Here is a 288,358-nt window from a genome sequence, read left to right on the forward strand (position 1 = left end):
CAAGCTACTTAAGTATGATCTCCAATTAGAGACAACGATTACCAGCTGCCTCTAATTGGGAATCATACACAATCACCAACATAGAAAAACAAACCTAGAACCCCACATAGAAATAATAAACTAGACTAGCTAACTGACCTACTCTAACATAGAAAATAAGAGCTTTCCATGGTCAGGACGTGACAAGTAGACTAATGTAGAACTCACCAATAGGTTTGATTGCTTTAGTAGACTCATGTAGAACTCACCAATAGGTCTGATTGCTTTAGTAGACTCCCATATCAAAGTGGAAAAAAATGGACTCCCATATCAAAGTAAAAAAAATGGAGGAGCACAGATGAACACACAATGGAAGGTATACCTAGCAGCACTGTTGTGCATGCGTTGCTAGGCATTGGGCAAGATTCTTAGATTCAACCTCCGATTTCAGGAAGGATATTTCAAAAGATGCAGAATCTTCAGACCACAAAGTAACACTCACACCCACCTGTTTCCATCATCAGCATGTTGTGTGACATTTACCGTGCCTGCTAACTCTGATCTGACACTTCTGGCTCTAAGCAATTAATAGGAGGATAGATATGATCCACCACAAGTTTGGTAGTCTTTAATCATCACGGGGAAAGATGGCAGAAAACACTCAAATGAATGTGGGCTGTATCCACCTTGCTGGACAAGGTCTAGCGTTTTTATGGCAGTGAAAACCTTGCTGGGTTTGGGGTCTAATATCTTTGCTGTCTGGGATGAAGCAAGCACACACATTTTCTTCAGGAAATGCAGCTCTTCTAGTTCGGCACTGTTGATTGTGCCAGTAGTTGCGAAGCGTGAAATCAAATTCTCTAAATGGCCGTTCTTCCTCCAGTAAATGCTTCACAGCCAGGGTGCTTCTTAACAGGCCAGCCCCTTTCTCTCCTAATCATTCATTATGGTCCCTTACTGCTGTCAGCATGTGGTCCCAGTCTGGCCTGGAAGACGAAGAGGAACCCACAGTGTTTCATAGAAAAGACACCTGACACTGCTGTCCCTGGCTGCTGGATCAAATACCTTAGGGGTTTCCCCCCCACAGCCATCAGACTGGGCTGGGTTAGAGAGACGTGGAGAAAGACTTGTGGAACTACAAGAAACCAGGGGTGGAATTAGATGGGAGGAAAAAGCTTCTGGGGGGAAAAAGGTTACTGGGAATTCATCACTGTAAAATCACTAGGAATTCAGTTCAAGAAACCCTTTCAATTCAATAAATCTTTATTGTTCCACGAGATACATTTGGTTAGAGCACCCCCTGAGCACATATACACAAAATTATACAAACAAAAATGAAACCAGTTAATCAGTAACACATCCATGATAAAAGACAATTTAAAATGATTCCCCCACCATGTTCCAGCCCAATTCCATCGCTGGTGTTCCTATACACCTTGGTTTGGGGTGAACAGATCCACATTGGGCTAAATGGTCCTGAGATGTAATCAGTTATGTATTGGAGGGCATCACATGCACCACTTAAAAGTCATTCCATTCTGTCACATGCCCTGTTCTATTTGTGCCCTTGTGTGCTAATGCCATCACAGCTGTAAACAATAAGCCATGGTCAGAGAGGTCTGGATTAATGGTCTCACATCAATCACTCATTATGTTTCCTCAATGTTCTCATGCCACTTGTATTGCACTTTAATGTGCAGGACCTTTATCTCCTGTTTTACCCCATCACTGTGTGTGATAATAATTGTATAAATGTTTCTTCAGTGTTTCCTATTTTCCCCTGTATTCCCCTGTTTTGTCCCCTGCCCCCCCCCAACCCCCTCTTCTGTGTTGTGACATTATTCCTGGCATCTCTGTGCCAATGGGACGCAGGGCAACGTCCCAGGTGGCACTTATAGATGTGTACACATTCCCAGTAGGATCAATGTTTGTTCGCATCCTGCTATTCTTCCATTGACCCTGGCATACAGACAATGCCATAACATACAACATGGCCTCCAGAGAAGGGATGGGTTTGTTTATTTGACAGAGGCATACAGACAATGCCATAACATACAACATGGCCTCCAGAGAAGGGATGGGTTTGTTTATTTGACAGAGGCATACAGACAATGCCATAACATACAACATGGCCTCCAGAGAAGGGATGGGTTTGTTTATTTGACAGAGGCATACAGACAATGCCATAACATACAACATGGCCTCCAGAGAAGGGATGGGTTTGTTTATTTGACAGAGGCATACAGACAATGCCATAACTTACAACATGGCCTCCAGAGAAGGGATGGGTTTGTTTAGTTGACAGTGATGGGAAAATACTTTGTATTGTCAATACGAGAGGATTGAGAAACTCTACACAGACGTGGTAGTTGTTTAGTCACTTCCTCACACACACACACACACACACACACACACACACACACACACACACACACACACACACACACACACACACACACACACACACACACACACACACACACACACACACAGACACACACACACACACACACACACACACACACTTTACCACTTGCTCACTTCCCGTCTGGTTTTATTCCTGACATCAGCCTAAGGTGAGGCAATGAGAGGAATAGAGACCGCTGCTGGGTTCAAGTGGAAGATGGGACAATCACGTGATGGAGTTACCAAAAAGGAAGGCGCATGTTTCAATTTAGCCATGTGCATTGAGGTAGGCACTATTAGGAGGTTCTCTAAAGCTACTGTTGACTTGAATATTTAGTCCCCTGGGGGTGAAACCTGTTTTCTGAGGAAGACCTGGCGAGAAGAGAAGTGAGACTAGAATGAGAAAACGCATCATGTGCCTGACCAGTGTTGGAATCTCGACAGTCATATATTTGAAGGGAGGTTGTGAGAATGGAGAATGGAAAATCCTGCATGATATTATTACTGTCACATTCGTGGCTCTGTCGTGGTTTGAGGAAGCAGTTAAAGATGGAAGGGAGTGTCACTAACGTCATGAGGCCGACCTGACAATGTGTCAATGTGCACCACACGTGACCAAAACTCCTTGGAAGTGAATAGTAACAGATACTGTCTTTCTTTTCAGTGAACTGCACATGATACAGGAGTAGTCTTTAGAGGCTGTGAAATTCATGTGGATTCCATAACCATTAAATTAACATTAGCAGGAAACAGTATATTCTAAATACTCATTTGATTGACATAATGAATGATAATTGACATTGACATTTACTGGCATGCTAATAACATTATCTGTGCCACCCACCACATGAAATGTTCATTAAATGGCCATAGGGCAATTCTGACAAATGTCAAATGGGCTGGTCCATCTTAAGACCAGTGGGCCACTCTAAATTAGGGCTTGAGGAAAACATTTGCCTGTGTGTTAGAAGTGCCCGGCTGGATTTCTAGTCCCAGTCCGTCCCTGGGAGTTGTATTCATATTATGAGGTCACTCAGGTCACCCCTATTGAGGTGTGTTTAAATCCCCATTAGCAACTTCCATTTTGGCAACAACCCTTCCCCCGAAGTCTACACACTCCTGAACAGATACACAATGCAGAGGTTGGTGGTGGATGGGCCATGTATATATCAATTTTTTTCTAATAATAAAATAAACAAATACACAATACAATACTAAACCGTTCTGGACAGAAACAGCACATATGATATACAGTGTGTTCCATAGTATAATCTGCATTACACTGGATATTACACATCATAGGTTTACACTAGATCCCCCCAAATAACTGGAGGGTTGCTATGGGTGTGGGACAATCGGGGGTTACATTTTCTAATAACTTTCATGAGCCAATCAAAAGCCATTATGAATGCTTTTAAATGCTTCATAAATGATTATACATCCACTGGGTTTACATATAGGAAGTGTGCCAGCAACGTGATCAACGGCCCCGTCAGGAAATCTGATTCCATCATCTTTCTGAGATAATAGGATTCATTTGATCCTACATCCACTCAGAGACAGACTGGGACCACGAATCGGTCCGCCATTTCTGACATATCGGGTGATTTTTTTCAGAGGCCCACATTATTAGCCAAATAATGATAATTCTGAACAAAACCCCCAATTTAGACTGACCCACTGGTCCTTAAAGATGGACCAGCCCATCTGGCATTTTCCCAAACTGCCCTATGGCCAGTTCGTTTCTGCCTCCACCTATCTCATTCAGCCCCATTACAGCCTCCACCATCAGTCCATCAGTATTGAACGTACAATGAGGAGATGGCGAAACGGAGAAGCCAATGACATAATGGGAATCTTAGAAATGGACTTCGATTCCCACAAACCCCCAAAATAGCCATCTGATGTCATCAGGCAGATGGTAAATAATCTGTCTGCACCATAATAGCAAAGGTTGTTTGGCTGAGAAGGGACTCTGAATGGGCTTTGTAGACACACACACACACACACACACACACACACACACACACACACACACACACACACACACACACACACACACACACACACACACACACACACACACACACACACACACACACACACACACACACACACACACACACACACACACACACACACACACACACACACACACACACACACACACACAAAGACAAAGACGTGCAAACATACGCACAGAGACACACACAGACATACAGAGACACTCAGACACAAACACAGACACACAGAGACATGCATAGAGGCACACAGAAGCGCACAGAGATACACAGAGACACACAGAGAGACACAGAGACACACAGAGACACAGATACACACAGAGACACACATAGAGACACACAGAGACACAGATAGACACACGTAGAGACACAGAGACACACAGAGAAACACATAGAGACACACAGAGACACAGATAGACACACGTAGAGACACAGAGACACACAGAGACACACATAGAGACACACAGAGACACAGATAGACACACGTAGAGACACAGAGACACACAGAGACACACATAGAGACACACAGAGACACAGATAGACACACGTAGAGACACAGAGACACACAGAGAAACACACAGAGACACACAGAGACGCACGTAGAGACAGACATTCATAAAGCCATCTATAACACGGTAGTAGTAACCTGATCCTGGGCAGTGCCAGTAAGCAGTGTCTGACATATCTGGATGGATTTAGAGAGCATGTGTAAGGTTCCAACACGGTCCAGGATACAGGGGTTGCTGTGCATCAATGTCCTGCGGAGGGTTGGGCCTTGACAATGTGTTATACCAGGTCTGCAAGAAAACACTGTTACTTTATGGGAATGTTCACTAGGGCTGCAGAAAGCCACTGTAACTTTACGGGAATGTTCACTAGCGCTGCAGAAAGCCACTGTAACTTTACGGGAACGTTCACTAGCGCTGCAGAAAACCACTGCAACTTTACGGGAATGTTCACTAGGGCTGCAGAAAGCCACTGTAACTTTATGGGAATGTTCACTAGCGCTGCAGAAAGCCACTGTAACTTTACAGGAACGTTGACTAGGGCTGCAGAAAGCCACTGTAACTTTACGGAAATGTTCACTAGGGCTGCAGAAAGCCACTGTTACTTTACGGGAACGTTCATTAGGGCTGCAAAAAGCCACTGTAACTTTACGGGAATGTTCACTAGGGCTGCAGAAAGCCACTGTTACTTTACGGGAATGTTCATTAGGGCTGCAGAAAGCCACTGTAACTTTACGGGAATGTTCACTAGGGCTGCAGAAAGCCACTGTAACTTTACGGGAACATTCACTAGGGCTGCAGAAAGCCACTGTTACTTTACGGGAACATTTACTAGGGCTGCAGAAAGCCACTGTAACTTTACGGGAACGTTCACTAGGGCTGCAGAAAGCCACTGTAACTTTACAGGAACGTTCACTAGGGCTGCAGAAAGCCACTATAACTTTACCTGAACGTTCACTAGGGCTGCAGAAAGCCACTGTAACTTTACGGGAACGTTCACTAGGGCTGCAGAAAGCCACTGTAACTTTACGGGAACGTTCACTAGGGCTGCAGAAAGCCACTATAACTTTAGGCCAACGTGTTTAATAGAGGTGGTTCAGTCAATAATGCACACTCCTTTGATGAGAAACCTTGTCTCAGACTTGAAGACTGGCATTAGCTCCCCAAGATTGAATAAAGGTTCATAATAAATAAACTTTACTCATCACATGGAATGGGGTCACTGAACAACCTTCTTTACAACAGGAAAGTTTCATTGTTCTATACCTGGTGATCCTCTCAGACCTCGTCATTCAGTCACATATGGCCTCATTTACTGCAGCAGGAACACTGGGATCAAAGCGTTTTCTTCTGGATGAGGAGCCCAGTGCATCCTGGGTGATGGGTGAGGGAGTTATGTGTCCACAAACATCTGTGGCTGAGTCAAAGCCTCCAGACACTAGTTTAGACTATGCAGTAAAGGTGACTTATCAAAGTTAGATCATGCATGAAACCCAGGTCGCCTTAGCCCATTGAGCTAAAGCCTTTCCATAACCAGGCCACTTAAGAACCCATTCTGATTTACAATGACAGCTAGGAGGTAACCTTGCTTGATCACTAGCGTTGGTGCCCCGGGCACTGTCTCATTGAGAGGCTAGGACCTGGATTCAAGCCCAGTCAGTCACACTGACTGTAGGCACAGTCTTAATATCAGTGGGATCAATCATTCTCATTGACCACCTGGGAGAGTGTAACACCAGGGATTCTGGTCTTGAATACAGACTCAGTCCTTGATCAGCATGTTGCTGAGTGGCTGTTGTCTCTTGTGGGTGTGACTGGATGTTCTATTCAAGTGTTCCCTGCTCTGCAGGGTGTTCTGGGTACTGGATGTCCTCTTCAAGTGTTTTCTGCTCTGCAGGGTGTTCTGGGTACTGGATGTCCTCTTTAAGTGTTCCCTGCTCTGCAGGGTGTTCTGGGTACTGGACGTTCTATTCAAGTGTTTCCTGCTCTGCAGGGTGTTCTGGGTACTGGATGTCCTCTTCAAGTGTTTTCTGCTCTGCAGGGTGTTCTGGGTACTGGATGTCCTCTTTAAGTGTTTTCTGCTCTGCAGGGTGTTCTGGGTACTGGATGTCCTCTTTAAGTGTTTTCTGCTCTGCAGGGTGTTCTGGGTACTGGATGTCCTCTTTAAGTGTTTTCTGCTCTGCAGGGTGTTCTGGGTACTGGATGTCCTCTTTAAGTGTCCCCTGCTCTGCAGGGTGTTCTGGGTACTGGATGTCCTCTTTAAGTGTTCCCTGCTCTGCAGGGTGTTCTGGGTACTGGATGTCCTCTTTAAGTGTTTCCTGCTCTGCAGGGTGTTCTGGGTACTGGATGTCCTCTTTAAGTGTTTTCTGCTCTGCAGGGTGTTCTGGGTACTGGATGTCCTCTTTAAGTGTTCCCTGCTCTGCAGGGTGTTCTGGGTACTGGATGTCCTCTGAGCTCTGAGCTCCACTCATTGTTCACCTCCTTTCTTGCTGCACCCCCAACCTCCAGTACCTGTCTGTAACCATTGTTTTGTACTTTCTCTATTGCGCTGGTCTTTTTGTGTGGTAGTTCCTCAGAGTGAGTCATGCACAGATTACATCTTTTCTCTCTCAGTCCTGTGTTAGAATTCCCTCACTCCTACACGTACGGTCAGTGACCTCTGGAAACAGAAGAACAGTGTCCCTAACTAACAGTAAGGTATTGTTACAAAATCTCTCACAGGGTGTTTCGAACCAGCACCAAGTTCATTAACAATCATCTAACAATAACCCATGTAATGAAACAGATGTGTGAAATATGCCCCTGGTGGTAGGCTTGCAGCTACATCAACTTTGAAGTAAATGTTTTTTTGCAGTGTTACAATACACACTCACAAATTTGTGGATTCCACATTGGTAAGAACCTCCCATACAGACAGAGGGACTTGAACCCAGCTGATCCTGGATCAGAGTGACTTGAACCCAGCTGATCCTAGATCAGCCATCTTAGAAGAGAGCTACTGATCCCTGTCCCTCTCACTGGCATTTCCTCTGGTCCCCTCCCTACCGGACCCTCCTATACAGACAGGACATTCTTCTGGAGCCTGTCCAAGTTCCTGCCTCTTTTCCCTCTTCCCGGTCCTCCTACCGTGCCATTCCTAGAAGGAGAGTGAGAGAGAACAGAGAGAATCCAGAAGGAGAGAGAGAGAACATACTTTCACAATACCACAGTGTTAACGAACAACCTGCCTGGGGCACTTACTCCAGAAATACTGTGTGCGTCCCTTTGGGCCCTGGTCAAAAGTAGTGCACTATATAGGGATTAGGGTGCCATTTGGGACACACAGAGATCCAGGAATGCTGCTGTTCCTGCTTGTCTTTGTGCCAGGAATCATCTGATCAACTGTTATCTAGATGATGTGATAGGGTGCTGCTTCAGTTCATCTTCTATATCAAAAAAGTGTCTGTAGCACTCAGTTAACTAGTATAGGTGCTATCCTTTAGTGGATTCCACATTCTCAGCAAACTGACTCAATGAAAAGAAATGATGCATCTTCTCAGACCTTCCTGAGGCTGCGTGCAAAGAGAAGTGAGATGTTTTCTTTATTGTCTTTTGTAAACACAGACTGAGACAAAACGTTTCCCCCATGATTGGCAATCCGCCAGCAGAGTTGCCCTATGTATAGAATCAGCAGAAATCTCTAGAACCGCCATGTTTTTCTTCGCCATGCCCTGACGTGTACTGTAAGCACTGTGTTACATTGGTTTAGAACTGATGAATACTTCCCAGAACGAGAGCCAGTCACTAACCCGCTTCAGAAAATCCCACACTCACACAACCCCTCTGGGATAAACAACTGAACTTGTTGTCCTATTCACACAGGCTCTCAACAGAACAAGAAGCCCAGCAGTTCAGCAGCCCCTCCCCTGGAGAAACATTTATTTGATCTTCTTTCCTGGTATTTCTGTTAATATACTCCAAGACCTAGACTGGAATACATTTATTTTTCTCCTCTATAATTGTCATTTCATAGGAACAGGACAAATACTCTGTACGAAGAGATGGTAATTTAGGGATGGAACAAGCTACCCCATTTATGAAAGACAATACATATTTGTCTGTGTGTTGTGTTTCTCAGTAAGCCTGGGTCATAGAAATAGAGGTCCCAGTGAGGACTGGGTCATAGAAATAGAGGTCACAGTGAGTCTGTGTCATAGAAATAGAGGACCCAGTGAGCCTGGGTCATAGAAATAGAGGTCCTGGTGAGACTGTGTCATAGAAATAGAGGACCCAGTGAGACTGGGTCATAGAAATAGAGGTCCCAGTGAGACTGTGTCATAGAAATAGAGGCCCCAGTGAGACTGGGTCATAGAAATAGAGGCCCCAGTAAGACTGGGTCATAGAAATAGAGGCCCCAGTGAGACTGGGTCATAGAAATAGAGGCCCCGGTGAGTCTGGGTCATAGAAATAGAGGCCCCAGTGAGGCTGGGCCATAGAAATAGAGTCCCCAGTGAGTCTGGGTCATAGAAATAGAGGACCCAGTGAGACTGGGTCATAGAAATAGAGGACCCAGTGAGTCTGGGTCATTAAAATCGAGGCACTTCCTTGTTCTTTGTTGGTTTGTAGGACATTCAGCTACCGGAGCAAATGTACCACTTTACCTGGTGGCCTGCCAAGAGGTGTACGTAGTTTATGTTCTTTCACGTTGTGTACTTCCTAAGTTGTCTGATATTTAGGTCAGTGGGTTGTGCTTTCATTCTGTGTTCGCAGATGAGGAAAGAGTAATAATTTAAACATTATATCCTACACAACAGGTATAACGCATTGTAAGACCTGTCATAAACATTATATCCTACACAACAGGTATAACACATTTGTCGTGTCTTTGGGGTACCATTAAACTGAAGACATGTTTATCAATTAACTCCCTGTAATTATTATCACGCGATTAAACTGATTAATCGTTTAATTGTAATTAACTAGGAGATCGGGGCACCAAGGAGAATATTCAGATTACAAAGCTATAATTTTCCTAATATAACTTTCCTATATTATAATATTCTATTATAGTATAGGCCGATTATCTTCTGGTTTAAATGGTGTATTTTACCTCGCGTCCAGTCTCATTCCAAACGTCGTAAATTGTTGTATCTGCACGAACCCAGTCTATACTAAAATCATCCATACATCAATTGTCTTAAAATCATTTATTTACTACACTAAGTAATTAACAGAAAACATACAAACAGTAATTATCGTCACAAAGGATTGGTAGAGTAATGTGCCCTAATGGCTAACAGGCATGGCTGGTCTGTTAGACAATGGGTCATAAACGGTCAGCTGAGGAGGTACACAGAGTTCATTAATATTAACAATTGACAATTGAACGCTCACTCATTCGGGAACAATTGCAATCAATATATATTTACGCTCAGTGTGTCGTCGGGATCCTTGTTGGAGCGTCGTTCTGATGGAGAGTTCTCTTTCTCTCTCTCTCGGTTAGGATGGATCTTTCAAAGCGACATTCATTAATGTCGTTATAGAATGGATGTTTCGTTGGTCTTCGCGTTCAATGATATAATTTACTTAGCTGCAGACTAATAATTAATATCAAAGACTTGTTCTTATTCTGTCGGTATCAATAGTCTAAAAGTTAACCACGTGGTATAGTTCACTTTCAGTAGAGGAATTGGATGGTAAAACCTATTGGCCATGGAGTGGAGGCCTGGTCTGTTAGAAATGTAAATCAGGGTGTGTTTTATAGTGACCATAGAACAGGCTTGTCAAATGACGCCTGGTCCTGTCTGTGTCCCTGGGGGGCGTGCCGATGACTGAGTTAAGCTTGGTACAGAAATCCAATTCTATCACATTAACATCAGTACATAGCATCTCAATGTATTACAAATAGCTTTATCCTTATTAATACATTCTATACAACCATGTGGATGCAAGTCTCAAGCTGAGGCTATTAAATAAACAGTTTTATGGTAATATGGCTATATTGTCTCTTCTGAGTATCACAAAATTGTACCAAGCGGACCAGTTCGTAGCTGGATTCTTCACCAATCTTCCATACCTTCTCCAGAACACAAATGTCGCTTGGCTCCCCAATTCTGTGAGTTGGAAGAATTTCCTGTGTCTCTCTATGGGCCATGTGGCCAGAGACTCTCCTGGAATTGTACCACTCCTTCACACAGGGACTGGGTGGGGGAAGGTAGGTTGGGGAATGGTGCAAAGGGGGGGAGGGGGTCAACTGTCCTCCCTGTACTCAAAGAGGCCAACGTCATGACATACCCCCCCTGGTGGTTTGGATCTTGTTTATCCTGCAAGTTACAAATCAACATAAAATCATGACCACGTGATGTCCCGTTGGTAGATCATTGTTGCAGTCCCCTCTGGTGGTTGAACTGTTATAGGCTCTCTGGAAGCGGAGCAGTCCACCACAAGGATGGGCAGTTGATGTCCGCTTGGTGATCGCCGTTGCGGTCTCCTCTAGTGGTGTACCTTGGTAGGTTCCCTGGAAGCTGCAAAGTACCCCAGGAAGGGCCAGGGGATGTCCTGGTTGGTGATCGCCGTTGCGGTCCCCCCCTCTGGTGGTTTACCTTGGTAGGCTCTCTGACAGCGGGCATGCCGCCACAAGGATAGGCTGTGGGTGTCCGGATTTGGGGTCGCCGTTCTGGACCCGTCGTCCAGACTGGAAGATCTGGGCAGTAACTTAGGCAGATGTTAACAACGCACACACACTCATGAAATATATATAATTACATTCATTCCCCAATGAGCGGCGTTGTGGCACTAAGTGATGGTTGTATGGGGACTTTGTTTATGGCTCTATCACTTCCTAAGTGTCAAAGGAACTGAACCGAAAAGGAATGAAAGCATAAACAAAACAAAAAAATATACAAAATATAGTTCTCACACAAAAAAATCATCTAATTGGACTGTATTCTATATACGTCCAATGTTCTGGAAAAATGATTATCATGGCATTGTCTCTAATGCCATATCTAGGGTTTTTCCTACTTGGTGTGTTGCTTGGGCGCTATCCTAAGTTTAACTATATGATAAGTCTACAGTTGTAATGCACTAGTTTTGGGCAGTCTACAGGGATGACCTATGGACTTCTGGGAAAAACTGGTGAGTGCTGTAGAGTCAAAGGCCTAGAAGTAAATGTTCAACTTTACTAAGGCTGGTATATTGCTTGGGCCCTTAAGTGGTCCTAGCATAAATCCTAATTGGATGTTCCGTTGTGCATGTGCGCTTATGCTTACACAAGCGCGCATGTCAAGGGAAGAAAACCAAGTATCCAGGCAGATTACAACTTGTTCAGAATGAGTCTGACGTAGTCAGGTAATTTTCAGGTCAATGCCTGAAGGTCAGTCAGAATTGGTGTCAAGGGAGTCTGTAGTAGTTTTTCTACAAGTCACTGTTTCTTCCACTTTTGTAGTGGCGATAGGTATGAAGTCTATTTCATAGCTATGTTATCCACGGAGGAGCTAACCTCACGACGGAAGTACTCTTTAAGTATTGGACCAGTCATACGTGGTGTGATCATGGTTCATGACTTCTAATAATTTTACTCCTGAATGGAGGGTCCTATTTATTAGTGACATGTGTGTTAACCATTGGAAGAGTGCACTGGAGATTCCCCTCCACGTGTTGCACTCTGAGTGACTCCTATGTCGCTGTTGTCAATGGTAATTTGATTGGTTAGGTCTCTAACCTTCTTACTGATTGTAGCGGGACTGACTGTTGCTAGTATTGGTACTGGTACTCGAGGGGACCAGTTATCCTACCGATTTATTCTGAAATATTATCTACCGGAACACATGATTGGAGCATTTTACTAGTTGTATTGTAGTTGAACCTACACATGGCAAAGAATGATTATTGTTGCCATTTGTTTTGGAGGTGGACAAGTCCACTGGACTTCCTTTACGACCAGTGTGGTACACCTCAGTACTATCTTAGATGTCTTCTAAGATAATCCCTGTCTAGGGGCCTGTCTGCTCCTCACTGTTCTCATAGGAGAGTTTACAACTAGATTTGATTTATGCTCTGGCGGCCTCGTACGGTGTTGTCCGTAGTCTTGACCCCCCACCGGCCTCGATGAGGCTCATCATGGGTCTGGGCTACTATTCCCCCCCTGTGTGCCTCGGGACCCCCTCACCAGCGGGTGGTGTTGGTGCCCGATGTGCAAATGAAAAGGTCGGACCCTATGTACGAGTTGTCAGCGGCCGCGTTGTTATGAGAATGGCTGTAACCTTTCAACCAAATCTCCTGGTGTATGTGCTTCAAAACGCTCAGTGGCTGTCGAGGCATGTCAGTCACCACCACGTCCGCGTGTGGCAACCTCTTCAGTACCTGCGAACTGAGACGAGGATATCGGTCTGTGATATCGCAAAGTGTTTCACCAGTGGGAGTCATCGGGTCAGTTGCTGGACTGACGCCATTAGTGTCATTGTAAGGGGTGACAGTCCCCAACAAAGCGGAAGGTGTATCATCGGAAGCAGAGTATACTCTGCGCATCAATGTTTTTCTTGCTGGGACGGCCGCAGTGCTTGCGGAAGTGTCCAAAGGGCAAGAGAAGTTCATCTAAACTATCGTATTGCACGACTGCAAGGAGGAGGGAAGTTGCTTATTCACAGAGACAGCTGGCTCGAAATCATGAAAAGAATGGTCAATCAGGTTGGCTGATGGAATGTGTCGAGATATCGTACTATCTCCGTGGATTGGATTTTGTACCAAGAGGTTTCTAAACGTCTTTTTCCCAAGGGGTGCTTTCGATAGATACCCCTTGTGAAGGACTGCGTTGCAGCTAGCGTTAGGGGAAGACAGTGTGGTTGGTGGAGAAGGCACTGTGGCCTGTGACCATACCTGGTTGGTTTTCCAATCCATCAATGGGAGTAACCGATCCATCAAGTCTGCTCCAAGTAGCATGGTTACAGTTTCGAGGCTGGTAACATACACAGGGTGAACGAGCGATACGTCCTGGAAGTGTAGTTTCAGCATGACTCTCATGAAACCTGTCCAATGATGTGTTTGAACCTCACTGTGAGAATTGCACTTCTGATCATTGTAAACAAGGACTAGCTTTCCGGTAGTCTAAATTGAAGTTTAGTGTCGCATCGTTCCACTTTTAACCAACGTTTAGTTGGCTTCAAAGCCCTTTTGAGATCATCAAACAATGTTTGAGAGATGAGTGATATTGTCGCACCCGAATCCATTAGCGCATGACAAGTTAAGCAGTCCTCCAGGACTGTTTCCAGGTATGGCCGTTTAGATTCGTGGTTAGTGGACATATTCCCCACAAAGTGGAGTGGTCGTTCGCAACGACGTGATGTGCCATTTCTGTTCAAGGTGGAAGCAGATTGACTTTTCCGATTTTGAGTGGGCTTGGCTTTAACGAAGCGTTTGACCTTTATCTTCGCAACTTTTGTATCAGGGTCTATAGACAGAGCCCGGGGGCTTGTTTCTTGATCAAGCCGGCCCTGGATAGGGTCTTGAATGAGAGCGGGAGAAATTTGAACTTTAACGTCCATGCTATGGGTGTTAATTCCTGCGGACCTGGTGTCCGGTAATTCCCCGTCTAGTCCTTGTGACTTATCTTTTACCCTTTTCTCAAATTGTTCTCGCTTAAGTTCTTCCCGTAGTGGGACTTCTGGAGAACATTGGTCTACGTTTTGATCGTCCTTCAACCCTTTGTTACCCTTGTGCTCTGACACTTTTTGTGGGTTGGGTGCAGGAACGTAGCGAACGGGTCGATTGTAGCGGTAGTCATGTTGATGGCTACGTACTTTACAGTTATTTCGACCGCGGAGGTTATTGGAATCATGGTTTCGTGGTAGAAACTGTTGTTGTGTGTCATCTCTCGACGCTCCAATACCTGATAATGCACCCTCTAACTGGAGTGAGTGCTCCTGGTTAAACTTCAAAACCGAGTGGTCAGGGCTCTTAGCATTGTGAACTTTTGATGCCTCAAAAGCTGTGCTTGCAAGCTCTCTGAGTTGTAAGATAGGCAAGCCAATGTGGGCGGCAGGGCCCAAGTAGGTAATGAAGGTGGGATACATGTTTGACAGAAACATTTGTTTGAATGGTAACAGCTCTTCCATTCCTGTTTCAGTGAGTAGGCCAAAGTAAGCTGAACGAAGCCTATGATAGTAAGCTTGTGGGTGTTCGTTCCGAGCTTGTTTGACGGTGTTAGCCAGTGAGCTATCGTGTTTGCGAGTCGCAGAACCACTGAATTCTAATTTCAAAGCTGTGGCAAGTTTAGCATAGTCATTTAGCACGTGTTGCTGTTGTAGACGAATGAACCTCGTCACGTGTCTATTCGACGTTCGCTTCAACAGGTAAACCCTGTCAGAACCCGTAGCGTTCGGGTAGCCATCCAACACGTCCTCTATGTCAGCTAGGAACGTCTCAGTATCGTTTGGCTGACCTGGAACGGGGTCAAAGGTGGCGAAATTCTTGACGAGTTTGTCAAGGTATTCCGCGCCAAGCGGGCGGAGAGGGTTGGCTTCATCCTGTGGAGAAATTGGGGCCGAAAGGCCAAGAGAAGAAGCCAAGCCTTGTTGTGGTTGGCCAAGAGGCGCCATATTACTCAGTGCCGAAGGGCCAAGAAGAGAAGACTGAGGGACACATGAGGGAGGCAAGGTCTGAAACCTATTGTCTTCACTCCTGTGAGTACAGGGCTCCGGTTGCTTGGATGGGTAGTCGCGCTGTAGAGCGTGACCATTCTGGATTTCCTCCAGATGGTACCTAAGGGTGGAATTCTGCTGCATTGCAGAGTCCACTTGAGCGCTTAGAGTACTGATTTTGGACACATGAGTGTCACACCTGCTCCTTTCGGTCTCCAACTTATCTGTCATGGTTTGCAGAAAGAGGTCTTGAGTACGGAGCGAGAGATTCAGTGATGAGATTTCCTCTGCTTGCTTAGAAATCAATATTTCCATCCTCATCACCTGAGTTCTCTCATCATTCATTTGGTCAGCGACTTCAATAAGTTCTGCTGATTTGTCATCCAACTTTGTCATTGTGTTCATTAACTGATCGTCTTTGGTCTGCAGCGCTTTGAGGAGAACCGTGTTATTTTGAGTAACATTCAACAAAACAGCATGCATGTTGTCAAGTTGAGCGCTCCTGTTTGTAGATAACTTCAGATTTATCTAGTTTGGCATGGACATCATCGTATTTAGTTTTGGCTAAATCGAGTTGTTCCTGTAGCATATGATTTTGTTCCTATAGAAAACGATTTTGTTGAAGAGCTTGTGCTTGTTCATCGTCATACGGATTTGCAATTACATTTAATTGTTCAGTTTTCGAACGCAGTTCCATAGCTAGCAGAATTTTTCCCTTGTCTGCATTGGTCATTGGTTTCCCGGTTCTCTCCACCTGTCCCTTTATGTCTACCGTTACCTGCTCGTGCTTCAGCTGTGCACTGCGGTATTGGACAGATGGCAATCTCGGATGGCAAGACATCAGAGCTAGACTGGAGAGAACCTTTACGAGGCCTGCGCCCGATGGTTGATTTTGGAAAACATTGTTGTCTGCTTTTCCACTAATGGCATAATTAGGGTTGTTATCGCTGCTGAGGTTAGAAATCAATCCTTTTATGGGTTGAGGTTCACTAATTAGCGGAGGAGTGGTGACCACCTCCTTTGGTAGCTTGCACATTATTAGAAAAATTTAGAGGAAAAAATGTTCCTATTTTTTTTTCAATGTTTGGGTTTGGAATTCATTGGAAGCTGCAAAGACAAGTTTAATCTATTCATAGATGTTGATGAACCATCAGTACTGTACCAGTAATGTGGAAGTTGGAGGTGAATGAATTTGCAAAAGCAAATTGAATTAATTAATCAATGCCAATGATTAATCCTACCTGGGTAGGCTATCTGGGTATTAAACTTGAATTAACCTGAGAGGTTGCTTCATCCAGGTTAATATGCAAAGTTTAAGTTGTCTCATTTAATTGGAAGAACTTAGAAAGGTATGTTCGACAATTTAACTAAATAAATTGAATGAGGCAATGATACCCAAGCAATTCAGATTGCGGGGTTATCATAACAGTAATGTAGTTTAAATGTTTAGGGTACATTCACCACTATACTTTCCCTTAAGGCCGAAGCCACATGGGGTTCACTCCCGTGAGTAATGGGTTTTACTGATTAATCTATTTATGATATATCAAACCTGTATAGGCTATCTGGGAATTAACTTTCAATTAACCTGAGAGCATTGCTTCATCTAAGTTAAGTTTGGAAAAAGTTAATCATGTCTCATTGTAGACGCCCAATCAATTTTGGATATTATTTAAAAGATCCACTTGAAAAGGTAAATCTGGCAATTTCACTTGTTAGTTAAATTGAATGAGACGTCATATCCAGTCAATTGTGATTGTCTGGATATGTTACCGTGCTCCACGTTTGGATTTCCCCTAGAGATGTACTGGCAATTCTTCACCACCAGGTGAAGTACAAAGGTTGGGACTTCCGTCAGGCCAGGCGGAGAGATTAAAACGTGGCACAGGGAGAGGAAATGTTCCCTCTCTGTTAGCTTGCCCGTAATGCTAAGCTATTGCTACTTGGTTCAGGAGTATCCTTCCAAGCACCAAAATAGGATCCTTTCACTATGGAAAGGGTGGGTTTTCTAGTGACGTCTCACCTTAACCCTCAGCATATTCTGCTAGCGTTTATGCTGACCGGAGCGACACGGTACTTAAATACAGATACGCATACGGTCTGCCTACACTGTCTTAGTGCGGTAGGCAAATTATTCCGCTCGGTTACCGGACAGTTAACTTCTAATATCTAACCTTACTCTAGAAGTTAATATTGACCGACAGAAATAGTACCGTTTGGCCTAACGGACTAAATCTGGAATTTATCCCTCACTGCTATCGACATAAGACCGGAGCCACTCTAAATAGCTTCTCCCAATGGAAAATAAGACTTGTCATAAACATTATAGCCTACACAACAGGTATAACACATTGTAAGACTTGTCATAAACATTATAGCCTACACAACAGGTATAACACGTTGTAAGACTTGTCATCAACATTATAGCCTACACAACAGGTATAACACATTGTAAGACTTGTCATCAACATTATAGCCTACACCAGTGGTTGCCAAAGTAAGGGGTCAGAAGGGGGAGGGGGGCGCGGGGTCCGACTTTGAATGGTTGATTTCTCAGGCTTATATGCGCTGTGTGTGTAATAGCCTGGGGATGACATTACACCAAGAAACACTTACCTTGATGAAAGCCCCCAACCTAAAGAAACACTTACCTTGATGAAAGCCCTCAACCTAAAGAAACACTTACCTTGATGAAAGCCCTCAACCTAAAGAAACACTTACCTTGATGAAAGCCCCCAACCTAAAGAAACACTTACCTTGATGAAAGCCCCCAACCTAAAAAACACTTACCTTGATGAAAGCCCCCAACCTAAAAAACACTTACCTTGATGAAAGCCCTCAACCTAAAGAAACACTTACCTTGATGAAAGCCCCCAACCTAAAGAAACACTTACCTTGATGAAAGCCCTCAACCTAAAGAAACACTTACCTTGATGAAAGCCTTCAACCTAAAGAAACACTTACCTTGATGAAAGCCCCCAACCTAAAGAAACACTTACCTTGATGAAAGCCCCCAACCTAAAGAAACACTTACCTTGATGAAAGCCCCCAACCTAAAGAAACACTTACCTTGATGAAAGCCCTCAACCTAAAGAAACACTTACCTTTATGAAAGCCCCCAACCTAAAGAAACACTTACCTTGATGAAAGCCCCCAACCTAAAGAAACACTTACCTTGATGAAAGCCCCCAATCTAAAGAAACACTTACCTTGATGAAAGCCCCCAACCTAAAGAAACACTTACCTTGATGAAAGCCCTCAACCTAAAGAAACACTTACCTTGATGAAAGCCCCCAACCTAAAGAAACACTTACCTTGATGAAAGCCCCCAACCTAAAGAAACACTTACCTTGATGAAAGCCCCCAACCTAAAAAACACTTACCTTGATGAAAGCCCTCAACCTAAAGAAACACTTACCTTGATGAAAGCCCCCAACCTAAAGAAACACTTACCTTGATGAAAGCCCCCAACCTAAAAAACACTTACCTTGATGAAAGCCCCCAACCTAAAAAACACTTACCTTGATGAAAGCCCTCAACCTAAAGAAACACTTACCTTGATGAAAGCCCCCAACCTAAAGAAACACTTACCTTGATGAAAGCCCCCAACCTAAAGAAACACTTACCTTGATGAAAGCCTTCAACCTAAAGAAACACTTACCTTGATGAAAGCCCCCAACCTAAAGAAACACTTACCTTGATGAAAGCCCCCAACCTAAAGAAACACTTACCTTGATGAAAGCCCCCAACCTAAAGAAACACTTACCTTGATGAAAGCCCTCAACCTAAAGAAACACTTACCTTTATGAAAGCCCCCAACCTAAAGAAACACTTACCTTGATGAAAGCCCCCAACCTAAAGAAACACTTACCTTGATGAAAGCCCCCAATCTAAAGAAACACTTACCTTGATGAAAGCCCCCAACCTAAAGAAACACTTACCTTGATGAAAGCCCCCAACCTAAAGAAACACTTACCTTGATGAAAGCCCCCAATCTAAAGAAACACTTACCTTGATGAAAGCCCCCAACCTAAAGAAACACTTACCTTGATGAAAGCCCTCAACCTAAAGAAACACTTACCTTGATGAAAGCCCTCAACCTAAAGAAACACTTACCTTGATGAAAGCCCCCAACCTAAAGAAACACTTACCTTGATGAAAGCCCCCAATCTAAAGAAACACTTACCTTGATGAAAGCCCCCAACCTAAAGAAACACTTACCTTGATGAAAGCCCCCAATCTAAAGAAACACTTACCTTGATGAAAGCCCCCAACCTAAAGAAACACTTACCTTGATGAAAGCCCCCAACCTAAAGAAACACTTACCTTGATGAAAGCCCCCAATCTAAAGAAACACTTACCTTGATGAAAGCCCCCAACCTAAAGAAACACTTACCTTGATGAAAGCCCTCAACCTAAAGAAACACTTACCTTGATGAAAGCCCCCAACCTAAAGAAACACTTACCTTGATGAAAGCCCTCAACCTAAAGAAACACTTACCTTGATGAAAGCCCCCAACCTAAAGAAACACTTACCTTGATGAAAGCCCCCAACCTAAAGAAACACTTACCTTGATGAAAGCCCCCAACCTAAAGAAACACTTACCTTGATGAAAGCCCCCAATCTAAAGAAATTGAAAGTGTCTTTCTTCTGGAACCAAGTTACATGTTCCTCAGTACACAGACACAGACACGAACACAACAAAACAAGCCATACCGTGTGGTGCTGGGCTCAGTCAGGTCTTTGACTCATTAACCCACTCCCCTGCTGAAAGACTTGCCACAAAATGTTGGCACCATCGTAACAGGTTGTAATCAAGCCCTAATCTCCATGGGAACAGAAGAGGAAAACCTGGTGTGGTTGTCTCAGGTTGGACTACTCCGAATCATCTTGGTACTGACACACACACACAAACACACACACACACACACACACACACACACACACACACACACACACACACACACACACACACACACACACACACACACACACACACACACACACACACACGAACGCAAGCTTTCCAGGTCCATCAACTAATGTAAATACCTCTCACACTCTGCAGTAACCTGTGGATCATGAGAGAACCTTGATAAATCAACAGAACGTTAACACTTTATGTAGTGTCCTGTAATACTTGGTTTGAAGTGAGACATCTTTGGTCATTCATAACGTATCCATAAAGACTTTATATCACATGACGCAGTACTTCATTTAAAGTCAGACACCTTTGGTTTTTTATTTTTAATACATTTGCAAAAATGTCTAAAAACTCTTTTTGCTTTGTCATTATGGGGTATTGTGTGTAGATTGATCAAAGGAAAAAACGATTTAATACATTTTAGAATACGGCTGTAAAGTAACAAAATGTGGAAAAAGTCAAGGGGTCTGAGTACTTTCTGAATGCACTGTATGTGTCATTTCATTGGGCTTCTGGCCTTTTACTCCATCCATTCCAATGGCTGAATCACATCACATGTGGCTTACTGCACTACAGAAAACCCGCTAACCAAACAACAGTGCACGCACACTCAAAGGCAACTACACTCAACAAAGTTCCTTTGTTTTTTTTCCCAGACCTCAAAAGTCATCCCCTGATGTGGTTTAAGCATTGTTGTGAACACAGAAAATCACATTATTCTTTTTTTTTATAAAAAAAAGTGTGGAAAATCTGGGGTAAACCTGGGGAACATCCTAAACCTAGAAAAACTAAACTAAGAAAACAGGATTTTAGGGGGGGGAGGCTGGGCCATCCTAGAAATGTTTTACTGAAATATAATATAATATATAACATTTAGCAGACGCTTTTATGCAAGCGACTTGCAGTCATGAGTGAATATATTTTTACATATTGGTGGTCCCTGGAATCGAACCCAATATCCTGGCGTTGCAATGCTCTACCAAGACGCATGACAAGGTTATACATGCTTTGAGAAGCCTCAATTTCATGATTTATAAGGCCTTCATTAAGCGGTGCTTTTGCCACCCTTTATAAAGCATAGGTTTATGTCATATTTGACATAGTGGGTTATGTCATATTTGACATAGTGGGTTATGTCACATTTGACATTGGTGGTTGTCTCACAGTTATTCCACATTTATGAACACTTTATAGAGCATGACATATGGTTATAGATGATTTGTAATTTAAAAAAAAATTGTGTTTATGACAGTTTTATGTAGGCTTTTAAGCTGCACATCATTTAAAACGGGACTGCCTTTTCATTAACATTATAGCCTACACAACAGGTATAACACATTGTAAGACTTGTCATAAACATTATAGCCTACACAACAGGTATAACACATTGTAAGAATTGTCAAAAACATTATAGCCTACACAACAGGTATAACACATTGTAAGAATTGTCAAAAACATTATAGCCTACACAACAGGTATAACACATTGTAAGAATTGTCATAAACCATATAGCCTACACAACAGGTATAACACATTGTAAGAATTGTCATAAACATGCCTGACCCCCTTATAGTATAATCTCCTAATGATCCTGTCTAAATAACAGGTCTTGTCAGATGACTGACCCCCTTATAGTATAATCTCATAATGATCCTGTCTAAATTACAGGTCTTGTCAGATGACTGACCCCCTTATAGTATAATCTCATAATGATCCTGTCTAAATAACAGGTATAGTCAGATGACTGACCCCCTTATAGTATAATCTCATAATGATCCTGTCTAAATTACAGGTCTTGTCAGATGACTGACCCCCTTATAGTATAATCTCATAATGATCCTGTCTAAATAACAGGTCTTGTCAGATGACTGATCCCCTTATAGTATAATCTCATAATGATCCTGTCTAAATAACAGGTCTTGTCAGATGACTGACCCCCTTATAGTATAATCTCATAATGATCCTGTCTAAATAACAGGTCTTGTCAGATGACTGACCCCCTTATAGTATAATCTCATAATGATCCTGTCTAAATAACAGGTCTTGTCAGATGACTGACCCCCTTATAGTATAATCTCATAATGATCCTGTCTAAATTACAGGTCTAGTCAGTCTGTTTTGCAGCATATCAATATGTAATGTATGGAATGGAAAGACTTTAGTTACGGTTACAGTTAGCTGGCTTTCCTTCTGGTTCCATTCCCCTTTAAGGGCTCAAACATGCTACTAACAAGTAATACAACATTATACCTGTTGATTATATGTAATGTGTTATCATTCACAGAGACACAGAACATACCAGGGAGTGGAGAATAATCTCACTCCACACATTCAACAGACGTCCTGATCCATCCTCAAAAACCATGTGAAGAGAAATGTTGGGGAAAAAACATGCAAAATCTTACCAGTAATCTTACCAGCAATCTACCAGTAATCTTACTAGTAATCTTACCAGTAATCTTACCATTATGCTGCTACAGTCATAAAGCAAATAGGCAATGCACATTATAGCAACTAATCATAAAGTATTCAAACAAACAACTCATCAAAAATGACTTATTCATCGGTTTCCCAAAAGTATGACTGTTTACTTACGATTACCATCTTATCTTGGTTTTGGTTAGTTAGACCTGATACACTAGGTCAGTTAATCTATGCTTGTCTTGCATTGTTGGGTAGAGTTTTGTCAGGTCAAAAAATATTTGAATACATTTTTGTCCTTTATCAGATGCTCTTATCCATTCACTGATTCCCAGAATGCAAGAGCTGCAGCATTCACTATGACAAGATAAAGTCGCCTGGTGTAATCTCTGCCCTGTGAGAATGAAGACAATGGTGTATTGTGTTAGGCTTATACTTGTTTGTCCCGTTGGCCCTGTGTCTCTCCAGTGTCCTCGATGACTTGTTTGCACATGGGACTTGTCTATTGTGTGTGTGGGGGTTCCCTAACTCCCTTTCTCAGAAATCCTGCTGGAGGTAGCTTCCAGGAAGAAGTCAGGGTTCCTGAAGGGATTTGAACAGGATATGAGGTCATAGGTCATAGTGTAAAACACAAACAGACCCAGCAGCTTAGTGTACCACTTTACTATGTGTTTACCATTCTAAGCATCTTCACACACACCCACACACACACACAAACACACACACACACACACACACACACACACACACACACACACACACACACACACACACACACACACTGGACATGGCCTAAACAAATCAATGTCTCATGACCATTGTTTGAAAGTGCTTGCTAGTCATTATCATGTTACAGAGCATGCCGTGTCACAGAGCTACAGTAAATAAAGTGCTGAGTTTTAATTTTAATGCGTGGTAGCGGTGAGTATGAGCAAAGGGCTCCACGGAGTCTGTGTGGTGAAGAGCTTGTTTTATCAGTGTGATTAGAGGACCACCACAGTGACTGGTGTTCCTGTCTAATAGCTAGCTGTGTGCTTTGTACTGTAGTCACTGGAGTTCCAGCAAATTGACGGGGAGCCCATGACTGTGTCCCAAACAGCACCTTATTCCCTACGTAGTGCACTCCTTTTGAATAGGGAACAGGGTTCCATTTGAGGTGTATGCCCATACTAGGAGCACATGCTCTAAAGTGAAACAATGTCAAGTTCAAAGCATTCTGGCATACCCAGGCTAACCTCACCACAGTTACTTTAGTTTACAGCTACATTTGGAAAGACAGCCCTTAAAAAAGGAGAGAGTTTGTGTAGTTGTAGGAGCGTTGACGTGGGAATTAACAGGCCTATCTGAGTCAATACGGCAGGCTTTTTCTCCTGCCTGACGGGCCAGGGCCAAATGAGGTCAGGGCCTGTTGCCCGGGGCACTGTGGGGTGCGGCCCAGACGCCCCTCTCCCGTCGCGGTGGGGCCGAGGAGGCAGGGGGAGGCAGCCGTGCTTCTGGGAAACCGTCTGGCTCTAATTGAAGCCTGACTGGCCTCACATGTCTCCACTTAGCCGGAGGAGGAGAGGAGAGGAGGAGACGGTTGATCCCGCTGGCCCTGGCCCTGACTGACTGAATGCCTGAGAGATGTGGGCGGTGTTCATTAGGTACGAAACTGAGAAAAAAGGGGCCAGAATGAAGTGAAACAGGGAGGTACTATCTGATCTTGTCTAATAAGAATGGTTTGTTTTAGTTTTCCGTTGCAAAACGCTTTGAAACCTTTTGCTACGGTGTACCCTGCAGTGTGCTCAGTCTCATTCCCCCTCATCAGCCCAACCACAGCATCATACAGGTGTGGGATCTTCATTTGAGCCAGTTTGCCACTGCAGCAACAGTGAATTATTATGTGGATTGTAGTTAATGGACTTTTTTGTAGGGGTTGATATATTTTTTGTAAGGGTAAATCAAGTCTGAAATGTCAACGTGGAAATTACAAATTTCAGAAGCCTTTTAAACCTCAAATACACTATAAGTTTTAAATGTCCTGAATTTCAGGAAAGTTCTCCTGCAACAGGGTGATCAAATTAAGATCCTACATCTATACATTCACAACCCTCTCATTGCACATTCACTCACAGCCCCTCCTGGACGTGGGCCAAAGCCAAGTGGATGACTGCATGTAGTGGTATAGTATGGGAAGGTATTTCACTACGCCCGTCCTGTTGGCTTGGAGTGTTAGGGAATGCTGACCGAGCCCTATGGCACACACAGCCAGTCCAGGGCCTGTATTCACAAAGCCCTACAGCACAGCTAGCCAGTCCAGTGCCTGTATTCACAAAGCCCTACAGCATAGCTAGCCAGTCCAGTGCCTGTATTCACAAAGCCCTACAGCACAGCTAGCCAGTCCAGGGCCTGTATTCACAAAGCCCTACAGCATAGCTAGCCAGTCCAGGCCTGTATTCACAAAGCCCTACAGCACAGCTAGCCAGTCCAGGGCCTGTATTCACAAAGCCCTACAGCATAGCTAGCCAGTCCAGGGCCTGTATTCACAAAGCCCTACAGCACAGCTAGCCAGTCCAGGGCCTGTATTCACAAAGCCCTACAGCACAGCTAGCCAGTCCAGGGCCTGTATTCACAAAGCCCCTCAGAGTAGTGCTGATCTAGGATCAGTTTCCTTCTCTTATTCACCACAAATGAAAAGGCAAAAATGAAGCTAGATCAGCACTCTTACTCTGAGATACTTTGTGAATATCCTTTGTATCTCTACTGTAGTATTCTGCAATACACCAGTATCCCTGCACACTGTATATTTGGTACTGCCACTGACCCTGTATACAGCTTCCTCTCTTAGAGATTGAATACTGTACCGTTGGGTAAGTTGAGTATTTCACTGTACTTGTGATTGTGACAAATAAAAGTTGAAACTTGACGTTGTTCTATGTGCCATCCTGACATGAAATGCCTTACATTGTTTATGTATCTATGTTCCCTGCTCCGTATCTTGTGGAGAAAACCAAGGACAGACACAATGGTAAACAAACAGTGCTTCCCAGAAATGTTTCCACAGTGCTGTAAGATATGTGAGTGCCTGAGGTGGAAAACTGGGTAGTAGGATTACAAAAACAAAGAATTCCTTCTCATACTGTACTACCCCCTTTCTCTCTCTCTTTCTCTCTCATTTTCTCTCTCTCCCTCTCATTGTTAGTCTCTCCCTCTGTCATTCTTCTCTCTCTGTGACAACATGCCGTTCATTTCCCATCAGTCACATGGCTTGGTATTTCTCTAAAATGTTATCATCTTTGTTTTATACAGGTCATAAAGAAATGTTAGAGTTGAATTGTGTGAAGACAGTTATGGAAAGCAGTAAACGTTGATGAGCAAACAAAAAGGGCTTTCAAAAGATCCACCTGGCTTGGAACCCTTCCGTTTTGATAAGGGTGTGATAGGGAAAGATGAACACTGTCATTGTTGAATTGACAGTTTACGGTATATCTACCTTGCTAATCAGGAGGGTATTTCCTTAACAGCTATGACATTTTTACATTTGAGTCATTTTAGCAGACAGTCTTATCCAGAGCAACTTACAATTAGTGCATTCAACTACCAATTAGTTGTTGTTTACTTAGAGTCTCCATGCAGCCGTTTTTATCTCAATATCAATTAGTACATTGTTTAGCTTTGGTACTATTTTCACAAGTATGTGGTGAATTTTCTAAACTCTCAGTTCAAAACTCCAAACTGATAATGCAGCCAGTCTTACATTCAAAACCTTCCATTGTGCATTCATTTTGTTTGCAGACATCTTTCACCACACAACCATTGATCAAAAATATACGTTTACTGTGAAATATACCAAGTACATTGGTTAAATCCCCAAAACACAACCTAATGATATCTTCTCAATGTAGTTCTTTTAACAACCAGTTAATCCAAGATAAATATTTTTTTTCTCCCTTTGAATGTAATTTGTACAGAACAGTAAATAACAGTATATTACACTGTTTTCACATTGGGCAGTACACTTCACTTCCCATCAAAATTGACTGGACATCACATTTCCATCATTTCTATCCCATGTGTGGTCACTGAAGACACCTTTCGCAATGTAATCAAATGAAAGAACTTCAAGAAACAGAATATTTAGCAGGCCGTAGTTTGCACCAAGGCTGTCTTCACCATAGGTTCATGCACCTGGGGAAAAATCTTTTGGCATGGCGAAATCCACTTGGCACAGATGTCATTTAAACATCTAGTTTTGATTTACATTTAATTGAGATGTCAAATAATGTGAATTCAAAGAGAAATCAACAACAAAAATTCAGCATGTCATTGGATTTAGGTTAAAAGTTGGATGGGAAAAAAACAATTCCCTTACGTCGATGACTTTTGCAAATCCAATCAGTTTTCCACGTTGATTCAACATCATGAGATTACATTTTTTTGTTTGAATGATGTGGAAACCGTTTTTTTTGCCCATTTGGAGAGGTCTGGATTGAAATCATTGCATGCCTCTGTAAGTGTTGCTTCCATCCCTCTCCTTGCCCCAACCTGGGCTTGAACCAGGGACCCGCTGAACACAACAACTGCCTCCCACGAAGCACTGTTACCTATCGCTCTACAAAAGCTATGGCCCTTGCAGAGCAAGGGAAACAACTACTTCAAGGTCTCAGAGCGAGTGGCATCGCAGATTGAAACGCTACTAGCGCGCACTGCTAACTAGCTAGCCATTTCACAGCGGTTACACCTCATCCATGGCCTAATGGCAACCATACAGTTGCGGCCAAATATATTGGCACCCTTGCACTTTTCTTAAATAATTCCCTATTTCTTCTAAAGTAAGTTTGGTTCTCCACACCTTGTTATTGGATTTTCAACACTGCAAAAACAATGTTATTTTTCTAACCTCAAATTTATTTTTGATTCAAAAAAATATATAATGACAAATGGCATGGACAAAATTATTGGCACCCCAGAGCTAGTACTTAGTTGCACAGCCTTTGGCCAAGATAACTGCAGACAAATTCTCCTTGTAGCCATCATTGAGCTTGCTGCACCTTTCTACTGACAATTTGGCTCACTTTTCAGCAGCGAACTGCTTTAATGTTTTAATGTTAGAGGGATGGCCTCCACCAACTGCTGTTTTCAGCTCTTGCCATAGTTTATGGATGTGATTCAGATCTTAACTTTTCATTGCCTACTCCAGAACAGTCTAGCGTTTCTTCTTGAACCATTCCAGGGTGCTTTTGATGTGTGTTTGTGGTTGTTGTCCTGCTGGAAGATCCAGAACCTTTAACAGATGCAGTTTTTGGACGTTAATAGTTATTTTTTTCAATAAAAATGGTACAAAAGAAACAAAAATAGCTTCTTAGCAAATAGAAATTACTGAAGCACGAATTTTGCTAGGACTGTCTGGGAGTGGTCTGAGTGGTCTAATTGGACGAGCCTAATGGGAGGAACCTGAAAACAAGCTGTTATTGGCAGAGAGGTTTGAAACTCTCTTTGTTATTGGTCTATGTCACCAGGCAGTCCAACAATCCATCTCACCAAAACAGGCTGAAATTTCAGTTGGTCTTTTCAAACGGCTCTTATACTAAAACAGCATTAGCATAATTTTCACAATTTCACAGTATTTTTTCAACATCATAGTATAGAAATATATATAAAACAGGGAAATCATGTTTTTGACTGCACTGGTACAGAAAGGAGCATACCTCTCCACACCCATGAGCAAAACTATATTTGTCTAAATTTAAGGATGTTTTTTTTGTATTTTTCTTTAAATAAAAGGTTAGTATGCCCATAAAAGCTGTATGGGAGATAATACATGGGGCATTTAGGTATCCAGTGCTTTTGCAGGATTCAAGCAGAAAATATATACGTAGATATATTTTGGGGGCAGTTAAAATAAGGGTATTTTACTAGAGTTCCACATAATGCAATGTTTGTATTGAATCTGCAACATATGACATGCAGCTTGTACCTGAATAGTCTGCTTTTCCTACTTGGAGACAACCAGTGTTTTTGTTAGTTTGTAGTGCTGTTTTCTACATTCTACCATCACAATGCCATTAATTCACTGCTGTTTCCAGCAGCCACCATTCCATTGCAAAGAGTAATTTCTATTGATTCAGTTTCAATTTCCAGGCACCATTTAATATGATACACATTCACTTGTAAATATTGATATTTCTCAGTCAGTCTGTGCCAGTGTAACAGCTATGAATGTTAGCTTATGAAAATAATAGGCTCAAGGACAATTGAGCTAAAGGAAGTAATGATGACAAAACAGTTTGAAGTATTCTGCTGTTCTCCAGCTACTGTTCGTTATTTAGTCATGGACCAATAGGCTTCATAGGTGAGGTAATAGGCTGCCTCTATGTGAAGTTATGACAGTATGACTTATTGTTCCACTCTCTCCTCTACAGCACATGAACTGATAGTGTGCTGCCCTCTGGTGGGTCTGTTCAATAAGAGCCAAACCCGGAGCAAAAATCAAAGTCTGTCCAATGCCCTTGGTTTTGTTCAGATTAAGAACAAGGCCTTAAAACGAAAACGTAATAATTATAATGCAAAAAAAAAGTTAAACAAGTGATTGTTGTATGAGCTATTATTAAAGACAAACATTTGATATTTTGAATGAATTGACAAGATTGCAGTCCATAATGGCCATCTAGTATACACTCAGTCAGTCAGCCGTAGTGACAAGTTGGTCTTTACTTTATTTCAGCTTTTGATTACATGGCAATGATAGAAACCTCAAATCAAACACTATGAAACAAAAAGAAAAATGGCTAATAATAACATCATATTGCTACATTAAAACTCCAAAATAACATGGAAAAACAGATATATCCACTATACATTTAAGTATAAGTATATACAACCTTGATAAATAACCAGTAACCAAATTCTGTCTAGATGAATGATTGTTTTATTTACTGTTTCCTTGTCATCTCTATAAGCAGTCTGCTGAGACGAGGCTAGGATAAACTAATCAGGGAAACAGGGCTATGTGCTATGGAAGCAGATTATTGGCAAAAAAACAATATTGAAATAAAACTAATACTGATGACTAATTTGTCAATATCAATGGTTCTTTATTTTTGGCATGAATTTGCCTCCATAAATGAGGAAAAACATGAATAACAGATAGCCAGGCACTGATCACAGAGTAGAGAAGGTTTTATGCACAAATAAAGCTGCATTTGCTGGATGCAATTGTGATGCCATGTACGATTCCGCTTTAAAAACAAATAATGTATACCAAAGCTGACTTAAGAGGTCTTGCACTGGGAGAGTAGTTCACCACTATGGAGCGTAGTGGTACATTCTTGATCAGAGTAGTTCACCACTATGGAGCGTAGTGGTACATTCCTGATCAGAGTAGTTCACCACTATGGAGCGTAGTGGTACATTCCTGATCAGAGTAGGTCACCACTATGGAGCGTAGTGGTACATTCCTGATCAGAGTAGTTCACCACTATGGAGCGTAGTGGTACATTCCTGATCAGAGTAGTTCACCACTATGGAGCGTAGTGGTACATTCCTGATCAGAGTAGTTCACCACTATGGAGCGTAGTGGTACATTCCTGATCAGAGTAGTTCACCACTATGGAGCGTAGTGGTACATTCCTGATCAGAGTAGTTCACCACTATGGAGCGTAGTGGTACATTCCTGATCAGAGTAGTTCCACCACTATGGAGCGTAGTGGTACATTCCTGATCAGAGTAGTTCACCACTATGGAGCGTAGTGGTACATTCCTGATCAGAGTAGTTCACCACTATGGAGCGTAGTGGTACATTCCTGATCAGAGTAGTTCACCACTATGGAGCGTAGTGGTACATTCCTGATCAGAGTAGTTCCACCACTATGAAGCGTAGTGGTACATTCCTGATCAGAGTAGTTCCACCACTATGGAGCGTAGTGGTACATTCCTGATCAGAGTAGTTCCACCACTATGAAGCGTAGTGGTACATTCCTGATCAGGGTAGTTCCACCACTATGAAGCGTAGTGGTACATTCCTGATCAGAGTAGTTCCACCACTATGGAGCGTAGTGGCACATTCCTGATCAACAGCTGTGTTTTGTCTCAAATCCAATCCAACAAACATTCCAGGGTGTTCCAATTCCAGGAACGGACAGTCCACTGCCCAGGCTTGGTTTGTCTTACAGGTATTATTACTGTATTCCTGGGCGTTGTTTTGTCTTACAGGTATTATTACTGTATTCCTAGGCGTTGTTTGTCTTACGGGTATTATTACTGTATTCCTGGGCGTTGTTTTGTCTTACAGGTATTATTACTGTATTCCTGGGCGTTGTTTTGTCTTACAGGTATTATTACTGTATTCCTGGGCGTTGTTTGTCTTACAGGTATTATTACTGTATTCCTGGGCGTTGTTTGTCTTACAGGTATTATTACTGTATTCCTGGGCGTTGTTTGTCTTACAGGTATTATTACTGTATTCCTGGGCGTTGTTTGTCTTACGGGTATTATTACTGTATTCCTAGTACAGTAAAGGATGCAACAGCTCGTACAGTAAAGGATGCAACAGCTATTTGAAATTGAGAGAGCTATTCCAATGCTTTAGGATGGTGAGTGTGGGTTGAAGAAGGTGAAACCTGGATTGTTCTAGCATTTTATACTGTATCTACAAATAAGGAAGGACATTTAAGAGTGCTCCTATAGGATAAAAAGATAGGTGAGGGCATCTTTGTTGCATTTAAGAGGTAAAAATAACCAGCTCCACTTAGAAAGATTGTCTTTGTGAATTAGCTAACCAGCAGCATGACAGGACACATTTCATTGGGAGTGTCAGGTAGACAATGACAATGAATAGGAAATAGGATATAGGGAAAGGGGGATACCTAGTCAGTTGTACACCATAAAATGTTATTATTGTTAAATGATCTTGTGTGAATGTTACAGTTAGCGAGATATAGGAGAGGAAAAAAGAGATGAGTGGAAGACAAGGAAAGAGAGAAGAAAAGAGAGAGAGGACAGAATAGAGGGATGGGGCAGATGAGGACAATAGTTTCCAGACACCCCAAATCTCTGTGAGCCCCTGAGTTGCGCCCCGTACTGACTGACAGACACACAGACACTCTCTCCGACAGACTCTCTAGTCCCCTGAATGGACCTCCAAGTCCAACAGGAAATGAAGAGCGATAGCTGAGCCCTAGCCCATAATCCCACACTAAGACCATGTGCAAACCACTCATCAGGGTAGTGTTCTTTAGGGCACACAACAGAAAACGTTTTGCAATGGGAAACCAAAATGAACACATCTTATTGGACAAGTCAAAGTAGTCCCCACCTGTTTCAGTCCCCGTTCTTCCGTTTCGGTGCCTAATGAACACGACACTGTGTTTAACAACCGTGTTTTGAAGTGTGTTTTTACAACAAAGTTAGCACCTATAAACTGCTGTCAAACAACTGGGGATACATATGAACAACAAAGAGTCAGGGGCAAACAGCTATGGAGGAATACAACTGTCAAAGTTCAATTATTGTCACCGATTATGTGCATATAAACGGCAAATGAAATGGCAAACATGTTCATTTAATGATGTTAATTTTAAAAACTCATTGTAAATGAACTCTTCCTTCAGTTACTGAGTGACAGTTTGGACAGAGTCTAAGTTTATCCTGATACAGACCGATCCAGAGCCAAGTAACAATCTCCTGAGAGGCAACTTTGACAGAAAGACTTCAAAAAAGTTTATTCTCGTTTCCAAAAAATCGTCGGTTGGCAATATAACCCATTCCCACTCAGTCTTTCTAAAAACATTATCAAAAACTAAAACTGAAACCCAAAAGCTGAAGATTCTGAGGGAAATATATACAGTAGTAAGCTTTACAAACACACGTTGCCCATCATATTAACACATACAGAAAAGCATCTCACCTTTCTTTTTGAAAGCTAGTAAGAATATTTTGGTTGGGATGCCACAACTCCATCAGACCTGCTGAGTTTAGATGAGGTGTGTGTGTGTGTGTGTGTGTGTGTGTGTGTGTGTGTGTGTGTGTGTGTGTGTGTGTGTGTGTGTGTGTGTGTGTGTATGACTTCAGTGTACGACATTGGTGTGTGTGACAATATGGGTGTGTGTGCACATGTCTTTTTGAGGGAGGGGATCCATTTTACCCAGAAAGCGATAGACCCCTTCCTCCCAAAATACACACAGCAAAGAGTTGAGAGAGAGATGGAGAGCATTCAGACACAGAGACAGCAGCAGGGGGAAGAGGAGCAGGGGGAAGAGGAGGAGGGGGAGGCTTTGGCTCCTGGTTCTGAAAAAAAACTCAGCTACCCAGCATGCACCCTGTCCTGTTGGTCAGCCTGTAGAATCCCAAAGCTAGAGCCTATCCCAGAGAAATGCTGACCGAGGCCAGAGGCCCCAGCCCCCAGTCTGCAGCCCCAACTCCATCCCCAGGCCTGAAAACATAAGTCTCAGGGTCTCAGCAGGATGGGTCCAAACTCTCTCAACGAGGGGAAGAGGAGGAGTCCTGAGCAGCTCTAGTGTCTCTTCATGGAGGAGACCTTCTTCTTGCGGGTGGCCAGCATCTCATAGAAGGGATCCCTGCTGATGGCAGCTCTGTGAGGGTGGGGGTAGAAGGGGGGTAGTCAGTACACTCCCCTGGTGGGATAACCTCATTTACACTGTAAATATAATCTGGGGTGCCTTGCAATTTCCCAGGTTCCTAGTTTATTATCAATGGTGTATGGTGGAACGGAACAAAGGTCAAAAGGAAGCTACGAGTATCTTTGGATTACACATCAAATTAAGAGAGATAACAGAGTAACACTTTCTTTGAATAGTATCTAAATTAGGGCTTTGTAACCGATCCATAACAAAATCACAACCTATCCATAAACCATCCATAACAAAATCACAACCCATCCATAACCCATCCACAACCCATCCATAACAATATCACAACCCATCCATAACCCATCCATAACAATATCACAACCCATCCATAACCCATCCATAACAAAAATCACAACCCATCCATAACCCATTCATAACAAAATCACAACCCATCCATAACCCATCCATAACAAAATCACAACCTATCCATAAACCATCCATAACAATATCACAACCCATCCATAACCCATCCATAACAAAATCACAACCCATCCATAACCCATCCATAACAAAATCACAACCCATCCATAACAAAATCACAACCATCCATAACAAAATCACAACCATCCATAACAAAATCACAACACATCCATAACAAAATCACAACCCATCCATAACAAAATCACAACCCATCCATAACAAAATCACAACCCATCCATAACAAAATCACAACCCATCCACAACCCATCCATAACAAAATCACAACCCATCCATAACAAAATCACAACCCATCCATAACCCATCCATAACAAAATCACAACCCATCCATAACCTATCCATAACAAAATCACAACCCATCTATAACAAAATCACAACCCATCCATAACCCATCCATAACCCATCCATAACAAAATCACAACCCATCCATAACCTATCCATAACAAAATCACCACCCATCTATAACAAAATCACAACCCATCCATAACCCATCCATAACCCATCCATAACAAAATCACAACCCATCCATAACCTATCCATAACAAAATCACAACCCATCTATAACAAAATCACAACCCATCCATAACCCATCCATAACCCATCCACAACAAAAATCACAACCCATCCATAACCCATCCATAACAAAATCACAACCCATCCACAACCCATCCATAACAAAATCACAACCCATCCATAACCCATCCATAACAAAATCACAACCCATCCATAACCCATCCATAACAAAATCACAACCCATCCACAACCCATCCATATCAAAATCACAACCCATCCATAACAAAATCACAACCCATCCATAACCCATCCATAACAAAATCACAACCCATCCACAACACATCCATAACAAAATCACAACCCATCCACAACACATCCATAACAAAATAACAACCCATCCACAACAAAATCACAACCCATCCATAACCCATCCATAACAAAATCACAACCCATCCACAACCCATCCATAACAAAATCACAACCCATCCATAACCCATCCATAACAAAATCACAACCCATCCATAACCCATCCATAACAAAATCACAACCCATCCACAACCCATCCATATCAAAATCACAACCCATCCATAACAAAATCACAACCCATCCATAACCCATCCATAACAAAATCACAACACATCCATAACAAAATCACAACCCATCCACAACACATCCATAACAAAATAACAACCCATCCACAACCCATCATAACAAAATCACAACCCATCCATAAACCATCCATAACAAAATACAACCCATCCATAACCCATCCATAACAAAATCACAACCCATCCACAACCCATCCATAACAAAATCACAACCCATCCATAACAAAATCACAACCCATCCATAACCCATCCATAACCCATCCATAACAAAATCACAACCCATCCATAACCCATCCATAACAAAATCACAACCCATCCATAACCCATCCATAACAAAATCACAACCCATCCATAACCCATCCATAACAAAATCACCACCCATCCATAACCCATCCATAACAAAATACAACCCATCCATAACAAAATCACAACCCATCCATAACCCATCCATAACCCATCTATAACAAAATCACAACCCATCCATAACAAAATCACAACCCATCCATAACCCATCCATAACCCATTCATAACAAAATCACAACCCATCCATAACCCATCCATAACAAAACCACAACCCATTCATAACAAAATCACAACCCATCCATAACAAAATCACAACCCATCCACAACAAAATCACAACCCATCCATAACAAAATCACAACCCATCCACAACCCATCCATAACAAAATTACAACCCATCCATAACCCATTCATAACAAAATCACAACCCATCCATAACAAAATCACAACCCATCCATAACCCATTCACAACAAATTCACAACCCATCCATAAACCATCCATAACTAAATCACAACCCATCCATAACCCATTCATAACTAAATCACAACCCATCCATAAACCATCCATAACTAAATCACAACCCATCCATAACTAAATCACAACCCATCCATAACCCATCCATAACAAAATCACAACCTATCCATAAACCATTCATAACTTGTTGATAAGCAGTACTACTGACTTGATGCTGTTCATCCACTCATCCTTCTCCTCGGTGGTGGGAGCAGAGATCCTGTAGAAGGTGTGGTTCCCCTCCACCACTCTGCCGTCCGCCTCCGTCTTACAGGCCTTGATCACCTGGTCCTTGTTCTCTGGGATGAAGAGCTCAAAGCAGTTCTACGCAGAGGAGAGGAGAATCAATCTTAAATTGTATTTTCTTGATTCCTCAGGTCCTCCCTCCTCATCTTCTCTAAACACATTGGAGCAGAAGATCTAAGGTTCCTCCAATCGTCTCTTCGCCTCCAAAACGTTTTGAGAATGAGGCAAGGAGAGAGAATGTGAGGAATGCCACAACTGTATCAGAACTGCTGAGTTTAATAAGGTGTGTGTGTTCCTGCAGGCGCGTGTGTTTAATCAAGGAAGTACAATTGAGATGAACCCAAGCTGTGTTATGTGCTGTTCCACACTACCACCAGGGGGAGACAACGTCTAGTCTGAGACATTACTGAACTATAATCTCCCCTTTCTGCCGAAGTGTGCACTTGTTCACTTCCCTTCATGGATTTGGAAGGAAATTACTGCAATATGGAAACTCCCTCTAGCCCATGTTTACACCAATCCAATGCTGTCCAATTTATGAGGAGTAGTGAACGGGTGCACACTTCAGGAGGAAGGAGATTACTGGATGGATCAGTCCAGAATCAGTTTGTCATATCTTGCAGATCTCAGAAGTGAACTCATGTCAATATTTGTCCATGTCACACATCATTGGCTGTGTTGATCAGCTATATGCCTCAATCCCAAATGAATGGGAGGTGAAATAATGGTCTTATTTCCTGATCATATTAAGATCAAGAAATTTGACGGTGTGCTTTTATCTCCCGTGTGTGTGTGTATGCGTTTTTTTTTACTATCCTTGTGGGGACCAGAAGTCCTCACAAGGATAGTAAAACAAGGAACATTTTGCCAGTCCCCACAAGAAAAAAATTACTATTTTAGGCTGAGAGGTTAGGTTTAGGGTTACAATTAGGGTTAAGGTCAGGGGTTAGGGAAAATAGGATTTTGAATGGGAATCAATTGTTTGGTCCCCAAAGGAGAGTAAAACAAATGTGTGTGTTATGTGGTCGAACCAGCAAAGGGTGCAGTGTGTGCTTACAGGCTTCTTGTCCTCCACCTCCCGGATGCTGAGGTTCTCCAGTGGAATGATCCCTCTGGGCTCTTTGTCCTACAGGACAGAAACATGGAAGTTAAGATGAATCTGTTAAGAGGACAGAAACATGGAAGTTAAGATGAACCTGTTAAGGACTGCTGTGGGACATGGCTTAAAATACAGACAGCAAAATGTGGTGGTTATTAAAGGGATATTACACTACAAAATGTGGCGGTTACTAAAGGGATATTACACTACAAAATGTGGTGGTTATTAAAGGGATATTATATTTCAAAATGTGGTGGTTATTAAAGGGATATTACACTACAAAATGTGGCGGATACTAAAGGGATATTACACTACAAAATGTGGCGGATACTAAAGGGATATTACACTACAAAATGTGGTGTTACTAAAGGGATATTACACTACAAAATGTGGTGTTACTAAAGGGACTTTACACTACAAAATGTGGCATTACTAAAGGGATATTACACTACAAAATGTGGTGTTACTAAAGGGATTTTACACTACAAAATGTGGTGTTACTAAAGGGATATTACACTACAAAATGTGGTGTTACTAAAGAGATATTACACTACAAAATGTGGTGGTTACTAAAGGGATATTACACTACAAAATGTGGTGGTTACTAAAGGGATATTACACTACAAAATGTGGCGTTACTAAAGGGATATTACACTACAAAATGTGGTGGTTACTAAAGGGATATTACACTACAAAATGTGGCGTTACTAAAGGGATATTACACTACAAAATGTGGCGGTTACTAAAGGGATATTACACTACAAAATGTGGCGTTACTAAAGGGATATTACACTACAAAATGTGGTGGTTACTAAAGGGATATTACACTACAAAATGTGGTGGTTAGTAAAGGGATATTACACTACAAAATGTGGCGTTACTAAAGAGATATTACACTACAAAATGTGGTGGTTACTAAAGGGATATTACACTACAAAATGTGGCGGTTACTAAAGGGATATTACACTACAAAATGTGGCGTTACTAAAGGGATATTACACTACAAAATGTGGTGGTTACTAAAGGGATATTACACTACAAAATGTGGTGGTTACTAAAGGGATATTACACTACAAAATGTAGCGTTACTAAAGGGATATTACACTATATTATATTTTATTGTGAATGGAATATACCTGTTAATGACATTACTCTGAATAATTATTTTACATTTACATAGTCATTTAACAGACACTCTTATCCAGACCAGGTTTTATTTATTTATTTATTTACAGGAGGGTTACAGGAGCAATTAGGGTTAAGAGCCTTGCTCAAGGGCACATCATCAGATTTTTCACCTAGTCGGCTCGGGGATTCAAACCAGCAACCTTTCGGTTACTGGCCCAACGTTCTTAACCGCTAGGCTACCTGCCACCAATGAATACACAGTAGAGCAGTGAACAAGTACACAAACAGAACAGGTGTGACAATGTGTTGTAACTTGCAACTGTAATATCCATCATAATAGCCATGTATGTATGTGTGCCTGTTGCAGACATTTAAGATATATTGAATTGAACATGATAACTGATGGCTCCAGTTCCAGTCCAGTACTTACAGTGGTGTACTCAAAGTAATACAGACAGTTGTACTTACAGTGGTGTACTCAAAGTAATACAGACAGTTGTCCGTGAGAATGAACCATCTTCTCTTCCAGGTCTTGACGCGTCCCCCTGAGGAATAGAGAGACGGTGTTAGCCAGACTCAGGGGGGAGAGAGAGAAAGAGAGGGATGGGCACCGGACAGCGGAGGGCAGAGCAGCAGACAGGCAGACAGACAGACGCATGGATAGACAGACAGGCAGATAACAGGTATAGAACTACAACTCCCATCTCCCTACATTCCCCATCAAGCACCGTACCATGCTCCTCCGGCAACCCACACATAGCATCTAGACTACCAGTTATTCTACTCTACATGAGAGAGAAGCATGAGATTACAGAGAAGTTCTGTTGACTAAACTGGGCTTTGATAAGACCAAGGAATTCTGTAATCGCCTTTTTACACCATTGTGCCGACCTGTTGGCTCCGATATGTTCTTTTCACATTTTCCTTTCAGAACGGTTCCAGCAACTATGGTGGATGCATAACCGGGCCAGCTCAGTACAGCTTGGTTCGGCTCGGCTCTGTAGTGAAAAGCCCTTAGCCTTATAGATTAGACAGAGCAGTATATCATGTTTAATACTGTCTGAAACCTGAGTGCTCATTTTAACTGTCCTACCTCTCCTCCGTAGGTCCTCAGTATAGCTGACTCAGGACTTACAGTCTCTCAGAGTAGACAACTTCTAAAGAAGATCAATAGCTGGGATATAAAACCAAACACTTGTTAAAGTTTAGACCTCCAAGAGTTAATGAGATCCTACTATGGGGAATGTGAAATAGTACTACTAACAATTGTCTCAAATCCTTTGCCTCTTTCACACCCGGCGGGGCGTCTCTGGTTAACTCAGCTGCTCAGTGATCTGTGGCAGACCCCCGACCCCACCGCCACTCCCACTTCCTGTTAGGGAGAAACCTGACCACAGCAGCAGATGGCAGCTAGCTCACGCTGGGAGGAAGAGATGCCGATAAACAGCGTCAGGGGGGGCAGGAAACTGGAGCTAGCCTGGAGCTATGCTAGTAGGCTACTCACTCTATGGGCATCTCTGGCTGGAACTTCCTGTTTTAACTAGTAAAGGGCAAGTCGTTAAATACACTATGGAAGATTAGTTGCTAATGTCATGTCACAGAGTTTTGTCTTGAATATTGGCCCAATTCACAGAGATATGATATAAACACCAGTCAATGTATTGTCTGAAGACACCTTTCTGTCCAATTAGGTCATTTCTGGACAATATTTCTGTTCATTTAAGGGACCCCTTTTGCCTCCTCTAAGTCTAAATACCCTCCATCAAAACTAAATGGAATGGATACAACGTGTACATGGACACACACCTACATGCTCCAGGAGAAAACACGATATATACCATTTTTGATTAAAGACAAATCAACACGATGACATAAATGCATGTCTGGCTGTTCTATGTCTGGCTGTTCTATGTCTGGCTGTTCTATGTCTGGCTGTTCTATGTCTGGCTGTTCTATGTCCGGCTGTTCTATGTCCGGCTGTTCTATGTCTGGCTGTTCTATGTCTGGCCCTACTGAAAGTGCCAAGGTAGTTGAGCTGTTACACCACCACCAATGTTAGTATGAAGACACTAAGAAAACCCATCTACCAAGACAGAAGAGCAGTGTTGTGGACACCATCTAACAGAAGAGCAGTGTTGTGGACACCATCTAACAGAAGAGCAGTGTTGTGGACACCATCTAACAGAAGAGCAGTGTTGTGGACACCATCTAACAGAAGAGCAGTGTTGTGGACACCATCTAACAGAAGAGCAGTGTTGTGGACACCATCTAACAGAAGAGCAGTGTTGTGGACACCATCTAACATAAGTGTTGATCACAACAGGCCAGAAAAGACACACTTCTATTGATCATATAGCTGCGATGCTAATGTATATGATCACCTATCACACTACAAAGGTCATGAGAGGGCACTTAAACACTCACCGTCCCGATATTCACATACCAGCACACTTCTTAGTATGAAACAATGGAGGCTGCTGATGGGAGGAAGGCTCATAATAATGTCTGGAACGGAGCCAATGGAATGGCATCAAACACATGGAAACCATGGAAACCAAATGTTTGATGTATTTGATACCATTCCACCGATTCCGCTCCAGCCATTAACATGAGCCCGTCCTCCCCAATTAAGGTGCCACCAACCTCCTGTGGTATTGGGCAGGTATTCTAAGTAGTGGGCTAGTATGGACATTGGAACATGACCACAAACACGTTCTCCTTGCCGCCATTTTGTCACTGTGTTATCGTCATCTTGTCCTCGGAACGTGACATATGAATGTTGAAATGACACTTGACAGACAGAGTCATGTAGAGACAAATGGCAGAATCTCACAGCTGATGATATGACAGTTGATTGGCTTGGAGGAGAATGTGAGTGATTGATGATTGGTTGACCACTTCAGTTCCTGTCAGTCACTCAGAGAGCGAGGACCCTGGCAAAAAAATGTCCCAGACAAGGCGGCTTTGCCCGAGGAGATTTTTGTTGGGCGGTGCCGGCAGGTCAGGGGGGTGCCGGGCTGGGGAGGAGTGGAGGAGGAGCGATCGCCCATGGACAGGGGGGTCAGAACAGTGAAGGTTAGGAGGGACCTGGGTCATGTTTAATAATGAGAGAATGTTTTGAAATGGAGTGAAACAGTGAGGTACTGTAACAGCTGAATTTGTTCAATAAGAAAGCAGATTTTTGTTTTGCAATGCTGTGGCCCCACTGAACATGACCCAGGATATTTTCAGCACTAGTCTCTCTCGACCACCAGCTTCAAGTCAGATAAAATAGATTTTATAATTGTATCATACTGTGATTAACAGGGGAAACTTGGTTGTCAAAATTCCTTTTAAATTGATGAGGAAGACCTCAGGATTTACATGACAAGTAAAATGTGCTTTCCTTGGTCCTATGTGATGATTCAATCTCTATTACTAAACACACTAGCTAGAATGTAGCCTATATTCTAAACACTAATCATATAGTGCACTTTTGCATTGTTCCATAGATAGCACCCAGTCCCCACTCCCCTCCTAAACACACATCCCCCATTCTCCATTCTCCCCACACCCACCTCACTGCAGTCCAGTCCAGCACCACACCAGACCAGACCTGGGATCACTGTAGTTGTTTTCTTTCAAATACTTTGAGTGTTCGAGTGATCCTGCCTGGAGGGTTTTGCACTTTTGGTTCCATTGTGCCAGGTGCCAGGCAAGCTCAATCAAGCGCTGCTGAAGTATTTGGAAGAAAACAAATGTTATTTGAACCCATGTCTGCACCAGGCCAAAGCCAGACCGGGCCAAAGCCAGACCAAAGCCAGACCAGGCCAAAGCCAGACCAGACCAAAGCCAGACCAGACCAAAGCCAGACCATCCCCCTTCAGGTCCATTAACAGCATGATGGAGAGAGCAGAGCTGGAGCCAGTTGGTGTAGCTGCAGTATTCCCCTCATATGATCCCATTAAAGAGTTAACAACAGCAGACATTGTTCTTGTCAGCCAGAACTTCTGAGAAGGAGAGTTCTAACATGATTTAATATTCACAATCTAAAATGCTGGTCAATTTTCAATAGGTTCCTAAATGGTAGCCAATTGGTTGCTAATTCAAAACTACTTAGATTCGTAGATCTGTCTTCAAACCCTTTGTCGTGCTCTCTCTAGAAAGAGGAATACTGCAGCCCGCCAAAACACGGAGACTGAAAAGGTAAATCACCACAGCATAACAGAGAGGTCAAACTCTTCACTACGGCGGTCACAAAACAGAATGGCCACCATGTTGTTCCCCGAGCGGCCTAACCAGGCAAAGCACCTAGCAACCGCCCGGCGACCAATACAGAGAGAGAGAGAAGCACGTGGACAAACCACCAGCTCAATGGAAGACCAACAAACATACAAACATACAATTAATACTAGATTCAGTCGATGATGGCGGAACAAGGAAACCCAACAGCAACAAAATCCACAAATAACAAACAAAAATCGTTCAAAGCGTAGAACGGAAATAAATGAAGGAGAACGGAAGCAATGGCGGACCACCGAAAGCACCGGAGAGCTGAGAAGATGGACTAGTTTTTGGGAAGAGCAGATGTACATACCTCCTGAGGAAAGACAACAGCCAAAATCATGGAGCAAACAAACAAACGAGGAAGAAAAAGAAAACAAAAATCAAATTAAATATAAAAAAATCATAGCACCACTTCTTGCTCATCTGATTGGAGGAGTGGCTCGATGCACTGGTTTACAATGTTGGCACTAGGAGGAACAGGCCTTCGAAAAGGCATTTTGATATTTAGTCAATTCATCAGGTTACATGGTTATATTATCAGATTTGATGAAAACTGATCAGTCTTATTTAGATTAATGATGGCTAATGATGGCTATTTCTCAATATAAAGCTCTGGGTTAAGAGGAGTTATCCTGCAGTACATTAACAACCACCAGATGGGGCTTCTGCTCACCCCAAATCATTTGAGTTCAGTGCATTGTTACACTGGTGCCAACTTGTGTAAAGCAACACATTGCACAGCACCTCCTCTAGGGTCCCAGTTCTTTCAGGCCAATTATTTCATCTTCCACCCAAATTAGTAGAACCTGAACGTCAATATTCACAGTTATGTATCACTGGAGTGTGATTGGAGACTTCTTCATGTTACTGGAAGGGTGGGAAAGACACACTGATTAAGGGTTTCAATTCAAGTTCAGGGTCCTGTTCATTAGGCACCAAATGGGAGAAAACGGAACGAAACAGCGAGGCACTACCTGGACTTGTCATGTTCATTTTCCGTTGCAAAACATTTTGTGCCTAATGAACATGGCCCAGATCATTGTGAATTTATATCAGAGTCATTGTGAATTCATCCAAACAGAGATCCACTGGGAAGCAGACAGGGTGGAGAAATAGGAAGTCCCTACGTCTCAGATAGATCACAGGACATAATGTGGTTCTCTTTGCTGGAAGACTGATCATTGGGATGTCCTGTAAGAGTCATTGTAACATTAGAGGGGAAGGAAGCGTTGTCGTCGTGTGTTCACTGGTTTATACTCCACTGTGCAGGTTGTCCCTCTATGTACAGGATGTGCATCTGTCCGTCTGTCTGTGTATCATGTGTAGGTATGAGTGTGTGTACGTGTATGTGTGAGTGAGTGTATGACTATGCCTAGTCGTGCATTATTGAAAGCCCTCCACATGTGGTCGTCTGATCTCAGGGCCTCATCCATAATGCATTGGGGGTGGGCAGGGGCCCCTCAAATACTGTATATGGACTGAACACACAATCACACTTCGTCTCACACACACACACACACACACACACACACACACACACACACACACACAGTCTGAGATGGGCCCATTGGTCAGTATGTAGACCTCTGTTTCAGTCTGATAGAATCCATCACACCTTCCTTACCATGGTAGACAGTCATAAACACAGTCATCGATGGGCACAGCAATATTGGTGAGGATTGGAGAGATTACAGACCTTTGGGATTTCTAACTGTACAACAGTTATTTCAACATTAGTTCAATGCTTCAACGTTATTTAAATGTTCTTAAGGTTATTTTAGCGTCTGGTCCCACTCACCCAGTTTAAGCAGCCAGCCCTCCCGGTCTGGGTTAAAGAAGGTGTGTGTGAGATCGTTCCCGTCGTCCTCAGGGATTTTGAAGGGCTCGTTCTTAATGCTGTCATACAGGTTCTATGGGGAGGAGAGAATAACACTTAGACTTGAGGACAGAGAGATGGAGAGGAAGGTAGAGGACCCCTGGGGCAGGGGATCTGATGGGATCAGGAGTGAGATGGAGGGATGGACAGAGAGATGGAGAGGCCTCGTTGATGTCTCTGTTCACACACCCTGAGCAGGTCCTCTGGAAGGTCTCCTCCATCGTTGATTCCTCTGTTCATAGAGATGAAGCGCTCCACCGCTGGCTTGTCCTTCACGTTGGGGTTGTGGAGGCTGGTGTTCAGCATGATGATGGCAAATGACAGGATGTAACAGGTGTCTGGAGAAAAACACACACACACACACACACACACACACACACACACACACACACACACACACACACACACACACACACACACACACACACACACACACACAAGTATTCAGGCACACATTTGCAATTTGGGACTCCAACATTGTCATACAGATAGATGCCTGGACAGTCCCAGAAACAAAAGGTACTGTCTCCATTACAACCAAAACACTGTTATTGGACACTTGAATATAGGAGTGGATTTGTATTTTTTCACCACACAGCCGACACACAATTTATACCGTAGTGATTGATGGTCAGCTGCAGTGCAAATATAAAGTGATACCACGACAACGTCTGACAAGATTCTCCGGGACGATAGGATCAAAAATATAAATGACTGGAGCTTAAAGGACAGGGGACTAGATTCAGACAGAGAGACAGAGACCATGTTAAGGAACAGAGTGAGGTGGACCGGCATGAAAGAGTGTGTTGGTCGCTAAGTGTGTGTGTGTCGCTCAGTTTGTGTGTGTGTTGCTAAGTGTGTGTGTCGCTCAGTGTGTGTGTGTGTGTCGCTCACTGTCTGTGTGTGTGTGTGTCGCTCAGTGTGTGTATCACTTGGTGTGTGTGTGTGTCGCTAAGTGTGTGTGTGTGTCGCTCAGTGTGTGTGTGTGTGTGTGTGTGTGTGTGTGTGTGTGTGTGTGTGTGTGTGTGTGTGTGTGTGTGTGTTGCTCAGTGTGTTTGTGTGTCGCTCAGTGTGTGTGTCACTCAGTGTGTGTGTGTGTGTGTGTGTGTGTGTCGCTCAGTGTGTGTGTGTCTCTCTGTGTGTGTGTGTGTGTGTGTGTGTGTGTGTGTGTGTGTGAGAGAGTAAGTGCCTTTGTGCATGCATGTGTGTATCTGTGTGCAGTGTGTACATACATGTGTGTGTGGTGTGTGCATGTGTGCGTGTGTGTGTGTGTGTGTGTGTGTGTGTGTGTGTGTGTGTGTGTGTGTGTGTGTGTGTGTAAGCAGGCGTGTGCAGAGAGACAATGTGGTCAGAGGCTGGCTGACACAGCCGTAGCACTTTCCATTATCTGTCCTGTTTGTCTCAGAGAGAGAAGACCATGAATTATTCACATCCATCTGCATCCATGTAACAAGCAGCCGTCTGTCATGGACATAATGTCCCTGTGAACACACCAAACACCCTTCCAGTAAACACCGCACCAGGCCTGGGTTCACATACCCCACCAGGCCTGGGTTCACACACCGCACCAGGCCTGGGTTCACACACCGCACCAGGCCTGGGTTCACACACCGCACCAGGCCTGGGTTCACACACCGCACCAGGCCTGGGTTCACACACCGCACCAGGCCTGGGTTCACACACCGCACCAGGCCTGGGTTCACACACCGCACCAGGCCTGGGTTCACACACCGCACCAGGCCTGGGTTCACACACACAGCACCAGGCCTGGGTTCACATTCTATTAGAAATCTTTCAAATACTTTTAGTGTTTGCTTTTGTCTGTCTAGAGTACCAGGTGGGAGGGGTTTGGAGTATTGGGACTATTCTATTGGTCCATAAAGCCAGGCAAGCTCAATCAAGCGCAGATTAAGTATTTTAAATGACTTTGAATAGTATTTGAACCCAGGTCTGCGCTTCACCATGCCTGCTAAATACAGCAGGAATAATACTCCTACAATGGCATTCTATTGTACCTGCACACTGGAGAATGACACCTTCCTCTTTGAAAAGTGGATCAGTGAACACAGACATGTTGGAGTGGGATACCCTATAACAGGTATACAGTAACTCCAGATATAACAAATATCCACTCATACCGTATATCCACTCATACCGTATATCCACTCATACTGTATACCCACTCATACCGTATATCCACTCATACCGTATATCCACTCATACCGTATATCCACTCATACCGTATATCCACTCATACCGTATATCCACTCATACTGTATATCCCCTCTCCGCTTCACCCTCGGTAGAAAATTCAAATTGTGGGTCAGAAAGCAAAACCCCTGGTTTAACCCTTCAATTGCCCATCACCATGACAGGTGGTAACCCTAGCTCTAACTATGCTTTAGTGTAAATCGCGTTGACCCTTCACTACATGCCTGGTACTGAGGTCCAAGCCTGTGGTCCTACCTGTGGACTGGAAGACGCCAGGGTTGCACTGGCAGTATCTCTGGGCGAAAGCCTCCATCATGCGGTCGATCTTCTGGGCCTCGCCAGGCAGCCGGAAGCTCCACAGGAACTGTCTGTCAGGGGAGGAGAAAGAGAGGTCCGTCAGCAAAACCATCTATCAACTACTAACTTTGGCTAAATACCAAATGGCACTCTATTTCCTACATAGTGCACTTCTTTTGACCAGTAGGTTGATACACATATCTAGATGACTAAAAGCCTTTGTTATCTACTGATGAGGGTGTGAAAGTGGGACCATTGTTTCTCATGTAAAGTAAGTAAGCCTTGTCTGAGCCAGAACAACTCCTGTTTGCTTTATCTAACTTAGTGAAATGCACTGACGAAGTCGCTTTATCTAACTTAGTGAAATGCACTGACTGGAAGTTGCTTTATCTAACTTAGTGAAATGCACTGACTGGAAGTCACTTTATCTAACTTAATGAAATGCACTGACTGGAAGTCGCTTTATCTAACTTAATGAAATGCACTGACTGGAAGTCACTTTATCTAACTTAGTGAAATGCACTGACTGGAAGTCGCTTTATCTAACTTAGTGAAATGCACTGACTGGAAGTCGCTTTATCTAACTTGTGAAATGCACTGACTGGAAGTCGCTTTATCTAACTTAGTGAAATGCACTGACTGGAAGTCGCTTTATCTAACTTAGTGAAATGCACTGACTGGAAGTCGCTTTATCTAACTTAGTGAAATGCACTGACTGGAAGTCGCTTTATCTAACTTAGTGAAATGCACTGACTGGAAGTCGCTTTATCTAACTTAGTGAAATGCACTGACTGGAAGTCGCTTTATCTAACTTGTGAAATGCACTGACTGGAAGTCGCTTTATCTAACTTGTGAAATGCACTGACTGGAAGTCGCTTTATCTAACTTAGTGAAATGCACTGACTGGAAGTCGCTTTATCTAACTTGTGAAATGCACTGACTGGAAGTCGCTTTATCTAACTTAGTGAAATGCACTGACTGGAAGTCGCTTTATCTAACTTAGTGAAATGCACTGACTGGAAGTCACTTTATCTAACTTAGTGAAATGCACTGACTGGAAGTCGCTATGGTTAAGAGTTTCTGCTAAATGACCAAGATGTAAACGGTCAAAAGTATTGCACTCTATAGGGAATTCGGCTGCTAACTTGTTGGTCCAGTGATACACAAGTCTACTTCTTGTTTCTGTAGTGAGGCAGCTTGATGTACAAGTACACACCCTAGACAGGAGGACAGTCTATCTCCTGTTTCTGTACGGGTGGTGCCAGAATAACAACCTATCCCTCAACGTAACCAAGACAAAGGAGATGATTGTGGACTACAGGAAAAGGAGCACCGAGCACATCTACATTCTCATCGACGGGGCTGTAGTGGAGCAGGTTGAGAGCTTCAAATTCCTTGGTGTCCACATCACCAACAAACTAGAATGGTCCAAGCACACCAAGACAGTCGTGAAGAGGGCACGACAAAGCCTATTCCCCTTCAGGAAACTAAAAAGATTTTGCATGGGTCCTGAGATCCTCAAAAGGTTCTACAGCTGCAACATCGAGAGCATCCTGACTGGTTACATCACTGCCTGGTACGGCAATTGCTCAGCCTCTGACTGCAAGGTACTACAGAGGGTAGTGCGTACGGCCCAGTACATCACTGGGGCTAAGCTTCCTGCCATCCAGGACCTCTACACCAGTTGGTGTCAGAGGAAGTCCCTAAAAATTGTCAAAGACCCCAGCCACCCCAGTCATAGACTGTTCTCTCTACTACCGCATGGCAAGCGGTACTGGAGTGCCAAGTCTAGGACAAAAAGGCTTCTCAACAGTTTTTACCCCCAAGCCATAAGACTCCTGAACAGGTAATCAAAGGGCTACCTGGACTATATGCATTGTGTGCCCCCCCCCCCCCCCAACCCCTCTTTTACGCTGCTGCTACTCTCTGTTTATCATATATGCATAGTCACTTTAACTATACATTCATGTACATATGTACATACTACCTCAATTGGCCCGACCAACCAGTGCTCCAGCACATTGGCTAACCTGGCTATGTGCATTGTGTCCCGCCACCCACCACCCGCCAACCCCTCTTTACGCTACTGCTACTCTCTGTTCATCATATATGCATAGTCACTTTAACCATATCTACATGTACATACTACCTCAATCAGCCTGACTAACCGGTGTCTGTATATAGCCTCGCTACTGTTTTTCACTGTCTTTTTACTGCTGTTTTTATTTCTTTACTTACCTATTGTTCACCTAATACCTTTTTTGCACTATTGGTTAGAGCCTGTAAGTAAGCATTTCACTGTAAGGTCTACACCTGTTGTATTCGGCGCACGTGACAAATAAACTTTGATTTGATTTGTAGAGTGAAGCAGTCTGATGTACAGGATGGTAGTCTATATCCTGTTTCTGTAGTAAGGCTGTTTGATGTACAGGTACACCTCCTAGACAGGATGCTAGTCTATATCCTGTTTCTGTAGTAAGGCTGTTTGATGTACAGGTACACCTCCTAGACAGGATACAAGTCTATCTCAAGACCTCAAGTGTGTGCTGTGGTATTGTGAATATTGTCATTCGTAAAAAACATATTGTCCCTATAGGAGCTGTGCCTGTGTGAGATGATTTAATGGAAGAGAGAGATATAAACTGATTAAAGGTTTGGCAGTGACACAATAACCCAAATATCTAATGATTAATAGCAACGTTAGGTAACTACAGGACAATGCTATATCAGGAGGATAATGACAACGTTAGGTAACTATAGGACAATGCTATATCAGGAGGATAATGACAACGTTAGGTAACTACAGGACAATGTTATATCAGGAGGATAATGACAACGTTAGGTAACTATAGGACAACGTTATATCAGGAGGATAATGACAACGTTAGGTAACTATAGGACAATGCTATATCAGGAGGATAATGACAACGTTAGGTAACTATAGGACAATGCTATATCAGGAGGATAATGACAATGTTAGGTAACTATAGGACAATGCTATATCAGGAGGATAATGACAACGTTAGGTAACTATAGGACAATGCTATATCAGGAGGATAATGACAACGTTAGGTAACTATAGGACAATGCTATATCAGGAGGATAATGACAATGTTAGGTAACTATAGGACAATGCTATATCAGGAGGATAATGACAACGTTAGGTAACTATAGGACAATGCTATATCAAGAGGATAATGACAATGTTAGGTAACTATAGGACAATGCTATATCAGGAGGATAATGACAACGTTAGGTAACTATAGGACAATGCTATATCAGGAGGATAATGACAATGTTAGGTAACTATAGGACAATGCTATATCAGGAAGAGGTTGTGATAGAAGTCTGTGCTTTGGCTCTCTGGAGAGTCAGAGACGTTTTAAGTGTGTGTGTGTGTATGTGCGTGTGATTTGTAGGAGCAATTTGTACGGGGTGGGGGGTGGTTATAAAGCCCCACTGGGAGGCTCTTACCTCAGGGCCTGGACCAGGTTCAGGTCGGTGAATTCATGGAGCTCCACAAAGTCATGGAGGACCTGGAGGTTGAACTCATCTCTATTGGGAAAATAACAGAATAAGTTTAGTAATGATTTTCTGAAATCATTGTTCAATTATTTGAGTGTAGAGACACAGACACAAAAATGACAAATACACAGACATTTAGACACACAGCCAGACACACAAATGCACGTACACACACACGCATGTATATGCTCACACAATCAATAAAAACTGGGGGAGGGACACACACACACACACACACACACACACACACACACACACACACACACACACACACACACACACACACACACACACACACACACACACACACACACAAGGTGACACCTCTATCATGACATCACTCTTCTTGACATCTGTGGCCTTTGGAGTTAGTGATACTCCCCCTGAGATAGACAGCAGGCCTCCCAGGACCTATCCCTGACAGCCCTGGGGGATTCCTGACCAATCAGGGAGAGCACACACACAGTCTGCCCCTCCCCCACTGGAATCAGAAATCTCTTTATACCAATTGGACAGAGCAGAGCATCCATGACGATATCTGGGTGGTGTTCATGCCCTAATGAACACAACTCAGCTCTCCATTTCCTGGTCTGGCTTGTCGACTAGCCGACCACACCCAGGCTGTAGCACTATAAGGTAGGCAATGCACCCAGGGTAATAACACACACAACGCACAGCCATTGGGTGTTGCCTGTTATATGGCTTTGAATTAATCTAAAAGATGGTATTTCTTCAGGAGAGACTCAACTTTTACAGTTTTTTCAGCTTCAGCCAACATTCCAGGAATTTTAGGTACTTAACATTATTTAGAATGGATGAAGTGGAAATAAAGTCAGACGGACTGTGAAGGAATCAACGTCTCTGTTTTGAGGTCTGAGGGTCTAGATGTGGATCTAATAAAGGCTGTTGGGGGACAAGGGCCATTGGGGGAAAAAAGGGCGTTGGGGGAAAAGGGCGTTGGGGGGAAAAGGGCGTTGGGGGAAAAGGGCGTTGGGGGGAAAAGGGCGTTGGGGGGAAAAAGGGCGTTGGGGGGAAAAAGGGCGTTGGGGGGAAAAGGGCGTTGGGGGAAAAGGGCGTTGGGGGGAAAAAGGGCGTTGGGGGAAAAAGGGCGTTGGGGGAAAGGGCGTTGGGGGGAAAAGGGCGTTGGGGGAAAAAGGGCGTTGGGGGAAAAGGCGTTGGGGGAAAAGGGCGTTGGGGGAAAAGGGCGTTGGGGGAAAAAGGGCGTTGGGGAAAAGGGCGTTGGGGGAAAAGGGCGTTGGGGGAAAAAGGGCGTTGGGGGGAAAAGGGCATTGGGGGAAAAAGGGCGTTGGGGGAAAAGGGCGTTGGGGGGAAAAGGGCGTTGGGGGGAAAAGGGCGTAGGGGGGGAAAGGGGATGTGCCTGACCTGACAGAGGAAAGGATGTGATCTGGAAATGGGACATCTTTGACAGGAAGGAAGTGACATCCTTCTGAACCACACAACACACACAGAAACACAAACATGACAAACACACACACACCCCCCTCACCTCCCCTGACACAACCACATAGAGATGTAGCATGCATCTCCCCCCCCTCACCTCCCCTGACACAACCACATAGAGATGTAGCATGCATCTCCCCCCTCACCTCCCCCTGACACAACCACATAGAGCTGTAGCATGCATCTCCCCCCCCCCTCACCTCCCCTGACACAACCACATAGAGATGTAGCATGCATCTCCCCCCTCACCTCCCCTGACACAACCACATAGAGACGTAGCATGCATCTCCCCCCCTCCCCTGACACAACCACATAGAGACGTAGCATGCATCTTGCCCCCCACTGACCTCTCCCCAAGGTAGTCTCCGATGGCTGTCTTGTTTAGCCCCTCCCCCTTGTACAGGAACTGGGCGATGTCATCGCTGGTGTGCTTAAGCAGGTCGTTCTCAATCAGGAACTTAATTCCCTGAGAAAAAACAACATACATCCCGTGTCAGACCCTCGTTACAACGGGGACGTTCCAGGTCGTATTGTTTGTAGCCATGCAGCGCATATCAAAAGATTGAAATCATATTTTAGCTAAATCGGGGGTAACCCCGACCGGGACTCAAACACGGGTACGATCCAATGTCAAGAGGATGGAACCTCCTGATTGATGAGGTTGCTAGGCATTTGGTTAAGGTCACTACAATTGTTATTGTTCCTGAAACGTCAAACACTTCTCCACACATTGTCAGATCTGAGAGTTGACTCAGTGGTAATGTAAAAAACCCACAACCTGGAACAGCACTGGTATATCAAACCCACAGGACACCTTCAGAATGTCTATTTCCCTCCAATTCAACTCTGAACCTGGAAGCCAGTTGCACTGCCTTGTTTCCTTGTTCCCCTCTAACCAGGGACTGATTTAGACCTGGGACACCCGGTGGGTGGAATAATGATCAGGTAGAACAGAACCAAGAGGCTCCTGACCTCGTAGGGTAAGATGTGAATAACTCTGTGCTGGGACTCCCAAACTCATCGTAGCACTAAGATCATATTTCATGCATTTAGTTTCAATAGAATGAAGAAGATGTTCGTGCTGCGATGCTTTTGGGAAACCAGCCCTGGTCTACTTGATACTCACCTTTTTAGGGTCCATGTTGAATTTCTTTCGGCCCATGGCCACTTGTTTATTCCTCTGCATGTTTTTCCTGCAACGTTAAATCAAATAGAATCAAATCAAATTGTATTTATCACATGTGCGGAATACAACAGGTGTATTGTGAAATACTTACTTACAAGAACTTAACCAGAGTGAGAAAATATTTGCTAAATAAACTAAAGTAAAAGAAAAAAGTAACACAATAAATAACAATAAGGAGGCTATATACAGGGGGTACCGGTACTGAGTCAATGTGAGGGGTACCGGTACTGAGTCAATGTGAGAGGGTACCGGTACTGAGTCAATGTGAGGGGGTACCGGTACTGAGTCAATGTGAGGGGTACCGGTACTGAGTCAATGTGAGGGGGTACCGGTACTGAGTCAATGTGAGGGGTACCGGTACTGAGTCAATGTGAGGGGGTACCGGTACTGAGTCAATGTGAGGGGGTACCGGTACTGAGTCAATGTGAGGGGTACCGATACTGAGTCAATGTGAGGGGGTACCGGTACTGAGTCAATGTGAGGGGTACCGATACTGAGTCAATGTGAGGGGGTACCGGTACTGAGTCAATGTGAGGGGTACCGGTACTGAGTCAATGTGAGGGGGTACCGGTACTGAGTCAATGTGAGGGGGTACCGATACTGAGTCAATGTGAGGGGTACCGATACTGAGTCAATGTGAGGGGGTACCGGTACTGAGTCAATGTGAGGGGTACCGATACTGAGTCAATGTGAGGGGTACCGATACTGAGTCAATGTGAGGGGGTACCGGTACTGAGTCAATGTGAGGGGGTACCGATACTGAGTCAATGTGAGGGGGTACCGGTACTGAGTCAATGTGAGGGGGTACCGGTACTGAGTCAATGTGAGGGGCTACATGTTAGTCCAGGTAATTCAGGTCATATGTACATGTAGGTAGGGGTAAAGTGAATATGCATAGATAATAAACAGAGAGTAGCAGTAGGGTAAAAAAGGGGGTCAATGCAAATAGTCCAGGTAGCCATTTGATTAATATGAAATGAATTAGAGATATATTATTATTGTATCCCCCATCCGTGATGCTGTCAGGGCTGGTTTCCTGGATATAGATTAAGGCTAGTCCTGCACTACAAAACACTTTCAGTGGAGATATTCCATTCAGCATGCTCTTCAGTCCAGCACTAGGCATAATCAGGGTCTGGGAAACCGGCCACAAGAATAAGTGTTTGTGTGATGCCATGTAAATATAAACTTCGTCCAAAGAGAGAAAAAGTATATTGGAATTTGTCTTTTCATTTCAAATCACACACATTGATCTCCATGATCTATTTACTCATCTCACATTGGGTCAATATTATGTATTCATTCACTTATTAATTAAAATAATACTTTCATGAATTGAACATGTTGTCATCAGCTTGGCAGTTAAAACTGCTCCAATGGGCCACTGATGACAACATTCAAGATGAAATGGTGACTCAACAATAAGCATGATAGGAAAAGCCCATTTCTCAGACCTGGAGCGTAGAGAGGTCAAAGTCTACTCCTTCTTCACTGTCACCATGCTTACGTCACCTTGCCCCGGTTAGCCAAAGGTCACCAGACTTCCTCTTTGATGAATTCTTTTCCCCAGCATTCCTTTGGCTATAGTCATTGGGAACTACAGTACTCCCCAGCGTCAGTTATAACAGATCACCACTATTGAACAACGGCCCATCTCCAAAGCTACAGAAGTTGGTTATTCACAGAAACAACTGTTTCACCACCTGATTGTCTCTGACACATGGATTGGTAAAGACTCAGATGACTCAGAAAGTGAGCTCGTTATACAATTTAGTAAATGGCCAGAGCAAACGAAAGTACATGTCTGAAAAAAAAGTGGGTGGTGGAATGGGGTGGGATCCCCCTCAACTTGAGTACCCCACAGCCCACACTCCAAAGTACCCTTCACTTCTTCCCTCCCTAGGGACCCTCCATTGTCTGCTCTACCCAAACACCTGTGCATTATTGAATAGCCCTCCCATCATGGTGGGCGTGGCTGATCAAACATTTAAAAGCACTAGTCAGTGTGTGTGTGTGTGTGTGTGTGTGTGGCGGTGTGATTGTGTGTGTGAGCATGTGCATGTGTGTGCGTGGTGTTTTGGGGAGGGGAATAGGGTTGGTACTATCTGGACATTAAGGTATAAATATTTAACAACAGTCATTTGCTAAGTTAATGGAATACAAACAACAAAGCAACTTGGACTGTCAGAGATAGGAGATGGTAAGTAACCCTGAAGAACCTTAAACAAACCTAAGTAACCCTGAAGAACCTTAAAAAAACCTAAGGAACCCTGAAGAACCTTAAAAAAACCTAAGGAATCCTGAAGAACCTTAAAAAAACCTAAGGAACCCTGAAGAACCTTAAAAAAACCTAAGGAACCCTGAAGAACCTTAAACAAACCTAAGGAACCCTGAAGAACCTTAAAAAAACCTAAGGAATCCTGAAGAACCTTAAAAAAACCTAAGGAACCCTGAAGAACCTTAAAAAAACCTAAGGAATTCTGAAGAACCTTAAAAAAACCTAAGGAATTCTGAAGAACCATAAGGAACTCTGAAGAACCCTAAAAAACCCAAGGAACCCTGAAGAACCATAAGGAACCCTAAGGAAATCGGATTCCATACTGTTACACACTCACCTCTCCTCTGTGGAACCCAGGTTCTCGATCTCACTGGTCACTTCTGCTATCTCATTCTTCAGACGCTGGAAATTAGAGAGAGGAGGGGGTGAGGACCAAACACACAGAGCATTACGCTCAGTCTGCTGTCCCAGGACAGATTGTGAGGTTCCAGAACATTCTATTTCTCCTCCAGACCCATCAGTGCCCAGTCTGTGCCCACTGCTGCCACCATGCAGTCTCCCCATAACCCTAACCAATACTGACACTAACCACTCCAATCTAATATCAACTGGATGTGTACATGCCCTGCAGCAGGTCTGTCTTTCTCCCCAAACACTTTCTTCTTTACAAACCACATTAAAAGGGAGGAACATTGGTGAATGACCTCCATACACATGGAGTAGGGAGCAGGACATTTGATTATTTTGGGGTTATGTTTGGGAGATTAATGAAGATATACAGCTCTGTGAGAGCCCAGTTCCAGAGAGGGAGGGGAGAGCGAGGGTGGGATGGTGACGGGCCAGACTGGCAGTCACCAGTCAGGACCCCATACGAGGGTGAAACAGGGTGGAGACTGGAGGGAGAAACTACGTCATGATGGCATGGGGACAGACACAGCTAATAAAGAGAGGGCGTCAGATCTCTCGTCCTCCTGTGTTGTCATCACAGCCAGCCAGGCCAGGGGATGCTAGAGTGTCACATGGACCATGTCACTGAGAATGACCGGGGTCACCAGACACACCACAGAGGTCACCAGTGCGTTGCACTCTTGGTAGGACTAGCCTGGATAAATAAAGGTAAATGAAAGGAAAGATGAGATCCAATGGAGAGGCAAAGTTACATTTTAGTGCAAGAAATACATGTATTAATTAACCTCCCTGCCTTGATATGAGCTTCATTGACTGACACAGTAGATGAAGGGTGGATGAAGGACTCTGCTTGTCTCATGGGAACTTAGCTAACCCCATTCTGGCTGGGTGTGTGAGGAGTGACACCTAATGAAATGATCGAGTCATTTTACAGCTCTTAATGCTCTTCCAAGACCTGGGTTCAAATAGTATTTGTCTTTCAAATTCCTTGCTCAATCAAACACTCCTAGTATTTGAAAGAAAACAAATCCTATTTGACCCAGGTCTGACTTTTCTTGCCCTATTAATCTACTGTTCGTCCCCTTACTGCTCACACTCCGTCAACCACTAAATAGTACACATGCAAATAGCTAGGCTCCATCTCAAGATAGTCAGGGTACTAAAGGCTGTCCTGCACTTTGTGGGAGAAATGCCACATTCTGCATGGGCCATAATATCTGGAGGATATATTCAGTCTCTTTGCAGTGAGGGGCATCTGGAGGATTAAGGCAGGGGTAGGTAGAGTCAACTGGCAGGTGAAGTCAATATTTCATCAAAAAGCAGAGGAGAGGACAGAAAGAGCCTGCTGGGTCAACAGAAAAAGGGTTGAGAAGCCTCCCCCCCACACCCCCAGACCTCCCCCTACACCCCCAGACCTCCCCCCTACACCCCCCCAGACCCCCCCCCACACCCCCCCAGACCCCCCCCACACCCCCCAGACCTCCCCCACCCCCAACCTCCCCCCACACCCCCAGACCTCCCCCCTACACCCCCCCAGACCTCCCCCTACACCCCCCAGACCTCCCCCCTACACCCCCACAGACCCCCCTACACCCCCCAGACCCCCCACACCCCCCCAGACCTCCCCCTACACCCCCCAGACCCCCCCACACCCCCCCACACCTCCCCCTACACCCCCCAGACCCCCCCCCAGACCTCCCCCCCCCTCCTCCTCCCCCCCACACACACACCTCTCTCCTCCTCCCCCCACACACACCTCTCTCCTCCTCCCCCACACACACACACACACACACCTCTCCCTCCTCCCCACACACACCTGTCTCCTCCTCCCCACACACACACACACTCTCTCCTCCTCCCCACACACACACACCTCTCTCCTCCTCCCCACACACACACCTCTCTCCTCCTCCCCCACACACACACACACACAACTCTCTCCTCCTCCCCCACACACACACACACTCTCTCCTCCTCCCCCCACACACACCTCTCTCCTCCTCCCCACACACACACACCTCTCTCCTCCTCCCCACACACACACACACACACTCTCTCCTCCTCCCCCCACACACACACACACACACACACCTCTCTCCTCCTCCCCACACACACACACCCTCTCTCCTCCTCCCCACACACACACACCTCTCTCCTCCTCCCCCCACACACACACACACACCTCTCTCCTCCTCCCCCACACACACACCTCTCTCCTCCTCCCCCACACACACACACACCCCTCTCTCCTCCTCCCCCCACACACACACACACACACACACATCTCTCTCCTCCTCCCCCACACACACACACCTCTCTCCTCCTCCCCACACACACACCCTCTCTCCTCCTCCCCACACACACCTCTCTCCTCCTCCCCCACACACACACACACACACCTCTCTCCTCCTCCCCACACACACACATCTCTCTCCTCCTCCCCACACACACACACACACACTCTCTCCTCCTCCCCCACACACACCTCTCTCCTCCTCCCCACACACACACACACACCTCTCTCCTCCTCCCCCAACACACCACACACACACCTCTCTCCTCCTCCCCCACACACACACACACACACCTCTCTCCTCCTCCCCCACACACACACACCTCTCTCCTCCTCCCCACACACGTCTCTCTTCCTCCCCACACACACACCTCTCTCCTCCTCCCCACACACACCTGTCTCCTCCTCCCCACACACACACACACACCTCTCTCCTCCTCCCACACACACACACACACACACCTCTCTCCTCCTCCCCACACACACTCTCTCTTCCTCACACACACACACACACCTCTCTCCTCCTCCCACACACACACCTGTCTCCTCCTCCCCACACACACACACACACTCTCTCCTCCTCCTCCCACACACACACACACACCTCTCTCTCCTCCTCCACACACACACAGCTCTCTCCTCCTCCCCACACACACACACCTCTCTCCTCCTCCCCACACACACACACACCTCTCTCCTCCTCCCCACACACACACACCTCTCCTCCTCCCCACACACACCTCTCTCCTCCTCCCCACACACACACACACCTCTCTCCTCCTCCCCACACACACACACACACCCCCCTCCCCACACACACACCCTCTCCTCCTCCCCACACACACACACACACACACACACACACACACACCTCTCTCCTCCTCCCCACACACACACCTCTCTCCTCCTCCCCACACACACACACACACACCTCTCTCCTCCCCACACACACACCTCTCTCCTCCTCCCCACACACACACCTCTCTCCTCCTCCCCACACACACACCTCTCTCTCCTCCCCACACACACACACACACACACACCTCTCTCCTCCTCCCCCACACACACACCTCTCTCCTCCTCCCCCACACACACCTCTCTCCTCCTCCCCCACACACACCTCTCTCCTCCTCCCCACACACACACACACCCTCTCCTCCTCCCCCACACACACACCTCTCTCCTCCTCCCCCACACACACACACCTCTCTCCTCCCCCCCACACACACACCTCTCCTCCTCCCCACACACACCTCTCTCCTCCTCCCCACACACACACACCTCTCTCCTCCTCCCCACACACACACCTCTCTCCTCTCACACACACCTCTCTCCTCCTCCCACACACACACCTCTCTCCTCCTCCCACACACACACCTTCTCCTCCTCCCACACACACACCTCTCTCCTCCTCCCCACACACACCTCTCTCCTCCTCCTCCACACACACCTCTCTCCTCCTCCCCCCCCCACACACACACACCTCTCTCCTCCTCCCCACACACACCTCTCTCCTCCTCCCCACACACACCTCTCTCCTCCTCCCACACACACCTCTCTCCTCCTCCCCCACACACACACCTCTCTCCTCCTCCCCACACACACACACCTCTCTCCTCCTCCCCACACACACCTCTCTCTCCTCCCCACACACACCTCTCTCCTCCTCCTCCCACACACACCTCTCTCCTCCTCCCCACACACACCTCTCTCCTCCTCCCCCACACACACCTCTCTCCTCCTCCCCACACACACCTCTCTCCTCCTCCCCCACACACACCTCTCTCTCCTCCCCACACACACCTCTCTCCTCCTCCCACACACACACCTCTCTCCTCCTCCTCCACACACACACCTCTCTCCTCCTCCCCCACACACACACCTCTCTCCTCCTCCCCACACACACTCTCTCCTCCTCCCCCCACACACACCTCTCTCCTCCTCCCCACACACACACCTCTCTTCTCCTCCCCCACACACACCTCTCTCCTCCTCCCCACACACACCTCTCTCCTCCTCCTCCACACACACCTCTCTCCTCCTCCCCACACACACTCACACACACCTCTCTCCTCCTCCCCCACACACACCTCTCTCCTCCTCCCCACACACACCTCTCTCCTCCTCCCCACACACACACCTCTCTCCTCCTCCCCACACACACACCTCTCTCCTCCTCCCACACACACACCTCTCTCCTCCTCCTCCACACACACCTCTCTCCTCCTCCCCACACACACCTCTCTCCTCCTCCCCACACACACCTCTCTACTCCTCCCCACACACACCTCTCTCCTCCTCCCCACACACACCTCTCTCCTCCTCCCCACACACCTCTCTCCTCCTCCCCACACACACACCTCTCTCCTCCTCCCCCACACACACCTCTCTCCTCCTCCCCACACACACCTCTCCTCCTCCCCCACACACACCTCTCTCCTCCTCCCCACACACACCTCTCTCCTCCTCCCCACACACACCTCTCTCCTCCTCCCCACACACACCTCTCTCCTCCTCCCCACACACACACACCTCTCTCCTCCTCCCCACACACACACTCTCTCCTCCTCCCCCACACACCTCTCTCCTCCTCCCCACACACACTCTCTCCTCCTCCCCCACACACACCTCTCTCCTCCTCCTCCCACACACACCTCTCTCCTCCTCCCCACACACACCTCTCTCCTCCTCCCCACACACACCTCTCCTCCTCCCCACACACACCTCTCTCCTCCTCCCCACACACACCTCTCTCCTCCTCCCCACACACACCTCTCTCCTCCTCCCCACACACACACCTCTCTTCTCCTCCCCACACACACCTCTCTCCTCCCCCACACACACCTCTCTCCTCCTCCCCACACACACCTCTCTCCTCCTCCCCACACACACCTCTCTCCTCCTCCCCCACACACACACCTCTCCTCCTCCTCCCACACACACCTCTCTCCTCCTCCCCACACACACACCTCTCTCCTCCTCCCCCACACACACCTCTCTCCTCCTCCCCACACACACACCTCTCTCCTCCTCCCCACACACACACCTCTCTCCTCCTCCCCACACACACACACTCTCTCCTCCTCCCCCACACACACCTCTCTCCTCCTCCCACACACACACCTCTCTCTCCTCCTCCCCACACACACTCTCTCCTCCTCCCCACACACACACCTCTCTCCTCCTCCCCACACACACCTCTCTCCTCCTCCCCACACACACACCTCTCTCCTCCTCCCCCACACACACCTCTCTCCTCCTCCCCACACACACCTCTCTCCTCCTCCCCACACACACCTCTCTCCTCCTCCCCACACACACCTCTCTCCTCCTCCCCACACACACCCTCTCTCCTCCCCACACACACCTCTCTCCTCCTCCCCCCACACACACCTCTCTCCTCCTCCTCCCCACACACACCTCTCTCCTCCTCCCCACACACACCTCTCTCCTCCTCCCCCACACACACCTCTCTCCTCCTCCCCACACACACCCTCTCTCCTCCTCCCCACACACACCTCTCTCCTCCTCCCCACACACACACCTCTCTCCTCCTCCCCACACACACACCTCTCTCCTCCTCCCCACACACACACCTCTCTCCTCCTCCCCACACACACCTCTCTCCTCCTCCTCCACACACACCTCTCTCCTCCTCCCCCACACACACCTCTCTCCTCCTCCCCCACACACACCTCTCTCCTCCTCCCCACACACACACACCTCTCTCCTCCTCCCCCACACACACCTCTCTCCTCCTCCCCCACACACACACCTCTCTCCTCCTCCCCACACACACACACCTCTCTCCTCCTCCCCACACACACACCTCTCTCCTCCTCCCACACACACACCACACCTCTCTCCTCCTCCCCACACACACACCTCTCTCCTCCTCCCCACACACACCCTCTCTCCTCCTCCCCCACACACACCTCTCTCCTCCTCCCCACACACACCTCTCTCCTCCTCCCCACACACACACCTCTCTTCTCCTCCCCACACACACCTCTCTCCTCCTCCCCACACACACCTCTCTCCTCCACACACACCTCTCTCCTCCTCCCCCACACACACACCTCTCTTCTCCTCCCCACACACACCCTCTCTCCTCCTCCCCACACACACCTCTCCTCCTCCTCCCACACACACCTCTCTCCTCCTCCCCCCACACACACCTCTCTCCTCCTCCCCCACACACACCTCTCTCCTCCTCCCCACACACACCTCTCTCCTCCTCCCCACACACACCTCTCTCCTCCTCCCCACACACACCTCTCTCCTCCTCCCCCACACACACCTCTCTCCTCCTCCCCACACACACACCTCTCTCCTCCTCCCCCACACACACCTCTCTCCTCCTCCCCCACACACACCTCTCTCCTCCTCCCCACACACACCTCTCTCCTCCTCCCCACACACACCTCTCTCCTCCTCCCCACACACACCTCTCTCCTCCTCCCCCACACACCTCTCTCCTCCTCCCCACACACACCTCTCTCCTCCTCCCCACACACACCTCTCTCCTCCTCCCCCACACACACCTCTCTCCTCCTCCCCACACACACCTCTCTCCTCCTCCTCCACACACACCTCTCTCCTCCTCCCCACACACACACCTCTCTCCTCCTCCCCACACACACCTCTCTCCTCCTCCTCCACACACCTCTCTCCTCCTCCCCACACACACCTCTCTCCTCCTCCCCACACACACCTCTCTCCTCCTCCCCACACACACCCCTCTCTCCTCCCCCACACACCTCTCTCCTCCTCCCCACACACCTCTCTCCTCCTCCCCACACACACCTCTCTCCTCCTCCCCCCACACACAGCCTCTCCTCCTCCCCACACGCACTCTCTCCTCCTCCCCACACGCAGCTCTCTCCTCCTCCCCACACACACCTCTCTCCTCCTCCCCACACACACCTCTCTCCTCCTCCCCACACACACACACTCTCTTCTCCTCCCCACACACAGCTCTCTCCTCCTCCCCACACACAGCTCTCTCCTCCTCCCCACACACACCTCTCTCCTCCTCCCCACACGCAGCTCTCTCCTCCTCCCACACACCTCTCTCCTCCTCCCCACACACACACCTCTCTCCTCCTCCCCACACACACCTCTCTTCTCCTCCCCACACACACCTCTCTTCTCCTCCTCCACACACACCTCTCTCCTCCTCCCCACACACACCTCTCTCCTCCTCCTCCACACACACCTCTCTCCTCCTCCTCCACACACACCTCTCTCCTCCTCCCCACACACACACCCTCTCTTCTCCTCCCCACACACACACCTCTCTTCTCCTCCCCACACACACCTCTCTCCTCCTCCCCACATACACCTCTCTCCTCCTCACCACACACACACACACCTCTCTCCTCCTCCCCACACACACCTCTCTCCTCCTCCCCACACACACCTCTGTCCTCCTCCCCACACACCTCTCTCCTCCTCCCCACACACACACCCCACCTCTCTCCTCCTCCCCACACACACACCACCACACACACACACACCTCTCTCCTCCTCCCCACACACACCTCTCTCCTCCTCCCCACACACACCTCTCTCCTCCTCCCCACACACACACCTCTCTCCTCCTCCCCACACACACACACCTCTCTCCTCCTCCCCACACACACACACCTCTCTCCTCCTCCCCCCACACACACTCACACACCTCTCTCCTCCTCCCCACACACACCTCTCTCCTCCTCCCAACACACACACACCTCTCGCCTCCTCCCCACACACACCTCTCTCCTCCTCCCCCACACACACACCTCTCTCCTCCTCCCCACACACACCTCTCTCCTCCTCCCCACACACACCTCTCTCCTCCTCCCCACACACACCTCTCTCCTCCTCCTCCACACACAGCTCTCTCCTCCTCCCCACACACAGCTCTCTCCTCCTCCCCACACACACCTCTCTCCTCCTCCCCACACGCAGCTCTCTCCTCCTCCCCACACCTCTCTCCTCCTCCCCACACACACCTCTCTCCTCCTCCCCACACACACACACCTCTCTTCTCCTCCCCACACACAGCTCTCTCCTCCTCCCCACACACAGCTCTCTCCTCCTCCCCACACACACCTCTCTCCTCCTCCCCACACGCAGCTCTCTCCTCCTCCCCCACACACACCTCTCTCCTCCTCCCCACACGCAGCTCTCTCCTCCTCCCCACACACACCTCTCTCCTCCTCCCCACACACACACCTCTCTTCTCCTCCCCACACACACCTCTCTTCTCCTCCCCACACACACACCTCTCTCCTCCTCCCCACACACACCTCTCTCCTCCTCCTCCACACACACCTCTCTCATCCTCCTCCACACACACCTCTCTCCTCCTCCCCACACACACACCTCTCTTCTCCTCCCCACACACACCTCTCTTCTCCTCCCCACACACACCTCTCTCCTCCTCCCCACACACACCTCTCTCCTCCTCCCCACACACACACACACACCTCTCTCCTCCTCCCCACACACACCTCTCTCCTCCTCCCCACACACACACACACCTCTCTCCTCCTCCCCCACACACCTCTCTCCTCCTCCCCACACACACACCTCTCTCCTCCTCCCCACACACACACCTCTCTCCTCCTCCCCACACACACACACACACACACACCCCTCTCTCCTCCTCCCCCCACACACACCTCTCTCCTCCTCCCCACACACACCTCTCTCCTCCTCCCCACACACACCTCTCTCCTCCTCCCCACACACACAACACCTCTCTCCTCCTCCCCACACACACCCTCTCTCCTCCTCCCCACACACACACTCACACACCTCTCTCCTCCTCCCCACACACACCTCTCTCCTCCTCCCAACACACACACAACTCTCTCCTCCTCCCCACACACACCTCTCTCCTCCTCCCCACACACACACACCTCTCTCCTCCTCCCCACACACACACCGTACCTGAATGTCTTCCAGCAGCTCTTGCTTGCGGCGGCGGATGTTTTCCAGCTCATGCTGCTCCTCAGGGGTAAGGTCGTCTGGCACTGTGGGGACAGAGAGAGAGAGAGAGAGGTTAGGTTTGGGTTATCCCAAAATACTCACAGAACACACCTTCCTGGGCCCTATCGTTCTCACTGTAGCCTACCCGTTCCCTTAGGCAGGGTAATGAGTCGAACCTATCAAAAAGAGATTGAAGGCTCTGAGTAGGGTCTGGGAGCCTAGAGAGAAAGAACGAGGAGAAAGAGGAAGAGAGAAACAGAGAGAGAAGGAAATAACTAGAGGAGAGGGTGAGAGGTCTGTTTTGGAAGTAAGACAATCGATAACCGACAAAAACACTGAAAACTAAGAAGAAGATAAGGTTTCCAAGCCTTAGCCTGCATTAGAAGCCAGTCAGGGGGAGAACACTCCAAGAGAAAGACTTGAGATTTCCCAGCAGTACAGGGCAGCCTGCCGGAAGCCTACTGCCCCACAGTCAAGTCCACAGCACATCATAGTGAAGCAATAAGACAGTGTTTCCCCAGATTCATTTACTTGTGGGTTGTAAAGGCCCTACAACACCACCAAGGGCCTAAAAACTGAAGCCAAATGATTTTAGACAGGGGGAAACAAGGCCTATACAATGTGGTAGGAAACACTGCAACAAGCCAGACCAACCCTACCCCCTTCTACCTGGACTCCTCCGATACCCCCTTCTACCTGGACTCCTCCGATACCCCCTTCTACCTGGACTCCTCCGATACCCCCTTCTACCTGGACTCCTCCGATACCCCCTTCTACCTGGACTCCTCCGATACCCCCTTCTACCTGGACTCCTCCGATACCCCCTTCTACCTGGACTCCTCCGATACCCCCTTCTACCTGGACTCCTCCGATACCCCCTTCTACCTGGACTCCTCCGATACCCCCTTCTACCTGGACTCCTCCGATACCCCCTTCTACCTGGACTCCTCCGATACCCCCTTCTACCTGGACTCCTCCGATACCCCTTCTACCTGGACTCCTCCGATACCCCCTTCTACCTGGACTCCTCCGATACCCCCTTCTACCTGGACTCCTCCGATACCCCCTTCTACCTGGACTCCTCCGATACCCCCTTCTACCTGGACTCCTCCGATACCCCCTTCTACCTGGACTCCTCCGATACCCCCTTCTACCTGGACTCCTCCGATACCCCCTTCTACCTGGACTCCTCCGATACCCCCTTCTACCTGGACTCCTCCGATACCCCCTTCTACCTGGACTCCTCCGATACCCCCTTCTCCCTGGACTCCTCCGATACCCCCTTCTACCTGGACTCCTCCGATACCCCCTTCTACCTGGACTCCTCCGATACCCCCTTCTCCCTGGACTCCTCCGATACCCCCTTCTCCCTGGACTCCTCCGATACCCCCTTCTCCCTGGACTCCTCCGATGTGGAAGGAATAATGTCACACAGATAACTCCACCTGCCAGGACATGATGCCCTAGTTCAGGACAAACCGCGTCGCCTCACGTGTGACATCACATCCACCACCAACAACACAAAGGGCAACAAACAGGATGAAGTCAAAGGTTCTGTAATGGTCTGTGGCTCCTCCAGTTCACACTAGACATGCTCTATACTGCACCCTGGGGGATCATATCCTCTGGTATGTGTGTACCAGCTCAGTCAAAGTCAAATACAAGCCCAGGCCAGCAGTGTCAGGGCAGCAGTGCCAGGCCAGCAGTAGCGTGGCATATCTCAAAGCACTGTCACTGCCTGTACAGTTATTATTAGCTTCCCCCGGGCCAAGGACTGAGGGAGGAGAAGCTGTCCTGAATGATTCGGCTGCTCTGTGTGTGTGTGCGTGCGTGCGTGCGTGCGTGTGTGCGTGCGTCAGGGCCATTGAAAGTCAAGGAGAGAGCCATGCCTATACAGCACTAACCAAAGGTGACACCATTCACAACACAACAACTGGACCCTGTAACAGAGGAAACAATGTGAAACACAGACACTCAGCCTAGCTCAAATCATTTATACATGTTCAGACAACAAGACACTTTCCTCAACAAACAACGATCCATGTCTGAGTCTCTCCAACCCAATGGATCAACTTCCTGTTAAAACACAGACGATAAGAAAGGTGGTTCCCCTACCCGGGGCCTCTCTCTATGGGGGTGTGACAGCACCCGCTGGTGACCCCTCTCAACACCCAGAAGATCATAAGCTGGAGGTTCATAGGTCAAAGATCATGGGCTGTGGTTGACCCCGGTGGGGCTCAGTGGAAGGCTAACAGGAACAGGGAGGGATGGAGGGAGGGATGGAGAACAGTGTGTATTTATGGATACAGGTCCAGCGCAAGTATCCATCGGGAAAGAGCTCAGCCAGCCAGAGAGAACAAGTTTGAGACACACACACACACACACACACACACACACACACACACACACACACACACACACACACACACACACACACACACACACACACACACACACACACACCACAAAAAAGCATGTGTGAGCGTGCATGCACGAATGCCCCCAACGAACGCACCCCCCCCCCCTTCATAATTCATGACACCTACCACAGGGGCTTCTCTCAAAGCTGAGAAAATACTCATGTAAAAGCAAAATATATGTGATCTGGAAAATGCTGAATTTATCTGAAATTCCAACCGAAAACAAACAGAGAAATTAGAGTGCATAATTAAAATGCTTCATTTAAATATTGAAAGTAACTGTCAAACCCAATAGCTTGACGAGAAGAACACTTTGAATCCCAACCCAGAATGTCTGGTCATTTTAAACAGGAATAATAGACTACAGGGGTCATAAAGAATGACAAGGGTTTCTGATTGGACAAATCCAGGTAGTCCCTCCCTGTTTCAGTTCGTTTCTATTCGGTTTGGTGTCTAATGAACATGACCCAGGGTTCTTCCTCAGCCTCGTCCACCTGTCAACGGTAACGCTGGCAACCGGCCTGTCTGTCTGTCTGTCTGTCTGTCTGTCTGTCTGTCTGTCTGTCTGTCTGTCTGTCTGTCTGTCTGTCTGTCTGTCTGTCTGTCTGTCTGTCTGTCTGTCTGTCTGTCTGTCTGTGTGTCTGTGTGTCTGTGTGTCTGTCTGTGTGTCTGTGTGTCTGTCAAGGCTAAGACATTGACCATGTCTGTTAGACAAACAGCTAAATAAATACTAGAATGGCCTTTTATTTCTTTATGCAGCCAGTCAGAATCTCCTTGAGACGAAGAATGTATTTGATACCATACTGTACACACACACACACACACACACACACACACACACACACACACACACACACACACACACACACCTGATAGGCCGGGTAGGAACCCTAATCCAATAGGGCAGATTTTACTTCATGGCGTGTTACATTTCATGGGCCTCATCTTCCATCGATTGTCCAAGTGAACGTCACGCTGAGTAAAGCCAGAGCAGTGCTGTGTGCTGAACAGACACAACAGGAAATGAACTCCTCATCCTGAAAGTGAAGTCATACTGGGTGGATGCATCAGGGGAAACAACATACACAGACACCCACTGCATTCCTATCTTGACTGGTAGGGACAGTTAGAAGAACACCACAAGACCAAGAGAGAGAACGAATTAAAGAGAGAGAGAGAGAGAGAGAGAGAGAGAGAGAGAGAGAGAGAGAGAGAGAGAGAGAGAGAGAGAGAGAGAGAGAGAGAGAGAGAGAGAGAGAGAGAGAGAGAGAGAGAGAGAGAGAGAGAGAGAGACCAAGGTATCCCTTAACTACGGCCTTCCTCCTATAATACTATAGCTATGCTCTTCCCCAGACATTGACATGGCAGGCTATTCAGGGCCGTAGCAGAAACACAGCCCAAGCCGCAGGTCAAACACTCTGCTTCACATCAGACAACCACATGAGGGAGTAGTCTGTTCCTGTTGTGACATCAGCGTCATGTCACACTCACTTCCCTTCTCACTATAAACTCCTGGGCCCTACTGAAAAGTGGTGCACTACAAATGAAATACTCTGCCATTTGGGAAACACCCTAAGAGAGAGGGGGGGTTGGGAAAACCCTTCCACTTTAACTAATTGCTGAGGGGAACTGTGTCGGGATACTGGGGAAATATTGCCTGTGATTGCTGTTGTTTGGCTGTCACTGATCAGGCCACTGGCATATAACGAACATTACAGATTCCCCCTGCTGCCACAGTAGGGGAAGCAGCAGAGCTGTGTGTGTGTGTGTGTGTGTGTGTGTGTGTGTGTGTGTGTGTGTGTGTGTGTGTGTGTGTGTGTGTGTGTGTGTGTGTGTGTGTGTGTGTAAGCGTGCATATCTGTCTGTCCCTGGAAACCAGTGTGAAGAAACATTTTTACTGTCCTCCTGACACAAAGCTCCCAAGAAAGGACTTTCCTGTATCATGTCAGCCATATTGAGTAGGAGTACCCAGGTCCAATTGTTGTCTTGTTGTCTTGTCCCTTATAGTGTTGCATGGTACACCCACACTTCACTACCTTTTCCATACTAGAACATGAAAAACGGTTCAGTATAATAATTATTCTAACTTTAGGTACTACTGTCAAATGTGTCTCACGAATCAAATCTGTCTATCAGCGCAGCTATAGACTATCTCCCTTAATAGTGCAAAAACACTGTGCCTTCTCCACTCAGCCTGTACTGGGAGTCTGGGCTGCATCATGTTAGATCTCCACTCAGCCTGTACTGGGAGTCTGGGCTGCATCATGTTAGATCTCCACTCAGCCTGTACTGGGAGTCTGGGCTGCATCATGTTAGATCTCCACTCAGCCTGTACTGGGAGTCTGGGCTGCATCATGTTAGATCTCCACTCAGCCTGTACTGGGAGTCTGGGCTGCATCATGTTAGATCTCCACTCAGCCTGTACTGGGAGTCTGGGCTGCATCATGTTAGATCTCCACTCAGCCTGTACTGGGAGTCTGGGCTGCATCATGTTAGATCTCCACTCAGCCTGTACTGGGAGTCTGGACTGCATCATGTTAGATCTCCACTCAGCCTGTACTGGGAGTCTGGGCTGCATCATGTTAGATCTCCACTCAGCCTGTACTGGGAGTCTGGGCTGCATCATGTTAGATCTCCACTCAGCCTGTACTGGGAGTCTGGGCTGCATCATGTTAGATCTCCACTCAGCCTGTACTGGGAGTCTGGGCTGCATCATGTTAGATCTCCACTCAGCCTGTACTGGGAGTCTGGACTGCATCATGTTAGATCTCCACTCAGCCTGTACTGGGAGTCTGGGCTGCATCATGTTAGATCTCCACTCAGCCTGTACTGGGAGTCTGGGCTGCATCATGTTAGATCTCCACTCAGCCTGTACTGGGAGTCTGGGCTGCATCATGTTAGATCTCCACTCAGCCTGTACTGGGAGTCTGGGCTGCATCATGTTAGATCTCCACTCAGCCTGTACTGGGAGTCTGGGCTGCATCATGTTAGATCTCCACTCAGCCTGTACTGGGAGTCTGGGCTGCATCATGTTAGATCTCCACTCAGCCTGTACTGGGAGTCTGGTGGGGGATGAAGATGGGGGATGAAGGGATGTGCCGTTACATATGCATGAGATAACAAAGTGACATAGCATTACATTCATCATTAGGTGGAGAATTCAGAATCTCCCCTCTCTGCATCTCAGAAAAATCCTGCATTTACTGGAACAGTTCAATACATCGCCAGAGGTCAGAGGTCAGCGCCAGTGAATGAGCCAATCTCAGTCTCACAGTAGCCAACCAGAGGGAGAGGCCTGACAGAGCGAGTGTGTGAAATGTGTGTGTGTCTGCGTGGGATGAGAGAGACACACCGCCCACGTCCTGTTTTCTAGGGCCTAGTACTGCCTGGAAAGCAGGCAATCCAGGGGAATCACAACACCTCAGGCTTACTGTTCACCCCTGCTGTGCTTGGCGCTGTGTCAGCACTCTCACAACCATTATCTTTCCTCTGAAACTCTCCAGAATAAAACAGTAACACTATTTACCATGTAGAACAGCCATTACAAACTAACTCTGTTGACTGTATATTTTCAGTCCAAATAACTTGGCCACAGCAACACCAGGGGCCTCTGGGTGGCTCATGGGAAGGTAGGGAGATAAACAGTGTCCAGCCGAAGAAAACTGTTCTGGCACAGACATCAGATGTCTCTTTCACACTTTAGGGCCAACCCAAACCGTACTGTTCTGGCTCAGACATCAGATGTCTCTTTCACACTTTAGGGCCAACCCAAACCGTACTGTTCTGGCTCAGACATCAGATGTCTCTTTCACACTTTAGGGCCAACCCAAACCATACTGTTCTGGCACAGACATCAGATGTCTCTTTCACACTTTAGGGCCAACCCAAACCGTACTGTTCTGGCACAGACATCAGATGTCTCTTTCACACTTTAGGGCCAACCCAAACCATACTGTGCTGGGTCAGATCTTTCCACATTTTCCTTTTCATACCGGTTCCAGCAACTATGGTGGCTGGTGGACACATAAACAGACCAGCTCAGAACAGCTTGGTTTGACTCAGTAATGGTGAAAAGCCCATTAGACCAGGGCTCTCCAACCCTGTTCCTGGAGAGCTACCCTACAACCCTGTTCCTGGAGAGCTACCCTACAACCCTGTTCCTGGAGACCTACCCTACAACCCTGTTCCTGGAGAGCTACCCTACAACCCTGTTCCTGGAGAGCTACCCTCCTGTAGGTTTTACCTCCAACTTGATTCAGCTTATCAACCTGCTAATTATTAGAATCAGGTGTGCCAGATTAGGGTTGGAGTTAAAACCTACAGGAGGGCATCTCTCCAGGAACAGGATTGGAGTTAAACCCTACAGGACGGTATCTCTCCAGGAACAGGGTTGGAGTTAAAACCTACAGGAGGGTATCTCTCCAGGAACAGGATTGGAGTTAAACCCTACAGGACGGTATCTCTCCAGGAACAGGGTTGGAGTTAAAACCTACAGGAGGGTATCTCTCCAGGAACAGGGTTGGAGTTAAAACCTACTGGACTGTAACTCTCCAGGAACAGGGTTGGAGTTAAAACCTACAGTAGGGTATCTCTCCAGGAACAGGATTGGAGTTAAACCCTACAGGACTGTATCTCTCCAGGAACAGGGTTGGAGTTAAAACCTACTGGACTGTATCTCTCCAGGAACAGGGTTGGAGTTAAAACCTACAGTAGGGTATCTCTCCAGGAACAGGATTGGAGTTAAACCCTACAGGACTGTATCTCTCCAGGAACAGGGTTGGAGTTAAAACCTACAGGACGGTATCTCTCCAGGAACAGGGTTGGAGTTAAAACCTACAGGACGGTATCTCTCCAGGAACAGGGTTGGAGTTAAAACCTACAGGAGGGTAGCTCTCCAGGAACAGGGTTGGAGTTAAAACCTACAGGACGGTATCTCTCCAGGAACAGGGTTGGAGTTAAAACCTACAGGAGGGTATCTCTCCAGGAACAGGGTTGGAGTTAAAACCTACTGGACTGTAACTCTCCAGGAACAGGGTTGGAGTTAAAAACCTACTGGACTGTAACTCTCCAGGAACAGGGTTGGAGTTAAAACCTACAGGACGGTATCTCTCCAGGAACAGGGTTGTAGTTAAAACCTACAGGAGGGTAGCTCTCCAGGAACAGGGCTGGAGTTAAAACCTACTGGACTGTAACTCTCCAGGAACAGGGTTGGAGTTAAAACCTACAGGAGGTTATCTCTCCAGGAACAGGGTTGGAGTTAAAACCTACAGTAGGGTATCTCTCCAGGAACAGGGTTGGAGTTAAAACCTACAGGAGTGTAACTCTCCAGGAACAGGGTTGGAGTTAAACCTACAGGACTGTATCTCTCCAGGAACAGGGTTGGAGTTAAAACCTACAGGACGGTAGCTCTCCAGGAACAGGGTTGGAGTTAAAACCTACAGGACGGTATCTCTCCAGGAACAGGGTTGGAGTTAAAACCTACAGGAGGGTATCTCTCCAGGAACAGGGTTGGAGTTAAACCTACAGGACGGTATCTCTCCAGGAACAGGGTTGGAGTTAAAACCTACTATAGACAATCCAGTGAATGACAAAGGGCTTCTAAAGAGAGGTCAGATGTCTGGTGCTGGTACACACTAATCTGGGGTTTGACCTGCCACAGCTAGCAGCTGAGCTTCAGCTCTCATTCTCACTGAGCCTAAATGAACTCTGGTTTATAACTGACCCATTTACATGGGTTGTTGTTTTATTTCCCAATAGATTTAGTGTCCAGTCAGACAGAGTTTTAGCTGCTATGTTGGGGAGCAGTTTGGTAAATGAGTCTGCAGTGTTATATGTAACGTACACAAACCTCAGTATTTCACAACTTCCTGCATGTGCAATACTCTGGCCCACAATCCAGTTCATCTCTCTCTCCCCCTCTCAGATTGCCATCTTGGAAGGAGAGATACCAAGCGACTGGTTTCCAGATCACTGGAGAATCTCCTCAGGAAATCAGGAAATTAAAATTCCAAAGGACGGCTCAGAGGAAATCTCTCTCTCTCTCCCCTGATCTGATTTGACCCAGTTTGGAGGTTGAGCTCAAAAACGTGACGGCCAATATAAGCCGCTGTGTTTGTTCAGTCCCAGGTCACTCTCACTACATAGGACACATTCCTGGGGCAGTGGAGCTCTCTGGGGACTTGTTGGACAGAAATCGTATGTACCCTGATACCACTGCCTGTACCCACCTAGAGGGGTACTGAGTGGGTAGTATACCCCAACCCAACCCAGAGGTGCACAGTCCCTCTCTCTCAGCACCACAACACCTGTCTAATGCTCTGATAGGCTTTACTGTAACCATATCAGACACATGGAAACTCCACTGATTGTGTTCCCTACAAGAGGGCAACAGCTGTGTGCTGACTGGGTGAATACTGGGTGTAGCCTAACATAGTTATGAAAAAGACATGTGAATATAGCAAATACTTGTACTATTGTGTGTGTAGTGAGGATGTGTAGTAATGTGTAGAGTCAGTAAGTGTGTAGTGAGGATGTGTACTAATGTGTAGTAATCAGTAAGTGTGTAGTGAGGATGTGTAGTAATCAGTGTGTGTAGTGAGGATGTGTAGTAATCAGTGTGTGTGTAGGGGGGATGTTTAGTAATGTGTAGTAATCAGTAAGTGTGTAATGAGGATGTGTAGTAATCAGTGTGTGTGTAGTGAGGATGTGTAGTAATCAGTGTGTGTGTAGTGAGGATGTGTAGTAATCAGTGTGTGTGTAGTGAGGATGTGTAGTAATCAGTAAGTGTGTAGTGAGGATGTGTAGTAATCAGTCAGTGTGTAGTGAGGATGTGTAGTAATGTGTAGTAATCAGTCAGTGTGTAGTGAGGATGTGTAGTAATGTGTAGTAATCAGTCAGTGTGTAGTGAGGATGTGTAGTAATGTGTAGTAATCAGTCAGTGTGTAGTGAGGATGTGTAGTAATGTGTAGTAATCAGTCAGTGTGTAGTGAGGATGTGTAGTAATGTGTAGTAATCAGTCAGTGTGTAGTGAGGATGTGTAGTAATGTGTAGTAATCAGTCAGTGTGTAGTGAGGATGTGTAGTAATGTGTAGTAATCAGTCAGTGTGTAGTGAGGATGTGTAGTAATGTGTAGTAATCAGTAAGTGTGTAGTGAGGATGTGTAGTAATGTGTAGTAATCAGTCAGTGTGTAGTGAGGATGTGTAGTAATGTGTAGTAATCAGTCAGTGTGTAGTGAGGATGTGTAGTAATGTGTAGTAATCAGTCAGTGTGTAGTGAGGGTGTGTAGTAATCCATTTTTCCAGAATTTGGGGAATTTTGTTTGAATTCATTAAAAAAGTTAGCTTATAACAGTGAACCTTTTTTTGTGGGATACCTTAAAGACAATTCTAGGTATTCTGGCATATTTTGGTTAAACTATCCCCAATTCAATGGAATTGCAGCCCTCTGCATGTACAGTGCAGTCATCAATCACATGTGCAGTACACTCTTCCATCACATGAACAGCTGATTCTCAAGATCTTGCACACTAATGAGATGCTATTGAGCCCACACTACTACACTGTCTGAGCCAAGGACTACATGCATTCTGGTAAGTTTGATTACAAAACTGGGTGGGGTGAATATATTTTATATGACATTCATTCTTTTTTGTTAACTAGTAAATAGTAGCCTACAGCAAAGTGTGTTTAAATAATTTCTAACTTGTGAACAATTTCTGCTAGTTAGTTTTTGCTACCATGTGGGTTTTAGCTTGCTTGAGCCTGTTAACTGAGGAGTGTTAATTCACCTGTTTCCATACATCTTTCATTTTAAAACATTTATCGTACAAAGGAGTTGTTTAATCTAAATGCTTAACTATTTATCTGTACATGGAATTGTATTATTTTTAATTTTTTACTCATTTAAAAAAAATCTTTAGAGGAAAATTCAACGGCAGCATCTGATGTGCGGAGAAATTTCACTGCAGCTAATGTAGAAGGAAAAGTTGTGCACATTTGCAAATACTGTGAAGAATGCAACAAAGATGCAGAATCATCTGGCCAAGTGCATAAAGTTCCCTCAGCGCTCACAACAAGCAACCTCTGACAAAAGTTCATCTACTTCTATTTCGAGGTGAAAATTATGAATCCGACACCTTATCGATAGCAACAGCTCATGGTCCTCCTGGAATCAGACGTTTTTTTGACTCAATGGAGGAATGTAGTCAGAGAAATGCTGCTGAATGTCTTGCTCGAGCTGTGTATGCAACTGGTTCACCTCTGATGCTCACAGGCAATGTGTATTGGAAGAGATTTCTGAATGTTCTTTGCCCAGCATACACCCCTCCAACCAGACATGCTTTATCTACTCATTTGCTGGATGCAGAGTTCAACAGAGTTCAAGTGAAGATCAAGCAAATCGTAGAGAAAGCAGACTGTATTGAAATCATCTCTGATGGGTGGTCGAATGTTCGTGGGCAAGGAATAATTAACTACATCATCTCCACCCCTCAACCAGTATTCTACAAGAGCACAGACACAAGGGACAACAGATACACTGGTCTCTAGATTGCAGATGAGCTGAAGGCAGTCATCAGTGACCTTGGACAACAGAAGGTATATGCACTGGTGACAGACAATGAAGGCTGCTTGGTCTAAAGTGGAGGAGTCCTACCCTCACATCACACCCATTGGCTGTGCTGCTCATGCATTGAATCTGCTCCTCAAGGACATCATGGAACTGAAAACAATGGATGCACTCTACAAGAGAGCCAAGGAAGTGGTTAGGTATGTGAAGGGTCAAGTTATAGCAGCAATCTACCTCACCAAGCAAAGTGAGAAGAATAAGAGCACCACATTGAAGCTGCCCAGCAACACCCGTTGGGGTGGTGTTGTCATCATGTTTTACAGTCTCCTGGAGGGGAAGGTGTCTCTCCAAGAAATGGCCATATCACAGTCTGCCGATATGGACAGCCCCATCAAGAGGAACCTCCTGGATGATGTATTTTGGGAGAGAGTTGTAAGAAGCCTGAAACTCCTGAAACCTATAGCAGTAGCCATTGCATGGATTGAGGGAGACAATGCCATCCTGTCTGATGTTCAGACTCTACTTGCAGATGTAAGAGAATAAATCCGTACTGCCCGGCCCACTTCACTGTTGCTCCAAGCAGAGGAAACTGTAGTTCTGAAATATATCAAAAAGCGTGAAGACTTCTGCCTGAAGCCCATACACGCCACAGCATACATGTTGGACCCCAAGTATGCTGGCAAGAGCATCCTGTCTGGTGCAGAGCTCAACAAGTCCTATGGTGCCATCACAACTGTGTCTCGCCACCTTGGCCTGGATGGGGGCAAGGTTCTTGGCAGTCTGGCGAAGTACACTTCCAAGCAAGGGCTTTGGGATGGAGATGCAATATGGTAGCCGTGCCAACATATCTCATCAGCCACCTGGTAGAGGAGACTTTGTGGATCTGAGGCTCTTTCCCCTGTTGCCACCATCATCCTCCAAATCCCACCAACATCAGCCACCTCAGAGCACAACTGGTCCTTGTTTGGGAACACACAAACCAAAGCACGCAACAGGCTGACCTATACAAGGGTTGAAAAATTGGTGACAATCTAGGCAAATTTGAGGCTTTTTGAGCCTGACAACGAGCCATCCTCAACAAGGTTGGAAAGTGACAGTGAAGGTGAGGCCTCAGAGTTTGATGTTCAAGAGGTGGACATTGAGGAGGTCCAGGGAGAAGACATGGAAGCCTGAGAGGAAGACAACCAAAGCTTTAGTTTCTAGACTATCATTTTACAGATTTATGTTGAAAACGTTTTTGGGAGATGTGATGGATCATTGGAGATCATTCAATATTCCCTTTCTTTTGTTGTTCAGTGAAATCATCCCAGGTGAAGAGTCAACTCATTTAATTAAAAGTTCAATTAGTAACTAAATAGTTTTTTGTATTTCTATTGGAAGGATTTAATAAATTGCAATTATGTCTCCTTATGATAAGGTAAAAGGTTTATGTTTCTGTCTCCATATGATATGGTAAATATGCCCAATGCAAACAAAAAATATTAAAATTATATTCATATTACATTTACATTAATCAAATCAAATTTATTTATATAGCCCTTCGTACATCAGCTGATATCTCAAAGTGCTGTACAGAAACCCAGCCTAAAACCCCAAACAGCAAGCAAAGCATGTGAAAGAAGCATTACATTTACGTCATTTAGCAGACGCTCTTATCCAGAGCGACTTACAAATTGGTGCATTCACCTTATGATATCCAGTGGAACAACCACTTTACAATAATATTAATTTGCATATATTTCCATTAATTCCCATATATTCCCATTAAATCCAGTTAATTCCCACTGAAAGTTTCCACCTCTGAATATTCCCCAAAATGTGCAACCCTAATGTGTAGTAATGTGTAGTAATCAGTAAGTGTGTAGTGAGGATGTGTTGTAATCAGTAAGTGTGTACGGAGGCTGTGTAGTAATGTGTAGTAATCAGTAAGTGTGTAGTGAGGATGTGTAGTAATGTGTAGTAATCAGTAAATGTGTAGTGAGGATGTGTAGTAATGTGTAGAGTCAGTAAGTGTGTAGTGAGGATGTGTAGTAATGTGTAGTAATCAGTAAATGTGTAGTGAGGATGTGTAGAGTCAGTAAGTGTGTAGTGAGGATGTGTAGTAATGTGTAGTAATCAGTAAATGTGTAGTGAGGATGTGTAGTAATGTGTAGAGTCAGTAAGTGTGTAGTGAGGATGTGTAGTAATGTGTAGAGTCAGTAAGTGTGTAGTGAGGATGTGTAGTAATGTGTAGTAGTCAGTAAGTGTGTAGGTAGGATGTGTAGTAATGTGTAGTAATCAGTAAGTGTGTAGGTAGGATGTGTAGTAATGTGTAGTAATCAGTAAGTGTACCAGGGAGGATGTGTAGTAATCAGTAAGTGTACCAGGGAGGATGTGTAGTAATCAGTAAGTGTTCCAGGGAGGATGTGTAGTAATCAGTAAGTGTACCAGGGAGGATGTGTAGTAATCAGTAAGTGTTCCAGGAAGGATGTGTAGTAATCAGTAAGTGTTCCAGGGAGAATGTGTAGTAATCAGTAAGTGTTCCAGGGAGGATGTGTAGTAATCAGTAAGTGTTCCAGGGAGGATGTGTAGTAATCAGTAAGTGTTCCAGGGAGGATGTGTAGTAATCAGTAAGTGTTCCAGGGAGGATGTGTAGTAATCAGTAAGTGTTCCAGGGAGGATGTGTAGTAATCAGTAAGTGTTCCAGGGAGGATGTGTAGTAATCAGTAAGTGTTCCAGGGAGGATGTGTAGTAATGTAGCAGTAAGTGTTCCAGGGAGGATGTGTAGTAATCAGTAAGTGTTCCAGGGAGGATGTGTAGTAATCAGTAAGTGTTCCAGGGAGGATGTGTAGTAATCAGTAAGTGTTCCAGGGAGGATGTGTAGTAATCAGTAAGTGTACCAGGGAGGATGTGTAGTAATCAGTAAGTGTACCAGGGAGGATGTGTAGTAATCAGTAAGTGTTCCAGGGAGGATGTGTAGTAATGTGTAGTAATCAGTAAGTGTTCCAGGGAGGATGTGTAGTAATCAGTAAGTGTTCCAGGGAGGATGTGTAGTAATGTGTAGTAATCAGTAAGTGTTCCAGGGAGGATGTGTAGTAATCAGTAGTGTTCCAGGAATAGACTCCTTTCATTATGCTGCTTCGTGTTTCTCCTCCATGGGTGCATCCCAAATGGCACCCTATTCCCTACATAGGGGTGCACTATCGGCCCTAGTCAAAAATAGTGCACTTTAAAGGGCATAGGGTTCCATTTGGGACTGAACCATTATCTTTTCCATTGAACCAGCAGCACCCATCTGGCCTTTCAGAGTTCCATTAGACCTGATTACCCTCTTCCTCTCCTCCTCCCTCTTTCCCCCTTACTCCTACTGTCTCCAAAATGCAATGTAACCACAGTGAGCCCTGGTCTGTCTGTCTGTCTGTCGTCTGTCGTCCGTCGTGGTCTGTCTGTCTGTCTGTCTGTCTGTCTGTCTGTCTGTCTGTCTGTCTGTCTGTCTGTCTGTCTGTCTGTCTGTCTGTCTGTCTGTCTGTCTGTCTGTCTGTCTGTCTGTCATCCCCCTCTACCTCATGGTCTGTGCAGAAGGGGAGAGTAGAGAGTCCATCCACCCCAGATAAAAGCATAGCTAATGTCCAGTGCAGTACCCCTCCCCACCAAAAGACATCTCTATTGAATTGCCTAAACCAATCAGGGAGCCTAGTGTCCAGCATGCTTCACTTCATGCTGAAACACAATGCATTTAAACAGATACATAGATAGACTCACTCACAGCACACTATTAGCTACAGGTCTATTGATATGGGATCTCATTTACCAGAGCTGTTGTCTGCCTGAACAGGTGATTTATAGAGACTGGTCATTGCTTTTCAATCTCCACATCTCACTGGATCTCTTCAGTGGTGGAGCTAATAGAGTCCCTGTTCCCTCCCCTTCATATATTTTGGAAGAGTGGCCCTCTCCAACACATGCAAGCATCCACGCACACAGACCCCCTGACAAGACCCCCTTTACAAGGCAGAACAGCAGCAGTGAGTTGTAAAGGAATGCTAGTCAGTCAGTCAGTCAGACTCCTCCTTACCTACAGCCCACTGACCTTTAGGCTGACCTGGGTCACCTCTCGCACACACACACACACCACACACACACACACTTCCCTTCACCCCACCCTGTCATTCAGCACAGGACCGGACAGAACCACCATGACGATATCATCAGTTATGGACGACACAGAGACACAGTGGACTCAGTCTCAACCTGAGCTGGTGAGGAGGTGGTAGGGAGGAGGAGGAGAGGAGGAAGGGGCAGGCTGAAGGAGAACAGGCTCTGTGTGTGTCTGGGGAGGTGTGGGACAGTGAATGGGTGGATGGCAGGAGAACACAGAAGCTGTGGGAAGAGTCAGTGGGATGATCACAGATCTCCTGTGTGTAGAACAGAGTATGTCAGAGGAGAGAGGAGTGTAGCGTGCCCATTTTGGAGGGACTTTCCCAAAGCAGGAGTGTCGGACATCTCGCCCGCTCCAGTACCGCTCCAGTACCGCTCACTTCACGAGCTCAGTGCATGCCCGGCCCAGCATGCATTTGTAGTCTACTTGTGTGCTGCTATAGCCCCTTGCTTTAGCTACTGTCATGGAGTTCGCTAAATATTTTCATAAAGAAACTGATAAAACACAAAGGTGTGAAATCAAGGTGACTTACAAAGATGAGGAGGACCAAGGGCAAGCGAGGGAGTGCCGTGATGAAGTGTCCACAACTATAGAAGAGAGGGAGTGTGGTGATGTAGTGTCCACAACTATAGAAGAGAGGGAGTGTGGTGATGTAGTGTCCACAACTATAGAAGAGAGGGAGTGTGGTGATGTAGTGTCCACAACTATAGAAGAGAGGGAGTGTGGTGATGTAGTGTCCACAACTATAGAAGAGAGGGAGTGTGGTGATGTAGTGTCCACAACTATAGAAGAGAGGGAGTGTGGTGATGTAGTGTCCACAACTATAGAAGAGAGGGAGTGTGGTGATGTTGTGTCCACAACTAAAGAAGAGAGGGAGTGTGGTGATGTTGTGTCCACAACTATAGAAGAGAGGGAGTGTGGTGATGTAGTGTCCACAACTATAGAAGAGAGGGAGTGTGGTGATGTAGTGTCCACAACTATAGAAGAGAGGGAGTGTGGTGATGTTGTGTCCACAACTAAAGAAGAGAGGGAGTGTGGTGATGTAGTGTCCACAACTAAAGAAGAGAGGGGAGTGTGGTGATGTAGTGTCCACAACTAAAGAAGAGAGGGAGTGTGGTGATGTAGTGTCCACAACTAAAGAAGAGAGGGAGTGTGGTGATGTAGTGTCCACAACTAAAGAAGAGAGGGAGTGTGGTGATGTAGTGTCCACAACTAAAGAAGAGGGGGAGTGTGGTGATGTAGTGTCCACAACTAAAGAAGAGAGGGGAGTGTGGTGATGTAGTGTCCACAACTAAAGAAGAGAGGGAGTGTGGTGATGTAGTGTCCACAACTAAAGAAGAGAGGGGAGTGTGGTGATGTAGTGTCCACAACTAAAGAAGAGAGGGAGTGTGGTGTTGTAGTGTCCACAACTAAAGAAGAGAGGGAGTGTGGTGATGTTGTGTCCACAACTATAGAAGAGAGGGGAGTGGTGATGTAGTGTCCACAACTAAAGAAGAGAGGGAGTGTGGTGATGTAGTGTCCACAACTAAAGAAGAGAGGGAGTGTGGTGATGTAGTGTCCACAACTAAAGAAGAGAGGGAGTGTGGTGATGTAGTGTCCACAACTAAAGAAGAGAGGGAGTGTGGTGATGTAGTGTCCACAACTAAAGAAGAGGGGGAGTGTGGTGATGTAGTGTCCACAACTAAAGAAGAGAGGGAGTGTGGTGATGTAGTGTCCACAACTAAAGAAGACAGGGAGTGTGGTGATGTAGTGTCCACAACTAAAGAAGAGAGGGAGTGTGGTGATGTAGTGTCCACAACTAAAGAAGAGGGGGAGTGTGGTGTTGTAGTGTCCACAACTAAAGAAGAGAGGGAGTGTGGTGATGTTGTGTCCACAACTATAGAAGAGAGGGAGTGTGGTGATGTAGTGTCCACAACTAAAGAAGAGAGGGAGTGTGGTGATGTAGTGTCCACAACTAAAGAAGAGAGGGAGTGTGGTGATGTAGTGTCCACAACTAAAGAAGAGAGGGAGTGTGGTGATGTAGTGTCCACAACTAAAGAAGAGAGGGAGTGTGGTGATGTAGTGTCCACAACTATAGAAGAGAGGGAGTGTGGTGATGTAGTGTCCACAACTAAAGAAGAGAGGGAGTGTGGTGATGTAGTGTCCACAACTATAGAAGAGAGGGAGTGTGGTGATGTAGTGTCCACAACTATAGAAGAGGGGGGAGTGTGGTGATGTAGTGTCCACAACTAAAGAAGAGAGGGAGTGTGGTGATGTAGTGTCCACAACTATAGAAGAGAGGGAGTGTGGTGATGTAGTGTCCACAACTAAAGAAGAGAGGGAGTGTGGTGATGTAGTGTCCACAACTAAAGAAGAGAGGGAGTGTGGTGATGTAGTGTCCACAACTATAGAAGGAGGGGTGTGGTGATGTAGTGTCCACAACTAAAGAAGAGGGGGAGTGTGGTGATGTAGTGTCCACAACTAAAGAAGAGAGGGAGTGTGGTGATGTAGTGTCCACAACTATAGAAGAGAGGGAGTGTGGTGATGTAGTGTCCACAACTAAAGAAGAGAGGGAGTGTGGTGATGTAGTGTCCACAACTATAGAAGAGAGGGAGTGTGGTGATGTAGTGTCCACAACTATAGAAGAGAGGGAGTGTGGTGATGTAGTGTCCACAACTATAGAAGAGAGGGAGTGTGGTGATGTAGTGTCCACAACTAAAGAAGAGAGGGAGTGTGGTGATGTAGTGTCCACAACTATAGAAGAGAGGGAGTGTGGTGATGTAGTGTCCACAACTAAAGAATCATTGTGGAATCTGAAAAGACAGTAATCCCTAAAGCATGATGGTGTTCTATAACTATAACATTTCCATTCTATTATCTATAAAATAGGCCATTACTGATTTTGGCCCAGTAGGCCTGGTATTACCTCTTTCAAGAAGCGTTCTGTTTTGATAGGTTATTTTACCTAAAATCCTTTACGCCTACCGACAAAAAATTAAAAAAACAACTACGCATCCCTGCCCAGCCTGGCAAGAGTGTCCCGAAGGGTGTTTAGCATCCTCAGTGGCTCTGTAAGGTCTGAGAGGGTGTTCTCCACTGCTGGCCTGCTCTACAGGCACCACCTCTACAGGCACCACCTCTACAGGCACCACCTCTACAGGCACCACCACATGGTCATCACACAGACTCTGGCCAAACACATGTTTCTAAAGATACATTTAAAGGCCCTGTAGATGGAGCCTAATAAGGCATTTAGTAATTCATTAGTAAATAATTCTAAGTAAGTCACAGCCTATATGTGTAATGTATAGACTATAATGATTGAATACAACTAAATGTTGTTTAAATGCTGAGTGCTGAATGTCCCTGCCAGCTTAGTGTGTCACACTCCCAAACGCTTCACTATGTATTTCTTTTGTAGGATATAGCCTTGAAATAATTGAAATAATACAGCCTAAATAATTCATTTTCGTTCCTTCTTATTCTCCCTGTCTGGCTCCTGACCTATTTAGAGTGTTTATATGATGTTTAATATGACATGTGGCCTATTTGAAATGGTGAGCTTCTTACAGTCACCTTCTCATGTTGTTCATTCAAATCATAAGATTTGGTTTCAATACTTTAAAACCAAATGGTAGGTCCAGGTAGTCACAAAAAATTGTTACATTGTGATTTTAATGAATGGAGTGAATTTGGAGCAGCAGTTTGTTCCTGTGAGCGAGGAGCGGTTTTTAGAGGAGCGGTTTTTAGTGGAGCGGTTTTTAGTGGAGCGGTTTTTAGTGGAGCGGTTTTTAGTGGAGCGGTTTTTAGTGGAGCGGTTTTTAGTGGAGCGGTTTTTAGTGGAGCGGTTTTTAGAGGAGCGGTTTTTAGTGGAGCGGTTTTTAGTGGAGCGGTTTTTAGAGGAGCGGTTTTTAGTGGAGCGGTTTTTAGTGGAGCGGTTTTTAGAGGAGCGGTTTTTAGTGGAGCGGTTTTTAGAGGAGCGGTTGGAAAGGATGTGAAGCGCACAAGCACCACTCCATGAGTGAGGAGCTGGATTTCAGACCTCTCAACTCTGCTCACATGCTCTGGTGTAGAAGAACAGCCAGGACAAGGAAAGTTCCGTATCCTTGGCTCTAGGGGCTTTCTTTTTCTCAGTCCCAGGAACAACTCCTAGCCTGGTCCCAGACATGTTATTGCTGTAGAACCGTAGGAGACCATGCGACGATAGGAGCTGGCTATATAGCACAAACAGATCTGGGACCAGGCTAACAGTTCTGACCAAAACTAAAGCAGAGCTGAATTCCACCTGACAACACAACACCACCACTGTCCAAAGAAAACCTACAGACCATGTTATTCTGTGGTATCATCTGATGCCCTGGTATAACGTAGCAGAACCTGAACGAACCACCATTCTACAACCTGGTCATAAAAGCCTGGATGCTAACTGAACCTTTCACCTTTTATTAGCCTACCTAGATAAATGACCCCAAAAATAGGCCAATAAATATTTCCGTGCTCATAACAGGATTGTATTGTATTGTATTGTATTGTATTGTATTGTATTGTATTGTATTGAGTAACAGGTCCATCCTTCATCACAGTATTTCAGTGCTCATAACAGGATAGTATTGTATTGTATTGTATTGTATTGTATTCTATTGAGTAACAGGTCCATCCTTCATCACAGTATTTCAGTGCTCATAACAGGATAGTATTGTATTGTATTGTATTGTATTGTATTGTATTGTATTGAGTAACAGGTCCATCCTTCATCACAGTATTTCAGTGCTCATAACAGGATAGTATTGATCTGACTTAGATGCATTATCTCCAGCCTGGCAGATGTTATTACTGCAGCAATGAAAATGGATTGTGTGTGTGTGTGTGTGTGTGTGTGTGTGTGTGTGTGTGTGTGTGTGTGTGTGTGTGTGTGTGTGTGTGTGTGTGTGTGTGTGTGAGAGAGAAAACAGACACGTGAACACATGCACACACAAACACGTATGAATGCATTCTCACACACACACACTTTAAAATGGTACAGAGTTCAATTGTGTATTTGCTTTAAAAGGAAACGTGTACACAAACACACCCCACACAGACGCAATGAAATGCTACTGACAGCTAATAATTACAATAATCACATTGTAACAAATCAAAGATGACTAACCTGGGTGAACAATCCTTAAAAGTATGTCAGCTCTGTCTTAAAAACTCCTGTCTTCCCCCTCTCCTATCCCCTGGGCACCTCGCTCTCCTCAATCAGCTAGTCCGGCCTGTTAAGTCTAGCGACAGCATGGCCAGCGAAGGAGAGAGGGAGGCAGCCGGCTCCTCCAGCAGACAAGAAAAAGAGAGAGAGAGAGAGAGAGAGAGAGAGAGAGAGAGAGAGAGAGAGGTGCTGTCTGTCTACCCTACTGTACCACACAGAACTCACTGCGCAGCCTGCCTGGTCCAAGCACACAGCCAGCCACAGTCCATCTGGAGAGAAACACTTATTCACGCACCCCTCTCTCTCGCTCTGTCCTTCCCACCCCCATCCCTCCCCTCTTGCTCAGTCCCTCTCTCTCTCTCTGTCCTTCCCACCCCCATCCCTCCCCTCTTGCTCAGTCCCTCTCTCTCTGTCCTTCCCACCCCCATCCCTCCCCTCTTGCTCAGTCCCTCTCTCTCTGTCCTTCCCACCCCCATCCCTCCCCTCTTGCTCAGTCCCTCTCTCTCTCCTCTGCTGTGGCTATCATTAACATAGAGGCTCCACCCAGTGGCCATCCTCTATTCCTTCTCTTCTTTTTCATTTCTTCTCCTCCGTCTGTCTCTTCCCCCCACTCACACTGAAACACACACACTCACACTCACACACACACACTCTCGCACTGAAACACACACACACACACACTCGCACTGAAACACACACACTCACACACTCGCACTGAAACACACACTCGCACTGAAACACACATACTCGCATTGAAACACACACCCTCGCACTGAAACACACACACTCGCACTGAAACACACACACTCGCACTGAAACACACACCCTCGCACTGAAACACACACCCTCGCACTGAAACACACACCCTCGCACTGAAACACACACCCTCGCACTGAAACACACACCCTCGCACTGAAACACACACCCTCGCACTGAAACACACACCCTCGCACTGAAACACACACCCTCGCACTGAAACACACACCCTCGCACTGAAACACACACCCTCGCACTGAAACACACACACTCGCACTGAAACACACACCCTCGCACTGAAACACACACACTCGCACTGAAACACACACCCTCGCACTGATACACACACCCTCGCACTGATACACACACCCTCGCACTGATACACACACCCTCGCACTGAAACACACACACACAGTTGTTCATCTGAGAAGGTAGTGTATTCAGGCATACCAAGCTCAGACTGGTATTCAGATCGTAACAAGAGACCCTCAGATAAATATGGAGCCTTTCAACACAACAAACAGGACTGTTATGTATGAATGTATTTTCCATGATGTCATTACACTGTACTGACAGTTATCAAAGTACAATCTCCGTAGCTATGACAACCTCCTACTGGTGATAATGAGATGAAGAATACATTTATGAATACAAGAGGAATGGTGCTTGAAAGTGAATGCATAATGTCGTTGTTTGACTATTGACTCTGTGAAGTCATCTCTTACCATCTCTAGAGGGGCAGTGGGTGGGCACTAGGCTACATGAGCTCTTGTTGTGACTCAGGCCTATGAGTCTGGGCTTCTGTCACCAGTCTGAGTCAAAGCTACATACTTCACCATCTCAGAGAGTCACTCCATCAAACCCCAGCGTCTCAGAGAGTCACTCCATCAAACCCCAGTCTCAGAGAGTCACTACCTCAAAGCCCAGAGTCTCAGAGAGTCACTCCATCAAACCCCAGTCTCAGAGAGCTTCTACCTCAAAGCCCAGAGTCTCAGAGAGCTTCTACCTCAAAGCCCAGAGTCTCAGAGAGCTTCTAGCTCAAAGCCCAGAGTCACTACCTCAAACCCCAGAGTCTCAGAGAGCCACTACCTCAAAGCCCAGAGCCTCAGAGAGTCACTACCTCAAAGCCCAGAGTCACTACCTCAAACCCCAGAGTCTCAGAGAGTCACTACATCAAAGCCCAGAGCCTCAGAGAGTCACTACCTCAAAGCCCAGAGTCTCAGAGAGCTTCTACCTCAAAGCCCAGAGTCTCAGAGAGCTACTACCTCAAAGCCCAGAGTCTCAGAGAGCTACTACCTCAAAGCCCAGAGTCTCAGAGAGCCACTAGCTCAAAGCCCAGAGCCTCAGAGAGTCACTACCTCAAAGCCCAGTCTCAGACAGCTACTACCTCAAAGCCCAGAGTCTCAGAGAGCTACTACCTCAAAGCCCAGAGTCACTACCTCAAAGCCCAGAGTCTCAGAGAGCTACTACCTCAAAGCCCAGAGTCTCAGAGAGCCACTACCTCAAAGCCCAGAGTCTCAGAGAGCTACTACCTCAAAGCCCAGAGTCTCAGAGAGCTTCTACCTCAAAGCCCAGAGTCTCTACCTCAAAGCCCAGAGTCTCAGAGAGCTACGGGTCCTGGTCCAAAGTAGAGCACTATATAAGCCCGGGTGCCATTTCACCTTTCAGACAATAATGCAGCATTATAATAATAATACTTTAGCTAGTAGTTTGGATGAGACGACAACAACCTTAGTAAGTCGAAAATAATAATAAAACAACGTTCTTTTTAGAAGGTGATGCATCACTTTAAAAGGTGGACAGTGTTTGAGAATGCCCAGTAATGTGGTATGGATAGCAGTGGAATACAACATGGAGCACTCTGCTCATACTGTAAAGAAATGACTTAGGTCTTCACCTGTCCTGTTTGTAGTCTTTAAAATCCCAGCCTGGGCAACAGTGACTCAGGTCTGGTTTCAATGACGGACTCTTTAGGCAACCAATCACGAGGCAGACATGCCAGAACGTCATGATTTGAAACCAGAGTTTGAAGGCAAAACCTTTGCTGTGGTTTTAGTGAAGGTAGCTGATGCAAACTAGCCACATGTAAAATGCACTCATTAAAAATAACCTCTGTGATCTCCATCTAGCCAAGCTACTATTTACTACTGTATTCAAGCTGATCGGGTAGTGACGTAGGCAGTGACCTTGTTCCTCTATGCCAGAGTCCATCATTGAAATCAAACCCTAGTCACTGTTGCCTAAGGTGAGGTTTTCAAGACTATGCTGTTCGGGCCTGAAAAAGAGTTGAATTACTTTGATTCTATATTCACTTTGGTGAGACTACAATGACTTTGTACAAGGTGGGTTAGTTATTTCCTGAATTTGAATCTAGAATCAAAGCAATTCAACTCTTTTTCAGGCTCGAACCACAAAAGTATAATAACTTTTATTGTACAGTATGTTTGAGTGCTCCATGTGGCATTCCACTGTAGAGAGGAGAGAGCGAGGGAGAGACTGAGACAGAAAGATCATCGGTGTGAGAGAGATGGAGAGCGAGAGAATGAGTCTGAGAGAAACAGAAAGAGAGAGAGTCGGAGAGCAAGAGGGAGAGAGAGAACGTATGTGAGAGAGACAGAGAGAGAGAGAAAGAGCAAGACAGAGACAAAGTGAGAGAGCCCTCCTATATTAACCTATGCTAGCAGGATGAAGTCAATGATTCACACTCCCTGGCTCAATCCCAAACCAACCCCTAAAGATCTGTTCCAAAAGTTCACTAAGAACTGACTATTCACTAGAGGTCGACGGGTTATGATTTCTCAACACCGATACCGATTAATCAGCCGATTTTTTAACCTGTTAGGGCTAGGGGGCAGTATTGACACGGCTGGATAAAAAACGTACCCGATTTAATCTGGTTACTACTCCTGCCCAGTAACTACAATATGCATATAATTATTGGCTTTGGATAGAAAACACCCTAAAGTTTCTAAAACTGTTTGAATGGTGTCTGTGAGTATAACAGAACTCATACGGCAGGCCAAAACCTGAGAAGATTTCAAGCAGGAAGTGGCCTGTCTGAGAAGTAGTGTTTAATCTTGGCTCTTTTTATTGAAGACTCAGGATCTGTGCAATAACGTGACACTTCCTACGGCTTCCATAGGGTCTCAGAGCCCGGGAAAAAGCTGAACGATATCGAGGCAGGCTCTGGCTGAAACACTTTATCGCTTTTGGCAAGTGGCCACTCAGAGTACTATGGGCTTAGGCGCGTGCCCGCTTCGACCGAATGCTTTCTTTTCCTTTGTCTGTTTACCTAAAAGCAGATTCCCGGTCGGAATATTATCGCTTTTTTATGAGAAAAATGGCATAAAAATTGATTTTAAACAGCGGTTGACATGCTTCGAAGTACGGTAATGGAATATTTAGATTTTTTTTGTCACGAATTGCGCCATGCTCGCCACCCTTATTTACCCTTTAGGATAGTGTCTAGAACGCACGAACAAAACGCCGCTGTTCGGATATAACGATGGATTATTTTGGACCAAACCAACATTTGTTATTGAAGTAGAAGTCCTGGGAGTGCATTCTGACGAAGACAACAAAGGTAATAACATTTTTCTTATAGTAAATCTGACTTTGATGAGTGCTAAACTTGCTGGGTGTCTAAATAGCTAGCCCTGTGATGCTGGGCTATCTACTGAGAAAATTGCAAAATGTGCTTTCACCGAAAAGCTATTTTAAAATCGGACATATCGAGTGCATAGAGGAGTTCTGTATCTATAATTCTTAAAATAATTGTTATGCTTTTTGTGAACGTTTATCGTGAGTAATTTAGTAAATTCACCGGCAGTGTTCGGTGGGAATGCTAGTCACATGCTAGTCACATGCTAATGTAAAAAGCTGTTTTTTGATATAAATATGAACTTGATTGAACAAAACATGCATGTATAACATAATGTCCTAGGGTTGTCATCTGATGAAGATCATCAAAGGTTAGTGCTACATTTAGCTGTGGTTTGGGTTTATGTGACATTATATGCTAGCTTGAAAAATGGTTGTCTGATTATTTCTGGCTGGGTACTCTGCTGACATAATCTAATGTTTTGCTTTCGTTGTAAAGCCTTTTTGAAATCGGACAGTGTGGTTAGATTAACGAGAGTCTTATTTTTAAAATGGTGTAAAATAGTCATATTTTTGAAAAATTGAAGTAATAGCATATCTAAGGTATTTGAATAACGCGCCACAGGATTCAACTGGCTGTTGAGTAGGTGGGACGCAAGCGTCCCACCTAGCCCATAGAGGTTAAAATGTATATATATTATTTGAAATTATGACAATTACAACAATACTGAATGAACAATGAACACTTTTATTTTAACTTAATATAATACAGAAATAAAATATATTTAGTCTCAAATAAATAATGAAACATGCTCAATTTGGTTTAAATAATGCAAAAACACTGTGTTGGAGAAGAAAGTAAAAGTGCAATATGTGCCATGTAAAAAAGCTAACGTTTAAGTTCATTGCTCAGAACATATGAAAGCTGGTGGTTCAATATTCCCAGTAAAGAAATATTAGGTTGCAGTTATTATAGGAATTATGACGCATCAACTATTTCTCTCTATACCATTTGTATTTCATATACCTTTGACTACTGGATGTTCTTATAGGCACTTTAGTACTGCCAGCCTAATCTCAGAAGTTTATAGGCTTGAAGTCATAAACAGCGCTGTGGTCAAGCATTGCTAAGAGCTGCTGGCAAACGCAGTAAAGTTTGAATGAATGCTTACGAGCCTGCTGCTGCCTGCCACCGCTCAGTCAGACTGCTCTATCAAATATCAAATCATAGACTTAATTATAACATAATAACACACAGAAATACGAGCCTTTGGTCATTAATATGGTTAATTCCGGAAACTATAATTTAGAAAACAAAACGTTTATTCTTTCAGTGAAATACGGAACCGTTCTGTATTTTATCGAACGGGTGGCAACCCTAAGTCTAAATATTGCTGTTACATTGCACAACCTTCAATGTTATGTCATAATTACGTAAAATTCTGGCAAATTAGTTCACAACGAGCCAGGCGCCCCAAACTGTTGCATATACCCTGACTCTGCGTGCAATGAACGCAAGAGAAGTGACACAATTTCCCTAATTAATATTGCCTGCTAACATGAATTTATTTTAACTAAATATGCAGGTTTAAAAAATGTTACTTCTGTGTATTGATTTTAAGAAAGGCATTGATTGTTTATGGTTAGATACATTCGTGCAACGATTGTGCTTTTTTCGCGAATGCACCTTTGTTAAATCATCTCTCGTTTGGCGAAGTAGGCTGTGATTCGATGATAAATTAACAGGCACCACATTGATTATATGCAACGCAGGACAAGCTAGTTAAACTAGTAATATCATCAACCATGTGTTGTTAACTAGTGATTATGTGAAGATTGATTTGTTTTTTATAAGATAAGTTTAATGCTAGCTAGCAACTTACCTTGGCTCCTTGCTGCACTCGCGTAACAGGTAGTCAGCCTGCCACGCAGTCTCCTTGTGGAGAGCAATGTAATCGGCCATAATCGGCGTCCAAGAATGCCGATTACAGATTGTTATGAAAACTTGAAATCAACCCTAATTCATCGGCCATGCCGGTCGACCTCTACTATACACATTGAGATGATGACAAAAGTAGCATCCCAACGTTGATATAAAGGCTCCTACAGTGGTTTATATGATCACAAGACAGACCCTTCTGGGACCTACATCATCAATAGCTAGTCATTAGCCCCCTAGGAGCTCTCCTTTAAAGGGAAACTTCACCAGGTTTCTACTTCATATTCATCTGATGACACGGGTGTATGTTTTGTAGTAAAAACGATAGAGGAAGATAAGTGTTTCCAATGACATCATCGGTGTGCATCGTGTGATTTTGACCAATTGTGAGTAGGCGTGATGATGTCATTGGAAACACTTATCTTCCTCTATCCGTTTTACTACAAAACATAGAAACGTGCCACTTTCACATATGTTGATGTTGGGGTGGTGCTGGAGATGAATATGAAGTGTCCCTTTCAGGTTAACAGGATCATACAGATTGACTCACTAGCTAGAAACGTGGTCTCATGATCCAGCCCATGTGTTTTTGTTATTTCACCTTTATTTAACCAGGTAGGCTAGCTGAGAACAAGTTCTCATTTACAACTGCGACCTGGCCAAGATAAAGCAAAGCAGTGCGACACAAACAACACAGAGTTACACATGGAATAAACAAGCGGACAGTCAATAATGCAATAGGAAAAAAACTATGTCTATATACAGTGTGTGCAAATGGCGTGAGGAGGTAAGGCAATAAATAGGCCATAGTAGCGATGGTTTCAACTGGGCAGGGGAAATGACTCTAGCTGACCTATATGAGAAAGGAACTTCTAAAGGTGTGTGTGTGTGTGTTCATACGCATGTACGTGTGTGCTTGCGTATGTGTGTCCATGCAAGCCCCTACGTGCGTGTGTGTGACTGTCATGGTCAGCACAAGGCAGAGAGAGGAGCTGGTGGTTTTTATAGTAAGTGTGCTGCATAGGCCTAGTGTATACAGGTTCCAGCGGCTGGGAACCGGTGCTGTACTCTGGTACAGGGGGATCAGCAGTTGAACTGGTGCTGTACTCTGGTACAGGGGATCAGCAGTTGAACCGGTGCTGTGCTCTGGTACAGGGGGATCGGCAGTTGAACCGGTGCTGTACTCTGGTACAGAGGGAGCAGCAGTTGAACCGGTGCTCTACTCTGGTACAGGGGGATCAGCAGTTGAACCGGTGCTGTACTCTGGTACAGAGGGATCAGCAGTTGAACCGGTGCTGTACTCTGGTACAGAGGGATCAGCAGTTGAACCGGTGCTGTACTCTGGTACAGAGGGATCAGCAGTTGAACCGGTGCTGTACTCTGGTACAGAGGGATCAGCAGTTGAACCGGTGCTGTACTCTGGTACAGAGGGATCAGCAGTTGAACCGATGCTGTACTCTGGTACAGAGGGATCAGCAGTTGAACCGATGCTGTACTCTGGTACAGAGGGATCAGCAGTAAACTGGGCCTCTCTGCTAAACCAACACACACAACATAAACATCCTGATATCCTGGTAGTGGTGGGAGTGAAGGAGTAGGGTGAAGTTGACCACACTGACCACTTCCCTCACTAATGGTTAATGTTAGGGTTGAGGGAGGGGAAGCTGATAATTCTATGCATCTACAATAGCCATCTTTGCTCTATGATGATGCTGAAGCCCCTGATGCCTCGTCATACTGTCAACATGCCCATTGGCATTATAGGCTGTCCACACCAGTAGCTGACACAGAGCCAGCCACACACACACACTATCCCACCCACCCGGGCCGTGTGTCTGTGTGCGTGGTACCCCCCCCCCCACACACGTCACTTCCTGTCAGGCTCATTGGGAGCTCTGCTGGCTTCCTGTTGTGGCCGTTTCTCACAGCTCTAAGGCAGAGAGAAAGCGCAGACTGAGCGACAGTCAGCCAACGCCCTGACTGTGGGAAAGGTGAAGTGCACCCCAACACAACCTCCTCATCCTTCATGACCCCAGTCCTCCACCCTCCACTCAGAGGAGCAGGACCTCTTGTTTTCCACTATCCACACTTACAACTGACGTAGGATCAACAAATGTGTTGTGTACTGTTTGCTAGTATAATGGAACATAGGCTGAGATGCATCATCTCCAGACTATAGTCATTAGTCAGACTGACCCCAAAGCCAACCAACGATGCTTCACACAGCTGTCTGAGACAGCATCATCACATAGCTTCCATCTCTAACATTGTTCCTATGGTCTCTCTTTCACACACACAGAGACATACGGAGAGACAGAGAGACACACGGAGACACACACACACAGAGACACACACACAGAGACACACGGAGAGACAGAGAGACACACGGAGAGACAGAGAGACACACACACAGAGACACACGGAGACACACACACAGAGACACACACACAGAGACACACGGAGAGACAGAGAGACACACGGAGAGACAGAGAGACACACGGAGAGACAGAGAGACACACACACAGAGACACACACACAGAGACACACACACAGAGACACACGGAGAGACAGAGAGACACACGGAGAGACAGAGAGACACACGGAGAGACAGAGAGACACACACACAGAGACACACGGAGACACACACACAGAGACACACACACAGAGACACACGGAGAGACAGAGAGACACACACACAGAGACACACGGAGACACACACACAGAGACACACACACAGAGACACACGGAGACACACACACAGAGACACACACACAGAGACACACACACAGAGACACACGGAGAGACAGAGAGACACACGGAGAGACAGAGAGACACACGGAGAGACAGAGAGACACACGGAGACACACACAGAGTAATCTATTATTCCAGTCACATTACCGAGCACACAATAGAGATCCCATCAGTGAATACTGTGGGTAGGCACTCTAGCATGTACAGCTCTATATGTAATGGATCAAAAAACATCCTTTCACTTTAATCTTCCTCTCCCACAGCCCAAACAAATCAAGTTCCTAAAATTACACAACCAAAGCATGGCCAGCCTTGCCACGACATTTGAATGGCACATTTTCTTGAAATGCTTCGCTACAGAGGTCACAACAAAACTGACTGTTAGCAGCAGCACTGCAGCCTTTACAGGCTGTAACACAGGGCCCCCATCAACAGCACTGATCAGTGACTTCTGCTGTTATGACAAACAAACCTGTTGCTACCTGTTCTAGAACTGTAGAAGACAAGGAGAGAGAGAGAGAAGAAGAAGGAAAGAGATGGTTTGGTTCCGTTGAGCCCGCCTGCGTCCAATGTGACTGCCAGAGAGAAAGGGGCCACTCATGGGGAGATGTTATCAGCACAGTAACCAGACCTTGAGACAGAGTCCAAATGGTACCCGATGCCCTATTTAGTTCACTCACAAAACTAATATTAGACAGCAAGGCTCTTGATCCGGAGGGGATTCTATGCTCTTACCAAGAGGAGTTTGACTGCAAGAAGCTAACCACTTAGCTAGATAACTAGCTACTAAGTTAGCAAACCAAATGCACAACTGCAGAGCATTTAGCACATTTTAGACAGTTAACTTAATAGTTATAAGATATCTAGCTGGCAAACATTTAGTTGTGAATTCCATACTGTAACTAAATCACCTGGCGTGTGGCACACTGTCAGTCAGAGGGGTTCAGTCAGTCAGTCAGAGGGGTTCAGTCAGTCAGTCAGAGGGGTTCAGTCAGTCAGTCAGAGGGGTTCAGTCAGTCAGTCAGAGGGGTTCAGTCAGTCAGTCAGAGGGGTTCAGTCAGTCAGTCAGAGGGGTTCAGTCAGTCAGTCAGAGGGGTTCAGTCAGTCAGAGGGGTTCAGTCAGTCAGTCAGAGGGGTTCAGTCAGTCAGAGGGGTTCAGTCAGTCAGTCAGAGGGGTTCAGTCAGTCAGTCAGAGGGGTTCACAGTAGAGGTCGACCGATTAATCGGCATGGCCAATTAATTTCGGCCGATTTAAAGTTTTCGTAACAATCGATAATCTGCCTTTTTGGATGCCGATTATGGCCGATTACATGGCAATCCACGAGGAGACTGCGTGGCAGGCTGACCACCTGTTACGCGAGTGCAGCATCAAAAGGACCTTGTGGCTGCAAGGAGCCAAGGATAAGTTGCTAGCTAGCATTTAACTTATCTTGTAAAAAAATAAAATATCAATCTTAACATAATCACTAGTTAACTACACATGGTTGATGATATTACTAGGTTAACCAGCTTGTCCTGCGTTGCATATAATCAATGCGGTGCCTGTTAATTTATCATCAAATCACAGCCTACTTCAACTTCACCAAACGGGTGATGATTTAACAAAAGCGCATTGCCGAAAAAAGCACAATCGTTGCAATAATGTATCTAACCATAAACATCAATGCCTTTCTTAAAATCAATACACAACTATATATTTTTGAAACCTGTATATGTAGTTAAAAGAAATTCATGTTAGCAGGCAATATTAACTAAGGAAATGGTGTCACTTCTCTTGTGTTCAGTGCAAGCAGAGTCAGGGTATATGCAGCAGTTTGGGCCGCCTGGCTCGTTGCCAACTGTTGAAAGGCCATTTATTCCTAACAAAGACCATCATTAATTTGCCAGAATTTTACATAATACTGACATAACATTGAAGGTTGTGCAATGTAACAGCAATATTTAGACTTAGGGATGCCACCCGTTCGATAAAATACGGAACTGTTCCATATTTCACTGAAAGAATAAACGTTTGGTTTTCAAAATTATAGTTTCCAGATTCGACCATTTTAATGACCAAAGGCTCGTATTTCTGTGTGTTATTATATTATAATTAAGTGTATGATTTAATATTTGATAGAGCAGTCTGACATAGTGATGGTAGGCAGCAGCAGGCTCATAAGCATTCATTCAAACAGCAACTCTTAGCAATGCTTGAGTCACAGCGCTGTTTATGACTTCAAGCCTATCAACTCCTGAGATTAGGCTGGCAGTACTAAAACGCCCATAAGAACATCCAATAGTCAAATGTATATGAAAAACAAATCGTATAGAGAGAAATAGTCCTATAATTCCTAATAATAACTACAACCTAAAACTTCTTACCTGGGAATATTGAAGACTCACATTAAAAAGAACCACCAGCTTTCATATGTTCCCATGTTCTGAGCAAGGAACTTAAACATTAGCTTTCTTACATGGCACATATTGCACTTTTACTTTCTTCTCCAACACTGTGTTTTTGCATTATTTAAACCAATTTCAACATGTTTCATTATTTATTTGAGACTAAATTGATTTAATTTAGGTATTATAATACGTTTTTTAAAAAGTGTTCATTGTTCATTTAGTACTGTTGTAATTGCCATTTATTACAAATATATATTAAAAAAATTGGCCAATTAATCGGTATCGGCTTTTTTGGTCGTCCAATATTTTTGGGGTCCTCCAATAATTGGTATCATTATCGGTCGACCTCTAGTTCAGTTTCTCTAACAGGATTAACAAGGATGTGACGTGGGCTAAAACTGCGAATTAAAACTACCCACAGTCTCACCAAACCATAGATGAAAAGAACATTAAACAATACAGGCAACATGAAGGCCTACTCTTTCCACTACAGACATCAAAGGCGACAGGGTCTTTTATAGGAAAATGACACATTTAAATGGTTATGACTAATGGAAATTGTTAGCCTAATAAGAGGGGGGATCTTGCTTAAAGAAAGAAGTATTGACTGAAATTACACCCAAAGAACAATATATATATATTGTTATATTTATTTATTAGTAATGGCATTTAATGGAGCTGTTTTGTTATTACCCAGGTGGAATAATCCTAACTCCTCTTGTGTAATTAGTAAAACTACCCAACTCCATTACAAAGCAATTACTATGACAACAAAAAACATGAACGCAATATTGTTACTACAGTACTGAGCATTATTACACAGATATAAGATCACTTTAGGCTCTTGCTAAGTGTTACTGAATGTGCCAACTGCCTACTTTGGTGATGAAACTGCAAGGCTGCAGTCAAACACCTGTTGCTAGTGAACAGACCCTTATAGTGGTTAAATCACTGTAAAGTGACACTAAACACAAAGACCCAACAGTTGAACAACAAGATCCTGTTCAACCAGAATAATACATCAAATGTGCTGGTAACCTATAGATTCACAACGCATGATTTGTTTTACAATGCATCCCTACAACTAATGTTACAATGTGTCAAGCATGGAAATAGGCCTACATTTCTTATTCAAGAAAAATGAGGCTGTCCCTCTACTATTATTGTACTAATACATCGAAGGCCTCTAAATTAAATAATACATAGCCAATAAATAACCTCAAAATAACAAATGTGTGCGACAACGGATATAATAAACGGAATCCTGCAGAAATCTATTGACAATTTATATGATCATAACTCCAACAACTTTCCTTAGAATAGTAAGCTGCATGGAATCTGTTTTCAGGACTATGTAAATCAGTGGCATTCTGGGTGGAATTGTTTCTTAGTCAACTTAGTAAGTAAACATTGTAAGCAAGGCCATCCCATCGCCGACTCGGAGTAGAAGACATTTTGTGGGCGAGTTCTCACGCTCACCACCAAAGCTCATTACAGACTAAACTTCAGCTCTCTGAATCCTTTCGTAAAACACAGAATTGAATCGGCTATCTATTGACAACAAGTGAGCAAACTTTGCGGATACATTTCAGATCAGAATAATATTTTTCTCACGATCTAGTATAACTTACCGACTCCGTCTTCCGATTTGAGAACCATTTTTCGGGCTAGTGGGCTATTCCAAATGAGTGGGTGCTTCAAAGTTTTCACCGCTCACCTTGCGCATACGAAACCAATGCTATTTAAACTGTTAATTGAATAACTTTTACTATTATGTACTGGAATCACGTCTATAAAACACGGTACGTGATGGGTTGTATTCAAAGGAAGGGAGTTAGCAGTTGAAGGGAGTGGTTTCGAGTACTTTGACAAGCCAATCTGTGTCTGCGCAGCAGTGACTCTATTCGGGAAGAGGCGCGGCAAATGGCACGCACGTCCAGTATTTGCGTACTGCGCAGTATCATCACAGAGCTTCTGAACCCAGGAAACGCTTGTGAAACACACCAAGCCGACCAGCCCGAGTTTTGGGCTTTGACAAGTCAATGAGAGAAGGGACAAATTCTTCCTTAGTTATTAATTTTCTCGCAATCTAAAGGCCCAACCTAGATGCGAGCCAATATATTAAGTAGTTGAACATGCTATTACTCCAACCTCGTGAAATTGACATACTGACACGTTTTAATTTTTGGCAAAAACAACTTTATATCGAAGGACTGCCAATGAGTTGACGCCCCGCACATGCGCTGTTTGGCGTTAGACGACGTACTGTCTTTGGTATAATATGGCTCGCCAGCTTGTAGTCCTAAAAGCCGGAAATTAGATAGATACCTCTGTTTCGTTCAGACACCCCTAAGGGAAAATTGAATGGGGAAAGAATCGTTTTTGGGGGGATAAACGCGGAAAATAAGGTCTGAGGTTAACACAGGCTGAGGAGATCTTATAAGTTTTGTTTTATGAGATAATATTAGTCAGTTAACATTAACTTTATGAATTATGAAGCCTTTGTGTGCTTTTTTTATTACATAAATGTGTCAAAATTCACATAAAGTGACTTTAGCTGATGAAGATTATCTCATTAGTGATAAGGGTAGGCAACAGCACGTCTGCCATGTTGATCCTCAACACTGGGACCCCTCAGGGGTGTGTACTTAGTCTCCTGAGGGGGAAAATGTGTTGTCGTGCCCTCTTCACGACTGGGCACGACAACACATTTTCCCCCTCAGTAGACCGAAAAGATTTGGCATGGGTCCCCAGATCCTCAAAAAGTTCTACAGCTGCACCATCGAGAGCATCCTGACCGGCTGCATCACTACCGGGTATGGTAACTGCTCGGCATCTGACCGTAAGGTACTACAAGGGTAGTGCGTACGGCCCAGTACATCACTGGGGCCAAGCTTTCTGCCATCCAGGATCTACCCCCAAGCCATAAGACTGCTGAACAATTAATCAAATGCCACCGAACTATTTACATTTACCCCCCCATTTGTTTTTTACACTGCTGCTACTCGCTGTTTATTATCTATGCATAGTCACCTCACCCCTACCTATATGTACAAATTACCTCAACTAACCTGTACCCCCGCACACTGACTCAGTACCAGTACCCCCTGTACATGGCCTCATTATTGTTATTTTATTGTGTTTTTATTATTTTTTACTTTAGTTTATTTGCAGGGAAAGAGATTACCAATGTACTGCACTATCTGTGTGTCAATCTGTGCAATATTGCTGCCTTCAACACTCCACCACATCCGTCAGACTCAAATCAGAGATGTGTGTGTGTGTGTGTGTGTGTGTGTGTGTGTGTGTGTGTGTGTGTGTGTGTGTGTGTGTGTGTGTGTGGTCACATAGGCCTACTTCAGAATTCAGAATACTGCAACTCTACCTCAGAATCCAATCAGACAATAAACAGGAACACAAACTATCTGGGACTTGAATGGAATGTAAAGAAATTACTTTTTCATTGTTAGTCTACTGATAATGTAGGCAGTATTATGCCAAAGAGAGATACAGTATATAGTATTTAAAGTTATTTATTAGTTAAATTAGTAAATTAAACTAGTCAATTCAATAGGTTAATGAGCACAGACACAGAAACCGTCCCAAAATTGTCAGACTCCAGCGTGATAAAATGCCCGGGCCAGTCCGCCCCTGCCCTAGGCCCTATACTGTCATTCACATCTCATCATAGGTTCACTGACAGTCAGCCAATACTGTAGGCGTATTACTCTTACAAACTGGTTGTGCCATAACACAGTTCAGTTGCACAACACATTCTACAACATTAATGCAACTTTTTGTAACACTTGGGTGTAATTCTTTACTCCTGTATATACATATATGGTATGAGCCTTCATAATGCCTTTATAACATGTTGTATCTATCTACACTGCACTGGCTGTTATTTATTTTATTTATTTATTTAACCTTTATTTAACTAGGCAAGTCAGTTAAGAACAAATTCTTATTTACAATGACGGCCTACCCCGGCCAAACCCTAACCCGGCCAAACCCTAACGCTGGCCCAATTGTGCGCCGCCCTATGGAACTCCCAATCACGGCCAGTTGTGATGCAGCCTGGAATCGATCCAGGGTCTATAGTGACACCTCTAGCACTGAGATGCAGTGCCTTAGACCGCTGCACCACTCGGGAGCCCAAATGACTTTGATAAAGGGGTCATACATGCTTATTACAAGTCTTACAATGCATTAAACCTGTTTCCTACTGTTACTCAACTGGTCTTGTAGCAATATTGGTAAGAAGAAGTCATCTCTGTGGCAGCTGTTTCTCTGTAGCTCTACAGAGGTTTACTGGGCTTGGAGCAGTCAGCTGACATCTTCATTAAACATCAATACTATACTGTGGTAATTCTGGTAAAGATGAGCATGACTTCTGTCACAACACCAGCACGTCTACGGCACTGCAGTTAGTGAGTCAGATATGGTATGAGCATGTCCTGGCCTGTTTAAACACTAAGCCCAAGAGGAGGAATGCTGTTTGAGCAGTCTTGGGAGGCAGGAAGTGGGAGAGAGGGAATGACAGGTAGACTCTCTTCCAATTTGTCTTCTTGCCTCCTTCTTAAACCACATTGGAGGAAAAGATCAAAGGTCCCTCCCCTCGGACCTTCTCCTCCAATGCGACGTAAGGAGAGGATGCAAGGAGTCAATGGAAGACAAATTGGGAAAGAGCCGTCTACTTTCTCCTTATTCCCTCTCTCTGGTCTGACCAACTGGGAGAGGTGGTGTGAAGAAGATGTTGGTCCCATCCTGAAACAACCCCTAGACACTGGTGGAGATGTGGATTTCTTTAAATGGAACCTTTATTTAGCTAGGAAAGTCTGTTAAAAACAAATTGTTATTTACAATGACGGCCTACATCGGTCAAACCCGGACATCGCTGAGCCAATTGTGCGCCGCCCTATGGGACTCCCAATCACGGCCGGTTGTGATACAGGCTGGATTCGAACCAGGGTGTCTGTAGTGATGCCTCTAGCAGTGAGATGCAGTGCCTTAGACCGCTGCGCCACTCAGCAGCCGTGAAAGGTCTAGTTCTACTACATGACTCAGAGCAGGCCCACAAGGTCTAGTTCTACTACATGGCTCAGAGCAGGCCTACAACGTCTAGTTCTACTACATGGCTCAGAGCAGGCCTACAACGTCTAGTTCTACTACATGGCTCAGAGCAGGCCTACAAGGTCTAGTTCTACTACATGACTCAGAGCAGGCCTACAAGGTCTAGTTCTACTACATGACTCAGAGCAGGCCTACAACGTCTAGTTCTACTACATGGCTCAGAGCAGGCCTACAACGTCTAGTTCTACTACATGGCTCAGAGCAGGCCTACAAGGTCTAGTTCTACTACATGACTCAGAGCAGGCCTACAAGGTCTAGTTCTACTACATGACTCAGAGCAGGCCTACAAGGTCTAGTTCTACTACATGACTCAGAGCAGGCCTACAAGGTCTAGTTCTACTACATGGCTCAGAGCAGGCCTACAAGGTCTAGTTCTACTACATGACTCAGAGCAGGCCTACAAGGTCTAGTTCTACTACATGACTCAGAGCAGGCCTACAAGGTCTAGTTCTACTACATGACTCAGAGCAGGCCTACAAGGTCTAGTTCTACTACATGACTCAGAGCAGGCCTACAAGGTCTAGTTCTACTACATGACTCAGAGCAGGCCTACAAGGTCTAGTTCTACTACATGACTCAGAGCAGGCCTACAAGGTCTAGTTCTACTACATGACTCAGAGCAGGCCTACAAGGTCTAGCTCTACTACATGACTCAGAGCAGGCCTACAAGGTCTAGTTCTACTACATGACTCAGAGCAGGCCCACAAGGTCTAGTTCTACTACATGACTCAGAGCAGGCCCACAAGGTCTAGTTCTACTACATGACTCAGAGCAGGCCCACAAGGTCTAGTTCTACTACATGACTCAGAGCAGGCCTACAAGGTCTAGTTCTACTACATGACTCAGAGCAGGCCTACAAGGTCTAGTTCTACTACATGACTCAGAGCAGGCCTACAAGGTCTAGTTCTACTACATGACTCAGAGCAGGCCTACAAGCCATACAGTAAATGTACCACCAAGTCTATGAGAGGACTAGGCAGAGCTACTACCACACGGCGTGTATTGGTCTGATCCTTTCACATCTACAGACGTGTCTATGGGCCCTAGGCCCGGGGCTAGGCCATTTTCTCTTCAGCATCTCCGTTTGAGAATAAGTCTACATGAGAGAGGGACCACTCATGTGCCACACTCTAGAATTAAACAGATATTGACTTCCACCTAAAACAAAACATAATTTTCTAGTATGACTTTACTTGTAAATGACTTGTGAAGCATTTAGCAATGCTATAAAGCATTTTGAAGTTGTTGTTCATTTAAAGTCCAAATACCACCTTTGTCCCATGTTGGTCACCACTAAGCCACAGTATGAGAATCCTCCTTTGGGGGATATTCACTGAACGCCCCTGTTGTGCTCCTAAATGCCAACTTGAGATAGACATGATGACAATGTACTACTCTGTGTGTGGTTGTTGACCGGTTCCAACAATGGTCCAATTCACTGTAAGCAGTTCACCCTCAAGCTCTGCATAAACCCAAAGACAAGTGATAGGAAAAGAGCCCTTACCTTATTCATACCAAAATGCACTAGGATTCTGACATTCTTAACCGTAGGCAAAACTGCAAATATGTTGCACTCATACTCATCCTCTCCTTGATCCACATTAACAGATGCAAAGAGGATGCTTCAGTAAATCTGATGTAAACTGGATGTTTATGTAAATATTATGTAAATGTCACAGTTGCTGATAGAGTGTAAAGAAAGGTCTTTGTTTTAGGACATTAAATCATGCGGCTGCTTACTGGTCTAAATTAGCAGGAAATAATTCCATTACTGAAAAGGGCAAATTCAATTCTGTTCTCTCAATGATGTACAACTGTAAAGCATCTTTGTCTACCAACATTTTCAAAAGTATCTTAATGACGTTTTCTGGTTGAAAACTAGTTGAGAAGACATCATATAACCAAATTACAACCAACTAGTAACAACATATTTATCATGGGAAGATAAACACGTCATGGGACATACGTCATTTTGGTTGTTACCTGGTCAGATTACATCCAAAGAAATATACATTTTTCTGGAAAAAAAGGGTAAAAAGTCATGAATAAAGCTTCCTTATAAAATCAGGGTACTGTAGACTACAACCTGACCACGGTGTTATAAAACCAGTGTACTGTAGACTACAACCTGACCACGGTGTTATAAAACCAGTGTACTGTAGACGACAACCTGACCATGGTGTTATAAAACCAGTGTACTGTAGACTACAAGCTGACCACGGTGTTATAAAACCAGTGTACTGTAGACTACAACCTGACCATGGTGTTATAAAACCAGTGTACTGTAGACGACAACCTGACCATAGTGTTATAAAACCAGTGTACTGTAGACTACAACCTGGCCACGGTGTTATAAAACCAGTGTACTGTAGACTACAACCTGACCATGGTATTATAAAACCAGTGTACTGTAGACGACAACCTGACCATAGTGTTATAAAACCAGTGTACTCTATACTACAACCTGACCATGGTGTTATAAAACCAGTTTACTGTAGACTACAAGCTTCCCTGTGGCTCAGTTGGTAGAGCATGGTGTGTGCAACGCCAGGGTTGTGGGTTTGATTCCCACGGGGGGCCAGTACAAAAAAAAAAATATGCATGAAATGGTATGAAATGTATGCATTCACTACTGTAAGTCGCCCTGGATAAGAGCATCTGCTAAATGACTAAAATGTAAATGTAAAATGTACAACCTGACCATGGTGTTATAAAACCAGTGTACTGTAGACTACAACCTGACCACGGTGTTATAAAACCAGTGTACTGTAGACTACAACCTGACCACGGTGTTATAAAACCAGTGTACTGTAGACTACAACCTGAACATGGTGTTATAAAACCAGTGTACTGTAGACTACAACCTGACCATGGTGTTATAAAACCAGTGTACTGTAGACTACAACCTGAACATGGTGTTATGTGCATCTGAAAGCCAGGGATTTCTCAATACAGGGTCCATCTCAAATGTATGTACAGTTGAAGTCGGATGTTCACATACAGGTTGGAGTCATTAAAACTCGTTTTTCAACCACTCCACAAATGTCTTATTAACAAACTATAGTTTTGGTCGGTTAGGACATCTACTTTGTGCATGACACAAGTAATTTTTCCAACAATTGTTTACAGATTATTTCACTTAAAATTCACTGTGTCACAATTCCAGTGGGTCAGAAGTTTACATACACTAAGTTGACTGTGCCTTTAAACAGCTTGGAAAATTCCAGAAAATGATGTCATGGCTTTAGAAGCTTCTGATGGGCTAATTGACATCATTTGAGTCAATTGGGGGTGTACCTGTGGATGTATTTCAAGGCCTACCTTCAGACTCAGTGCCTCTTTGCTTGACATCATGGGAAAATCAAAAGAAGTCAGCCAAGACCTCAGAAAAACATTTGTAGGCCTCCACGAGCCTGGTTCATCCTTGGGAGCAATTTCCAAATGCCTGAAGGTACCACGTTCATCTGTACAAACAATAGTATGCAAGTATAAACACCATGGGACCACGCAGCCGTCATACCGCTCAGGAAGGAGACGCGTTCTGTCTCCTAGAGATGAATGTACTTTGGTGCGAAAAGTGCAAACCAATCCCAGAACAACAGCAAAGGACCTTGTGAAGATGCTGGAGAAAACAGGTACAAAAATATCTATATCCACAGTAAAACGAGTCCTATATCGACATAACCTGAAAGGCCGCTCAGCAAGGAAGAAGCCACTGCTCCAAAACCGCCATAAAAAAGCCAGACTACGGTTTGCAACTGTACATGGGGACAAAGATTGTACTTTTTGGAGAAATGTCCTCTGGTCTGATGAAACAGAAATAGTACCGTTTGGCCATAATGACCATAGTTATGTTTGGAGGAAAAAGGGGGAGGCTTGCAAGCCAAAGAACACCATTCCAACCGGGAAGCACGGGGGTGGCAACATCATGCTGTGGGGGTGCTTTGCTGCAGGAGGGACTGGTGCACTTCACAAAATAGATGGCATCATGGGGAGGAAAATGATGTGGATATATTGAAGCAACATCTCAAGACATCCGTCAGGAAGTTAATTAAAGCTTGGTCGCAAATGGGTCTTCCAAATGGACAATGACCCCAAGCATACTTCCAAAGTTGTAGCAAAATGGCTTAAGGTCAACAAAGTCAAGGTATTGGAGTAGCCATCAAAAAGCCCTGACCTCAATCCCATAGAAAATTTGTGGGCAGAACTGAAAAAGCGTGTGCGAGCAAGGAGGCCTACACACCTGACTCAGTTACACCAGGTCTGTCAGGAGGAATGGGCCAAAATTCACCCAACTTATTGTGGGGAGCTTGTGGAAGGCTACCCAAAACGTTTGACCCAAGTTAAACAATTTAAAGGCAATGATACAAAATACTAATTGAGTGTATGTAAACTTATGACCCACTGGGAATGTGATGAAAGAAATAAAAGCTGAAATAAATCACTCTACTATTATTCTGACATTTCACATTCTTAAAATAAAGTGGTGAACCTAACTGACCTAAGACAGGGAATTGTTACTGGGATTAAATATCAGGAATTGTGAAAAGCTGAGTTTAAATGTATTTGGCTAAGGTGTATGTAAACTTCCGACTTCAACTGTATGTCACATAGGCCTACTGTCACATAGATCTAATCAGAAACCACTGACCAAGTCATGACTGATGAGCTAACATTATCTTCATTAAAGACGTGCCAGATCATTAGTTGATTATGGCAGTCAGTGTGTTCAAGTTCACTCTATAAAGACTAACACTGTTACACTGAACAAAGGAAAACTCCACTGTCACGGCTGTCGTAGGAAGGAGTAGACCAAAGTGCAGCGTGTGTGTCGTTCCACATTTTATTTATACTGTGGAACTATGCAATACATATAAATAAACTGACTAACAAACCGTGACGCAGCGTTAACAAACACGTACTCAAAACAATCTCCCACAAACCCAGGTGGGACAAACACCAACTTAAATATGACCTCCAATTAGAGACAACGATGACCAGCTGCCTCTAATTGGAGATCATCTCAAACAAAGCCCAACATAGAAATACAAAAACTTGAGCAACCCAACATATAAATAATTAAACTAGGAAACCCCCCTGTCACGCCCTGACCTACTCTACCATAGAAAATAACAGCTTTCTAAGGTCAGGATGTGACATTCACAAACACTATAAAGACTAACACTGTTACACTGAGCAAAGGAAAACTTCACAAACACTATAAAGACTAACACTGTTACACTGAACAAAGGAAAACTTCAAACACATTCAACTTTCACACTGTTTCACTCTAGTTTGTTTTCACAACTGGACAGATGGAAGCACGGCTATTTGTTGAATGTTATTTTTCCTTGTATTGTTCCAACATCAAGGCCTTGTCTGCTGGTATGCTGTTGTGTGTGTGTGTGTGTGTGTGTGTGTGTGTGTGTGTGTGTGTTGCATCCTGGTATTCTTGGAATGTGACAGTAGATGTTGGCCAGTAAAGTTATTAAATATTTGGGAAGAATTTCTGAAGGCTCATATCTACTAAAGTTCTAGACATAATGTATAGTGTTCTGTAGCTAAACAGCTGGATTTAAAAACACAGAAAAGACAGGGTAAAACATTTAAACACAGCCCTATACACAACAACAGTGGACAACTCCCAGAGATACACATTCACTTGGACATAGGCTACTACTGCACATTAGCCTCATCAATACAGACAGTGTTACACACATTCACAATATCACATTAGCCTCATCAATACAGACAGTGTTACACACATTCACAATATCACATTAGCCTCATCAATACAAACAGTGTTACACACACTCAAAATATCACATTAGTCTCAACAATACAGACAGTGTAACACACATTCACAATATCACATTAGCCTCATCAATACAGACAGTGTTACACACACTCACAATATCACATTAGCCTCATCAATACAGACAGTGTAACACACATTCACAATATCACATTGTGAAAACGCATTTGAGGATGAAATGTGTATCAGGCCAGTGGATTACAGGGCTTAGTGTAACTAAGGGGGCTGAGCCAACATGCAGGCCATTATTCTCATGTTAGACTAGAGAGAGGCACCGCGCAGGCCATTATTCTCATGTTAGACTAGAGAGAGGCACCGTGCAGGCCATTGTTCTCATGTTAGACTAGAGAGAGGCACCGTGCAGGCCATTGTTCTCATGTTAGACTAGAGAGAGGCACCGTGCAGGCCATAGAGAGAGGCACCGCACAGGCCATTATTCTCATGTTAGACTAGAGAGAGGCACCGCGCAGGCCATTATTCTCATGTTAGACAAGAGAGAGGCACCGCGCAGGCCATTATTCTCATGTTAGACTAGAGAGAGGCACCGCGCAGGCCATTATTCTCATGTTAGACTAGAGAGAGGCACCGCGCAGGCCATTATTCTCATGTTAGACTAGAGAGAGGCACCGCGCAGGCCATTATTCTCATGTTAGACTAGAGAGAGCCACCGTGCAGGCCATTATTCTCATGTTAGACAAGAGAGAGGCACCGCACAGGCCATTATTCTCATGTTAGACAAGAGAGAGGCACCGCGCAGGCCATTATTCTCATGTTAGACTAGAGAGAGGCACCGCGCAGGCCATTATTCTCATGTTAGACTAGAGAGAGGCACCGCGCAGGCCATTATTCTCATGTTAGACTAGAGAGAGGCACCGCGCAGGCCATTATTCTCATGTTAGACAAGAGAGAGGCACCGCGCAGGCCATTATTCTCATGTTAGACAAGAGAGAGGCACCGCGCAGGCCATTATTCTCATGTTAGACTAGAGAGAGGCACCGCGCAGGCCATTATTCTCATGTTAGACTAGAGAGAGGCACCGTGCAGGTCTGTCTTAACTCCTAATATTACAGGCCTCATAAGCCTGCCCTGTCTGAGCGATCTCCGTCTGTGTGGACATACAGTGCTCACTGACTAACTGAGCATCATGAGAAAACCCACATCACATCGTACGTGTATGGATGCTCGAGGAAGAAAGGGAATGAACCCAAACCTCTCCTTGAGTACCCCCATTGTCCTCAGCTAGTCCCACTGTACAAGCACACCTGATTCAACTGGTAAAAACATCATCAGCCCTTTATCTGGTCAGAACAAGCAGACCTATATTTAACTAATTAAAAAATCATTATGCCCTGTATGACTTGATTCAGGTGTGATTGTACTGGAGGTGTCATGCCCATAGTGAGACAGGCCTCAGGACTCAACACCCTGGCTTCAACGTTTACAATATGTCCAGCATAGGACCCATAGGGCTCTGGTCTAAAGTAGTGCACTATATAGGGAATAGGGCTCTGGTCTAAAGTAGTGCAATATATAGGGAATAGGGCTCTGGTCTAAAGTAGTGCACTATATAGGGAATAGGGCTCTGGTCTAAAGTAGTGCAATATATAGGGAATAGGGCTCTGGTCTAAAGTAGTGCAATATATAGGGAATAGGGCTCTGGTCTAAAGTAGTGCAATATATAGGGAATAGGGTTCTGGTCTAAAGTAGTGCACTACAGAGGGAATAGTGCTCTGGTCTAAAGTAGTGCACTATATAGGGAATAGGGAGCCATTTTTGGGACGTAGACATAGTATTTTCTCATGCAGCTGAGGTGGTGTGGAAGTCAAGTATCCATGGTGATAAATGTATATACTCTCTGTTGCAATTCCTCTGAAATCACAAGGGTTAGTGTGCAGAGTACAGTGTGGTTCACAAGGACACATTGTATAATGGCTTGGGACATTGTGATTGAGTTTGACACAAGCCCAAGGTTCCAAGGAGTTGGCAGTACCACTGGACCAATCTGAACGAGGCTTATAAAGCATACCGACACACTAAAATGGGTTAACTGTTACGAGTGAGCTGAGAGTCGGGAAGCACGTTCAGGGAGTGAGTGTTTTAATAAATAAACAAAACAAAAAACACAAACAACACACCGACATGAAAACAGAGTCACTAACACCTGAGGAAAGAACCAAGGGGAGTGACACATATAGTGAAGGTAATCAAGGAGGTGATGGAGTCCAGGTGAGTGTCATGAGGCGCTGGTGCGCGTGACGATGATGACAGGTGTGCGGGATAATCAGCAGCCTGATGATCTAGAGGCTGGAGAGGGAGTATACATGACATCAACATTAAACCCACTAAAAACACTTTTAACTTTGCCCAAAAATCCCAAATGGTAAGACTGGCCTCTTCAGGACATTTGTATGTATTACAGTTTCCCAGGCCAACATAATGGGAAAATAAAGATATTACCTCATGCAAGAGTAGCACAATTTATGATGAAAGATAGCACATTAATAAAACTATTGAGACCGTCCCCAGGGAGAATATGCAGTCGTTTACCTAATTGCCTCATATTGTTTTACTTCGTAAACATTTATTTATTTTCCCACCAGGCACTGCACTATCCTTTGTTGGGTGCTGGTGATGTCATAGAGAGATGAGTCTGGGGTGTATCAGCTGAATGCAACATAGACAGAGATATTAACCTGGAATGAATCCCCAGGCAGAGGCAGGCCTGAGTGTGTGTGCGTGTGGACGTGTTTAACTATACTTGTGGGGACCAGAAGTTGGATATTGGATTTTGAATGGGACTGAATTGTGTGTGTGTGTGTGTGTGTGTGTGTGTGTGTGTGTGTGTGTGTGTGTGTGTGTGTGTGTGTGTGTGCGCGCACATGTGTGTTGTGACAAACTCTACTTTAAGCATCACAAGCACATATCCTATACTATACATACAGTAGAAAGCTTAGAATGCTTATCAAGTAACTAAAGAACCATTGAGCTGCACCACTATTCCCCCAGTCCCACTGTTGAAGTGATGCCATTTCAGCCAGATGCTAGGATTATCCATTGATGGCTATGGTTCATGGTGAGGAATAGAGGGTGTGGTATTATTTTTTGAGAGTATTATTTAGAGAGTATTACTGCAAGATAATGAGTCCTGTGCTGTTCTTATTAGGAGCCTTGAGCAGTGTGGTCTATGGTAGATGTCAAAACACTGTACTGCTGCCCACTCATAAACACACATACAGAAATGTTAACACACACACACACATTAGAATGTGTCCTGAAGGGTCCATCAGGGCTGTCAAGGGCTCCAGAGTCTGACTGATGACAGCCTTGGGCTGATTTCCAAATGGCACCCTATTCCCTACATAGGCCCTATATAGTGCACTACTTTTGACCAGAGCTCTATGGGTCATAAGTAGTTCACTAAATAGGGAATATAGAGTGCCATTTGGGACGCAGAAGGGTGCGTGAAATACAGGCCTCCTGACTAGACGGGTGCTGTTGGAGCCCAGCCTGGGACAAGACAGTCATGGGACAAGACAGTCATTCTACATTCCCCTGCTGTAGGCCACAGGGATATACAGTAATCTAACATGGACCAAGACAATAGAATCACTTATATACAGTCCATTCAGGAGGTATTCAGATCCCTCGACTCTTTCCACATTTTGTTTATTCTAAAACTGATAATTTCCCCCCCCTAATCAACCTACAAACAATACCCCATAATGACAAAGCAAACACAGGTTTTTTTTATTTGTGCAAATGCATATAAAATACTAAACTTAAATATCACATTTACGTAAGTATTCAAACCCTTTACTCAGTACTTCGTTGAAGCATCTTTGGCAGCGATTACAGCCTCGAGTCATCTTGGGTATGATGCTACAAGCTTGGCACACCTGTATTTGAGGAGTTTCTCCCATTCTTTTCTGCAGATCCTCTCAAGCTCTGTCAGGTTAGATGGGGAGCATTGCTGCAGAGCTATTTTCAGGTCTCTCCAGGGATGTTCGATCAGGTTCAAGTCCAGGCTCTGGCTGGGCCACTCAAGGACATTCAGAGACTTGTCCTGAAGCCACTGCTGCGTTGTCTTGGCTGTGTGCTTAGGGTCATCGTCCTGTTGGAAGGTGAACCTTCACCCCAGTCTGAGGTCCTGAGTGCTCTGGAGCAGGTTTCCATCAAGGATATCTCTCTACTTTGCTCCGTTCATCTTTCCCTCGATCCTGACTAGTCTCCCAGTCCCTGCCGCTGAAAAAAAATCCCTGCAGCATGATGCTGCCACCACCATGCTTCACTGTAGGGATGGTGCCAGGTTTCCTCCAGACGTGACGCTTGGCATTGAGGCCAAAGAGTTCAATCTTGGATTCATCAGACCAAAGAATCTGGTTTCTCATGATCTGGGAGTCCTTTAGGTGCCTTTTGGCAAACTCCAAGCGGGCTGTCATGTGCCTTTTACTGAGGAGTGGCTTCCGTCTGGCTACTTTACCATAAAGGCCTCATTGGTGGAGTGCTGCAGAGATGGTTGTCCTTCTGGAAGGTTTTCCCATCTCCACAGAGGAACTCTGGAGCTCTGTCATAGTGACCATTGGGTTCTTGGTCACCTCCCTGACCGAGGCCCTTCTCCCCCGATGTTTGTAGATTGATGAGGGGGGAAGAAAATGTGTAATCCATTTTAGAATAAGGCTGTAACATAACAAAATGTGGAAAACGTCAAGGGGTGTGAATACTTTCTGAATGCACTGTATCAGTCATGTTGCCTCACAGAAGACATCACATAATGGTCACCTGTCTGTCTCGACCCATAGTTAGATCCATCGAGCTGTCTCTCCCATCTCTTACATCAAATACATTAAAGGCCTGACTGCTCCATGGCTACCAGTCTGAGTGATAGACATGACTGCTCTATGAGTAACGTCACCAGTCTGAGTGGTAGACATGACTGCTCTATGAGTAACGTTACCAGTCTGAGTAATAAACATGACTGCTCTATGAGTAACGTTACCAGTCTGAGTAGTAGACATGACTGCTCTATGAGTAACGTTACCAGTCTGAGTGATAGACATGACTGCTCTATGGGTAACATTACCAGTCTGAGTGATAGACATGACTGCTCTATGAGTAACGTCACCAGTCTGAGTGGTAGACATGACTGCTCTATGAGTAACGTTACCAGTCTGAGTGATAGACATGACTGCTCTATGAGTAACGTTACCAGTCTGAGTGGTAGACATGACTGCTCTATGGGTAACGTTACCAGTCTGAGTGATAGACATGACTGCTCTATGGGTAACATTACCAGTCTGAGTGATAGACATGACTGCTCTATGAGTAACGTTACCAGTCTGAGTGATAGACATGACTGCTCTATGAGTAACGTTACCAGTCTGAGTGGTAGACATGACTGCTCTATGGGTAACGTTACCAGTCTGAGTGATAGACATGACTGCTCTATGGGTAACATTACCAGTCTGAGTGATAGACATGACTGCTCTATGGGTAACGTTACCAGTCTGAGTGGTAGACATGACTGCTCTATGGGTAACGTTACCAGTCTGAGTGATAGACATGACTGCTCTATGAGTAACGTTACCAGTCTGAGTGATAGACATGACTGCTCTATGAGTAACGTTACCAGTCTGAGTGATAGACATGACTGCTCTATGAGTAACGTTACCAGTCTGAGTAGTAGACATGAAAGCAATGTATCAGGCTAAAGAGGACTCATATGTTCAAATGCTGGGCCAATTTCCTTCTCTTTACCTATGTTAGGAAGGAGGTATTTCCACCCAGAAGCCTGTGTGTGCTCATCTCCTTTCATTCCACCCAGAGAGCGTTGTGCATTCTATGAGCTTCTGTTTGGATTCCCACATTCAAGTCTCTTTGAAGTGGCTGACAGACAGTCTGGTGTCTCTGTCTGGCTCGGCATTAGATACATTCACTTCTCTACATTAACTTACTTTTACCAACTACAGAAGCTGAGGTGGAAAATGTCACTAAAATACATCCAAATGGTGTTTATTTCAGTAGACCTGGTCTTGCTGTCACTGCACTGCACAGGGCCTGGTCTTGCACTGTGTACATTGATGAACCATTGATGAATTGCAGAACCAACATATACTTGGAGGCAGTCCAAAACCAACCTATGGCAATACAATCAAGGCAACATGGCATATCAACTGTATACAAGACAGACAGTAGTTAGGATGCTAATCATCATAGGCCCTTCATGGAGGAATCAAATACATGATTCTAATCATCACAGGGCCTTCATGGAGGAATCAAATACATGATTCTAATCATCACAGGGCCTTCATGGAGGAATCAAATACATGATTCTAATCATCACAGGGCCTTCATGGAGGAATCAAATACATGATTCTAATCATCACAGGGCCTTCATGGAGGAATCAAATACATGATTCTAATCATCACAGGGCCTTCATGGAGGAATCAAATACATGATTGTAATCATCATAGGGCCTTCATGGAGGAATCAAATACATGATTCTAATCATCATATACCTATAATACTATCATAAAGTTTCATATAGTAGCCAGCTGCTAACATCCTTTATACTGGGCCTTTCTGCTGGAGATGTTGCTGCCCTGTGGATTGCTGCCCACTGTCTGGATCCCACCGCTGCCACCAAATGTAAGGAAGGCCGTTGGTGGCTGATTAAAGCACATTTCCTAGTCTAGTCCCAGTCTAACACAATGCATACTGCTGACATACAAGTTTCTGTGTACCCAGAGCAGAAGCCAGCACCCACATCTCCTTCTCCACAGCTGCCCCCGGCTTGGCTTTGATCCCAGAGGACCAGCTTCCATGTCAAACGTCTAGCGGCAGAGGAGCTGTTAGTGTCAAACACCTGCCTCTGAGCCTCAGACAAGACAGCCACAGAGGCCCAAATGGCACCCTATTCCCTACATAGTGCACTACTTTTGACCAGTGTGCTATGGGTATTGCACTATATAGAGAATAGGGTGCATTTGGAATGTAGACAGAGGCTTTTAATTGCCCCGATATGAATCTCCTAATTATCTCCAAGCCCCCCACGCTTCCAGGATCAGTCCCTCGTCGTCCCGATGATCCTTCCACTAATTAAGAATCAGTCTTTCATCGTCCCGATGATCCTTCCACTAATTAAGGATCAGTCTTTCATCGTCCCGATGATCCTTCCACTAATTAAGGATCAGTCTTTCATCGTCCTGATGATCCTTCCACTAATTAAGGATCAGTCTTTCATCGTCCTGATGATCCTTCCTCTAATTAAGGATCAGTCTTTCATCGTCCTGATGATCCTTCCACTAATTAAGGATCAGTCTTTCATCGTCCTGATGATCCTTCCACTAATTAAGAATCAGTCTTTCATCGTCCTGATGATCCTTCCTCTAATTAAGGATCAGTCTTTCATCGTCCTGATGATCCTTCCTCTAATTAAGGATCAGTCTTTCATCGTCCTGATGATCCTTCCTCTAATTAAGAATCAGTCTTTCATCGTCCTGATGATCCTTCCACTAATTAAGAATCAGTCTTTCATCGTCCTGATGATCCTTCCACTAATTAAGAATCAGTCTTTCATCGTCCTGATGATCCTTCCTCTAATTAAGGATCAGTCTTTCATCGTCCTGATGATCCTTCCACTAATTAAGGATCAGTCTTTCATCGTCCTGATGATCCTTCCTCTAATTAAGGATCAGTCTTTCATCGTCCTGATGATCCTTCCACTAATTAAGAATCAGTCTTTCATCGTCCTGATGATCCTTCCTCTAATTAAGAATCAGTCTTTCATCGTCCCGATGATCCTTCCACTAATTAAGGATCAGTCTTTCATCGTCCTGATGATCCTTCCTCTAATTAAGGACCAGTCTTTCATCGTCCTGATGATCCTTCCTCTAATTAAGGACCAGTCTTTCATCGTCCTGATGATCCTTCCACTAATTAAGGATCAGTCTTTCATCGTCCTGATGATCCTTCCTCTAATTAAGGATGAGTCATATGATATCATACATGCCTTTCAAATTCACTGTCTGAATTACAATGGAAAAACATTAGAGACCTGAACCATGCACTGTCTGACAAATGAACGGTGAAATGTACGTACTATAGTGGTGCACTAACATGGAAATGGTTGTAACTATGAGTCATCCCATGGGTGAAATCAGGGCTCTCCAACCCTGTTCCTGGAGAGATACCCTCCTGTAGGTTTTTTCTCCAACCCTGTTCCTGGAGAGATACCCTCCTGTAGGTTTTAACTCCAACCCTGTTCCTGGAGAGATACCCTCCTGTAGGTTTTAACTCCAACCCTGTTCCTGGAGAGATACCCGTCCTGTAGGGTTTAACTCCAACCCTGTTCCTGGAGAGATACCCTCCTGTAGGTTTTAACTCCAACCCTGTTCCTGGAGAGATACCCTCCTGTAGGTTTTAACTCCAACCCTGTTCCTGGAGAGATACCCTCCTGTAGGTTTTTTCTCCAACCCTAGCTGGTTGATAAGCTGAATCAGGCTGGTGATGACCTGTGCGGAGCCAAAGTCCAACCCAATGAGCAATGATGATTCATCCCAGTTTGAAGAATAGTGGGATAAGACATCAGCTTGCTGCCATAATGTAACCGACTGAAACCTAACAACAGACCTAATATCCTAACATTCCCCATTCTGCCCCATGGTACAACCAGGTCCTCAGGCCACCTGGGCAAAACTGGTTGAAATAACATCATCACAGTTAAACTGGTTGAAATTACCTTATTATGATGTTATTAGGACGTCAATGTGACATCATTTCAACAATTTTTGCCCGCTGCGCATGTTGTCATGACAACTATGATTGTTACCATCGTCACAGCTGTCTTAATTCCATGAAATTCTAGTTCAGACGTCCCCACTTTCCCCTGTCCTAAAGAGTCTCTTCTCTCTCTGCACACACAGCCACCAGCGCTGACTCAGGTATTTCAACATCACAATCAGCATCACTTCCCCACTGTAACCACCCTGGTCTGCTGCACGCTATCAGCTGCTAAGGGGCTAGCACATTGAAGAACAAAGCCCTTGCCTTGAGCGATGTCACCACAACACTCTCCCACACAGCCACGGCTAGCGAAAGGTAGCCTAGAGGTTAAGAGTGTCAGGCCAGTAACCGAAAGGTTGCTGGTTTGAATCCCCAAGCCGACTAGGTGAAAAATCTGTTGATGTGCCCTTGAGCAAGGCTCTTAACCCTAATTGCACCTGTAAATCTCTCTGGATAAGAGTCTGTTAATGACTAAAATGTCAAAAAGCTAGCAAACAGTCCCAAATGATTATCCCCAGGACAACTCATTCCCCTGAGGCACTCGCTCTCAAGGTGATGGAGTAACAACACATGACTTGCCCCTCCACCCATACCATCCTTTCACAATATCACTCTGGCACCATCACATTCTAATACATCTGTCTTGTTGAGACTTACAGTAAGAGGATGAAAATGAAATCTGACGTTTGGAGAGACAGATGGCGTGCATAAACAAACCCAGTCACCCATTACTGATTCACTGACAGGCTACAAACTACTATCTTAACCTCCTAGTTTGTGATGATAGATTATAGAGGAGCAATGGACCCTGGTAATCTGGGTTTAGGAGATGATCCCAAATTAACACTACCGCGGTGCCCTTTGTCTATGAGGACACAGCAATTTACCAGTGAAATAAGGGCAAGAACCTGTTTTGTACACTCTAAACATTTGGTGGCAGCGGTGGGATTTGAAACCACGCCCCCAAAAAGACTGAAGCCCAAAGTAATTAAAGGCACAGTAACCTATTATTGTCTCAATATAAGACAAGTAAAAGAAGAGAACCCAGAGGTGAGTTAAAGCTGTATGTCATTGTGTCTGCTGGGATGGAAGCCAGGGGAGGTATCTGTGATTGTACAGGGATTTGTTTATGTATTGATGGTGTGAGATCTAGATTTAGTGAGCTAGTTAGAGGAGAGATGTTTACTGTCAGAAGGTATGCCTATTTCCTCTGGCAGTGTGTGGGTCGGTGCTGCAGGGATTACATGTGCTCTCACTAATGGCATTAGCGGGGCTCACTCCACTACTGCTCTGTTTAGAGGGAGAAAGGTCTTAAACTGAACCCCTAATGAAACCAGCTCATTAGCTACAGCAAGCTACAGATATCTCTGTCCCAGTGGTTTGTTATTACCTCTGGGGAAGCCACGTGTTCATGCTTCACACACACACACAGTCACACACAGGTGCATGGGCACACACGCACGCGAGCACCAAACACACACACACATTTTGTCAAGGAACCAACACCCATTCCAATGGCTGCACCTGTTAAGACGATTGTTGATTGTTGCCCTCTCATCCAATGAGAAATGTAATCTGGCATCTGATATTATCAGACTCTTACGAACATCTTTCTGAACAACACTGAAAGACAAACTAACATATCCTTCTGAACAACACAGAAAGACAAACTAACATATCCTTCTGAACAACACAGAAAGACAAACTATCATATCCTTCTGAACAACACAGAAAGACAAACTAACATATCCTTCTGAACAACACAGAAAGACAAACTAACATATCCTTCTGAACAACACAGAAAGACAAACTAACATATCCTTCTGAACAACACAGAAAGACAAACTAACATATCCTTCTGAACAACACAGAAAGACAAACTAACATATCCTTCTGAACAACACAGAAAGACAAACTAACATATCCTTCTGAACAACACAGAAAGACAAACTAACATATCCTTCTGAACAACACAGAAAGACAAACTAACATATCCTTCTAAACAACACAGAAAGACAAACTAACATATCCTTCTGAACAACACAGAAAGACAAACTAACATATCCTTCTGAACAACACAGAAAGACAAACTAACATATCCTTCTAAACAACACAGAAAGACAAACTAACATATCCTTCTAAACAACACTGAAAGACAAACTAACATATCCTTCTGAACAACACAGAAAGCAACAGAGTATCATACTGTACATCTCCAAGAGACAAATTAACAAAACATTGATCAAATAGTAACATGATCACGTCGATCAAGTATTTCAGAGAGAGAGAGCAACTCTCATTTACATAGGTACATTATCTACAAGAATAAAATGAAAATAAACCCAAGGCACCTGATAATGAAATTCAACCACAGTGGAACATGACATTTCCCCATTTCCCGCTAACTGTGGCGACACCATGAATACATTAACAGAGGCAGGCAACAAGACAATCATCTGTTGACGATAGGCTATCTAATCCACATCGTTGGTTCCCAAGGCAGCCCATCTTACCTGGAGGAGTCACCGCAGGACGCAGGAAGGCTTGTAAACTGGACGCGCAAAGTTCGCTCACTGTCCCCATGATGGCTCAGTCAAAACTGTGTGTGTGTGGATGGGGGAACGATCCTTAGTGTACTAGTGTGGGTGTGTGAGTGTCTGAGGGGCTCTCTCTTTCGTTCCCTGTGATTCAGTTCAGCAGACGGAGGTGGAGAAAGGATAAGTTGTTGTGAAGGCCAGTCTCCCTTCTTTCCAGAGAGAGAAAGAGAGAGCTCTCCTCATCCCCTTCCCCTTCCCCTTCTTCGCTCCTTCTCGTCTGCCTCCTCAGCCGACGGCTGCCGTCCATGGAACAAATTCCTCCTCAGGTCCTGGTGTGTGTCACTGGGACTTCAAGTAGTCAAAGCACTTTTCCTTCACCTCCTATATTTCTCTCTCTCTTTGTGGATTTCAGTCTTTCTACCCTTTCTCTTCAGTAGCCGCAGCTGAACTCCTTGCTGCTTTCTCCCTCTTCCCCTTTTGTGCTCTCTCTTCCTCTATTCTCTTCCTCTATTCTGCTCCCTCTCTCTGAGCCTCTTTTCTCTCTGTGTGTGTCTCTTGCGCTCCCTTCTTACTTTGCACAGTAACTCCGCAAGATATTCTTAGACTAAACAGATTGCACACACAAACACATTCTCAGGCTGTGTGTAGGAGAACATATTAACTCACCTTATGGGCAAATTCTCTCTCTCTCAACACAAACAGATGCATTGAAAAACACCACTGGTGTTAACATCAATATTTTCTGCAGCACCAAGACCTGAAGCAGTTCAAAGGATCATGTTTCTAGGAATATTTAGTCATCCATCAGAATACTACAGGGTGTTTTTTAATAGACTCCATCTACACTCTATGCTCACATCCCTTGAAATGACTGGTATATGAGAACTCCATGTAACCTATAACTACACCAATCCAGTGCTTTTATATATGTGGAGAGAAGGGAACGAGGGCACACTTCAGGAAGGAGGAGAGATCATTGGGACGTACCGTATGTCCAGCAAATAAAGGCTTATTGGACCTTGGATTCTTTAAACCATTCCACACTCTTATATGAAAGTGGTATATTGAAATAACCTGTCAAAAGCTGCACGACATTGACCAAGATATATACTTCAACATGCCTATCTGAAAAATGTAAAACGTTCGCAATTGTCTGTGTGTATAGGCATTTAAAGCAAGACGTCATACACACACACAGATGTCTTAGCCTGGTTCCTAGATCTGTTCGTGCTGTCCTATGGTCATTGTCATTCCAAAACATGTCACGTCCTGACCAGTTTAGGGATTATTTGCTATTGTAGTTTGGTCAGGACGTGGCAGAGGGTATTTTGTTTATGTGTTTCGGGGTGGTGGTGTATGTAGTAGGGTGTTTGATTTATTATTTCCAGGTTTTGGTCTATGTTCTTTCTGGTTTGTTGTATTTCTATGTTTAGGTTGATGGGGGGTTGGACTCTCAATTGGAGGCAGGTGCTTTCTCGTTGCCTCTGATTGAGAGTCCTATATATGGGTAACTGTTTGGTTTGGTATTGTGGGAGCTTGTTTCGCCTGTGTGAGCGTGACAAGACTGTTTTGTTGTTCGTTTTGTTATTCTCTTTATTTAAAATAAATAACAAGATGAGCATCCACATTCCTGCTGCGTTTTGGTCCTCTATTCCCGACGACAACCGTTACAAAACATGACATTGGACCATAGCAGTTAGCTATACAGGCCAAACAGATCTGGGACCAGGCTAACCTACTACAGGCGGCAGGTAGCCTAGAGGTTTAGAGTGTTGGTCCAGTAATCGAAAGGTCGCTGGTTCGAATCCCTGAGCCGACTAGGTGAAAAACCAGTCGATGTGCCCTTGAGCAAGGCACTCAGCTCGAATTGCTCCTTAAATCGTTCTGGATAAGAGTGTTTTCTAAATGTACAGATGTTGTGGTTACTGTATCTAAGGCAGTGCATCAGATTCATTCCTCCACCCTCTGTTTTGGTTTTATCCTTCCTCTCAGGATTGGTTTATGAAGCCTTTGGTTGCGTCCCAAATGGAACCCTATTCCCTACACGGTGCACTACTTTTGACCAGACTCAAAAGTAGTGTACTATGTAGGTAACAGGGTCCCATTGGAACACAGCCTTTATGTACAAATCCAGAACTCATTGTTGCTTGGCAACAGGTTAAAAAGAAATTATTTGTTCCTGGACAAGAATCTGTGATTCATTTGTTGTGATTATGATCATCTTCTCTTCTATTGCAGTTATTCACAAAAACAAAATCAACTTGGGACATACACAAGGGGCCTTTTCTTCACAGTAATAAACAAACACACACACACACACGTCCAGATTCACAGTCCTAACGGGATTTGACTCCTTTGATTCAATTGAGATTTGGTTCCTGCATTCATATTTCATTTTTCTATTTCTCTTTGGGGAGTGCAGCCCAGTTGACCTTCCACGGCAGACAAGCTAGCAATAACCAACTGTCATTCACTCACCTAGTGTCAAACACTCTTTAAATTCTTAAACACTAGTAGCCATCACTCTGTGTCCATCACTCTGCCTCAGTCCCTCCTTCTCTGACAATCAGGTGCCTCATCCCTCCCTCTCTGACAATCAGGTGCCTCATCCCTCCCTCTCTGCCAATCAGGTGCCTCATCCCTCCTTCTCTGACAATCAGGTGCCTCGGCCCCTCCTTCTCTGACAATCAGGTGCCTCATCCCTCCCTCTCTGCCAATCAGGTGCCTCAGTCCCTCCCTCTCTGCCAATCAGGTGCCTCATCCCTCCTTCTCTGACAATCAGGTGCCTCGGCCCCTCCTTCTCTGACAATCAGGTGCCTCATCCCTCCCTCTCTGCCAATCAGGTGCCTCAGTCCCTCCCTCTCTGCCAATCAGGTGCCTCATCCCTCCCTCTCTGCCAATCAGGTGCATCATCCCTCCCTCTCTGCCAATCAGGTGCCTCAGTCCCTCCCTCTCTGACAATCAGGTGCCTCAGTCCCTCCTTCTCTGCCAATCAGGTGCCTCATCCCTCCCTCTCTGCCAATCAGGTGCCTCATCCCTCCCTCTCTGCCAATCAGGTGCCTCATCCCTCCCTCTCTGCCAATCAGGTGCCTCATCCCTCCCTCTCTGCCAATCAGGTGCCTCATCCCTCCCTCTCTGACAATCAGGTGCCTCAGTCCCTCCCTCTCTGACAATCAGGTGCCTCAGTCCCTCCCTCTCTGCCAATCAGGTGCATCATCCCTCCCTCTCTGACAATCAGGTGCCTCATCCCTCCCTCTCTGCCAATCAGGTGCCTCAGTCCCTCCTTCTCTGCCAATCAGGTGCCTCAGTCCCTCCCTCTCTGACAATCAGGTGCCTCATCCCTCCCTCTCTGCCAATCAGGTGCCTCAGTCCCTCCTTCTCTGCCAATCAGGTGCCTCATCCCTCCCTCTCTGCCAATCAGGCTGTGTTGCAGAGCAGTGGGAGCAGCCTTACATAGTCTGACTGAGGGCAGAGAAAATGACTGAGGGCCATGGGGTGGGGGGAGGAGGTGATGCTGTGACAGTGGGGTGGTAATGAAGACATGACCCGAGCCCTGCACCACGGGAGGAAGACTCCAACACTGACCCCAGATCAGGGTCTACATCCCAAATGGACCACGGTCAAAAGTAGTGCACTATATAGGGCAGTATTCAACTCTTACCCTACGAGGTCCGGAGCCTGCTGGTCTTCTGTTCTACCTGATAATTAATACACACACCTGGTGTCCCAGGTCAAAATCAGTCCCTGATTAAAGGGAAGCAATGAAAAACACACAGTGGAACTGGCTTCCAGTCCAGAGTTGAGTTTTAAGGATATAGAGAATAGGGTGCGATTTGGGACACAGCCTGAAGCTGCAGAGTCAGGAGGAAGTACCCAAAGTGCTGCAGCTGCATGTCATCGTTCCAGTGGAACAGGCCCGTCACGAGAGGGACGGTCAAGACCCTGCTCTGTGAAGTCAGCACAAATCCTGCTTCTGCTTTCTTTTGGTTTTAATATGTAGGCTATGCATCTCCATTGTACTGCAAGGGACTGTGGGAACTGGTATAGTAGTCAGGGAGGAAGAAATGTGTGTGTGTGTGTATGTGTGTAATAAACAGAGCCCCATTATTTAACTCTTTCACAGTCCGACACTCTCACAGTCCGACACTCTCACAGTCCGACACTCTCACAGTCCGACACCCTTACAGTCCGACACCCTCACAGTCCGACACCCTCACAGTCCGACACCCTCACAGTCCGACACTCTGGGCTCCTGTGGGTCCAGACAGAAGCCATTCATCCCCATGTGTCATAATGATGGACAGAGGGGTCAGAGCACAGGAAGCTGGCGTCATTGTTCTAATTATGACACCTCTGGTATTACTATAAGAAACAGTCTCCACACAGTTCTGATAGCTGCCTTTAGCCACACACATCTTTATGCACCAAGACTATGCAGGCTATGCACATAAATACGTAGGCACACACATTCATGACCACCAAAAACGCACAAACACACACTCAAAGACACACACAGAGACTCCGACAGACACAGGCATACACGCACGCACACACACGCACGCACACACCGCAGAAACATGACAAAGTTTGAGAAAGGCACTGAACTCGAGGTTAGGTGGAGCAGAGTTCTCCCCTAAGGGGAAATGGCTAGACATCACAGCATTTTCTCACATGATGCTCCCAAATCATTATTTGTGCACATGTCAGGGAGTTTCAAATAAGGTAGTGTCCTAAATGTTGACTCAAGCTGGATGCAACTACTTCTATAAACCAAAAGTATAATGAAAACTGTGAATCCTATTGTGAAGATTGTTCATCAAACCTAGGCATAGTTCATAACAAGTTAATAGCCTTCTCATTTATGCCTACATGAAATATACCATATTAAAATTCATGATTCAGAATTGAGACCTATATTTTTTAATTAGCTGACATGTATTAGACAATACAGTGTTTACAATACGGTCCTTAGAATATTGGTATTGTATTTTCTCTGTTTATATCAGTGTTGAACTGTAATTTCATGAGCTATCTGGTACACGTCTGCCACCAAGTGGGCATTTCAAGCAATAGGAAGTTCATCTTGGTTTTAGGGCAGCATCTCCATTATCCACTAGTATCCTGGGTCGTGTTCATTAGCGCACACCGTAGCAAAACGTTTCACAGTGTTTTCACTCCCTTTCAGGCAGTTTTCCTCTGTTACATGCTTAATGAACATGACCCAGGTCATGGGTCCTCCCTGTGCATGCTTGTTTCGGTCAAACTCATCCATCACAACCTTCACATCCCTCATTTGCTCAGGCAGACATGGCTGGTACTCCTACAAAAGAGAACATCATCTTATGTTACGCAGCAAAATTCTACAAAACTGCCATGCAGAAACAGCCATACAGAACCAAGCAGCGGCAGTGCATAAGAGAGCCTGGTGCCCTAAGAAGGCTAGTGTGCTAGGGTGACGGTATCTAACAACATCTCAAATGCAGAGATATAGAATGAAAATGTACAGTCATGCGCGCATACATTTTACATATGGGTGGCTCCAGGAATCGAACCCACAATCCTGGTGTTACCTGCGCCATGCTGTACCAACTGAACCATACAGGACCACAGGGAGATACAGAGGAAGAGTACAGGGGAGTACAGGGGAAACTGGCCAGTCAGACCAGTCAGAACAGACTGAAAACACACAAACGCTGGATGAAAAGTGATCATATTTACTAGGTACTGTACTGTGTAGGTGGATTATTTACTGTGTACTTACTGGGTAGTGTACTGTGTAGGTGGATTATTTACTGAGTACTATACTGTGTAGGTGGATTATTTACTGGGTACTATACTGTGTAGGTGGATTATTTACTGGGTACTTACTGGGTACTGGTCTGTGTAGGTGGAGTATTTACTGGGTACTGGTCTGTGTAGGTGGATTATTTACTGAGAACTGTTCTGTGTAGGTTGATTATTTACTGAGTATTTACTGGGTAGTGTACTGTGTAGGTGGATTATTGACAGAGTACTGTTCTGTGTAGGTGGATTATTGACAGAGTACTGTTCTGTGTAGGTGGATTATTTACTGGGTACTGGTCTGTGTAGGTGGATTATTTACTGAGAACTGTTCTGTGTAGGTGGATTATTTACTGGGTACTATACTGTGTAGGTGGATTATTTACTGGGTACTTACTGGGTACTGGTCTGTGTAGGTGGATTATTTACTGGGTACTGGTCTGTGTAGGTGGATTATTTACTGAGAACTGTTCTGTGTAGGTTGATTATTTACTGAGTATTTACTGGGTAGTGTACTGTGTAGGTGGATTATTGACAGAGTACTGTTCTGTGTAGGTGGATTATTGACAGAGTACTGTTCTGTGTAGGTGGATTATTTACTGGGTATTTACTGGGTACTGTACTGTGTAGGTGGATTATTTACTGAGTACTATACTGTGTAGGTGGATTATTTACTGAGTACTTACTGGGTACTGTACTGTGTAGGTGGATTATTTACTGAGTACTATTCTGTGTAGGTGGATTACTTACTGAGTATTTACTGGGTACTGTACTGTGTAGGTGGATTATTTACTGAGTATTTACTGGGTAGTGTACTGTGTAGGTGGATTATTTACTGAGTACTGTACTGCGTTGGTGCATTATTTACTGAGTACTGTTCTGTGTATGTGGATTATTTACTGAGTGCTATACTGTGTATGTGGATTATTTACTGAGTATTTACTGGGTACTGTACTGTGTAGGTGGATTATGTACTGAGTACTGTACTGTGTAGGTTGATTATTTACTGAGTACTGTTCTGTGTAGGTGGATTATTTACTGAGTATTGTTCTGTGTAGGTGGATTATTTACTGGGTACTGTACTGCGAAGGTGGATAATCTACTGAATACTGTTCTGTGTAGGTGTACTATGTACTGAGTATTTAGTTTACTGGGTAGTGTACTGTGTAGATGGATTATTTACTGAGTATTTACTAGGTACTGTTCTGTGTAGGTGGATTATTTACTGACTAGTTACTGGTACTGTACTGTGTAGGTGGATTATTTACTGAGCATTTACTAGGTACTGTACTGTGTAGGTGGATTATTTACTGAGTACTGTTCTGTGTAGGTGGATTATTTACTGAGTATTTACTGGGTACTGTACTGGGTAGGTGGATAGTTTACTGAATACTGTTCTGTGTAGGTGTACTATTTACTGAGTATTTACTGGGTAGTGTACTGTGTAGGTGGATTATTTACTGGGTACTTACTGGGTACTGTATTGTGTAGGTGGATTATTTACTGGGTACTGTACTGTGTAGGTGGATAATTTACTGAATACTGTTCTGTGTAGGTGTACTATGTACTGATTATTTACTGGGTAGTGTACTGTGTAGGTGGAGTATTTACTGGGTAGTGTACTGTGTAGGTGGATTATTTACTGGGTACTGTACTGTGTAGGTGGAGTATTTACTGGGTAGTGTACTGTGTAGGTGGATTATTTACTAGGTACTGTACTGTGTAGGTGGATCATTTACTGAGTACTGTACTGTGTAGGTGGATTATTTACTGAGTACTGTACTGTGTAGGTTTGGGTGAATTCCAGTATAATGAAATTCTAATTCCAAATCTCTCCAATGGTTTTCAATGAGAAAAATGTGTAATTGGAATTTGGTGTATTTTCTGAATGGACTGGAATTGAAATGGAATTGACCCCAACCCTGCTGAGTACAGTGGTGTGGAGGTGGATTATTAACTTATTTTTGGAACTCCACACACCAGCCTAGCTAGCATCCCCCCGGTGACTCAAAATAGCAGCTGGGAGAAAGCAACAACAGCCCTCCTGATCCACTGATGTTCTAAGCATCACAAGAGGCTGCTTACACAAGTAGGATAGCTTAGAATAACTACGGAACACAGTGTCAGGGTACAGCTAGCCAGCAGAGGAAGAAACTCCTGCACAATGGTTATCGTGAATGCTCCACAAACGTCTTAGAGACAAATGCTAACTTCCATTTAAGTTGAATTTTCACATAGAACCTATGGTTTGGTCAGGGTACCTTACCTTCATCAGGGTAACAAGTTTAACATGTTAGTTATCTCATCCCTGTATATATACTATTCTATCCTACCTATTCTTCAGGTATACTATATATTCTATCAATATGCTGTCCATAATGTCTATACATCCCACATACTCATTCCAGGGTTTTGCTTAATTTTTTCGCTATTTCTACATTGTAGAATAATAGTGAAGACATGGAATCATGTAGTAACCAAAAGTGTTAAACAAATCAAAATATATTTTATGTTTGAGATTCTTCAAAGTAGCCACCCTTTGCCTTGATGAAAGCTTTGCACACTGTTGGCATTCTCTCAACCAGCTTCATGAGGTAGTCACCTGGAATGCATTTCAATTATCAGGTGTGCCTTATTAAAAGTTAATTTGTGGAATTTCTTTCCTTCTTAATACGTTTGAGCCAATCAGTTGTGTTGTGACAAGGTAGGAGTGGTATAGAGTAGATAGCCCCATTTGGTAAAAGACCAGGTCCATATGTCAAATATATAATATATTTCGATTTGTTCAACACTTTTTTGGTTACTACATGATTCCATATGTGTTATTTCATAGTTTTGACGTCTTCACTATTATTCTACAATGTAGAAAATAGTAAAAAATAAAGAAAAACCCTGGAGTGAGTAGGTCTGTCCAAACCTTTGACTGGTACTGTATATATATTTATACTCTGGACTCCGACATTGCTGGTCCTATTATTTCTATTTTTCTTAACTCCATTATTTACTTTTAGATGTGTGTATTGTTGTGAATTGTCAGATATTACTGCACTGTTGGAGCTAGGAACACAAGCATTTTGCTACACCAGCAATAACATCTGCAAAACATGTGCATGTGACCAATAAAATTAGATTTGTCCCTTGTGGCTCAGACAGAGATAGACAGCGCATGCAGACACAGACAGACAGACAGACAGACAGACAGACAGACAGACAGACAGACAGACAGACAGACAGACAGACAGACAGACAGACAGACAGACAGACAGACAGACAGACAGACAGACAGACAGACGAGGACAGCGCATGCAGACAGAGGTAGACAGGCAGACATAGATAGACAGGCAGACATATAGACAGGCAGACATATAGACAGGCAGACATATAGACAGGCAGACATATAGACAGGCAGAAAGAGGCAGATAGAGATGGACAGGCAGACAGAGATGGACAGGCAGACAGAGATGGACAGGCAGACAGAGATGGACAGGCAGACAGAGGCAGACAGGCAGACAGAGGCAGACAGATTGACAGAGGCAGAGTTGTGTATTTCAGAGAGGAAGTGAGAAGAAAGATCAACTAACTGATTCACATCCGCTTCAATATGACAGTTACTTTTTTCTTTCTCATTTTCAGATGTTTTCCCCCGTTCTTCATCTTTCAGGTCCTTCTTTCAGACCGTGTCTTTCTAACCACAGCGGGTGGCTATACGCGCTGCAGGGAGTTTTGGGCGGCTGATTTCGTGATTTCTGTCTGAGAGTGTTTTGCATATGAGAGGGAAACAGTGTTTAAAATGTGCTGTCTGTAAGAGCCCTTCTAATCTCAGGTCTCCAGAAATAAGTCCAAACAGCTAAACTCCGCCTGAGCTGAGATGACTGAAGTAAACAGGCCCAGCCAACCACACGTCAGTCATTCTGTCTAGAAGGCGGTGCTATCTGTCAGAACGACGTGCTCAGCCAACCACACATCAGTCATTCTGTCTAGAAGGCGGTGCCATTTGTCAGAACGATGTGCTTGGCCAACTACATGTCAGTCATTCTGTCTAGGAGGCGGGACCATCAGTCAGACTGACAGCATGAGAGAAGGGCCACAGGAACACCAACAGGAATAGGCAGGGCCTGCTGTCAGCAGCTGTAACCACGGCAACCACACACACACCTGGAATCACAACAGCAGCCCGAGCCACTGACTGTACTTCCTCTGTGGGTGCACTTCATCATGTAGAAAGAACTAGATATTGAACATATTGAACAGTATCTAAAACGCTATCTGAGACTGTAGCATTAAACAAGCAGACATGACCTTTACTTTTCCTCTGACAAAGTAACAATGGAATATAACCTTTTCCTCTGACATCACAAAGTAACAATGGAATATAACCTTTTCCTCTGACATCACAAAGTAACAATGGAATATAACCTTTTCCTCTGACATCACAAAGTAACAATGGAATATAACCTTTTCCTCTGACATCACAAAGTAACAATGGAATATAACCTTTTCCTCTGACATCACAAAGTAACAATGGAATATAACCTTTTCCTCTGACATCAAAGTAACAATGGAATATAACCTTTTCCTCTGACATCACAAAGTAACAATGGAATATAACCTTTTCCTCTGACATCACAAAGTAACAATGGAATAGAACTTTTTCCTCTGACATCACAAAGTAACAATGGAATATAACCTTTTCGCTGATATCATAGATGTGGTAAAGAGGTCAATGGAACTTGACTAAAACAATGGAAATCCCATGGAAATACGTGGGGGAAAGAATCCAAATCTCCTCATTGCCACTAGCAAAATTTGCCTAAATTTAGGCTATTGTTTATATTTCACACTATGTTGAGGTACAAATCGGAGTATAATGCTTATATGGATGTCAACTCCAATACATATTCATATCATCGTCACCAATCAACTGCATAACAGTTAAATATGACTTTGACTAACAACACCGATTTCTCTATGCTAGCTATCCTACCAGTTTATACGAAAAGGAGTTAGCATTTAGCAGTCACTACTTCTAAACCTGAAAAGGGACTACTTCTAAATGTTATGCAGTGAAAACAGACAAATATACTGCTCAAAAAAATAAAGGGAACACTTAAACAACACATCCTAGATCTGAATGAAATAAATAATCTTATTAAATACTTTTTTCTTTACATAGTTGAATGTGCTGACAACAAAATCACACAAAAATAATCAATGGAAATCCAATTTATCAACCCATGGAGGTCTGGATTTGGAGTCACACTCAAAATTAAAGTGGAAAACCACACTACAGGCTGATCCAACTTTGATGTAATGTCCTTAAAACAAGTCAAAATGAGGCTCAGTAGTGTGTGTGGCCTCCACGTGCCTGTATGACCTCCCTACAACGCCTGGGCATGCTCCTGATGAGGTGGCGGATGGTCTCCTGAGGGATCTCCTCCCAGACCTGGACTAAAGCATCCGCCAACTCCTGGACAGTCTGTGGTGCAACGTGGCGTTGGTGGATGGAGCGAGACATGATGTCCCAGATGTGCTCAATTGGATTCAGGTCTGGGGAACGGGCGGGCCAGTCCATAGCATCAATGCCTTCCTCTTGCAGGAACTGCTGACACACTCCAGCCACATGAGGTCTAGCATTGTCTTGCATTAGGAGGAACCCAGGGCCAACCGCACCAGCATATGGTCTCACAAGGGGTCTGAGGATCTCATCTCGGTACCTAATGGCAGTCAGGCTACCTCTGGCGAGCACATGGAGGGCTGTGCGGCCCCCCCAAAGAAATGCCACCCCACACCATGACTGACCCACCGCCAAACCGGTCATGCTGGAGGATGTTACAGGCAGCAGAACGTTCTCCACGGCGTCTCCAGACTCTGTCACGTCTGTCACGTGCTCAGTGTGAACCTGCTTTCATCTGTGAAGAGCACAGGGCGCCAGTGGTGAATTTGCCAATCTTGGTGTTCTCTGGCAAATGCCAAACGTCCTGCACGGTGTTGGGCTGTAAGCACAACCCCCACCTGTGGACGTCGGGCCCTCATACCACCCTCATGGAGTCTGTTTCTGACCGTTTGAGCAGACACATGCACATTTGTGGCCTGCTGGTGGTCATTTTGCAGGGCTCTGGCAGTGCTTCTCCTGCTCCTCCTTGCACAAAGGCGGAGGTAGCGGTCCTGCTGCTGGGTTGTTGCCCTCCTACGGCCTCCTCCACGTCTCCTGATGTACTGGCCTGTCTCCTGGTAGCGCCTCCATGCTCTGGACACTACGCTGACAGACACAGCAAACCTTCTTGCCACAGCTCGCAGTGATGTGCCATCCTGGATGAGCTGCACTACCTGAGCCACTTGTGTGGGTTGTAGACTCCGTCTCATGCTACCACTAGAGTGAAAGCACCGCCAGCATTCAAAAGTGACCAAAACATCAGCCAGGAAGCATAGGAACTGAGAAGTGGTCTGTGGTCCCCACCTGCAGAACCACTCCTTTATTGGGGGTGTATTGCTAATTGCCTATAATTTCCACCTGTTGTCTATTCCATTTGCACAACAGCATGTGAAATGTATTGTCAATCAGTGTTGCTTCCTAAGTGGACAGTTTGATTTCCAGAAGTGTGATTGACTTGGAGTTACATTGTGTTGTTTAAGTGTTCCCTTTATTTTTTTGAGCAGTGTATATCAAAAAGGGACTTTAGTAACCACATTGTGGGCCTGTTACAATACATCAATCATGACGGATGATGAATATCCACTTTGTTAGATCAGATTTGTTGAATGTGCGCCAATCCGGCATCCGTCTTCTATCCCCCACGGTCTGCATTCCATTGACCTCTTTACCGCGTCTATAAAGTAATACTGAAATGATAAAGTAGAAATGGACTAAAACCTTGTTGATATCGCGAAAGAAACAATGCACTATAACGTTTCTCTGACATCACAATGCAAAAAAACTCATTTCCAATTCACACATGTAATGTGTGAAATAGGACCAATACAAGCACTCGCTTATATTTGTTCTATTTGAGTATTTTACAAGTTACAAGTGTGAATTGTAAATGTGTTTTTTTTCTCCATATCCCAACACCCTCAGAGAGTGGGGTAATGGCCAGGGCATTATCAACGGCAACCCTGGAGCAATTAGGATTAAGTGCCTTGCTCAAGGGCAATATTTTTTGGTTGTCGCTGGATTCGAACGGGCGACCTTTCGGTTACTGGCCCAACGCTTCTTTCCACTAGGCTAAGGAACATAGTCAAAGTCGCGAAGGTTGTATGCCATAAAAGTAACACAAGACGGTGTGGAAGCTAAGGCTAAATTAAGCAGCACAGCCATGCATAAAAAGGTCTCAGTCTGGTGTCCTGAGAGTTAGGGTTGACGGTTGGAACCTAGCAACTTCCCCCTCTGCAGAGTAAGTAAGGAGACCCAGGAAAGGATGGCAACAGACTGAGAACATATTCTCTGAAGATGCAACATAAAATATAAAACTAGGCTAAACAATATGTCTTTGTCTGACTGGATTAAACACACACACACACACACACACACACACACACACTTCTTGAGCAAGAGCAAGGATTACTTTTATCCTCTCTCGGGAGCCTATAGTTATGCTGAATAATCAAAAAGCATTACAGAAAGAGGATGATGATATGACATTCTTACCAGTGGTTTTGACAGGAGGGTTGTGTCCCAAATGGCACCCTATTCCCTATATTGTGCACTATGTAGGGATTAGGGTCCCATTTGGGACGTAGCTGAGGAGTGTCAGGGACACTGAGTGGGTCTGAATGTGCTGACTACATTCCTACATCCTGTCTCTCTTATTCGTCACATCACAGCTCATTATTACATAAGAAAAGTAAAGAAGTAATTTTAATTGAACCCCCTGGCATAAGGCCTACATTAGACTGTCATAACAATGACATAACAGTTGCCAATCATGACTGTTGGTGTCAACTTAAGACAAGACTTATATTACACTGTCATGACACGTGCCATGAATAAGTTGAACCAGTTTGCTGACCTAACCTACATTGTTGTGTCACTATAACGTCAGTTGTAATTTCTCAACTTCAACCGTTACGACTGCTCATGACTTAAGCTACTGTATGTCATGTGTTTATATGCCTCATGACGGGGGACTCGAGTAAAAGTATAACCATAAAGCAATAAAGCATGCAGTACAAACTGTAAGATAAGTGACTGATGGTAGTTTAGTGGGAGGACCCTGAACCTCAGCCAACACACCACTCCCACTGAGACAGAAACAGCCAACACACCACTCCCAGTGAGACAGAAACAGCCAACACACCACTCCCACTGAGACAGAAACAGTCCTCTACAGCCAACACACCACTTCCACTGAGACAGTAACAGTCCTCTACAGCCAACCCACCACTCCCACTGAGACAGAAACAGCCCTCTACAGCCAACCCACCACTCCCACTGAGACAGAAACAGCCAACACACCACTCCCACTGAGACAGAAACAGCCAACACACCACTCCTACTGAGACAGAAACAGCCAACACATCACTCCCACTGAGACAGAAACAGCCCTCTACAGCCAACCCACCACTCCCACTGAGACAGAAACAGCCAACACACCACTCCCACTGAGACAGAAACAGCCAACACACCACTCCTACTGAGACAGAAACAGCCAACACATCACTCCCACTGAGACAGAAACAGCCCTCTACAGCCAACCCACCACTCCCACTGAGACAGAAACAGCCAACACACCACTCCCACTGAGACAGAAACAGCCAACACATCACTCCCACTGAGACAGAAACAGCCCTCTACAGCCAACCCACCACTCCCACTGAGACAGAAACAGCCAACACACCACTCCCACTGAGACAGAAACAGCCAACACACCACTCCCATTGAGACAGAAACAGTCCTCTACAGCCAACACACCACTCCCACTGAGACAGTAACAGTCCTCTACAGCCAACACACCACTCCCACTGAGACAGAAACAGTCCTCTACAGCAACACACCACTTCCACTGAGACAGAAACAGCCAACACACCACTCCCACTGAGACAGAAACAGCCAACACACCACTCCCACTGAGACAGAAACAGTCCTCTACAGCCAACACACCACTCCCACTGAGACAGAAACAGCCAACACACCACGCCTACTGAGACAGTAATAGTCCTCTACAGCCAACACACCACTTCCACTGAGACAGAAACAGCCAACACACCACTCCCACTGAGACAGAAACAGCCAACACACCACTCCCACTGAGACAGAAACAGTCCTCTACAGCCAACACACCACTCCCACTGAGACAGAAACAGCCAACACACCACGCCTACTGAGACAGTAATAGTCCTCTACAGCCAACACACCACTTCCACTGAGACAGAAACAGCCAACACACCACTCCCACTGAGACAGAAACAGCCAACACACCACTCCTACTGAGACAGAAACAGTCCTCTACAGCCAACACACCACTTCCACTGAGACAGTAACAGCCAACACACCACTCCCACTGAGACAGAAACAGCCAACACACCACTCCTACTGAGACAGAAACAGCCCTCTACAGCCAACACACCACTCCCACTGAGACAGTAACAGTCCTCTACAGCCAACACACCACTTCCACTGACACAGAAACAGCCAACATACCACTCCCACTGAGACAAAAACAGCAAATGATATCTTGCAATGAGGCCATTGCAGCCACCAGCTTCTATTTTCAGATGCATTAGGGAATCAGCAAGCTAACTAATAAATAATTGACATAATCAAGTGAGCCCAGGTTGGGGCGAAGAGGGGGACGGAACCTACACTGTTACATCGGTCAACAGCATCAATGTAACAGTGTAGGTTCCGTCCCTCTCTTTGCCCCAACCTGGGCTCGAACCAGGGACCCTTGCACACATCAACAACTGACACCCACGAAGCATCGTTACCCATCGCGCCATAAAAGCCGCGGCCCTTGCAACGCAAGGGGAACAACCACTTCAGGTCTCAGAGCGAGTGACGTCACTGATTGAAATGCTATTAGCGCGCACCACCGCTAACTAACTAGCCATTTCACATCGGTTACACTGACAAGGTAAAAATCTGTCGTTCTGCCCCTGAACAAGGCAGTTAACCCACCGTTCCTAGGCCGTCATTGAAAATAAGAATGTGTTCTTAACTGACTTGCCTAGTTAAATAAAGGTTTAAAAAAAATATATATAAAAAAAATTGTAAATAAAATTTCAAAAATCGATTAAATCGGCATCCAAAAATACCAATGTACGATTGTTATGAAAACATGAAATCGTCCCTAATTAATCGGCCATTCCGATTAATCGGTCGACCTCTAGTAGGGATGGCATTGGCCAGGTGATGAGCGGTACCTGGTTTCCTCCAGACGTGACGCTTGGCATTCAGGCCAAAGAGTTCAATCTTGGTTTCATCAGAGCAGATAATCTGGTTTCTCATGATCTGAGAGTCCTTTAGGTACCTTTTGGCAAATTCCAAATGGGCTGTTACGTGCCTTTTACTGAGGAGTGGCTTCCATCTGGCCACCCTACCATAAAGGCCTGTTTTGTGGAGTGCTGCAGAAATGGTTGTCCTCCTGGAAGATTCTCCCATCTCCACAGTGGAACTCTGGAGCTCTGTCAGTGACCATCCGGTTCTTGGTCACCTCCCTGACAAAGGCCCTTCTCCCCTTATAGCTCAGTTTGGCCCGGGTAGCCAGCTCTAGGAAGAGTCTTGGTGGTTCCAAACTTCTTCCATTTAAGAATGATGGAGGCCATTGTGTTCTTGGGGACCTTCAATGCTGCAGACATTTTTTGGTACCCTTCCCCAGATCTGTGCCTCGACACAATCCTGTCTAGGAGCTCTACAGACAACTCCTTCAACCTCATGGCTTGGTTCGTGCTCTGACATGCACGGTCAACTGCGGGACCTTATGTAGACAGGTGTCCAATCAATTGAATATACCTCAGGTGGACTACAATCAAGTTGTAGAAACATCTCAAGGATGAACAATGGAAAAAGGGTGCACCTGAGCTCAATTTCAAGTCTCATAGCAAAGGGTCTGAATACTTATGTAAATAAGGTATTTATGATTTACATTTTTTTACATTTTAGTCATTTAGCAGACGCTCTTATCCAGAGCGACTTACAGTAGTGAATGCATACATTTCATACAATTTCATACATTTTTTTTCTGTGCTGGCCCCCCGTGGGAATCGAACCCACAACCCTGGCGTTGCAAACACCATGCTCTACCAACTGAGCTATAGGGAAGGATTTGTATTTTTTATAAATTTGCCACAATTTCAAAAAACGTTTTGCTTTGTGATTATGGGGTATTGTGTGTAGGTTAATGAGGACAACTTTTATTTAACGAATTTTAGAATAAGGCTGTAACGTAACATGTGGAAAAGGTGAAGGGGTCTGAATACTTTCGGGAATGCATCAATGTATTGATGCAATTTAACGAAGAATCTGACAAAACTTAAGCATATTTATTCGTATTCATTCAGTTTTTCTATAAAAACATATTTTTTAAAAATGGAGTCGCTGGGAGTCCCATTGAAATCAAATGAGCCCTGCTTTGAGTGCCTATATAGATACAGATGTATATGGTTCCCTATGGAAAATGTCCCATATTCATCCCTGGTGCAAAGCTCCACCACACTGATGTTCAATAATTCAGCATGTATGTCTTTTTATAGCCCATGAATTCCGACCGGACTACCTGTGCTGTTCATCAGGTAGCCTAAACAACTTCCGCCAATCTTGAACTTGACACATCGGGACTGTATGTAGCGTGACATGAATCTAGTCGACTTGTGTGTTCATCACGCGCAGATCATTGCTTTTGGTAAGCCTAGAAGCGAACGCTTTAAACCTAACACTGAATTAACGGTCATGTTTACTGTAGACAGGTGTTTACACGCTATCTATATGAAGTGACGGAAAGAAACAACCTACCGTAATTCTCCCCATCCATACTGATGCTGCTGTAGGCTTCAGTTTCTGGAGCTCCCTCTGCTGCAACCGATATCTCCAATACGTCCGCCCACGCTTGTCAGTCTGCCTGGATGTACCCCTCCCTAAAGTCCCCAACTGATTCGAAAGCGGTTTTTCCTATTTCTTCTATTCCTGCTGAAACTAAATCGGTTGTAAGTTGTGTACAGTAGCTAGGTATGCAGGCAGAGCTTTGAGATCAATCCATCCAAACAGAGAAACAGCACGATCATGGCCCCTCCTTTCAGAGGTGATGTCACGAGCTATAACTTCATTTGTCAGATACTATGCCATTTTACTCATTTACATAATTACTGTTGTGAAGAACCAGCACAATTGGCTCAGAAATAAATGTGTCGTTGCACCTGCATGTCGGTGCCATGCATTATTTAGTGAAATATATATTTGAGATCCCATGTTAATATTCTGACTTTTATGACACTGTAAAATAACAGTCCATTCGGGAAAGTATTCAGACCACTTGACTTTTTCCACATTGTTGTTACAGTCTTATTCTAAAAATGATTAAATGTCCCCCCCCAATCTACACACAATACTCTGCTACAAGACCATGGTGCCTATGGAGCTGTGAGGGGAACGGCACCTCCGTACCTTCAGGCTCTGATCAGTCCCTACACCTCTGGCCTGCTGGCCCCCCTACCTCTGAGGAAGCACAGTTCCCGCTCAGCCCAGTCAAAACTGTTCGCTGCTCTGGCACCCCAATGGTGGAACAAGCTCCCTCACGACGCCAGGACAGCGGAGTCAATCACCACCTTCCGGAGACACCTGAAACCCCACCCTTTTAAGGAATACCTGGGATAGGATAAAGTAATCCTTGTATGGCTTGGTTTTTGCTCTGACATGCACTATCAACTGTAGGACCTTACGTAGACCGGTGTGTACCTTTCCAAATCATGTCCAATCAATTGAATTTACCATAAGTGGAGTCCAATGAAGTTGTAGAAACATCAAGGATGATCAATGGAAACAGGACGCACCTGAGCTCAATTTCAAGTCTCATGAAAATAAGTATTCAGACACTTTGCTATAAGTTATGTTTTTTTTAATTATAAAATTAGCAAAAATGTCTAAAAACCTGCTTTGAGGGAAAAATTGAATCAATTTGAGAATAAGGCTGTACCGTAACAAAATGTGGAAAAAGTGAAAGGGTCTGAATACTTTCCAAATGGGCTGTAGGAGGCCATATAACAATTCAAATGCAGTCTGATATTCCATTCAGGCTTTTGATGGTTAGTAGAAAATATGAATATTCATATTTTCTACTAACAAAGAAGCAAGACCAGACACCTATTCTCACAAAGTCATAACTTTATTGCACCTGTATAGTTAATTACATTATCCATTTTGGTAAGAGTCACTTTTCATTATGAAATGTCTCTCATTGGTCTGAAAAGGCGGTGCAAAATATAGAACCATCAATGCAAATGACGTGGATCACACCAGTATAATGTCCTCGTGTCAGTTTCCTTGAGAATCAAACATGTCCTAAAGTTAATTTCACAGTCAACATGAAACACATTCAATAGAACTGGTGATGAAACCGCTCTCGTACTGTATGACACTACAGTAACAAGATGTCATCGTATGAAACACGCACATATGAACATCCATCTGCAAGAAATTAAACTTTCACAATCCCCCACCAACCCAAATACAGATTTCATCCATATCTTTTATAGCACATTAAAGATTTGTGAAAAGTTTCTTTAAATTATTTAACATTATCAAATAACTTTACTGTTTAAGCTGACATCTCTAGAATGAGAGTCAATGGGTGGCTAGAACTAAACTAGCCCCGTACGAATCATCCTGATGTCACAAGCTTGCATTCTGTTTGTGTAGCCGATCAGATCAGGATGGTTTGTACGAGGCTAGGTCGACGCAGGGATGACGGGGAAAGCATGGGAAACACCAGGTGGACTGTACAATCTTCTACACTGGCAAAGCGGTTTTCTTTAATGACTATCATTTATGATCTATTTATCAAAATCGGTGCCCAGATAAAGTGGAAGATCCCATGTTTTCTCCCCCCAACCTCCCCCAAATATACTTGTAGAAAACAGTATCTTCAGGATAAAAATAGTGGTGGTGTGTAATAAAATGTGGACCTGGCTAGAAGGTTGGTTGTACATGAGGGCTAGAAGGTTGGGGGATGGCCGGGTACATCAGGTTCCAGATGACCAGCTAGTTGGACTGTCTGTGGGTGATTTGCATAGAGTACAGATTGGGACAATGATCATGCACTAATAGCATATACATCAACTTCAAACTAACAATGCCTGGGGCAACATATGTAATCTAGCCTGGCCCCAGATGTCTGTGCTGTATTTCCAAAATGTACAATGGCCATAGGTGTTGGCCAAACCACACAAACAGATCTGGGACCAGCCTACATGTAACTCTATCTGGGATAGAACACACAAAGAAAGAACTGTTGGTTCATATGGAGGCCCAAAATGCATTCAGAAAACACATGATGCACAACAAAGCTGAACTCCACTGGTGATGGAGCATTACTAAACAATGGTCAACAACCCAACTTTTAGTTAGAGACCAGGGACCAAGGACTTGACATTTTGGGAATAACAAGCAGAAGAGATGAGCAATTAGCTTCACTCATGACCTACTATAGATGTCTAGGGTTGAAAAAAGTTCAAAATTCAACACCCCCACCCAGAATCACACTCATACCCTCTTTCACAAAACAGAAATGGGACTATTTACCAGAAAGGAGAGCAAATGGATTAGAAAGCAGATGAAACAATGATATGTCTAATACATTAAAAGGTGGATTATGTGGTGTTACAAACAGGCAAAGCCTTGATGTTATCGTTACAGTCCCCAACTTGACCTGGAGGTAGAGACATCTGCCTATGAACTTTGCAATTAGCTGATGTAGCGGCAATTCATATTCCAGCATCACTTGGTGTTAATCGACCATGACATATATCTACCAAATTACATCATCTTCAGAACCGTCAAATTAAATTCACCCAGGAAAGAAAACAAAAACTATTAGGGACGCAGAACTGAATATACTGATAGAGTAAACTTCAAATACCACCATCATGCATACATTAATCAAGAAGATTAAACTAAAGATGAGGCCTTTTGTCTGCTTGGGACAGGCCTGTGACTCCTTCCCCCTCCAAATACATGCTTGTAATATAACAGTACAATCAGAACATGTAAATGTCTCAGCAGCAGCCACAGTGGGTCAGTTTTATCAAGTCATGTAGAACATACCAAGGCATTGTGGCAAAGAAATCACACACAATAAGAAAACATAAAACCATAAAAGTATCAATCATTCAAACAAACTAAAAGAGAGGATGGGATTAAAGCAAATCAGTTATCATGGTTTCACGATTTGCGGTCCTGTCCATGTTTCGTATCTTTTAAAGGTGACTTGGTGATTGTGCTGATAGTGATAAGCGCGAGATGGTCACCACACGTCTTCACATAGAGAATAGGCCATATGAGTCAGGAGAACAGTATTCAGAGCATTCACCTGTATTGGCCCATTGTCCTGCAGATCGCCCAGTCTGCAGATCGCCCAGTCTGCAACAGCACAACGGTTGTAACCAGTGGGGTATTACAGGGTAAACGCACGTAAATGCCATTTACGCATGTTTTTGTATTTTGCCCGAGCGTTTACCCACCATTTGTGTCAAAATGCATTGAACAAATAGGGAGTGTTGTTTTACTCAGCAGGAACGGCGATCAACGTTTACCCACCCATTTTTCTTTTTTTTAAACACTAAATCACTGATCGCAACATTTTAGAATGTTCAGAGAAATAGACTGTGTAGAACAGAATGATTTTCTATAGGAAGTCATTTCAGCTCTATACATTACATTACTATAATTCAAAGTTCTGAATGTTTCGTCCACCTGAACACACGGCTGGGCGAAGAGAGACAAGTGTCTCCCTCATAGGTTTCAATACATTAGGCTGATGGTTAAGGGTTATCTAGCAGATATTATACAAAATATCTCAGCTCATCCTCACACAGATAAATGCTATATGGTGCATGCCACATCCTTTGATACTAGCTAGAAAATCCCACAACTGTCCCCTAGAGTAGCCCAACCATGTCAAATTCCTAACATGACTTGTTCTGAATTCCTAACATAAATGATATACATGTCATTATGTCATCCGTGTTATTACCACAGATGGAAGCTCAGCAGCATCACAGTACGGTAAATCCATCATATTCCATGAGCAGCTTGAGCACCATATACTGAACAATATTTTCATATCCATCTGAGACAACGGTGTAGAAGCAATGGTCAACTCATTGTTGCTGAACCCTGGCTGACGATGGTAACATCACAGCTCGTGTTGGTCAGCTCACCAGACTCGGTCATCGAAGGAAGTTCTATACTGAAGAGACTAGCACAGATCAAAGATGGTCATTATCTCTCCCCGAAAGCTGTGTTGTTCTGTCAACTGGCCATGGTCTCTCGTATTGCAATCAGGGTATGAACCGCCAAACAATCAAAAAAGAGTAACATTGTTACAGTGGTGTCACATGTCGTCACTCCAGCTCAGTTGTACTGTATGTGGCCAAACATCCATTCTGGCTGGCTCAGTGACTGTATCCAAACATCCATTCTGGCTGGCTCATTGACTGTATCCAAAATCCATTCTGGCTGCTCTCATACCAAACATCCATTCTGGCTGGCTCAGTGACTGTATCCAAACATCCATTCTGGCTGGCTCTCAGTGACAGTACCCAAACATCCATTCTGGCTGGCTCAGTGACTGTATCCAAACATCCATTCTGGCTGGCTCTCAGTGACGGTATCCAAACATCCATTCTGGCAGGCTCAGTGACTGTATCCAAACATCCATTCTGGCTGGCTCTCAGTGACGGTATCCAAAGCCGGTCTTCTTAGCGCCGGGTGTGACCGACCACATGCTCCGCCGGTCCTGGATCTTCTGGAAGATATTGCCGCTCCTCCTCTTCTCTCGCTTATACTTTTTCATTTTCTTCACCTGTTCATACACACAAGAAATGTTAAGACCAGAGGTAACAGAGGTAAAATGTGCCGGAACCAGTTAGCGGTGCATTCCAAGGCATGGTTCTAGGAATAGTTAAGCCAGAAGGAGCCCTTCACCCATACTTTAGACGCAGAGCTAACTGGTGCATTCAGTTTCCACTAGGACTTTAGTGGAAGGCCAGGAGATTGCTAAATATCCGCGATAAAAATTGAAACAGCACCCTAGGTAAGTCAAAAACAAGCTACAACTAAAGTATCCCTTTAACATAATGTCTTCTGTTGAAAGAATCACTATGTCTGTGGGTGCCCTCTCACCTTTCCACTGTCAAAGTCCTCGTCCCACTCGTCAATCACCGTGTCGGTTCTGGCATCACGGGTGTCGTCAATGGCATCCCTACTGATGGCAGATGCCTCTCCCTCCCAGCTGAGGACTGGACACACCCACCCCCCTCAGTCATTACAGCGCTATGCACAACAGAGGTATGAGCTGCTACTGCCATTAGTCTCCCAGAGAGACTTAGCTAGCTACATAAATAACATTGCTACAACTTCATATTACAATTTCTTGACTCCACTAGAGGTAAAGTGCAACCTTGAGAATGTCTTATGTTCTAGATCTCACCTTGGGTTCCATAGGCTTTGTCCAAAGAGTTCTTCAGGAGCTCCTCAACCACTCCACCACTCCTCTTGCCATCCCAGACCATGGGGGCTGGGCGGGGGACATCCCCAGGCCCACCCTCTACTGCTTCTGCAGCGGGGGCCTTGGAGCGCTTGTAGCCATCCTTAACCTGGCTGTCCCACACGATCACTCCAGCTATGGTGGGGGGGGGGGGAAGGAGTAGAGTGAGGTGAAACATTCACAACCAGGGACAACTAAAACCAGATATAAAGTAGCTAGTAAAGATAATGGCCCTATAGTTTAATATAATCTTTAGAACTAACAAGCACCAAAATAAAAGCCCGAGAGTCAGGAAGAAATTAAAATTCCCAAAACAATTAATTTAGCAGCATTTTGTATTATGTTTAAGCAAAAGAACAGCAGTAACCATGACAAAACGCATGGAATCCCAGGAAACTTCCAAACTAAAACTATTTCTAAGCTCTATGGAGAAATATGTAGAATTGCAGGGAACCGATGAAATGTTTTTTTCCCCCCCAGCTACAACGCCAGGAGGGAGGGCCGTAAATGTACGGGCCGACTGCGCTCATTGCCATGCCACGCCCACCACATTCGCCCCCCTTTTTAATCCAGAAAAAAACCTTAACATTTGCAGATGCAACAAAAAGAGCAAACATAAAACAAAAAACTGTGAGCCCTGGGAAATGTAATAATGTATACATAATTTACATATTGCAAAACAAAGATAGAGCCTAATCAAGAGATATTGCCCACAGGGGTTCAAGTCCTGAAACCATGTTTGGGTATGAGTTTAGAAAAAGTTTTGCCAAATAGGTTATGCAAAAAATGGGTAAGACTGGAATGTTGGCTTCAGTCAATGCAGCAGTGTGTGGTGTGTGGGTCTACCGGTGCTCTCCACAGTGCCCTTCTTAGGAAGGGCCTCCGCTGCTTCAGTGTCGCTCCTCTGGTCGTCAGAGCAACAACGTCTGCTTTCCTCCCACTGTTTCACCTCTTCTTTTAGCCTGCGCTTCTTCTTTAACTTCTTTGGCGCAGTAGAATCCCCAGCGCCGGTTTCAACAATCGTGTCCTTCGTCCCAGAACTGTTGTACAAAAAAAATATCTCTATTTTTAGCGTGTCAATGTGCAAAGAAACTGGACATTTGGTTGTATTTTCTCCCATACCTCCCATGTAAGAATCCATATTGCTCAGGGTAGGTTTGACCCAGTGATACATGCTATATGTTGCTTCCAATACATTTAGCTATTATCTTGGCATCACAGCCTTAAGATATCTATTTTAGTACCAGTCAAAAGTTTGGACACCTACTCACTCCAGGGATTTTCTTTATTTCTACATTGTAAAATAGTAAATACATTAAAACTATGAAATAACATATGGAATCATGTAGTAACCACAAAAAAAATAAAAAAATAAAAGTGTTAAATATTTTTTTGGGGGGGGATTTGACATACTTCAAAGTAGCCACCCTTTGCCTTGATGACAGCTTTGCATACTCTTGGCATTCTCTCAACCAGCGTTATGAGGTAGTCACCTGGAATGCATTTCAATTAACAGGTGTGCCTTGTTAAAAGTTACATTTGTGGAATATCTTTTCTCAATGTGTTTGAGCCAATCAGTTTTGTTGTGACACGGTAGGGGTGGCATACAGAAGATAGCCAGCCCTATTTGGTATTATGGCAAGAACAACTCAAATAAGCAAAGAGAAACAGTCCATCATTACTTTAAGACATGAAGGTCAGTCAATCAGGAACATTTCAAGAACTTTTACATTTTCTTAAAGTGCAGTCGCAAAAACCACTATGAAACTGGCTCTCATGAGGACCGCCACAGGAAAGGAAGACCCAGAGTTACCTCTGCTGCAGAGGATAGGTTCATTTGAGTTACCAGCCTCAGAAATTGCAGCCCAAATAAATGCTTCAGAGAGTTCAAGTAACAGACACATCTCGACATCAACTGTTCAAAGGAGACTGTGTGAATCAGGCCTTCATGGTCAAACTGCTGCAAAGAACCCACTACTAAAGGACACCAATAAGAAGAAGATACTTGCTTAGGCCAAGAAACACAGCAATGGATGGCTAATTTGAAGAAGCACAAATGTATTTAGATTTGTTAAAAAAATGTTGGGTTACTACACGATTCCATATGTGTTATTTCATAGTTTTGATGTCTTCACTATTATTCTACAACGTAGAAAAGAGTCAAAATAAAGAATCCTTTGAACGAGTAGGTGTGTCCAAACTTTTGACTGGTACTGTATGTATTATTTACTTTTTGATGTGTTGGACCTTTTAACTGAAATGTTTAGTGCTGCAGGTCTAAAGCTACATGACCAGACAGACAAATAATAGTACTCTGTAATGCATGTAACGTTTCTAGCAAGAATATCACAATAACATTTCAAAGTGACCTTTCTGAAACAGAACGTGTTGTTGTTGCTTCCTCCGGTCCCTCCTCCAATCTCCTTTTCTTCTTCCTCCTCCTCCTCTTCATCATCATCGTCACAGTGTCCATACTCTGCTCTCCTTGATTGGCATCACACTGGAGAACCACTGGAACCAACTGGAGCCTACTCTCAGGCTGGGGATGGGGCTGCTTTGGTTGTTCCAGGGCTCTTTTGTCAGGGGGGCTGAGTCGCCATGATCCCCCCTGACACCAGTCCTCCTCTTGGGCCGGCGGTGAAGCCTCCAGATGAGACTGGACCCTTTCCCTGTGGTTCTCAGCTGTATCTCCATCCTCTTCCTCCCGCTTCCTCTTCTTTCTCCTTTTCCTCCTCTTCCTCTCACTGGCCGGTTCAATCAGTTCGGGCTCAGCGGGGATGTCTGGGATGATGGAGGCCGGTGCTGGCTCTCGCTCTCCGCCTTCCATCTCAGAGTGACGCCGTTTCTTCTTTTTCTTCTTTAAGGAGGTGGCGGAACTGCTTGGGCCAGGCTCTGACAGACTGGGGGTCTGGGTAGGTTTAGGGCTCTTTGGAAGGTGGGTCTGAAGCCCATTGGTTTTTGGAGAGAGGGTGGAGGTTGATTTCTGGGGACTCTGATGCTTAGATGGGATGCCTGAGTGGACATGGTGGGCTGCGGGTGGAGATTGCAGTTTGGGTGAATGGAATGGACCAACCCTGAGAGGGGAACGAGAAGAAAATGTTCAAGAACAAAATAGGAGAAATTCAAACCATCCAGCAAAATATTGAACACAATGTATAGTCTTGTGTGTTGCTTCAAAAGTTCACCAATGGGACAGTAAACCAGTGAGAACTGGGTGATGTTCAGAAGAGCATACCGTAACAAACTGCTTTGAAATGGAAACAGAATGCAGTGTTTCTAAATTGGATAAATTCAGGTAGTACCTCCCCGTTTCTCAGTTTCAAATAGTTCTCCTGTTTGTGCCTAACTGTACACAATGCTGTGAATGGTCTGTTGAGAGGGGTGGGGGGGTCGTACCTGTGACTGTGAGTGGGTGAGGTGGAGGTGAGGTTGTTAAGTTGAGCAGGATGCGTGCGGTCACTGGACGGATGGCGTGGCAGGTGGGGGTGTTGAGCCTCAGTGCTGCTCGGACTCCGGCTGCGACTGGCCTGCAGTTATCGACAAAAATAAAAACTTGGTGGTCTAAAAGAAAATTGCCATGAACGTGACAAAAAAGGAGGGATGATCAAATAAGGAGGAAGGAATCATTGTAAAGACGGATGGAAGAACAAATTAACAAGGGAGAGAGAAAAACAGGAGAGGATGGTATGACAGAGAAGAGTTAGAAATGGTTAGAAGAAAATAATTGGAACCAAAACAAAAAGAGACAAAACATTGTAAAAAGAGGCAACTACTAATACAGGGCTGTCTAACCCTTCCTGGAGAGATGCTGTCCTGTAGGTTTTCACTCCAGGTTTTCAATTCAACCCCAGTTGTTACTAACCTGATTCAGCTCATCAACAAGCTAATTATTAGAATCAGGTGTGCTAGATTATGGTTGGAGTGAAAACCTACAGGACAGTATCTCTCCAAGAACAAGGCTGGAGAGACCTGTACTGGAGTATGTGGTTGGTTAGACAGGAGAATAGGAACACAGACAGTGTACTAGTCCTGCATAGGGCTGGGCGGTATACGATATTTTACTATACACACACACACACACACACACACACACACACACACACACACACACACACACACACACACACACACACACACACACACACACACACACAGGTATTGATGCATGGAGCGGTTTGAGTTTTTACTTTACCTTCTATAACCATTTCCATGATTGGTTTGTTAAATGTGGTACACAACTCCAGCACGTATAATGTTTACTCCTTTTGCTACTTGAGTTTAATACTAATGGTGCCGGAAGAGATGGCTGCCATTTTACGGGCTCCAAACCAATTTGCATTATTTGTAACTTATTTTGTACACAATGTTTCTGTCACCGTCTCGTATGGCCGAAAAGAGCTTCTGGATATCAGAACAGCGATTACTCACCTCGTACTGGACAAAGGTTTTTTTCTTTAACGAGGCGGACACGAAGGCACCTCGACCTACGACCCGACAAGGCACAAATCCCTGTCATTCGCATGAAGAAGAGACAGAGATATAGGGGTCGTAGGTCGAGGTGCCTTGTAAGAATCCGACGAGTGGGTAACCCGCCTCTACCATCAGTCCTATTTTCCAACGTGCAATCATTGGATAATAAACTGGATTAATTGCGATCAAGACTATCCTACCAACGGGAGATTAAACCGTAATATCTTATATTTCACTGAGTTGTGGATGAACGACGAAATGGTAACAAATCAAATTTTATTAGTCACATGCGCCCAATACAACAGGTGTAGCCCTTACATAGAGCTGGCTGGGTTTTCCATGCATCGGCAAGATGCAGCTGCCCCCGTTAACCTGTTGGGGGTAGGGGGCAGTATTGACACGGCCGGATTAAATCGGGTACGTTTTTTATCTGGTTACTACTCCTGCCCAGTAACTAGAATATGCATATAATTATTGGCTTTGGATAGAAAACACCCTAAAGTTTCTAAAACTGTTTGAATGGTGTCTGTGAGTATAACAGAACTCATATGGCAGGCAAAAACCTGAGAAGATTCCTTACAGGAAGTGCCCTCTCTGACAAGATCTTGTTCTTCTTGTCTCTGTTTATTGAAGACTGAGGATCATTGCTGTAACGTGACACTTCCTACGGCTCCCATTGGCTCTCAGAGCCCGGGAAAAAGCTGAATGATATCGAGGCAGCCCCAGGCTGAAACACATTTGCGCTTTTGGCAAGTGGCCGATCAGAGGACAATGGGCTTAGCCGCGTGCACGAGTCGACCCCATGCTTTATTTTCTTTCGTCTTTTTACCTAAACACAGATTCCCGGTCGGAATATTATCGCTTTTTTACGAGAAAAATGGCATAAAAATTTATTTTAAACAGCGGTTGACATGCTTCGAAGTACGGTAATGGAATATTTAGAAATCTTTTGGTCACGAAATGCGCCATGCTCGTGACCCTTATTTACACTTCGGATAGTGTCTTGAACGCACGAACAAAACGCCGCTATTTGGATATAACTATGGATTATTTGGGACCAAACCAACATTTGTTATTGAAGTAGAAGTCCTGGGAGTGCATTCTGACGAAGAACACCAAAGGTAATAACATTTTTCTTATAGTAAATCTGAGTTTGGTGAGTGCTAAACTTGCTGGGTGTCTAAATAGCTAGCCCTGTGATGCCGAGCTATCTACTTAGAATATTGCAAAATGTGCTTTCACCGAAAAGCTATTTTAAAATCGGACATGTCGAGTGCATAGAGGAGTTCTGTATCTATAATTCTTAAAATAATTGTTATGCTTTTTGTGAACGTTTATCGTGAGTAATTTAGTAAATTGTTAGTAAATTCCCCGGAAGTTTGCGGGGGGTATGCTAGTTCTGAACATCACATGCTAATGTAAAAAGCTGGTTTTTGATATAAATATGAACTTGATTGAACAAAACATGCATGTATTGTATAACATAATGTCCTGGGTGTGTCATCTGATGAAGATCATCAAAGGTTAGTGCTGCATTTAGCTGTCTTCTGGGTTTTTGTGACATTATATGCTAGCTTGAAAAATGGGTGTCTGATTATTTCTGGCTGGGTACTCTGCTGACATAATCTAATGTTTTGCTTTCGTTGTAAAGCCTTTTTGAAATCGGACAGTGTGGTTAGATTAACGAGAGTCTTGTCTTTAAAATGGTGTAAAATAGTCATATGTTTGAGAAATTGAAGTAATAGCATTTCTAAGGTATTTGAATAACACGCCACAGGATTCCACTGGCTGTTACGTAGGTGGGACGATTTCGTCCCGCCGACCCTAGAGAGGTTAAGACAAGTGGTGGACGTCTGTCTATTTGTCAATAACAGCTGGTGCACGGAATCTAACATTAATGAAGAGTCAATGTTTTGCTCGACTGAGGTAGAGTATCTCATGATAAACTGTAGACCACACTATCTATATTTTTCGTACCTGTCTATTTACCACCACAAACCAATGCTGGCAATAAGACCGCACTCAACGAGCTGTATAAGGCCATAAGCAAACAGGAAAATCCTCATCCAGAGGCGGCGCTCCTAGTGGCCGGGGACTTTAATGCAGGGAAACTTAAATCCATTTTACCTCATTTTCTACCAGCATGTTATATGTGCAACCAGAGGAAAACTATATAGACTATAGACCACCTTTATTCCACACACAGAAACGCGTACAAAGCTCTTTCTCGCCCTCCATTTGGCAAATCTGACCATAACTCTATCCTCCTGATTCCTGCTTACAAGCTAAAATTAAGCAGGAAGCACCAGTGACTCGCTCAATATGGAAGGTGTCAGATGACGCAGATGCTATGCAACAGGACTTATTTGCTAGCACAGACTGGAATTTGTTTTGGGATTCTTCCCATGGCATTGGCGTATACCGCATCAGTCCCCTGCTTCATCAATAAGTGCATCGATGACGTCGTCCCCACAGTGACCGTACATACATAAATATCCCAACCAGAAGCCATGGATTACAGGCAACATACGCACTGAGCTAAAGGGTAGAGCTGCCGCTTTCAAGGAGCGGGACTCTAACCCGGAAGCTTATAAGAAATACCGCTATGCCCTCCGACGAACCATCACAGGCAAAGAAAGCATCAATACAGTACTATGATTGAATCCTACTACACCGGCTCCGACACTCGTCGGATGTGGCAGGGCTTGCAAACTATTAAGGACTGCAAAGGGAAGCACAGCCATGAGTTGCCCAGTGACACAAGCCTACCAGACAAGCTAAATGACTTCTACGAGCACCTTGAGACAAGCAACACTGAAGCATGCATGAGAACACCAGCTGTTCCGGCCGACTATGATCACACTCACCACAGTCGTTGAGAGTAAGACCTTTAAACAGGTCAACATTCACAAGGCCACAGGGCCAGACGGATTACCAGGACGTGGACTCCGAGCATGAGCTAACCAACAGGCAAGTGACTTCACTGAAAATTCAACCTGACTGAGTCTGCAATAACTGCATGTTTCAAACAGACCACCATAGCCCCTGTGCCCAAGAATACCAAGGTAACCTGACTAAATGACTACCGATCCGTAGCACTCACGTCTGTAGCCATGAAGTGCTTTGAAAGGTTGATAACAGCTCAACACCATTATCCCAGAAACCCTAGACCCACTCCAATTTGCATACCACCCCAACAGATCCACAGATGACAATCTACTGCACTCCACACCGCCCTTTCGCACCTGGACAAAAGGAACACCTACGTGAGAATGCTATTTGTTGACTACAACACCACAGTGCCCTCAAAGCTCACCACTAAGCTAAGGACCTTGGGAATAGTCACTTTACCTTTACCTTACACCTCAACTAACCTGTGCCCCCGCACATTGACTCTGTAGCGTTACCCCCTGTGCATAGCCTCGTTACTTTTATTTTATTGTTGCTCTTTAATTACTTGTTTTCTTTTTTCATGTTTATATTTGTTTACCTCAGTTTATTTAGTAAATAATTTAAGATTTTTTCTTAACTGCATTGTTGGTTATGGGCTTGAAATTAAGCATTTCACTGTAATGTCAGCACATGTGATAAAATATGATTTGGGTCATCCCCTTGCTGCTCACTCTGCTGCCAACCACACCAAGCCCTGCCCCGCCACTCAAGGACAGCAGTTGCTCGACCACAGAGTCACGAGAACTTTCTCGCCATTCACTCTGCATGGTCAGATACAGTGAGGGAAAAAAGTATTTGATCCCCTGCTGATTTTGTACGTTTGCCCACTGACAAAGAAATGATCAGTCTATAATTTTAATGGTAGGTTTATTTGAACAGTGAGAGACAGAACAAAAAAATCCAGAAAAACGCATGTCAAAAATGTTATAAATTGATTTGCATTTTAATGAGGGAAATAAGTATTTGACCCCCTCTCAATCAGAAAGATTTCTGGCTCCCAGGTCTTTTATACAGGAAACGAGCTGAGATTAGGAGCACACTCGTAAAGTGAGTGCTCCTAACCGTAGCTTGTTACCTGTAAAAAAGACACCTGTCCACAGAAGCAATCAATCAGATTCCAAACTCTCCACCATGGCCAAGACCAAAGAGCTCTCCAAGGATGTCAGGGACAAGATTGTACACCTACACAAGGCTGGAATGGGCTACAAGACCATCGCCAAGCAGCTTGGTGAGAAGGTGACAACATTTGGTGCGATTATTCGCAAATGGAAGACAAAATAACTGTCAATATCCCACGGCCTGGAGCTCCATGCAAGATCTCACCTCGTGGGGTTGCAATGATCATGAGAACGGTGAGGAATCAGCCCAGATCTACACGGGAGGATCTTGTCAATGATCTCAAGGCAGCTGGGACCATAGTCACCAAGAAAACAATTGGTAACACACTACGCCGTGAAGGACTGAAATCCTGCAGCGCCCGCAAGGTCCCCCTGCTCAAGAATACATATACATGCCCGTCTGAAGTTTGCCAATGAACATCTGAATGACTCAGAGGACAACTGGTGAAAGTGTTATGGTCAGATGAGACCAAAATGGAGCTCTTTGGCATCAACTCAACTCGCCGTGTTTGGAGGAGGAGGAATGTTGCCTATGACCCCAAGAACACCATCCCCACCGTCAAAAATGGAGGTGGAAACATTATGCTTTGGGGGTGTGTTTCTGCTAAGGGGATAGGACAACTTCACCGCATCAAAGGGACCATGGACGGGGCCATGTACCGTCAAATCTTGGGTGAGAACATACATGACAATGACCCAAAACACACGGCCAAGGCAACAAAGGAGTGGCTCAAGAAGAAGCACATTAAGGTCCTGGAGTGGCCTAGCCAGTCTACAGACCTTAATCCCATAGAAAATCTGTGGAGGGAGCTGAAGGTTCGAGTTGCCAAACGTCAGCCTCGAAACCTTAATGATTTGGAGAAGATCTGCAAAGAGGAATGGGACAAAATCCCTCCTGAGATGTAGTTGGCCACCAGGTTTGCACACAAGAAACATCTGACCTCTGTGATTACCAACAAGGATTTTGCCACCAAGTACTAAGTCATGTTTTGCAGAGGGGTCAAATACTTATTTCCCTCATTAAAATGCAAATCAATTTATAACATTTTTGACATGCGTTTTTCTGGATTTTGTTGTTGTTATTCTGTCTCTCACTGTTCAAATAAACCTACCATTAAAATTATAGACTGATCATTTCTTTGTAAGTGGGCAAACGTACAAAAATCAGCAGGGGATCAAATACTCCCCCCCCCCCACTGTATAACAAAGTTGGTGACATGCTGCTGTCCACAAGTGTTCTATACACTATTCGTTTGTGTATCTTACTGTCTGCAAACTACTATCTGTTAGTTTGTCTTTTCTTAGCAAGGTGTTGCTAAAATAATCTGTTAGCCGCTAATGCTAAATCGCTAGTTAGTACATTTAGCTAGCTAGCCAGTTAAGTAGAAGAGCAAACGTAGCTAGCTAATACTGACTAGTACCAGTGCTGGTGTATGCCTAGATAAGGTACCGTTGCACAAACATGCTTATCAGAGAGGAATAGGCGAAGCATGAATATGTTAGCTAGCTAGCTACATGAAATAAGAAAACATGTAATGTAACAACTAATTAGGGTCACCTGGAAACACTGACTAACTTGTTCCTACCCATGTAAATAATTCCTCCCTGGTTTATTCATTCATTGTCATGTCAAAACAACGTATTCAAGATGCTGCCCACTATATTACAACTACTATATTCCAAAAGTTCACCAATTAACTACCGTAAATTCCGGACTATAAGCCGCAACTTTTTCCCAGGCTTTGAACCTCGCGGCTTAAACAATGACGCGGCTAATATATGGATTTTACCCGCTTTCAATTTTTTTCCCTCAAAAAATACATTCTGTGACGTGCTCAGTTTTTTGGCGGCATGAAGCTTTCATTAGACCAATGAAATTGCCGAACGGGTTAAGGTCAAACAACTTTTTGTTTACTGGTTAGATTAAACCGAGCTCTCTCAAACTTCCCATCGTTCTGATTACGGTAGTCATTTTGTCATCCTCATCATGGCAAAGACACGGAGAAATGCATATGATACAGCTTTCAAGTTGAAGGCGATTGATCTGGCTGTTGGAAAAGGAAATAGAGCAGCTGCACGGGAGCTTGGTCTTAATGAGTCGATGATAAGACGTTGGAAACAGCAGCGTGAGGAATTGACTCAGTGCAAAAAGACAACTAAAGCTTACTGCTATTTTTTTTTTTTTTTTTACAAGCCGTGTTTCGTTAAAGCCTATTTATTATTGTTACAAGCCGTGTTTCGTTAAAGCCTATTTATTTTTGTTACAAGCCGTGTTTCATTAAAGCCCGTGTAAAGTTCATTTGTTTCAATGTACCGGTAGGCACCTGCGGCTTATAGACACGTGCGGCTTATTTATGTTCAAAATAATATTTTTTGTTAAATTCAGTGGGTGCGGCTTATATTCAGGTGCGCTTAATAGTCCGGAAATTACGGTAGGCCTATATTATTTGCCCATATCATGTTGCGTGGCACAGTGTGGAGTTGGATTGAATGGTATACATGGAGAAATTGAAATCACTTATAATTTGTGTTGCTACCCGAGGGTCATCAGCTACTCAAAGCATATTTAGATCTTTTAACGATTATTCATAAATACTGTAAAATATATTTTGCCCATATCGCCCAGCCCTAGTTTTACAGTAGACTAGCTGGTTGGTTTGATAGGAGAACAGGAACACAGTGTACTAGCTTTACAGTAGACTACAACAGATCCAATACAATCAATTTGATAGGATAATAGCGAACACACCTTATTTTAAGAGTTAGGGATAGAGGTGAAGGAAGGCAGCAGGCAACAAAGACATGCTTCCAAGGCAAAGACCAGGGAAAGCAGCTGTATTGCTGATAGACTATAAATAGGGCCCTGTGTTATGGTTGATCATGTCACATGACCTGGATTTTAACCTTTATTTTAAGCCTTTTCCAAAACTTAGAATTAGACCAAAAAATGTACACAATTGTCTGAGGATGGTGCTGGACCATCTGACATAAAAAGAAAAGGATACAGTTTGATGAAACAGCTTTAAATAAAAAAAAAAGGTTGAACTACATGTCATGTGACATGATTAACCTGTTGGGGATAGGGGGCAGTATTGACACGGCTGGATAAAAAACGTACCCGATTTAATCTGATTACTACTCCTGCCCAGTAACTAGAATATGCATATAATTATTGGCTTTGGATAGAAAACACCCTAAAGTTTCTAAAACTGTTTGAATGGTGTCTGTGAGTATAACAGAACTCCTATGGCAGGCCAAAACCTGAGAAGATTTCAAGCAGGAAGTGGCCTGTCAGAAGTAGTGTTTCATCTTGGCTCTTTTTATTGAAGACTCAGGATCTGTGCAATAACGTGACACTTCCTACGTCTTCCATAGGGTCTCAGAGCCCGGGAAAACGTTGAACGATATCGAGGCAGGTTCTGGCTGAAACACTTTATCGCTTTTGGCAAGTGGCCACTCAGAGTACTATGGGCTTAGGCGCGTGCCCGCTTCGACCGAATGCTTTGTTTTCCTTTGTCTGTTTATCTAAACGCAGATTCCCGGTCGGAATATTATCGCTATTTTATGAGAAAAATTGCATAAAAATTGATTTTAAACAGCGGTTGACATGCTTCGAAGTACGGTAATGGAATATTTAGAATTTTTTTGTCACGAATTGCGCCATGCTCGTCACCCTTATTTAGCCTTTAGGATAGTGTCTAGAACGCACGAACAAAACGCCGCTGTTTGGATATAACGATGGATTATTTTGGACCAAACCAACATTTGTTATTGAAGTAGAAGTCCTGGGAGTGCATTCTGACGAAGACAACAAAGGTAAGAACATTTTTCTTATAGTAAATCTGACTTTGATGAGTGCTAAACCTGCTGGGTGTCTAAATAGCTAGCCCTGTGATGCCGGGCTATCTACTGAGAATATTGCAAAATTTGCTTTCACCGAAAAGCTATTTTAAAATCGGACATATCGAGTGCATAGAGGAGTTCTGTATCTATAATTCTTAAAATAATTGTTATGCTTTTTGTGAACGTTTATCGTGAGTAATTTAGTAAATTCACCGGCAGTGTTCGGTGGGAATGCTAGTCACATGCTAATGTAAAAAGCTGGTTTTTGATATAAATATGAACTTGATTGAACAAAACATGCATGTATTGTATAACATAATGTCCTAGGGTTGTCATCTGATGAAGATCATCAAAGTGTGCTACATTTAGCTGTGGTTTGGGTTTATGTGACATTATATGCTAGCTTGAAAAATGGGTGTCTGATTATTTCTGGCTCGGTACTCTGCTGACATAATCTAATGTTTTGCTTTCGTTGTAAAGCCTTTTTGAAATCGGACAGTGTGGTTAGATTAACGAGAGTCTTATCTTTAAAATGGTGTAAAATAGTCATATTTTTGAAAAATTTAAGTAATAGCATATCTAAGGATTTGAATAACGCGCCACAGGATTCAACTGGCTGTTGAGTAGGTGGGACGCAAGCGTCCCACCTAGCCCATAGAGGTTAACCAAAAGACAGGGCCCTAACTATACAGACTAGTAAACTATGATTAGGCCTAGCCTATTTTCCAGTGTCGCGCCATCTGTGGGAGCCAGTGCTTACTTGCACTAGAGAGCTTTAAAAACAGACGCAACATACTACTTCCTGTTACACCTGCGACAAAGATCCAACGTCAATCGGAGACTGGCAAATTTATCCACAAGGCGTTTACAATCAGACAAGGTGTCTTCGTTTTAAATCGAACACAAACCTCTCTCGCAGTAGTCAGTACTGGCTTGCCCAGACAGCGCTGTAGTGGCTAACATGCTGACCAGACCGGACACGTCTCATGTGCGAGCATTGCAATATAAATGTATACATGCATTCCATCATTGCACCCACACTGCTCGCGAGCATCTGCGCAGCCAGGCGCGAAAATAGAAATTTGTTCTAATTGTGACGCTCAACGCGCTTCAAGTCCTGCCTCTCCCATCTCCTCATTGGTTTTTAGGAGCATATACCCACGTGGGTGACTGAAAGATGAACTGAGGTCCACCCTCCAGTTAGTGGTGGTAATGCACCTTAAAGTTGATTGTCAACCACCATATAAAGTCCAAAGAAAAAGAGGCCTGAAGGAAGGAGCGATGACTAGAAATGAATTGTGTTTACCGTTTTATCAGTGGATTAATTGTCGGAGTAGAGCACCTTGTGCGTTTCAGGTAAAATAACAACCCAATGTTGATATCCCAGGACAAATTAGCTAGCAATAGGAAACTAGCTAGCTAAATTGCCATAAATGTTTAATGCTTTTCGAACAGTACCCAAATTAATATAATTGGTTGAGAGTTTGTTTAGCAATTTCAACCTGCGTGTCCTGATCGCATCAGGTGTCAGTGTATAAAATCAACTTGCGCGTTCTGGTCAGCAAGTAAGCGGCTACGGAGCCATTCACGGTGCTGCTAGTCTCACCTTCTTGGCCGACAGGGCCAATTTCTTGGCGGGCGGGGGAGACGTGGTGCTGGTGGGTGAAGATGTGACGTTGTTGAGGGCCAGGGGTTTTAGCTTGACGGTCTTCTGCTCCTCCGTGCCCACGCGCTCCACACTCTTGGCAGGGGAGGCCATGCCGTTCGAGACGTTCCTAGGGGGGGTGGACGTCCCACCAACCGGCGCACTTTTGGTACCCATGGAATCCTGGATGACAATAGCAAGCATTTGGTTCTGATGAATAACGTGACCAGAAACCAATGACAGACAAACTGACCATCTTATATCTGTATGGTAAATCCAGTATAACATTAACATGACTGGGCTAAAGAGTAATGGGAACTATTACATTCTGAGTGAAGGAAGTACATGTAAATAAGACAACGCGCATTATCCTCCTGTATGTGACCGCAATTATATAAGTAGACAGACTGCCCGTCCAATAAAATTCATAATATATTAGAACTAGTGCTGTACCTTTGAGTCGGAGGTGTCTGCCGAGGAGGAGTCTGACAGGGACTTGAGTGAGGTAGATGTGGCCAGGCCCCTGCTCCCTTGGTTCCCGTGCCTCCGGTCTCCGCCGTCCGACCTGCTGCCCACACCGTTGGAGGAGGGGGCGGGGGTGCTGCTGCGCACCTGGGGCTGCTGAGGAGGACAGGGCTTCTTCAGCTTCTTGAAGGGCTCCTCGATTAGCATGGGTCCCCCGGGTATCCTGGTGGGGGCGTGGGCGGAGGACGACGTCCCATTGGACATCTTGTTGGGCTGCTGGGAGCCGTTGGCGCCGTTCCTAGACACGGGTATGCCCAGGCCGCCCTCTACGGACTGGATCTTACGCAGCTGGAAAGGGTCCAGTTTCTGCAGTGAAAGAGACATGTTTCAGTGACCAAGCCTTGGGACAACACTACATACAAGACACCCAGGAAGCGATACAAAGTCCCCAGGTTCAGAACAAAGAGGTAGAGCCAGCTTCATCTCATCAGCCAACAAATCAAATTTTATTTGTCACATACGCCAAATACAACAGTGAAATGCTTATTTACCATGCTTACATCAAGCTACTGAACAGTGGTATAATGTATATTACATGGTGTAAGGCCCGCTTCATCTCATCAGCCATCAGGCTACTGAACAGTGGTATAATGCATATTATTAACTGGGTGGATCGAGCCCTGATTGGCTGACAGCTGTGGTATATCGGACAGTATACCACGGGTATAACAAAACTAATTTTTTTACTGCTCTAATTACGTTGGTAACCAGTTTATAATAGCAACAAGGCACCTCGGGTTTGTGGTATATGGTGAACTTACCACGGCTAAGGGCTGTGTCCAGGCACTCCACGGTGCGTCGTGCTTAAGAACAGCCCTTAGCCGTGGTATATTAGCCATATACCACACGCCCTCAAGCCGTAACGCTTAATTATAGTCTAAGGCCAGCTTCATCTCATCAGCCATCAGGCTACTGAACAGTGGTATATTACATTATTTAAGGACAGTATAGTTCATGTGTCCTTATTTGAACCGTTCTGTATTGTATTGATTTCCATGCAAATGGACAATAAAAGTATCACATCGAAGGCAGCAAGTCTTTTCATACCGTATTGCTTTCAAACATTCTGATGATGGACCGTTCTGCCAGCCTGTCCCATACCTTGGTGACCTGCGGAGACGACAGGGGCCTGTTGAGGTTGGTCTTCCTGAACTGCTCTGACGTCGCTACGTTCTTCCCCATTCCCTGCTTGGTGATCTGGCCATCCACGTTCTTCTTGGTCTCTGGGATCCTAATGGGCAAAGAGCAGGTATGGTCAATATGTATGGTTACTAGCTACTACTGCAGTCAGTCGCTAGTAACCATCCGACCAGCAACAGATACTTGAGCTATGCTTGATCTAGCTTGCCATGTAGAATGGAACCAATGGAATAGTTCTAACAGTTGGTAGATAATGGCGCTTGCAACACCAGGGTTGTTGGTTCGATTCCCACGGGGGACCAGCTACTGTCCAACTACTGTAAGTTGCTCTAGATAAGAGTGTCTGCTAAATGACTCAAATGTCATGTAAAACGTAACAGAGTAAACTCTAAGCTAAACACTTTCAGGGCTCACTTGAAAAAGGTCTCAATGTAAAAGATATTTTTCAGACATCTGTATTTGACCCAGGTCTGGTAACTCTATTGTTCAAGTCTTACCTCAGGTAGAATAGGACGTAGGCTTGCTGATTGAGGACTACTTTGATGTTACTGGAATGGACCATCGAGTCATTCATCTGGTACCATTGCCCGTTGCTGGCCTGTGAAGACAGCGGAAATATAAATAGGCTTTTCTAAATAAAGTGAAGGGACATCCCACAGTAGAGACTAAACACAGATTAACAGGATAACAAACATACTGTTCTGATAGAACAGTGACAATGAAAATCTAAATGTAAATTATCCTTCAGACTGCCAAACAAAATCCATCTCAAATGTTCCGTCTCAGGCCTACCATCAGGCTCCTTACCTTGACATAGCAGTAGTAGTGGCCAGCATGACAGCTGTACCCAGAATGCACCAGGACAGCATAGAGGCCGTACATGACTGGGTCACCCATGCTCTGAGACATGTAGGGGCGGATGTTCAGGAACTCTGGGTAGCCAACGTCCTAACAAAAACACAGGCGAGATAAGCATCAGGGGCATGTTCAGTAGGGAGCAACTTCCTGAATTTGTCCAAAAAAAAAAAACATTTATGTTTCATTGCAAAGCGTTTTGCAATGGTGTGCCCTACGGACTACAACCCAGTTAGGGTGAGAACTGTTGCTCTGAAACAGCATTTTTAAAACAGAGTAATGACTAATGTTGCAAGAGGTTTACCTTGGTGATTTTTCCTCCACTGAAGTTGGCAAACCTCTTGAGAGACAGGGTCAGAACATTGGACGTTCGATGGACTGTGAATCGCTTTGTTGCCGGAACTTTCTTCTTACACCTGATAAAGTGTAAGTGTGTTGTTTATAAAATGTCTATAACACTAATGTGGGCCTTGTGTATGTCTACAATATCAGTGTGTTAGAAGTTACCACATCATTACTCAGAACTTACTTGGCACACATGTAGGCGTTCTCTCCACTCAACACGTCGGGCTTGACAAAGAGCTCCAGGGCTCGGACGATATTTGCTGCTTGCTGAAAAGGAAAAAAAGACCACTCAACACAGGCATGAAACCAAAAGGACAGACGGAAGACCACTCAACACAGGCATGAAACCAAATAGTCATCAGCTGAATTCCTTTGGGACAGCAAACACACATCAATTAACTCTATTCTGGCTGAGGGATAAATCAATAGGACCACCGATCTGACAAGAATTTATAAGTACCATTCTTCCTAGGTTTCTGCCTAGGGGGCTTTTCCTAGCCAATGGGCTTCTACATCTGCATTGCTTGCTCTTTGGGGTTTTAGACTGGGTATCTAGATGAGCACGTCGGTGACAACCGCTGATGTCAAAAGCGATTTATAAAATAAATGGATTCGATTGATTAGATCTGTGCTTGTGAATTATTCAACGACAGGAGGAAGATGCATTTAAAGTAAGCAAGCAAGAGACTTACTCGAATCTCCACAGCAATGTCCAAGTAAGGGTCGTATGTGTCCGACACACTTTTGCAAATGGAACACTTAACTGAAAGAGAAAAATATATAATTAATCCACTAAGGCAATTTGCCAATATGCCTTAAAAAAGTAGTTAATCGATGTAGCAGGGTTGGGATCAATTCCATTTGAATTCCAATCAACTCAGAAAGTACAAATTCCAGTTCCAAGATAATTGGAATTTCAGTGTAGTTCCTGAATTGACTGGAATTGACCAACTGTGCAATATAGTAGATTGAAAGCTGTACCTCGCGACCTGAGGTAACCTCCAAAGATCTGGTGGACCAATGTGGTGGCCTGTGTCGTCCGGTCTAACCTACGACCCAGAGAGAGAAATACATTCAAAAACACAAAGAATCATCCAAAAATGACAGAAAGACTCTTTCTGAACACCCACATTCAATTCAATCCACATGTCAGTGAGCTATAATTAACGTCCTTCACTCGATGACTGACAAACTTACTTGGGGTAGCCGTTCAGACAGGCTTTCTGCATGGCATCGATGGTGTAGCGTAAAAATTCATGGGCGTCTTCCTGGCTACCAAACCGAAAGTGCCTGGCAATTTCTGCAAGTTCAAAAAAGAAACACCCTGTTAGAATAATACCAAAAGCCTCAACTCCATCCCTTATGGCCTCATGGGAAACTATCTAGAGCACACAATACCAGCACGACCAAGCCAATCTTCACATTGTGTTTTTGTCTCCGATGTTGGTTTGATGTTGTTTCTAACTAATGGACTGTGCTGTGAAAATACATTACTGTCCTCAGTGGGGGAAATGACCTGTCCATTATCAGCAGGACTACAGCATGAGACCACTGAGGCATTAAGCCATTCAAATGAGTCTCCTCTTAAATGGAGGGAGAAACAGAGACCTAAACACTCTACAACCTGCTACAGTCTCCTCTTAAAGGAAAGGTTCACCCATTTTCAATGTTCTATTGTTTTCGTGCATCTCTGAGTGATGATCTATCAATTGCCCGGCTCATTTCATGTGTATCTGCGTTGTTGGCATTTAAGCAGGCAGAAATCTGGCTTGTATGACGTAGCACTGTGATAAAGTCGCTCTCACTACACTGGAAGTTAATAGGAATAGGACATTTAGATGGTGAAACAGTCCATCATACATGTCAGATTTCAATACTGGCCGATGTCTTAACTCAGGAGGATGTCTTCTCTGGAATGAGCCATTGATCATATTTTTGTGATATTCCTCCCTGGAGAAATGTGTCATTTCATGGAGGATCTAGAACACGTCAAAATAGTCTGCCTCTTTAGTCCAGAGTGCCGGTGTCAGAGATATTATACAAAGGAGATAGGAATCCAATGAAAGACGGAACATGTAATACTCCACCCAGCAGACTGTCGACCAATCATGTTCATGATGTCATGCTGCGTCACTTGGTTGCTAAGCTAATCGTCACGCAATCCCTTCTCAAAGTCAGTGGATATGTCGAGAAACCTGCCTATTTTCCTGCAAAGTACGTAACGTCACGATTCAAAAGCTATACAATATTACAGATAGCAAGTTAATCTTACATCTAGTAAGTATAATTTTAATGGTAGGTTTATTTGAACAGTGGGCGACAGAACAAAAAAAATCCAGAAAAACGCATGTCAAATGTTATAAATTGATTTGCATTTTAATGAGGGAAATAAGTATTTGACCCCTCTGCAAAACATGACTTAGTACTTGGTGGCAAAACCCTTGTTTGCAATCACAGAGGTCAGATGTTTCTTGTAGTTGGCTACCAGGTTTGCACACATCTCAGGAGGGATTTTGTCCCACTCCTCTTTGCAGATCTTCTCCAAGTCATTAAGGTTTCGAGGCTGACGTTTGGCAACTCGAACCTTCAGCTCCCTCCACAGATTCTCTATGGGATTAAGGTCTGGAGACTGGCTAGGCCACTCCAGGACCTTAATGTGCTTCTTCTTGAGCCACTTTGTTGCCTTGGCCGTGTATTTGGGGTCATTGTCATGCTGGAATACCCATCCACGACCCATTTAATGCCCTGGCTGAGGGAAGTATGTTCTCACCCAAGATTTGACGGTACATGGCCCCGTCCATGGTCCCTTTGATGCGGTGAAGTTGTCCTGTCCCCTTAGCAGAAAAACACCCCCAAAGCATAATGTTTCCACCTCCATGTTTGACGGTGGGGATGGTGTTCTTGGGGTCATAGGCAGCATTCCTCCTCCTCCAAACACGGCGAGTTGAGTTGATGCCAAAGAGCTCCATTTTGGTCTCATCTGACCACAACACTGTCACCCAGTTGTCCTCTGAATCATTCAATGTTCATTGGCAAACTTCAGACGGGCATGTATATGTGCTTTCTTGAGCAGGGGGACCTTGCGGGCGCTGCAGGATTTCAGTCCTTCATGGCGTAGTGTGTTACCAATTGTTTTCTTGGTGACTATGGTCCCAGCTGCCTTGAGATCATTGACAAGATCCTCCCGTGTAGTTCTGGGCTGATTCCTCACCGTTCTCATGATCATTGCAACTCCACGAGGTGAGATCTTGCATGGAGCCCCAGGCCGAGGGAGATTGACAGTTATTTTGTGTTTCTTCCATTTGCGAATAATCACACCAACTGTTGTCACCTTCTCACCAAGCTGCTTGGCGATGGTCTTGTAGCCCATTCCAGCCTTGTGTAGGTATACAATCTTGTCCCTGACATCCTTGGAGAGCTCTTTGGTCTTGGCCATGGTGGAGAGTTTGGAATCTGATTGATTGCTTCTGTGGACAGGTGTCTTTTTTACAGGTAACAAGCTACGGTTAGGAGCACTCCCTTTAAGAGTGTGCTCCTAATCTCAGCTCATTACCTGTATAAAAGACACCTGGGAGCCAGGAATCTTTCTGATTGAGAGGGGGTCAAATACTTATTTCCCTCATTAAAATGCAAATAAATTTAGAAAAAATTTTGACATGCGTTTTTCTGGATTTTTTTCTTGTTATTCTGTCTCCCACTGTTCAAATAAACCTACCATTAAAATTATAGACTGATCATTTCTTTGTCAGTGGGCAAACGTACAAAATCAGCAGGGGATCAAATACTTTCCCCCCGTCACTGCATCCACAGTAAAGTGCAGGAAGAACACACACCAAGTCTCCGCAAACTTAAACCAATAAAAATGTCAGTCATTCACTGTGCCAAGCTTCGATTATATTACTGACATTAGCATTGATCCGAGTGGGTATTTCTGGCTTCAGATCAGGCTGAACTCAAACCATCCCTCCCCTCTCTATATAACAGTGTGGTGGTTGTACCATCCCCCCCTCTCTATTAAACAGTGTGGTGGTTGTACCATCCCCCCTCTCTATATAACAGTGTGGTGGTTGTACCATCCCCCCCTCTCTATATAACAGTGTGGTGGTTGTACCATCCCTCCCCTCTCTATATAACAGTGTGGTAGTTGTACCATCCCCTCCCCTCTCTATATATAACAGTGTGGTGGTTGTACCATCCCCTCCCCTCTCTCTATATAACAGTGTGGTGGTTGTACCATCCCTCCCCTCTCTATATAACAGTGTGGTGGTTGTACCATCCCTCCCCTCTCTATATAACAGTGTGGTGGTTGTACCATCCCTCCCCTCTCTATATAACAGTGTGGTGGTTGTACCATCCCTCCCCTCTCTCTATATAACAGTGTGGTGGTTGTACCATCCCTCCCCTCTCTATATAACAGTGTGGTGGTTGTACCATCCCTCCCCTCTCTATATAACAGTGTGGTGGTTGTACCATCCCTCCCCTCTCTCTATATAACAGTGTGGTGGTTGTACCATCCCCCCCCCTCTCTATATAACAGTGTGGTGGTTGTAACCATCCCTCCCCTCTCTATATAACAGTGTGGTGGTTGTACCATCCCTCCCCTCTCTATATAACAGTGTGGTGGTTGTACCATCCCTCCCCTCTCTATATAACAGTGTGGTGGTTGTACCATCCCTCCCCTCTCTATATAACAGTGTGGTAGTTGTACCATCCCTCCCCTCTCTATATAACAGTGTGGTGGTTGTACCATCCCTCCCCTCTCTATATAACAGTGTGGTGGTTGTACCATCCCTCCCCTCTCTATATAACAGTGTGGTAGTTGCACCATCCCTCCCCTCTCTATATAACAGTGTGGTGGTTGCACCATCCCTCCCCTCTCTATATAACAGTGTGGTGGTTGTACCATACCTCCCCTCTCTATATAACAGTCACAGCCTCACTAAGGCACTGCAGTCACAAGCTGCAGTCACAGTGACACTCCCAACCAGTGTTATGTCATCACCTTATGCATACTGCTACCGAGTCTCCAGGGTGCTCTCTGGCACAATGCACCATCTACAGAACGATTATATATTACAATCGATGTACGGGTAAATAGCAAGAACTGAAAAACATGCAGAACATAATACTGAATCAGATTTCATTAGCTAGGTTTCCATCCAACTAGTGAGATTTTATGCAAAAATTATAAAAATCTGCATATAAACAATATGCACATTCTCACCAAAGACGTGTCCATCAAATTTACTTGTGGATAAAAGTCTGTGCGTGATGACGTAGTGCAAAATTTCCACATACAATTGAAGTCAGAAGTTTACATACACCTTTGCCAAATACATTTAAACTCTGTTTTTCACAATTCCTGACATTTAATACTAGTAAAAATTCCCTGTCTTAGGTCAGTTAGGATAACCACTTTATTTTAAGAATGTGAAATGTCAGAATAATAGTAGAGAGAACGATTTCTTTCAGCTTTTATTTCTTTCATCACCTTCCCAGTGGGTCAGAAGTTTACATACACTCAATTAGTATTTGGTAGCATTGCCTTTAAATTGTTTAACTTGGGTCAAACGTTCCGGGTAGCCTTCCAGAAGCTTCCCATAGTAAGTTGGGTGAATTTTGTCCCATTCCTCCTGACAGAGCTGGTGTAACTGAGTCAGGTTTGTAGGCCTCCTTGCTCGCACATGCTTTTTCAGTTCTGCCCACAAATGTTCTATAGGATTGAGGTCAGGGCTTTGTGATGGCCACTCCAATACCTTGACATTGTTGACCGTAAGCCATTTTGCTACAACTTTGGAAGTATGCTTGGGGTCATTGTCCATTTGGAAGACCCATTTGCGACCAAGCTTTAACTTCCTGACTGATGTCTTGAGATGTTGCTTCAATATATCCACATCATTTTCCTAACTCACAATGCCATCCATTTTGTGAAGTGCACCAGTCCCTCCTGCAGCAAAACACCCCCACAACATGATGCTGCCACCCCCGTGCTTCCCGGTTGGGATGGTGTTCTTCAGCTTGCAAGCATCCCCCTTTATCCTCCAAACATAACGATGGTCATTATGGCCAAACAGTTCCATTTTTGTTTCATCAGACCAGAAGACATTTCTCCAAAAAGTACGATCTTTGTCCCCATGTGCAGTTGCAAACCGTAGTCTGGCTTTTTAAAATGGTGGTTTTTGAGCAGTGGCTTCTTCCTTGCTGAGCAGCCTTTCAGGTTATGTCGATATAGGACTCGTTTTACTGTGGATATAGACACTTTTGTACCCGTTTCCTCCAGCATCTTCACAAGGTCCTTTCTGTTGTTCTGGGATTGATTTGCACTTTTCGCACCAAATTACATTAATCTCTAGGAGACAGAACGCCTCTCCTTCCTGAGTGGTATGACGGCTGCGTGGTCCCATGTTGTTTATACTCGCGTACTATTGCTTGTACAGATGAACCTTCAGGCGTTTGGAAATTGCTCCCAAGGATGAACCAGACTGGAGGTCTACAATGTTTTTCTGAGGTCTTTGGCTGATTTCTTTAGATTTTTCCATGATGTCAAGCAAAGCAGTACTGAGTTTGAAGGTAGGCCTTGAAATACATCCACAGGTACACCTCCAATTGACTCAAATGATGCAAATTAGCGTATCAGAAGATTCTAAAGCCATGACATTTTCTGGAATTTTCCAAGCTGTTTGAAAGACACAGTAAACTTAGTGTATGTAAACTTCTGACCCACTGGAATTGTGATACAGTGAATTATAAATTAAATAATCTGTCTGTAAACAATTGTTGGAAAAATGACTTGTGTCATGCACAAAGTAGATGTTCTAACTGACTTGCCAAAACTATAGTTTGCTAACAAGAAAATTGTGGAGTGGTTGAAAAAGGAGTTAATGACTCCAACCTAAGTGTATGTTAACTTCCGACTTCAACTGTACCAAATAAGAGTTAAATGGGTTTCCATCGCATTTTTCACTCTACTGACGGTTGTCACTGAAGATGTGTTACATAGTGAGTGTGCCCACTCTGGTCTTGGCACGTGAGCACTAGACACAGCTCACACTCGTAGATACAGTGTGGGTATAGCCTACATGATGATTATTATGACTAGAGAGAGATCATTTCTATTAGTCAAACGGCAGTCAAGCATCGATCATGACCAGAATAAGACCCTGGATATTTGTTGGAAAGTAGGATCAAGCTCAACATCTTGTACTTTCACCACCCTGTGAAGTTCATCACTTATTTCATCTGTAGTAAACGGTATGATTTCCTGAGTCGTAGTGGGAAGACCACACAACATGTCATCATGTGACTCCAATATGATGTTATTATAGCAATACTGGCACATTAAAGCATTTCCATTACTCACATAATTCATCTTAGACATAAAACCATCCCCACCGTGTCTAGCGTATTTGGTTTAGTTGACATTTGCTGTTTCCATCTGGCCCGTTGGGACATTTTTTCCCCCCGACGTACTTTACGCTCATAAAAAGGATGGATGGAAACCTGGTTAGTGTTTCTGAAACTAAACTGAAATCAAGAATATAACAGCCAATCAATATCATGTACCTTACAGGACAACAAAAATTGCAATGCTGCTAGAAACAAGCTTGCACTACAATTTTGAAAAACCAACGCCAACTCAAGACAGAAAACAGCTAAACAAGAAGAATACTACTTACTTTTTAGGTCTCGGATGAAGGAGACAGGCTTGATGGCATTTCCCGTGTTGGCAAAGGCTTGGATGATGTGGTTCTGCATTATACAAATCATACAGAAACCCGACTGGTGACCTGAAATGGACAGGAATAGAATAATGAGGTGAAGTCAAGTCACAGTCATTACCCCACCAGACTGGCCCAGTCACAGTCATTACCCCACCAGACTGGCCCAGTCACAGTCATTACCCCACCAGACTGGCCCAGTCACAGTCATTACCCCACCAGACTGGCCCAGTCACAGTCATTACCCCACCAGACTGGCCCAGTCACAGTCATTACCCCACCAGACTGGCCCAGTCACAGTCATTACCCCACCAGACTGGCCCAGTCACAGTCATTACCCCACCAGACTGGCCCAGTCACAGTCATTACCCCACCAGACTGGCCCAGTCACAGTCATTACCCCACCAGACTAGCAAACAATATGCTTGAAGACACATTTCAGTTGATGCATTCAGTTGTACAACTGACTAGGTATCCCCTTTTCTCTTTTACTCATGGGAGTAGAGCTGTTGGACATGTGGCCCTTTCCATCCAACCTTTGAGGTCATTTCTAGACAATATATTTGTCCATTTAAGGGACCTGTTTAGTCTCAAAAACTAGAAGCAAAAGATTTGTATTGCCCCATTTAGTGGTCTAGCTCTACAAGGCCTATATTGTGCCATTCAAAAAGGTATCTAACCAGAGGTCAACTAAACTACTCACAGGCACGACTGTGCTCCTTGGAGAGTAGATAGTTGGCCAGGGGCGGTGTGTAGGTGAGACACTGCACAGTGGAGTTAAGGAAGCAGGTGTTGCCCAGGTTGTGGAGGCCGGCTCCCACCCGGTAGACACGCTCCCAACGCATGGAGAGTCTGTTCCCAGGGAAGAGCATCTTCTGTGGGGCGGGGATCCCATCACTCTGGCCCCCACCCTGGTTGTCTGAAACTGGTGGATGGAGGAGTGAGATTAATTAGAGAAATTGCATGGATAATTCAGAAAAGCCATTGAGAATAGTTCAGACAAACTATAATTTAGCCTAACTCGATCACTTCACCAAAAACCCAAAGAGAGAGAAACACTCATGGTGAAGAATAGCTCTATTCAATTCCACCAAAAAGGTTAAGACAATGGGGGAATTAAGAATATCAAAGTGAGTTAATTCTGTGTGCAGTGAAAACTAGACTTAACAAACCTCTTGAATGGCTCTATGAGAGAGAGTACATTTCCCAGTCAACAGCCTTACCTTGCCTCTTGATCTGAGCGGGCTCTGTGCTGGCCCTCTGACCCGATGTGGCCCCCTCACTGCCGCGGGGGTTGAGGATCACATATTTGGTCTTGAGACTGTCCAGCTGATAGGAGAAGCCTTTGCTGGCCGGCTCAAACTCAATCTTCTGCAGCAGGACCTTCTTGGCCGAGGAGGCCAGCAGCTTGTTGAGGTCGCCATCGTCGCCCGTCGAGGAGTCCTTCCGGCCGGGCTTCAGGGCCTCCTTGAGCTTGTCCACTATAGGCATCGTTTGAGCATCACTGTGGATGAGACAGAGGGTGGGATTCAGGGATCAGAATCACCTTTGCTTACATGTACCAAGGAATTTGACCTGGTGAAATGGCACTGACATGGAGAACACAGAACAAATAAGACACAATCCACACAGGCCTACAGTATAGACAAAGCAAAATCAGAACAATTACACACAATAAGAAGGCCAGTTTGAGACTTGTCAATTAAATCTAGGCTAAATTAAATATTTAGTCACATATGAGCAAACACTAAATTCCAGTGTGTATATAGATTTTCTTCAGCATGCCTATGAATAAAAGTCATGATACCATAATAATAATACATCTCGGAAATCTTACTGAGCAGCAATTGGTCTCAACACTGTGTAGCACATCCACAACATCCAGTCCACAGTACAGCAGCTTCATCACTCCCTCAGAGAGAGAGGCTACTGTAGCAGTGAATTTCTATTTCCTGTCAGTGATTCCTAAACTGGCAACCCAGACTGTAATCTGGCAACCCGGGCTGTAAGCGTGAACTAGTGTTTTTCGGCGAGAGAGCAGCATATTATGTGAGCAGCAGCATATTATGGCAAGAGGACTGAGTATCTGAGGAGTCAGGCTGGGACTTGGCAGCCGTCTCTGTTGTTATGCAAGATGGTGGAGGCGGGCATGATGTGTGTGTTCACGCTCGTGCGTGTGTGCTTAGCGGTGAGAGGGACTCGACACAAGCACAGCTGCTGTCTACCAGGTCAGATACTCATGTTCAGTCTATTCCTACATCAATCAAGTTGTCGCCATACCAACCAGAAACCACCCGACAGTCCACTGTCGGAAAGACTGGTGTGGTACAGGCATGCTGTTTGTTACATGTCCTCAGAATGCCTTCAGTTATTTCTACGTGCAATCGCTGTTATATTTGTTTTATTCATTCAGTTGCAACCGTTGATTATTTTTTCACTTCAGGGACCATTTTCATAAAGCGTTAGAGAAGGAGTGTTGATCTCAAATTTGCCTTTTTAGATATTCTAGTGAATATGAATACATGGACAGCGGGAAGCTGATCCTAGATCAGCACTCCTAGTCTGAGACGTTTCTGAATACAGGCCAGGTTGGTTAGGCTCGAAGAAAAGCTACAGAATTGGTTTGAAAAGACACAGGCTATACTGCACGTCACTTGTGTGCTTAATATGGGACTGAGTAGTGAAATAGGCTAGATACTGGTCCTCTGTAGCTCAGTTGGTAATGTATGGCTCTTAAAAACGCCAGGATAGTGGGTTCGACTCCCAGGACCATATACATGTCAAATCTACACACGGATGACGAAGTTGCTTTGGATAAAAGAGTCTGCTATGGCATATCTCATATCTGTATGTACTGTCCAGCATCCTGAGCTGGTAAATCTATCAGAAAACCAGCAACAACTGGCCCTTTAAAGGCAGCAGCCTCTTCAATAGGCCATCTCTGAGCAGATAACAGAGTGTAGGTGCACCTTTTCACAACCCCTGCCCTGTCTGCATGCGTCAGCTGTTTGGGCAGTGGAGTGAATGACTCCCGAAGGTGTCATTTCCTGCGCATGCCAACGTGCTGGCAGACAGAGTTGAATGGGAAATGATGACAGGGTAGTGACAGTAGGCTAATTGCTCCAACGCTTCCCTCAGTCCCAGTCCGCCTCAATTACAACACACCCAGTGTGGACTAGGCCTCAATGTGCCACTGATCAAAACAAGTCAGCCTAAAACAGGTCTGTGGCTAGTGTTTTAGTTGAACTCAATGTGATTTCTTCCCCCAAGTAGTACTGGCTTAAGATAAATATAGGCAAGACTAGGTCAGCAGGTAGCCTAGGGGTTAGAGCGTTGGGCCAGTAGCCGAAAGGTTGCTGGATCGAATCCTCGAGCTGACACATACATACATACAAATCTGTTCTGCCCCTGAACAAGGCAGTTAACCTACTGTTCCTAGGCCGTCATTGTAAATAAGAATTTGTTCTTAACTGATTTAAGTCTACTACAAATAGGCTAGCTGGAATAGCCAGGATGAGAATGATTGAATAGGCTACATTCCATTAGCTCAAAGATATGGTGAGCTGTTAAAAACCCAGCACGCTTAGAGTAAACAAAGGACTGCTACACAAACCTTGTGTCAACTTGATGTAGGACCAGCAAACTACAGGGCTATATGTTAGTGATGCACTAGCATGCTGCCATTGAGGGGTTGAAAAGCACCGGGGAGAGGAAACAGCTCTGGGTCAACAGCACACAGACACAGGATGGATCACAGAGCAGTGTTCTGTTCAAACCCACACTTGACAGAGAAAAGGGAGCGGAGCCTGACTCATCATTAGATCTGGCAGTGACGTAGCCGAGGGGGAGAGCAGGGGGGCTGCACATGCAGCATCACACACAAGGGCAGACTAACCTTCATGTGCTGCTACTGATAGAATTAACAATCACACAGCCCACAGTGAGATGGAATGAGTGGAACACCTACAGGGAGGTTCAGTTTATTCACCAAACCGTTTCTATAGGGCTGCTGTTCTACACAACCATTGAACCATATAGGCTAGGTTACCACACAGAATGTTATGCCACCGTCAGAGACACTGTGGACCCACAACACTACATACTGTTCTAATGACATCACAATCAAGAAAACGTTAGGCTTTTTACTTAGATACTGATACCAGGATTAGTATCACAAAAGTCAATACCAAAATGATACCATGGCAACAAAAAGCATATTAGCCAAAGTCACAGAATGGCACTTCCAGACAGAAACTCAGCTACCTGGCTGTTCAATCATTGGGCATCCTTTGGGTGCAATAAACACATTTGAACTTTTTCACGTCAACATTTTTTAGAGACAGCCATGCATGCATTAATTAAATCGATTATACAATCAATTTGACTTTGTTTTTACCAATGTAACTACATAACGGTAATCATTTATTTGAATGGTAAATCTATTGATAAACTGGTTAAATCAAGATGTAGCCTATTCAAAATAAAGGGAAATGCATATTCAATAGGAGTGAGAGCATGCATGGAGTTGAGCTTGTTTTGGCTGATTTCATGGGGCTACAGATGGCAAACAATCTGTTTCCCCTCCAATTGGGACTCATTTTATTGTACTGATAAACAACACCTGCATAGAAGTAGCTTATTTCATTAAAGTATGTGCCCACTCTTTAACCAGTAATGACATCATTCATGAGGCGGAAGGGAGGGGGGGGGGGGGCAGCCGCAGGCCATATCAGAGAGGAAGAGGTGAAGTGAAAAGTCTCACTTGCCAAAATACGCCCACGGCATTTCTATGGGAATATTTTGGACCTAAGCTTGTCACCTGCCTTTGGGATAACGGCTCCCGTTGGTAGGGTGGTGACATGAGCATCCCATGAGCATCCCAAGTCAGTTTGCAGAGGTAATAGAATCTTTCAGAGAGATGTGAGAAAGACCAATTAAGTGAATTAATAAAAGTGGTGGTGGCAATCGGATAAAAAAAAAAAAAAATTGCATTTGGTTTGCAAACAGAAAAATGCCGACATGAAAACAGCAAGCTCCTGCCTTTATAAGTGTGCACATTATTATGTGCAAAATATAGGGTTGCACATTTTGGGGAATATTCAGAGGTGGAAACTTTGTGGGAATTAACAGGAATATATGCAAATTAATATTAATACCATTTAAATATATATGTTTTTTGAATTGGATACTTTACCTTTGGATATATTTACCATATCATATAGAGACAAACATAAACCTTAAGTAGACAGACAATTGTAAATTATTAAATCCTTCCAACAGAAAATTTAAAAAGCAATTTAGTTATGAATTGAACTTTAATGAAATGAGTTGACTCTTCACATGGGATGATTTCACAAAAACAAAAGGGAATATTGAATGATCCCAAATGATCCACTGCATCTCCCAAAAACATTTCAAATAAATCTGCAAAATGATAGTCTAGAAACTAAAGCTTTGGTTGTCTTCCTCTCAGGCTTCCATGTCTTCTCCCTGGACCTCCTCAATGTCCACCTCTTGAACATCAAACTCTGAGACCTCACCTTCATTGTCACTTTCCAACCTTGTTGAGGATGGCTCGTTGTCAGGTTCAAAAAGCCTCACATTTGCGTAGACGGCCACCAATTTTTCAACCCTTGTATTGGTCAGCCTGTTGCGTGCTTTGGTTTGTGTGTTCCCAAACAAGGACCAGTTGTGCTCTGAGGTGGCTGATGTTGGTGGGATTTGGAGGATGATGGTGGCAACAGGGGAAAGAGCCTCAGATCCACAAAGTTGCTTCTACCAGGTGGCTGATGAGATATATTTTGGCACGACTACCATATTGCATCTCCATCCCAAAACCCTTGCTTGGAAGTGTACTTCGCCAGACTGCCAAGAACCTTGCCCCCATCCAGGCCAAGGTGGCGAGGCACAGTTGTGATGACACCATAGGCCTTGTTGATCTCTGCACCAGACAGGATGCGCTTGCCAGCATACTTGGGGTCCAACATGTACGCTGCAGCATGTATGCGGTTCAGGCAGAAGTCTTCACGCATTTTGATGTATTTCAGAACTGCAGTTTCCTCAGCTTGGAGCAACAGTGAAGTGGGCAGGGCAGTACGGATTTCTTCTCTTACATCTGCAAGTAGAGTCTGAACATCAGACAGGATGGCATTGTCTCCCTCAATCCATGTAATGGCTACTGCTATAGGTTTCAGGAGTTTCAGGCTGCTTACCACTCTCTCCCAAAATGCATCATCCAGGAGGTTCCTCTTGATGGGGCTGTCCATATCGGCAGACTGATATGGCTATTTCTTGGAGAGACTCCTTTCCCTCCAGGAAACTGTCAAACATGATGACAACACCACCCCAACAGGTGTTGCTGGCAGTTTCAATGTGGTGCTCTTATTCTTCTCACTTTGCTTGGTGAGGTAGATTGCTGCTATAACTTGATGACCCTTCACATACCTAACCACTTCCTTGGCTCTCTTGTAGAGTGCATCCATTGTTTTCAGTGCCATGATGTCCTTGAGGAGCAGATTCAATGCATGAGCAGCACAGCCAATGGGTGTGCTATGAGGGTAGGACTCCTCCACTTTAGACCAAGCAGCCTTCATTGTCTGTCACCAGTGCAAATACCTTCTGTGGTCCAAGGTCATTGATGACTGACTTCAGCTCATCTGCAATGTAGAGACCGGTGTGTCTGTTGTCCCTTGTGTTTATGTTCTTGTAGAATACTGGTTGAGGGGTGGAGATGTAGTTATTCCTTGCCCACGAACATTCGACCACCAATGAGAGATGAATGCAATACAGTCTGCTTTCTCTATGATTTGCTTGATCTTCACTTGAACTCTGTTGAACTCTGCATCCAGCAAATTAGTAGATAAGTAGTCTGGTTGGAGGGGTGTATGCTGGGGGAAGAACATTCAGAAATCTCTTCCAATACACATTGCCTGTGAGCATCAGAGGTGAACCAGTTGGATACACAGCTTGAGGAAGACATTCAGCAGCATTTATCTGACTAAGTTCCTCCATTGAGTCAAAAAAACATCTGATTCCAGGAGGACCATGAGCTATTGCTATCGTTAAGATGTCTGATTCATCATTTTCACCTCTAATAGAAATAGAGGCACTTTTGTCAGAGGTTGCTTGTTGTGAGCGCTGAGGGAACTTTATGCACTTGGCCAGATGATTCTGCATCTTTGTTGCATTCTTCACATATGACTTGGCACAGTATTTGCAAATGTGCACAGCTTTTCCTTCTACATTAGCGGCAGTGAAATGTCTCCACACGTCAGATTGTGCCAGTGGCATTTTCTTGTAAAGATTATTAAAAAAAGGAGAAAAAATAAAAAATACAACTCCAAGTACAGATAACAAGTTCAGCATTTAGATTCAACTCCTTTGTAAGATAAATGTTTTAAAATGAAACATGTATGGAAACAGGTGAATTAACACTCAGACTCAAGCAAGCTAAAACTAACTAGCAGAAATTGTTCACAAGTTAGAAATGATTTAAACACTTTGCTGTAGGCTACTATTTGCTAGTTAACAAAAAATAATGTCATAAAATATATTCACCCCACCCAGTATTGTAATCAAAACTTACCAGAAAGCATGTAGTCCTTGGCTCAGACAGTGTAGTAGTCTGGGCTCAATAGCATCTCATTAGTGTGCAAGATCTTGAGAATAAGCTGTACATGTGATGGAAGAACGCAATGCAGAGGGTTGCAATTCCATTGAATTGGGCATAGTTTAACTAAAATATGCCACAAGACCAGAATTTCCTTACATGTATCCCACAAAAAAGGTTCACTGTTATAAGCTAACTTTTTGATGAATTCCCCAAATTCACCAGGAAGTTGCCAACCCTTTGCAGCCCTAGCAAAAAAACAAAGAGACTGAGGGTCAGAATACAGACCCTCAAATGGTTAAGAAGATTCCAAGGGTCTTTAAGTAAAACCTCCACTCACCCGGGGCACCAGGCCATGCAAAACGAACTCCACCAATATTACATTGAGTCCTACCATGACAGAATCAAAAAATATAATTTATTATTATGCTTATTCTGTGCACCCATCTCTTTTGGATGTTACTGCACATAATAATGTGCACATTATCTCAACACTAATAAAGCAGCTCAACGTTTGCGTGTCGGCATTTTCCCCTACGACAATAGAAACGCAGGGGGATCAACTAAGGAATCATCGTGAGCACCACAGTCCTGGGGTTGAAGATAGATGGAATGAACGATTAGGGACAAGGAGATGGGTAAATGTGAGCACATCCAAGTTGTTACGATTGTATTAGTCGTGTGGTGTATGCCCAGCATTAGCTACTTGCCACAAATAGTTAGTATTACAAACCTGCTTCTTTTTTCTTTTTTTAACAAACCTGCTAGTTATAAGGTCAAATAGTCCATATGTTTCGACTTGGAGGTTCAGCATGGAAGATGCTGAATCTTAAGTCTTAACATTGGCTATAAACCCAGCGAGTCCCATTGCTGGACATTGATATTTTCAAACACTTAACACTGTACTTCTGTCGGGAAACTAGCCAACTTCCCTGACTGTGACTTGACCAGTGTTTACAAAAAAGTATGCACAGGATTGTTTAGTGTAGCTAGCAAGTTAACCTAGATATTCCAGTAATGTACTGTTTACTAGCTCGCGCTCTCCCCCTTAAGTACAACAATACCATAGTTCACTAGCTTGCGGTTATCTACTGCAAAGTTAATGTGTTTGTAGATTGCTAGTTAGCTAAATAAGACACCGCGACGAAGTCGCTAGCAAAGATTTTACAGACAGAGCAAGTTAGCTAGCCAGCCATGTTGGCTGCAGTAACTACTAACGTTAGTAGTAAGTTAGTAGCTAGCAAGCAAGCCAGGTTAGATACTAGACATTTTAGCTAGCTTAGCCATCCAACGTTAACTAATCTGCAAAGCCAGCCAAATATATTGCAATTTTTCGTGTGACATGATTTTTATTTAATTGTTATGGGGCCTCGTTCAATATGTACTTATCTGTGTATCTAACTTGCTATTTAGCTAGCCAACTTGACCAAGGCAGTGTAATTAGCTAGCTCGTCTATCGTCGCTAGCTAGTCGGACCTGGTTTGGTCAAAATGTCTCCACGCGGAGTACAGTGGGTCACGAGAGGCAAATGTTAGCTAGCATCCGAGTTGGAAACACGTAACTTTAGTTACTACGCTAGCCGATAAACAAACATGCTTTAGATTAAGGATAATAGTTAACTTTAGTCGTTACATGTATCTATTTGTAACAACTGAAAACTGTCACTGAATGGGTAGCTAGCTAACAAAATAACCACGTAACATCAGCAAGCTAACTGTTTACTGCTAGCTTTCTGGTTAGCAACTTTGCTAACGACTAACGTGGCGTCTCGATGCTGCAATGTGGTTAGCTAGCTACCCCCCAACCTCCTCACAATATCCGTCAGATGTTTAGTCGTTATAAAAACAGATCGATAGACTGATCATTCTTAAATATCATTACTAACACTCACCTTAAATTCAATCATCCGAAAACGACGACTGTTTGGCGATAAAGACACTCTGCCTGGCTACAGTTCCCTAATTGTGTTACATTCTTTCCCCCATGCTGCATTCTGAGAGGGTGTGGGCAAGCATGACTGACAGATTTGTGAAGCCAATGAAAATGCAGGTTATCAAATCAAATTGTATTTGTCACATGCACCGAATACATCAGGTGTAGACCTTACAGTGAAATGCTTACTTACAAGCCCTTAACCAACAATGCAGTTCAAAAAATAGATTTAGGAAAATGTACTAAAAAAACTAAAGTAAAACATTCAATAAAAAGTAACCCAATAAAATAACAATAACGAGGCTATATGCAGGGGGTTCAGGTACCGAGTCAATGTGTGGGGACACAGGTTAGTCAAGTTAATTTGTACATGTAGGTAGGGGTAGTGACTATGCATAGATAATAAACAGCAAGTAGCCGCAGTGTAAAAACTGTGTGTGTGTGTGTGTGTGTGTGTGTGTGTGTGTGTGTGTGTGTGTGGGGTGTGGGGGGTGCAATGTAAATAGTCTGGGTGGCCATTTGGTTAATTGTTCAGCAGTCTTATGGCTAGGGGGTAGAAGCTGTTAAGGAGCCTTTCGGACCTAGACTTGGTGCTCCGGTACCGCTTGCCGTGCGGTAGTAGAGAGAACAGTCTATGACTTGGGTGACTGGAGGTCTTTGACAATTTTTTGGGCCTTCCTCTGACACCGCCTAGTATACACAGTACCAGTCAAAAGTTTGGACACACCTACTCATTCAAGGGTTTTTCTTTATTTTTTACTATTTTCTACATTGTAGAATAATAATCAAGACATCAAAACTATGAAATAACACATATGGAATCATGTAGTAACCAAAAAAGTGTTAAACAAATCAAAAAATATTTTATATTTGAGATTCTTCAAAGTAACAAACCTTTGCCTTGTTGACAGCTTTGCACACTCTTGGCATTCTCTCAACCAGCTTCATGAGGTAGTCACCGGGAATGCATTTAATTTAACAGGTGTGTCTTCTTAAAAGTTAGTTTGTGGAATTGATTTCCTTCTTAAGCCAATCAGTTGTGTTGTGACAAGATAGGGGTTGCATACAGAAGATAGCCATATTTGGTAAGAGACAAAGTCCATATTATGGCAAGAACAGCTCAAATAAGCAAAGAGAAACAACAGACATGAAGATCAGTCAATCTGGGAAAATCTCAACAACTTTGAAAGTTACTTCAAGTGCAGTCGCAAAAACCTTCAAGCGCTATGATGAAACTGAGGACTGCCACAGGAAAGGAAGACCCAGAGTTACCTCTGCTGCAGAGGATAAGTTCATTAGAGTTACAAGCCTCAGAAATTACAGCCCAAATAAATGCTTCAGAGTTCAAGTAACAGACACATCTCAACATCAACTGTTCAGAGGAGACTGCGTGAATCAGGCCTTCATGGTCGAATTGCTGCAAAGAAACCACTACTAAAGGACACCAATAATAAGAAGAGACTTACTTGGGCCAAGAAACACGAGCAATGGACATTAGACTGGTGGAAATCTGTCCTTTGGTCTGATGCGTCCAAATTTGAGATTTTTGTTTCTAACCGCTGTGTATTTGTGAGATGCAGCGTAGGTGAAATGATGATCTCCGCATGTGTGGTTCCCACCGTGAAGCATGAAGGAGGAGGTGTGATGGTGTGGGGGTGCTTTTCTGGTGACACCGTCAGTGATTTATTTAGAATTCAAGGCACCCTTAATCAGCATGGCTACCACAGCATTCTGCAGCGATACTCCATCCCATCTGGTTTGCGCTTAGTGGGACTATCATTTCTTTTCAACAGGACAATGACCCAACAAACCTCCAGGCTGTGTAAGCGCTATTTGACCAAGAAGGAGAGTGATGGAGTGCTGCATCAGATGACCTGGCCTCCACAATCACCCGACTTCAACCCAATTGAGATGGTTTGGGATGAGTTGGACTGCAAAGTGAAGGAAAAGCAGCCAACAAGTGCTCAGAGCCGGCCAAAATCCATCTCGCTCCATCTTGTCCCATTGCCGGCCACTGGGCTTCCTCTCATCATCATATTTGGTGGTGAGTGGAAACGCCAAACAGATAGTTCAGATTCATACATCCGGTGAAACATATGGCTCATTGTTCTATCTGTGGTAACATGCTGGAAATCCAGAGGATTTCTTTGATTGATATAATTGAAAACACAGTGCTTGGCTGTTATGTAACATGAATTATGGCATGTTATTATGGCATGTCTGGCACACCACAACCTTCCTTGTTTTCTGTATTTCATGTTTTTAATTTCGCAATAAATGTATCATACTCCCCCAATTTTTTTTAATTTTTTTTTATATAAGAATATGAATCACTTATTGTGCACATCCAATCTCAAATATGAGATGCCCTCAATTAAGAATGTGCACTTTTGAATCTAACATAGCCTTGAACTGTCACATAAACAATAATGGACCTCTACCATTTTCAATGACCCCTACACTAAAGTTCATTCCATCCCGTGATTTTGACCTCTTTCTTCATGTGGAATGTACTATTAACTGTACATTTCCAGTGTATTCCAGAGGAGGGCACTCTGTAATCAAATAGAGTCAACACGGGCAGACACATAGATCTGTCAGCAGGAGGAGCCATTGTACCACCATAAAAATTCAGCATGACTAACCACTCAAATATGGGCATAATAATTATAATAATGGGTGAAATATTGTGTCAAATAGATTCTGCTGCACAATTGCTAAACAAGTAAAATAAACACATCAGATGTATATCTAAACTTTTATTTGTATCATCTGTCCATTGTCTGAAGATACCATACAGTTCGAATGATACAAGGAGTCATATGCATGCAAGAAATTGTGTTGCTTCTCCACACACCAGTCTCATGTGGATCTAGCACGAGTCGTCCATTTTCATTCTACTTTTCTGCTAGTACTACATAAAGAGACACTTACTAACACAGAATTGATACCATGTTCATTACGGAATAATTGAATATTTTTTTACGTGGATATACAAGTTTGGAGTTATATGATACAGTATCCCTGTTCTGCAGGCAAATGATTGATCAGTTATTATAGTAGTACAACATTGTGTTCAGTTTTTACTGAAGTAATACAACAGTAATTGTAGATGAACCTCTTGCAGAGGATGGGTCATGATGAAGCAGAGCACAGGTACCCAACAAGCTACTCTGACAGGCTGGGTTCAAACCCAGGTGTCCAACGCACCACAAGACTATGTTAGCCCGCTAAGCTAAAACCTTGGCAATAGCTTGGGGAGCTATTACAAGTCTTCAGTGGAGATTATGGCATGCTACAATATAGGTCTGATCTGGTTTGTGAAGTAACTACGTGTACTGTAAAGTGAACAGAAAACTGTGCCAAACATATTCCCTTTACCCCAATCCCAATTCGAGAATATTCACACAAAAAAGTTTGTGTTTTTTACAAAGAACACATGTAATTTGCCAAAAGGTATAACGAATCTCCCAATTTCTCTAATGAAATATGTTCTTACACAGAGGCATTACACCAAGAGACATACAAAACAACCAAAGCAAAATATTATAATTATACCAGAACTAAACAAATATAAAATACGTACATAACAAAAAACTGGAAGATTCAATGACCTTGTTTTCAGACTGTACTGTGTGGCATGTGCAGTGTAGTTATATAAACATAGCACTGTGTGAACCAAAGCAACCAGGTTTAGTCTCCGTTGCAGAGAAATCAACAAAGGGTTTTGTCTATAGTAAGACCTCAGATAAGCCAGTTAATATTATAATAGGAATGATGAAGCAGTTCTAGTTATACAACACAGTGACTTCAGACAGTGTGGCACCTTTTTTTTTAGACCACTCCTGTCTAGTACATTAAAATTAACAGAATATTTATCCCACCGAAGAATATACACCAAGAATAATATTATCAGACATATAAAGCAAGGAAGAAAGAATCTGAGCAGTGGAGGCTGGTGGAAGGAGCTATAGGAGGACGGGCTCATTGTAATGGCTGGAATGGAATCAATGGAACGGTATCAAACCAGATGTTTGACTCGTTCAATTTATTCAATTTCAGCTATTATAATGAGTCCATCCTCCTATAGCTCCTCCCACTAGCCTCCACTGAATCTGAGTCATGTTTAATTTGGTCAATGACATTACAAAACTGAAGCCCTGGTTTAGACCCAAACTACTTCAGGGCTACGTTCAGTAGGCTAGTGTTGAATGTTGTAGGCAAAGGTTGAATGTTGCAGATAGAAATGCCATGAATAGAGCTTACATGATTCCTTCCTTTATGTCAGAGAAACATGTTTGTTCTTCATGTATATAACATACGATCTGAACGTTCTACAATATTGTGCCCAGCTGAACATGCCCCAGGCTTTAGGATGGTATATTTTTTAGGAATAATGTTCTATTTAGAAACACGACCACATCGGCCAACAACATTTTGATATCACCCTTTTGGGTTTCAATAACACCTTTGGTTCCAGTTTAAAAGCGAGCGACAAATGAACGGCACAAGATCAATTAATACTTGAAGCTCTATATTTGATTTGTAGTTTATTTTTATTGCACAAGAAGTGACCAGTAAGCGCTTTTAGAGAGGTGTGGGGTCAGAAAGTGCTGTTTTCTCAAGATTGTTGCTCTCTTGCATACTGACTATTTCCTGCAACCTGTCACCTGACCTCTCTATGTGACATCACAACTGGACAAGTCAATATGGGTCTTGTAATTCATTGTTATTAACTACTTTACTGATTTATTTAATCATAATTATTTGGATTTGTAGCTTTGTGTACTTTTGTTTTCTCCATGTATTAATTGCAGACATCTTTAGTCACTCTGAACAGTGAGTGGATGACCTGTAGAGTTTAGGGGTCTTCAATATCCAGGAACTCTTTCTTGGGTGGTGCTATCCCCCTGTACCAGGCACAGGACCCATCGCTCCTATTGATACAGGCAAAGTGTTGGGCCTGGGGACCGCTGTGGCTCTTTTCCATCACCCAGTCCGTCCACAGACACTCCTCCGGGGCGCTGATCGTACAGGGGATGGAAGTGCAGCGGATGATCTGTGGATCGGAGCAGAAAGAGAGAAAGATCAAGAACACCGACTGATCATTACCCCAATTCTCTAGCATTTCCCAATGTGACCAGAGTACTCTTTAAGAAAATGTGCTGTGTAAATATTGAACAAAACTCGTGTACTGTAATATTCCTATAATTCCCATCAAACACCCCCACACACACCTTGCACTTGCAGCCACTCTCATAGCGTTGAGTCAAACTCTTCTTTTGTGTGGCACTCATGGCCTCCCAAGACTCAATAAAGTCACACAGTGTAACATGCATCGTTCCATCAGTCTCCAGCTTGCCTGCAGACAGAGAGGAGATAGTGAGTCTATGTCCCATAGAGAAAACATACTGATACAGACAGGAACACTGGAACTCTTCGAGTGGGTAACACTTTATAATAACTTGAATAAGCATTCATAAACTATTTATAACTAGTGTACATAAATACTTAAAATCAATTAGTATTTTAATATGTATAAACATTTATACGAATTATAAAATGGTTAATTCATAAGCATGTATAACATTTGTCATGATTCATTTAGAAATCTGCAGTTCAAACAATAACAAAGCAGACGCCCTGCCATGGTTTTGGTGAAAAGCTGAGGGATGGGGCTGAAGAAACGTAACCGTCCTCAAATTCATAGACAGCTATGGATGCAAACACTGACCACGCATGTGATTCAAATTAAAACAAGCTTGTATTTTGGGTTCTGATGGGGTACAACAGTTGAACTAAGGACATTACTAATTTACAAGCTATATTCTTCAAGAATCAATGGGTATACATCATTCATTTAAAAACACAAACATTTATTTTAAAAAAGTTATTATAAATTGAAACCTGAAGTTGTACCAAAAATGTATTGTTCTAAAGCACTTGTTTTCTCCTACAGCATGCAGTCAGTGGCCATAATGCTGTAAGCATTTCTTGGTAGTTGAACCAGTGCTGGCAATAGATCTTGGTAACATAGTGAGAACCGCACCTGTGAAGAGATACTCCTTGTTGCCGTTGGTTTCCAGAGTAACGCCACAAACGGCTGAGGAGGGTGCAGTGAAGATGGCGTCGATATCCCGGTCAGGACCTTTGAACATCTATCCAATCACAAGGAAAGGAAGAGAAGGATCTATCAAACATGTCCATATGCAGGTCTGAACGTCACTGACTGCAGAAACCACTTAATAAAAAGGCTGATCATACCTTGATCTGTTTGATGTCGTACTTGATCCTCTTGATGGTGTTACCATAGACGTCATTACCAGCCTCAACCACTTTCTTTCCAACCACCTTTGCCCTGATCACTAGAAGAGCGAAAGAGAGGGAGACATGGTTTAACTCTACTGAAATAATCTATTTCCGTTTTACTGGTCAGTAAGACACTGACGGTTTAAGGGTGTTATGAGATCTAAGAGAACAACAGTAAAATGCTTTATAGACCCACATTTCTACCGTCTGTTCAGACTGCATAAGTTTAGACTGTTTGGGTGTAACATTTTGGCTAGGTTTGCTCCAAAACAGATGAAAGTCCATTTTTCCTCCTGGTCCTAGATTCCTCGCTCTGGTCGTTTGCTTCTCCTTTAATTCAACACGCCTGGTTTAACTATGCTGCCCTGCCTTTAATTCAACACGTCTGGTTTAACTTTGCTGCCCTGTCTTTAATTCAACACGCCTGGTTTAACTTTGCTGCCCTGTCTTTAATTCAACACGTCTGGTTTAACTATGCTGCCCTGTCTTTAATTCAACACGCCTGGTTTAACTATGCTGCCCTGTCTTTAATTCAACACGCCTGGTTTAACTATGCTGCCCTGTCTTTAATTCAACACGCCTGGTTTAACTATGCTGCTCTGCCTTTAATTCAACACGCCTGGTTTAACTATGCTGCCCTGCCTTTAATTCAACACGCCTGGTTTAACTATGCTGCCCTGCCTTTAATTCAACACGCCTGGTTTAACTATGCTGCCCCGCCTGGTCTGCAGATGGTTCAGGCGCCAACCAGGTGCTGGTAGGAAGACTGAGGCACATGAGCGTTTCATCAGCTGTAATCTGAGAGAGGAATGTGCCTGGCCTGCTCTGAGGAAGCTAGTCAGCAATCTTTTGGAAAATTTTACCAGAATGCACGCATGCGCACAGGAAATCAGTCACACACTAGACGTTGTCACACACTGTTGGACCCAGGCCCCTCCTCCCGAGCCCTCCGCCCATCAGTCTGGGTAGAAGGTGCTGACAGCGACACAAACCAGCCTCTCTTTTCTTCTTTCTCCTCATTTCAGTCTGATTCAGGAGATTTTTAAAGGATTTGTTGTTGGACAAGGAAAGAAGAAATAGGCAGAAAGGCTGGAGTGGAAAAACATGGTCCTTGCCAAACAGATGAACTTCCTCTGTAACGATGTTAAGTTCTCTCTATTCCACAGCTGTCTATCATCATTAGGACCAGTACACCACATAGATGTACTTGTGTTGCTTTATCACTGGAATTACAGTTTGTTTTTGTTTTGCAGACATCCTGATCTAAAGAAACTACAGTAGAATGGGTTTTTACTAACAGCTGTACCAGCTACTTAAAGGGGACATTACACTCCATTGTCAGAGTTTGTCAGAGGTTTACAGACCTCAAGATGGCTCCACATCCCCTGCCATCGGTTGTGCAGAGTCAACTATGCCTCAACCCAAAATTAATTAAAAAGATACGCACTACAAATACGGAAATTATATGGTGCTCATCTTTCCGTTCATTAGGGATCGTGGCATGTAGCTGTATCTACACAATACATAGCCTGGGATGTGTATTTATGGATCTACACAATACATAGCCTGGGATGTGTATTTATGGATCTACACAATACATAGCCTGGGATGTGTATTTATGGATCTACACAATACATAGCCTGGGATGTGTATTTATGGATCTACACAATACATAGCCTGGGATGTGTATTTATGGATCTACACAATACATAGCCTGGGATGTGTATTTATGGATCTACACAATACATAGCCTGGGATGTGTATTTATGGATCTACACAATATATAGCCTGGGAGGTGGACTTTCCTCAACACAAGATCACTTTTGAGATAAAAAATAAATACATCTGACAAACTTTGACTTTAGAGTGTAATATCCCTTTAATATGAACATCTCTTCTATTGGTGTCTAAAACCATAATTGTACCACTGCCTAGCAACAAACAAAGGGCAGTGTGGAAAACGCTGCTATGAATGAAAGATGAGGTTCACCTCAGTGCAGTCCAGCCCTAGCTGCCTTCAGCTGTGAATCAGACTGGAGACTAATGTTAAACAGATGTTTACTTTGAGTTCAGTCGTCCAATTTCCCAAGGTGGCGACCGCAGGTACGGCTAAGACCAGTCTTTTAGGGAATTTATACTTTGTCTAAGAAGTACGAAGCATGTGCCTTAATTGGATTACAATACGGACCGAGAATAACATTTCCTTTTAAGGTTTTACAGAGTCAAACTGTTGACAGGGAGAACGGAGAGGGAGGGACAAAAGAGAAAGAGAGAGAGAGAATACTAGGAGATAGGATGGTGAGAGTGATGGAGGAATGTAGAATATCTCCAGGCAGGGAAACAGAGTTAAGGAGTGGCAGGAATAGCAATCATGCTGCAGTTGTGGAATCATCCTCATCCCCATTTCATGTGTTTAGAAAGAGACAGGCCAGCAATACCAATACCATATGTTAGCACTGACATTCAGAGAGAGACAGGAGAGAGAGAGAGACAGGGTGAGGGAGAGGAGAGATACGAGAGAGACAGGGGGAGAGAGAGAGAGGAGAGAGAGAGAGAGGAGAGAGACAGGGGAGAGAGAGAGAGGAGAGAGACGGGGAGAGAGAGAGAGGAGAGAGACGGGGGAGAGAGAGAGAGGAGAGAGACGGGGGGAGAGAGACGGGGGAGAGAGAGAGAGAGAGAGACGGGGAGAGAGAGAGAGAGAGAGACGGGGAGAGAGAGAGAGAGAGAGAGAGAGAGAGAGACGGGGAGAGAGAGAGAGAGACGGGGGGAGAGAGAGAGAGACGGAGGAGAGAGAGAGAGACAGGGGAGAGAGAGAGAGAGACAGGGGAAGAGAGAGAGAGAGAGACAGGGGAGAGAGAGAGAGAGAGAGACAGGGGAAGAGAGAGAGAGAGAGAGACAGGGGAAGAGAGAGAGAGAGAGACAGGGGAAGAGAGAGAGAGAGAGAGACAGGGGAGAGAGAGAGAGAGAGACAGGGGAAGAGAGAGAGAGACAGGGGAAGAGAGAGAGAGAGAGAGACAGGGGAAGAGAGAGAGAGAGAGAGACAGGGGAAGAGAGAGAGAGAGAGACAGGGGAAGAGAGAGAGAGAGAGCAGGGGAAGAGAGAGAGAGAGACAGGGGAAGAGAGAGAGAGAGACAGGGGAAGAGAGAGAGAGAGACAGGGGAAGAGAGAGAGAGAGACAGGGGAAGAGAGAGAGAGAGACAGGGGAAGAGAGAGAGAGAGACAGGGGAAGAGAGAGACAGGGGAAGAGAGAGACAGGGGAAGAGAGAGACAGGGGAAGAGAGAGACAGGGGAAGAGAGAGAGAGAGCGCGCGAGAGAGACGTCAACAGGATCGACAGAGAGGGAGAAGAGTCAACTAAGATCAAGTTCATAGCCAGGAAAAAGCACTAAACTCTACCCAGGCTGCATGGTTTGCTGTGTGCATCAGAACAGCTCTGAGAGGGCAGCCCTTGCAGTCATACAGACTCTAACCACTGGGCACACACTGTTAAAATCAACGTGGTTTCCTCGTCCTTTCAATGAAATTACATTGAACCAACGTGGAATAGAGATTGAATTCACGTCTGGGCCCAGTGGGTAAGGTCTACACACAGTCTCACTATAGTCTACACACAATGGTGGAAAAAGTACCAAATTGTCATACTTGAGTAAAAGTAAAGATACCTTAAAAGAAAATGACTCAAGTAGAAGTGAAAGTCGCCAAGTAAAACACTACATTATTTTCTTTAGGAATGTAGTGAAATTCAAGTAAAAGTAGTCAAAAATATAAATAGTAAAGTACAGACAAAGAAAACTACATAAGTATTACTTTAAAGTATTTTTACTTATGTACTTTACACAACTGTCTACAAACAGTCTCAGACGGAAGCACAGAGGACCTTTTCTCTGAGGCCACACACACACTCCCTCTTTCCCTCTGTGTTCCACACTCTGCCATTCTGAAACACACCGTTGCTAGTGTTACAGCCCCATGGACAACCAGTGTAGGGACAGCCTCCTGCTCCTCCAGGTCCATGGGGATTGGTGGTCATCCCCTTGACCGGAGTGTGCAGAAAGAATCCTCACTGGCTGAGCAGGAATCAGACACCGGACACTTCTGCTTCCCTCCTATGGTAAAGTAAGTCAGGTGGAATGTTCCAAAGGCACCAAGCAAGAATATATTGACTGACTGGACTGTGGAGTGACACAGTTGTGCTGCGTCACTTGGATTGGTGGACAATGCTGTCGGTCTGAAATGTACTGTGAAACTAGTCTGCTGTTGGAAATGAGAGCTGGGTTCTGTGTACATGGCTAATACAGTACTCTCTTCATGTTTGTCAATTTGGTATTTCCTTTTGAAAATAGACTAACATGATTGGATTGTGACATGTAATCTCCCTCTCCATTGAACCTTAGCAGATCATGAGTCCTACCATTTCCAAACTCCAAACCTACGAAGAATTAACTGAGTTTGTCCAGAAACAAAATAATACATTTCAATCTTCCTCAGCTTTATATCCAAATGGTTTAACCTCTAGCTGCCACATTTATGTCTAACAGCGGGGATAAAAGCGCACTTCCTGTCTGAATGACCGGATGGTTACCAGTAGCCATCCATCACATTCATTACACTATAGAGCTGCTGGAACAGTGGGGCTGCTATTGGAAGTCTTACAGTGGTTTTATGGGTCCCTTGGGGCCATTTGAGGCTGTATTTGGTTGACACACTACATCAGTGTAATTGAATGGGAGATGTGATGGATGTTACACTGTCTGCTCTCATTGGCCCTGTGCCATAACAACAGTGTACACTGTGTAGTCAACAAACACCACGCTCTGCCTGGCTGAAATGAGGTACCATTATCAAACTACTGAGCCAAGCTCAACTGACCGGACTACACATCTATCATAGTGGCTGGAACCGTGCTGGAAAGGAGGGGGGATACAGGCAGCACAGTATGGATGGACACTGAAAAGGGCACTCAAAAAATATGACTTAAACAAGTCCTTGATAAAGCCTGTTGACAGATGCTCCAAGAGGGTAGATTTGCCAGGAAGTGGCTCATCATAAAACAACTCCTTCTTGTTCACTCTGACTGCCCCCCCCCCCAAACTGAATTAAAGGGTAACACTTTACAATAAGGTTACGGGTTTATAAAGGATTTATAATCAAATTAATTGTTGACAGTCAATTAAACATTTTACAAGTAGTTAAAAAGTTAGAACTCATTGATTAAAATTGTGAGACAATCATTGAAAAAAAGGAACACAAAGGGAGCACTCAATTATGGCTCTGGAAAAATCTGACATCTGTTTTAACATTCCAGTTACCTATCAGTGTTACATTGTAAAACAGCATTTCCAAAAAACCTTCCATTTCAAGTTCATTTCTAATCTATGGGAAGGCTAAATGACTCATCCTAGTAACTTTCCCAGACTACTACGCAACTCCACCGTGCAGAGGTGAAACCTGGGAGAGTCCACTGAATGATGATTATGACTAACATGGAGTGTGTGGTGTGTGTCCAATTCTAACCCGAGTTGCACACCAGTTGATTTGCGCTCGGGCTCAAGATAAAATCATTATAGGAAATGACAATGTTAACTGGAAACAGTTGACCATAGATAAAATCATTATTGGAAATGACAATGTTGCCTGAAAACAGTTGACCATAGATAAAATCATTATAGGAAATGACAATGTTACCTGGAAACCGTTGACCATAGATAAAATCCTTATAGGAAATGACAATGTTACCTGGAAACAAGATGGCCAAAGGCTGTGAAAAAGACAAGAAGAATTATCTGGCAGGAGAGGTTGTGGAACAGAGTGTACTTTCTAATTGTCCTCTTTCACAAACAACAAACACACTAGTTGGGATAGTTGCTTGGTCATCAACAAACCTTTCATAACAATATGCAGATGGGAAAAATGTCCATGCATGTCATTTAATTGTAGAGGAGAAGGGTTCTGGTTCAGCCAGTCCTGCTGCCTGTTTTCCTTCTGAACACAGTGGTCAGTCAGTGGCCGACAATTCCTGCCCGCTATTCCTGCCCTCTAAAGACTAACAAGACAGGCACTGGAGTGGAATCCACAGGGTTGGACATCGAGGAAGACATTGAGAAGAACCAATGAAGAAGGGATGAAGAGGGTAGGAACTAGGATTCACCTGGAATGAAGTTAAGAAAACTGCTCTGAACTGGGTTTGCTGGAGATACACTGTTGAGGCTCTTTGCTTCTCTAGGAGCTAAAATGATTAAGTCAAATCAAAAGAAAGACAGTAAATTACCATTTAGCAGATGCCTTTATCCAATCTAATCCTCATTCCATATACAGTTTACCATTTAGCAGATGCTTTTATCCAATCTAATCCTCATTCCATATACAGTTTACCATTTAGCAGATGCTTTTATCCAATCTAATCCTCATTCCATATACAGTTTACCATTTAGCAGATGCTTTTATCCAATCTAATCCTCATTCCATATACAGTTTACCATTTAGCAGATGCCTTTATCCAATCTAATCCTCATTCCATACACAGTTTACCATTTAGCAGATGCTTTTATCCAATCTAATCCTCATTCCATACACAGTTTACCATTTAGCAGATGCTTTTATCCAATCTAATCCTCATTCCATACACAGTTTACCATTTAGCAGATGCTTTTATCCAATCTAATCCTCATTCCATACACAGTTTACCATATAGCAGATGCTTCTATCCAATCTAATCCTCATTCCATACACAGTTTACCATTTAGCAGACGCTTTTATCCAATCTAATCCTCATTCCATATACAGTATACCATTTAGCAGATTCAAAGCGATTCAGTCATGTACCCATACATTTATTACGAATGGGTGGTTCTGGTAATCGAACCCACTATCCTGATGTTGCCATGCTCTACCAACTGAGCTTGCTCCCTCCGCAGCAATGCCAAATTCATCAATCCACTCAAACCAAACAATTAGCTCTCACGTCAAATGTTCCCCATTGTGTTCCTCAATCATTTTGGAGAATCTACTAGGAATGAAATCTCTTAGCTTCAAATGGTTGTCCATAAACTCAACAGGAACTGTCCTCAGGGAATTGTGTGTTGCATGTCATCACACCTCTTCACTAACTGAAACAGCAATCTGTTTCATGGTACATTTCTCTGAAACGTCAAGTATAGCTGCTCATGTTGTAGTGCTGCCAAAGACCCTCAACCGTCCTGTCTTACCATACTGCACAGGACAGACTGCATCAGTCCTCAACCGTCCTGTCTTACCATACTGCACAGGACAGACTGCATCAGTCCTCAACCGTCCTGTCTTACCATACTACACAGGACAGACTGCATCAGTACTCAACCGTCCTGTCTTACCATACTACACAGGACAGACTGCATCCATCCTGTCTTACCATACCGCACAGGACAGACTGCACCAGTGCTTGAAGTAGAATGAAAAAGGTGCCGGTCCGCTTTAATTTCACAATGCCGGTATTCATGTTTTACAGCGACTAACCTAGAGGTGTCGATACTTAAATTATGGTAAAGTGCTGGTAAGCCTGTTGAACACTGGCCCAATTCAAGCACTCGTCTGCGTTAGCTATCCACTCAGGACTTCAAAAGCATGGAAATATCATCTCACTTAGTAGAATGAACAACCGTTAGCCAACCTATCCGCGTGATAAACAAACAGCCCAGCCAAACCCTGAGTACATAAGGAGCTGTTGTGATGTCAAAGCTGGCGCAGATTTTGCTTTGGACAGAAAAGGATGTGGTTTTAATGGTATCGTCTGTTGACACAGCTTGCAGCAGGGCCTGTCTTCAGAGCAGAAATCAGTCAGCCTACTTTCTTCAGATCCCAAAAGGTTTGCATTCCTTTTCCCCAATTCTCTCCATAGGTACACAACCCTCCAACTAGAAGCAATACGAGGCAGCGGACTGCTTGGTCAAATGCATGACTGGCATAACATCTGACCGTCGAGCGGCATTGAAGGGCTCCGTAACCGGTCAGCCCTGACGGGACGATTTCAATTGATGTGGATGGAAATGGATTTGCTTCTGTTCAATCCCTTCTCATGATTGAATAAACTGTCTGGAGATGCCAATTAGAAGAAGACTTCCAGTACGTTCAGTACATGGCGTTGTTATCGCAGTAGTCCACAAGGAGCGAAGAGTATATCAAGTTCATATGTTTCAGTACATGTCAGACAGACAATGAAATACTCCCCCCCTGGAATTGACTGTACACCTCTGCCTAAAGACAAAAGAAGGAACCAAGTGGCCTTGGTGGTCTAGCTTGATGTGCTACCACCTACAGAACATACACCTACCAGTGTCAGCATGGGTTCAAATGTCACCTGCTGCCTGTGACATTAGTGATGGGCGGGGTCCATACAGTTACATATCGGGATACTATTTTTTATGATATATCTTATCGTTTTGACAATATCGCAATATTATTTTTGTGCTAGTTGGCTGTACTTGCACCAAACCAGTGTTTTCAGCACTTTTATTTCCATGACTGATCAAACCTCGTTTTCTCATGGCTCTCCCTTGTCCCTCTGCAGAAGACAAATGTGGAGCAATATTTTTGAGCATCAAAACACAATAAAATCACAGTATCGAATTGCAATACATACAGAATTGTGAAAAATCGCAAAACATCTCGTGTCGGCACCTAAGTATGGTGATAATATTGCATCACGAGGTCTCTGGCAATTCCCAGCCCTGTGCAACACACTCGCTTCCCGTCTTTCCTACTCTCTGTCCTCTGTCCAGTGGAAGACAAATACTGAAGCTCCTTTAAAGAAAGTGACCGAAGGCGCGGTCCCTCCTCTTGCCTGCCACCCCACCGCACCAACCTACAATGGACCACACAGAAACTAGGTTGACAGTTTCATTCATGCCAGTCACCTTTACTGAGACGGCAGGAGGTCCCAAATTGAACCTCTTGCGTTAAGAAATGCGATGTATCCTGAAAATGGCGAACAGCACCAAACTAGTACACCAGGCCAAATGAGGTCACCTCTAAAGCAGGCCAAGGATTTATTTCATCAGAATGGTTTGTGTATAAAAATACGCCTTCAACATAGCTTAGCCCGTTAATGGCATCGGGAAAATTACAAAGAATATTGTCTGATATTCAGTGGTGAAAATCGACCAAGGAATTTCCAGAGATTAAAAATCCTTCCAGAGGTTATGGGTTTACACAGCTGGATTTTAAAAGGCAGTGTGTGCCAGGGACTTTCTCAACAGGTTCAGATGCTTGGTCATGCTCTTCATTGGCCCTCTATTTCCTCATTTCCATCAGACGGGATGACAATGCCATTGCAATGTGACCACGTTGCCAACTTCAAGGCATCGTTGTGCAATAGAAAAGCAAACAGTGTCCAGTGTTCACATACTAGAAACCGTTGACAGTAAAATAACCCATTCTGACCATGGTTTGTGCATTTCACAGCATAGTTGGGGTCAATTCCGTTTTAATCCAGTCAATTCAGGAAGTAAACTAAAAGCACCAATCTTCCTCAAATTGGAATTTCAGTTTACTTTCTGAATTGACTGAATGGAAATTGGATTGACTCCAACCCTGATTCACAGCCTTTTAGTCAATGAAATGAAAGTGCAATGAAAAGACCGTTCTGCTTTTGACCTTTAACCTAAACCTAGGCCTTATTCTGCTGCACTAATCTCATAAACAGGATTGTGTTTCTACATCAAACAAGCAAAAGGACAACATAGGAATAAAGTTGAATCATATTACACAGGTTCTATGCCCCTTGCATGTTTTTCTTTTCTTTTAACCTTAATTAACTAGGCAAGTCAGTTAAGAACAAATTATTATTTACAACGACAGCCTACCCTGGCTAAACCCAGACGACGCTGGGCCAATTGTGTGCCACCCTATGGGACTCCCAATCATGACTGGATGTGATACAGCCTGGATTTGAACCAGAGACTGTAATGATGCCTCTTGCACTGAGATGCAGTGCCTTAGAGCGCTGCGCCACTCGGGAGCCCAGGGGCTACAGTCCATTACGGATTACAAAGGAAGACCCGGGAGTGATCTGCTCAACTATGCCTCTCTACCAGACTAACTCAACGCATTTAACGCACGCTTCGACAATAACCACACCACACCATGCGTGAGGCCCCAGAGGACTGGGGGATCTCGCTCTCCGAGGTCGACTTGAATAAGGTCTCTAATCAGCTCCACACTCGCAAGGCAGTGGGGCCGGATGGTATTCCAGGGCGCGTTCTCAGAGCATGAGCAGATCAGCTGGCAGGCATATTCACTGTAATTTTCAACCTCCCCATTCCTGTTCCATCATTCCTGTTCCATCATTCCTGTTCCCAAGAAGTCTAAGGCTTCATGCTACAATGACTACCGCCCTGTAGCCCTCACATCTAATCATCAAGTGCTTTAACAGGCTGGTTATGGCACACATCAACTCCATCATCCCAGACCAACTCCAATACGCATACCACCCCAACAAAGTCATAGACGATACAATCTCATTTGCACTCCACACTGCCCTCACCCACCTAGACAAGAGGAATACCTACAGTACCAGTCAAAAGTTTGGACACACCTACTCATTCATTGTAGAATAATAGTGAAGACATCAAAACTATGAAATAACACATATGGAATCATGTAGTAACCAAAAAGGTGTTAAACAAATCAAAATATATTTCATATTTGAGATTCTTCAAAGTAGCCACCCTTTGCCTTGATGACAGCTTTGCACACTCTTGACATAATAATAGAAAATAGTACAAATAAAGAAAAAGCTTTGAATGAGTAGATGTGTCCAAACTTTTGATTGGTACTGTATGTGAGAATGCTGTTCATTGACTACCACCATTGCCGTCACCAAGCTTAGGACCCTGGGACTGAACACCTCCCTCTGCAACTGGATCCTGGACTTCCTGATGGTTCAAACCCAGGTAATGAGGGTAGGTAACATCACCTGCGTTACCCTGACCCTCAACACAGGGGCCCCACAGGGGTGTGTGCTTAGTCCTCTCTTGTACTCTCTGTTCACCCACGACTGCGTGGCCGTGCCCGACTCCAACACCATCATCAAGTTTGATGACAAGCCGACGGTGGTAGGCCTGACCACCAGCGACGATGAGACAGCCTACAAGGAGAAGGTCAGTGACCTTTGCGGTGTGGTGCCAGGACAACAGCTTTTTCCTCAATGTCAGTAAGACCAAGGAGCTAATTGTGAACTACAGGGGGCCGAGCACGCCCCCATCCACATCGACGGGGCTGCAGTGGAGAACTTCAAGTTCCTCGATGTCCAAATCACTAAGAACTTTAAATGGTCCACACACGCGCACAGTCATGAAGAAGGAGCGACAGGGTCTCTTCCCCCTCAGAAGGTTGAAAAAGTTTGGTATGGGCCCTCAAAATCCTCAAAAAATTATCCAGCGGCACCATCGAGAGCATCTTGACTGGCTGTATCACTGCTTGGTATGGCACAGGACTCTACAAACTCACTCACACCGACACTCCAACACACCCATAACATGCACACATATTTATACTGACTGCACGCACACACACTCTTAATTTATGCTGCTGCTACTCTGTTTCTCATACATCCTGATGCCTAGTCACCTGACCCCTATACATATCTACCTCTATCACTCCAGTATCCCTGCACATTGGAAATATGGTATTGGAACGGACTCTGTATATACTGTACTGCAGCTTCTTACTTTCTCATGTTCATCTTATTTCTTGTGTGTTTTTGTTCTACCTTATGTTATTTTTTTAGTACTACATTGATACTGAATACTGCATTGTTGGGTTTAGAGCTCGCAAGAAAGGCATTTCACATTAAAACGTGAAACTCTACAAGCTCTGGTGCCATTGCAACCTATAGCAGAGAAACTGTGGAATAAGTAAACTGCTGTATATACACACCACAGGCTGAGCCAGCTCACAACCACGAAGAAAGTCCCTGAAAAAACAGTATTTAAACATCAAGACAAGCCGGTCACTGTTCAGAGATTCTCGTTAGCATAAGTTAGTTATGTAAAGACAAGTAACCCAAACAGGCAGTGGTCTGTACCTGGTCAAATCAGAAGAGAAAGAGGCCCAGAAACAGATCCTTGTCGGGGGAAACCAAAGGTTTGGCCTAATATGACTAAATCAAATACAATTTTATCAAATACTATTTTATTGGTCACAGACACATGTTTAGCAGATGTTATTGCGGGTTACTGAAATGTTTGTGTTCCTAGCTCCAACAGGGCAGTAGTATCTAACAATACACAACAATACACACATCTAAAAGTAAAAGAAATATTAGGATGAGCAATGTTGGAGTGGAATTGACTAAAATACAGTAGAACTAGTGGGATTCCCTGGTTCTTTAAAGTACATATACAGTCATCAGCTTTCAGGCTGGACGTGGATGCTGTAGTACATTCTTAGAAATAGAAACGTGCTATCTAGAACCTAAAAGGGTTCTTCGGCTGTCCCCATAGGAGAACCCTTTTAAGAACCCCTTTTGGTTCCAGGTAGAACCTTTTTGGGTTCCAAATAGAACCCTTTCCACAGAGAGTTTTACATGGAACCCAAAAGGGTTCATCCTGGAACCAAAAAGGGTTCTCCTATGGGGACAACTGAAGAAACCTTTTGGAATCCTTTTCTCTAAGAGGTTACTTGGTCATGTTCACAAGTCATGAAACTGAAGAAAACTTTCCGAAACGGGGAGGTAGGCCTACTACCTAAACTTGTCAAATAAGAAACACTCATTTTCTTTTTCCATTGCACAACTTTTTGCTACGGAGTGGCCTAATGAACGTGAGCGACCCTGCCTGGACCTCACACCAAAGCCCATGTTTCCCAGATTCCATTTGCCACACAGGCTAGCAGTAGTAACTATACAGTAGTAATAGTGGCTGCAGTAGAAGGCATCTATCATCTGCAGTTGTTGTTCTGGTGGTTTAGGCTTGACCAGGGCAGAACCCGTCCAGGGTTCTAGATTTCTTAATTCCACTCTTTTACCTTTAGATCTGTGTGTATTGTTGTGAATTGTTAGATATTACTGCACTGTTGGAGCTAGGAACACAAGCATTTCGCTACACCCACAATAACATCTGCTAAACATGTGTATGCGACCAATAAAATGTGATTTGACGGAGAAGAAGGTCCCAGAAAAACAGTTCTCAGTCACAACACAGTGGATTGTGCTACTCGACTCCCAACATTTTGCCTGTTCATGGTGCACTTTGATGACCAATACAAGGATCTGGCCAGAGAACCACCCATAGTAGAGCTCACAACAAACACTATTTACCCACAATGCATTACACAAGCTCTTTTTATTCGTATCTGCCTGTATGGATGTTAACATAACAGCAATGACAGCAACTTTGAAAGGACAGATTACTTTAAATGGATAGATTTCTAGCATATTTTGACCTTGTCAAATCCACAATGAGCCAGACATAGGTCAGTCACATTCCACAGAATTAACAACTATCCAGTGTTTATTTCACAAGGACATGAAGGAAGAAGATGCTAGAATATTCTTAGTTGGTTGTGATTGAGAATATCTCCCTTCATGTGACCCCAAGGGGATTTAAATGATCTGGAGAAGAAAATGGGTCTGAGTGTCTGGTACAGTAGCTGCTGCTATAAGACTACTCTATAGAGGGCACAGTGTCTGGTACAGTAGCTGCTGCTATAAGACTACTCTATAGAGGGCACAGTGTCTGGTACAGTAGCTGATGCTATAAGACTACTCTATAGAGGGCACAGTGTCTGGTACAGTAGCTGCTGCTATAAGACTACTCTATAGAGGGCACAGTGTCTGGTACAGTAGCTGCTGCTATAAGACTACTCTATAGAGGACACAGTGTCTGGTACAGTAGCTGATGCTATAAGACTACTCTATAGAGGGCACAGTGTCTGGTACAGTAGCTGCTGCTATAAGACTACTCTATAGAGGGCACAGTGTCTGGTACAGTAGCTGCTGCTATAAGACTACTCTATAGAGGGCACAGTGTCTGGTACAGTAGCTGATGCTATAAGACTACTCTATAGAGGGCACAGTGTCTGGTACAGTAGCTGATGCTATAAGACTACTCTATAGAGGACACAGTGTCTGGTACAGTAGCTGCTGCTATAAGACTACTCTATAGAGGGCACAGTGTCTGGTACAGTAGCTGATGCTATAAGACTACTCTATAGAGGGCACAGTGTCTGGTACAGTAGCTGCTGCTATAAGACTACTCTATAGAGGGCACAGTGTCTGGTACAGTAGCTGCTGCTATAAGACTACTCTATAGAGGGCACAGTGTCTGGTACAGTAGCTGCTGCTATAAGACTACTCTATAGAGGACACAGTGTCTGGTACAGTAGCTGCTGCTATAAGACTACTCTATAGAGGGCACAGTGTCTGGTACAGTAGCTGATGCTATAAGACTACTCTATAGAGGGCACAGTGTCTGGTACAGTAGCTGCTGCTATAAGACTACTCTATAGAGGACACAGTGTCTGGTACAGTAGCTGCTGCTATAAGACTACTCTATAGAGGGCACAGTGTCTGGTACAGTAGCTGCTGCTATAAGACTACTCTATAGAGGACACAGTGTCTGGTACAGTAGCTGCTGCTATAAGACTACTCTATAGAGGGCACAGTGTCTGGTACAGTAGCTGCTGCTATAAGACTACTCTATAGAGGGCACAGTGTCTGGTACAGTAGCTGATGCTATAAGACTACTCTATAGAGGGCACAGTGTCTGGTACAGTAGCTGATGCTATAAGACTACTCTATAGAGGGCACAGTGTCTGGTACAGTAGCTGATGCTATAAGACTACTCTATAGAGGGCACAGTGTCTGGTACAGTAGCTGATGCTATAAGACTACTCTATAGAGGGCACAGTGTCTGGTACAGTAGCTGATGCTATAAGACTACTCTATAGAGGACACAGTGTCTGGTACAGTAGCTGATGCTATAAGACTACTCTATAGAGGACACAGTGTCTGGTACATTAGCTGCTGCTATAAGACTACTCTATAGAGGGCACAGTGTCTGGTACAGTAGCTGATGCTATAAGACTACTCTATAGAGGGCACAGTGTCTGGTACAGTAGCTGATGCTATAAGACTACTCTATAGAGGGCACAGTGTCTGGTACAGTAGCTGCTGCTATAAGACTACTCTATAGAGGGCACAGTGTCTGGTACAGTAGCTGATGCTATAAGACTACTCTATAGAGGGCACAGTGTCTGGTACAGTAGCTGCTGCTATAAGACTACTCTATAGAGGACACAGTGTCTGGTACAGTAGCTGATGCTATAAGACTACTCTATAGAGGACACAGTGTCTGGTACATTAGCTGCTGCTATAAGACTACTCTATAGAGGGCACAGTGTCTGGTACAGTAGCTGATGCTATAAGACTACTCTATAGAGGGCACAGTGTCTGGTACAGTAGCTGATGCTATAAGACTACTCTATAGAGGACACACTGTCTGGTACAGTAGCTGATGCTATAAGACTACTCTATAGAGGGCACAGTGTCTGGTACAGTAGCTGATGCTATAAGACTACTCTATAGAGGGCACAGTGTCTGGTACAGTAGCTGATGCTATAAGACTACTCTATAGAGGGCACAGTGTCTGGTACAGTAGCTGATGCTATAAGACTACTCTATAGAGGGCACAGTGTCTGGTACAGTAGCTGATGCTATAAGACTACTCTAGAGCATCAGTGTGACAGGAAAAAGAAAAAGGAGAGAGAGGGGGGGTTGATGGGTTCTCTCTGTAAAACGTAAAGTATGTGAACTATTGTATAATTTCATGTTGAATTGAACATTTGTTTTGAAGCAACATGCTGTGTGTGTGCAGTGTGAGAGAGAGAAAAAGAGAGGTGTTCATTAGCAGCCTCTATTCCACCCATCACCATTCCCTCCTGTATTCCCAGTATGTTGCAAATAAAGCAGGCCATCCATCTTAAATAGTGAAACATATTAACTGTCAAAGATAAGTGATATAACCTACCACTATTATTTGATTTTCATAATAGTCTACACCAAGAAGTCTACACTACAGCTGAGTGCTGGGCTAAATGTAGGAAAATATCAATTTTACATTTTGGTGTATATCATTTAGCTTTTGGACAAATAACAATGAATCTGAAGGCATACTGTAGGCCTATAGCAAAATAGAACAGTTGGTGTAGAAAACCTACAGGAGGGTAGCTATCCAGGAACAGGGTTTGAGAACCCTGGCTGTAGTCTGTTTTACTGTTGCCTACTTAATTATGTAAATAATTGTGTGAGAATACGTAAATATAGGCCTAATGATCATGGCATGAAAATTATACAAAGTTACAGCGACCACAGACAATTCTGCATGATGCGCAAAAATGTGTAGTAGCCTATCTTGATACAGTGTAGTAGCATATCTATCAACATGTGAAGAGAAACAAATGTTGCCAAAATTGCTTACCGACGTCTGCATTGCAAAAAGCCTGTTGAGGATGCGCAGGGGAGCAACTGCAAGCTTCTGCGATGTCTTCGACCCGCCAGAGGAACAGAACGACCAGAGTAATGAAACAACTACTTATGGACCAAGTCATTTTGGAAACGAATTATTCTACTGTCGACTGTATGGAAAAATCTATCAATCTATCGCGTGGAGGGAAAATGTTTACCCCACGACAGCTAAAGAACAGAAACACAAATATATATTCAGTCCCAAGCTTTTCAGAAGGTCGTGAATTCGATTGTTTCGCCAAATATCACAAAAGGATCGCACTAATGAAAGTGTGACATGTAAACTACACTAGAACATTGCTCTTTCCCTTCTAGACTGTTCCAGACTGACAGACACCTAGAAATGTGTTTTCCTTGCCTTTTATGGTGGGCTGTGAGCTCCTCCCCCAGTCAGGACCAAACCAGTGGCAGGCAGGCTGAGCATTTTATAAAACAGAAGATTAATGTTGAATGAGCTCTAGTAACAATGAGGTTGTTTTTCATCAATAGGCTAGGCTTATGTAATGTGTCTAAGAGTCTAGCCTACATTATGTATATCTTTATATGTAGGCTATGAAGTCTCCGTTTCCATATCCTCATGGCATTATCTAAGTATGTGACTTGAATAAAGGTTGGATTTAGGCCTAATAACAAGTCACTAATTCCAAACATGTACTATCTGATGTCTACAACCTTTTAAAATAGCGCCTGCTCTTGTCATGTGATTTCCTATAAGCATTTATCCACAACCGATGGCCTACTTTGCTGTACTTTTTCCCAAGTTCAAATATCTCTCAGTGTGCTTCCACAGCCCTGTGTTGTTACTGTATAGTGAGTGCAATGTGGACCTTGTGTGTCTGGGAGCAATTTCAGTAGCTAATAGGAAACCCAAGACATCACAGCACACAAGGAAATACCAGTACACAGAGAGAAAGAGAGAGAGATAAAGAGAGAGATAGAGAGATATTTATGTTTATTTATTTTCCCTTTTGTACTATTTTGACTATTTGCACATCATTATAAAACTGTACATAGCCATAATATGACATTTGAAATGTGTCTATTCCTTTGAAACTTGTGAGTGTAATGTTTACTGTTAATTTTTGATTGATTATTTCACATTTGTTTTATCTATAGCACTTGCTTTGGCAATGTAAACATATGTTTCCCATGCACATAAAGCCCTTTGAATTGAATTTAATTAAGAAATAAAGATAGAGAGAGAGACAGACAGAGAGAGAGAGAATATAGGTTTAGGGGGAGGAGGGATGACATCATCCCATTAAACGTAATAGATTCAATCTGGTGGCAATTCCCCTAACGTAAGCTACCCAAACCCCTGCTTCTTTCCCTGCTCCCTGGCTTCCTGCTGAATGAAACATAATGCTATAGTCAGATATATTCAGGCATTTAGCATCCCCCTACTCCCATGCACAAAAATGGCCAGTTCCTTTGTTGGAAAAACTTATTCACCACTGGCTGCTTGAAACACCAGCAGGGAAGTTGAGGGGACTTGGAGAATTGGGGTTTGTGGCCTCCAGACTGTGTTTTGTGTTGTTTCTGGCCTGGGAGGGGTTTGTGTGTGTGTGTGTGTGTGTGTGTGTGTGTGTGTGTGTGTGTGTGTGTGTGTGTGTGTGTGTGTGTGTGTGTGTGTGTGTGTGGATAACATGGAGTACATGGTGTGTTGTAATAGGAGAAAGGAGGAATAAGGAAGAGAGGAGAGTTGTGGTTGGAGCGTGAGTCACTCACATTTCACTCTCTCTCTCTCTCTCTCACTCTCTCTCTGACATCATCTTTGGCGTCCATCCGCTGTTCCTCTGGGTTCTATATTTCCACTCTTTTGCGCATTGAACATTTTTGCTTGGTTGCGTTTCCACAGCTCTGTGCTGCCTGCCGGCTACCCCATGCCCATGTAAAAAAGAGAAAGAGAGAGAGGACAGCTCCCAGTCTTCCAGTCAGTTGCCACTACACAAGTGCTTCACAGCCTATTCCCATATATGTTTGTACTGCCTTGCCATTGCCAACTCCTACAGTACACACAGATCTGGGATCAGGCTAAAGGCCTCACCCATGAGACAGAGAATATATGTGGTACTTCAGTAGTTCACTATGAAGCAATAGTTAACATAGAATTTCAGTTTTAGCCACAAATAAATCATCTCTGGTCATGGTCATTAGGACAGGAAAACTATATCAGTGGAAAGATTTCCCACACTGCCCATCCTGTCACGTCCTGACCAGTAAAGGGGGTTATTTGTTGTTGTAGTTTGGTCAGGGCGTGGCAGGGGGTGTTTGTTTTGTGTGTTTCGGGGTTTTTGGTTTATGTTCTCTATTTCTATGTGGGTTTTCTAGTTTTTCTATTTCTATGTTAGTTTTGGGAACGACCTCCAATTAGAAGCAGCTGGTTGTCGTTGCTTCTAATTTATTTTCTCTTCTGTTTGTGGGTGGTTGTTCCATGTATAGTCATTGTACCTTACAGGACTGTTTTTCGTCATTCTTTTTGGTCAGTGTTCATTTCTTTAATAAATCAAGAAGATGATTCACATCCCTGCTGCAGTTTGGTCCGATCATTACGACGCTTATGACATCCCATATTTTGACCATTGTGATTCATAGTTCATACACCCTGTTTTTGATTTGTTTAAATCTCAGGCATAGTGATGCACTTCACTGAAATGGAGTGTAATGTTTGGCCATGGAAGGTGGCTTCTCATCATGAAAATTACCTGGATGCATCTTTTGGGAGGATTGGTGCTATGAGTTCTAGAAAGTAGGTGTGGGCAGTAGAGGGAACTACTGTATGGGCACGACTGGGTGTGGGAGGAGGAGGAGGAGGAAAATAAGGAGAAGGAGAAGGTGGAGGAGGAAAATAAGGAAAAGGAGGAGAGCGGAGGAGCGGGAGGAAGAGGAGGAGGAAGATGAAGAGGAGGAGAGGGGGCAAAGGAGATGTCACATCCAAGATCAAATGGCAGAAAGATGCTTTAGTCTCCGTTTTATCACAGTGATGCCAAAGCTACAGGGGCAACAGCCGAAAAAGCAGCCAGCTTCCTCAGTACTATGAAGCTCACTAATGTGGTGGGAGCCTGTTAAGATCACAGCTATGTGACTGTGTTGAAAAGTTCCAAGTGCAATTTATAGAGACATTACACTCAAAGTTTTCCATATCTTTTTAGACCTCAAAAGTAGTCTAATGTAAAGATGAGTCCACATCCCATGCCATCGGTTGTATACAGATATGTGCCTACCTCAAATGAATGGAAAAGATCAACACAGCAAATCTGGAAATTAAATGGTGCTTATCTTTTCCATTCATTTCAGATAGTGGTATAAACACTTTATTTTAAGGTAAATATATCATTAATTTGACATAAACGATGAACAACTAAACTTCCATAGTGTATCTTTAAATTATAATGACTACTGTGTATTAGCACCAGGGTTGGGTAGTAACGGATTACATGTAACAGGGATTACGTAATCAGATATAAAAAATGAAGTAACATTCAACCTAGATTACTTTTGAAAAATGTGTAATCATTCAACCTAGATTACTTTTGAAAAATGTGTAATCAGATTACAATTACAGTCTTAAAAACAGATGATAACATATTGGATTATGTGTGCTATAAGTGTTTGCCTTAAACACACTGAAATAGCAGATTTTTGGAACATCTTGGAAAGTTTGGAAATCACCTTTCAGTGGTAATGGAAGCTTTTCCCTTCTGTTCTAATCTATTGGAAATTGACTGCTCTCCTTGGTTGCTTTTCACAGAAACATTTTGTAACCACAAACGTCAGTCCCCACCCACTAAGAACTGAATCATATCACATTTCCTTAAGATCTTTGTTTTAAAAGGACATTTCTCATTAGACAACACCTTGTTCACTTCCCATCAAGCACTGGGATGTCATAACCAGCTTTCTCTTAATGCGTAACATCTGCCTATTGATGTCTTTATCATCCTGTTATGGTATGGGTGGGTTAGACGTTCAAGTGACCATTTCCTCTTTTACTGGCCACAAGCTGCTTGGTGGCTGGGTGTAATAGGCCTTTACTTTCACAATCAAAGAATGAGGATTGGGACAGCTTTCCCTGGAGGTGGACAGTGAACCTGACCTTTAGGCAGTGATGACCTTGCATCAAGAAAATGCAGCTGAGTCAGAACGTGACAAAGGATGTTGGGGGATTGGGGTTGGAGCCCATTTTGCCATGCGAATTGTCTTAAGTCGGCGCAGCCTGCCCCGGGACGTCTCCCTGCTGGCTTGGGAAAAACCTTGGATCTCTCCACCGTTCCCTCTGAGAACCAGGACTTAAGGGAGGTTTTCAACTCTGCCCGCCTCGGGGGCGACTTTATTCCCTGTCGGGTCCGGAGACCAAATTGATGGAAGGGTGTATTGAGGACTCTCTCAATGCAGGGATTATGCGTCCATCTTCCTCCCCCGCTGGCGCAGGGTTCTTCTTTGTGGAGAAGAAGGACAAGACCCTGCGTCCGTGTATCGAGTACTGGGGTCTCAATGACATTACGGTTAAAAACCGTTACCCGCTACCACTCATCTCCTCATCTTTTGAGCCTCTCATCTTCTCCAAGTTGGACCTTCAGAACACCTACCATCTGGTTCGGATATGTTAACACGGCTAGCGGGCACTACGTGTACCTGGTGATGCCGTTCGGTTTGACCAACACTCCCGTTCCAGGCTCTGGTCAATGATGTGCTCCGAGACATGTTGAATCGATTTGTGTTTGTCTACCTCAACAACATCCGCATTTATCCAGGCGTCTCCTGGAGAACCAGCTTTTCGAGAAAGGTGGAGAAATGTGAGTTCCATTGCTCCACCTTCTCCTTCCTAGGATATGTCATCGCTACAGGGAATATTCAGATGGACCCTGACAAGGTGAGAGCGGTGGTGGATTGGCCTCAACCCACATCCAGAGTGCAGCTGTAATGTTTCCTGGGGTTTGACAATTTAATCCGTTGTTTCGTCTGGGGTTATAGAACCCTTGCATCCCCCTCTCTTCACTCACCTCTCCCAAGGTTCCGTTCATATGGTCTCCAGCAGCTGACCGGGTGTTCTCAGACCTCAAGCAGCGATTCACTACAGCCCCCATCTTAATCCATCTGGACCCGTCCCGTCAGTTCGTGGTGGAAGTAGACGCATCAGACGTCAGAGTGGGGGCTGTCCTGTCCCTGTGTTCTGCCCAGGACCAGAAGCTGCATCCCTGCGCCTTCCTTTCCCATCGTCTTAACCCCGCTGAGATGAACTATGATGTGACAAATCGCAAATTACTCGCTGTCAAGATGGCATTAGAGGAGTCGAGGCACTGGTTAGAAGGGGCGGAACAGCCATTCTTGGTGTGGATGGACCATAAGAACCTGGAATGTCTCTGCAACGCCAAGAGTCTCAACTCCAGGCAGGTGAGATGGGCCCTGTTATTCACTCGTTTTCATTTCACTATCTTCTACCGCCTGCGGTCCAAGAATGTGAAGCCTGACGCACTCTTACATTGTACAGCCCCGCTACTACACCATCGGACCCTGAAACCATCCTCCCTTCTTCCTGTCTAGCGGCTGCTATCACCTGGGGAATCACGAGTCTGGTACGCAAGGCACAGTGTTCCCAGCCGGATGCCGGGGGAGCCCGGCTAACCGGATGTTTGTCCCGGCCTCTACCCATGCTCCTATTCTGGAATGGGGCACATTCCCTCGAGACTCACCTGTCATCCTGGCTCCCGTTGGAGTTTGGCTTTTGTCTGACAAAGTTTTTGGTGGCCCACCATGGTTCCTGACGTCTCTGTGTTTGTTGCCACCTGTACTGTGTGTGGGCAGAGAAAGACTCTGCGGCAAGCTCCGGCTGGCCTCCTTCAACCACTCCCTGTCCCTCACTGCCCCTGGTCCCATATATCCTTGGACTTCATCACGGGTCTCCCTCCGTCAGATGTCAACACATCCATCCGTACGGTGGTGGACAGGCTTTCCAAAGCCGCCCATTTTATTCCCCTTCCTATGTTGCCCTCAGCTAAGGAGACGGCCCAGCTCATGGTGTAGCATGTTTTCCGGATCCATGGACTGCCGGTCGACATGGTCTCCAATCGCGGTCCTCAGTTCTCGTCCCGGTTCTGGAAGGTGTTCTGCAACCTCATTGGGTCAACAGCCAGCCTTCATCCCCAGTCTAACGGCCAGTCGGAGTGAGCCAATCAGGACCTGGAGACGACTATTCGCTTCCTCATCTTCACCAATCCCACCACCTGGAGCCAGCAACTCGGATGTTCGTCCCAGATGTTTGTCCAACGCTGTCGCCCTACCTGGATGAGAGCCCGGGCCGCTCTTCTCAAGACCACCTCCAGGTATCGACAACAGGCGGACCACCACCGGACCCCTGCTCCCCGCTACCATCTTGAGCAGAGGGTATGGCTGTCCACTCGGAATCTGTCCTTCCGGGTGGAGTCCCGTAAACTTTCCCCCCGTTTTATTAGACCTTTCCCCATCTCCAAGGTCCTTAGCCCCTCTGCTGTTCGTCTTCTGTTGCCCCGCACTCTCCATATACATCCCACTTTCCATGTATCTAGAATTAAACCTCTGTCTCACAGCCCTTTGTCTCCTGTTTCCAGGCCCACCCCTCTCCCCCCTTCTCATTGACGGCCATCCGGCATACACTGTGAGGCTCTCCTGAGTGTTTGACCTCAGGGCAGGGGATTCCTGTACCTGGTTGACTGGGAGGGTTATGGCCCGGAGGAGAGGTGCTGGGTCCCCGCTAGGAACATCCTGGACCCAGCCCTCATCGCTGAGTTCTGCCGCCGGCACCCCGTTCAACCAGGTATGTGCCCGGGTGGGACGCCAGGTGGAGCTCCTAGAGGGGGTCACTAACACACCCTGATCTGTTTCACATGTCTTGTGCTTGTCTCCACCCCCCTCCAGGTGTCTCCCATTTGTTCCGTTATCTCCTGTGTATTTATACCTGCATTTGATGTTTGTCTGTTGCCAGTTCGTCTTGTCCCGTCAAGTCCTACCAGCATGTTCCTGTGTTTCCTGTGCTCTAGTTTTTCTTTGCCTTCCCAGTTCTGACCTTTCTGCCTGTCCTGACAGTGATCCTGCCTGCCGTCCTGTACCTGCCCGACTCTGATTTGGATTACGACTCTTTGCCTGCCTTGACCTACTGATTGCCTCCCGTCCTGTACCTGCCTGGCTCTGATTTGGATTACACCCCTCTGCCTGCCTTGATTTACCTTTTGCCTGCCCTTTGAACTATAATAAACTCTGAGACTTGTACAATCTGCCTCCTGTGTCTGCATCTGGGTCTTAGCCTGAGCCCTGATATGGGCAGAGTTATATAGAAAACGGATTGGTCTACTCCAGCTTAAAGTGACGAGGTAGATGCTGGCTACGCAAAGAAGAAATCCAAAAGTAATCATTATGTCACACATTCAGAGTAATCCAATGGATTACATTACCAATGACTTTTATTGTCATATAATCTGCGATCAGTAACTGATTACATTTAAACAAGTAATCTGTCCAGCACTGATTAGTACTTGCTGAAAGTGTACTGTGGTCTCTATACGTATTTGGACAGTGAAGCCAAAAATGTTTGTTTGTACATGAACAGCCTATAATTCTGTGAGGGAGAGTTTGCTGATGTAGATTTAGTTGTGTTAGTTATATGTGTTTGTACAGTGGGTGCGAATAGCCAGGTAAGATTATTGACACACATTATTGTAAACTTTTCTCTCACTTCCTGGGAAAATTAATGTGACAAGTTATGATTCCCAATAAGTCAGTTATGGTCATGTGTGTCCCGAAAGTGGTCATTGTGATTTAGAAAAAAACGATGGAAGTTTATTTGCACATTTTTTACAACGCAATTCTATCCGAATTCCAGTATAGTCCTTGGCCAGTATTCATTCAACATCTCAGAGTAGGAATGCTAATCTAGGATCAGATCCCCCAGTCCCTGTAATCTATTTCGCTACCATCTAAAAAGACAAAACTGATACTAGATCAGCACTTCTTCTCTGAGATGCTTTATGAATATGGGCCTTGATCCTCTAGTCTAGACACTTACTGTGATACAGTACGTGTGTAGGAGTGGGGAGTTTGTTTTTGCCGAATATTCCAGCAATATTTCCCCACCTCTTCTGGCAAAGAATTCCAGGAATTAGTTTAAAGATCGGTATCATATGTATGTCAACAACAAATAAACAAACAAACCAACAAAACAAACCATCCAGCTCCCATTTATGCTAATTTCTAAATTAGCAATGAGTTTTCTGCAATTTACTAACAGGACGGCATTGGTGAAGAAGCTTGACTGTGTTGAAAAGGGCCAAGTGCAATTTATAGGGACATAAGACCTCAAAAGTAGTCTAATGTAAAGATGAGTCCACATCCCATGCCATCAGTTGTATACAGATATGTGCCTACCTCAAATGAATGGAAAAGATCAACACAGCAAATCTGGGAATTAAATGTTGCTTATCTCTTCCATTCATTTCAGATAGTGGTATAAACACTTTATTTTAAGGTAAATATATCATTAATATGACATAAACGATGAACAACTAAACTTCCATAGTGTATCTTTAAATTATAATGACTACTGTGTATTAGCACCAGGGTTGGGTAGTAACGGATTACATGTAACAGGGATAACGTAAATCAGATATAAAAAATGAAGTAACTGTAATCAACCTAGATTACTTTAGAAAAATGTGTAATCAGATTACAATTACAGTCTTAAAAACAGATGATAACATATTGGATTATGTGTGCTATAAGTGTTTGCCTTAAACACACTGAAATAGCAGATTTTTGGAACATCTTGGAAAGTTTGGAAATCACCTTTCAGTGGTAATGGAAGCTTTTCCCTTCTGTTCTAATCTATTGGAAATTGACTGCTCTCCTTGGTTGCTTTTCACAGAAACATTTTGTAACCACAAACGTCAGTCCCCACCCACTAAGAACTGAATCATATCACATTTCATTAAGATCTTTGTTTCAAAAGGACATTTCACATTAGACAACACCCTGTTCACTTCCCATCAAGCACTGGGATGTCATAACCAGCTTTCTCTTAATGCGTTACATCTGCCTATTGACGTCTTTATCATCCTGTTATGGTATGGGTGGGTTAGACGTTCAAGTGACCATTTCCTCTTTTACTGGCCACAAGCTGCTTGGTGGCTGGGTGTAATAGGCCTTTACTTTCACAATCAAAGAATGAGGATTGGGACAGCTTTCCCTGGAGGTGGACAGTGAACCTGACCTTTACGCAGTGATGACCTTGCATCAAGAAAATGCAGCTGAACCAGAACGTGTCCAAGGATGCTGGGGGGTTTGGTGGGAGAGGTAACTGATGATTGGTCTACATCAGCATAAAATGAAGAAGAAATCCCGATTAGCACTTTTTGCAAATATAAAGGGCTCTCCATATGTATTTGGAGAGTGATGTTAAACGTTTTTTAATTGAATAACCTTTGATTCAGTGAGGGACAGTTTGCTCTTGTAGATTTTGTGTTAGCTCTATGTGTTTGTACAATGGGTGAGAATAATCTGTTAAGATTATTGGCACACATTATTGTAAACTTTGCTCTCATTTCCTGGTAATATTAATGTGACAACATTGATATGACAAGATATGATTCCCAATAAGTCAGTTATGGTGTCCTGAAAGTGGTCATTGTGATTCAAAGATGCTAATTGTTTACAACTCAAATCAGTATGGACTTGAATTGAGTTGTAAACAAATTGTTATGTAAAATTGTAACTTGAATATTGGCTGCATGGTGTATACTTCTCTGGGAGTGTCACAGGGGTCGTGAAATGGAGACCAAGACGCAGCGTGGACAGTGCTCATTTACAATATTTTAATATTGACACTTGACAAAATAACAAAAACAACCAACACAGTCCGTCAGGTACAAAGACAAAAACGGAAAACAACTACCCACTACCCCAAAGGAAAAACAGGCTGCCTAAGTATGGCTTCCTATCAGAGACAACGAAAGACACCTGCCTCTGATTGGAAACCATACCCGGCAGAACATGAAAACCAACACATAGAAATAGACAACTAGAACGAACCCACATAGAAACAGAAAACCCCAAATACATACAAAACAAACCCCCCTGCCACGCCCTGACCATACTACTATGGCAAATGGATATCATAAGGTGAATGCACCAATTTGTAAGTCGCTCTGGATAAGAGTGTCTGCTAAATGACGTAAATATAAATGTAAATGACCTCTTTCACTGGTCAGGACGTGACAGTGTGTCATGCCCTGACCTTAGAGATCCCTTTTATTCTCTATTTGGTTAGGTCAGGGTGTGACTAGGATGGGAAAATCTATGTTTTCTATTTCTTTGTTGGCCGGGTATGGTTCTCAATCAGAGGCAGCTGTCTATCGTTATCTCTGATTGGGGATCATATTTAGGCAGCCTTTTCCCACCTGTTGTTTGTGGGATCTTATTTTGAGTTAGTGCATGTTGCACCACTGTCGTCACGGTTTGTTAGTTTGTTTATTGTTTGTCTTGCGAAGTTTCACATATTAATAAAGATGTGGAATGATACTCTCGCTGCGCCTTGGTCCTTCTCTACACACAAGCCTGACACTGGGACATTAGACCTATTACATCAGAAGACCACTTTTAAGGTCTAAAACATCTGACAAACTTAGATTTTGGAGTGTTATGTCCCTTTAATTAATTGAACACAACTGCATTGCTCTGCAGACAGTGCAGGTATCCCTTCTTTGACCTCAACGAGACAAGCTGTTAAAACAGAACTAGTGCAGGTCTCACTGACTTCAACAGGAGATTGTTCACCACTGTGGATCGGTCTGCATTAGAAAATAGACAGACATAAGGTTTTCATTTGCACAATGAGGTGGGATTTGTCAAAGTGCAATGTAAGCAAGCAGCCCCCTTCTGAACGTATGTAGCACACTGCAAATACCCACTGAGGCTGGGGGGAATGGTCCAACCTCGCTAGCCCAAATTATACACTTGCAGGGACAGAAATACTCCCTCTCAAAGGAATTGCCCAGTGAGACCGAAAAAGAGGGTCTCATTGTGGGAACTAGTGGGCGTCATGTCAGTGACCCACATCCTCTGCTCACCCCCCACCACATACACACACACGCTCACATACACACCGACACACACACACACACGCGTGCACATACACACACAGACACTTGACACATACATACCGACACACACACACACATGCACACGACACATACACACCGACAGGTGGGCACACATACACGCACAAAAACACACACACACACGACACACACAGACAAGTGTGCGCACACACACATGGCTCAATGGTGACCTGACCGCTACCCTGCCCCTTCACCCCCTCCCCCCAGGCCTCTTACTCCTCCAACTCTTTCCATTACTGCTGTCTTTCATTTAATCCCAGTTCCTCCACTCTTTCATTTGATCCCACTGGACAATTCCCATGGTCTTCCATTCATCAGCAGATCTATTAATATCTTAGTATTGAAGACTCCCTGAAACACTGAATGATTTGTGTTGGCTGTCTCCTTCTTTGGGGCGATGATGAGGTTTAACTGAACAGCTGTGGTAAGGTATGAGTATGAATATCCCTTTAAATGTCTTGAGAATGTCCTCTTGAGGCCTGGACATAATGTCTGATTGCATATGATTCACATCAGGGACTCTGGTCAAGTGGACCACAATGCACCACAGTGGACCACTCAGCCTACGGTGTGACTGCGTGTTCACCCAATGAATCACAATGATTCACATGAATTTCAACAGTGTGTCTACAGTAAACAGAGACTGTGGAGACAGAAGAGAGTTGTTTTGGAATTTTCGGAGGTGTATGAGGTAACATTCATAGCTACTTACTCATGGTGGAAATTAAATTGAAGTTTACTGTGAGATTTTATAAGAGCACACTCATTTCCTCAGGCAGACCCCGGATATGACACAGACACGTCCGGGAAAGTGTTCCCGGGAGAAAAATGACTTGACATTTTATACAGTAGAATACAGGGGACAGAGTTAGGAGATAACCTGTGATAACTGTTCTTTTTGTGTACGATCCACCCCCTGACAATTCCACCCCTCATGTCTGTATGGGTCATTTATGATTGTACGTGTGTGTAGGCATTGTAAGTGTATGAGTAAATGACCAGTATTATGCAATACTGTGAGAGTGAGGTGGAATTATGTCATCAGTGATACTAGCACAGAATTTCAATCCTGTCTGGCCTTTTCAACCAGACGCCACTGGGCTGTGACACAGCAATGCATTTCCCTCCTCCAGAGACAAAATACATGGGATTACTCCTATCAAAACAGTCTTACCACGCCTCTTCTTCAAACAGTCGGCATGTTTCAACAGAGATGCACTGCACAGTATATGACAGATGTTTGTAAACATGAGCTGTAATAATTATAATTCTTATCAGCTCACGCACTCCTTGGCCTTCCCCAGACTAAACCATCATGTCTACTTTCTGGATTATGGATTAGGGGAATTTAGATGTGTCATATTCATTATTACACACAGGATCTCTTAAAAGGGATAGTTTAGTAAGATTACCTTTTTTATATGAGTTCATTTGATATGGGCATGACATTTAAAACATTGCCTTTTTCAGCAGGACACGTTTTGGAACTTTTAGTTAGAAATATGCTATGTAGAACAAACATGCCTCTCCGACATGTAGAACAAGGAATAGAGTAGGCTCTATTCATGGCATTTCTATGTGCAGCATTCAACAATGTTTGGCAACTGAAAACGGCCCATTCCTCCACCAGACAATCCCATCCCTCAGGTTTCTATGTGACTCACTGTCGATAACGCGGGTGTAATGTAAGATGTAATAACGTGGGTGTAATGTAAGATGTAATAACGTGGGTGTAATGTAAGATGTAATTACGTGTCAGTGATGTAAGTACAAGTGTTGTAAGAGGTGAACCTCCTGCCCAGGACTGTCAGGGCTTGCATGTTGCCAAGTAACGTCATTGAACACTTCTGACTGATAGATATAGAGATACTAACTAGTGTACAGTAACTGATATAAATACAGAGAGATACAAACTAGAAGACAGTGACTGATAGAAATACAGAGATATACTAACTATAGGACAGTGACTGATATACAGTTGAAGTCGGAAGTTTACAAACACCTTAGCCAAATACATTTAAACTCAGTTTTTCACAATTCCTGACATTTAATACTAGTAAAAATTCCCTGTCTTAGGTCAGTTAGGACACCACTTTATTTTAAGAATGTGAAATGTCAGAATAATAGTAGAGAGAATGATTTATTTTAGCTTTTATTTCTTTCATCACATTCCCAATGGGTCAGAAGTTTACATACACTCAATTAGTATTTGGTAGCATTGCCTTTAAGTTGTTTAACTTGGGTCAAACGTTCCGGGTTGCCTTCCACAAGCTTCCCAAAAAAAGTTGGGTGAATTTTGTCCCATTCCTCCTGACAGAGCTGGTGTAACTGAGTCAGGTTTGTAGGCCTCCTTGCTCGCACACGCTTTTTCAGTTCTGCCCACAAATTTTCTATGGGATTGAGGTCAGGGCTTTGTGATGGCCACTCCAATACCTTGACTTTGTTGTCCTTAAGCCATTTTGCCACAACTTTGGAAGTATGCTTGGGGTCATTGTCCATTTGGAAGACCCATTTGCGACCAAGCTTTAACTTCCTGACTGATGTCTTGAGATGTTGCTTCAATATATCCACATCATTTTCCTCCTCATGATGCCATCTATTTTGTGAAGTGCACCAGTCCCTCCTGCAGCAAAGCACCCCCACAACATGATACTGCCACCCCCGTGCTTCATGGTTGGGATGGTGTTCTTCGGCTTGCAAGCCTTCCCCTTTTCCTCCAAACATAACGATGGTCATTATGGCCAAACAGTTCCATTTTTGTTTCATCAGACCAGCGGACATTTCTCCAATAAGTACAATCTTTGTCCCCATGTACAGTTGCAAACCATAGTCTGGCTTTTCTATGGCGGTTTTGGAGAAGTGGCTTCTTCCTTGCTGAGCGGCCTTTCAGGTTATGTCGACATAGGATTCGTTTTGCTGTGGATATAGATACTTTTGTACCTATTTCCTCCAGCATCTTCACAAGGTCCTTCACTGTTGTTCTGGGATTGATTTGCACTTGTCGCACCAAAGTACGTTCATCTCTAGGAGACAGAACGCGTCTGAGTTGCTGAGTTGTATGACGGCTGCGTGGTCCCATGGTGTTTATACTTGCATACTATTGTTTGTACAGATGAACGTGGTACCTTCAGGCATTTGGAAATTGCTCCCAAGGATGAACCAGACTTTGTTTTCTGAAGTCTTGGCTGATTTCTTTTGATTTTCCCATGATGTTAAGCAAAGAAACACTGAGTGTGAAGGTAGGCCTTGAAACACATCCACAGGTACACCTCCAATTGACTAAAATGATGTCAATTAGCCTATCAGAAGCTTCTAAAGCCTGACATCATTTTCTGGAATTTTCCACTCTGTTTAAAGGCACAGTCAACTTAGTGTATGTAAACTTCTGACCCACTGGAATTGATACAGTAAATTATAAGTGAAATAATCTGTCTGTAAACAATTGTTGGAAAAATTACTTGTGTCATGCACAAAGTAGATGTCCTAACCGACTTGCAAAAACTATAGTTTGTTAACAAAAAACTTGTGGAGTGGTTAAAAAACGAGTTTTAATGATTCCAACTCAAGTGTATGTAAACTTCCAACTTCACCTGTAAATACAGAGATATACTACCTAGAAGACAGTGACTGATAGAAATACAGAGATATACCTACTAGAGGACAGTGACTGATAGAAATAGAGCGATATACTAACTAGAGGACAGTGACTGATAGAAATAGAGAGAGATACTAACTAGAGGACAGTGACTGATAGAAATAGAGAGATATACTAACTAGAGGACAGTGACTGATAGAAATAGAGAGATATACTAACTAGAGGACAGTGACTGATAGAAATAGAGAGATATACCAACTAGAGGACAGTGACTGATAGAAATAGAGAGAGATACTAACTAGAGGACAGTGACTGATAGAAATAGAGAGATATACCAACTAGAGGACAGCGACTAATAAAAATAGAGAGATATACCAACTAGAGGACAGTGACTGATAGAAATAGAGAGAGATACTAACTAGAGGACAGCGACTGATAGAAATAGAGAGAGACACTAACTAGAGGACAGTGACTGATAGAAATAGAGAGAGATACTAACTAGAGGACAGCGACTGATAGAAATAGAGAGAGATACTAACTAGAGGACAGCGACTAATAAAAATAGAGAGATATACCAACTAGAGGACAGTGACTGATAGAAATAGAGAGAGACACTAACTAGAGGACAGTGACTGATAGAAATAGAGAGATATACCAACTAGAGGACAGTGACTGATAGAAATAGAGAGAGATACTAACTCGAGGACAGTGACTGATAGAAATAGAGAGAGATACTACTCACTCATGACGGTAACTGGAATAGGGGCGGCAGGTAGACAAGTGGTTAGAGCGTTGGGCCAGTAACCAAAAGGTTGCCTGAGCTGACAAGGTAAAGATCTGTCATTCTGCCCCTGAACAAAGGCAGTTAACCCACTGTTTCTAGGCCGTCATTGCAAATGAGAATTTGTTCTTAACTGACTTGCCTAGTTAAATAAAGGTGAAATAAAAAAATGCCATGATGAAAAAGAGTTTGAAACTAGGTCTATGTGGCCTTATTTAAGTCAGAATCCTCTAGAAGAGTATTGACCTTACGATGACCCCGTTTTCAAACTGCCAACCTCTGAATACAAGTTAAAGTGTTTTCAAGAATGTCTACAAAAACAACAACTTTTTCCCCCAATTATAACAATACTGTTATAGCAGAACTATTCTCTCTCTGTCTGTCTGTCTCTCTCCACAGACATGAGGTGAAGTGGTCAAGCCTCCACCCTTATTCATTGGTTCTGTAATAAACAGATATACTATTGAACTTTGTTCCCACGACAGTTAAAAATACATCAGAGTTGCTCTGTGATGCTGAGCTAACCAACCCTGTTGGAGCACTGAACAGCTTCTAGGGCTGACGTCATATTGACAGATGTTTGCTTGACCTGCAGCAATCACAGTCAGTCTGAACTGATCACAGCTGCTGGAGTGGACAAGGTTACAATAATAGAAATATAATTACTGGAATGGATAAAGCCCCTCAAACCACAGAAATTTGACAGGTCTGTTCTAGTGGTTATATTTCTATGGTTCTATCCAGGAGTCCAGTACTGTGCTAATTATGTGCTTCTAGAAACTGAAGGTCTCATATAGGGTCAGAGAGGAGTTTGGTCAGAGAGGAACTCAGCCTCCATAAGGAGTATTTACAATTGAATATGATTGAAGGAAGGGCCCCATCTAGTGGAGGAATAATAGACATGGTTCATGTGGGCTTTTAGAGGAGGGAAAGTTCTATACAGAGAAGCACAGAAGACCTAGATAGACATGGTTCATGTGGGCTTTTAGAGGAGGGTAAGTAATATACAGAGAAGCACAGTAGACCTAGATAGACATGGTTCATGTGGGCTTTTAGAGGAGGGTAAGTACTATACAGAGAAGCAGAGTAGACCTAGATAGACATGGTTCATGTGGGCTTTTAGAGGAGGGTAAGTACTATACAGAGAAGCACAGTAGACCTAGACAGACATGGTTCATGTGGGCTTTTAGAGGAGGGTAAGTACTATACAGAGAAGCAGAGTAGACCTAGATAGACATGGTTCATGTGGGCTTTTAGAGGAGGGTAAGTTCTATACAGAGAAGCACCAGCCGTCATCAAGGAAAAAGCATCATCCACATCACTGTATGTTGAAACGCCTTTATTCAAGTGCAAGCATAGATTTTATAGTTGATATTGTTGTTAGTAGGGTGTAAAGCTACAGTACCTCGAGAGCCAGAGCAAGGACATTTAAATAAATTCACTTGTATTAACAAACAAAAAATGAGGAGATACCATAGCTAAAAAGGAACTTCAGCCAGTGGTGTTGGACGTAGAGAAAAACTGTGCTTTAAGTAAGGCACCATCACCCTGGATCTACACAGTTGATGCAAGGAGACATTAGACTACTTTTGAGGTCTAAAATCATCTGACACATTTGGATTTTGGGGATTAAGGTCCCTTTAAAGGGCAAATTCTGTATTTTATAATTTGAGGGTGAAAATTAGTCCATGGGCCAGGATTAACTAAAATCTATGGTTCGGTTTCATTTAAACAGCCACTACAAATTTCAGTTATTGTCACGTCCTGACCAGCAGAGGGAGTAGTTGTTTAGTATTTTGGTCAGGACGTGGCAGAGGGATGTTTGTTTTGTATGGTGGTGGTTTTGTGTGTGTTAGAGAGGGGTGTTTGATTTATGTGTTCCTGGGTTTTGGGTGTATGTTCTAGGTTAGTTGTTCTAGGTTGTATTTCTGCATGTTGTCTAGTTTAGGTTTTCTATGTTTAGGTTTGGGTGCTGGACTCTCAATTGGAGGCAGGTGCTTTCTCGTTGCCTCTGATTGAGAGTCCTATATATGGGTAATTGTTTGGTTTAGTGTTTGTGGGAGATTGTTTCTTGTTTTGCGTGTGTGAGCCTTACAAGACTGTTTTGTTGTTCGTGAGTTCGTTGTTTTGTTATTTTGATGTTCACTTTGATTTCAAATAAATATCAAGATGAGCATCCACATTCCTGCTGCGTTTTGGTCCTCCATTCCAGACGACAACCGTGACAGTTATACTTTAGCCCCCGCTAGCTAAAAGTCAGTGGGAGTGATAGGGGTATCCATCACACATTTTACATTTGAGTCATTTAGCAGATGCTATTATCCAGAGCAACTTACTGGAGCAATTAGGGTAAAGTGACTTGCTTGAAGGCACATCAACAGATTTTTCACAGTCGGCTCGGGATTCTAATCAGCAACCTTTTTGTAACTGGCCCAGCACTTAACCGCTAGGCTAACTGCCGCCCACATACATTACATTGTAAAATACTGAACTTCCCCTTTAAGACATACTGTACTTCATTCTGGATCATGTATTGACCCAATAAACATATCTAAATAGCACATGTTAAGGGTCATAGACTAGTACCTGATGAAGCTGGTGACACAGGGGCTGCAGGCTTGGCTAATCTCTAGGGTGAGGTTACTGGACCTGTTGGTGATGTTGAAGTGTGGGTCGAGAGAGGATCAGTTTGTGGGTGCTGATGTTCCTCTCCTCCACTTCCAACTTCCCCTTCCCATCTCTGTTCCCTGTGGGGCTGAGAGTGTAATTTAGTTTCAGTGTAGTTTAGCGACATGTGTTCATTCATTCAATAATTTATTCATTCATTTAACCTTCATTTAACCAGGAAAATAACATTGTGCCTAGTTTTTATGGGTTCAAAATGTCTGATTCTCCCTGAGTATCAGTGTTACACAGATTTGTGGTAGAAAAAGGCCTTGATCAGACAAGGAATCCAGACTGGTAGAAAGAGGCCTTGGTCAGACTGGGAACCCAGATTGGTAGAAAGAGGCCTTGGTCAGACAGGGAACCCAGATTGGTAGAAAGAGGCCTTGATCCGACAAGGAACCCAGACTGGTAGAAAGAGGCCTTGGTCAGACAGGAAATCCAGACTGGTAGAAAGAGGCCTTGGTCAGACAGGGAATCCAGACTGGTAGAAAGAGGCCTTGGTCAGACAGGGAACCCAGACTGGTAGAAAGAGGCCTTGGTCAGACAGGGAATCCAGACTGGTAGAAAGAGGCCTTGGTCAGACAGGGAACCCAGATTGGTAGAAAGAGGCCTTGGTCAGACAGGGAACCCAGACTGGTAGAAAGAGGCCTTGGTCAGACAGGGAACCCAGATTGGTAGAAAGAGGCCTTGGTCAGACAGGGAACCCAGACTGGTAGAAAGAGGCCTTGGTCAGACAGGGAATCCAGACTGGTAGAAAGAGGCCTTGGTCAGACAGGGAATCCAGACTGGTAGAAAGAGGCCTTGGTCAGACAGGGAATCCAGATTGGTAGAAAGAGGCCTTGGTCAGACAGGGAATCCAGATTGGTAGAAAGAGGCCTTGGTCAGACAGGGAATCCAGACTGGTAGAAAGAGGCCTTGGTCAGACAGGGAATCCAGACTGGTAGAAAGAGGCCTTGGTCAGACAGGGAATCCAGATTGGTAGAAAGAAGCCTTGGTCAGACAGGGAATCCAGACTGGTAGAAAGAGGCCTTGGTCAGACAGGGAATCCAGATTGGTAGAAAGAAGCCTTGGTCAGACAGGGAATCCAGACTGGTAGAAAGAGGCCTTGGTCAGACAGGGAATCCAGATTGGTAGAAAGAGGCCTTGGTCAGACAGGGAATCCAGATTGGTAGAAAGAGGCCTTGGTCAGACAGGGAATCCAGACTGGTAGAAAGAAGCCTTGGTCAGACAGGGAACCCAGATTGGTAGAAAGAGGCCTTGGTCAGACAGGGAACCCAGACTGGTAGAAAGAGGCCTTGGTCAGACAGGGAATCCAGACTGGTAGAAAGAGGCCTTGGTCAGACAGGGAACCCAGATTGGTAGAAAGAGGCCTTGGTCAGACAGGGAATCCAGACTGGTAGAAAGAGGCCTTGGTCAGACAGGGAATCCAGACTGGTAGAAAGAGGCCTTGGTCAGACAGGGAACCCAGATTGGTAGAAAGAGGCCTTGGTCAGACAGGGAATCCAGACTGGTAGAAAGAGGCCTTGGTCAGACAGGGAATCCAGATTGGTAGAAAGAAGCCTTGGTCAGACAGGGAATCCAGATTGGTAGAAAGAGGCCTTGGTCAGACAGGGAATCCAGATTGGTAGAAAGAGGCCTTGGTCAGACAGGGAATCCAGATTGGTAGAAAGAAGCCTTGGTCAGACAGGGAATCCAGACTGGTAGAAAGAGGCCTTGGTCAGACAGGGAATCCAGACTGGTAGAAAGAGGCCTTGGTCAGACAGGGAATCCAGATTGGTAGAAAGAAGCCTTGGTCAGACAGGGAATCCAGACTGGTAGAAAGAGGCCTTGGTCAGACAGGGCTCAAAGGTATTTTCCTGGATTCCTTGAGTCCTCTCACTTTGCCTCCTTCACAAAACATCAAGGAGAGCATTAAAGGAGAGGGCACATCAGATCTTCTCCACCAACGCTCTCCTTTTCCCTCTGATGTTTTGGGAATGAGACAGGGAGAATTTTGAGAAGGAGACGGGAAAGAGGAGACAAGGAATCAAGGATAATACTTTAGAGATCCACCCACAGTGAAGCGTAGTAGCGTACGTCTTTCACAAACGACCCCTGCATCCTCCTTGTGGCAACAGTCGGTCAACCCCAGCCTTTGAAGGGACAGCTGGACAGGGACTTCTCGGTTCCTTTGCAGTCCGTATCATCCAACCAGATTGAACCCGATCCTTGGATACATAAAGCAGAGGATAAACAAAAAGCAAGCGGAATCACGTGCAGAAATCACTAAGGACCTAACATACCCGGACAGTTGGGAAGAGGGTATGACAGAGCCTTTTCCCCCACAGGAGGCTGAAAAGATTTGGCATGGGTCCTCAGATCCTCAAAAAGTTTTACAGCTGCACCATCGAGAGCATCTTGACTGGCTGCATCACTGCTTGGTATGCCAAATGCACCATCCCTCGACTGCAAAGCACTACAGAGGGTGTAGAGGACAGCCCAGTACATCACAGGGGCCGAGCTCCCTGCTATCCAGGACCTCTCTATCAGGCGTGTCAGAGGAAGGCCCGGAAAATGCCAAAGACTCCAGCCACCCAAGTCATAGACTGTTCACTCTTCTACCGTCCAGCAAACAGTAACGGAGCACTGCCTCTAGGATCAACAGGCTCCGAGACAGCTTCTACCCCCAACACATTAGACTGCTAAATAGTCATACGATTGCTAAATAATATAGTTAATTAAATGGTTCCCTGGATTATCTGTACGGACTCTATCTTGCACTGACTCTACTCACAAGACTATACATTATATACACACTATATACACACTCATTCACACACAATGACATACGCACACACACTTTTACACTCATCGTATGCTGCTGCTACTCTGTTCTTTATTTTACTCTTATTATCTATCCTGATGCCTAGTCACTTTAACCTGCCTTCATGTACACATCTACCTCAAATACCTTGTACCTCTGCACATTGATCTCGTACTGGTACTGCCTGTATATAGCTCCACCCTACATGGTTGGGGAGGGCTCATAAGCAAGCATGTCACGGTAAAGTCTACACCTGTTATATTCGCATCATGTGACAAATAACATTTGATTTGAAATATGCAAAAAAATACTAATTGACTCTTTCTGCTGGTGCTGCCTGCCATTCCCACAAATCACTCCCTATTGGAACTTGCTCCCTCCAAGAATCCCACATTTTTTGTGATCATATTGCTAACATCTATCCAATCCTCTCATATCTAGTCCCCCAGGGCAGGGGTATTCAACTCTTACCCTATGAGGTCCAGAGCCTGCTGGTTTCTGTTCTACCTGATAATTAATTGCATCACCTGGTGTTCCAGGTCTAAATCAGTCCCTGAACAATGAATAAAAACAGTAGAACTGGCTTCGAGGTCCAGAGTTGAGTTTGAGGGCCCTCGGGGCTAGAGGGTTGATTTGGGATCCTGAGTTAGTGGCTAACTTATTGTTTCCAATGACTCCTGGTGGCAAACACATGTAAGGACACACCAGGGTCATATTCATTAGATGCACGCCGTTTCAAAATGTTGTGCAACAGAAAATGAAAAGGACGATTTTTTATTGTGCAAGTTCAGATGATACCTCAACATTTAACAGATTTTTTGTCCGTTTTCTTCCATTTTGTGACAGGTGAATATGACGCAGGTGGTCCCTCCCTGTTTCAGTACATTTTCTTCCATTTGGTGCCTAATGAACATGACCATTGTACGATTCTTACCCACTCTATGTCCATCAAGTAACAGCAGATGAGTGGAGGCTGCTGAGGGGAGGACAGCTCATAACAATCACCCGTCTTCAACCCAATTGAGATGGTTTGGGATGAGTTTGACCGCAGAGTGAAGGAAACACAGCCAACAAGTGCTCAGCATATGTGGGAACTCCCTCATAAAGCTGGTTGAGAGAATGCCAAGAGTGTGCAAAGCTGTCATCAAGGCAAAGGGTGTCTATCTTGAAGAATCTCAAATATAAAATTGATTTTGATTCGTTTAACACTTTTTTTGGTAACTGCATGATTCCGTATGTGTTATCTCATAGTTTTGATGTCTTCACTATTATTCTACAACGTAGAAAATGAAAAACCCTTGAGTAGATGTGTCCAAACTTTTGACTGGTAGTGTAGATAGAGGACTTTCTACCTGTGCCATTACAGCACCTGTGACAGCATGGGCAGCGCCATTGAGGCTATCTCCATTTTAAAGTCTACACAAAAATCACCATACCTTAACAATGTATCCAATAAAAATCAAACGAGTTGTGAAATACCTGCATTAAGTAAGTCAACTGTGTCATACAGTCTACAATGCTATTTACACTCCATACATTGTATTGATAAGGAATCCTTGCACATTTTGTTGATATCCTGTACTTAATGTAAGTTAATGTAAAGTAAATGCACAACAGACAATCAAGTATATCTAATCGCGCCGGGGGAATGGTCTCTATTTCGGCGTGAGAGAGGGACTTGAGAGTGTAGGTGGAATGCGGCCTACCATGTGTCCATAGCTAAACTGCTACAGGAAGTTCTAGGCCTCGATTACACCCCCACCCGAGACCATATGCACAGAAGTATACAGTCCGCACCAATGAATGGGGAGCCGCCCAGACCCATAGTAGATAAATTCCACTACCTTCAGGAGAAGGAGGATGTCTTCCGTAAGGCAGCGCGAGCTGCTCCCATCACCCACGAAGGCCAGAATATTCACATTTACCCGGACTACACGGGCGCATCATTAAGAAGAGGTCAGCCTTTAACGAGGTGAGGGGGCTCCTACCCTGTCTGGACACCAAGTTCGGCATTCTTTACCCAGCTGTACTGAAGATCACTACTCCCTCCAGCGAGCAGAAGACATTCTTAGACCCAACCAAAGGCCAAAGAATACATTGTCGCGCACCTACACACAGGACAGGCGACATAATACCAACTAGCCATTGTGGGCTCATACTGTGAACCTGCACTAGCCGTGCTAACGCGTCCAAGGACCAACTAGTGAATTCATATCTTGATTAGAAACGTGCCTTCACCCTGCTGCCAAAAAAATGACAATTATTCATCCAGTAACTTAAAGTTATGAACAATGATGGTATGTATAGGGTGGCATGTTCTCAGAAGGACAATATAGTTTGAATAGTATTTTATGTACAGTACATGCCACAATGAGCTTTTACCAACTAACTGCGGCTGTACAGCCACGTAATTATTAGCCTAGTCGCTACCTAAGGCTAGCCACTGAGCTCTCTTTCCATGCCTTAATAGGATACCCTACTAACATACTGTGAGCATGTTTAATACATACACATTTATACTCCCAAAGGACCAGGTGTATTATTCTTTACTATTTGACTGGTTGGTCCGCCCTGGTGTTTGGTGGCGGATGGCACGGGTTTGCAGGTTGTATAGACGAGCGAAACACTGCAGCTCTGCAGGACAGGTATTAATTCCCAAGTGCGTGCCAGTCAATTTCCGGTGTTCTGGCTTGTTAGGATGTTCAACAGAGGGTTATATTTATACAAATGTTGAATTTTACTGGGTTTGTTTTCCAATTTAATTAAATGTTTTTTGAGTATTTGTGTGTGTGTGTGTGTGTGTATATGTATGTACAGTTGAAGTCGGAAGTTTACATACACCTTAGCCAAATACATTTAAACTCTGTTTTTCACAATTCCTGACATTTAATACTAGTAAAAATTCCCTGTCTTAGGTTAGTTAGGACCACTTTATTTTAAGAATGTGAAATGGAAGAATAATAGTAGAAAGAAGGATTTATTTCAGATTTTATTTCTTTCATCACATTCCCAGTGGGTCAGAAGTTTACATACACTCAATTAGAATTTGGTAGCTTTTCCTTTAAATTGTTTAACTTGGGTTAAACGTTTCGGGTAGCCTTCATCAAGCTTCCAATAATAAGTTGGGTGAATTTTGGCCCATTCCTCCTGACAGAGCTGGTGTAACTGAGTCAGGTTTGTAGGCCTCCTTGCAAGCACATGCTTTTTCATTTCTGCCCACAAATTTTCTATAGGATTGAGGTCAGGGCTTTGTGATGGCCACTCCAATACCTTGACTTTGTTGTCCTTAAGCCATTTTGCCACAACTTTGGAAGTATGCTTGGGGTCATTGTCCATTTGGAAGACCCAAGCTTTAACTTCCTGACTGATGTCTTGAGATGTTGCTTCAATATATCCACATAATTTTCCTGCCTCATGATGCCATCTATTTTTGGAAGTGCACCAGTCCCTCCTGCAGCAAAGCACCCCCACAACATGATGCTGCCACCCCCGTGCTTCACGGTTGGGATGGTGTTCTTCGGCTTGCAAGCGTCCTTCTTTTTACTCCAAACGTAACGATGGTCATTATGGCCAAACAGTTCTATTTTTGTTTCATCAGACCAGAGGACATTTGTCCAAAAAGTATGATCTTTGTCCCCATGTGCAGTTGCAAACCGTAGTCTGGCTTATTTTATGGCAGTTTTAGAGCAGTGGCATCTTCCTTGCTGAGCGGCCTTTCAGGTTATGTCGACATAGGACTCGTTTTACTGTGGATATAGATACCTTGTACCTGTTTCCTCCAGCATCTTCACAAGGTCCTTTGCTGTTCTTCTGGGATTGATTTGCACTTTTCGCACCAAGGTACGTTAATCTCTAGGAGACAGAACGCGTCTCATTCCTGAGCGGTATGACGGCCATGGTGTTTATACTAGCATACTATTGTTTGTACAGATGAACGTGGTACCTTCAGGCGTTTGGAAATTGCTCCGAAGGATGAACCAGACTTGTGGAGGTCTACAATTTTTTTTTCTGAGGTATTTGGCTGATTTCTTTTGATTTTCCCATGATGTCAAGCAACAATGGCACTGAGTTTGAAGATAGGCCTTGAAATACATCCACAGGTACACCTCCAATTGACTCAAATGATGTCAATTAGCCTATCAGAAGCTTCTAAAGCCTGACATCATTTTCTGGAATTTTCCAAGCTGTTTAAAGGCACAGTCAACTTAGTGTATGTAAACTTCTGACCCACTGGAATTGTGATATAGTGAATTATAAGTGAAATAATCTGTCTGTAAATAATTGTTGGAAAAATTACTTGTGACATGCACAAAGTAGATGTCCTAACTGACTTGCCAAAACTATAGTTTGTTAACAATAAATTTGTGGAGTGGTTGAAAAACGAGTTTTAATGACTCCAACCTAAGTGTAAACTTCCGACTTCAACTGTATCTAAGGGGCCAAATGATTTAATACACAGCGTATGACAACAACAGTCACCAAATGCTTATCGGAGCTATCTCAACTCATTCTAGATGTGGACAACAGATATGCCTCTTCTCCGACTCCTGAACTCTACAAAGAGAGACTGCTACACCAATCGGAATTTGACATTCTTTCCACCAAACCAACGGAGCAGCTTCTGTTTATGTCAAGGCAGACATTTTATGAACACAGAGAGAAAGCTGGCAAGTTATCTCACCAGCTTTGACAATGCGCTGCTAGCAGCACCATACCTGAAATCTGTGTTGCAGCTGATTTAACTTCTACCAATCCCAAAGAAATCAACAATAAATTGTAAGCAATTCTATTCTGCTCTTTACTCATCAGAGACTCTTCCTGACACATCTAGTATGCATGCATTTCTAGGCAATCTGGACATCCCCTGTCTCAATTCAGGTGAACTCATATGCTCCAGGACACTTTACCCTATGTGAATCCATTGAAGGTCTGACCTTTATGAAAATAGAATGTTTTTTGAAGGAATATAGAAAAGCAGAATCTCATGTCATCCTATTATAACAAATGTTTTGTTTTACTGGTGGTTTTTGAGTAAATCTATTTTGATACACCCTGAGTCTTTTATTTGGGGCGTTTGGGAATCATACAAAATCAACATAGACATTGACCTCAAAGAAGATGGGCATTTGTCTACATTAGGTAACTTTCACATCAACTTTTAGGTTAGGATTTAGGGTTAGCCATTGTTTTGATCATGTCAAAGTTTGACGAGATTAGGCTTGACCTAATCCTTGATATACAGTGCCTTCAGAAAGTATTCACACCCCTTGAATTGTTCCACATTTAGTTGTGTTACAAAGTGGGATTAAAATGAATTTAGTTGTCATTTTTTGTTAATGATCTACACAAAATACTCTAATGTCAAAGTGGAAGAAAAAAAAGATTTTGATTAGATAAGTATTCAAACCCTGAGTCAATGCATGTTAGAATCACCTTTGGTAGCGATTACAGCAGTGAGTCTTTCTGGTAAGTCTATAAGAGCTTTGCAAACCTGGATTGTACAATATGTGCCCATTATTCCTTAAAATATTCTTCAAGGTCTGTCAAGTTAGTTGTTGATCATTGCTAGACAGCCATTTTCAAGTCTTGCCAGAGATTTTCAAGCCGATTTAAGTCAAAACTGTAACTAGGCCACTCACATTAAATGGTGTCTTAATAAGCAACTCCATTGTATATTTGGCCTAGTGTTTTAAGTTATTGTCCTCCTGAAAGGTGAATTTGTCTGCTAGTGTCTGTTGGAAAGCAGACTGGACCAAGTTTTCCACTAGGATTTTGCCTGTGCTTAGCTCTATTCAGTTTATTTTTATCCTAAAAAAAACTCCCTCGTCCTTGCCGATGACAAGCATGCCCATAACATGATGCAGTCACCACCATGCTTGAAAATATGAAGTGGTACTCAGTGTTGTGTTGGTAACTACAATGTTGTTGATCCATACTCAGTTTTGTACTACCTCCTATTACAGCCATTAACTCCCTCGTCCTTGCCGATGACAAGCATGCCCATAACATGATGCAGTCACCACCATGCTTGAAAATATGAAGTGGTACTCAGTGTTGTGTTGGTAACTACAATGTTGTTGATCCATACTCAGTTTTGTACTATCTCCTATTACAGCCATTAACTAGCGGGACAACTTCCGGTGAAACTGGAGGGTGCGCAATTCAAATAAATAATCATAAAAATTATGGATATTAAACATTTAGGTACATACAAGTGTCTTATATCGGTTGAAAGCTTAAATTCTTGTTAATCTAACTGCACTGTCCAAATTACAGTAGCCATTACAGCGAAAGCATACCATGCGACAACACAGTACGAACCAGGCTAAATGGAACTCACTGAATAGATTCCATGTTGCAGAGTCTAGTCCAGGGACATGGAGAAGCAACAGCAGCCACAGAGTGATTCCACGATTCGGAATTTTCACTAGCCAGCTAGGAAAACTGACAAACAGATAAGCAATAGAAAAATAGAAGAAATTGGCATCCTGAGTGGCTCAAATTCTAAGGCATCCCGGGCTGTATCCCAACCTGCTGTGATTGGGAGTCCCATAGGGCGGCGCACAATTGTATAGAAAACAGTATATACATATGAGATGAGTAATGCCAGATATGTAACCATTAAGTGACTAAGATACCGTAGAATAGTATAGAATACAGTATATACATATGGGATGAGTAATGCCAGATATGTAAACATTATTAAAGTGACTAGTGTTCCATTCCTTAAACTGGCCAGTGATTTCTAGTCTATGGGTATAGGCAGCGGCCTCTAATGTGCTAGTGATGTCTGTTTAAATGTCTGATGGCCTTGAGATAGAAGTTGTTTTTCAGTCTCTCGGTCCCAGCTTTGATGCACCTGTACTGACCTCGCCTTCTGGATGATAGCAGGGTGATCAGGCAGTGGCTTGGGTGGTTGATGTCCTTGATGATCTTTTTGTCCTTCCTGTGACATCAGGTGCTGTAGGTGTCCTGGAGGGTGGGTAGTTTGCCCCCGGTAATGCGTTGGGCAGACTGCACCACCCACTGGAGAGCCTACAGCACCCGATGTAGTTGCCGAACCAGGCAGTGATACAGCCCGACAGGAAGCTTTCAATTGTGCATCTGTAAAATTTGGGTTTTAGGTGACAAGCCAAATTTCTTTAGCCTCCTGAGGTTGAAGAGGCTCTGTTGCGCCTTCTTCACCACACTGTCTGTGTGGGTGGTCCATTTCAGTTTGTCAGTGATGTGTACGCCAAGAAACTTTAAGTTTTCCACCTTCTCCACTGCGGTCCTGTCGATGTAGATGAAGTCTTGAAGTCAACAATCATCTCCTTTGTTTTGTTTGATGTTGAGTGAGAGGTTGTTTTCCAGGCACCACACTCCCAGAGCCCTCACCTCCTCCCTGTAGGCTGTCTCGTCATCGTTGGTAATCAAGCCTTCTACTGTTGTGTCATCTGCAAACTTGATGATTGAGTTGGAGGCATGCTTGGCCATGCAGTCATGGGTGAACAGGGAGTACAGGCAGGGGGGCTGAGCATGAACCCTTGTGGGGCCCCAGTGATGAGGATCAGCGGAGTGGAGGTGATGTTTCCTACCTTCACCACCTTGGGGCGGCCCGTCAAGAAGTCCAGGACCCAGTTGCACAAGTTGGGGTTCAGACCCAGGGCCTCAAGCTTAATGATGAGCTTGGAGGGTACTATGGTGTTGAATGCTGAGCTATAGTCAATAAACAGCATTCTTACATAGGTAATCCTCTTGTCCAGATGGGATAGGGCAGTGTGCAGAGTGATAGCGATAGCATCGTCTGTGGATCTATTGGGGCGGAAAGCAAATTTTAAGTGGGTTTAGGGTGGCAGGTAAGGTAGAGGTGATAGGATCCTTAACTAGTCTCTCAAAGCACTTCATGATGACAGAGGTGAGTGCTACGGGTTCAGTCAAGTTCAGTTACCTTTGCCTTCTTGGGTACAGGAACAATGGTGGCCATCTTGAAGCATGTGGGGACAGCAGATTGGGATAGGGAGAGATTGAATATGTCCGTAAACACACCAGCCAGCTGGTCTGCACATGCTCTGAGGACACGGCCAGGGATGCCGTCTGGACCGGCAGCCTTGCGGGGGTTAACACGTTTACATGTTTTACACACGTCGGCCACAGAGAAGGTGGGCCCACAGTCCTTCATGTTCTGTCAGCACAACAATTTAAAACCTTTTGCTACAGTTTGCCTGATGAATATGACTCATTGCATGACTTTGCCACCAGGACGCAGTGGAAAAAATAAGTATTAATAGCATTGTCAATAATTCTGAATCCCAAATCAAACCTCAGCAACCCCCTAGCCCCTAGAGACTTTTGTAAAAGTATGAGAGGATTGAATAAGCGTTAGCAATAAGACGACGAGGAATTTGGGATTCTTGGAGGGAGCAAGTTCAAATAGGTAGTGATTTGTGGGAATGGCAGGCAGCACCAACAGAAAGAGTCAACTAACTTAATTTAATACACCAAAATATAATATTTTGCTTATTTCTGCACATGATTTTGCTTGCTCCTTGTTTATCCTCTGTTTTGTATCCAAGGATCGGGTTCAATCTAGTTGGATGATATGGACTGCAAAGGAACCGAGAAGTCCCTGTCCAGCTGTCCCTTCAAGGGCTGGGCGTTGACCGACTGTTCCCACAAGGAGGACACAGGGGTCGTTTGTGAGAGCGGGACGCTACTACACTGTGGGTGAATCTCAATAGTATTTCCACTGATTCCTTGGCTCCTCTCTTCTCGTCTCCTTCTGAAAAGTCTCCACGCCTCCTTCGCAAAACATCAGAGAGAAGTGAGGAGAGCATTGGTGGATAAATTCCAATGCTCTCCCTGATTCCCTCTGATGGTTTTAGGAGGTGAGTTGAGAGGATGCAAGGAATTGAGGAAAATACATTTAAGATTCACTCTGTGTGTCTGCAGCCCCTGTCTGACCAAGGGTTAGGGAAGAAACAGCCATAACAACGACACAAGGTTATTTTCCTGGTTAAATAAAGGGATGAATTAATGAATTAAAACGTGTTCTTAAACTTCACCGAAACTAAAATACACACTATCAGCCCTACATATTCCTACTAATCATGTACAGTCCTAATCACGTGTATTCCTCATACTGTACAGGCACAGATTTGACCAGTGACATAACACATTTCCTGGACCACAGTCTGGGCCTGTCAGATGACCTGGGCGAGCTGTTTGACCGTGGGGATGACTGTGACTTCCTCATCACAATCCAGAGCCCCACAGGGAACAGAGATGGGGAGGGGAAGTTGGAAGTGGAGGAGAGGAACATCTGCACCCACAAACTGATCCTCTCTCTCTACCCACACTTCAACATCACCAACGGGTCCAGTAACCTCTCCCTAGAGATTAGCCAAGCCTGCAGCCCCTGTGTCACCAGCTTCATCAGGTACTAGTCTATGACCTTTAACATGTGCTATTTAGATACACTGTATGTTTATTGGTTAAATACATACACAAGAATCCAAATGTGTCAGATGATTTTAGACCTCAAAAGTAGTCTGTCGAGATGAATCCACGTCTCCTTGCATCAATTGTGTAGCTCCAGGGTGATTGTGCCTTACTTAAAGCACAGTTTTTCTCTAGGTCCAACACCACTGGCTGACGTTCCTTTTTAGCTATGGTATCTCCTAAATTTTTTGGAATACAAGTTAATTTATTTAAAATGTCCTTGCTCTGGTTCTCTAGGTACCTTTACACCCGCAAGATTGACGTGACCGTCTCCTCTGCCCAGTGCCTCCACAAGCTGGCCTCAAAGTTTGGGGTGAAACGGCTGATGCAGGACACTGGCAGGCTCTTCACCGTACTCCTCCCTGAGGACCCCTCCTTCTACACCCAGGTCTCCCTGTACCAGTACTCCGTCCAGACCGGGGACCTGCTGCTTCAGGAGAACTGCCTCCAGTACCTGGCCTGGAACTGCGAGGCTCTGATCAACTCCCCGGCCTGGAGCGACCTCTCCACAGACTTCCTGATGGCCCTCTTGGCACGGTCTGACCTTGTGGTACCGGACGAGGGGTTCCTCCTGCAAGCGCTGGAGAGTTGGATCATAGAGAAGGGTGACTCGACCGGCACCGAGAGCCAGGCGGCCATGTTAGGCCACATCCGCTTCCCGATGATCCCTGCCGAGGAGCTCTACGACCTGCAGTTCACCTCAGAGCTCTACAGGAGCCACGAGAAGCTCTATCGTGTCAGCATGCTCAGAGGCTTCCAGTTCAACGCCTTGTCGTTCGACACTCTGAGGAAGCACAAAAGCAGCGAGAGTGAAGAAGAGCATGATTACCATCCCAGGATCTCCACTGCTGAGCCATGGAGCGTCACCATCAACTCAACCAACAAAGAGCCACCACGCCAAGATATGCGTTATGATTACAACAGGCGCTACAATAACTACCAACCTTATTACTCCACGCCAGACTATGTCAACTCATTCACAACACCAAACCACAATAGTGTGATTTACCAGACCAAGGAAACCAACCCCATCAGTTGGTCAGCAAGAGTCTTTAAGAACCAACGAGAATGTTCCAGGTGTATTTCCTTCCCCACTGCCAGTCTCTCTCTCCAAAGCAGCCTCAGACAAAACCAGACCAACAGTGTTCGCTTCAGCAACCAACTGCTCCTAACATGCGAGGGCAGGTATGTCTTTCACGTCCAGGACTTCAAGAACGACATGGCCCAGATCCCTACTAACAGCAGTCTGGCCCTGTCCAACCCCTGTCCTGAAGGCCAGTATGACTTTCGCTTCGTGGTGAGACCAGAATACATCTGATAGCACTGCCTGGCACAGATGCAACAATTCTCCTAACACACATCCACAAATCTAATAATGATGTCCCTGTTGCCAATCAATTGCTAATTTCTTTTAGTCAAGAGTTTGAAATTATGGCAATGTAGTTTTAGAAATATGTGATGGATTTTATCATAATCCTTTGTTGATTTGCTGAAAGCATATCAACATGTAGCACTGTTCTTACATAAGTATTAAGCAATAACTATAACATCTATGCTTGCACTTGAATAAAGGCATTTGAACATGCAGGGATGTGGATTATGTTTTTTCCCCCAAATGAGGGCTGGTGCTTCCCATAGAAAAAGCTAGAGGACTCTTGTGCCCAAAAGCCTGTTTTGCCATGGCCAGCCCCATTGTAGACTGTCACCATTTTGAAGTTGTCTACTGGGTGGGTGGGACTTCATATGGGTTAAGGAAGGATCACATAATTCCAATCGGGTCATCAGGAGGGATCAGCCAATGAATTATAGTTCTGAGCAAAAGTTTCCATAACTGCAGGCGGTAGTAAATCGCCAACCTTGCCTTTATACCTGTTCAAAACACACTGCATGTGACAGTATGCACCCTTTCAGTTTGTTTGTCAACTCATAGAAATAGTAGAAGAAGAAATTGACTACTTCAAAATGGAGATGGCCTCAATGGCGCTGCCCATGCTCTCACAGACGCCATAATATGACAGATTCAAAGATCTGATGTCTATCTAGGTCTAATGTGCTTCTCTGTATAGAACTTACCCTCCTCTAAAAGCCCACATGAACCATGTCTATCTAGGTCTACTGTGCTTCTCTGTATAGAACTTACCCTCCTCTAAAAGCCCACATGAACCATGTCTATCTAGGTCTACTCTGCTTCTCTGTATAGTACTTACCCTCCTCTAAAAGCCCACATGAACCATGTCTATCTAGGTCTACTGTGCTTCTCTGTATAGTACTTACCCTCCTCTAAAAGCCCACATGAACCATGTCTATCTAGGTCTACTGTGCTTCTCTGTATAGTACTTACCCTCCTCTAAAAGCCCACATGAACCATGTCTATCTTGGTCTACTGTGCTTCTCTGTATAGTACTTACCCTCCTCTAAAAGCCCACATGAACCATGTCTATTATTCCTCCACTAGATGGGGTCATTCCTTCAATCATATTCAGTTGTAAATACTCCTTATGGAGGCTGAATTGGGTTAAACGGTATGAGTTCCTCTTTGGCCAAACTACTCTCTGACCTCTCTGAGACTTTAATCACATTTTCGGGCAAGTGACCATAATCTTTGAGCAACCAAGAAATACTGCTGACTTGGACGATGGGAAAGGGCCTTTCAGACCTGAAAGTAAATCTCTGGACAGGGTATGACATAGTGATGAATCAGTTTTAAAACAGTTTTATATGGCTTATGAAGAGAACAGAGTTGTTCTAATCAGGTCACATAGTTTTAAACTCCTGGGAAAACTCCTGGCCCTATAGGGAGGATGAAAACCCTGTCAAACTGCAGCAACCTTCAAATCAAAGTTTATTTGGTCGTGTACATCAATTTGCAGCGAAATGCTTGTGTTTTCTAGCTCCAAAAGTGCGGTAATATCTAGAAATTAAAAAACAATACACAAATAATCAAAAAAAATAAAACAATTAATAATTATCAGAACAAGCAATATAGACAGTCTGGACAGTATATGCATAGAAAGGGTGTGTTCAGCAGTAGTTATAGTAAAACCTTGTTCATATGAATTATATTTTAAAATGGGCGTTTCCGTTACACAGACAACTGTGATTAGACAATAGAACTAACAGGACTGAGCTTGCTTTAGCCAGGGTTGCATCATGTAGGCCCATGGATGGAAACGGCAAGTGCCCCAAATCCTTAAATTCCATCCCTGTGTAGGCCCATATACATTTGTAATTAAAAAGTGACAGGTCCATTAACACAGTCTAGCCTATGTCAACACTATTTTAATTTTGGATTAAAGAAGTTTGAATATAAACCAAAGTTGATCACATTCACATTTTCTCTTAAGACAAATACATTGTCTTAGGCCATAAATACATGGTGTTACCACTTTGTTTCCCCTGGCCAGAAGCTTCCACACCTGCATTCCTTGCTGTTTGGGTTTTAGGCTGGGTTTCTCCTGATGGTAACCAGGTAACATTTTGGAACCTAGTTGTAGCAGGGACCTTAACTCCTTAATCTTATGAAAATTGGCCTGTATGGGCCAAATAAAAATGTTTCTAACAGAAGAACTATAAAAAGGATTTGCAAGACATGGTAGCAATTGGATGGGAACACCAAAGGTGAGGACAAAACAGTTCACCTGACACAACACTGAATCCACATATTACACTGTTGATTTTATGTGCATTTTACATTTGCTGTACTATTTACAGCATTTGTCAATAACAAAATCTAAAAATACTCTAAACATTCTGTAACATAAATAAGAATATTCATTCACATTTTGGATTAGGTGCAAGATAAGAAAAAACGATTACAACGGTTTGAGTGAGAGGTCCAACTAGTGTCTCCAAGTGGCAACACAAGTCTGCAAACTGTAAAACGTTCCTAAATCATTTCAATGCTCTATTATGACTCAAGGAAAGAGCCTTAAACTATAAGGTGCTTTTTTGAGCGCTCCTAGTTTTGCCATTGAGGAACTGAATCAAGCACACTTGTTTCCAATCCAAAAACATTCCATTATAAATCGCAATCTGGGTTAGGTGGGTGGGCATCATTTGAAAGGTATTCTATTGCCAATAAGGTGGTGTTAGCCCAGCTAGCACATAACGTTCTGAGAACCATTTGTTTCTTAGAGCTTGGTGTGAGTGAGGTTGTCCTATGGTTATTTTGCATAAAATCTTCCCACAATGCAGGCCCATCATTAGGGGTGGGCCTTAGGTGTTCTCGTCCACCATACCTTACATCCTCGCCTGTCCAAATAAAATTTTAAAATATTAATAATTTATTTGACAGAGATTAATGCAGATAGAAAGATGTATCTGATGTTGTCTGGACAAAAATATTATGGCATGTCATACTATTTCTGTCCAGACAGCATCAGATACATGGGTTACATATAGTAAGACAGAGTGGCGCTGTTTTGCTCGCACAGATCTTTTCTGGTACGATAGTCTCAGCAGAGAGGAAGAGGCAAAGTGAGAGGACACACTCTCGTAAAACAAATCTGTGGTGAATGACTCCAATGCGTTTCTATGGGCATTATACGCAGACCTAAACTTGTCGCCTGCCTTCCTGCCTTTGGAACGACTCCCACTGTTAGGGCGGAGACATGAGCATCTCGTCATTATAACAGATATCTGGTATCAGTACAGTTGCGAGTTGGAAAGGAAAGTTGGTGGGTGTACATTGCACTGTTCGGATGCTGGATTCCCCTAAAGTAAATGTATGTTTGGCCAAAATTCTATATTTACTCCTGTCTAAATAAAGTAATTCAAAATACTCATTAGCTTCTTTAAAAAAATATATCTCTGCATTGTTTCAAATTACAGGTGCGTAGGACATTCCTATTTTATTGGGAAGCCCGAAATTTTGTTAGCACGCGTGGCAATATAAATACTTGATTATTGAATTATGTCTGTGAGTGAAAAGCGACTAAAATATGTATGAAGATTACGTGTTTTGAGTATAATTTAAAATCTTGATATGAAGAAGGGGAGGGGTGTGTGGCGAAGATATGGCGCGTTTCATTCCAGATTGCATGCACTCAGCTCTCCAGAATGTGCTCAGCTCTCCCAACAATTCTTGCACATTCATTTTTTCATTGTGTGAATTGTTTGCACTTTGTTAATTTTGATAAATTCTCCATTACATATGTACCAGTAGGCCTAGTAAATGTACTGTTAATGCCCATCGTTTGGTTACATATATATTTCTGTTAATGCAGGTAGTAATTACATTCATTTGCCGTTCTCACTCTCCGACTGGAAACATTATTTGCAGAGTTCAACCTGCTACACTTGATTTAATAACCATAATTTACGAGTTTTGTCATTTTTTTCATTTACCTTTGTTTGGAGAGCCCCATGTGCGCAATGAGCACGTGTCTGGTTTCTCTCTCCTGATAATGTTGAGTGAGCGCGCACCTGAGCGTGCATAAAAGTAAGCCTAACTGACCTGCTGTGGGCAAATGTAGGAAAGTTCCCATTAGGGGATATCGGATTTCTGATTGTCTTAATTAACTCACCACGTCCACCACTAATAAGCTGAGCTTCTTCACCTCACACAGTAGACCTGAGTCAACGAAGTCAGTTTTTTTTAAACATCCATTACAAAAAAAATTAGTTCCTCACAGTATTTGAAAAATCTTTCCAGCACTCGATATTCACCAAGCCTCGATGTGAAAAAGCAACATATCATGATCTGATGATCCCATATATCCAGTGGAAACGAAATTTAAAAACAAAGCTGTCTTCACTGGTTCGGGATACTCTGAGGGCCCAGAATAGACCTTCTCTAGTTGATACAATGTTGCAAGTTCACTAGCAACAGCTTCGGGCCCAGACCCAGTTGATTTATTTGGTAGCCTACAATGTTGCACTTCACCAGCTATGGCTCAAGTAAAGACAGATAGAAAGTGGGGCAGACAGGCAGAGAAGAGAGATTCATGTGATTGAAAGAACCTGCATTTTCAGCAGGATATTTTCTTCTGTTTTTATTTGTTGAATTTTAATTCTGACGTTTATGATTAACCAAGTGAAAAACATTTAGAAAAACAAAAAGGTTATTATTGAAATCAAACTTTTCCACGAAATGCTGTTATAAAAATAATCAACTGGTAGACAGATCGGTAGAAGTTGTAGGATAAGTTGTAAGCTTCCCCAAACTTGAAACTCACGAGCGGCCTGTGGTCTTTAACTCTTACACCCATTAAAAAAATGAGTGCACGCGCTTGAGTTGCGTGAAAAACGCACCATAACGTGCATTCCCAGCTAGCACATAACGTTCTGAGAACCATATGTTTCTTAGATGGGAATTTCAGTACTTCAGCATAACGTTTCCTACAGGTTTGCGCATGGTTCTATTAAAAGTAATGTTCTCAAATTGTTCAGGGAACATTAAGAAACAACGTTCTTCTGTGGGAATTGCAGTACTTCAACATAGCTTTTTCTACAGGTTTCCTCAAAGTTCTATTTAAAATAATGTTCTAAGAACATTCAGAGAACGTAAAGAAACAACGTTCTTCTATGGAATTTCAGTACTACAGCATAACATTTTCTGCAGGTTTCCTCATGGTTCTATATAAAGTAATGTTCTCAGCACATTAAGAAAACTTTCTATAAAAACTACAAGAAACCATTGGTAACGCTCAAAGAACGTTCTATGAATGTAATTTAAAAACATATACATTCTGTTCTCAGCGTCAACAAAACTATCTATCCTGTGTGTGTGTCCAGGTGTGTTGCCCGTACCCACTAATTGTCCACACCTTATCTTAATGAGTGCTTTTTTCCTTTGAAAGGGGTCCGTTTGAATAGACTAAAGTGAACAGCATTGTATGAGCTAAAAATACATGTCATGCTAGCTCCACCCTGGTGGTGCAGTGGGCTAATTCTATGGATACATAACAGAGCATGTGAGCGGAGCTGGAGCGTTCTCAAATCTGACTGAAGCGCGGAGCAAGTTGCCCAAAGGCTGGAGCATCGGCCTTCTCTCCGCCTCCAATTTTGCTCCATTACCGCTCCAGTAACGCTCACTTCACGAGCTCAGTGCATGCCCGGCCCAGCATGCATTTGTAGTCTACTTGTGTGCTGCTATAGCCCCTTGCTTTAGCTACTGTCATGGAGTTCGCTGAATATTTTCATAAAGAAACTGATAAAACACAAAGGTGTGAAATCAAGGTGACTTACAAAGATGAGGAGGACCAAGGGCAAGCGAGGGAGTGCCGTGATGAAGTGTCCACAACTAAATTATCATTGTGAAATCTGAAAAGACATCCTGAAAGCATGATGGTGTACTACGTGCACTACGTGCACATTCTAACAGAAAGGAATGCGGTGGGTAGCTAGCTAAGTGTGTCATTATAGCAAAGTATTATAAACAAAAAATAAGTTTGTTCTATTATCTTTACAATAGGCTATTGCTGATTTTGGCCCAATAGGCCTGGCATGTTCTCTTTCAAAGAGCTTTCCATTTTGATAGGGTTATTTTACCATGAAATCTTTAGGCCTACCTATAAAATAAAAGTAAAAAAAAATCTGCATCCCTGCCCAGCCTGGCAGGAGTGTGTTTAGCATCCTCAGTGGCTCTGCAAGGTCTGAGAGGGTATTCTCCACTGCTGGCCTGCTCTACAGGCACCATCACATGAGCCTGAAGCCACAGACTCTAGCCAAACTTGTGTTTCTAAAAGTGAATTCAAAGGCACTGTAGACTTTGTATTTAATTCTAGTAATTCCTGTCTGGCTCCTGACCTGTTGTCACAACTTACACTTAAGTCGGTCCCTCTCCTTGTTCGGGCAGCGTTCGGCGGTCGACGTCACCGGCCTTCTAGCCATCGCAGATCCACTTTTCATTTTCCATTTGTTTTGTCTTTGTCTTACACAACTAGTTTCAATCCCCCAATTACTTGTTCATTCTTTAACCCTCTGTTCCCACATGGTTGTTTGTGAGTCATTGTTTGTCTTGTATACGGTCTGTTATTGTGGGCTCGGTATATTGTATTTTATTTTGTAATTACTTGAGTAAATCCCTTGATTACTCTTATCTGCTGTCCTGCGCCTGACTCTCTACACCAGCTACACACAGGCCGATTACACCTGTTTTGAGTGTTTATGTGCTGTTTAATACTACATGTGGCCTATTTGAAATGATGAGCGCTTCCTTTTCATGTTGTTTACTAAAATACTTTTCATTCAAATCATATGGTTTGGTTTCGATACTTCCAAACCAAATGGTAGGTCCAGGTAGTCACTACAAATAGATGGGTGTTTGTGATTTTAATGAATGGAGTGAATTTGGAACTGCAGTTTTTTTTCCTATGAGGAGTGTTTTTTTAGCACTCAATTCCACTCACATGCTCTGATAGAGAACAGAAGATGCCACATTGAAAGATAAATGTGTTTGTATGATTAATGCCTAAGCAAATTAATTTCCATGTGTCCTTTCTGTGCTTGGTTCAACATTTAACCCAAAATAAGCTAGCAGTGACTTTAAAAATCGTATGGAACATGTTCTCAATGTTCATTAATTACCTTCAAATAACCTACTATTTGCGTTCTCAGAACCTCCCTGCAACCTAAAAAAATCCCAGAACAGGTGAAATGTTCACTACCGTTCCTCACACTGTTAAAAAAAAACATTTAAAAAAGTTAACGGTCAGGAAACGTATGGTTTCGTTTCCAGAACCAATGGGAAACCAAAAACCTTGCATTCCCACAACTTCCAAGGAACCAAATGTGCTAGCTGGGAGGCTTTCAAAGGGCACTTCAGACAAACAGATTGCAATTTTGGTGCATGGAATGGAGTCTTGAGTACATTCAAGTGCGTGTTCCATGGCAAATCTTCTGTTCAGGACAACCCAGGGCATAATCCATGTCACCCTAGTACGTGTGGATTAAACATAGAGTTCATGAACGTTGACACTGTAAATGACATGACTTTTCAAATATGGAAATATGGAAATGTGAAGTGCAAGTTCGGATTCAAGCGGTATTTCTTATGATCCTCAAGGTCTCATCTTTCAGAACACATCGACTCCTCTCGATTTAAAGCATTTCCCCGACTCACCTCCCCTGTCTGATATCTTAACTTTCTCTACTCCACAGAATCTAAAGGTAGAAATGTCATGCTTTAGGTCATTAAAATGTACTGCGACTGGATAATCCCTGTCGTTTCTCCTGATTGAATTTTTAAGTTCACAAATTCTCTGTTTGAGAGAACGAGAGGTTTTACCGACATAGCAGAGCCCACATGGACATTTAATAATGTAAATAACATGGGTGGTGGAACACGTAATAATGTCATTTATTTGTACCCGTTTTCCTGTGTGTGGGTGGCAGAAATATTCACACTTCATCATATTGTTGCACTGTGCGCATCCTCTGCATTTATACCTACCATTTGGAAGAGGGCGTAAAAGAGCCCGGCTGATTTTCTTTTGTGGCTGACAGTTGGCATGAACCAATTTAGCGCGTAAATTGCGACCGATCCGATACACAATAAGTGGTGGATTTTTAAATTGAGCCGGAAAAGCCGGGTCTGATGATAAAATATGCCAGTGTTTCTTGACCACATCTCCCACATTTCGCGAGTTCAAAGTATATGTGGTTGTGAACATTACGGAGTGTTCTTTAGCTTTAGCGGGTCTTTTTTTTGTAGCAGTTCATCTCGTGTTTTTCCCAATGCCAAATTAAGAGCTTCATCCACACATTGTGGCGAATAGACTCTTCTTAGAAAACTAGTGTGGATCTCCGCTGCTTTTTGTAGATAATCCTCTGTGGAGTGGCTACACGGTGCAGTCTGGAAAACTGGCTTCTAGGAAGTCCTCTTTTTAATGGCTCAGGATGGAAGCTGTCCCCCTGTAATGGAGTATTTCTGTCCGTTTCTTTTCTATACAGTTGTAAACAGGGTTCCATTTGATTTCTCAATCCACATATCGAGGTAACGAACACGTCGAGCGTCACATTCAATAGTGAATTTGAGATTGGGGTCAATGTCACTGAGTAGTGCCATAAAATCTGACAGCTCTTTTTCCGTTCCTCAAAAAGACCCACATAGAGGTTAGCATAGCTTGGAGCGAATGTAGAGCCCTCGATGTTCCATTCGTTTGGAGGTAGTATTCATCATCAAACCTCACTCATACAATAATAAATGTGCAAAAGTAGCCCAATTAGCGGGGGACGGGGCATCTTCTTGTTGTGCATGGTGCTCAGGAGCATGCTAGTTTTCTGTTCTACCTGATAACGAATTGCACCCACCTTGTGTCCCTGGTCAAAATCAGTCCCTGATTAAAGGGGAACAATAAAAAAAATGCAGTGGCACTGGCTTCACGTCGAGGTCCAGAGTTGAGTTTGAGGGGCCTAGGGCAAGTGAACTGAGCAGTTGGGCAAGTTGAGCCTGCTTTAAAGTTGCCCCAGGTGTTTAAAAGTATTTCATATAGGCATATCCTAAAACGGATATTTCTGTTTCATCGCCATTGTTTAGGCGAAACACAAACAATTTATGGAATTTATGTCAACCGGGCAAGCTGAGCCTGTTCTGTGGTTGTCCCTTTAATCCCTTTAAGCAGGGATTTTCCAAATGGAGTTGCTGTGGTTCTGAATTAATAGAACGCTCAGCCTACCACTGGCTTGGTTCTGACTGGGGAGGAGATCACAGCCTGCAATAAAACGGGCTGATTACATCGAAGGGAAAACAGATTTCTAGGTGTTAGTCTGTCTGGGAACATCTTTGAATGTTCTAGTGTGGTTTACAATACAACTGTTCTTTAGCTCCTGGAGTAAAAATTTTATCTTACGCTATAGATTGTTCATAGATATTTTCCATAATGACTTGGTCTATAAGCAGTTGTTTCATCACTCTGGTCGTTTTGTTCCTTTGGCGGATCGAAGACGTTGCAGAAGCTTGCAGATGCGCTCCTGTCCATCTTCAACAGGCTTTTTGCAGCGCAGACGTCGGTAAGGAAACTGCCAATATTTCTGACTTCTCAGGTTCTCAACTCCGGTCATCGAGTTACTCCAACGGTACACATTTTTGTTGTATCCCTGGACAAGAACACCTGATTCAACTAATCATCAGGGCCTCAATGAGTTGAGTCAGGTATTTTTGTCCGGGGATATAACAAGTGTGCTGTTGGGTGTACTCGAAGGCTGGAGTTGGCAACCACTGGGCTACTACACTGTATCAATGCGCAACATGACCACAGAATTCTTAATGTTTGTTATAATAATAACCATGACATGATCAATGTATTTACATAATTAAGTAGGCAACAGTAAGATGGGCTACAACCAGGGCTCTCCAACCCTGTTCCTGGAGAGCTGCCATCCTGTAGGTTTTTGATCCAACCCTAATGTGCTCACCTGATTAATTAGCTGGTTGATAAACTGAATCAGGTTTGTTACAACTGGGTTTGGATTGAGAACCTGCAGGAGGGTACCTCTCCAGGAACAGGGTTTGAGAGCCCTGGATGAGACCCTGCTACACCAAGTGTTATATTTGCTTCTAGGCCTACACATTATGCCTACAGTTGAATTGCTAAATGTTATATACTACAATTAAGTAAATACATTATCTTTCTACATTTAACCCAAGGCATTCAGTTGTAGTGTAGACCATTTATTTAAATCAAATAGTGGTAGGCTACAGATCCCGTATCTTAATTTGAGCCAGTTTCACGCATCAGGAACATAATTCTGCAGCAACGTGAATTGTTATGCGGATTATAATGAATGGATTTTTTGTTGTTAGGGTTGATATAATTTTCATTGGGGCAAATCAAGTTTGGCAATTTTAGTGGAAATTGATAACTTTAGTTGGCTTTTTAAACCTTGAATACACTACAAGTTTGCAGTTCCTGATGTGCAGGAAAATCCCTGCAACAGGATGATAAATTAAGATTTGGCAACTGTCACTTTTCTTGGAGACTTAATTTATTTCATGTGCTCCTTAAAATGAATGATCTCTACCTGAATTGTACTAGAACAAAGGAAATGCATATGCTCTGCACAACTGTGGGCTGTGGTGCCATCTTGAGGTCTGAAACATCTGCCAAATGGTTTTGGAGTGATGTCCTGTAGCTGGTAAAGCTGTTAGTAAAAACCCATTCTACTGTAGTTTCATTAGATCAGTATGTCTGCAAAACAAACTGTAATTCCAGTGATAAAAGCAACAAGTACTACTGTGGTGTACTGGTCCTAATGATGATAGACAGCAGTGGAATAGAGGGAACTTAACATTACAGGAGTAGTTAATCTGATTGGCAAGGATGAATCGTTTGAATATCTTCTGAATCGGACTGAAGTGAAGAGGTTGTTGCTGTCAGCACCTTCTACCCAGACAGGTGGGCGGAGGAGGAGCATGTGTCATAAGGTACGTGTGCCTGTGAAGGTGCCTCAGCAGGCCAGGCATATTCCTCTCTGACTACAGCTGATGGAAGGCTCATGTGCCTCAGTCTTCCTACCAGCCCCTGGTTGGCGCCTGAACATCTGCAGACCAGGCAGGGCAGCATAGTTAAACAAGGCGTTGAATTAATGGCAGATGACCAGAGTTGGGAATCTAGGACCTGGAGGGAAAATTACTCGTCTGATTCGCCCAAACAGTGTGAACTTATCCACAAACATTTTTATGACTGTAAAATCTTGTCTGAAGGATTCTACTGTTTTATTTGATCTCATTACACCCTTAAACAATCAGTGTCTGACTGACCATTTAAAGGAAAATGGGTGATGTTAGTAGTTAAACCAAGTTTCTCTCTTCCAGTGATCAGGGCAAAGGTGGTTGGAGTGAAAGCTGTGTCTGGTAACACCAACTATTATGTCCAACAGATCAAGGTATGATCAGCCTTTTTATTAAGGTGTTGTTCCTGACTACATTGAAGCCCACTGAACCCCAGTCTGACAGCTTCACTCCTTTCCCCTGGGCTCCAACCCTTCAATGTTTGCCGATCTGGGCTGGCATAAGCAGTGTAGTTGTGGAGCTTCCATCGTATGAAAAGGAGCTTCTGTAGAAATGGCTCATGCCTCTTGCTGGAAAGCACATTATTCAGTCAACGTTCCTACCAGTCCTAGACTATGGTGACATCTATATGAATGCAGCTGCCATTTCATTAAAGCTTTTAAATGCAGTTTATCATAATGCACTGCACTTTATTACTGGTGATGGGGGTTTGGTAATCATCACTGCATTCCCTACCAGGAAGTTGGCTGGCTCTGTCACATTGGTTGATAAATTGCCAGATTTTCATTTATAAAGCCATTTTACTAAAACTCTCACTGTGCCTAAAATTACTACTGACCTTTAGACATTTTAGTTAGTCGGTCTCAGATAAGGATGGTTGACTCTGGATATTCCATTGGTCTCAACTGAGTTGGATGAATCTGCCTGAAATATTTTAGCATTATTTGTGGAACGATCTTCAAAATGTTGTAAATGTGATGTTGAGTCAGAATTGTTTGACTGTTCTGCTTACATTTTGTAACTTGATGTTTGTAATTCGGCGATCTGTTAATAATACCTTGGTCTCTGTATGACACCCTGATAAAATAAAGGTTAGATTAATAAATATTTGTTGCTCTGCAAACATCAAAAGCTGAGGGGATGGGGTATAGGGAGGGAATTAGGAAAGACTGACAGTGCCTGAGAGCTGCTGTCTGTTAGGTTCCAAATTGTAGATGTTTGACAGATCTTCCTTTCTCTCCTTGTGATTGGCTAGATGTTCAAAGGTCCTGACCGGGTTATCCACACCATCTTCTCTTCATCCTCTTCAGCCTCGTGCGGCGTGACTCTGGAACTCACCAAGGAGTATCTCTTCACAGGTGTGGATCTCACTACATTACCCAAGTTCATTGCTATCACTGGTTAAACTGCTCAACCTATGCTTGTAGCATCATGGCCTATTCTAAACTATTGACTTCATCTTGTACAAGAAATCAATTGCTTTAGAGAAAATACTTCATCTTTAACCATTTTAATTGAATCTTTATTTAACAAGGCAAGTCAGTTAAACATTCTTGTTTGCATTGACGGCCAAATGCTGACGAAGCTGTGCCAATTATGCGCCGCCCTATGGGACTCCCAACCACAGCCGGCTGTGATACAGCCTGGATCTTCAAGTTACGCTTTACAATACCAAATGTTATGAATTTAAATGTTTACAACTAATGCATCACTTATTTATTACGATAAATTCTAGTGTTCCAGGCTGCATCGGTATGTCTTCTGCTCCAGGGTAAAGTTTCCCTAAGGGACAGATTTAGGATCTGTTTCCCCCTCCCCAATTCTAATCTTAACCATTTGTGGGGGAAAAAGGGGAAATGGTTCTAAGATCAGCATCTGGGGTTGACTTTTACCACACAGGTTGTTGACTCACTGTCTTCTCTCTGTCTTCAGGCAGGCTGAATACTGATGGCAAGATGCTCATAGGCATGTGTGACTTTATTCAGTACTGGGAGGACTTGAATGGCACACAAAGGAAGAGCTTGACTCAACGCTACCAAAGCGGCTGCGATTGCACGGTGTGTGACAGGAATTATAGTAAAATTACATCACACCACTTTTGTTCACTTTGTCACATTGGCTAAACACATGAGCTGGGGTATTGGGGTAATGATCAGTCAGTGATCTGGATCTTTCTCTCTCCCTGCTCTGATCTACAGATCATCCGCTGCTCTTCCCTCCCGTGTCCCGTCAGCGCCCCAGATGAGTGTCTTTGGACGGACTGGTTGTTGGCTGATGGCCAAAGCGGACCCCAGGCCAAGTACTCTGCCTGTCTCAAGAGGAGTGATGGGTCCTGTGCCTGGTACAGGGGGATGGCTCCATCCAAGAAGTAGTTCCTGGATATTGAAGACTTCTAAACTCTATAGGCCTTCCTCTCACTGCTCCCTGACTAAAGATGTCTGCAATTTAAAAGCTGGTCACTTCTTGTGCAATAAAAATGTACTACTCCTCAAATATAGTGCTCCAAGTATTCATTTCTTGTGCTTGTCTGTTTTTAAACTGGAACCAAAGGTGTTATTGAAACCCAAAAGGGTGATCTCAGTGTTGGCTGACACGGTTGTGTTTCTAACTAGACCATTATTCCTGAAATACCATCCTAAATCCTGGGGCATGTTCAGCTGGGCACAATATATTAGAATGAATGTTATATACATGAAGGCATTGACAAATGCAGGTGTGGTTCCCTTCTGCACATTGAATGAATTTAAATTAAATTGCTGAGAACCCTCACGCTTGCTGACCAAAAGATTGTCGGAGTTTTCAGAACATTTATCTTAAGTCAATAAATTTGTACTTTTTTTTTCTCACTCACTACCCACTGGGCAATGTTTTCCATGTAATTTAACACTGTTGCATCAAAGTGAAACTTATTTTGGATTTGAGAAGTCAAATCTTTTACCTGAATCCATTGACATTATTTGACAACTCAACCAAATGTCAATGAAATCTAAACGTTGAACTGACATCTGTGCTGAGTGAGTGGACTATATGGAGAACCGTTCAGAATATTTTGGAAAGCTATGTAACGTATTTAACTAGGTGAGCAAGTTAAGAACAAATTCTTAATTACAATGCTGGGACAATTGTGCGCCACCCAATCACGGCCGGTTGTGATTCAGCCTGGAATCAAACCATGGTCTGTAGTGACGCCTTTAGAACATATGCAGTGCTTTTAGACCGCTGCGCCACTCGGGAGCCCTAATACATGCATATTTGTCTCCTTTTCAGCACCAGTTGGTAATATGCAAATACTCAATTGTATATTTAAGGTTTGATAAAGTATTTAATAGTAAACTGGTTTAGACAATTGGTGAATTAAAAATACTGTTCTGGATTGACTTACGTTGTCTAAAAGTAATGATGGACTATCATTTCTCTTATTTGAGCTGTTCTTGCCATAATATGGACTTGGTCTTTTACCAAATAGAGCTGTCTTCTGTATACCACCCCTACCTTCTCACAACACACCTGATTGGCTCAAACGCATTAAGATGGAAATAAATTCCACATTGTTTTAAGGCACACCTGTTCATTGAAATGCATTCCAGGTGACTACCTCAAGAAGCTGGTTGAGAGAATGTCAAGAGTGTGCAACGCTGTCATCAAGGCAAAGGGTGGCTACATTGAAGAATCTCTATAAAATATATTTGTTTAATGCTTTTTTTGGTTACTACATGATTCCATATGTGCTATTTCATAGTTTTGATGTCTTCTCTATTATTCTACAATGTAGAAAATAGTAAAAATAAAGAAAAATCCTGGAATTAGTAGGTGTGTCCAAACTTTTGACTTAGTGTACATCTGTCCAAATGAAAGATAGCCAGCTATATGTTAAGTCAAAATTGTCCAAACCGAAACAGTCACAATTGCAGACTTCAATATGGTGTCAATTGTTGCAGTTGTTTCGGTTTGGACAATTTTGACTTAACATATAGCTGGCTATCTTTCACTGTAAAAAAGGGGGTGCAAATCAAAATTAAAATATATTTGCACACCCTTTTTTTGCCCTCAGAACAGCCTAAATTCATGTGGGCATAGACTCTACTATGTGTCAAAAGTGTTCCACAGGGATGCTGGCCCATGTTGACTCCAATGTGAGTTGTGACAGTTGTGTCAAGTTGGCTGATGTCTTTTGGGTGGTGGACCATTCTTGATGCACACGGGAAACTGTTGAGCATTAAAAACCCAGGAGTGTGCAGTTCTTGACTGCAACTCTGATGCACATGGGAATATCTTTGGTTTGTCTCTGACATTCAGAAGCTGAGCTATGACCTGAAGTCGAAGAATCAAAGAAATTGGACTTTGCTTGGGAAGTATGCCACTTTAACATTCTAGTCGGAACTAGCAAAATCTGAAATTTTCAACTTGCTAATTCGTTGAACGCGGCACGTGATTAAATACAACCAGTTAGCAAGTGAAACATTTCAGAGTTTCCTAGTTCGGACTAGCATGTGAACACGGCATCAATCTTATACAATGTGTTACTATGCTGCTATCAATTGATCTGTTCACTTTCTGTCTAATAAAATACAGTATGTATGATTCAAATAAATGATCATAATTAAATATATTTGGGGAAATCGGGTCGAAAATGTATTTCCCTTATCCATCATTATTATTATTATTATTATTAAAATAGCCTATCTAAAATATGTTAGGAGTCTTGTTAAACTATGTAAAATTGCAGGAAATTAGCTTCAAAACAACATTTTCCTAGGTCCCTCAAAGTCAACAAAATCATGCTGGTGTTGTATTTAATATAGGCTATCTCAATATGTGAAAAGGCAGACCCTGGGGAATAAACCCATGCTCTATTGTGCTGTACACTACTGTACTGTACTGTACTGTACTGTACTGTACTGTACCCTACTCTACTGTACTGTACCCTACTCTACTGTATTGAACCCTATTCTACTGTATTGAACCCTATTCTACTGTACTGTACTCTACTCTGCTGTACTGTACTCTACTCTACTCTGCTGTACTCTACTCTGCTGTACTGTACTCTACTGTACACTACTGTACTGTACCCTACTGTACTTTACTGTACCATACCCTACTATACTGTACTGTGCTTGAGTTTCTTACAATTGAAGAAAGGGCCCATGGACTCTTGATCTAGTGGTCTTGGTCTTGAGACCACATCAATTCAGTCTTTAACTTGTCATGGTCTCAACTTATTGGGTCTGGGTCTTGGGACAAATGTCCTGGTATAAATCTTGGTCTTAGCTCCTGGATATTATCTTAGTTTTTGGTTTACAAACCATAAGCAACCCAATTTGAAGAAGTCAATACTTTCTGATCATTGGCTGATTACTCCCAACCCATAGGAATCCCCACCCAGTTGACTACTTTTAAATGGTGGAAGCCCTCAATGGCAATGTCTTTCCTAAAATAAGTTATATCCATCTAGATCCTCCATTTAGCTCTATGATTGACACTTGACACCGAAATGCCTGTTATTCTGCCCACATAAAGATAGGTAGTGATAATTGAAACTTATAACAACATAAATAACTAGATGTATAAGTAATTCAATCAATAAACAAGTTTTAGATTCATACAATAATCACGCAATAGAGATTATACTTCTCTAAATTAAATTTAAAGGTTTTGAAAATCAGGTTAAAAATCATGTTTTTACTATTTTGTTAATTTGGTATGTAAATATATATTTTTTACATTCATCTGTAATAGAAGGTTAATCAACATTAACTCTACTGTTCATGGTTCTTCCTTTATTGCAACTTTTTCACTATGTTTCGGTAGTGACAAATTGAGTGAGGTGGTAGGGAATTCAGGTAAATATTTCAAATCTGCAGTAGGTGTGTGAATAATATACTGTATTTTCCTATTGGAAGACATGTGTGCTGAAAGTTTGGGAAAAATAAGATACAAACTAGCCTTTCTTTTCAACCCCCAATTTGCAGTCTAGCCTATGTCATCACTACTTGTTGATTTGATGAGTTTTGGATTAATGAAGACAATGGTGTAAAGTTACTACGTAAAATATTTTGAAGTACTACTTCGGTATACAGTATTTATACTATTACTCAAGTAGTATTTTACTTTGGTTACTTTCACTTTCTATGAAGGTATCTTTACTTTAACTCAATGACAATTGGGTAGCCTAGTTTTTCCACCTCTGGGCCTTGGTAGCCTAGCCAACCAAAGTTGATCAAGTTCACATTTTCTCCAAACACAAATAAATTGTCTTAGGCTATAAATACATAATGTTAGCACTTTGTTTCCCCTGGCCAGATGAGACAGGGTCCATAGAGGCCTACAGCTCGTCAGACTGATAGTGCAGGTCAGATCACTAATGTTTAGGTGTAGGCTGCTACAACATTTCTCTAAAGAGTTTTTGCTTGTCTATTGGGAGTGAGTTATTTTCCTGTTTGCTAAAATAATACCGGTGGGAAGATGATGGCACACGTCTATATAAATCAGAGCGCGCTCTGCTCCACCTGCACCACCTGTAATTTCTGTGAATCTGATTGGTCAAAGAGGTGGCACCACAGGTCCCAGAATGGTGAGGATTTTTTTTTCTTCTGCTGTAAAGTTACCCCAAGTAATTTTTTTTTACTGAAAGAAACAACACTGTAAGGAATTCCAGTAGGCGTAGCCTAAAATGTATCTTTCTGGTTCATCCCCATTGTTTAATTGAAAGACGGACAATTTATGTCCCGTTAGGCAGGGGAGTGGCTGTGGTTCTGGATTAATAGAATGATCAACCTACCACTGGCTTGATTCTGACTGGGGGAGGAGTTAACAGCCTGCAATAAAAGGCAGCTGATTCCTTGTACTATTTAGACGTCTTAATTGGTTTCTCGTAGTTATGGAGTGAATTGTTGTGGGGTAAACATTTTCCTTCCACACAATAGTTTTTTTCTTGTGTAAAGTCGACATTAAAGTTATACATTTCTATAATGACTTGGTCGTTAAGTAGTTATTTCATTAGTTTGGTAGTTCTGTTCCTCTGCCGGATCGATGACATCACAGAAGCTTGCACTTGCATGATTGTACATCCTCAACAGGCTTTTTGCAATGCAGCCGTCGTTAAGGCAAATTTGGCAACATTTCTTACATCTAGAGTTTCTTCACATGTTGATGGGGCTGTGTACTACACTATCAATGCACATCATGCAAACATGTTATGAATTCTCTGTGGTTGTTGTAATGTTAACATTTTTAAGACCTGATCATTAGGTCTATTTTTACATCTTCTCTCACCTACTTATGTAAATAACTGTAACAGTAAAATGGGCTACACCTGGGGTGTGTTCATTAAAGAGATGACGAAGGGACCTACCTGCATTTTTCTAATAGAATCTGTCGTATGCGTTTTCTGGTTAACCTTATCAGTTCTGAGACCCAAGCAAAAATCAGCTTTTCGTTTATCTGCATGTCCAGCCCTTATTGACAAATTAGAAAAATAATTGGTCTGCCAGAGCAAAAACCTGATTTTTAAAAAGGAATTTATAGGAATGCTGTAAGTACAGAAAGTGTTTGCTCACTGGGAAATGAATATGCAACTAGTCAGTGACAACTGTTTGGTGTTTGACAGCTACTATGTGCGCATATTACAGTACTAAAGACACTATCCTTGGATTTCCTATGGTCTTCAATGTAGAATAACCCTGACCTTCTAATGACACTTGTGTAGCTTGTGAGCGTCATAGAGCAAAATATTAGATGTGCGTGTCAGCTTTTCATAAATGGCATTTAGTAGTACCTCAACCCATTCAGACTCTACAGACATTTTTGTAAATGACTCTGCACTTGGCCCCTTCGAGATCTGCCCTTGTCTCAAACCTCCCTCTACCTAGCCCAATTACAAACTAATGGCTGGTACCAACGGATGCAGTAGACATGGACTAATCCAACGTTACAAGCTAGAAGTGTGTAGCTCAAACACACTTTTTAAAAGGGATTAGAAGTCCATAAACTGGGACTCATTGGGTTAAACTGCTTCACATAATGCTCCCAGCATCACGGCCCACTCTAAACCATTCTCTTCACCTTGTACAAGTGTTATAGAAACAATACATTCTCTGTACATGGAGTTACACGTTATAACAATTTACACATAATTATGTGGACACCTGCTCGTATAACATCTCATTCCAAAATCATTCTCAATAATATGGAGTTGGTCCCCACCCCCCCTGCTATAACAGCCTCTCCTCTTCTGGGAAGGCTTTCCACTAGATGTTGGAACACTGCTGCGGGGACTACCATTCATCCACAAGAGTATTAGGGAGGCTTGATCTGTTGTTGGGTGACTAGGCCTGGCTTGCAATTGCTCTTCCAATTCATCCCAAAAGTGTTTGTGGTCAGGACGCTGAGCAAGCCGGTCAAGTTCTTCCACACTGATCTAGACAAACCGTTTCTGTACAGACCTCACTTTGTGCACTGGGGCATTGTCATGCTGAAACAGGAAAGTGCCTTCCCCAAAAACTATTGCCACATATGGAAGCACAGAATTGTCGAATGTCACTCCACCATGTTTTCCCCACAGCACATTGACTCCCTCTCCTCTGTCTGTAGGCAAGCTGGAGACTGGAAGGATGTACGTAACACTGTGTGGCTATAATCTGCCCTGGGAGGACTTGAGTGCTGCACAAAAGAACAGCTTGACTCACCGCTACCAAAGCGGCTGCGATTGCAAGGTGTGTGTGATGGGAATTATAGTCATATAACTGTACACCAATATTTACACAGCACATTTTCTAAAAGGGATTATATTACTCTGGTCACATTGTCAAACACATGCGCTGGCGTATTGGGATAATGATCAGTGATGTTGGTCTTTCTCTCTCTGCTCCACAGATCATCCACTGCACTTCCCTCCCCTGTCCGATCAGCACCACAGATGCGTGCCTGTGGACTGACAACGGCCAAAACCTTGCCTGTATCAAGAGACATGGTTCCTGTGCCTGGAAGTAGTTCCTGGATATTGACAAACCTTATAGTTTACAGGCTCTTTGCATTGTGATTTAAAGATGCCTGCAATAGTTAAAATATATATATATATATTATGATTTAAATGAATTAAAAGTGCTTACTGGTCCCTTCTAAAAGTGCAATAAAAATAAACTACAAATGAATTATAACGCTCTAAGTATTAATTTTCATCTGCTGTTCATTTGTTACTAGTATTTTAAAAGAACAAAATGTGTTATTGAAACCCAAAATGGTTCTGTGGTGTTGGCCCATGTGGTTGTTTATAAATAGAACAGTTCCTGAAAAATGGCATCCTAAATCCTGGGGTGTGTTCAACAGCGCACAATGTAGAAAGTTCAGATGAAGAACAAATTGTCTTCTCTGTCAGGAAGAAAGGAATCATGTCGGCTCTAATGGCATTTCTATCTGGAACATTCTACATTTGTCTACTGAATATGGCTCTTTAGTAGTTTGGGTCTGTAATGACATTGACCAATTTAAACCACTTCGATTCTTCCTTGCTTTATAAGTCAGAACATTATTCTTGGTGTATATTCAGTGGATGAATATTCTGTTAATTCTTATGCACAATGCTGTGTTCATGTGCTAATCGAATTAGGAAACTGATGTTATCTTGCTAACTGGTTGTTATACAATTGCCATATTTAGCCAGTTGGATTATTATTTTATTAGCACAGGAGTGGTCAAAGTGCCACACTGGCTGACATCACTGGGTTGAATTCACTATAACTGCTTTATTCAATTGAATGGCTTATCTGCTTATCTTACTACGGACAAAAATATTCAATTTCTCTGCAGCGTAGATGGTAAACCTGGTTGATTTGGTTCACAGTGCAGGTTAGCATTTTTTGTCGATCTTGTACCACATTGCAGATGGGCACAGGCCTAAAATCTGATTTTAAACTTCACTTTCACCACACTGCTAACCTTAAATTAAGACAAAAAAGCAATTTTTCCTTCATGAATTATATCTTTGACTGTGCAGCTGGCCTAAGGGGAAATCGCCCAGGTCTGCCTCCAGGACAAGACTCATGACAAACATCAACCTGTTCAGTGTATTCACCACCCCTTGGATTTTTTTACCATTTTTTTAGCGGGATTAAAATAGATTTTAAATAGGAATCCCCATCCAAAAATGCCGACAAAAGAATAAAATATATTTGTAAAGTATTAACCGCCTTTGTTTAGGCGAGTCTAAATTAGGTTAAGGAAAAGCATTTGGCTTAACCAATCACATAAATGACATGGACTGAAAGAGTGGCTTACATGATTTTTGAGTGACTACCCTTCCTCTGTTCCTTATACATCTGCAAGGTTCCTCAACGACCAGGGAGCTTTTTGAAAGGCTTATAAAGAAGGGCAGTGATTGGTGGATGGGTAACAAAGTTAACACTTATACTGTGGATTATGTATAACACCACCCAGACATAAAAGATAGTCGTCTTTCTGAACTGAGCTGCAGGAAAGGAAGGAAACTGATCAGGGGTGTCACCATGAGGCCATTGGGGATTTTAAAATGGTTATGGACTTCAATGGCTGTGATGGGAGAAAACTGAGGATGGATCAACGTCGAAGTGACTCTACAATAATGACCTAAATGACAGTGAAAATAAAAATATTCCAAAACATGCATCTTGTATGCAACAAGGCACTAAAGTAATACTGCAAAAAACATCTTGAATGAATACACTTTTTGGTCTAAATACAAAGCATTATATTTCGGGCAAATCCAGCTACCAATACTACTACTACGACTACTTCACAAGAAATACTTCTAGACTAGCAAGCACACCACATTTACTTCAGTAAATGTCCTTTTCTATTTTTTTTTAATACATTTCATAGGTGACCTGATTAGACAAACTCTGTTCTCATTATAGCCCATATAAAACCGTTTAGCAACTGACTAATCACTGTCATACCCTAGACAGATATTGATAAGGTCTGAAAGGGACTTTCCCATCGGCCAAACCAGCAGTCTTTCTTGGTTAACCAATGATTTTGGTAACTTGCCTGAAAAAGGGAAAATTGTTCTTTACACACAGAAATGCCATAACTTGTCAGTCTCTTAATTATACAACAGGAAGGAAGCCTATTAATTTCAATTAAACCCAGGTGTGATCACGCTGGCTCCACAGGAGGCTTGCGCTCCTCAAGCTTCCACTCACTCTCTGGTACTAAACTCAGCAAAAAAAGAAACATCCTCTCACTGTCAACTGCGTTTATTTTCAGCAAACTAAACGTGTAAATATTTGTATGAACATAAGATTCAACAACTGAGACATAAACTGAACAAGTTCCACAGACATTTGACTAACAGAAATGGAATAACGTGTCCCTGAACAAAAAGGGGGGTCAAAATCAAAAGTAACAGTCAATATTTGGTGTGGCCACCAGCTGCATTAAGTACTGCAGTGCATCTCCTCCTCATGGACTGCACCAGATCTGCCAGTTCTTGCTGTGAGGTGTTACCCCACTCTTCCACCAAAGAACCTGTAAGTTCCCGGACATTTCTGGGGGGAATGGCCTTAGCCCTCACCCTCCGATCCAACAGGTCTCAGACGTGCTCAATGGGATTGAGATCCGGGCTCTTCGCTGGCCATGGCAGAACACTGACATTCCTGTCTTGCAGGAAATCACACACAGAATGAACAGTATGGCTGGTGGCATTGTCATGCTGGAGGGTCATGTCAGGATGAGCCTGCAGGAAGGGTACCACATGAGGGAGGAGGATGTCTTCCCTGTAACGCACAGCGTTGAGATTGCCTGCAATGACAATAAGCTCAGTCCAATGACGCCCCAGACCATGACGGACCCTCCACCTCCAAATCGATCCCGCTCCAGAGTACAGGCCTCGGTGTAACGCTCATTCCTTCGATGATAAACGCGAATCCGACCATCACCCCTGATGAGACAAAACCGCAACTTGTCAGTGAAGAGCACTTTTTGCCAGTCCTGTCTGGTCCAGTGACGGTGGGTTTGTTCCCATAGACGACGTTGTTGCTGGTGATGTCTGATGATGACCTGCTTTACAACAGGCCTACAAGCCCTCAGTCATGGTCATGGTGCAAGTAACCAATCAAAACCACCATAGCTTCCAACCCCTACTGGATTGACTGACAATGTGTAGCATGTACATAGCATGCTTGCTAGTTTGTTAGCACCCACATGAGGGTGAAGCTGGCGTGGTTAGGTGAGTTTCCACTAAATAGTGTATCTCAGCTGGAGTAATAGGATAAATGTGTCTCAGCTCTGCTCGCCCTTACTAAAAGTTACACTTCCAGTGTAGCAGGTAAAAAAACAAACGTATTTTGTGACGCCCCTACTGGAATTCTTTGCGGTTTGGTTGTTTTCTGTTAAAACCTCCCTGCCTAATGGGACAACAACAGGGCAGGCTCAACTTGCCTAGCTGCCATAAATGCCATAAATTGTCCATCTTTCACTTAAAAATGGGTATAAACCAGAAAGTTCAGTTTTAGGCTATGTCTACTGGAATTCCTTACAATTTTGTGGTTTTCTGTAGAAAACAACACTTGGGTCATTCTAACCCTGTAACCCTTAAAGTCCCTTCATCAGCTCTTGGACCAACAGGCTCTGAGACAGCTTCTACCCCCAAGTCATAAAACTGATTAATAGACATAAGACTACTAAGCAGTAAATTAATTGGTGACCTGGACAACATGCATTGATCCTATCATGCAATGACTATATGCACACCCACATGACTCTACAGTATATACACACTGAATGTGCACTCTCACACAAAACCCACACATACTGACATACACTACACGCACAAAACTTTCACACTAATCATATGCTGCTGCTACTCTTTATTATACTGTTATTATTATCTATCCTGATGCCAAGTCACATTACCCTGTCTTCATGTATGTACATAAATACCTCGTACCTCTGCACACTGATCTGGTACTGGTACTCCCTGTATATAGATCCACACTGATCTGGTACTGGTACTCCCTGTATATAGCTCCACATTGATCTGGTACTGGTACTCCCTGTATATAGCTCCACATTGATCTGGTACTGGTACTCCCTGTATATAGCTCCACATTGATCTGGTACTGGTACTCCCTGTATATAGCTCCACATTGATCTGGTACTGGTAGTCCCTGTATATAGCTCCACATTGATCTGGTACTGGTACTCCCTGTATATAGCTCCACATTGATCTGGTACTGGTACTCCCTGTATATAGCTCCACATTGATCTGGTACTGGTACTCCCTGTATATAGCTCCACATTGATCTGGTACTGGTACTCCCTGTATATAGCACCACATTGATCTGCTACTTGTACTCCCTGTATATAGCTCCACATTGATCTGGTACTGGTACTCCCTGTATATAGCTCCACATTGATCTGGTACTGGTACTCCCTGTATATAGCTCCACATTGATCTGGTACTGGTACTCCCTGTATATAGCTCCACATTGATCTGGTACTGGTACTCCCTGTATATAGTTCCACATTGATCTGGTACTGGTACTCCCTGTATATAGTTCCACATTGATCTGGTGCTGGTACTCCCTGTATATAGCTCCACATTGATCTGGTACTGGTAGTCCCTGTATATAGCTCCACATTGATCTGGTACTGGTAGTCCCTGTATATAGCTCCACATTGATCTGGTACTGGTAGTCCCTGTATATAGCTCCACATTGATCTGGTACTGGTAGTCCCTGTATATAGCTCCACATTGATCTGGTACTGGTAGTCCCTGTATATAGCTCCACATTGATCTGGTACTGGTAGTCCCTGTATATAGCTCCACATTGATCTGGTACTGGTACTCCCTGTATATAGCTCCACATTGATCTGGTACTGGTACTCCCTGTATATAGCTCCACATTGATCTGGTACTGGTACTCCCTGTATATAGCTCCACATTGATCTGATACTGGTACTCCCTGTATATAGCTCCACATTGATCTGGTACTGGTACTCCCATATCCAATATCTTCAATATGCACCTCAGAATTGGATAAGGACGTGCACAGTTCCGTCCCAGATGTGTCTGTCTTCACTTATAGCCTGTGAGAAAGACCTGATCACGTGATGGAGAGCCGTGTCAATGAGAGGTGCTTCAGAGCGGCCAGCATTTAGGGAGAAGGGCTGCAAAAGGCATGGATTCTTTTAGGGTGCCTTATGGCCACACAAAGGGGATGCCACCGGGAAATTTGAGGCATTATCAATAGCTTCTCAAATTGTGAATGAGAGAGTGATGAAGTGCGTACAGCCTGCGCAAAAAAACTAAGCAACTTTTTTCCAATCATCATTAGAGTTGCATCATGCAAGCTTACAATGTATTAAAAATCAAAACATATAGCCCAATGTTTGTAGAACAACTAAAGTTACATGAATACCTCTAAATTAAGTATATAGGAGTACCTATTTCTTTGTTAACCGCTCAACACAGAATAGCCGCACGAGCGCACTCTCAAATCGTTTGGAGAAAATATCCATTCTATTTTATTCAGCTTTGTTCAATTTTATTCTTCATACTATAAAATAATATAAAGTAATACCACGGGAATTCCATGCAAATCTTGTCTGCTAAATTAACTAGTGCAGCCCACAACCATATGGCATAGCCAGATCAGTATGCTATTCTGTTCTTCTGAAATAGACTACATTTTCTTAATTTCATGTTTCTTTAGACTTGTCTAAAATAAATTATGGATTTAATGTGAAACTGTAGCCTATATTAAATGGATTTATTAAACTTTTTCTAATGTAACTGTTCCAAAAATCTGCATCAGCGGCTTGTAGGCTATATGTGGAAGCCAGGAGATGCTGATTGTGTTCATGTTAATTAACGGTCAATTACGTTAGACCCACAGTTATTTGCTTGACAATCACCAGCTGACGAAATTTCGTGACCATCACAGCCCTACTTGTAAGTTAACCCGTCAACAATGCCCTCCAAACATGGCAACTTTCTTCTTATTGTTTTGTTTTTAAACCTTACAATAAGGGGTAAAAGCTGAACATTGTTTGAGAGTGATCTGTGTGTATTAGCAGTAGTGGTTGAGGGTTTTCCTACAAGAAAGAGTAGAAGGGTCCTAGTTGAAAGTAACAAAGACAGTGGTCTATCAGTTGATGTCCAATTTCTTGAGTGTTGACAGTATGTGTTTTTAGTGGCTTTCAGATAGCACTCTAATAATGCAATATCTTAGTAATTTGAAGAATCTAAGGTTTCAATTCAAGGCCACATGATGAACAGAGGGATTGAGCCTTGGGACTGATATTAAATGAAAGGCTGCCATCTGGTGTTTTGGTTAAAGATACACCTCCTGTGGACCAATAGATAAGCTGCCAATAAAAGTGAGTGGTACTCACTGAACTCAGGGTGTAAAGGGACACAGTGTGCGAATTTGGGACAGAGGTATGAATAAGATATGTATTTGGCAATTTCCAATTCTTTTTACTCAATTCGATAGTTTGAATAACACCAGTCCAGAATTGAAGTAGATCCAAGTAAATGTTTAAGTACCGAATATTGAGATAATAAGTCAGCACCAACTTTTTTGAAGTTGAAGGCCCTAGTGGATTAGTAGAACAACAGGTGTTATATTTTGACTATTTGATGTCCCAGGGACAGTTAATACAGAACAAATGTCAATGCAACCCGATTGTGTTAAGAGCTATGGAAACAATGATTAAACATTGAGAGATTTATTTACCTCTGAGTCTACGGATCCCTTGTGTGTGTGTGTTTGTTAATAGATTCACTCCTGTTGATAGAAGTATAACCTTGCCTGTAGATTTTAGCTTTATTATGATGATAGTATTTACATAAATTAAATTGTGTAATGAAGCATGTGTGTAACTGTATGACTTACTAGATTGAAGGGTTTGAAATGATTAACTATCTGGTTTTATGTGTTGATTTAGCTTACTTTAATAGAAGTATTTTGATAGAACCTAATTGGATAGTTTCAGCCATAATTTAATGATTACCTTAATTAAAATGTTACAATCGTTACCATAGAAGTGATCAAAGGAGGGAGTGTGAGGGAACATTTTATTGTCTGCAGAGATAGCCTTGAATTGTACACAGCATCTCCTCTCACTCTGTCTTGGTTCGTGCAGTTGACTGTGACCTCCTCCTCAGACCAATTAGCAGTACGCCCAGAACATTGCTCTGGGAACAAAAAGGAGTATCTTAGTTTCAAGGTCTCAGCTTTGAGAGAAGAAGCCTTGTGAGGTATCACTCAGTCACATGCAGGAACCAATGTTAATAATGAATAATGTAAATCATGCTTATATGACTTGTTTGTGTAGCATTATATAAGGACTGAAAGGGAATACCCTTGGCAGAGTTTTCATCAAGCTTGGATTGAGTTTGTGAACCTCTCCAGACATCATAATAAAGAGTGATTCATTTAATATTAACATCAGGTGTCCCTGGTGTTGAATTTCCACCACACCATGCTAATAAACTAACATCTCTATCTTGAACAGACAGATTTTGATGGAGATTTGTGTATTATGCCAATTAGATTTCCGTGGGGCGTGGTCATCAACTCTAACTTTTTTTAAGGTGTAGGCTGCTACAAGATGTGTTCCACACCCGACCCACATGACCTGTGATTTCTGTGAATCAGATTGTTCAAAGAGGTGGCATCACAGGTCCCTGAGTGGTGGGGACATTTTTTTTCTCCTGCTCTAAACTTACCCCAGAGTTTTTTTTGTACTGAAAGCAACAACACTGTAAGGAATTCCAGTAGGCAGAGCCTAAAACTGACATTTCTGGTTCATCCCCATTGTTTAAGTGAAAGACGGACAGTTTATGACATTTTATGGCAGCCGGGCAAGTTGAGCCTGCTCTGTGGTTGTCCCATTAGGCAGAGGATACTGAAAACAACCAAACTGTAAATAATTCCAGTAGGAGCTTCACAAAATATATGTAACTTTTAGTCAGGGCGAGCAGAGCGCCAGCAACTTTATCCTGTTACTCAGCCGAGATACACTATATAGCGGTAACTCACCTAGCCATACTAGCTTCGCCCTCATGTGGGTGCTAACAAGCATGCTAAGTAGTGTTAGGTATCAACAGCCATTGTCAACCAATCAAATAGGGGTTGGAAGCTCTGGTGAGGTTCGATTGGTTACTCGCAAGCGATATCACCAAAGATTTGCTTGATGATCAGTTTTGCCCAACTTTAGTCCCGCCCTGTCCAGCTACCTCTCCCATGCTTGCATCTCCCAATGGTCCCTGGCCAGTCTGTTTTTTACCGCTTTGCTTTCATTGAAAATGAATGGGAAGCTGTTGTTTCACCATGTGATACTGTCTCTAGTGTATACGCTCTGTCAGACGTGAGCTGCATGTTGAAATCTTGAAATCACGCTCTGCAAAAGTTTGGATTATATGTCCGATGTAGCAGGCCATAGTGTAGGCTTGACTGTGAAATGCTTACTTACAAGCCTTTTTAACCAACAGTGCAGTATACAGGGGCTATATACAGGGGAACCGGTACCAAGTCAGTGTCCAGGGGTACAGGGTAGTTGAGGTAATCTGTACATGTAGGTGGGGGCGAAGTGACAAGTTATGGCATTTCTGCGTGTAAACAACTATCGGGTAAGTGACCATAATCTTCAGCAACCATAAAATACTGCTGATTTGGCCAATGGGAAAGTGCCTTTCAGACCTTAAAGTCAATCTCTGAGTGTAGGGTATGACATGGTGATTAATCAGTTGCAGAATGGTTTTATATGGGCTATGATGACTTTTTCTAATCAGGTCACATAGCTTTAGCCCTTGGTTCTCCCTAGACCTGACTGCCCTTAACCAACACAAAAACATCCTGTGGCGTTCTGCATTAGCATCGAACAGCCCCCGTGATATGCAACTTTTCAGGGAAGTTAGAAACCAATATACACAGGCAGTTAGAAAAGCCAAGGCTAGCTTTTTCAAGCAGAAATTTGCTTCCTGCAACACAAATTTAAAACATTTCTGGGACATTGTAAAGTCCATGGAGAATAAGAACACCTCCTCCCAACTGCCCACTGCACTGAGGATAGGAAACTCTGTCACCACCGATAAACCCACTATAATTGAGAATTTCAATAAGCATTTTTCTATGGCTGGCCATGCTTTCCACCTGGCTACCCCCTACTGCAGTCAACAGCACTGCACCCCCCACAGCTACTCGCCCAAGCCTTCCCCATTTCTCCTTCCAAATCCATTCAGCTGATGTTCTGAAAGAGCTGCAAAATCTGGACCCCCTACAAATCAATCAATACACAATCTGGACCCTTTCTTTCTAAAATTATCTGCCAAAATTATTGCAACCCCTATTACTAGCCTGTTCAACCTCTCTTTCGTGTCGTCTGAGATTCCCATAGATTGGAAAGCAGCTGCTGTCATCCCCCTCTTCAAAGGAGGGGACACTCTTGACCCAAATTGCTACAGACCTATGTCCATCCTACCCTGCCTTTCTAAGGTCTTCGAAAGCCAAGTCAACAAATGAACAAATGGTTTCTCAAATGATTGCATCGCCTGGTTCACCAACTACTTCTCTGATAGAGTTCAGTGTGTCAAATCGGAGGGCCTGTTGTCCGGACCTCTGGCAGTCTCTATGGGGGTGCCACGGGGTTCAATTCTTGGGTCAACTCTTTTCTCTGTATACATCAATGATGTCGCTCTTGCTGCTGGTGAGTCTCTGATCCACCTCTATGCAGACGACACCATTCTGTATACTTCTGGCCCTTCTTTGGACACTGTGTTAACAACCCTCCAGATGAGCTTCAATGCCATACAACTCTCCTTACGTGGCCTCCAACTGCTCCTAAATACAAGTAAAACTAAATGCATGCTCTTCAACCGATCGCTGCCTGCACCTGCCCGCCTGTCCAGCATCACTACTCTGGATGGTTCTGACTTAGAATATGTGGACAACTACAAATACCTAGGTGTCTGGTTAGACTGTAAACTCTCCTTCCAGACTCACATCAAACATTTCCAATCCAAAGTTAAATCTAGAATTGGCTTCCTATTTCGCAACAAAGCATCCTTCACTCATGCTGCCAAACATACCCTCGTAAAACTGACCATCCTACTGATCCTCGACTTTGGCGATGTCATTTACAAAATAGCCTCCAATACCCTACTCAACAAACTGGATGCAGTCTATCACAGTGCCATCCGTTTTGTCACCAAAGCCCCATATACTACCCACCACTGTGACCGGTACGCTCTCGTTGGCTGGCCTTCGCTTCATAATCGTCACCAAACCCACTGGCTCCAGGTCATCTACAAGACCCTGCTAGGTAAAGTCCCCCCTTATCTCCGCTCACTGGTCACCATAGCAGCACCCACCTGTAGCACGCGCTCCAGCAGGTATGTCTCTCTGGTCACCCCCAAAGCCAATTCCTCCAGTTCTCTGCTGCCAATGACTGGAACGAACTACAAACATCTCTGAAACTGGAAACACTTATCTCCCTCTCTAGCTTTAAGCACCAGCTGTCAGAGCAGCTCACAGATAACTGCACCTGTACATAGCCCATCTATAATTTAGCCCAAACAACTACCTCTTCCCCTACTGTATTTATTATTATTATTTTTTTCTCCTTTCCACCCCATTATTTATTTCTACTTTGCACTTTCTTCTACTACAAATCTACCATTCCAGTGTTTTACTTGCTGTATTGTATTTACTTTGCCACCATGGCCTTTTTTGCCTTTACCTCCCTTATCTCACCTCATTTGCTCACATTGTATATAGATTTATTTTTGTACTGTATTATTGACTGTATGTTTGTTTTACTCCATGTGTAACTCTGTGTTGTTGTATGTTGTCGAACTGCTTTGCTTTATCTTGGCCAGGTCGCAATTGTAAATGAGAACTTGTTCTCAACTTGCCTACCTGGTTAAATAAAGGTGAAATAAATAAATAGGGAGGATGAAAACCCTGTCAAACTGCAGCAACCTTTCTCATACTGTATGAAATATATTTTAAAACTGGAATATCAGGGGAGTTTCCCTTACACAGACAGAGACAACTGTGATTAGACAATACAACTAACAGGACCGAGCTTGCTTTATGCAGTGTTGCATCATGTAGGCCCATGGATAGAAATGGCCTGTGTCCAAAATCCTTCAATTCCATCCCTGTGTATTCATACCACTTGACTTATTCCACCTTTTGTTGTGTTAAGTCTAAATTCAAAATTGATTACATTAATGTTTTTTCTTCACCCATCTACACAGAGTACCCCATAGTGAAAACATGTTTTTAGAAATCATTTATTGAAAATGAAATACAGAAATATCTCATTTACATAAGTTTTCACACCCCTGAGTCAATACTTTGTAGAAGCAACTTTGTCAGCGATTAAAGCTGTGAGTATCTTTGGTTAAGCCTCTAAGAGCTTTCCACACCTGGATTGTACCTCATTTACCTATTATTCTCTTCAAAATTCTTAAAGCTCTGTCACATTTTCTCTGCTCTTAGCTAAATTTGGTTTCTTTTTTATCCCAAAAACTCCTCAGTCCTTAATGATTACAAGCATGCCCATAACATGATGCAGTCACCACTATGCTTGAAAATATGTAGAGTGGTACTCAGTAATGTGTTGTATTGGATTTGCCCCAAACATAACACTTTGTATTCTGAACAAAAAGTGAATTGCTTTGCAACATTTTTAGCAGTGTTATTTTAGTTCCTTATTGCAAACAGGATGCATGTTTTGTAATATTTGTATTCTGTACAGGCTTCCTTCTTTCACTCTGTCAATTAGGTTAGTATTGTGGAGTAACTACAATGTTGTTGATCCATCTGCAGTTTTTTCCTATCACAGCCATTAAACTTTGTCACTGTTTAAAAGTCACCACTGGCCTCATATCCCTGAGCGGTTTTCTTCCTCTCCGAGTTAGGAAGGACGCCTGTATCTTTGTAGTGACTGGGTGTATTCATACACCACCCAATGTATACTTAATAACTTCACCATGCTAAAAGGGATATTCAATGTCTGCGTTTTTCCACATCTACCAATAGCGATTCATTGCGATTCATTGGAATACCTCCCTGGTCTTTGTGTTACAGATAATTGTATGTGAGGGGTACAGAGATGAGGTACTCATTCAAAAATCATGTTATTAAAACACTATTTTTGCACACAAAGTGATTATCTGACTTGTTAAGCACATTTTTACTATATTACTCAGGATTGTTAGCTGCGCCCAGTAATTGTCCACACCTGATGTTAATGAGTACTTGTTTCCTTTGAAATGGGTGTGTTTTAATAATACTGCTAGCTAAGTTTGGGTTGACTGTTTTCAACTCTAAGCACAGACAGGACACATGGAAATTCATTTTTGTTGTGGAATCTTCTGTTCTCTATCCATGGAATGAGTCCACTGCTCCACCAGGATGGAGCTAGCATGCTAAGTCATACAAAGCTGTTAATGTGAGTCTATTCAAAGTCTTGTTTGAAACATGTTCTCAGAATGTTATTGAATTATCTTCAAATAAACTATAATTTCTGTTAACAGAACATTAATAAAACTTCCCAGGAAAACCTTCAGGGAACCATAGTAAAACGTTCTCAGAACCTCCCTGCAACCTAAAAATAAACTTTCCCGGGACAGGTGAAGTTCACACTTCAGCTCTCAGAACATTTAAAAAAAACAATACCTTTTACCAGTCAGGAAACTGATGGCTTTGTTCCCAGAACCAATGGGAAAACAAAAACCTGCATTCCCACAACTTCCAAGGAACCAAATGTGCTAGCTGGGAGGCTTTCAAAAGGCACTTCACACAAACAGATTGTATTTTTGTTGCGCATAGAATGGTGTCATGAGTGCATTCAAATGTATGTTCCGCAGCAATTTGTCTTCACAATATGATACAGATAGGCTCATTCTGTTCAGGACAACCCTGGCTACACCGGATGTCATCCTTGTAACTGTGGATAAAAAAAGGGATCATTAACATTGGTAAATTACATGAGTTTTCAAATACAGAAATGTGTGTGGTTTGCTTGTATGACATCAAAGTGGTATTTATTATAATCCTTAATGTCACATCATTCATAACACATCGACTCTTCTCAATTTAACACATTTCCCTCACTCAAACAACAACATATACGCAAAAGTAGCCCAATTAGCTGGAGGGATATTGTTATCTTGTCTCTTGTGGTGCTCAAGCTTAAAACGGCTGTCAGTCATAACCAGCTGCCATTTTCATCTCCTATATGGGATGACTGCAGCAAGTGAACTGAGCAGTTGGGCAAGTTGAGCCTGCTTTAAAATTTCCCCAGGTGTTTTCTTTCTTTCTTTTTTTTACTGAAAACAACAAAACTTTCAGGAATTCCAGTAGGCTTAGCCTACTTTTTTTAATTGAACCTTTATTTAACTAGACAAATCAGTTAAGAACAAATGATTATTTACAATGACGGCATACCCCATCCAATTGTGTGCTGCCCTATGGGACTCCCAATCACTGCCAGATTGGGATACAGCCTGGAATCGAACCAGGGTCTGTAGTGACGCCTCTAGCACTGAGATGCAGGACCTTGGATCGCTGCACCACTCGGGAAGCCCCCCCAAAACTAAAACTGATCTTTCAGTTTCATCCCCAATTTATGGCATTTATGGCAGGCGGGCATGTTGAGCCTGTGGTTGAGCTATTAGTCAGAGGATTCCTTTTAATTGAATGGTTGCAGTTCTGGATTAATAGTATGCTCAGCCTATCATAGGCTGGGTTCTGACTGGGGGAGGAGCTCACAGCCTGCAATAAAAAGCGGATGTTTACGTTAAAAGGAAAATATTTCTCAGAGTTATCCGTCGGTCTGGGAACAGTCTCGAAGGGTAATACGTTCTATTGTAATTTACGCCTCACACTTTCATTACTCGGATCCTTTTGTTATATTTGGGTAACTGTAATTCGTTTCCAAATGACGCGGTATGTAGGCAGTTGTTTCTTTACTCTGTTCGTTCTGTTCCTTTGGCGGGTCGGAGACATTGCAGATGCTTGCAAATGCTCCCCTCCACATCCCCAACAGGCTTTTTGCGATGCAGAAATCGGTAAGGCAATTTTGGCAACATTTTACTTTTCAGCTTTTCTTCACATGTTGAGAGCTATTAATACGCAGCATGCAAACATTTTATGTTTTGTCTGTGGTCGTAGTAGAAATAATTAGAACATGATCATTAAGCCTATTTACTTCTCACACAATTGTATATACAGGATTAAGTAGGCGACAGTAAGATGGGCTCTCAACCCTGTTCCTGGAGAACTATGCCCCTGTAAATGTTGAATCCAAACCCATTTGTAACGAACCTGAGTCAGTTTATCAATCAGCTAATTATTAGAATGAGGTGCTCTAGATTAGGGTTGGAGCAAAACCCTACAGGGCGGCAGCTCTCCAGGAACAGGGTTGAGCCCTGCGTTGCTTTAGGCATGAACGGTGTGCCTACACATTTTATTTGAGATGTGTTTACCAAACATTAAAGACACCTGCTCTTTCTATGACATGGACTGGCCAGGTGTAAACTATGATCCCTTATTGATGTCACCTGTTAAATCCACTTCAATCAGTGTAGATGAAGGGGAGGAGACAGGTTAAAGAAGGCTATTTAAGCCTGGAGACAAGTGAGACATGGCTTGTGTATGTGTGCCATTCAGAGGGTGAATGGGCAAGACCAAAGATTGAAGTGCTGTTAAACGGGGCAATGGTAGTATGTGCCAGGTGCACCGGTTTGTCAAGAACTGCAAAGCTGCTGGGTTTTTCACGCTCAACAGTTTCCTGTGTTTATCAAGGATGGTCCACCACCCAAAGGAAATTCAGACGATTTGACACAACTGTGGGAAGCATTGGAGTCAACATGGGCCAGCATCACTATGGAATGCTTTCGACGCCTTGTAGAGTCCATGTGCCAACGACTTGAGATTCTGTTGTATGGAATAGTCTTATAGCAGCAGCTACTGTACCAGACACTCTGCCGCATCTTCCTACCTGAACCAATCATCTATAGAGGGCATGCTTAAACCAGGTGTCAAATTAAAAGCAGAAGACCAGAACTAGGAATGGAGGGAAATTGACTCATCTGTTATGGTGTAAATCTAGCAAATGTTACACCCAGTCTTACCTTATGTACAAACATTCTGAACAGACTGTAAAATATTGGGTCTGTAAAGCATTCTACACTGTTCTCTCTGATCCATATCAGCCTTAAACCATCAGTGTTACTGACCAGTATACCGGAATAGACTTCAATAACGTTAGTTAAACCATGTCTCCCTCTTCTAGTGATCAGGGCGAAGGTGGTTGGAAAGAAAGTGGTGTCTAACGCCATCAAGTATGACATCCAACAGATCAAGGTATGATTCTCCTTTTTATTAAGTGGTTGTTCCATCCTGCACTGAAACATTGAAGCCCCCTGAACCCCAGTCTGACAGCTGGTCCCAGTTCTCCCTCTTCCCCTTGGCTCCAACCCTTCAATGTTGACACAGCTTGTACCTATCCAGGTCTGTAGTTGTGAAGCTTCCACCATATGGAGAAAAAAATATCTGCTTCTATAAAATGCCTCTCCCTGAAGTATTACTGTAGTTATCAGTTGATGTTCTTGTTGGTCCAAGTCTATGGTGACGTCCTCTATATGAACTCAGCTGCCAATTCATTAAAGCTGTCACTACATTCTCTAACATATAGTTAGGTGTCCCTCTGTCATAGGTTGCTACATTTCTATGTTTTAATTTATAAAGCTCTTTTACTAAAACTCCAACTGTGCCTTACATTATTATTATTAATCTTTAGACATGATTTAGCTGTCCTTGAGGCTGGGTGTGGTAACTGGAGTAAGTGATTGCTTGCACCTTACAGATCTGTGAATATGAAAGGGTGAAGGCTGACAGTGCCTGAGAGCTGTAGTTGGTGAGGTTGCAAATTGTAGATGTCTGACAGATCTTCCTTTCTCTCCTTGTGATTGGCTAGATGTTCAAATGCCCTAACCAGGTTATCCACGCCATCTTCACTGCATCATCCCCAGCCGCATGCGGGGTGACTCTGGAAATCAACAAGGAGTATCTCTTCACAGGTGCGTTTCTCACTATGTTACCAACGTTATATTGCCAGCACAGGTTAACCTTAACAGTCCCGTGACTCCAGCAAAAATCAGCTTTCCATTTATCTGCATGTCCAGCCCTGACATTTAGCCTCCGTGTTTTACCGTTTATTTTCAGGACAACCAGGGCTACAAGTAAACCACAACAATTTGACGTAAACAGTGGCATTAATGAGTTTTATTGACAGATGTTAACATGAGGTCTTCCAAAGCAAGAACTTGATAATACTTACAGCGTCCATATAAATTCATTTTTATCTCTTCAGAACCGATTACCTTCTAATAACTCTTGATTAGCTTGTGAGCATCATATAGCACATGTTCATTAGTCTCAGCTTTTCATAAATCTCCTGAACAAAAATATCAATGCAACAATTTCTAAAAAATGTACCTTGTTACAGTTCATATAAGGAAATCAGTAAATTGAAATGCATTCATTAGGCCTTAAACTATGGATTTCACATGACTGGGAATACAGATTTGAATCTGTTGGTCACAGATACTGTACCTTAAAAAAAAAATCTAGGTCCGTGGATCAGAACCTGTCAGTATCTGGTGTGACCACCATTTGTCTCATGCAGCGCAACAAATCACCTACGCATAGTTGTTTAGGCTGTTGCTTGTGGAATGTTGTCCCCACTCGTTGATGCTGGATATTGACTAGAACAATTCGAACCAGTGCATCCCAAATATGCTCAATGGGTGACATGTCTGAGTATGCAGGCCATGGAGGAAGTGGGACATTATCAGCTTCCAGGAATTAAGGGAAGATCCTTGCAACATGGGGCCATGCTGAAACATGAGGTGATGGTGGCAGATGCAGGGCAAATTCTCTAAAACAGAGGTGGCTTATGGTAGAGAAATTAACATTAAATTCTGGTAACAGCTCTGGACATTCCTGCAGTCAGCATGCTCCCTCAACTTGAGACATTGTGACAACTACACATTTTAGTGGCCTTATGTCCCCAGCACAAGGTGCACCTGTAATGATTATATTTTTAATCAGCTTCTTGATATGCCACGCCTGTGAAGTGGATGGATTATCTTGGCGAAGGGGAAATGCTCACTAACATGGATGCACACTATTTGAGGGTAATGGGCTTTTGTGTGTTTGGAATATTTCAGCTCATGAAACATGGGACCAACACTTAATAAAGTCAGCAAAAGAGATGTCCCTTTTTCAGGACCCTGTCTTTCAAAGATAATTTGTAAAAATCCAAAGACCTTGACAGATCTTCATTGTAAAGGGTTTAAACACAGTTTCCCATGCTTGTTCAATGAACATGCACCTGTGGAATGGTCTTTAAGACAGTAACAGCTTACAGATGGTAGGCAATTAAGGTCATAGTTATGAAAAAGTAGGCCTTTCTACTGACTCTGGAAAACACCAAAAGACAGATGTCCAGGGTCCCTGCTCATCTGTGTGAACGTGCCTTAGGCATGCTGCAAGGAGGCCTGAGGACTGCAGATGTGGCCAGGGCAATAAATTGCGACGTCCGTACTGTGAGACGCCTAAGACGGCGCTACAGGCAAACATTGCAGGCAATTTCAACGCTGTGCATTACAGGGAAGATGTCCTCCTCCCTCGTGGTACCCTTCCTGCAGGTTCATCCTGACATGACCCTCCAGCATGACAATGCCACCAGCCATACTGCTCGTTCTGTGCGGGATTTCATGCCAGACAGCAATGTCAGTGTTCTGGCATGGCCAGCGACGAGCCCAGATCTCAATCTCATTGAGCACGTCTGGGACCTGTTGGTTTGGAGGGTGAGGGCTAGGGCCATTTTCCCCCCCGGAAATATCCGGGGCCTTGGTGGAAGAGTGGGGTAGCATCTCACAGCAAATCTGGTGCAGTCCATGAGGTGCACTGCAGTAGTTAATGCAGCTGGTGGCCACACCAGGTACTGACTGTTACTTTTGATTTTGCCCCCCCCTTTGTTCAGGGGGACACTATTCCATTTCTGTTAATCACATGTCTGTGGAACTTGTTCAGTTTGTCGCAGTTGAATCTTATGCTCATACAAACATTTACACATGTTAAGTTTGCTGAAAATAAATGCAGTTGACAGTGAGGATGCTTTTTTTGCTGAGTTTGCATTTGTTTTTGTTCAGTGGTATTGCATAACTTGGACACAATAATGTGATGCGTTCAAGGGGCTCAGACTTTCTATAGGCACTGGAAATGTATACAACTAATGCCTTATTACTAGTATGTACACTTATGATGATAAATCTCTGTTCTGGGCTGCATCAGTATGTCTTCACGCTCCAGGGTGAAGTTACCCCCAGGGATGTATCCTAACCAGTAGTGGAACAAATGCTAAACCGAGCCAAGATCAGCATTAGGGGCAACAGTACCCTACACCATTTTGTCCCCACAGTACATTGACTCACTATCTCTGTCTGTAGGTAAGATGGAGACTGGAAGGATGTACGTAACGCTGTGTGGCTATAATCCACTCTGGGAGGACTTGAGTGCTTCACAAAAGAACAGCTTGACTCGCCGCTACAAAAGCGGCTGCGATTGCAAGGTGTGTGTGACGGGAATTATGGTCATATTACTGTACACCAATATTTACACAGCACATTTTCTAAAAGGGAGTATACTACTCTGGTCACATTGGCAAAACACATGCGCTGGAGTATTGGGTTAATGATCAGTGATGTTGGTCTTTCTCTCTCGCTCCACAGATCATCCACTGCACTTCCCTCCCCTGTCCGATCAGCACCACAGATGCGTGCCTGTGGATGGACTGGGGGACTAACAATAGCCAAAACCTTGCCTGTATCAAGAGCGATGGGTCTTGTGCTTGGAAGTAGTTCCTAGATATTGAGGACTCCTATACTCTACAGGCCATCCGCTCTGTGACTAGATGACTAAATTCTAAAATAAAAAACAAAGCTGCAAATGGAATATGATTTAAATTAACCAAAATGTCTTACTGGCCACTTATACAATAAAAGTAAACAAATCAAATATAGCACTGTTCATTTCTTATGCCATTAATTGTTTAAAAAAAAAACTGGAACCAAAGCTGTTATCAAAACCAAATTGTGCTCAGTTTTGGCTGTGATATGGTTATATTTTGAGGTCGACAGATTATGCTTTTTCAACGCCGATACCCATTATTGGAGGACCAATAAAAGCCGATGCCGGTTTTTATACAATGCTCAAAAAAATAAAGGGAACACTTAAACAACACAATGTAACTCCAAGTCAATCACACTTCTGTGAAATCAAACTGTCCATTTAGGAAGCAACACTGACAATAAATTTCACATGCTGTTGTGCAAATGGAATAGACAACAGGTGGAAATTATAGGCAATTAGCAAGACACCCCCCCCCAATAAAGGAGTGGTTCTGCAGGTGGGAAATACAGACCACTTCTCAGTTCCTATGCTTCCTGGCCACTTTTGAATGCTGGCGGTGCTTTCACTCTAGTGGTAGCATGAGACGGAGTCTACAACCCACACAAGTGGCTCAGGTAGTGCAGCTCATCCAGGATGGCACATCAATGCGAGCTGTGGCAAGAAGGTTTGCTGTGTCTGTCAGCGTAGTGTCCAGAGCATGGAGGCGCTACCAGGAGACAGGTCAGTACATCAGGAGACGTGGAGGAGGCCGTAGGAGGGCAACAACCCAGCAGCAGGACCGCTACCTCCGCCTTTGTGCAAGGAGAAGCACTGCCAGAGCCCTGCAAAATGACCTCCAGCAGGCCACAAATGTGCATGTGTCTGCTCAAACGGTCAGAAACAGACTCCGTGAGGGCCCGACGTCCACAGGTGGGGGTTGTGCTTACAGCCCAACACCGTGCAAGACGTTTGGCATTTGCCAGAGAACACCAAGATTGGCAAATTCGCCACTGGCGCCCTGTGCTCTTCACAGATGAAAGCAGGTTCACACTGAGCACGTGACAGAGTCTGGAGACGCCGTGGAGAACGTTCTGCTGCCTGCAACATCCTCCAGCATGACCGGTTTGGCGGTGGGTCAGTCATGGTGTGGGGTGGCATTTCTTTGGGGGGCCGCACAGCCCTCCATGTGCTCGCCAGAGGTAGCCTGACTGCCATTTGGTACCGAGATGAGAGCCTCAGACCCCTTGTGAGACCATATGCTGGTGCGGTTGGCCCTGGGTTCCTCCTAATGCAAGACAATGCTAGACCTCATGTGGCTGGAGTGTGTCAGCAGTTCCTGCAAGAGGAAGGCATTGATGCTATGGACAGGCCCGCCCGTTCCCCAGACCTGAATCCAATTGTGCACATCTGGGACATCATGTCTCGCTCCATCCACCAACGCCACGTTGCACCACAGACTGTCCAGGAGTTGGCGGATGCTTTTGTCCAGGTCTGGGAGGAGATCCCTCAGGAGATCTTCCGCCACCTCATCAGGAGCATGCCCAGGCGTTGTAGGGAGGTCATACAGGCACGTGGAGGCCACACACACTACTGAGCCTCATTTTGACTTGTTTTAAGGACATTACATCGAAGTTGGATCAGCCTGTAGTGTGGTTTTCCACTTTAATTTTGAGTGTGACTCCAAATCCAGACCTCCATGGGTTGATAAATTTGATTTCCATTTATTTTTGTGTGATTTTGTTGTCAGCACATTCAACTATGTAAAGAAAAAAGTATTTAAGATTATTTCTTTCATTCAGATCTAGGATGTTGTTTAAGTGTTCCCTTTATTTTTTTGAGCAGTATATATATATTTGTAATAATGACCATTACAACAATACTGAATGAACACTTTTAGTATAATCCATTTCGTCTCAAATAATGTCTTCGATTTGGTTTAAATAATGCACACAGTGTTGGAGAAAGTAAAAGTGAAATATGTGCCATGTAAAAAAGCTAACGTTTAAGTTCCTTGCTCAGAGCATGAGAACATATGAAAGCTGGTGGTTCCTTAAATGAGTCTTCAGTATTCCCAGGTAAGATGTTTTAGGTAGTTATTATAGAACTATTTCTCTCTATACCATTTGTATTTCATATACCTTCGACTATTGGATGTTTTTTAAAGGCACTATAGTATTGCCAGCATAATTGCGGGAGTTGATAGGCTTGAAGTAATAAACAGCGCAACGCTTGAAGCACCGCGACGAACTGCTGGCAAATGCAGTAAAGTGCTGTTTGAATGAATGCTTACGAGCCTGCTGCTGCCTACCACCGCTGTCAGACTGCTCTATCAAATCAGACTTTATTCTAATATAACACAGATACGAGCCTGAGCTCAATATGGTAAAATCCGGAAACTATAATTTCAAAAACATGTATTCTTTCAGTGAAATTTGGAACCGTTCCGTATTATATTTAACGGGTGGCCTCCCTAGGTCTAAATATTGCTGTTACATTGCACAACCTTCAATGTTATCTCGTTATGTACAATTCTGGCAAAGTAATTACTGTCTTTGTTTGGTAGCAATGGTCTTCACACAGAGCCAGGTGGCCCAAACTGCTGCGTATACCCTGACTCTGCTTGCACAGAAAGAGAAGTGACAATTTCCCTAGTTAAAATAAATTCATGTTAGCAGGCAATATTAACCAAATATACAGGTTTAAAAACATGTATACTTGTGTATTAATTTTGAAGAAAGGCATTGTTTATGGTAAGGTACACATTGGTGCAACAAGTGCTTTTTTTTACGCCAATGTGCTTTTTATATCACCACCCTTTTGGCGAAGTAGGCAGTGATACGATGATAAATTAACAGGCACCGCATCGATTATATGCTACACACAACAAGCTAGATAAACTAGTAATATCATCAGCATGTGTAGTTAACTAGCAATTTACCTTGGCTCCTTGCTGCACTCGCGTAACAGGTAGTCAGCCTGCCATGCAGTCTCCTCGTGGAGTGCAATGTAATCGGTGTCCAAATGCCAATTACCGGTTGTATGAAAAATTGAAACCGGCCATTCCGATTAATCGGTATTCCTGAAAAATACCATCCTGAAGCATCAAGCCTGGGGTGCATTCAGCAGAGCGTAATGTAGAAAGTTCAGATGTTATGTTCTATACATGAAGAACAAATTGTTTTCTCTGAGATGAAGAATGGAATCATGTAGGCTCTTGTGTTAAGATTGTATAGCATGGTGTGCTATATGTGTAGGATATGCCGTGTTGGCATATGCAGCTGTAGGTTTTAAACCCCCATTCTAGGCTGTTACATTTCTGTAAAGAGTTTATGCTTCTCTATCTGGAGTGAGTTATTTTCCGTTAAAATAATAGCAACGCTCTGCTTTCTATAGACGTTCCCTGCGCCATGCACGACCTGTGATTTCCATGAATCTGATTGGTCACAGAGGTCTCACAAGTCCAAGAGTGGTGGGGCAATTTGTTTTCTCCTGATTGTAACAAAGTTCAGCTTTTCCTCCACAAAAATGTTTGATTGTAATTTTCACCATATGGGTGCAGTGAAATGTGTTGTTTTAAAAGGTCAGTTATATTAGTATGGCGCCCCTGGAGCAAATTAGAGTTAAGTGCCATGTGCAAGGGCACACAGACTGCTCAGTTATTCCAACCAGTGACCTTTCGGTTACTGGCCACACTAACCACTAGGCCAGTGTTCCCAACCCTGGTCCTCCAGTTCCCCCAACAGAACACATTGTTGTAGCTCTGGACAAACATCTCATTTAGGGCTTGATGATAGGTTGACAAGTTGAATCAGGTTTGCTTGTTCAGGATTACAATAAAAATGTGTACTGTTTGGGGTACTCGGGAACCAGGGTTGGAAAACACTGCACTAGGCTACCCGCAGCCCCGCTGCCTTCAGCGCCATCGCCCCATGCTCGCCTTGTAGGCTGCCTCGTCGCTGTTTGTAATCAGGTGTGTAGTCAGCACATTTGATTCAGTTGGAGTCGTGCTTGGCCATACAGTCATGGGTGAACATTGTCTGGAAAGCAGGCTATGAACTACATTGAATTATACGTTGGGCAGAAATTTGAGTTTGAATCAGGAAAGTTTCCTCTCACGACCTCTACAAGCCAGAATGTTAAATAAAATGATATTTTAATGCACTTTACCGGTTGTCCATGTGGTTGGTCCTTTCCCCGGTAGGAATGGGAGACAATATATCCACAGGAAAGTACAGGTATAATTACATCAACTTTTCAAAGCGCTGGGAGTGCGTTCAGATTTCTATCACGTGAAGAATGCGCTAAACCATGAAAACACATGCATGGGCTCGGCAAGTATGTTTGCCGATTTATACTGTCATTTGCGCATGGCTACAGAAGCCTATAGCTTCAGTCTCCAAATGTAATTTGTTAAAACCTCTTAAAGATCCGCCCCTTCTTTTTCAATTTTCGCCTACAATGACATTCCGAAATCTAACTGCCTGTAGCTCAGGACCTTAAGCAAGGAAATGCATATTCTTGATACCATTTGAAAGCAAACACTCAACTTTGTGGAAAAGTAAATGCATGTAGGAGAATATAACACAGATCTGGTAAAAGATAATACACAGAAAAAAACTTTTTTTTTGTACAATCATCTAATCCGCTTGGTACAATTTTGTGATACTCAGAAGAGACAATATAGCCATATTACCATAAAACTGTTTATATAATAGCATCATAATGGTTGTATAGAATGTATTAATAAGGATAAAGCTTTTGTAAGACATTGAGATGCTATGTACTGATGTAATGTGATAGAATTGTATTTCTGTAACCAAATCTAACTCAGTCATAGGCACGCCCCCAGGGACCCATACAGGACCAGGCGTCATTTGACAAGCCTGTTCTATGGGCACTATAAAACACCCCCGGATTTACATTTCCTCAGACCAGGCCTACACTCCGTTGGCACATAGGTTCTACCTTCCAATTCCTCTACTGAAAGTGAACCATACCACGTGGTTAACTTTTAGACTATTGATACCGACAGGATTAGAACAAGTCTTTGATATTAATTATTAGTCTGCAGCTAAGTAAATTATATCATCGAACGCGAAGACCAACGAAACCACCATTCTATGACGACATTAATGAATGTCGCTCTGAAAGATCCATTCTAACCGAGAGCGAGAGAGAGAGAGAACGCGGACAAAACTCCCCAACAGAACTACTCTCCAACAAGAATCAGAACGACACACTGAGCGTAAATATATATATCGATTGCAATTGTTCCCGAATGAGTGAGCCTTCAATTGTCAATTGTTAATGAACTCTGTGTAAACTTCTCAGCTGACCATTTATGACCCATTGTTCAACAGGCCGACCAGCCTGTTTAGCCAGTAGGGCACATTCCGATACCAATCCTTTGTGACAATAATTACTGTTTGTATGTTTTTCTGTTAATTACTTAGTGTAGTAAATAAATGATTTTAAGACAATTGATGTATGGATGATTTTAGTAAAGACTGGGTTCGTGCAGATACAACAATTTACGACGTTTTGGAATGAGACTGGACTAGAGGTAAATACACCATTTAAACTTCGAAGATAATCGACCTATACTATAATAGAATATAATATTATAGTACAGGAAAGTTATATTAGGAAAATTGTAGCTTTGTAATCTGAAAATTCTCCTTGGTGCCCCGATCTCCTATTTAATTACAATTAAACGATTAATCAGTTTAATCGCGTGATAATAATTACAGGGAGTTAATTGATAAACATGTCTTCCGTTTAATGGTACCCAAAGACACGACATTTGGAGCCCCCGTGCGAGGAATCTAAGATAGAATTGGACTTTGCTGTGAAATTCTATATATCAATTGTGCAAACAGAAGTGTACAAACAGCCTGCTATGTAAACAAAGTGATCGTGCATTTTCCATTGAGAGAAGCTATTTAGAGTAGCTCTGGTCTTATGTCGATAGCAGGGAGGGATAAATTCCAGATTTAGGCCAAACGGTACTATTTCTGTCGGTAAATATTAACTTCTAGAGTAAGGTTAGAAATTAGAAGTTAACTGTCCGGTAAACCGAGCCGAATAATTTGCCTAACGCACTAAGAAAGTGTGGGCAGACCGTATGCGCATCGATATTTATGTACCGTGTCGCTCCGGTCAGCATAAACGCTAGCAGAATATGCTGAATGTGGTTAAGGTGAGACGTCACCAGAAAACCCACCCTTTCCTATTTTGGTGCTTGGAAGGATACTCCTGAACCAAGTAGCAATAGCTTAGCATTACGGGTAAGCTAACAGAGAGGGAACATTTTACCCTCCACCGTAACATGTTTAAAATTTATCCGCTAGCGCGACGGAAGTCCGACCTTTGTACTTCCGTTTTAATTTCAGCATTCTGCACCCTGGTGGTGAAGAATTGCCAGTACATCTCTAGGGGAAATTCAAACGTGGAGCACGTCTCATTCAATTTAACTAACAAGTGAAATTGCCAGATTTACCTTTTCAAGTGGATCTTTCAAATAATATCCAAAATTGATTGGGCGTCTACAATGAGACATGATTAACTTTTTCCAAACTTAACTTAGATGAAGCAATGCTCTCAGGTTAATTGAAAGTTAATTCCCAGATAGCCTATACAGGTTTGATATATCATAAATAGATTAATCAGTAAAATCTGCTTTAGCAAGGCACAGTCAGTAAAACCCCTTTACTGACGCTCAGCCCCAGGGAGGTGAAGGGTCCCAACATTTGAACTACGGTTTACACTTATGATATCCAATCAATGGAGATTGTATGGATTATCGTCTCATTCAATTTATTTAGTTAAATTGTCGAACATACCTTTCTAGGTTCTTCCAATTAAATGAGACAACTTAAACTTTGCATATTAACCTGGATGAAGCAACCTCTCAGGTAATTCAAGTTTAATACCCAGATAGCCTACCCAGGTAGGACTAATCATTGGCATTGATTAATTCAATTTGCTTTTGCAAATTCATTCACATCCAACTTCCACAGTACTGTACAGTACTGATGGTTCATTAACGTCTATAAATAGATTAAAATCGTCTTTGCAGTTTTCCACATTCCAAAACCAAATTTTGGAAAATTAGGAAAAACAATTTTTCCTTTCAAATGTTCTAATAATGTGCAAGCTATCAGAGGGGGTGGTTCCCACTCGCCCGCTAATTAGTGAACCTCCACCCGTAAATGGATTGATCTCTGACCTCAGCAGCGATAACAACGCTAATTATGCCATTAGTGGAAAAGCAGACAACAATGTTTTCCAAAATCAACCATCGGGCGCAGGCCTCGTAAAGGTTCTCTCCAGTCTAGCTCTGATGTCTTGCCATCCGAGATTGCCGTCTGTCCAATACCGCAGTGCACAGCTGAAGCACGAGCAGGTAACGGTAGACATAAAGGGACAGGTGGAGAGAACTGGGAAACCAATCACAAATGCAGAAAAGGGAAAAATTCTGCTAGCTATGGAACTGCGTTCGAAAACTGAACAATTAAATGTAATTGCAAAAACGTACGACGATGAACAAGCACAAGCTCTTCAACAAAATAGTTTTCTACAGGAACAAAATCATATGCTACAGGAACAACTCGATTTAGCCAAAACTAAATACGATGATGTCCATGCCAAACTAGATAAATCTGAAGAGTTATCTACAAACAGGAGCGCTCAACTTGACAACATGCATGCTGTTTTGTTGAATGTTACTCAAAATAACACGGTGCTCCTCAAAGCGCTGCAGACCAAAGACGATCAGTTAATGAACACAATGACAAAGTTGGATGATAAATCAGCAGAACTTATTGAAGTCGCTGACCAAATGAATGATGAGAGAACTCAGGTGATGAGGTTGGAAATATTGATTTCTAAGCAAGCAGAGGAAATCTCATCACTGAATCTCTCGCTCCGTACTCAAGACCTCTATCTGCAAACCATGACAGATAAGTTTGAGACCGAAAGGACCAGGTGTGACACTCACGTGTCCAAAATCAGTACTCTAAGCGCTCAAGTGGACTCTGCAATGCAGCAGAATTCCACCCTTAGGTACCATCTGGAGGAAATCCAGAATGGTCACGCTCTACAGCGCGACTTCCCATCCAAGCAACCGGAGCCCTGTACTCACAGGAGTGAAGACAATAGGTTTCAGACCTTGCCTCCCTCATGTGTCCCTCAGTCTTCTCCTCTTGGCCCTTCGGCACTGAGTAATATGGCGCCTCTTGGCCAACAACAACAAGGCTTGGCTTCTTCTTTTGGCCTTTCGGCCCCAATTTCTCCACAGGATGAAGCCAACCCTCTCCGCCCGCTTGGCGCGGAATACCTTGACAAACTCGTCAAGAATTTCCCCACCTTTGACCCCGTTCCAGGTCAGCCAAACGATACTGAGACGTTCCTAGCTGACATAGAGGACGCGTTGGGTGGCAACCCGAACGCTACGGGTTCTGACAGGGTTTACCTGTTGAAGCGAACGTCGAATAGACACGTGACGAGGTTCATTCGTCTACAACAGCAACACGTGCTAAATGACTATGCTAAACTTGCCACAGCTTTGAAATTAGAATTCAGTGGTTCTGCGACTCGCAAACACGATAGCTCACTGGCTAACACCGTCAAACAAGCTCGGAACGAACACCCACAAGCTTTCTATCATAGGCTTCGTTCAGCTTACTTTGGCCTACTCACAGAAACAGGAATGGAAGAGCTGTTACCATTCAAACAAATGTTTCTGTCGAACATGTATCCCACCTTCATTACCTACTTGGGCCCTGCAGCCCACGTTGGCTTGCCTATCTTACAACTCAGAGAGCTTGCAAGCACAGCTTTTAAGGCATCAAAAGTTCACAACGCTAAGAGCCCTGACCACTCAGTTTTTAAGTTTAACCAGGAGCACTCACTCCAGTTAGAGGGTGCATTATCAGGTATTGGAGCGTCTAGAGATGACGCACAACAACAGTTTCTACCACGAAACCATGATTCCAATAACCTCCGCGGTCGAAATAACTGTAAAGTACGTAGCCATCAACATGACTACCGCTACAATCGACCCGTTCGCTACGTTCCTGATAAGTCACAAGGACTAGACGGGGAATTACCGGACACCAGGTCCGCAGGAATTAACACCCATAGCATGGACGTTAAAGTTCAAATTTCTCCCGCTCTCATTCAAGACCCTATCCAGGGCCCGCTTGATCAAGAAACAAGCCCCCGGGCTCTGTCTATAGACTCTGATACAAAAGTTGCGAAGAAAAAGGTCAAACGCTTCGTTAAAGCCAAGCCCACTCAAAATCGGAAAAGTCAATCTGCTTCCATCTTGAACAGACATGGCACATCACGTCGTTGCGAACGACCACTCCACTTTGTGGGGAATATGTCCACTAACCACGATTCTAAACGGCCATACCTGGAAACAGTCCTGGAGGACTGCTTAGCTTGTCATGCGCTAATTGATTCGGGTGCGACAATATCACTCATCTCTCAAACATTATTTGATGATCTCAAAAGGGCTTTGAAGCCAACTAAACGTCGGTTAAAAGTGGAACGATGCGACACTAAACTTCGAGGGGTCACTCAGACTACCTCGCCTCTCACATTGAGAGTCATGCTGAAACTACACTTCCAGGACGTATCGCTCGTTCACCCTGTGTATGTTACCAGCCTCGAAACTGTACCCCTGCTACTTGGAGCAGACTTGATGGATCGGTTACTCCCATTGATGGATTGGAAAAAAAAACAGGTATGGTCACAGGCCACAGTGCCTTCTCCACTGACCACACCGTCTCCCCCTAACGCTAGCTGCAACGCAGTCCTTCACGAGGGGTATCTGTCGAAAGCACCCCTTGAGAAAAAGACGTTTAGAAACCTCTTGGTACAAAATCCGATCCACGGAGATAGTACGATATCTCGACACATTCCATCAGCCAACCTGATTGACCATTCTTTTCATGATTTCGATCCAGCTGTCTCTGTGAATAAGCAACTTCCCTCCTCCTTGCAGTCATGTAATACGGTAGTTGAGATGAACTTTTCTTTCCCTTTGGACACTTCCGCAAGCACTGCGGCCGTCCCAGCAAGAAAAACATTGATGCGCAGAGTATACTCTGCTTCCGATGATACACCTTCCGCTTTGTTGGGGACTGTCACCCCTTACAATGACACTAATGGCGTCAGTCCAGCAACTGACCCGATGACTCCCACTGGTGAAACACTTTGCGATGTCACAGACCGATATCCTCGTCTCAGTTTACAGGTACTGAAGAGGTTGCCACACGCGGACGCGGTGGTGACTGACATGCCTCGACAGCCACTGAGCGTTTTGAAGCACAAACACCAGGAGATTTGGTTGAAAGGTTACAGCCACTCTCATAAAAACGCGGCCGCTGACAACTCGTACATAGGGTCCGACCTTTTCATTTGCGCATCGGACACCAACACCACCCGCTGGTGGGGGGGTCCCGAGGCACAAAGGGGGGGAATAGTAGCCCAGACCCATGATGAGCCTCATCGAGGCCGGTGGGGGGGTCGAGACTACGGGAAACACCGTACGAGGCCGCCAGAGCATAAATCAAATCTAGTTGTAAACTCTCCTATGAGAACAGTGAGGAGCAGACAGGCCCCTAGACGGGGATTATCTTAGAAGACATCTAAGATAGTACTGAGGTGTACCACACTGGTCGTAAAGGAAGTCCAGTGGACTTGTCCACCTCCAAAACTAATGGCATCAATAATCATTCTTTGCCATGCGTAGGTTCAACTACAATACAACTAGTAAAATGCTCCAATCATGTGTTCCGGTAGATAATATTTCAGAATAAATCGGTAGGATAACTGGTCCCCTTGAGTACCAGTACCAATACCAGCTTCAATCAGTAAGAAGGTTAGAGACTTAACCAATCAAATTACCATTGACAACAGCGACATAGGAGTCACTCAGAGTGCAACACGTGGAGGGGAATCTCCAGTGCACTCTTCCAATGGTTAACACACATGTCACTAATAAATAGGACCCTCCATTCAGGAGTAAAATTATTAGAAGCCATGAACCATGATCACACCACGTATGACTGGTCCAATACTTAAAGAGTACTTCCGTCGTGAGGTTAGCTCCTCCGTGGATAACATAGCTATGAAATAGACTTCATACCTATCGCCACTACAAAAGTGGAAGAAACAGTGACTTGTAGAAAAACTACTACAGACTCCCTTGACACCATTTCTGACTGACCTCCAGGCATTGACCTGAAAATTACCTGACTACGTCAGACTCATTCTGAACAAGTTGTAATCTGCCCGGATACTTGGTTTTCTTCCCTTGACATGCGCGCTTGTGTAAGCATAAACGCACATGCACAACGGAACATCCAATTAGGATTTATGCTAGGACCACTTAAGGGCCCAAGCAATATACCAGCCTTAGTAAAGTTGAACATTTACTTCTAGGCCTTTGACTCTACAGCACTCACCAGTTTTCTTCCCAGAAGTCCGTAGGTCATACCTGTAGACTGCCCAAAACTAGTGCATTACAGCTGTAGACTTATCATATAGTTATCAACTTAGGATAGCGCCTAAGCAACACACCAAGTAGGAAAACCCTAGATATGGCATTAGAGACAATGCCATGATAATCATTTTGCCAGAACATTGGACGTATATAGAATACAGTCCAATTAGATGATTTTTTGTGTGAACTATATTTTGTATATTTTTGTTTTGTTTATGCTTTCATTCCTTTTCGGTTCAGTTCCTTTGACACTTAGGAAGTGATAGAGCCATAAACAAAGTCCCCATACAACCATCACTTAGTGCCACAACGCCGCTCATTGGGAAATGAATGTAATTATATATGTTTCATGAGTGTGTGTGCGTTGTTAACATCTGCCTAAGTTACTGCCCAGATCTTCCAGTCTGGACGACGGGTCCGGAACGGCGACCCCAAATCCGGACACCCACAGCCTTTCCTTGTGGCGGCATGCCCGCTGTCAGAGAGACTACCAAGGTAAACCACCAGAGGGGGGGACCGCAACGGCGATCACCAACCAGGACATCCCCTGGCCCTTCCTGGGGTACTTTACAGCTTCCAGGGAACCTACCAAGGTACACCAATTTAGGAGACCGCAACGGCGATCACCAACCGGACATCAACTGCCCATCCTTGTGGTGGACGGCTCCGCTTTCAGAGAGCCTACCAAGTCAACCACCAGAGAGGACTGCAACGATGATCTACCAATGGGACATCACGTGGTCATGATTTTATGTTGATTTGTAGCTTGCAGGATAAACAAGATCCAAACCACCAGGGGGGGGTATGTCATGACGTTGGCCTCTTTTGGTACAGGGAGGACAGTTGACCCCTCCCTTTTGCACACAATCCACCCTGTGTGTAAAGGGTCGTAAAAACTCTAAAATTCCAGGAGAGTCTCTGACCAATGGCCCATAGAGAGACACAGGAAATTCTTCCAACTCATAGAATTGGAAAGCCAAGCGACATTTTGTGTTCTGGAGAAGGTATGGAAGATTGGTGAAGAATCCAGCTACGAACTAATCCGCTTGGTACAATTTTGTGATACTCAGAAGAGACAATATAGCCATATTACCATAAAACTGTTAATATAATAGCATCATAATGGTTGTATAGAATGTATTAATAAGGATAAAGCTTTTGTAAGACATTGAGATGCTATGTACTGATGTAATGTGATAGAATTGTATTTCTGTAACCAAATCTAACTCAGTCATAAGCATGCCCCCAACACCCATACAGGACCAGGCGTCATTTGACAAGCTGTTCTATGGGCACTATAAAACACCCCCGGATTTACATTTCCTCAGACCAGGCCTACACTCCGTTGCACATAGGTTCTACCTTCCAATTCCTCTACTGAAAGTGAACCATACCACGTGGTTAACTTTTAGACTATTGATACCGACAGGATAAGAACAAGTCTTTGATATTAATTATTAGTCTGCAGCTAAGTAAATTATATCATCGAACGCGAAGACCAACGAAACCACCATTCTATGACGACATTAATGAATGTCGCTCTGAAAGATCCATTCTAACCCGAGAGAGAGAGAGAGAGAGAGAACGCGGACAAAACTCCCCAACAGAACTACTCTCCAACAAGAATCAGAACGACACACTGAGCGTAAATATATATATTGATTGCAATTGTTCCCGAATGAGTGAGCCTTCAATTGTCAATTGTTAATGAACTCTGTGTAAACTTCTCAGCTGACCATTTATGACCCATTGTTCAACAGGCCGACCAGCCTGTTTAGCCAGTAGGGCACATTCCGATACCAATCCTTTGTGACAATAATAACTGTTTGTATGTTTTTCTGTTAATTACTTAGTGTAGTAAATAAATGATTTTAAGACAATTGATGTATGGATGATTTTAGTAAAGACTGGGTTCGTGCTGATACAACAATTTACGACGTTTTGGAATGAGACTGGACTAGAGGTAAATACACCATTTAAACTTCGAAGATAATCGACCTATACTAAAATAGAATATAATATTATAGTACAGGAAAGTTATATTAGGAAAATTATAGCTTTGTAATCTGAATATTCTCCTTGGTGCCCCGATCTCCTAGTTAATTACAATTAAATGATTAATCAGTTTAATCGCGTGATAATAATTACAGGGAGTTAATTGATAAACATGTCTTCCGTTTAATGGTACCCAAAGACACGACAGGTCTGAACCAGTATCTGTGTGTTAGAGACCTCATGAATGATCTGAACCAGTATCTGTGTGTTAGAGACCTCATGAATGGTCTGAACCAGTATCTGTGGGTTAGAGACCTCATGAATGGTCTGAACCAGTATCTGTGTGTTAGAGACCTCATGAATGGTCTGAACCAGTATCTGTGGGTTAGAGACCTCATGAATGATCTGAACCAGTATCTGTGGGTTAGAGACCTCATGAATGATCTGAACCAGTATCTGTGTGTTAGAGACCTTAACGATCTTTTGTTACCACCTTATTAATAGGCAGCGTGCAGTAGGATACGTTGATCAGTTGATTGACAGGTGCAGGACTGTAGAACGATACTTTCCTCTAGTGTGGATGCTCACCAACGTTTTATAGTTCTGTAGCTTATAGTTTATCATTATAGTTATCGTTATAGTTACTGGCTTTGTGGATGGCCCAAATGTGTTGTGGATGTGACACACAGTGGGCCTGTTTTGCATGTTATTTATGCATTAATACGTGTCACATATCAGTATGCAAACAATGTAAAAATATATATATCATTGAGTTAATAAAGCCGCATATAAATGTAACAGGGTTGGTTGTTTCCACTTGCCTCTAAAGAAATGTGTATTTAATGTTCAAGCATTCTTATTGGTTGGTTGATCTCTGATGACAATAAGGTGTGTTGTGATTGGCCCCGCTTGTAGATAGGGGGAGATCGCGAACGTCGGGTCTTCCCAGTATGAAAATGTGATGCAAGGTGTAGGTCACGTTCTGAATACTGTTTTATATTTTATATTTTACAATGTGTACAAGTTTGCTGTACGTTACTGATTTATACATGTGTGGGTATATGGTACCTGTTAGGGATTGAGGGGCTTTCTGGGATGTGCTTTGGCATATGATTGCTGTAAATAAGTGTGTTAGCTAGCATACACCGTTGTAATGGTCACATAAGCCCAATGCTAACACAGTTGTCTTCATGCTACAGATTTTGCCATCGACAGCCATCAATATCGTTAAGCCCTGCACAACTAACGTGCTGTTTCCCATTTAACAACAGAAATAAATGATGCTCAACTGGAACCACTGGCTGATGTAATTTATTAGGAGAAAACACAACGCATGGAGAGTACGATATACATCTGTTACATAAACATGGTGTCTTTTTAGTTGTCTTGATAAGGCAGCTCCAAAATGCAGGTGTTTCAGCCTGGCTCAGTGCTTTCAGTGGTGGTGGGGCAAGCCAGCATAAAATACAGAGCGTTGCGCCGTGATTGGCTCAGTGTTCTTTCACTCATGGGGATACTACGTCACCGCCAAGTCTAGGGGAGAGCTAGAAAATTCTAGCCCCTTGGGTGCTGCCATGGAGTTACCTTATAAGTGTCCATCCAAGAAGGCTCAAGGCCATTGGTCACAGATAAAAAGACGTCAAATCACGTTATGTGTACAGTAGCTTTGATTGGACTGATCATGTCAACATCATACTTTAAAAATCTTAGCTAGCAGTCATCATCATGACTCAAGTCAACATCTACATCGGCCATTGGACATAAGCATTACACAACAAGTTGAAAATCGCTAATTCAACAATAAGTGGTTTGGAAGGAATCAGTGACTGGCTAATGTTAACTGCAGGCATTACAAAGCAATCACCAGCCTGCTATTCAGTGGAGTGTCTGTGTGATCCCAAATCTGGGATTTTTTTATTTATTTATTTAACCTTTATTTAACTAGGCAAGGCAGTTAAGAACAAATTCTTATTTACAATGACGACCTACCAAAAGGAAAGGCCTCCTGCTGGGACGGGGGCTGGGATTACATTTTTTATATATATATATTAATATAGGACACAACACACATCACGACAAGAGAGACAACACAACACTACATAAAGAGAGACCTAAGACAACAACATAGCAAGGCAGCAACACATGACAACTGATTAATCGCTATGTCATACTCTACACAGAGATTGACTTTAAAGGCACAGTGCAGTCAAAAAAGTGATTGTTCTATGTTTTATATATATTTCTACACTATGAGGTTGGAAGAATACTGTGAAATTTTGAGAATTATGATAATGCCCTTTTAGTGTAAGAGCTGTTAGAAAATAAATGTCAGCCTGTTTAGGTGGGATTGAGTTTTGGGCGCCTGGTAACATCCCCAGGTGATAAATGAGTGAACAGACCAATACGACCAAACCGTTTTAATTGAAAACAATCATAGTAAGGTACTTAACTGTAGCCCAGAAATTATTTTATATTGAGATAAAAACAGCTGCATTGGACCTTTAAGGTCTGAAAGTCTCTTTCCTATTGGCCAAGACAGCAGAATGTTTTGGTTGTCGGAAGATTATGGTCACTTACCCGAAAATGTGAAGACAGTTGTTATCACAAAGAAATGCCATAACTTGTCAGTCTCTTAATTAAACAATAGGGAGGAAGCAGGAAAATCAGTTTAAATGGCCTGCTACATCGGACACGTAGGCCTAACTGTTACAGAGTGTGAGATTGTGCTCCATGAGAGGCTTGCACTCTCATGTAACAGTTAGGCCTACGTGTCCGATGTAGCAGGCCATGATACACTAGAGACGGCATCCTGAGGTGAAACAACAGCTTCCTATTCATTTTCAATGGAAGGAAAACGGTGAGAAGCGAAGTGGGCGGGGACTGGTGGGTAATGCGAGCATGGGGCTACGGAGCTGAATGCAGTGAGACGGCGGGTAGCCTAGAGGTTAGAGAGTTTGGCCAGTAACTGAAAGGTTGCTGGTTCGAAGAAGGTGAAAACATTTTCTGTGTGCCTTTGCGCAAGGCACTTAACTCTAATTTGCTCCAGGGGCGCTGTACTACTATGGCTGACCCTTTAAAACTGCACTGGTGGATATGAAAATAATGCTTTTTTTGGTGGGGGGCAAAGTTGAACTTTGTGCAAGTCGTAGGTAATATCACAGTGCGAGTAACCAATTGAAGCGCACCATAGCATCCAACCCCTACTGGATTGGTGAGGTCAGTACAGGTGCATCAAAGCTGGCACCGAGAGACTGAAAAATATCTTCTATCTCAAGGCCATCAGACTGTTAAACAGCTGTCACTAACACAAAGAGGCTGCTGCCTACATACAGACTTGAAATCATTGGCCACTTTAATAAATAGATCACTAGTCACTTTAATAATGTTTACATATCTTGCATTACTCATCCCAAATGTGTATACTGTATTTTAAAAACATCTATTGCTTCTTGCCAATGCCGCTCGGTCATCACTCATCCATATATTTATATGCATATATTGTTATTCCATCCCTTTACTTAGATGTGTGTGTATTAGGTAGTTGTTCTGGAATTGTTAGATTACATTTTAGATATACTACAGTGTTGGAACTAGAAGCACAAACATTTCACTACACTCGCAATAACATCTGCTAACCATGTGTATGTGACCAATAACATTTGATTTGATTGGCTGACAATGGCTGTTGATGTGTAACACAACATAGCATGCTTGCTAGCTTGTTAGCACCAACATCAGGGCGAGGCTAGCGTGGCTCGGTGAGTTACCACTATAATAGTATCTCAGCCAGTCAGATCAATAGGATAAAGTTGCTCAAGCTCTGCTCGCCATGACCAAAAGTTATGCCTCCAGTGTTGCAGGCAAAAAAAATGTACGTATTTTGCAGCACCCCTACTAGAATTTTTTATAGTTTTAAAAATTCCCCTGCCTATTGGGACAACCACAGAGCAGGCTCCACTTGCCCGGCTGCCATAAATGCCATAAATTGTCCATCGTTCACTTAAACAATAGGGATGAACCAGAAAGATCAGCTTTATGCTACGCCTACTGGAATTCCTCACAGTTTTTCACTCTCCAATCACCTGCAGCAAGGGGATAACCCTTATAGTCCCTAGTACAACTACACTATATATACAAAAGTATGGGGACACCCCTTCAAATTTGTGGATTGGGCTATTTCAGCCACACTCATTGCTAACAGGTGTATAAAATCGAGCACACAGCCATGCAAACTCCATAGACAAACATTGATAGTGGAATGACCTTACTGAAGAGCCTTCTTTCATCCAAAATATATTAAATCAATAAATAGTGATGACATAGGCTAGACTGTGTTATACACCAGAGGTCTGTCTGTAATAAAGCGCTACTCTGCTTTCTTGACATCACCATCAACAAAACAAGTCCTACAGGCCCTAG

General features: G+C 43.7%; 6 protein-coding genes across 10 annotated transcripts; 3 read left to right on the forward strand and 3 right to left on the reverse strand.

Moving 5' to 3' along the window:
• Nucleotides 1-29,549: 29,549 nt before the first annotated feature.
• cyth1a (cytohesin 1a) lies at nucleotides 29,550-137,101 on the reverse strand. 4 transcript variants are annotated; one of them, XM_045719829.1, is made up of 13 exons: nucleotides 136,849-137,101; nucleotides 65,090-65,172; nucleotides 55,784-55,848; nucleotides 53,109-53,175; nucleotides 52,330-52,448; nucleotides 50,471-50,551; nucleotides 46,955-47,067; nucleotides 44,678-44,826; nucleotides 44,410-44,522; nucleotides 38,815-38,893; nucleotides 37,177-37,245; nucleotides 36,043-36,197; nucleotides 29,550-33,442 (listed from the first exon to the last, which is right to left on the reverse strand). In XM_045719829.1, exons 1-13 carry the CDS (start codon nucleotides 136,865-136,867, stop codon nucleotides 33,364-33,366), a joined length of 1,191 nt encoding a protein of 396 aa, XP_045575785.1. In that variant the 5' UTR covers nucleotides 136,868-137,101; the 3' UTR covers nucleotides 29,550-33,363. The 4 variants fall into 4 exon arrangements, with proteins under 4 accessions (XP_045575785.1, XP_045575783.1, XP_045575784.1 ...); XM_045719827.1 differs by lacking the exon at nucleotides 136,849-137,101 and adding an exon at nucleotides 119,097-119,640 and having other exon boundaries at nucleotides 38,815-38,891; nucleotides 44,411-44,522; XM_045719828.1 differs by lacking the exon at nucleotides 136,849-137,101 and adding an exon at nucleotides 98,485-98,780.
• A 4,480-nt stretch (nucleotides 137,102-141,581) lies between these two features.
• LOC106601941 (ubiquitin carboxyl-terminal hydrolase 36) lies at nucleotides 141,582-176,826 on the reverse strand. Of its 2 annotated transcripts, none has more exons than XM_045719832.1 (20): nucleotides 176,706-176,826; nucleotides 168,429-168,709; nucleotides 167,909-168,130; nucleotides 167,164-167,274; nucleotides 160,685-160,787; nucleotides 160,469-160,536; nucleotides 160,180-160,250; nucleotides 159,672-159,754; nucleotides 159,447-159,558; nucleotides 159,095-159,235; nucleotides 158,785-158,885; nucleotides 158,249-158,378; nucleotides 157,076-157,453; nucleotides 156,584-156,805; nucleotides 145,991-146,121; nucleotides 144,964-145,668; nucleotides 143,441-143,634; nucleotides 142,538-142,729; nucleotides 142,231-142,346; nucleotides 141,582-141,910 (listed from the first exon to the last, which is right to left on the reverse strand). In XM_045719832.1, exons 2-20 carry the CDS (start codon nucleotides 168,694-168,696, stop codon nucleotides 141,779-141,781), a joined length of 3,480 nt encoding a protein of 1,159 aa, XP_045575788.1. In that variant the 5' UTR covers nucleotides 168,697-168,709; nucleotides 176,706-176,826; the 3' UTR covers nucleotides 141,582-141,778. The 2 variants fall into 2 exon arrangements, with proteins under 2 accessions (XP_045575788.1, XP_045575787.1); XM_045719831.1 differs by having other exon boundaries at nucleotides 158,195-158,378.
• A 2,666-nt stretch (nucleotides 176,827-179,492) lies between these two features.
• LOC106606431 (metalloproteinase inhibitor 2) lies at nucleotides 179,493-199,898 on the reverse strand. The gene is made up of 5 exons (XM_045719833.1): nucleotides 199,506-199,898; nucleotides 183,011-183,111; nucleotides 182,796-182,904; nucleotides 181,984-182,108; nucleotides 179,493-181,805 (listed from the first exon to the last, which is right to left on the reverse strand). Exons 1-5 carry the CDS (start codon nucleotides 199,633-199,635, stop codon nucleotides 181,608-181,610), a joined length of 663 nt encoding a protein of 220 aa, XP_045575789.1. The 5' UTR covers nucleotides 199,636-199,898; the 3' UTR covers nucleotides 179,493-181,607.
• Nucleotides 199,899-229,123: 29,225 nt separating this feature from the next.
• Nucleotides 229,124-231,355, forward strand: LOC106606417 (galectin-3-binding protein A-like). The gene is made up of 3 exons (XM_045721278.1): nucleotides 229,124-229,220; nucleotides 229,672-229,960; nucleotides 230,260-231,355. The coding sequence occupies exons 1-3, from the start codon at nucleotides 229,124-229,126 to the stop codon at nucleotides 231,338-231,340; spliced, it is 1,467 nt and encodes a 488-aa protein (XP_045577234.1). The 3' UTR covers nucleotides 231,341-231,355.
• A 9,361-nt stretch (nucleotides 231,356-240,716) lies between these two features.
• LOC106593126 (metalloproteinase inhibitor 2) lies at nucleotides 240,717-244,969 on the forward strand. The gene is made up of 5 exons (XM_014184462.2): nucleotides 240,717-240,975; nucleotides 242,780-242,850; nucleotides 243,732-243,834; nucleotides 244,409-244,533; nucleotides 244,675-244,969. The coding sequence occupies exons 1-5, from the start codon at nucleotides 240,846-240,848 to the stop codon at nucleotides 244,846-244,848; spliced, it is 603 nt and encodes a 200-aa protein (XP_014039937.2). The 5' UTR covers nucleotides 240,717-240,845; the 3' UTR covers nucleotides 244,849-244,969.
• A 20,259-nt stretch (nucleotides 244,970-265,228) lies between these two features.
• LOC106606418 (metalloproteinase inhibitor 2) lies at nucleotides 265,229-270,555 on the forward strand. The gene is made up of 5 exons (XM_014202591.2): nucleotides 265,229-265,538; nucleotides 266,765-266,835; nucleotides 267,449-267,551; nucleotides 269,988-270,109; nucleotides 270,270-270,555. The coding sequence occupies exons 1-5, from the start codon at nucleotides 265,259-265,261 to the stop codon at nucleotides 270,396-270,398; spliced, it is 705 nt and encodes a 234-aa protein (XP_014058066.1). The 5' UTR covers nucleotides 265,229-265,258; the 3' UTR covers nucleotides 270,399-270,555.
• Nucleotides 270,556-288,358: the final 17,803 nt, after the last annotated feature.

This window comes from Salmo salar, chromosome ssa06, assembly GCF_905237065.1.
Source record: "Salmo salar chromosome ssa06, Ssal_v3.1, whole genome shotgun sequence".
Lineage (NCBI taxonomy): Eukaryota > Metazoa > Chordata > Actinopteri > Salmoniformes > Salmonidae > Salmo > Salmo salar.

Excerpts from the sequence above, each read along its gene's own strand:
- cyth1a (XM_045719827.1), bottom strand. The coding sequence starts at position 119,166 with ATGGGGACAGTGAGCGAACTTTGCGCGTCCAGTTTACAAGCCTTCCTG. Across the intron at positions 53,176-55,783 it reads CTGGGTTCCACAGAGGAGAG|GAAAAACATGCAGAGGAATA; the intron begins GTGAGTGTGTAA and ends TTAACGTTGCAG. Across the intron at positions 33,443-36,042 it reads GAGTGGATGAACAGCATCAA|AGCTGCCATCAGCAGGGATC; the intron begins GTCAGTAGTACT and ends CCACCCTCACAG.
- LOC106601941 (XM_045719831.1), bottom strand. The coding sequence starts at position 168,696 with ATGCCTATAGTGGACAAGCTCAAGGAGGCCCTGAAGCCCGGCCGGAAG. Across the intron at positions 159,755-160,179 it reads ACATTGCTGTGGAGATTCGA|CAAGCAGCAAATATCGTCCG; the intron begins GTAAGTCTCTTG and ends TTTCCTTTTCAG. Across the intron at positions 146,122-156,583 it reads TGGCCCTGTCGGCCAAGAAG|GCCAGTCGCAGCCGGAGTCC; the intron begins GTGAGACTAGCA and ends CGATAACTGCAG.
- LOC106606431 (XM_045719833.1), bottom strand. The coding sequence starts at position 199,635 with ATGACTTGGTCCATAAGTAGTTGTTTCATTACTCTGGTCGTTCTGTTC. Across the intron at positions 183,112-199,505 it reads TTTTTGCAATGCAGACGTCG|TGATCAGGGCAAAGGTGGTT; the intron begins GTAAGCAATTTT and ends TCGCTCTTCTAG. Across the intron at positions 181,806-181,983 it reads AGAGTGGCTGCAAGTGCAAG|ATCATCCGCTGCACTTCCAT; the intron begins GTGTGTGTGGGG and ends TCCGATCCACAG.
- LOC106606417 (XM_045721278.1), top strand. The coding sequence starts at position 229,124 with ATGGACTGCAAAGGAACCGAGAAGTCCCTGTCCAGCTGTCCCTTCAAG. Across the intron at positions 229,221-229,671 it reads GGAGGACACAGGGGTCGTTT|GCACAGATTTGACCAGTGAC; the intron begins GTGAGAGCGGGA and ends CATACTGTACAG. Across the intron at positions 229,961-230,259 it reads TGTGTCACCAGCTTCATCAG|GTACCTTTACACCCGCAAGA; the intron begins GTACTAGTCTAT and ends CTGGTTCTCTAG.
- LOC106593126 (XM_014184462.2), top strand. The coding sequence starts at position 240,846 with ATGACTTGGTCTATAAGCAGTTGTTTCATCACTCTGGTCGTTTTGTTC. Across the intron at positions 240,976-242,779 it reads TTTTTGCAGCGCAGACGTCG|TGATCAGGGCAAAGGTGGTT; the intron begins GTAAGGAAACTG and ends TCTCTCTTCCAG. Across the intron at positions 244,534-244,674 it reads AAAGCGGCTGCGATTGCACG|ATCATCCGCTGCTCTTCCCT; the intron begins GTGTGTGACAGG and ends TCTGATCTACAG.
- LOC106606418 (XM_014202591.2), top strand. The coding sequence starts at position 265,259 with ATGTTTACGTTAAAAGGAAAATATTTCTCAGAGTTATCCGTCGGTCTG. Across the intron at positions 267,552-269,987 it reads CAAGGAGTATCTCTTCACAG|GTAAGATGGAGACTGGAAGG; the intron begins GTGCGTTTCTCA and ends CTCTGTCTGTAG. Across the intron at positions 270,110-270,269 it reads AAAGCGGCTGCGATTGCAAG|ATCATCCACTGCACTTCCCT; the intron begins GTGTGTGTGACG and ends CTCGCTCCACAG.